The sequence below is a fragment of the Sinohyriopsis cumingii genome, unplaced genomic scaffold (genome assembly GCF_028554795.1).
Source record: "Sinohyriopsis cumingii isolate HCF-2022 unplaced genomic scaffold, ASM2855479v2 utg000426l, whole genome shotgun sequence".
Classification (NCBI taxonomy): Eukaryota; Metazoa; Mollusca; class Bivalvia; order Unionida; family Unionidae; genus Sinohyriopsis; species Sinohyriopsis cumingii.
In genome coordinates this window covers 8,727,460-9,002,500 of record NW_028315897.1, presented here as the reverse complement: position 1 = coordinate 9,002,500, position 275,041 = coordinate 8,727,460, and the positions used below count along the sequence as shown (strand labels likewise).

General features: G+C 35.9%; 1 protein-coding gene and 4 long non-coding RNA genes across 5 annotated transcripts; 2 read left to right on the top strand and 3 right to left on the bottom strand.

Moving 5' to 3' along the window:
* The first annotated feature begins 15,095 nt into the window (after window positions 1-15,095).
* On the top strand, window positions 15,096-19,652 carry LOC149774150 (uncharacterized). The gene is made up of 2 exons (XR_016417065.1): window positions 15,096-15,301; window positions 18,368-19,652. It is a non-coding gene; the product is annotated as an uncharacterized LOC149774150 (long non-coding RNA).
* An 18,575-nt stretch (window positions 19,653-38,227) lies between these two features.
* LOC149774146 (uncharacterized) lies at window positions 38,228-175,020 on the bottom strand. The gene is made up of 7 exons (XM_089945852.1): window positions 173,712-175,020; window positions 171,300-171,493; window positions 110,891-110,919; window positions 92,401-92,432; window positions 57,429-58,424; window positions 56,269-56,787; window positions 38,228-40,391 (listed from the first exon to the last, which is right to left on the bottom strand). Exons 1-7 carry the CDS (start codon window positions 174,919-174,921, stop codon window positions 38,374-38,376), a joined length of 4,998 nt encoding a protein of 1,665 aa, XP_089801978.1. The 5' UTR covers window positions 174,922-175,020; the 3' UTR covers window positions 38,228-38,373.
* LOC149774149 (uncharacterized) lies at window positions 97,945-102,059 on the bottom strand. Its single transcript, XR_016417046.1, has 3 exons — window positions 101,034-102,059; window positions 100,250-100,345; window positions 97,945-98,333 (listed from the first exon to the last, which is right to left on the bottom strand). It is a non-coding gene; the product is annotated as an uncharacterized LOC149774149 (long non-coding RNA).
* LOC149774148 (uncharacterized) lies at window positions 117,573-119,578 on the top strand. Its single transcript, XR_016417048.1, has 2 exons — window positions 117,573-117,734; window positions 118,593-119,578. It is a non-coding gene; the product is annotated as an uncharacterized LOC149774148 (long non-coding RNA).
* Window positions 138,338-143,211, bottom strand: LOC149774147 (uncharacterized). The gene is made up of 3 exons (XR_016417047.1): window positions 143,102-143,211; window positions 141,085-141,230; window positions 138,338-138,686 (listed from the first exon to the last, which is right to left on the bottom strand). It is a non-coding gene; the product is annotated as an uncharacterized LOC149774147 (long non-coding RNA).
* Window positions 175,021-275,041: the final 100,021 nt, after the last annotated feature.

Sequence of the window (275,041 nt, the reverse complement as noted above, 5' to 3'; positions counted from 1 at the left end):
ATAAGCCAGAGGTGCAGATCATGAGTAAGGGGGTGGGCATTACACTCCCAATAAACAATGTGTGTGTGATTTCGATTTTTAACGTAGCTTTAACAATTTTTCAGTCATATTGCTACAATGTCTGCAGTGTGACAGTTTATAGTGATGTCTCTCACTGGGGCATCATGCTACAGACATGTAACATTATGTCCCACCCAGTCACATTATCCTAACACCAGGCTGACCAGTCCTAACACTAACCTCTTAATGCTGAGCGCCAAGCAAGGCAGCTGTTAGTACCATTTTTGAAAGTCTGTGGTATGGCTCGGCTGGGGATCAAACCCATGACCTTCCACTTCCGAGGCAGATGCTCTGGCCACTAGGCCACAGGAGTGGTCCCCCATTAGCAATATGCATTGATCAATCCCATGGCTGACTCCATGTCAAAAGACCCTGCTAGATCCATGGTTCACTTTTTAAAAAAATAAAAACTTTTCTCCATTTTTGTCAGTTAAATAATTTATGTGTACATGAATTAAACTTATTACAACAGCATATTCTGTATTAAATTTAAAATACAAAATTCTGTATTTTAATAAATTAACAACTATATTATACAAAATTAAAAATTCTACATTAAAATAAAATTAAAAATTCTATATTAGATAAATTGGCAAATTCTATTTAGAAAGAAAATGGAATTTCTGTATAACACTAAATTCTATATTAAACTAAGATTAAAAATTGGATATTAGACTATTTTAAAAATGTTATATTAAACTAAATTAAAAATGATTTATTTGACTAAACTTAATTTAACTTAATTTATACATTAGACTAAAATTAATAATTGTATATTAGAACTAAATATTCTATATAAAAAAATGAAAACTTCTATATTAGAGTCAAATTATAAGTCTTTTATTGGACTTACCATAAATGTCAAAATTTTATAATCACCAAAAATTGCAACATCTATATTAAATTAAAGATCCTGTAAATGTTATATTAGACTAAAATAAAATAAAAACTATATCTTAGATTAAAATATCTATTCTAGACTAGAATAAATTTATATATTAGACTAAGTTATACAATCCATATTAGTCACCAAAATATTTTGTACTAGACCAAAAACATTAGTTATGTATTAGATTAATTTATAGAATTTATTAGACTAAAATTAGAAACTATATTTTATACTAATTTTAAAATCATATATAAAACAAAATTAAAAATTATTTGTTAGACTAAATTAAAAATTATATATTTGACTAAATAATTAATCAATTCTGTATTAGACTAAATTGAAAATTATATATTACACTACAATTAAAACCATATATTAAATCAAAATTAAGCAACTTATATTTTACTAGCATGAAAAAATTTCTTAAAATTCTTTAATCAAGGAAAATTAAAACTGCTATATTATACTAAAATTTTAAAACCTATATTGGACTAAAGTGTAAAAACTACATAACTGACTAAAATTAAAAACTTTATAAAAGATTGAAATTAAACACTATCTTAAACTAAAATTTAAAAAGTCTACATTGGACTGAAAATTTAAAAAAATATATAATATACAATTTATATATTAGACTAAAAGTAAAACATTTCCAAGGTCAACTAAAATTAAAATTTCTATATTAGACTAAATTCAAAATTTTTATATTAGAATTAAATTAAAACTTCCTTATTAGAATAATATTGAAAAAATTCTATATTAGATTAAAAATAATTCTATATTAGATTAAAAAATAATAACTTATTGAAAATCTGTTGAAAGATCTATATTAGAATAAAATTGAAAATTCAATATTTGTCTAAATTAAAAATTACATATTATACTAAATTACAAATTCAATATTAGGCTAATAATAACAATTCTATTTTAAACCAATATTAAATATTACATGTTAGACTAAACTAAAAACTATGCATTAGTCTAAAATTACAAATCCATATTAGACTAAGATTAAAAATGCTTTATTAGAATTTATTATTAAAAGCTTCTGTATTAGGCTAAATTAAAAGCTCTCCATTAGACTAAAGTTGAAAATTCTATACAAGACTAATGTTAAAAATTTTATTTTATAATAAACTTAAATATTGCATATTAAAATAGTTTTGAAAATTCTATATTTGACTAAATTAAAAATGATGTATATGCTTTCACAGATCACTCCACATTCATTTGATTGCTTGACTATAGTTTTATGTGAGAGTGATTGCCAGTACAGTCCCATGGCTTGACTATAGTGTTTATTTGAGAAACATTCCCAGTAAAGTCCCTTGGCTTGATTATAGTGTATATGTGAGAGTGATTCCCAGTAAAGTCCCTTGGCTTGATTATAGTGTATATGTGAGACAGATTGCTAGGAGTCCCACAGCTTTACTATAGTGTTTACTTCAGAAAGAGTGCCAGTAGTGTCACATGGCATGACTCTAGTGGTTATGTGAGAAAGACAGCTTTGAGTCCCATCGTGTTTCTCACAGAGGTCCTCCTGTGTATTTCCTCTTACAAATATACTGGCCACCATGTATAGTCAGTCCTGTGCTGATAAATGTCATTAAATCCCACAAAAGCAAACAAAACTTTATTTTCACCAGCATTTGTGATAGCGGGGTAAACATTTAAATTAAAAAAAAAAAAATCATAATAGTGGAATATACAAATATAAGTAATTTGGGCAGGGATGGAATTTAAAGTCTGTTTATTACTGATGTGTCCTTTATTAGTGTTAATTAAAATCCTAAAATTGATTTTCATATTTCAGAAGACAAAGAACTCCCATTGGAAGTAGTCAGGTTTGGAAAATTGGCCTGCCTCTCAGTGATGTAATTTGCCATTGTGACCAACACATTAATGTGTAAACAGTGAGAGACAGGAATAAATAGTAATGTGAAAACTGTGAGAGATATACTAAATGGTAATGTAGAAACAGTATGAGACAGGAATAAATGGTAATGTGGAAACAATGATAGACAGGAATAAATGATTATGTGGAAACAGTGTGAGATGGGAATAAATGGTAATGTGGAAACAGTGAGAGACAGGAATAAATGGTAATGTGAAAACAATGAGAGACAGGAATAAATGATTATGTGGAAACAGTGTGAGATGGGAATAAATGGTAATGTGGAAACAGTGAGAGACAGGAATAAATGGTAATGTGGAAACAATGAGAGACAGGAATAAATGATTATGTGGAAACAGTGTGAGATGGGAATAAATGGTAATGTGGAAACAGTGAGAGACAGGAATAAATGGTAATGTGGAAACAGTGAGAGATGGAAATAAATGGTAAAGTATTTTATTATACCTGTCAAGCTGCTTCTCAAACATAAGCAATTAAATTATTGCAGTTATGTATTATGAATCTGTGTGTTGTTATGAAATAAAGTAATGGCCTGACAGTGCCTTTCATTTTCATGGAATATGTGTGGATATTGCTTTCATTGTGTCCACGTCACCTAGTGTAATCATTGATACCATTAAATTTTTTTCATGTTCCTTTATATGTCATTGATTCCATTATTTCAATGTTTCAAATCAATGTCATGCCCTGTTATTTTAGTTCCAAAGAGCTTTTGGTCAAATGGAGGGTTTAGCTTTGTACATTACATCAGAACATAAAAAGTAACAGACTCATATTGTAGCAAGTGTAAAACAGTCACAACAGGGCAATGTGTATATTGGCAAGGTATCTAATGGCAAGATGTCTAACCTGTTCTTCACATTGCAGTAATCTCATTTAAATTGTGATCCTAATTAGCTGAAATATACAGTGACCAGCACACCAGGGTAACTAGAGAAATAACCAAGAAAAGGAGCAACTAACAAGCTATCTCATATATCCACATTGGCCAAGCCAGACTCAAATCCATGAGGACATCGGTGAGTTGTCAATGATTGGTAAAGGCAAGCATTGGCCAACCAGACTCAAACCCATGATGACAGAGGTGAGTTGTCAGCAACTGGTAAAGGCAAGCATTTGCCAAGCCAGACTCAAATCCATGAGGACAGCCTAGTTGTCAGTCATTGGTAAAGGCAAACACTATAGACCTCTCTGCCATCCAAGGCCTCATTGAATGAATGAATGAAGTAACTATACGTCACATATTTGTAGCTTTGTAATTGTTAAATAATTGAATAAATTGACCAGGTTTATTGACCTACCTGTATCTAAGGACAGTACAGCAGTAAACACAAGGGATACGACCTTGTTAATCAATCCATAGGTCTGACAAACAAACTTGTCCTATGTCTCCCCCATGTCTAGAAAGCATATCAAATTAGGTCAAATTCATTATTTATGTGAGTTATTGTACAGAAAAATGTATGGTTAGTGCAGAGACAAATCCACTTTAATGCTAAGACTTTTCTACAAAAGTGTGAAATATTTAGTTTGCATTCCAAAACAAAACACAAGTTTTGCTTTAATTAACCTTTAAGCATTATTAGTGTCTTCTTCTCGTCCCTCATTCCAGTGTACAAATAAGATGCAGAAACTAAACTATTATACATTATAAAACTATGAGTTTGACCCCTGATACAATGGTTCCAAAATCAAGATCAATTCTCTCCTGTTTATTAAAGGCTTCCCTATCATTTTGATATCCATTGCCCCAACTTTGAGAAATGCCATAGTAATTTAAACTGTTGTCTTGTACTGCAATCATGCGAACCCCAAAACGTATACATGTACCTTCATTTTCCCTGAGAAAGTCTACATATAGGCACGTGTTCATGTTGTCTATATTTATTGTCACAACTCTATGATCTTGGACTAAGTGAGAGAACAAAACCAAGTTTAGTAAAATTCATCAATTTATTTTCTAACAATACAAAGTGAAAATGAATTCAGAAAATCTTAAGTGTGTTCATGTACCTGCAGTTTTCAACAGGCTGTTGTACCAAGGGTCTGGATATATTACAATGGCATAATAAAGAAGGTCTTTGAATGAATTTACAATAATTCCAAAGTAGTGTTTTAGTCCAAAAAGTGAGCAAGTGTTTTGCAATTCTAATGAATAATTGCACGTTCCTCTGAAATCATATCTGAACACAACAGTAAAATATTACAGACTGAACTTAAGAAAGGAATCAATAATTGTTTATAAACCCTCCTTCCAATAAAACTGTCACCTGACTTATGACACAACACTTTGTTCTGGAAAACTAATGATTTTTAATGCAAAATGTTTACTAATTCATGACAAGATCAGGCCTTCAACTAATACATTTAAGTAAACATCTTTAAGAAAAGTAAAAAAAAAAAAATGAAAAAATCTTAGGTAGAGGGTAAACCCAACCCTCAGCCATGACAATAGTCAGGTAGGCCTTACTACCTGTGCTATGTTGAAGTTGGCTTGTCTAGTTCTCTTAGTCAATATGCTTCAAGATTAATGAGGAGTAATACCTTGATCTTGAACCTTGACCACAAGGGAGACAACCACATTACAATACATGCATGATGAGGAATATATACATTGATTTGGGACCTGGACTACAAGGTAGACAACCACTCTATACTACATGACCACAAGGGAGACAACCACTCTATACTACATGTATGATGAGTAATAATACATTGATCTCATACCTTGACTACAAGGTAGACAACCACACTATACTACATGTATAATACTATGACCTTGGACCTTGACTACAAGGTAGACAACCACACTATACTACATGTATGATACTATGACCTTGGACCTTGATTACAAGGGAGACAAACCCACTATGCCATGTGTATGATACATTGATCTCATACCTTGACTACAAGGTAGACAACCACACTATACTACATATATAATACTATGACCTTGGACCTTCACTACAAGGTAGACAACCACACTATACTATATGTATAATACTATGACCTTGGACCTTGACTACAAGGTAGACAACCACACTATACTACATGTATGATACTATGACCTTGGACCTTCACTACAAGGTAGACAACCTCACTATACTACATGTATGATACTATGACCTTGGACCTTGATTACAAGGTAGACAACCATACTATAATACATGTATGATACTATGACCTTGGACCTTGATTACAAGGGAGACAAACACACTATGCCACGTGTATAATACATGGATCTTGTACCTTGACTATATGGCAGACAACCTCACTATACTACATGTATGATACTATCACCTTGGACCTTGATTACAAGGTAGACAACCATACTATACTACATGTATGATACTATGACCTTGGACCTTCACTACAAGGTAGACAACCATACTATAATACATGTATGATACTATGACCTTGGACCTTGATTACAAGGGAGACAAACACACTATGCCACGTGTATAATACATGGATCTTGTACCTTGACTATATGGCAGACAACCACACTATACTACATGTATGATGAAAATAATACATTGATCTAGAGTCCGACAGTGAAACAAAGCACAGAGAACAAATTTTGTGTTTGATTCTGGATCAAATGGATAGCCATTGTAGGGTACAGAGCAGCAGGGAGGTGTGCTCTGATCATGGTACTCTAAGTATGATCCAAGCAGGTGTGTTTTGAACTTTTTGAAGTTTCTGGACTTGAGATGAACCAGACAGAATTGAGTTAAAATAGTCAAGTCTTGAAAGTACTAATGAACACACAAGTGTTTTAGTGGCATCAACTGAAAGATATTTGTGAATTGAGCTGATGCGTCTCAGCTCAAGATATGCAGCCTTGCATATGTTCATGACATGTTGGTGCAATGTGAGAATACTGTCCAGAGTAACACCTAGGTCTCATACTGATTGTGTGAATTTAATGGTGATATTTATTGTTTGAAGTAAAGGAAGTCTTTGTATTGTGATCAGAATGGCCTCAGTTTTATCATCATACATCTGCAGCTTGTTACAGCTTGATAATGATGATACTATCTCAATGTTGGATCCAAAACTGGATCCAAAATATGACATCAGTGTGATCACACACAATTACTAATAGTGAGAGATGCAAGGCCATGCCATGAACTCACTTTGTTGTATGATCACACAAATACTGATAGTGAGAGATGCAAGGCCATGCCAGGAACTCACTTTGTTGTATGATCACACACAATTACTAATAGTGAGAGATGCAAGGCCATGCCATGAACTTACTTTGTTGTATGATCACACACAATTACTAATAGTCAGAGATGCAAGGCCATGCCATGAACTCACTTTGTTGTATGATCACACACAATTACTGATAGTGAGAGATGCAAGGCCATGCCATGAACTTACTTTTGTTGTATGATCACACACAATTACTAATAGTGAGAGATGCAAGGCCATGCCATGAACTCACTTTGTTGTATGATCACATACAATTACTAATAGTGAGAGATGCAAGGCCATGCCATGAACTCACTTTGTTGTATGATCACACACAATTACAAATAGTGAGAGATGCAAGGCCATGCCATGAATTCATTTTGTTGTATGATCACACACAAATAACTGATAGTGAGAGATGCAAGGCCATGCCATGAACTCACTTTGTTGTATGATCACACACAAATAACTGATAGTGAGAGATGCAAGGCCATGCCATGAACTCACTTTGTTGTATGATCAAGGCCATGCCATGAACTCACTTTGTTGTATGATCACCCACAATTGATAATAGTGAGAGATGCTGAGGCTATGCCGTGAACTCACTTTGTTGTATGATCACACACAAATAACTGATAGTGAGAGATGCAAGGCCATGCCATGAACTCACTTTGTTGTATGATCAAGGCCATGCCATGAACTCACTTTGTTGTATGATCACCCACAATTGATAATAGTGAGAGATGCTGAGGCTATGCCGTGAACTCACTTTGTTGTATGATCACACACAATTACTAATAGTGAGAGATGCAAGGCTATGCCATGAACTCACTTTGTTTTATGATCACACACAATTACTAATAGTCAGAGATGCAAGGCCATGCCATGAACTCACTTTGTTGTATGATCACACACAATTACTAATAGTGAGAGATGCAAGGCGATGCCATGAACTCACTTTGTTTTATGAACACACACAATTACTAATAGTCAGAGATGCAAGGCCATGCCATGAACTCACTTTGTTGTATGATCACACACAATTACTAATAGAGATGCAAGGCTATGCCATGAACTCACTTTGTTTTATGATCACACACAATTACTAATAGTGAGAGATGCAAGGCCATGCCATGAACTCACTTTGTTGTATGATCACACACAATTACTAATAGTGAGAGATGCAAGGCTATGCCATGAACTCACTTTGTTGTATGATCACATACAATTACTAATAGTGAGAGATGCAAGGCCGTGCCATGAACTCACTTTGTTGTATGATCACACACAATTACTAATAGTGAGAGATCCAAGGCCGTGCCATGAACTCAATTTGTTGTATGATCACACACAATTACTAATAGTGAGAGATGCAAGGCCATGCCATGAACTCACTTTGTTGTATGATCACATACAATTACTAATAGTGAGAGATGCAAGGCCATGCCATGAACTCACTTTGTTGTATGATCACATACAATTACTAATAGTGAGAGATGCAAGGCCGTGCCATGAACTCACTTTGTTGTATGATCACACACAATTACTAATAGTGAGAGATGCAAGGCCATGCCATGAACTCACTTTGTTGTATGATCACATACAATTACTAATAGTGAGAGATGCAAGGCCGTGCCATGAACTCACTTTGTTGTATGATCACATACAATTACTAATAGTGAGAGATGCAAGGCCGTGCCATGAACTCACTTTGTTGTATGATCACACACAATTACTAATAGTGAGAGATGCAAGGCCGTGCAATGAACTCACTTTGTTGTATGATCACACACAATTACTAATAGTGAGAGATGCAAGGCCATGCCATGAACTCACTTTGTTGTATGATCACACACAATTACTAATAGTGAGAGATGCAAGGCCATGCCATGAACTCACTTTGTTGTATGATCACACACAATTACTAATAGTGAGAGATGCAAGGCCATGCCATGAACTCACTTTGTTGTATGATCACACACAATTACTAATAGTGAGAGATGCAAGGCCATGCCATGAACTCACTTTGTTGTATGATCACACACAATTACTAATAGTGAGAGATGCAAGGCCGTGCCATGAACTCACTTTGTTGTATGATCACATACAATTACTAATAGTGAGAGATGCAAGGCCATGCCATGAACTCACTTTGTTGTATGACCACACACTATTACTAATAGTGAGAGATGCAAGGCTATGCTGTGAACTCACTTTGTTGTATGATCACACACAATTACTGATAGTGAGAGATGCCAGGCCATGCCATGAACTCACTTTGTTGTATGATCACACACAATTACTAATAGTGAGAGATGCAAGGCCATGCCATGAACTCACTTTGTTGTATGATCACACACAATTACTAATAGTGAGAGATGCAAGGCCATGCCATGAACTCACTTTGTTGTATGATCACACACTATTACTAATAGTGAGAGATGCAAGGCCATGCCATGAACTCACTTTGTTGTATGATCACACACAATTACTAATAGTGAGAGATGCAAGGCCATGCCATGAACTCACTTTGTTGTATGATCACACACTATTACTAATAGTGAGAGATGCAAGGCCATGCCATGAACTCACTTTGTTGTATGATCACACACTATTACTAATAGTGAGAGATGCAAGGCCGTGCCATGAACTCACTTTGTTGTATTGCCATAAGAGCCTACATGTTTATATTTAGTTTTTATGGAAATTAAATTACTGCTTTGGGAGCCTCAAGAATCAATCTTTGATCAAATTTGACTCTGTTATTTTTGAAATATTGAAAATGTGTAACCATTTATAGATAAAAGACACAGACCATACCATAAACTGCCATTTTTTTGTTTGTTAGGTAAGCTAAAATAAAGTCTAGTCATCTCATGTTCTGCAGTAAACTGAAATACTCATGTACATCTATTATAATATAGTAAATTAAAACCTCAAGTAAGTCCAGCAATGAAAAAAGCTGCAAAATCTTTAATATATTTCACCTGGAAAACTTGAATTAATACCTGTCATGCAGGAGACCAGAGACTTTGTAACCTGCAACTATGTCAGCCATACTAAAACAAATATGAACATAAAATTTAGAGCAGATCCAATTTCCTCTGAAATAACAACAGCCTTACTATACCAGTTACAAATAAAAGTGACCTTGTTATGCCAGTTGCAAATAAAAATATCCTTGCTATGCCAGTTACAAATAAAAATTGCCTTGCTATGCCGCCAGTTACAAATAAAAATAGCCTTGCTATGCCAGTTACAAATAAAAATTGCCTTGCTATGCCAGTTACAAATAAAAATTGCCTTGCTATGCCAGTTACAAATAAAAATATCCTTGCTATGCCAGTTACAAATAATAATAGCCTTGATATGCCAGTTGATGGAAAGTTATCATAGTGATATATGCTATAATGAAAAACTTACAAGTTTCCAAAATTATTAACTGGCACAAAATGGAAGGAATTTTGCATACAGTTACATGCATTTCTACTACGCATGTAAAATTTATACCGAGTCTCAAAACATCTCAAAGAAAACAAAAGAATAGCTGACTACAAAGTGAATTGCAGTACTGAGAGGGAGTCAAGTTGATCAATGCCAGCTTTTATAAATTAGACTTCTTAATCAATTTCTGCCATCACATTCTACTTTTCCAACATGAATCACATACACATGCACAATTTTACAGTAAAATACCATGAAATTGGGTTCTGAAAAATATAACAATTCTTGGGTTCAAGTTTGTGACAAAGGGAGTGTATGAGAGAAATGGCTCAACCTAGATCAAACATTGGGTGCATATTTTTAACAGCATGAAACTATCATCACCAGTGTAAGAATGGCAACATGGTTAAATATTATAGTGTACTGGTCTAGTGACCCAGTGTAGATACCTTAGTGTACTGGTCTAGCAACCTGCTGTAGATTGTTCCTTAGTGTAGTGGTCTAGTTACCCAGTGTAGATTGTATCTGAGTGTACTAGTCAAGTGCCCCAATGTAGATTGTACATCAGTGTACTGGTCTAGTGACCTGCTGTAAATTGTACCTCAATGTACTGGTCTAGTGCCCTGCTATAAATTGTACCTCAGTGTACAGGTCTAGTGACCTGCTGTAAATTGTACCTCAGTCTACAGGTCTAGTGCCCTGCTATAAATGTTACCTCAGTGTACTGGTATAGTGACCTGCTATAAATTGTACCTCAGTGTACAGGTCTAATGACCTGCTGTAAATTTTACCTCAGTGTACTGATATAGTGACCTGCTATACATTGTACCTCAATGTACTGGTCTAGTGACCCCATGTAGATACCTTAGTGTACTGGTCTAGCAACCTGCTGTAGATTGTTCCTTAGTGTAATGGTCTAGTTACCCAATGTACATTGTATCTGTGTACTGGTCAAGTGCCCCAATGTAGATTGAACATCAGTGTACTGGTCTAGTGACCTGCTCTAAATCGTACCTCAGTGTACTGGTCTAGTGACCTGCATTAAATTATACCTCTGTGTACTGGTCTAGTGACACAGTGTAGATTGTTCCTTAGTGTAGTGTTCTAGTGCCCCACTGTAGATTTTACCTCAGTGTACTGGTCTAGTAACCTTCTGTAGATTGTACTTTAGTGTACAGATCTAATGACCCACTATAAATTGTACCTCAGTATACTGGTCTAATGACCCACTGTAGATTGTACTTAAGTGTACTGGTCTAGTGACCCACTGTGGATTGTACCTCAGTATACTGGTCTAGTTCCCCACTGTAGATTATATCTGAGTGTACTGGTCTAGTTATACACTGTAGATTGTACCTTATTGTACTGGTCTAGTGATACACTACAGATTGTACCTCATTGTACTAGTCTACTGATACACTGTATATTGTACTTCAGTGTACTGGTCTAGTTATACACTGTATATTGTACTTCAGTGTACTGGTCTAGTTATACACTGTATATTGTACTTCAGTGTACTGGTCTAGTGCCCCACTGTATATTATATATGAGTGTGCTGGTCTAGTTATACACTGTAGATTGTACTTTAGTGTACTAGTCTAGTGATACAGTGCAGATTGTACCTCAGCATACAAGTCTAATGATACAGTGTATATTGTATTTCAGTGTACTGGTCTAGTGACACATTGTAGATTGTACTTCAGTGTACCAGTCACTTGTAATACACTGTAGAGTATACCTCAGAGTACATGTCTAGTGCCCCACTGTAGATTATTCCACAGTTTACTAGTCTAGCGATACACTGTAGATTGTTATGCAGTCTACTGGTCTAGTGACATGTTGTAGATTGTACCTCATGGTCTAATGACCCAATGTAGATTGTACATCAGTGTACTAGTCTAGTATACACTGTAGCTTGCACCTCACAGTAGGCTGTTCCTCAGTGTACTAGTCTAGTGAAACACCGTCGATTGTACCTCAGTGTACTGGTCCAATGCCCCACTGCACATTATACCTCAACTTTTGAAGTATAACTACACCAAGCAGAATGTTGACACAAATTTACTTTCTGTAAATATGTGAAAATTAATTGGTCAACTTCTAGCATACTCTAGTAAAAGGAGTGAAATAAACCAATATAAGGAGTGAAATAAACCAATATAAGGAGTGAAATAAACTAGTACATGAAATAAACTAGCGTAAGGAGTGAAATAAACTCCTATAATGAGTGAAAAAAGCTTCAAACTTGAGTTTAGAATTGAATAATTTGAGGAAATAATGTGTCCAATGTACATTAGCTAACTAATATTGCAGTACTGGTTTTTTTCTCTTTTGATTTTTATTACTTTGTTTATATTTATTTTTTACTTTTTCTAAAGACCCTTTTGTGGGTCAACAAAGTGAAAAATGTAGAAATATATGATGTTGATAAATATAGTTGAGGGGATTACAGACAATACCTGGTTGATAACATGTTAACCAGCATGTCAGTGCAGCAGTCACTATGGCTTGCCTGCTCTTGTATGCATGATAAAAAATGTACAATGTTCAAATCTTTGTATTAAAAGTAAAAATACATGTACAGTATCAATGTATCTAACAAAAACATTTCCAGAGAATTAAATAAAATGAACATCAGATTTGGTTGGATATGGAGCAAAACCAAAAAATATGTAATTATGACAATTACTAAGTCTAAACTTTACATATGACTCTGGTTGTGAAACAAAACCTGGAACTAAATGGACTTCCAGATGAATATGCATATATATTAGAAACGAATCACTACGTCCAAGTTTCCTACTAATGATGATATAATATGTACATTTGATTATGTAATTTGTATACTATTTGATAACGTATCGTGTATACTGTTTGATGCTACAAGATGTGTAATGTTTGATGATGTATAATGTATAATGTTTAATGATGCATCATGGATACTGTTTAATGATGTATTATGTATACTGGTTTGATGATGTATCACATGTACTGTTTAATGATGTATCACATGTACTGTTTATGTTTAATGATGTATCACATGTACTGTTTGATGATGCAATATGTATACTGTTTGATGATGTATAATTTATACTGTTTGATGATTTAAGATGTATACTGCTTGATGATGTAAGATGTATACTGTTTGATGATGACCTAATTCTGATTTGTAAATGTAGTAATCGCTAAGTAATGCATTATCAGTGTATTTCATGAGCATAGTCATAAGAGATGAACTTGGACACAAGATAATGAATAAGACTGCTGCATGAAATGCAGTCAACAGTAGTAATCAGGCATCTTTATTTGCTAATTCAGCTAGGGATTCCAATAATATTCAAGGAGCATTCTAAATCAGTTATATTCCAACAGACATTAGTTTTCCTTTTATTGTGTGTCTGTGTGTGCATTTTGTGTTTTTTATATTGTTAATGTAGCTTAAAAAATTTCAGCTATGGTGTCTGCAGTTTCAGTTTACTGTGATGCCTAGCACTGGGGCATTGTGTCACAGACATGTGACATTATATCAAACCCAGACATATTATCCTGACACAGGTGTGACCAGTCCTAACATTAACCTCTTAATACTGAGTGCCAAGCGATGCAGCTGCTAATACCATTTTTATGTATTTGGTATGACAAAACTGGCTTCAAACCTGTGTCACCTTCGCCAACAAAGGTGGATGCTCAAACCACATTTATTGCAAAATAAGATTTGCACACCATCACAAAGGACTACTTCTCTAATTAATACCTACAATATACAAGCATTGTGTAATATATATGCAAATATAGTTGATGGAAATGTTCATTGCCAAAACAGAGGACAACTCTTGTGAAAATGTTGTGAATACAATAATTAGTCACATCTTCTGATGATCAGAATTGTACATGCATAGTGAATACAATAATTAGTCATGTCTTCTGATGATCACCATTGTACCTACATAGTGAATACAATAATTAGTCATGTCTTCTGATGATCACCATTGTACATACATAGTGAATACAATCATTAGTCATGTCTTCTGATGATCGCCATTGTACATGCAAAGTTTTACTGTTAAATTATATATATGACTGTATATTTTGTTTTCTGCAAAGCTGTTGCTATTAGACCAGCTCTCAGACTGAGATGTTAAACTATGGATAGATTGCTAAATTACAGAGTGTATGTTATAAATCTGACAGTCCATTACACCACTAACTTGATAATTGATTTTGTCATTTCTCTTTCTGACCATTCCAGTGGCATAAGTGGTTAGAGTAGTCAGGGTCCAACTTGGATAAGGGAGGTCATCAGTCTGAACCCCATCTGAGTGATACCAAAGACTAATAAAAAGGGAACTAGCAGCAGTCCATGGCATGATGCCCCCAGTGCTAGATATCACTATAAATTACCACACTGCAGACATCATAGCAATATGACTGAAAGATTGTTAATTAAACTATGTTAAACATCCAAATCAGGCACACTCCATATACATGTGCATTAATATATACCATATTCACGCTGGTGTGTGTGTGTGTGTGTGTGTGTGTGTGTGTACAGCTGTGTATTATTTCCAAGCATTCTTTGTAAAAGAAGATTTTATTCAGCAAATGGATTCCATGCTATCTCTGATTATAGGAAATCTGGATGTCTTAGTCCATATGCAGTCCTATCAGTCCTTCTTGGGAAAAACACTTAGGCTTGACAATCTGAAAACCTGGCTGTCTTTAATGTCAATCCAAAAAGATTTCTTTGAAAGAGAGTTCTGCTTACCTGTTGTCTACAATAACTACCATGCCAGGTAAATAATTGTCAATCATTCTTGTGTAAACCAATCTACAGTTCATGTAAAACTTCCTAAACTAGACACTGTTGGGACCATACATTTTAACTGTTTTATCTAAGTGGTGAATTTAAAGTTGTTTGAGCAGTACTATAATGGTTCATTGAACAATAGAATTCATGGCTGCTGTATTAGAAGTTACAGGTTTCCATAGGGACTTGCTGAAGGATTAGTTGCACTGTATTTACATAGCTCTTCAAATAACATAGGACAGAAATACAACTTGAATACAAGCATCCTGTATGTATAATCACAATAATAACATACATCCATCTGAAACCTCTGAATAGGTTGGGATGGTCAAGGCAGCCAGCTGAATAAATCTGTGAATAGGTTGGGTGGAATGGTTATCAGCAATAATATCCTCAGTAAATATGCGACAGGGTGGGTTTTTTTTAAAGAATTAGATTGGGTATCTATTATTAATAATCTATTATTAATCTTGGCTTGCCATCAGATAAATAATGTAATGCAGTCAATCTTGACTTTATATGACCTCCAGATAAGTGGCTCAAGTGCTTCTTTTTCTTATACTGAAATGGTTGTTTAACTCTCTTGAGTCAAGCTAAGTGTTTGGTTTGTTTTCATATTATCTGGTAGACACTATGAGTGTGTGTAAACCAATTATTGTACCAGTTAATGATTATGTACAAAATAATACATGTAGAGAAATGGGCACAAAGCTTTGATTTGGAATCTCTCTGATTTTTACATACCTGCCAAAATTAAGGCAGGGCATATATTGTCAATACATCCATCTGTCACCTATTTGATATCGTCACAATAGTTTCAGATTTCTTGAATCTACAGTTATCATTCTTTGTGGATGGCTTTCACTTGAGGCAAGGAAAAGCATTTTTTTAATTGAGGATGAAAAGGTCAAAGGTCAAGGTCCTTAACTGTAATAGAAACTTGGTTCCTGCATAATAAGTTGAGTTGTTGCCATGGTATCTCACTTGTATGGATATCAGGCTCATAATCCAAGAGTAGCAAGTTTGATACCTGGCCATTCCATCCCAGCTTGGCAGCCTCAGAGTGACTGTCAGACAGGCATTAGGCTAGTATAATCTTAGAGCATCACTAAAAGCAGCAACAGAAAGGATCCGTAATTGCTTACCACACTTTGTGGCTCACTTTTGTTTGGTGAAAGGAACAAAGCCATTAATTTTGGAGTCAAAAGGTAAAGGTCAATGTCACTTCTCTGAATGAAGAAAAATGGTTTCTGCATATTAACATTATTTCAATTGATCATTATGAATGTTTTGCACTAGGGATAAAGAAAAACGCTTTTAGGTTATGGGCCTATTTATGTTACGTTCACTGACCACAACAAAAATATTTTCTGTAGAATGACAGTAGTTTTATATCTCAAGCTTTGGAAAGGGCTTGCACATAGGCTGAGAATAAAGTGTTTTGATTTGGGGGACTGCTGCTCATAGATCAAAGTCACTCTAAAGAAGAAAGATTATTTCTTCATGGAGTGTGTGTGTGTGATTTGGATTTTTAACGTAGCTTTAACAATTCTTCAGTCATATCGCTATGATGTCTGCAGTGTGGCAGTTTATAGTGATGTCTAGTACTGGGGCATCATGCCACAGCTATGTAGAATGATGTCTCACCCAGTCACATTATCCTGACACCAGACTGACCAGTCCTAACACTAACCTCTTAATGCTAAGTGCCTAGCAAGGCAGCTGTTAGTACCATTTTTATAAGTCTTTGGTATAATTTGGCTAGGGTTTGAACCCACGACCTCCCACATCCAAGATGGATAGTCTAACCACTAGGCTACCAGAGTGGTCATATTTCTGGAGGGAAATTTCAGTGATCACTAAAGAGCATTATTACACATGGGGCAGGTGTATAATATTGATTTTATACTAGTTTGTACTTTTCAAATGTTATTTTCAAATTTTTATTTTCAAATGTAGTTTTTCATTGTAGATAGAGCTAATCCAGAAATTTATAATGCATTTAAATCATTATCAATGTACTTTATGTCATATTTTGATTTGATTAATAAATTTTAAATCAGTTATGAAATTTATGTTAGGTCTTGTATGTAAATGAATGATCCAACTTGTCCAATTTTGACTTTCACATACAGTTAATACATTTTGATACAGATTATTTAGGACATTTCCTTTATATAGTTTTTAAATTAACATTGTTTGTTAGCTACATGGAAACCAGAGTTTCTAAAATTTAAAAGGAAGATTGTGTTTAAATTAAAAGAGGGAAAATTAGGCTTTGCTTATGTCAAAGTTAGATGTGTTACAGCTAGGTAGACCATTGCATTGCATAGATGATTACATTACATTTTGTTGGTTAATTACACTTATCAAAGATACATATTTTATTCATAAATGATTTTGTTGAATACAGCAAAAAATCAGATTTTCATATATCTGACAGATTATTTAATATTATCAATTTTGCTTATGCTATGAAAGAAAAGTAATTTATCCACAAAAAACACAGTAAAATAAAAAATAACTGTGCTCAGCTTTAAATGTAATTTATCTATTTTACCCTTTGGTCATAGCTGGTATGTGCAAGTCAAGCCTCAAATGGAGAAAGCATTAATTCTGCCGCTAGCTAAGCATGAATAATTATTGTTTTATATTTATGAGTAAGAGAAAATTTCACTTTGAGGGACTCTTGATTATTTGATATTAATTAATATCTGCACTGAGAAGACGAGAAGAAGAATATGAGCACTTATTAGTTGTTAGCTAGTAGAGCATCATACCCTTCTAGGGACTCTTGTTCATTTAATATTGAGGAAAAGGTGTCTGCTAATAAAAGACAAGAGGAAGAATCAGAAGAATCACAATAAATATAGTACTGATTAACCGTCAAACAGTTGAATGTCATTCCCAGCAAGGGATTCTTGTTTGTTTTATATTGACCATAAGTACGTGTATCTGTTATTTAAATGACATGAAGAAAATTCACAATAAATAAGACAACATTTAATTGATAACTGTTATAAAACGTTTGTTTTTTCTTTTTTTCATACAGGATGCAGTGAAATGGGTTTTAGAGACAAAAAGAATATCTAGGCCATCTGAAGGATATGTTTGCTCTTCAGAGGCACCCAATGTCATGCATGTTCTGAAGAAGAGGAAGGGGTTAAGAGCAGCCACTTTAAAAACAAGTGAACTGGAATCACAGAATTAAATTTCTCAGGGAATATGATGAAAAAAATCAGAAATTATGAGACATTTTTAGATCTTCTTAACTGATTATGACCATCTATTGTATATGCAAAATTGGGCACAAGCATATTTTTGAATTGACCAAATTTATATTGGATATTGAATTATTCAGTTCATGAGGAGATAATATAAAACATGTATAAAGATACATCTCAGAGAACTTTTTTCTTATCCAGCTACAGCAATCAGTCATATCCATTGGGATAATGGAACTTTTAGGCCTGTAACCTACTGTCTTGTAATGTTTGAATGAATAAGTGTTATGCCTGTTTAGAAGATTCTTTTTATCTACATTACAGTCTACATGAGACATCATTGTCAGGGAAGTCTTCATTACATCAGACATCATTCTCACAAACTTTATATTACAGTCCATATCTGGCACTATATTGACTGATCAAGGGAGACAACAGCAAACATTTAACAGCATCAAACAAACTTTATTATTCAACCAAGGGATATAACTGCTTTAGAAAACCCGTAATTGTTCAACTTTAAGATGAATAGTCTTGATATAGAGGTTTAGTTCCAAAGGAAATCATTCTATTCAAACTCTGCTACCATAATATGTATATAAATATGTTAAATATTTTATATTAGTTATTTTTAAATAAGAGGTAATATGATTATAAAATTCCCATTAAAATCTATCCATTTCTGTTATTTTAAATAACTTTATTATTGTATATATTTTTGGACATAGAACAAAATTAATTTTTCTACATTTCTTTGTCAGTGCTGACCATTCCACTGTGTGACAATCAATACAAATCATATGTTAATAGAAAATACCTTCAAAGATGACTTCACCATCAAGTTCTTGGGAAAGGTTGACCTACATTTTTTGGAGATGCTGGACTGTAAACAGAGTAGAATGTAAACAGAACACAGATTTAACTTCTGGATCATCATCAAGGCCTTATTACTCACTGTGCACTGTCACCAAACTACACATGGAAAACAACACCCTGAGCTCATATTCTCAAGAATAAACAATTACCTTTAAATCCCTACCCAAAATACATAAATCTAACTCTTCTATCACAACCAAAATGAGAGAGGAACAAATGTTCTAAAAATAGACTAGAACTACATTCGTGGGTACTGAACTGAAGTACTAATTGTGACCCAATTCCATTTGTGCATTCTGAGTGATTTTAGGGGCTGTTTGTGTTTGTGTGTGATATGTATAATATTGGTATATGTGGATTTTTTAACAAATGAAATCATGGATATTCTCTTGAGTGTAACTAGCATTGTCTTTTTGACAAATAAAATTGTGTAGTTTCTTTTAAGATTTTCTGCTAGATATCTGACAAAGCATATGCCTCCTCCACACCTTCCTTCTATTACCATCTCTTTGTGTGTTTGTGTGTGTGTTTTAAACAGTATGTGTAATGTCAGACTATCAAGGTCAAGTCCAAAACATGATTATGCATAAAATATAATCATGGACAGCTACAAACATATACATGTTTTGGACCTCTGCTTGGGGAATGGAGAGGGATCAAAAGTGAAATATAAAAATAGGAATTACTGTTCCCAAACTGAACACTTGCATGTGGCAATAGGCACATCATCTAATTGAAGATTGTTGTCTTTCACTGTTGGGTCATCATTCATAAGAGGAAGGGGATATTAACAGTGATGGGGAAATGTCTTTAATCCCATGGGTATTTGCTACAAGATTCCATAACATTTTCTTATTGTACCATTTCTGCTATAGTCATTCATCCCTAATTATCCTTGAGCATGCATTTGGGTAGTTTACCTGTATTTAATGAGATTAATGGGGGCCACTATAAAATGTGATGTTTTATTTCTTGGATAAATATAAATATATTACAATTACAGAGACATTTGTAATATCTTTTGACCAAACTTTGTTCATAACTTCCTAAGGGAAGGACACATGATAATGTAAATAATGTGTTTTGGGTTAAGGCCCTTGGGTCATATTCCAGTTGGGGTTGAGAGGTCAAGCATGTGGGTTAAGGCCCTTGGGTCATATTCCAGTTGGGGTGGAGAGGTCAAGCATGTGGGTTAAGGCCTTTGGGTCATATTCCAGTTGGGGTTGAGAGGTCAAGCATGTGGGTTAAGGCCCTTGGGTCATATTCCAGTTGGGGTTGAGAGGTCAAGCATGTGGGTTAAGGCCCTTGCGTCATATTCCAGTTGGGGTGGAGAGGTCAAGCATGTAATACCAATATGGAAATTTCTTATTGTGAGTCATGAAAATACATTATTGCTGCTCCTGTTGTGTTCAAAAGCAGAACTCATTACAATAATTTAATAAATTGGGTATTTTGTAAGCATAGGTAAACATGACACTTGAGTTAATGGACTGTGTCTTAATGATGTAGATGGTAATCATCCCTCTTTGAATGGCTTAAGGGCCATTCCTATTGAAATACATCATTAGGCTTAATGACCAAGGTTTGTTCAGGGTGCATTTAATGATATGGCTTAGTTTAAGCAAGTGTTCTTACAGTTACCAAGTACAAATGTGCAAAGTACAGATGGAACTTGAACTGATAGCACAAGTTAATGTACATGTATAATGATCCAACACACCACCATACAACATGGATAAGAACTGTGCTAATGGCAAGAGCAATACCATGGCAACTGTCACTGAAATGCTGCAATGCTAAAAATTAATTTGTTTTGCATCATCTATTACATGAAACACTACCAGTATTAGTCAAATTTTTGCATAAATTATTTGAATCTGTTAATTAGCTAGGGCTCAGGTGGTTGGTGGTATCCCCTGTCCCTAAAATATCCTCTGTGCTTACAAAGCCTTGGTTTGGTAATGTGTTAGCTTGCTGTTTAAGACAGGATATATGTTACCTATGCTTACAAAGCCTTGATTAGGTAATGCTTTAGCTTGCTGTTTAAGAGAGGATCTAACAAAGCCTTGGTTTGTTTATGCTTTAGCTTGCTGGTTAAGAGAGGACCTAACAAAGCCTTGATTTGGTTACGCTTTAGCTTGTTGGTTAAGAGAGGGCCTATATTATCTATGCTTACAAATCCTAGACTTGGTGATGATTTAGCTTGCTGGTGAAGAGAGGATCTAGGTTACCTATATTTGTGTAAATAAAGTTATGCTGTGCATCAGAATCTTTATTTATACACAAGATGAATGTGAAGTGTTGGCTATGTTACCTCTGCAGTTCTTTCTTCAGTGCCTGGAATAATAGTATAGTTAGTGAATTCTGAATGGATGTACATAATATCATAAAATTGTCTAAAATGCTGTTGGTTTCATTCCTTAGCTATACACATCATGAATTTGAGATGTTCACATGTTACTTCTGCAGTCCTTTGTTCAATACCCAAAGAGTATTTATAGTTTCTTACATGGTTTACTGGTTAATTCAGTGTGCTTGTACAGGACTTCACAACACTCCAGTATAATTCTAATTAATTCATTCTATATGTACAGGACTTAACAGCACTCCAGTAAAATTCTAATTAATTCAGTCTATAGACCGCTCTGGTGGCCCAGTGGTTAGAGCATCCGCCTCGGATGCGGGAGGTCGTTGGTTCGATCCCCGGCCGAGTCATACCAAAGACTTTAAAAAACGGTACTAACGGCTGCCTCGCTTGGCACTCAGCATTAAGCGGTTAGTGTTAGGACTGGTCGGCCAGGTGTCAGGATAATGTGACTAGGTGGGACATCATGCTAAATGTCTGTGGCATGATGCCCCAGTGCTAGACATCACTATAAGCTGCCACATTGCAGACATCGTAGCGATATGACTGAAAAATTGTTAAAGCTACGTCAAAATCCAAATCACACACGCACACTCACACAATTCAGCCTATACATGCAGAACTTAACAGCACTCCAGTATAATTCTAATTAATTCAGTCTGTATGTACAGGACTTAACAGCACTCAAGTACAATTCTAATTAATTCAGTCTGTACATGCAGGACTTAACAGCACTCCAGTACCATTCTAATTAATTCAATCTGTATGTCCAGGACTTAACAGCACTCCAGTACCATTCTAATTAATTCAGTCTGTGTGTCCAGGACTTAACAGCACTCCAGTATAATTCTAATTAATTCAATCTGTATGTCCAGGACTTAACAGCACTCCAGTATAATTCTAATTAATTCAGTCTGTATGTCCAGGACTTAACAGCACTCCAGTATAATTCTAATTAATTCAATCTGTATGTCCAGGACTTAACAGCACTCCAGTGCCATTCTAATTAATTCAGTCTGTGTGTACAGGACTTAACAGCACTCAAGTACAATTCTAATTAATTCAGTCTGTATGTACAGGACTTAGCAGCACTTCAGTACCATTCTAATTAATTCAGTCTGTATGTACAGGACTTAGCAGCACTCCAGTACCATTCTAATTAATTCAGTCTGTGTGTACAGGACTTAACAGCACTCAAGTACAATTCTAATTAATTCAGTCTGTATGTACCGGACTTAACAGCACTCCAGTATAATTCTAATTACTTCAGTCTGTATGTACAGGACTTAACAGCACTCCAGTGCCATTCTAATTAATTCAGTCTGTGTGTACAGGACTTAACAGCACTCAATTACAATTCTAATTAATTCAGTCTGTATGTACAGGACTTAACAGCACTCCAGTACCATTCTTATTAATTCAGTCTGTATGTACAGGACTTAACAGCACTCAAGTACAATTCTAATTAACAGCACTCCAGTGCCATTCTAATTAATTCAGTCTGTGTGTACAGGACTTAGCAGCACTTCAGTACCATTCTAATTAATTCAGTCTATATGTTCAGAACTTAACAACACTCAAGAACAATTCTAATTAATTCAGTCTGGAATAGTGTATAGGACTGAACAGCACTCCAGTACCATTCTAATTAATTCAGTCTGTATGTGGAGGACCTAACAGCACTCCAGTACCATTCTAATTAATTCAGTCTGTATGTACAGGACTTAACAGCACTCCAGTAAAATTCTAATTAATTCAGTCTGTATGTACAGGACCTAACATCACTCCAGTACCATTCTAATTAATTCAGTCTGTAATAGTGTATAGGACCTAACAGCATTCCAGTACCATTCTAATTAATTCAGTCTGTAATAGTGTATAAGACTTAACAGCACTCCAGTACCATTCTAATTAATTCAGTCTGTATGTACAGGACCTAACAGCACTCCAGTACCATTCTAATTAATTCAGTCTGTAATAGTGTATAGGACCTAACAGCATTCCAGTACCATTCTAATTAATTCAGTCTGTAATAGTGTATAGAACTTAACAGCACTCCAGTACCATTCTAATTAATTCAGTCTGTAATAGTGTATAAGACTTAACAGCACTCCAGTACCATTCTAATTAATTCAGTCTGTATGTACAGGACCTAACAGCACTCCAGTACCATTCTAATTAATTCAGTCTGTAATAGTGTATAGGACCTAACAGCATTCCAGTACCATTCTAATTAATTCAGTCTGTAATAGTGTATAGAACTTAACAGCACTCCAGTACCATTCTAATTAATTCAGTCTGTATGTACAGGACCTAACAACACTCCAGTACCGTTCTAATTAATTCAGTCTGTATGTACAGGACCTAACAGCACTCCAGTACCATTCTAATTAATTCAGTCTATATGTTCAGAACTTAACAACACTCAAGAACAATTCTAATTAATTCAGTCTGTAATAGTATAGGACTGAACAGCACTCCAGTACCATTCTAATTAATTCAGTCTGTATGTGGAGGACCTAACAGCACTCCAGTACCATTCTAATTAATTCAGTCTGTACGTACAGGACTTAACAGCACTCCAGTAAAATTCTAATTAATTCAGTCTGTATGTACAGGACCTAACAGCACTCCAGTACCATTCTAATTAATTCAGTCTGTAATAGTGTATAGGACTTAACAGCACTCCAGTACCATTCTAATTAATTCAGTCTGTAATAGTGTATAGGACTTAACAGCACTCCAGTACCATTCTAATTAATTCAGTCTGTAATAGTGTACAGGACTTAACAGTACTCCAGTACCATTCTAATTAATTCAGTCTGTAATAGTGTATAGGACTTAACAGCACTCCAGTACCATTCTAATTAATTCAGTCTGTATGTGCACTCAGTTTAACAGCACTTCAGTACAATCCTTGTTATATAGCACTGATTCATTTTAATGTTCCAAATATATAAACTTTGTAAAAGATGCATAACTTGAAGAAGAAATGATAACCATGACAACAAGATTAAAACATTGAATATGAAAATTATTAATAGGGTTGTGAAATGCTGACAGTTTTTGTAAATGGAAGAATCACAAATACTTAGACTGTTAATGAAATATAAAACTGTTTCAATCTTTAATTACAGTTATGATTGACAAAGTTAGGGTCTGACAAATTTATAAAGGTTTGATCCATGGCCATGAATTTTGATATATATTATCAGATTATGGTCATGTATATATCATCAGATCACTTTGCTTCTGGAATTTGTATCTTAACCTGCAAGATGGAATAGATACTGACTGGATTGCAGAGCAATTCCTGCTTATGGACAGCATGAACTCTACAATAAGATCATTTCTTAAGACAGTATTGCTCTTAGTCTCACAATTATTGGTTTGTAGATGTGTTAATGCAAGTTTCTAAAAGATTAGTGTCAATGAATAAAAATAAATGAAATGTATTTGTTGTGTGTAATCCAAGCATACCAGCATCAGTGGTGTAATCAATAGTTTCTTATTTTGTAATACGCATTTCTTATTTAAAATATCTTTTATGATGACTTAAAATATGACATAAAATCACATTCCATTTATCAGTCTGTCATTTGTATATGTCCGTTATCTGTCCATTTTTGCATATGCCAGTTATCAGTCTGTCTTTTGCATATGCCAGTTATCAGTCTGTTTTTTGCATATGTCAGTTATCAGTCTGTTTTTGCATATGTCAGTTATCAGTCTGTCTTTTGCATATGCCAGTTATCGGTCTGTTTTTTGCATATGTCAGTTATCAGTCTGTCTTTTGCATATGCCAGTTATCAGTCTGTCTTTTGCATATGTCAGTTATCGGTCTGTCTTTTGCATATGTCAGTTATCAGTCTGTCTTTTGCATATGCCAGTTATCAGTCTGTTTTTTGCATATGTCAGTTATCAGTCTGTCTTTTGCATATGCCAGTTATCAGTCTGTCTTTTGCATATGCCAGTTATCAGTCTGTCTTTTGCATATGTCAGTTATCTGTCCATTTTTGCATATGTCAGTTATCAGTCTGTCTTTTGCATATGCTAGTTATCAGTCTGTCTTTTGCATATGACAGTTATCAGTCTGTCTTTTACACATGTCAATTAACAATCCTTCTTTTACATATGTCAAATAAATTAAGTCTGGTGTTTACACATGTAAAATTCAGTCTCTTTGTCATAATGTCAGTTGTTAGTCTTAGGCTTTGCGATAGAGTATTCACTGTAATAGATGATTTCTGAGATTAAAGTTTCATGAAAATAGTTTTATCTGGTACAGCTACAGTCAGAAGACATATTGTTCAAAGTCGTAACTGGGTCTTTTTATTATCCACCATCACAGAAAGGAGAATATAGTGATGTCCTTGTCTCATAGAGTGTTAAGAGATACACCCATAATGTACTGATATTGCATATGAGTGATTGAGTTTCCTAGCACTTTGGAAAATACATTTCTAGTCCAGTTTGGAATATATGCTTTTTTGTCATGAAGATCTCAGCTGGGTTTCATAATGAGTGAGATCCAAGCATGTTGATGAAACAATATTGCATTTTATTACCTGTGCATACTAATGCATCTGGCCATTAGTCAGTTTATGTTATTTTTCTGCTGTTTGTTACCCATCCATTGACTGTCCCATTTGGTGCACTAGGTGGACAAGACATCTATGTTGCTCACCCTTACTGATCACTCACTTATATTGGCATGAGTCGTCTCTAAGCTAATGTGGATATGTAAGAAAGCTTGCTAGTAGCTTTCTGTGGGTTAGTGGTTACGGTTCTTTCCAAGGCCTTCCCCGGTTCTTCTGCCATCAAATATACCAGCTGCCATGTGTAGGCTATGATGTGCTGAAAAATGGCATTAAACTCCCCCAAAACATCAACACTTGCTTATTACCACTATGGTGGCCATGTCTTTTAATCAGATTTAATTATATTGGAATATAGATTAATTTGTATTATTAGTATCTTAGAAGATTACAAATATGAGTGAGATCTATGTAGGAACTACTGACTGAGTTTATTACCAGTCTGGCTTTAAATTTTCTTATCAGATTTTTTACCAGTCATGGAATATATACCTACATCATCACTTTAGTATTGAGCAAGATCCATGAGTGAGATGCATGCATATGAATTAGATGATCTTGCATCCAATCAGTTGAACTTAATACATGTAGATTCTGGAAGCGATACAGTTTATTCAATTCGATTTAGATCAAAGTTGGAATATAGGCTGAAATCATCATGATCTGAGCAAGATCTGTGACAATAATGTTATAATGCATTTAAATGACCAGCTTATCAATTTGGAGGCCATATTTCTTATTTTAGTTTGATTAAGCTTGGAATATATTATCCTGATGTTGAACATTGGTAATCATGCTAGTGAAATGGGTCAATTGTTAAGTTGTGTTAGCAGTTAAATGATATCAGGCCCACTTGAGTTTTTTATTATCACTATACAAGCCACATTTTTTATGAGTTTGATCAGTGTTGGAATTAATCTTACATATGATAATTAGAAGCATGACCCACACACAGTGAGGTAATATTTTATCACGATGTAACAGTGGATTAGTGGTAAGCATGCCAGACTCATGACACAAAGGATGCAGGTTCAAATCCTACTATCAGATCAGTCTGGGTCAGCAAGATACTCTACTCTAGTGCCTTCACACTAAAAAGTCTGTCCTGTGGACCACCAAAAATAATCGGTACCACTGACCACCAAAAAACATCTGTACCATGGACCACCAAAAAACATCTATACCACGGACCACCAAAAATAATCTGTACCATGGACCACCAAAAAACAACTGTACCATGGACTGCCAAAAATAATCTGTAACATTGACCACAAAAAAAATAATATGTACCACGAAACAACAAAAACAGTATGTACCATGGACCACCAAACATAATCTTTACTATGGACATCTTACTCATTATGTGGCTGCTGCATTAGCCATCTTGAAAATCCTATCACTCAAATATATCAGAGATGGTGACAACACTCTTGAGTGAAAAAGAAGACATGGTCTTATTTTGGATTTCAAAAAAGTCTTAATGGCCAGTAGAGTGTCAGATTTTTGTTAAACATTTCAACATGTAGCTATTCTTCATATCATTGTGTTCAACATTTCAACATGTAGCTATTCTTCCCATCATTGTGTTAAGCATTTCAACATGTAGCTATTCTTCCTATCATTGTGTTAAACATTTCAACACGTAGCTATTCTTCCTATCATTGTGTTAAACATTTCAACTTGTAGCTATTCTTCCTATCATTGTGTTAAGCATTTCAACATGTAGCTATTCTTCCTATCATTGTGTTAAACATTTCAACATGTAGCTATTCTTCCTATCATTGTGTTCAACATTTCAACATGTAGCTATTCTTCCTATCATAATACAGATGACATTTGTATTGCTTCCTTTTCAGACAAATCCAAGAACGTATCAGTACAGAAGTGTCCAGCAAATTGTGTTTGAACAGTTGGTCTCTTTAGTGCAAACTTTGATTTATTTGGGAATTTGATCTTATTTTTTCTACTATCAAAATCATTACTGAGAGGTAGGAAAAGTAAGATAGTGTTGTTACACATTTATGGTGGAAAGATACTTTTGTGAATGCAAGTAAATGTTTTGCATTCTCATATACTATTCTTATTAAGAAAAGAAGTTTATGCCAGTAAAGAAAGAGACACTATATGATGGATATATGGTTTTCTTGCTAATTATATTACCACTAAAATGAGCTGGGGTATATAGGAGTCACTTTTTCCGCATTAGTGAACACATCATTGCTTAATTTGCATTGACGTCCATGTGTATGTATGTCTATCCATTAACAATCTAGGTTGAGAGAAATGTTTTTCAGATACAAGTCAAAGTCCTAACCAATATTACATTTTTATAACTTTGTCAACACAGTGAAATGTATATATAATTAAACAGTCTGCCAAAGACTGGTTGTAGCTCCTATGTAAGTATGCATATTTACATTAAGCCTACACCATGGCTGTGTCTTGGGATCAATGGGTTGTAGCACTGCTAAACTTTAACAGTGTGACCTAATTCCAAAGGAGAGTTTGTGAGCAGCTTTGATATAGCTTTTGTGTGCATATGTGTGTGATTTTGATTTTTTGTGTAGTTATAACAATCTGAGTGATATAGCTTTGATGTCTGCAGTTTGACAGTTTATTGTGATGTCTATAGCATTGGGGAAACATCTATTGTTAAGATTAATGGTGGCTTCACAGGTAATACAGCTGTGCATTAATAAACACCTGAGACTGTCCAGTATGGATGTTAACACTTCATCATCATAAATGAACTGTGCAAACATTACATATTATCATGTTTTATTCAATCTATTTCACGTCTAAAGACTAAAGTCATCAAGAAAAGCATTGGTCAATTAGTAGTTAGGATTTGGACAAGATTATGGTAGCAAATAATAATAAAGAGAATAATCTGAATGTATAATTAAGCATGTTGAATGTTTTGTTACAGGTGGTGCTCCAATTTCGATGGAAAGCATACTCCCCAGAACAATGTTTGTCAATATGCTGTTTGCCGTATGTGAAAAAAATGAAATGCCACCACCCCCAGCTGCTATGCTTCACAAAGTAACACTATGTAAACCAGGAGTTATGAAATTTATTTTTGCTAGACACTGCTTGGGTTACTGATAATATTGCTTCCCAAATCACCTTAAAAAATAATCACACTCCAACACTCTTCAAACTAAAATAATCATGCTTTGCATTTTATATAGGGAGTAACATCTGAATTCAAAGGAACATTGCCTCAAATTTTCACAAACTTGCCAAAAGTTTTAATACAGATGGCTTAAACATCCTCATTCAAACAGTAGTGTGTAATAACTTTTGTTCATCAACTCATACCACACACACGTTTTTTTTAAAGCATATAATTTGACAGTTAAGACATCCTTCAGTATTGTATCATATGTAAGTGGTACATAGTATGTAAATATGTAAATAACCAATACCTAGAAAATCACCACAAAATTAACTTGAGACCACATGATAATGTAAGGAAAATAACAAAACGTTTCCTTAAATGTCTGCATACATACATGAATGGATGAAATGTCTGGCAAATGCAGTGTGTATTGATGCATCCACTTTGTCTATTTTTTAAAAATAAAATTTGTGGTTAAGCTTCATGCCAGCAAGCACTCAGCATGAGTTTGATAGTGAACACATTTGTGAGAGTTATTTCCCTTTATGGTTAGGTGTCAGTAGTAGAGCAGGAAGGACAACTATACTGAGGAGAGAGATAATTGAATTATAGAATAAAATTGCAAGCTGAGAATGTACAGAAATAGGAATTACCAGTAAGGATGCAGAAACAACATACTCCATTATTGTTGTTGTAGGACGATTAAGATGTTGTTGTTGTAGGGTTTAGCGCCATTTTTCAGCACACAATAAGCTATACATGGCAGCCAGTATTAATGGTGGAGAAGGAACCCAGGAAATCCCCTGAAAGAACCACCGACCCTCAAGAAACTACTTTCTCACATACCCACATTGGCCGAATCTGAGACTCGAACCTACGCAGACAGAGGTGAGATGGCAGTGATTTTTAACATTCCAGGATCCTGCTATATTACATAACATAACACTATCCTGATATTGTTACCATACAGTCCAGTATCCTGCTACTATTACCATACGTCCCAGTATATTGCTATTATTAACATACATCCCACCATAAAGAAAGCCATAATACAAGGATGCAGATGCCCTTGAACATTCACATCACTAGAAAAAGCAACCGGTTCAAATTAAAATTCACTGAGCTACATTGAAAGCTCAGACTGCAAATTTCAGATTCCCTTCACACAATAAATGCCTTGATACAACTAATTTAATGAAAATAAGTTTTACTGACATAAAGATAGATGAAACATGCATGTGGCACAATAAATATTGGGAGAGTATTTCCACCACTTTTCAATAAAACAAAAACAGCTAGCAGTTCTAAATAATTATTTTGTGTCACACTAAGACAAAAGTAAAAGATAAGGAATGAAAGAGTGAATAGGAAAGAAAAGGAAATGCTTATCACATAGCTACTGTGGTACATTAACATAACCATATTGTAACTGATATACATTTAACACATGTAATAACATGGAAAGGCATAATGACTGATATAAACTCATTCCACTATTGTGGGCTATGGTTAAATAAGAAAGTCACCAAATTTAAATCTTTTCCTCGCAAAAATAAAAAGTTGACTTCTTTCATAAATGTTAGTTTCCATATGAGAACTCATTCCTGAATAGAGTTCATAAATTATTAACTTTTCATCCATTGTAAAGTCGCATAATAAACAAATCTTTGTTTTTTGACAGTCTTCACAAAATGCAATACTGTCTCTGCATTTACACCAAACAAGAACAGAGCTTGTTTGAAAAGTTCTGACTCTCTTAAAAAATATATTCGGAGCCAAATACTATCTAATATTTTCAGGCTACAATCAGTCTTGGATATTTGGACATTTTGTGCACTTGTTCAAGTCTATAAAATTGGAACAAAAATTGCTCCCTCCTGTACGAAAACTTCCGTCCTGACTTTAACCAGATTCCAGGTGGAATTTTAAAGCGGATTTCACTTAAAACCTAGATTCCACTTAGTATAAATTTTAGGAAGGTTCAGGGCAGATTCAGGGTGGAATACAGCCCGAAATATGCAAATTAGTCCGTCTATTACTAGGCGGAATTTATTTATTCTGCCTACTAGGCGGAATTAGTTTATTCCACCTACTAGGTGGAATTTGTTTATTCCGTCTACTAGGCGGAATCTGTTTAATCCGTTTATTTAGCCTAGATTCCCCTTATTATCAATTTTAGGCAAATTCAGGGTGGAATATAGCTTGAAATACGCAACTTACTGTTACTAGGTGGAATCTTTACTTCTGCCTAATTAGATGGAAATACGTGCCGAAACCCCATCCAATAATGAAAATGTCAAGGAAGATTTCAGACAGATTTTTTAAGCAATTTCTGCCTACACCATAAAAAAACACTTCAGATTTCTATTAAACTGCCTAATGATTTTTAGGCATTATTGGAAATCAATGATAAATATTCACAGTAATTTTTAAAAATGGATCATAAATTGTATTTTGACTGACATTATCAAATAAGATTTAGGTTTTTCTTGACCTAAGGGGCAATGCCATTTTCTTTCTTGCATACAAAATCTAATCCAACATGGCATCACTTAAGTATTTTTTATTTCACTTTAAAGTTTGGTGAGATTTTACAAATATTTTGACCAAAACTTTCTTTGAAATATGTGTGAGTTTTCACACAAAATTTGACTAAAACTTTTGTAAGATTTCACAAAAATTTTGATCATTATATAGTATTTTACTGAAGTTCTTTTTATAGTGTTTCAGACATTTCAGCAGATTTCAAAGAAATAATGAATATGAATTAAACAGGACTTTATTAACCAAGGTGATATTTAAGTGTGCATGAAATCAAGTATACTGATGTTGTAATAATATGACATCCAAGGCAAGAGAAATGGTAGTCAATAATAATAAAAATAATAATAATAATAATAATATATGACTTTATTTAGAGAAGGTAATTCAATTAGTTACAGAACTAATCTACCTTGAGGCCTTCTGTGAGGTACAACATACACTGTATATACGGATTATGGACGTTTCGCCCCATGGACATTTCGGCCCAGGACGTTTCACCCCACTTCAATGGACATTTCGCCCCACTTCAATGGACATTTCGCCCCACATGGTACATGGACGTTTCGCCCCATGGACGTTTCGGCCCATGGACGTTTCGCCCCACATCATTGGAAATATCGGACATTTATAGAAATTCACAAGCATTACACCATTATCTTCATTTTACTTTAGGGGCCTGCCGTTATAATTTAATTTCATGCCCCATAATCCCATCACTCTCATCCATTTCAATTACATTCAGCGTGCCGTTATATCAGACAATATTTTCCTTTTTTTTTCTTCATTTATGTAATAAGATCTGTCGTTAAACTTTTTTTAAATGTTGAACTTTACTCATTTTTTTTCAAGCTCGGGTTAATTAACTTTTTATCTCCTGCCATTTATTGGCATTGTTACTTTGAATTTTGTAAAACTAGCTATAAATCGGGTCCTAATTACTCGACTGAATTGCTGACAGAAACAGTCCAAATTAATGTATTTCATTTCTATAGCCCGATCGTTATACATTACATCTTTTCAAAGCTGTGCACAGAATAGCCCGACATATCGCGAGCAATGAAAAGACAGGAGGAGGGGCGAGGAATGTTAATTGTAATTAACAATAAAGAGATATAAAAATGGTTTCAGAGATTTATATTTTTGAAATATGAAGCATGTATTTGCATTTTTAAATAAAAACACATCACTAATCAAAATTACATCTCATGACAAGGTATAGGTGTCAAATTATGATGTGCAAAAGTATACTTCTAAACAGCAACTATCTATGATTTCTTTTTTAATGCATGAAGTTACCTGGATGTAATTAAGTCATATTAACACTTGCTGGGAGCAATAGTGAACGCCAGAACATTTGTTTTCTTTATGGCACCAGACAGATACACCCCTCCTTATAAAAAAAAAATAAAGTTGTTTTATATGTGTATGTTTTCCCCAAAGGTATGAGATTTGTTTGCTTTATAAAAGATTTCTGAACAAAAAAATTCAAAATTTTGTCGGGGTATTTATGTATTTCCCTAGTGTAATATATAGGGTTGTTAATCCTAGTCCGGTTTTTATTTTAAATTTAGTTTAGAATTTGGGTGAATAAATAGTGTATTATATTTAAACGACAAATAAACCATATTGTTTTGTATGATTGATGATGTGTGTCGTTTCTCGCATTACCATTATACTGAGACAGGCTGTACTCGAGTGAGGGTTCATACTTTATTTAATGTGGGGCGAAACGTCCATGGGCCGAAACGTCCATGTACCATGTGGGGCGAAATGTCCATTGAAGTGGGGCGAAATGTCCATTGAAGTGGGGCGAAATGTCTTGGGCCGAAACGTCCATGGGGCGAAACGTCCAGGTACCGTATATACAACATGATATGAAGTATCTGACACTAAATAATTAAGTGGTTTTAAAAATCCATGTATCAAGCCTGGAACATATGCACAGGCATCTGTGAACACATAAACATATATAAAATATTATTCTGCATTGAAAACTTCAGCCGTGAAAATAATCCAAAATTACAGAAAAGCAACCATTTGAGACAATTTGATTATGAGAAGAAGAAAAGCTAGAAGCCTGCCTTATGTCACTTGTACTGCAGACTGGATGTTTGACTGCACAAACTATGATGCTGCTGTGGTCTCTTGAATTAGTCCTTGTTTCATAAGCAGCCATGACAAACGTTTATCATGATATAATTACTCTTATTTTACACTGAATTCCAACACACCAAGAATATTTTGATAATATACACAATAATGCCTCACGAGATTGAAAGTAGATTCTACTTTCCAGCCAAGACAATTCCGCAAAGATATGACTTTGATAGACATGGATATCTGGCAACAATTCCCACCAGTGATCTACACGTTGTCCCTCCTTAAAGTTAATCAGTCTGGAGTTGTGTAACTTCGAAATCATCCTGATTCCCGATTCAATTCCTTGTCTTATTTAGTGCGTTAGCCCCTACTGTAAAGCTTTTTATGGCACAAAATGCTTGTTCTGGCGTTCAGTTTTCATACAGATTCATCAATTATGTTCCCATGAAATTTGCGTTCAGGGTATTCTCATTGCCTCACATTTTTCAAATGGTTATTCAATCTCTGGTCCCGCTCGAAAATTCGAATCGCCATCCTTAGCAAACATGCTCTTTCCCATCAGTTTCTGTTACGCGACGAATCATTGGTTAATTAAAATATTTTGACCAATCAGAAAGATTTATACAACAATAAACGGAACAAATACTTATTTGAAAGCTCGTTGTGGAATGGGACCGGATGGAGCATTATTTTAAAAAACGTTTCGGAGAACGATATTAAACATTGGGTCCATATCGAGGAAATTCAGGTCAGTAGAAAAGCGAAATTATGTTTTAAAACGGAAAACAAGATGAAAACTTGTTCGAGGGCAGTTAAATCCAATAGAAGTTAAACAAAAATACAACAATAACAACAAATTTGAAAAAGAAATATTAATAAGGAAAGCTGTAAAAAGAAGTTATAAATTGTGCCCAAAATAAACAACAAATTACAGCTATCAGAAACAGGAAATATAAATGCTGCTGAAAATCATTCAAATTGTACAAGAAGCAATAAATATTATTATATCTTATTGATATTTTTATTGAAATGTCAGTGATATTACAATCACAAAATATCACTGTATTTTCAGTCATTTAACTTTACAGACACACAAAAGCCAAGTCCTAATTATGCCTTATTTAACTGATGTAAATGACTAAGTTCTTCATTCCACCTAGATGTTGGTTAGAAAATAAACTAAATCCAGATTCCTCCTTTCATATAATAGATGTCAGTGACTAAGTTCCTAATTCCACCTAGATGGTGGGTGGAAAATCAACTAAGTCCAAAATTATGCCTAAAGATATATTTATAGCAGGAATTGGACAAAAGTCCATCTTGGAGTTAAATGGACTCTAGTTGGATTCATCTTTGATTTCTCAAATTTTCCATGTCCGCCTTTGTATTAACCAGATTTTTAACATTTTAGGCAGATTCCGCCTGGAGTCTGCTTAAGTTCCAGGTGGAATCTGCCTAATTATTTCATACGGGTGTCTTTGCCTTCTGAATCACCCAAATCAAAGTTCTATTTCCTGCTAGAAGTTAGAATTTCCAGTCGGTTTTTCATATGTATCTCTACTTCATTTTTTGACAGTTTAATAGTATTTATAAAATAATGTTGTAAATTAGAGTCATAACTGAATTTATCTTTTAAATAAATTAGCGTTAGAGAAGAATATGTCTTAAAAACTATCAAAACTTATCAAGCAACAATCCCGATTAAAATATATAATGCCTTTTTAAAACTGATCCACACAAATGATCCATCTATTGTATTATAATGATTTTAATTGTATGTATTTGTAATTACCATAATGCAATCAAGAATGAGCAGTTAGAATTAATTGCAATGTAAAGTTTGTGCTGTGCTTATTTGAAGTCATCTTGTCAAATACATGGTTTAATGATAAAAGTGGTATCATATTTTTGACTTTCTTAAATGTCTTGATGTGTTAGAAGCTAAAGAAAAAAAAAAACCAGAAAAACAGAACACTTGTTCAATAACAGTGATTTTATTAAATATTTTTTGACTTCATTGAAATGTAAAGGTTTTTTTAAAATCTTCAATGTGCTGGTGTACCAGCAGCCTGGACTAGTACTGAAGTGCTAACAGCCTTGATGTAATACAATAACAGAACTAATGAGTTCAAAACAGTGACTTAGTCTGAAAGGATTATTGAGCACTTTGTAATTTCAGTAAATGATTTAAATAAATAAATACTATCAAATTAAAAACTGAATACAACCAAAACACTGATTCCATATAAGATATTAAGATAAGAATACAAAATTTGTTTATGCCTCCTTTATATAAAAACCTAAGTCACAAATTAACTATGTCATATTTTATTCAAGAAAAAGACATTAGTCAAGAAAGACTAAACTCTTACTCTCAATTATGGACAAAGATCATTCACAAAATACAAATTAAATATACACAGCATATAATGATGGACAAAAACCAACACACACAATACAAATTAAATATACACAAAATATAATGATGGATAAAAACAAACACACAATACAAATTAAATATACACAACATATAATGATGGACAAAAACCAACACACAATACAACTTAAATATACACAGCATATAATGATGGACAAAAACCAATACACAATACAAATTAAATATACATATAATGATGGACAAAAACCAACACACAATACAAATTAAATATACATATAATTATGGACGAAAACCAACACACAATACAAATTAAATATACACAACATATAATGATGGACAAAAAACCAACACACAATACAAATTAAATATACACAACATATAATGATGGACAAAAACCAACATAAAATACAAATTAAATATACACAACATATAATGATGGACAAAAACCAACACACAATACAAATTAAATATACATATAATTATGGACGAAAACCAACACACAATACAAATTAAATATACACAACATATAATGATGGACAAAAACCAACACACAATACAAATTAAATATACACAACATATAATGATGGACAAAAACCAACATAAAATACAAATTAAATATACACAACATATAATGATGGACAAAAACCAACACACAATACAAATTAAATATACACGAAATATAATGATGGAGAAAAACCAACACACAATACAAATTAAATATACACAACATATAATGATGGACAAAAACCAACATAAAATACAAATTAAATATACACAACATATAATGATGGACAAAAACCAACACACAATACAAATTAAATATACATATAATGATGGACAAAAACCAACACATAATACAAATTAAACATGCATCCATTCATACATATGTACACACGTAAGTTTAAGATATTAGCCATTATATTATTTAATATCTCTCAATCTAACATATCTAACTTTTAACTAATGTCTATGATATTATGTTGTACCTGGAATGACATGATGAATGGTCTATAAACATTGACAGAATTTGTAATATTACTTGAATAATATTTCTGACAACTGAACAAGGCTTCAATATCAGATATGATGTTGTAATTGAATTTAATTGAAATTTTAATCACCATTGGTAATTTAGGAGATTGACCGTGAGAAATTTTATTTGTTTAAAAATAAAACTTGACTTGTAAATTATTTATAATAATCCAGTACTTAATATGTACAAATGTTTTAAATTTTTACATAAAATATTTGATTAGTCAATTCCCTGTTTTAGTTATCTAACTTGAGTAACACAACATAACAAACATTTTCAGACAAGACTTTTCTGCAAGGTATACCATTAATAATAAGAATAATAATAATAATAATAAATAATAGTTGTAATATTAATACTAATAATCTGCAATACTGAATTCTATGTACTCCATAGAACAGCCTAAATAGTTAATGTCCATTGTATGAATTACCGGTAAGTGCAACAATATGTTTTAAATAACAAAATTTGCTCATCATATATTTAGATATTAAATCTGGTTGGTTTGATCTTTACCAAAGAACTTCAATGAACATTTCTGAATATATGTGATATATATATATATATATATATATATATATATATATATATATATATATGTGTGTGTGTGTGTGTGTGTGTGTGTGTGTGTGTGTGACTTTACAGAAATGTAACACTAAAAATGTACCCAGCATTTATATACATATTAAAAATGACTGTTTTATGTTTTACCAAAGAACTTTAATATGCTTTCTGTTTTCATAAGGCTTACTTACCATTACAGAAATGTGGTAATAAAATGACATTCAATTAAATTTTATTTCAGTTGATAAACATATAGTTTTTTTCTATCCGAAGCATTCGTGATGATTAACACATCCTTACTCTTGTGAATGCAAACTGCCCATTGAAATGTTGGCACTCCTGAAGTTATGACCTGTATAATAGACCCATCTGGTGACAGCTGATGAATGTTTTGAGACGTCCATCCAAGAACATAGATGTTGTCATATCTGTCCACAGCTACTCCACTGGGGTATCTAAGATCGTCATGACTGTAGGTAAACTGCTTCCTGCCATCCATGTCAAAACAGAGAAGTGAATTCATATCACGCACACTAACATACACTCGTGTTTTCATGTTATTCACAGCTATGTAGTTGTATGCATGGTATGGAGAGTCATAAGGATGAGTACACTTTACATCTCCTCTCGTGTTAATCAGACTCCAGTAACTCATCTTATTATCACAATGACCATTCACAACCATCATCCCCTTCCCAGCAGCTGCTATTCCATTACATTTATATTTGGTTGGTATCGTTCTGACTGGCCTGATGACGTCACCAATCACTGACAGGATCTGGATTTTATTCTGATCATACAACGACAATGCCACCTCCTGCTCATCCACTACACAGATGTTCCATGGTTGACCTGTCAATGTATGACTTGTGATGAACTGGTAGGAAGAGCTTAGTAAGATGCATTGTTTACTGATGTTATCAACCAGCATCAACCTGTCTCCAGGTAGAAATGTGACACCAGTATACCATGGTGTATCAACAGTAGGAAATTTAAGATCAATTACATCAAGTCTCTGAACCTGACAGTCTTTTGCTAGCGACTGAAAACATGCCAGGGGTAGAGTGTTAGAGATTGATGTAGTTGCAACTTTTCCCAAATCAGACAAAGACAGGGACAACATGGATTGTATCAGAGGAGCGAATTCTACCTCCAATGTTGCTGTGTTAGTTTTCTCAAACTTTTCTCCAACCAGACTGAAATAGGAATATAACTGCGACCTCATCTTTTCCAGCATCAAAAATTTTTGCAAATTGCTCCCATATTTATCTACTTTTTCAAAGAGATATTGAGAATTTCTCACAGCATGAATTAGTGACAAACAATGATGATTCTCTTCCTGTATCCTGGTAACTTCTTCTTTGCAGATTCTGTTTCCCTCTTGTTTCACTCTTTTTTCTAATTCATCAAGAGCTGAATTAATTTTCTGTTTTACTTCTCTGATTTGGTCGGTCAGTCTGTTAACTTGGGTCTCAAGATTATTAACACTGGATTCATTAATCTCTATAAACCTCTTTAAATGAATTTCAATTGTCTTCATATTTGCAATTATTTCATCTGGTTTGCTGTCATGTAGCAAAGCTGGGAGTTCTTTGTTTAAGTCTATAACTTTGGAACACATTTTATGGCCCTCAAAGAAGCATGTGGCACAACATGGGACGTTGTGATCATTGCAGTAGTATTTTATATCTTCTCCATGATGTTCCGAACATGTAAAGCCCTCTGCAAGTTTCATCGCATTTTCTGGGTTACAGTCTAATTCTTCCACACTAAGGATGGCATGATCCTTTGTTACTTTGAGCTTGCTATGTACTTTCAAACAATCTCCACACATAGCTTGTTTGCATACCATACAAAACTGTTCAGCCATGACCGAGGAATCCGCAGTGTTACAAGCATCACACAAACGATCTACTTTCGATTTCGCTGGCAAGACTGATTGCAAGACTGTATTGGCTGGAAACAGAGACGCCCATTCACTTGTCGATCTGTCCTTTACAGAGGGACTTGCATAAATTCTACATACTGGACACTTAAAATAGTTCAGCTTCGTATGTTTGGTAGCCTCGGTTGTTATGTGGGACTGGAGACATTTCTCACAAAAAGAGTGGGCACACGGCAGCTGTCTGGGAAAATTGAACTCTTCCAAACATATTGGACAGCAATGCACAGCTTCAATCTCAGTTTTAGCAGTAGCCATGTTTAACAGTAAACCAGTGTATATCTCTGTTAGGAAAATATTCAAATTATCTCATAGATCCAACTAATTGGAGGACAACTTTCTTTGCCTAGATAATGTGGTTCATGGAACTGGGTATGTTCGATTGGATGGTGATGAACAGAGTAGGTGTGTTGTATGTGTTCCTACCCTTCTAATCGAGTCTACACTATACCAGAATTGAACTTTTTTTTATTCTACGTATTCCAACAATACCATATCCTACACAAACAAGTCATAAAATGAAGATGTTTCCCCCATAACTGGTATGACACGATTTGAACTATGTTAGTCTTATTTTGTTCGACTATGTATCTCAGCTCACAAAAGAAAGGTGTATGGACGGCCGTTTTTACATATATTCAGTTCTATCTATCTATCTATAAATACGTTGACGCAGTCACACTTGACTATTAAGCAACGGGAGGTACTTGGACAAAGATAAAGTAAAGATGGAAGTGATAGGACAGGCAGAAGAGTAATGATAGGAAAGGCAGAAATAAGTAAAATTGTGTCAGTGTACGTTTTCGTCCCTTCATACTCAGACCAATCCGGCTACCGTAGCGGCAATGAGACATGGAACCTCAACAGGCATAGCCCTGAGAATCACTAGGTCTTACTTGTAGCGGACTAGTTCATTAGAATGCGATTTTGGAAAGCTCCTGCTTGTGAGATACCAAGTCAGGAGCTTCTGCAATTATTGATGGTAATTTGTTCCAAGTCCCTATTGTACATAGGAAGAAGCTGAACTTGAAACAATTTGTCGATGCCGACTTCAATTGGAACTTTTTCCTGTGGTTTGCCCTAGTTTGGCTATATGCCAGGGTCAGGTATTTGTCTAATGGTATGTCCACTAGGTTGTTCGCAATCTTGTATATCATGGTTAGCTGGGCCTTGGTTGGCCTGGATTCGAGTGATTCCCATTGGAGATGGTTGATCATTGCACTGACACTGCTAGTGTTACGATATTTATTTGTGGTAAACCTAGCCGCTCTCCTCTGAACCATCTCTATCTTATTTGTTAGATCTTTACTATGTGTGTTCCACAGAGTCGAGCAATACTAAAGACCTGGTCGAACCAGAGCGAAATATGCCGCACTTTTCACTTCTTCATTGTTGATTTGGAGGTTGCGGCGCAGGAAACCAACATTAGTAGTAAGGTGGGGCGATAGAGGGACAATGGGACTTACCGTTAAAAACAGGGTCCCGGCACTTTGGGGACTATGTAAATTTAACATGGGGAAAACTGGCCCGGCACTTTGGGGACAATGGGAATTAACATGGGAATCTATTTTGGGTTAGTCTAGGGACAAGGGAAACTTAACATGGGAATAAATCGTGCGACTGTCTAGGGACAACACACACACACACACAGGAATTTAACATGGTGGGCCTGTCTAGGGACAATGATGGTAGAGGGCCAAACACAACAGAGACAGAGACAGACATACACCAGTAAAAGCCTGAGATTTATATATAAGCATTACTGAGACCTGAAATTTTGCTGGGGTGTTCAAAAATTTGCATAATTGTAATGATGCTATAAATAGCTATAATCAATGAAAAGCTCAACGACAAAATGGATTTGACTAAAAGTAAGGCTATAATGATGAAATTGTCCCATAATTTAAAACATATCCCCGAAAATTAAGTTACAATGGTTTAGACTAAAATGGATAAAATTAGTAACTACTTACAATATCAACTTGTGTGACGATCGTGGATAAACACCCATGTATCTATAATCAGCTAAAATTCCTATGAAATATCACTATCTATTTATAGCTACAACTTGTGTGGGTTATTCCTTTGGAAAACCCCACTATCTTTTTATAGCCTCAGCTTGAGTGACGTTCCTGTTTATGAACTCTAGTACATATGTATAGCTACAACCTGTGGAAAACCCCAAGTCCATCTTTATAGTCTCAAAATTTCCAGAGTCAGTGACGTCACTGTACTGAACACTAGGGGATAAATGACAACAGTGTTGCAAGTGGCTAACCTCAATACGCGCTACTGCAGGTAGGTAGGTACAGTGTATTTGATAGGGATAAAGTGAGCTTTATAGCGACAAACAGAGACCAATATACACACACACATACACACACACACACACACACACGCACACACACACACGCAGATCGAAGAATAAAACCAAAATTAAAATATACTATCCATATATACGTACGCGAATGCATACAAACCCCAAATATACTATCCAAATAACGTCGCTAACGCTTACAAACCCCAAATATACTATCCACACAACGTCGCTAGCGCGTACAAACCCCAAATATAATATCCACACAAACGTACGCGAACACATACAAATTCCAAATATACTATCCATACAAACGTACGCGAATGCATACAATCCCCAAATATACTATCCACCCAACGTCGCTAACGCTTACAAACCACAAATATACTATCCACACAAACGTACGAGAACGCATAAAAACCCCAAATATACTATCTACACAACGTCGCTAACGCGTACAAACCCCAAATATAGTATCCACACAAATAGTATACATACAAATTCCAAATATACTATCCATACAAACGTACGCGAACGCATAAATACCCCAAATATACTATCCCCAAATACACTATCCACACAAACGTACGCGAACGCATACGAACCCCAAATATACTATCCACAAAAACGTACGCGAACACATACAAATTCCAAATATACTATCCACACAAACGTACGAGAACGCATACAAACCCAAATATACTATCCACACAAACGTACGCGAACGCATACAAATAGGGATAAAGTGAGTTTTATAGGGACAAACAGAGACCAATACACACACACAAACACACTCACACACACACACACACACACACACACACACACGCACACACGCAGATCGAAGAATAAAACCAAAATTAAAATATACTACCCATACATACGTACGCGAATGCATACAAACCCCAAATATACTATCCACACAACGTCGCTAACGCTTACAAACCCCAAATATACTATCCACACAAACGTACGAGAACGCATACAAACTCCAAATATACTATCTACACAACGTCGCTAACGCGTACAAACCCCAAATATATTATCCACACAAACGTACGCGAACACATACAAATTCCAAATATACTATCCATACAAACGTACGCGAACGCATACAAACCCCAAATATACTATCCACACAAACGTACGCGAACGGATACGAACCCCAAATATACTATCCACACAAACGTACGAGAACGCATACAAACCCAACATATACTATCCACAAAAATGTACGCGAACACATACAAATTCCAAATATACTATCCACACAAACGTACGCGAACTCATACAAACCCAAATATACTATCCACACAAACGAACTCGAACGCATACAAACCCCAAATATACTATCCACACAAACGTACGAGAACGCATACAAGCCCCAAATATACTAATCACACAAACGTACGCGAACACATACAAATTCCAAATATACTATCCACACAAAACGTACGAGAACTCATACAAACCCAATTATACTATCCACACAAACGTACGCGAACGCATACAAACCCCAAATATAACTATCAACACAACGTCGCTAACGCTTACAAACCCCAAATATACTATCCACAAAACGTCGCTAATGCGTACAAACCCCAAATATACTATCCACACAAACATACGAGAACGAATACAAACCCCAAATATACTATCCTCACAACGTCGCTAATGCGTACAAACCCCAAATATACTATCCACACAACGTCGCTAACGCTTACAAACCCAAAATCTACACAACGTCGCTAATGCGTACAAACCCCAAATATACTATCCATACAAACGTACGCGAACGCATGCAAACCCCAAATATACTATCCACACAACGTCGCTAACGCTTACAAACCCAAAATATACTATCCACACAACGTCGCTAATGCGTACAAACCCCAACTATACTATCCATACAAACGTACGCGAACGCATGCAAACCCCAAATATACTATCCACACAACGTCGCTAACGCTTACAAACCCAAAATATACTATCCACACAACGTCGCTAATGCGTACAAACCCCAAATATACTATCCATACAAACGTACGCGAACGCATGCAAACCCAAATATACTATCCACACAACGTCGCTAACGCTTACAAACCCAAAATATACTATCCACACAACGTCGCTAACGCGTACAAACCCCAAATATACTATCCACACAAACGTACGCGAACACATACAAATTCCAAATATACTATCCACACAGACGTACGAGAACTCATACAAACCCAAATATACCATCCACACAAACGTACGCGAACGCATAAAAACCCCAAATACACTATCCACACAACGTCGCTAACGCTTACAAACCCCAAATATACTATCCACACAACGTCGCTAATGCGTACAAACCCCAAATATACTATCCACACAAACGTACGCGAACACATACAAATTCCAAATATACTATCCACACAGACGTACGAGAACTCATACAAACCCAAATATACCATCCACACAAACGTACGCGAACGCATAAAAACCCCAAATATACTATCCACACAACGTCGCTAACGCTTACAAACCCCAAATATACTATCCACACAACGTCGCTAATGCGTACAAACCCCAAATATACTATCCACACAAACGTACGCGAACGCATACAAACCCCAAATATACTATCCACACAATCGTACGCGAACACATACAAATTCCAAATATACTATCCACACAAACGTACGAGAACTCATACAAACCCAAATATACGATCCACACAAACGTACGTGAACGCATACAAACCCCAAATATACTATTCACACAAACGTACGAGAATGCATACAAACCCCAAATATACTATCCACACAACGTCGCTAATGCGTACAAACCCCAAATATACTATCCACACAAACGTAAGCGAACGCATAAAAACCCCAAATATACTATCCACACAACGTCGCTAACGCGTACAAACCCCAAATATAATATCCATACAAACGTACGCGAACACATACAAACCCCAAATATACTATCCACACAAACGTACGAGAACGCATACAAACCCAAATATACTATCCATACAAACTTACTCAAACTCATACAAACCCCCAATATACTATCCACACAACGTCGCTAACGCGTACTAACCCCCAAAATACTATCCACACAACGTCGCTAACGCATAAAAACCCCAAATATATTATCCACACAACGTCGCTAACGCGTACAAACCCCAAATATACTATCCACACTCGGGAGGAAGAAAAAAAAACAAACAACCAAATATACGATCTACACAACGTAAGCGAACACACACACACACACACACACACACACACACACACACACAGTGAAGAGGTAAAAACAAACCCCAAATATACTATCAACACAGAAGGGAGATAGTACAAACCCCAAATATACTATCTACACATGGAAGAGGAAGAATGCAAATCCCATACCTACTATCCACACGTAGGTGAGATGTAAAAAAAATAAACCCCATATCTACAATCCACGCAGAGGGAAGAAGAAATAAATAACCCAATATACACTATCCTCAAGCAGGGAAGAGGAAAAAGCCATAATATACTAACCACACTGAGGGAAGAAATAGCTCTTTATATAAACTATCAACAGAGAGTGAAGAAAATAACCCATTATATTCCATCAACAAAGAGTGAAAAGAAAAAGTTTTCTGAAAGCACCTAAGCCCTCACCTGCAATGACCAACTCTGCCAAACACCTACACCCCACCCCCACCCCCAACACTACAAAACCCATTTGACCCGTTATTTTATGGCATCAGTTTGTGATTTAGAAAACATCAAGACACAAAGTGATGGATGAATAGACCGACTATTGTTTACCGACTTGCTTGCCTAAAGAGCGTGCGTGAAGGAAAACATCCTTCCATTTCAATTCTATCTAAAACATGATCCAGAGGGATAGAGAGAGGTGAAAGAGCGCAATTTCATATAGTGTGAGTAAAAACAAAACACGCCATCCTTATTATACAATGTCAAGACCAAGAGACACGTACGTTTCCTTTTTGGTCTAGTCTCTTTTAGAAGGTAGTATGAAATTTGACATCGAGGCCAACGCATCGGCTCACATTGTCAATTTTTCCATTTTCATGTCTTCGTCTTTTTTCTGTTTCTTCTCTCTTTCTCTTAGGGCACTCTGAATCCCAGTGTCCTTTCTCCGGACAACGATATTAGGTATCTTGACTTTTGTCTCTCTTTCTTAGACGAAGCAGGTATTCTGGAGACAAATACCCATTTACCATTGCAGATATAGCAAACTCCATCAGCACTTACACACTTTCGTATGACTCTCATCAAATCAACGATCAAAAGAGTAAGTTTTGTTGCCACTTTTGCCTGTGAATTATGCTTTCGTACGACTTTTAGCAAATATTTGACCAGCAGGTCGATCTGTGCTGACTCTTCCATCTTCTTGATCGTTTGAGAGTGAAATTAATACTCTGGTGCTAAGACACTCTCCCTATATACAGGGACCTGCTGCGTATGAAACCTAGTCAAATGTAATTTTGCAATAAGATGAAACATCTGAGAAACGCAAGAACGAACTTCCAGAAAACTGAGAACGACGGCTTACAACTACAACGTAAATTTATGAATTCAAGTAGTGCGTAAAACTTAGTCAAATTAAATTTTTATAGTCGAGAGGAAACGATCTCTTTTCGAAGAAGAAAGCAGACACCAAGCGACAATGGCGATCCGTGTCACACAACACTTTTCAAAATGTATATTATCAGAAGTTTGTTCTAGCGATCTGCACGGTTAAATTAAATTTTGATGTATTTTGCAATAAGACGGACACAATTTCCATAGGATCGCCCATGGTACGATTGTTCGTGCATTAGTTTAATTTTTTAAATATTTTTTTTAATATAAATCGCCTATAGGATAGACCCAGAAAAGCATGGCCATTCTCGTCACTGTGTGAATAGCTACTCAAGTCAATTCGAAGTGAACGCGGTAAGAAAATAAGTATAGCCAATAAAATGGCTTACAACGGGTGATGCATTGTTTTGTTCTAGGACTGTGTGGCATAATAATCCCTACGCTCTTGCGCTGTTACCATTACAGTGCAGACAGACTGGAATGTGAACTTACAAGCCCTATTTGTGTATTGTACCATTTCTTCTTACCACATCAAAATACTGAGCGTGACAGTATTGGTTTGTGTTTTCAAGCTGACCATTTTTTGATATCTCACTTAAACATTTTAACATAAAAACTCACACTCACATCGGTAGAGTCCGAACAGACGTGTTACAGTATTGAGGGATATGTTATCTTTATTTTTTTTCCTTCAAACTAAAAAATTTGGGGTTTGTATGAAGTAAAGAACCGAAAGTACAGTGAACCTCAAGGATGATGACCCAATCTGTCTGTCTATTGATGCGTGTATTTACTTAAGAAGAAATATGACCTCTAAAACACAAAGAGATACGGCAAGCATGATTAGAATGAACACAACGATGTTTACCTTCACGCGCGTGTAATTTAGAGTTTCAATCCTCTTTCAAGACAAACTTGATCTCCTTTTGTAGGGCTTGAAATAATAAAAAAACCTGAAAAATCTTAGGCGCTTTCCTATAGATAATTTCATCAACAGACTAAACAACATAAATACCGTTACAACACTAGAAAGCCTTAAATCTTCTATCAAAAAGAAATGCATCAAAAGATTAAAGATTAACGATAACTTACCAATGAAACCGAATTTAACATAGGCAATGACATGTGAAGAAATGTCTCACACTTTGGAAAGGTAGGCGAATGTAATCTGTTATGCACCATCAACTTGAAAAAATTATAAACAGAGAGAAATCTGAATTCAAAATTCAGGGTTTTATTTCAAAATTGTTACGTTTCTTTTTTTTCTGTTTTGGAACAAATCTAAGCACTAATATAGAGTGGAAAAGGGAAAATGCACATAAAAGCTTTGATATTTCTGAACAAATGAGGGGATATTCCTAACGTTCATAACTACCTATATATGCTTTGACTTGTCTGTGACTTATCCACAAAACAAGATGCATATATTTCTGGTCAAGCTGCAAGTGTGTGCGTGTTTTGGAAAATGGTAAAAATTGGATATACAATTTTCTCGTGACATTTATAAAGTGAAGAGTCTGTGCAAGTGTCAAAAGCCAAAGTCATATAAGTTTTGTATTTTGTACGGCTTGTAAAGATTTCCACTTTAGAAAATGTGAAGTATCACAAGTTATTATCACAAACAGAAGTGGAACATAGGGGGCTTGCAAGAAAGAAAATAACCCAGACAGTTGGTGTCATCAAGAGTGCTAGAGACGGCACCTGAACTTGCTTGCTTGCTTACTTGAATTAAAGTGATTTTCGCTCCAATGGAGCATGTATCACTGGTTTAATCACGCACCGCGTGATTTTTAATTACTCCTGGGGAAGGAAAGAGAGCCTGATCCCCCAGGCTTTTATGTACTCACAGACTACTTTTAAATTTAGCCACTCAGGTGTAGGACTAACTAGTCCTTAACAACCTGACGGAAAGGCTTTAAACATGAGTGGGAATAGTCTCACCACACACTCATTTTTCTGTCCGAGCGTGGTAAAGGAGGAAAAAGGTGCTCAGCAAGCCAGCCATGGATGTTAAGTACTCACCAAAACGCTAGCCCATACTTATTTCAAATCAAGTCCCGTTTTTGCTAATGGACAATAAAAAGTACCAATAATGTGTTAACCACCTGTGCAATTAGTTCAAACCTAACGAGTCTGTTAAATTTACTTCCTAACGTATCTATCTAATATTAGTACTTAGTATACATAAAAATAGCCATACTGGTCTTGTTTAAATTAATATGTCTAAGCGACATATACAAGTGTGGTCACTGTTAGGTTTAACAAGTTAAGTTTGTTGTGGTGTTCCAATGGGTCAAGTTTGTTTCGAGAATAGTTTAGTCAAGGAAGGATAAAAAGCCAAATATGGTTCTCTATTTAATAAAAGGCAATCTTTTGGAGCCCTTAAAAGGGCTGTTTTTTTCTGCTATAAGGTACCACGTCTCTATTTCCCCCTCACGATCTTTCCCGCACTCCTAGTTTCATGATTCTTGATATCAGGAAATGCGTAGCCATGATGGGCGACAACGTAAGAAGCGGCTTCTACAAGTTGACTGAGGGGGTATCCAGTGTAGGCTTGTCTGTAGAATTGGGGGGAGAACTCTGACCCAAATCCCCACTGAGAAGGTCTTGGAGACCAAGTTTGTATTGAAAGAGGATTGAAACTCTAAATTACACCCGCGTGAAGGTAAACATCGTTGTGTTCATTCTAATCATGCTTGCCGTATCTCTTTGTGTTTTAGAGGTCATATTTCTTCTTAAGTAAATACACGCATCAATAGACAGACAGATTGGGTCATCATCCTTGAGGTTCACTGTACTTTCGGTTCTTTACTTCATACAAACCCCAAATTTATTAGTTTGAAGGAAAAAAAAATAAAGATAACATATCCCTCAATACTGTAACACGTCTGTTCGGACTCTACCGATGTGAGTGTGAGTGTTTATGTTAAAATGTTTAAGTGAGACATAAAAAAAAATGGTCAGCTTGAAAACACGAACCAATACTGTCACGCTCAGTATTTTGATGTGGTAAGAAGAAATGGTACAATACACAAAGAGGGCTTGTAAGTTCACATTCCAGTCTGTCTGCACTGTAATGGTAACAGCACAAGAGCGTAGGGATTATTATGCCACACAGTTCTAGAACAAAACAATGCATCACCCGTTGTAAGCCATTTTATTGGCTATACTTATTTTCTTACCGCGTTCACTTCGAATTGACTTGAGTAGCTATTCACACAGTGACGAGAATGGCCATGCTTTACTGGGTCTATCCTATAGGCGATTTATATTAAAAAAAATATTTTAAAAAATTAAACTAATGCACGAACAATCGTACCATGGGCGATCCTATGGAAATTGTGTCCGTCTTATTGCAAAATACATCAAAATTTAATTTAACCGTGCAGATCGCTAGAACAAACCTCTGATAATATACATTTTGAAAAGTGTTGTGTGACACGGATCGCCATTGTCGCTTGGTGTCTGCTTTCTTCTTCGAAAAGAGATCGTTTCCTCTCGACTATAAAAATTTAATTTGACTAAGTTTTACGCACTACTTGAATTCATAAATTTACGTTGTAGTTGTAAGCCGTCGTTCTCAGTTTTCTGGAAGTTCGTTCTTGCGTTTCTCAGATGTTTCATCTTATTGCAAAATTACATTTGACTAGGTTTCATACGCAGCAGGTCCCTGTATATAGGGAGAGTGTCTTAGCACCAGAGTATTAATTTCACTCTCAAACGATCAAGAAGATGGAAGAGTCAGCACAGATCGACCTGCTGGTCAAATATTTGCTAAAAGTCATACGAAAGCATAATTCACAGGCAAAAGTGGCAACAAAACTTACTCTTTTGGTCGTTGATTTGATGAGAGTCATACGAAAGTGTGTAAGTGTTGATGGAGTTTGCTATATCTGCAATGGTAAATGGGTATTTGTCTCCAGAATACCTGCTTCGTCTAAGAAAGAGAGACAAAAGTCAAGATACCTAATATCGTTGTCGGGAGAAAGGACACTGGGATTCAGAATGCCCTAAGAGAAAAGAGAAGAAACAGAAACAAGACGAAGACATGAAAATGGAAAAATTGACAATGTGAACCGATGCGTTGGCTATGATGTGAAATTTCATACTACCTTCTAAAAGAGAATAGACCAAAAAGAAAACGTACGTGTCTCTTGGTCTTGACATTGTATAATAAGGATGGCGTGTTTTGTTTTTACTCACACTATATGAAATTGTGCTCTTTCACCTCTCTCTATCCCTCTGGATCATGTTTTAGATAGAATTGAAATGGAAGGATGTTTTCCTTCACGCACGCTCTTTAGGCATGCAAGTCGGTAAACAATAGTCGGTCTATTCATCCATCATTTTGTGTCTTCACGTTTCCTAAATCACACACTGATGCCATAAAATAACGGGTCAAATGGGTTTTGTAGTGTTGGGGTGGGGGTGGGGTGTAGGTGTTTGGCAGAGTTGGTCATTGCAGGTGAGGGCTTAGGTGCTTTCAAAAAACTTTTCTTTTCACTCTTTGTTGATGGAATATAATAGGTTATTTTCTTCACTCTCTGTTGATAGTATATATAAAGGGTTATTTCTTCCTCAGTGTGGTTAGTATATTATGGCTGTTTCCTCTTCCCTGCTTGAGGATAGTGTATATTGGGTTATTTATTTCTTCTTCCCTCTGCGTGGATTGTAGATATGGGGTTTAATTTTTTTACATCTCACCTACGTGTGGATAGTAGGCATGGGATTTGTATTATTCCTCTTCCATGTGTAGATAGTATATTTGGGGTTTGTATTATCTCCCTTCTGTGTTGATAGTATATTTGGGGTTTGTTTTTACCTCTTCCCTCTGTGTGTGTGTGTGTGTGTGTGTGTGTGTGTGTGTGTGTGTGTGTGTGTTCGCTTACGTTGTGCAGGTCGTATATTTTGTTGTTTTTTTCTTCTTCCTCCCGAGTGTGGATAGTATATTTGGGGTTTGTACGCGTTAGCGACGTTGTGTGGATAGTATTTTGGGGGTTAGTACGCGTTAGCGACGTTGTGTGGATCGTATATTGGGGGTTTGTATGAGTTTGAGTAAGTTTGTATGGATAGTATATTTGGGTTTGTATACGTTCTCGTACGTTTGTGTGGATAGTATATTTGGGGTTTGTATGCGTTCGCGTACGTTTGTATGGATATTATATTTTGGGTTTGTACGCGTTAGCGACGTTGTGTGGATAGTATATTTGGGGTTTTTATGCCTTCGCGTACGTTTGTATGGATAGTATATTTGGGGTTTGTACGCATTAGCGACGTTGTGTGGGTAGTATATTTGGGGTTTGCATGCGTTCGCGTACGTTTGTATGGATAGTATATTTGGGGTTTGTACGCGTTAGCGACGTTGTGTAGATAGTATATTTGTGGTTTGTAAGCGTTAGAGACGTTGTGTGGATAGTATTTTTGGGGTTTGTATGCGTTCGCGTACGTTTGTGTGGATAGTATATTTGGGGCTTGTAAGCGTTAGCGACGTTGTGTGGATAGTATATTTGGGGTTTGTATGCGTTCACGTACGTTTGTGTGGATAGTATATTTTGGTTTGTATGAGTTCTCGTACGTTTGTGTGGATAGTATGTTTGGAATTTGTATGTGTTCGCGTACGTTTGTGGCGATAGTATATTTGGGGTTTGTATGCGTTCGCGTACGTTGGTATGGATAGTATATTTGGGGTTTGTACGCGTTAGCGACGTTGTGTGGATAGTATATTTGGGATTTGTTCGCGTCAGCGACGTTGTGTGGATAGTATATTTGGGGTTTGTATGCGCTCTCGTACGTTTGTGTGGATAGTATATTTGGGGTTTGAAAGCGTTAGCGACGTTGTGTGGATAGTATATTTGGGGTTTGTAAGCGTTAGCGACGTTGTGTGGATAGTATATATGGGGTTTGTATGCGTTCACGTACTTTTGTGTAGATAGTATATTTGGGTTTGTATGAGTTCTCGTACGTTTGTGTGGTTAGTATATTTGGAATTTGTATGTGTTCGCGTACGTTTGTGTGGATAATATATTTGGGGTTTATATGCGTTCTCGTACGTTTATGTGGATAGTATATTTGGGGTTTGTAAGCGTTAGAGACGTTGTGTGGATAGTATATTAGGAGTTTGTATGCGTTCGCGTACGTTTGTATGGATGGTATATTTGGGGTTTGTACCCATTAGCGACGTTGTGTGGATAGTATATTTGGGGTTTGTAAGCGTTAGCGACGTTGTGTGGATAGTATATTTGGGGTTTGTACGCATTAGCGACGTTGTGTGCATAGTATATTTGGGGTTTGTATGTGTTCTCGTACGTTTGTGTGGATAGTATATTTGCGGTTTGTACGCGTTAGCCAGGTTGTGTGGATGGTATATTTGGGGTTTGTAAGCGTTAGCGACGTTGTGTGGATAGTATATTTGGGGTTTGTATGCGTTCACGTACGTTTGTGTGGATAGTATATTTTTGTTTGTATGAGTTCTCGTACGTTTGTGTGGTTAGTATATTTGGAATTTGTATGTGATCGCGTACGTTTGTGTGGATAGTGTATATGGGGTTTGTATGCGTTCTCGTACGTTTGTGTGGATAGTATATTTGTGGTTTGTAAGCGTTAGCGACGTTGTGTGGATAGTATATTTGGGGTTTGTATGCGTTCGCGTACGTTTGTGTGGATAGTATATTTGGGTTTGTATGCGTTCACGTACGTTTGTGTGGATAGTATATTTGGAATTTGTATGTGTTCGCGTACGTTTTTGTGGATAGTATATTTGGGGTTTGTATGCGTTCGCGTACGTTTGTGTGGATAGTATATTTGGGGTTTTTATGCGTTCGCGTACGTTTGTATGGATAGTATATTTGGAATTTGTATGTGTTCGCGTACGTTTGTGTGGATAATATATTTGGGGTTTGTACGCGTTAGCGACGTTGTGTGGATAGTATATTTGGGGTTTTTATGCGTTCTCGTACGTTTGTGTGGATAGTATATTTGTGGTTTGTAAGCGTTAGCGACGTTGTGTGGATAATATATTTGGGGTTTGTATGCGTTCGCGTACGTTTGTGTGGATAGTATATTTGGGTTTGTATGCGTTCTCGTACGTTTGTGTGGATAGTATATTTGGAATTTGTATGTGTTCGCGTACGTTTGTGTGGATAGTATATTTGGAATTTGTATGTGTTCGCGTACGTTTTTGTGGATAGTATATTTGGGGTTTGTATGCGTTCGCGTACGTTTGTGTGGATAGTATATTTGGGGTTTTTATGCGTTCGCGTACGTTTGTATGGATAGTATATTTGGAATTTGTATGTGTTCGCGTACGTTTGTGTGGATAATATATTTGGGGTTTGTACGCGTTAGCGACGTTGTGTGGATAGTATATTTGGGGTTTTTATGCGTTCTCGTACGTTTGTGTGGATAGTATATTTGTGGTTTGTAAGCGTTAGCGACGTTGTGTGGATAATATATTTGGGGTTTGTATGCGTTCGCGTACGTTTGTGTGGATAGTATATTTGGGTTTGTATGCGTTCTCGTACGTTTGTGTGGATAGTATATTTGGAATTTGTATGTGTTCGCGTACGTTTTTGTGGATAGTATATTTGGGGTTCGTATGCGTTCGCGTACGTTTGTGTGGATAGTGTATTTGGGGATAGTATATTTGGGGTATTTATGCGTTCGCGTACGTTTGTATGGATAGTATATTTGGAATTTGTATGTATACTATTTGTGTGGATACTATATTTGGGGTTTGTACGCGTTAGCGACGTTGTGTAGATAGTATATTTGGGGTTTTTATGCGTTCTCGTACGTTTGTGTGGATAGTATATTTGTGGTTTGTAAGCGTTAGCGACGTTGGGTGGATAGTATATTTGGGGATTGTATGCATTCGCGTACGTTTGTATGGATAGTATATTTGGAATTTGTATGTGTTCGCGTACGTTTGTGTGGATATTATATTTGGGGTTTGTACGCGCTAGCGACGTTGTGTGGATAGTATATTTGGGGTTTGTAAGCGTTAGCGACGTTATTTGGATAGTATATTTGGGGTTTGTATGCATTCGCGTACGTATATATGGATAGTATATTTTAATTTTGGTTTTATTCTTCGATCTGCGTGTGTGTGTGTGTGTGTGTGTGTGTGTGTGTGTGTGTGTGTATATTGGTCTCTGTTTGTCGCTATAAAGCTCACTTTATCCCTATCAAATACACTGTACCTACCTACCTGCAGTAGCGCGTATTGAGGTTAGCCACTTGCAACACTGTTGTCATTTATCCCCTAGTGTTCAGTACAGTGACGTCACTGACTCTGGAAATTTTGAGACTATAAAGATGGACTTGGGGTTTTCCACAGGTTGTAGCTATACATATGTACTAGAGTTCATAAACAGGAACGTCACTCAAGCTGAGGCTATAAAAAGATAGTGGGGTTTTCCAAAGGAATAACCCACACAAGTTGTAGCTATAAATAGATACTGATATTTCATAGGAATTTTAGCTGATTATAGATACATGGGTGTTTATCCACGATCGTCACACAAGTTGATATTGTAAGTAGTTACTAATTTTATCCATTTTAGTCTAAACCATTGTAACTTAATTTTCGGGGATATGTTTTAAATTATGGGACAGTTTCGTCATTATAGCCTTACTTTTAGTCAAACCCATTTTGTCGTTGAGCGTTTCCTTGATTATAGCTATTTATAGCATCATTACAATTATGCAAATTTTTGAACAACCCAGCAAAATTTCAGGTCTCAGTAATGCTTTATATATAAATCTCAGGCTTTTACTGGTGTATGTCTGTCTCTGTCTCTGTTGTGTTTGGCCCTCTACCATCATTGTCCCGAGACAGGCCCACCATGTTAAATTCCTGTGTGTGTGTGTGTGTTGTCCCTAGACAGTCGCACGATTTATTCCCATGTTAAATTTCCCTTGTCCCTAGACTACCCCAAAATATATTCCCATGTTAATTCCCATTGTCCCCAAAGTGCCGGGCCAGTTTTCCCCATGTTAAATTTACATAGTCCCCAAAGTGCCGGGACCCTGTTTTTAATGGTAAGTCCCATTGTCCCTCTATCGCCCCACCTTACTACTAACGTTTCTGTTCCCTTTTTTCACTATTTTGTCTATGTGCCTTTTCCATGAGAGGTCTCTAGATAATTCCACCCCGAGATATTTTGTTGCCTGCTCATTGGCTAACTTGTGCCCCTTAGAGTATATTCGGACAAGATTGGTGATTTTTCCTGTAAACTCTTAGGATGCTGCATTTTTCTGGATGGAACGACATACCCCAAGTTCTTCCCCATAGGGCCAGTTGGTTCGGGTCTTCTTGAAGGATCTCACAGTCCTTGGAGACATTTATTTCCCGGTAGACTTTACAGTCATCTGCAAAAAGTCTTGTGTTGGATTTGACACTTGCAGGTTGATCATTGATGAACACCAGGAAGAGTATGGGACCCAAAACACTCCCCTGAGGTACCCCCCTAACAACTGGTGCTGGGTCTGATGTTGCTCCATCTACTATAACTCTCTGCGATCTGTCTGATAGGAAATCTCTGATCCATTTCTGTGTGTTACCCCTGATGCCATAGTGGTCCAACTTACTTAGGAGTCTTTCATGGGGGACACGATCGAAAGCCTTACTGAAGTCAATGATTGCAAGGTCATACTGCTTCCCTCTGTCTAAAGATTTGGCGAGCTCATCCACTAGGATTATGAGCTGTGTTTCACAGCTTCGTCTGGCACGGAAACCATGCTGGCTGTCTGTTAGAATGTTATAGCGATCTAGATGTTGCATCATGTTGCTGACTATGATGCGTTCAAGCATTTTGCAGCAGATACATGTAAGGAAGACCGGTCCATAATTGCTGGCCTTGAATCTTTCTCCATTTTTGAAGATAGCTGTAACGTTTGCTGTTTTCCAGACATCAGGGACATAACCTGTTGATATATATATATATATATATATATATATATATATATATATATATATATATATATATATATATATATATATATATATATGTATATATATAACCCAGGTATGGTGCACACTCTTCTGCTAGATCTTTCAGGATCCTTGCTGGAATCATGTCTGGTCCTGTAGCTTTCTGTAGGTTAATTTTCCTCAACAAGCTGTATAAACCTTCTACAGTAACTTGTATGTCAGGCATTGGTGGGTAACGATCTCCATGTAGGCTTGGTAGATCACTCTTATCCTCTTGTGTGAAGACTGACTGGTATTGACGATTCAGTATGTTAGCCTTGTCGGATGCCTCTGAATGTTGTTTCCCGTGTTCCTTGAATGGTGCCACACAACAGCTGTCTCTACGTAAGGACTTAATGTACTTCCAAAATCTCTTCTGCTTGTTTGGTTGTTGTTCTTGATGTGGGTTACCGACTTCTATCAAGTTTTCAATATATCTCCAGTAAGCCATTCCGTTCTAAACGTTGTGATCTTGCTTTTGCTTCTTTGTATGGTTTCCGATCTCTTGTTTTTCCTGTTGTTTTCTGTCTTGCAATCAATTTGTTCCGTCTTCTGTGTTGGGCTCTAATGGATTTGTCTATCCAAGGTTTGTTTGTTTTGTTTCCAGATAAGGTCTTAGATGGTATAAATTTATCCATTAACCGTTTGATGTTCTCCACAAACATTTTCCATGTGTCATTTGCAGAAAGGTTATCTGTTTCACGTATGAATGATTCTTGTAATGACTTAAATTCTTCACGTAACTGGCCATAGTCTGCATTCCTGTATTGGAAGACTTTACGAGCTGCTTTCTCTACTTTCATTTGTCGTAGGGTGGTCTCTATGTAAACTGCTTCATGGTCAGCAATTCCTGGTATGACATCACACTTGTTGATTAGTGTTTTGTTGTTTGTGAAGAACAAGTCAAGCAGATTTGAAGTAAATTCAATTATACCTGTTGCTGCGTCTACAACCTGTTCCAGGAATGAGTCCTGTATGATATTTAGTAGATGTTGGCACTGGGCATTGTTTGTAGCTTGTGGTAGTGGACACTCATTCTCCCAGTCAATATCTGCCATGTTGAAGTCTCCTCCTAGCCATACATGCGCACCTCGTGGGACTCTCGTAAGACATGAGTGAAGCTGATCTAAGTAGTTTGGTTCGGTTAAGGATGGAGGTTTGTAGAATGCACCAACGTATAGGTCTGATGTCCCTTTAACCTTGCTTTTGTCCCAAACTAACTCAAAGTTATTATCTGCCTTCAGTTCTTCTGGCTCGCAGCTGGAAGACTTTTTTGATACTAGGACAAATACACCATCCCCATGGGATCCCTCTGGACGATCTTTGCGATAGGACCTGAAATTTGCTGGGAATACTTCAGATGAATTTATACTTCTGTCTACCACGATTCCGTACCAATAACAATGGTGACTTTGGTAGAGGAGATGATATTGCTTGGTAGTCCCTTCTTTCCAGGCCCCTTTATAGATTGACATTTAATTACTAGGATTACAGTCAAATACATACCTATTTCTTAAGATATCTACAACTTAATTAGAGCTATGTCTGTCTGTCTATCTGTTTGTTTGTATGTCTCTCTCTCTCTCTCTCTCTCTCTCTCTCTCTCTATATATATATATATATATATATATATATATATATATATATATATACCTCTCTAAATAAATTAGTCACTTCTCTAACTCAAATTGAGACCTCAATATTTTGTTTAATTTGCAGACCTATATAATTAAATGGCAGACCTCTGTAATTCTACATAAGAATTAATCTTGAATTGGAACTATCCACCGTACAGACCTAACGCTTTGGTTGACATTCTTGATTGTTTGTTTGTTTTATTTGTTTATTTGTTTGTTTGTTTGTTTTTTTTTGGTTTTTTTTCTTTCTTTTAAACTGAAACTTTTAATCTTTGCTCAAAGCAACCTTAGTTTCATCACTAATCATTATTATTGACCATTGGTTTTTAACTGTCCAGTTATTCTCTATTTAAACCATGAAATACGTGATGTAGGATTCTTCTAAGACGTCGTTATTTGGTTTCTTACAGTATATCTCCTGGAACCCAAACTCTTTCGTCTGCTAGTGACAGTAATTTAAGAAGCACGAACGCTGACAGACACATTAAAATCACTATTAGCTGCTGAAAACATTGTTTAAAAAATTCAATGAATAAGGCGAGCTTTACATTCGCGTCCCTTCTACTGGCCAGTTTTCTTTATACATCTTATTTTTCATGTTCTGTTATGAAACCTTTTCAAGCTTTTCTGAATTGTATAACCTGATATTCAATTTCTTCAGACGCATTTCTGTCGCTTAAATCTTTCGTGACTAATGAATGATTGTCTGGTTTTGGCCGTTTGTGAAATCTTTACTGCAGCGAATTTATAATTTCTGACTACAATCACTATAATCAGAAGTAGACATATAACACATGAATTAGAAAAGCAACTAAATTCATGCAGTGACCATTTGAAATATACTTCGTTAACTGAGGTCACCTTTTTGCTCAGACGGCCTCACTTTTGACCTAGCAGTATATTGATCAGATAATTATAAATATGATCACGTGATGAAAACCTTGTTTTTAATTATATGCGCAAAACATTAGTATAGTACGAGACATCCATTTATGATAGAGACTGTAATCGCCATCCGACGCAGGCCTTAATACTGAACGGAAGTGAACCCAGATTCGCAAAACATCTCGACATTTCTTACTCAAGTTCAGATTTTGTAATAATTGTCTCATTGCTTGGTTGGTAAAACCGATTATTTCACAGAAAACATTCAACAAGCACCAGGGATTGGTTGTAACATAATTTATTTGCACAATGTGTTACAGTAGTTGGGTACAAATTCTAAGAACTTAATTGTCCCTCTCCATATATTATGCAAATATTTCAACGTGTTTCAACATAACAATGTAACAAAAACTAATACTGAGAGAGAGAGAGAGAGAACAATTGCAATCAGAAGTTGTTTATGTAATTGTATTCATCCGGTACCACTTATATAGTTGCATTCATGTTGTAAAGTTCTTATGTCTTCATTTGCATCGCGCTTTCCCCAAAGCAATGAGTCTAATCTAACAGTTGGATATGGCAATAATCTTCAGTATTTTGCTCATCAACTCGTTACTGACTATTCCTGAGTAGTAGCAAGTAGGCGTTTTGGCATTTGTCATTCTGCAAGTGCCACAGCCTTTATCCCCCATGAATTTTGTTCATTTTATCAGCCAAACCACATACGCTGCGCAACCCGTAGATTATTAGCATTACTAATACACGAAAGTAAAGTGTCCCAAACAAGCATTCATACTGTGACACAGAGCAAAACCGCTATTGTCACTCACGTCTTCAACGGTAATCTATTTCACATTGCGAGATTTGCAATCGTCGAATCTGACAGTCGGTGTTCAGCGGTTTCATTAATGATGATACTAACCGTAGCCGGCATAGTTTATCTTGTTGGTAGGATAACTGCGTTTGGTAGTGCTCGTGCCAGTAATTGTTGTAATCGATATCGAAGTGAGTGCTCAACTTGAAATCCCTGTTGTTTTTTTTTTTAAATTAGATTCACTGCAAATATTTTGATACTGTCAAAGACTTGCATTGTAACTAGTTTAGCAATTTGTGGAGCTAGCGAAGACTGGGCCGAAAGTACTTTTGGTGGCCCGTGAAAAATCCACGAACAACTTTACCAAGGCCAGTTGCATAAGATTCCTTAAACGCGTTTCTCTTGTTGAAAACAAGCCAGCGCTTCTCGCGTCCACGTATAACTATCAAATTAAATATCAGGTTGATCATTAATATTCGGTTTTACTATCAATAATACACGTAAAATATCTGCTATGCACCAGTCTTGATCCACAAGGGTAAGCCAAATATGTGCCAACCGATAACTATGCCATGGAATATATACAGGAGCGGCGGGAATAAATGATATCCAGTCAACTAGTTCCACAGTTGGTGAGAAACCCAGACAGTTTATAACCTAGGATAAGTACGCGTGCCATTTCAGACGTGCTTCCATAATTGCCACTGACGACATCACAGGTTAAACTAATCTGCGTCAATGAGGTAATTCGTACTATACCAGGTGCAATATGATACCCAGTCCAGGATGATGGTGATGCACACAAAAATGTTTGATTTTCGGAAAGGTCTTTGGGCCAACCTTGAACTGTTTTCAATAACGACTGTCTAATGTTAACCGGATATTGCGGAGATAACATTGCAATGACGGAGATAAGCGTAGGCTCATATTCGCGTATAGAATATTTGAGTCTTTACCGGTCAACACCGAACTTCGTCAGATCTCATCACTGATTGAGGTAATATCATAAGCGCTTGTGTAACGTTATACCATACCCAAGATGATCAACGATTTGGTTAAAACACAAACGAGATGTTTGCGGGCAGAAAACCAAATGGTTTTGATCGGATATTCTTTCAACTGTTATAAAACGAGTCTAGAGGTGATACTGCAGTCTCAAGTGAGCACGATTCTTCTGCAGTAACGGATATAGAAAAGGCCACAACACATTTCGATTTAGTAGATGAGAATGTGATAATCAAGGTAACGCTTTGAGTTGTATATATGTGGCATTGCAGCATACATTTTACGTAGCACGTACAGCATTTCAACCGTTTCAGAAATCATCATCAGTGTTATACGAACGAAGTTCACTGTATACATAATTGATATCTCGAAGCTCTTTTATCAACCGCTAAGTGTATTTGTGACCATGATATCAGTGGTGAGATATCCATGACAAAGCCGTGCAGAGTTATGAACGACTTCTAACTTGTTATTTATGGGCAGCCGTCGCCGCCAAAATTACATTAATCAAATGATCTAGTATGAAATCAAATGATTTAACCTAGCAAATGAAATGATCAATCCAGATTCCAAAATGATGTGGTGTCACATGAAATGATTTAACGAACAAAACCGAATGATACATTTAGCTGATGATATATGGGCAGCCGTCGCCGCCAAAATTACATTAATCAAATCATCTAGTATGAAATCAAATGATTTAACCTAGCAAATGAAATGATCAATCCAGATTTCAAATGATGTGGTGTCACATGAAATGATGTAGAGTGATATGAAATGATTTAACACTACAAACGGAATGATGTATTCAGATTCCAAATGATGCTGTGTGATATGAAATGATGTAGCATGAAATGAAATGATTGAACCCCATAAATGAAATAATGAATTCAAATTTCAAATGATGTGGCGTTAAATGAAATGATCTGGTATTAAATAAAATGATTTAAAGAACAAAACGGAATGATGATATCTGCTTCCAAATGACGTGCTATTAGATAAAATGATGTAGTCTAAAATGAAATGATTTAACTCAATAAATGAAATCATGAATTTAAATTCCAAATGATCTGGCATTAAATAAAATGATTTAAAGAACAAAACGGAGTGATGGTATCTGCTTCCAAATGACGTGCTATTAAATAAAATGATGTAGTCTAAAATGAAATGATTTAACTCAACAAATCAAATCATAATTTTAAATTCCAAATGATCTGGTATTAAATAAAATGATTTAAAGAACAAAGCGGATTGATGAAATCAGCTTCCAAATGACTTATTATTAAATGAAATTACGTAGTATAAAAAGAAATGATTTAACTCAACAAATGAAATGATGAATCAGATTCCAAATGATGTGGTATTAAATTAAATGATTTAAAGAACAAAACGGATTGATGAAATCTGCTTCCAAATGACGTAGTATTAAATTAAATCATGTAGTCTAGAATTAAACGATTTAACCCAAACAATGAAATTATATGTTCAGATTCCACACGATCTGGCATTAGTTGAAATAGTCTGAAGAACAGAATGGAATGATCAGCTCATATTCCAAATGATGTGGTATTAAATAAAATGTATGGAATGTAAATGGTCTGATCAAAGTGTAAATCAGCTAGCGTAAATCCAAACAAACACTGGGGGCGCTGTTAGCCAGACTTACAATCGACGGGCGTATTTATAGAATTCGTCTGAGATTTTAGCAGACGACATTTAACAGCTAATTTTAGTGTTTCTTCTCATTTGATATAAACAAGAACTATGTTTTCCAATCAGGATAAATTGACTATTCACATTAATGAATGTCTGTGTATTGTATTTTAGAATCTACCTTGTACTGCACGAGTATTCAATGCTTCATCTCAGCTAGAACTATCAGCTAAGGAGAATAAATCTTCATCTTATTTGATCAATAGTAATTACCATGTTTAACGACCTAACGTAGCATACGCACTAAACGAACAATTTGTTGCCCGCCACTTTTTATATGAAAGCTTTTTCATTCACACACACACACACACACACGGGGGTGGGGGTAGCTGACCATAACCGGTTATAGACATAATTTAGATTGTATCCATTTCAAACGCCTGTGACGAAAGGAATGCTCTGATGGTTCTTCTTTAACATCTAAAGGTAGACAGTTCCAAATGATTGGACCCAAACTATTTTTATGCAATTCCATTTCAGGCTTAGAAAGAAGAAAGTTATAATTTTGGATAGAGCGGTGTATCGATAGACCAGAAACTGTATTGACATTTTTTTTCCTTTTACTGAACATATCATTTATATAGTTTGGCGTCGAATCATTAGAAACTAAGTCTTTATACTTTGAACAAATTTCTTTAAAGACACCAGCAGCACACATATCATGTTCACCAATAATAATAATAAGAAGAAGAAGAAGAAGAAGAAGAAAAATTTACTTGACATAATAAACCTGTTGATTGTGCACAAAGTTAGCTTTTCTTAAACTTTACGGTTTCGCTTGTTTCTGTTACTTAGTTTAACACCATATAGTTGTAACACTTCATATGGACCCAAACTTAAAGTAGCAAGAGATGCTAATTGTTGATACTCGTTCCATGTTGATTTGCTTGATCTTTCTGAAGATGTGGACAGTTTGTCTTTCTAAGGGCTCATCACATACCACTTTACAAATATGGAAGCCCTTGTAGTGTTGAAACATATATCGAAAGAAAGACAGCAATGGAATCAATTTCTTTTCTTCTTTCTAAATTATCCCATTATCATGTCTCTATGATTCTTGTACAATATTTTGTGTTCACAATTTTTGCAACGAACTTTACAAAACCATTTATTACCATGAAGGTTCCATCTTCGTTTTTATTAAAAATGTAGACGCACCAGAAATAATATGCAGATGGAAACTGGAATGGAATTATGAAACTACCTGACATTAATAATTCATTCAAACTAGATATTCTTATAAAATACAAAGTTATTATTTTGGTACTAGGTTATATATATATATATATATATATATATATATATATATATATATATATATATATATATATATTGGAAGATAAAAGTCTAAACGTTTGGCTTATGAAAAAGATAAAATGTGGACAGAAATAGAAACTACAAAAGAATAACTATTTAATTATTATGCAAATAGATAAAACTTGTTGCACGAATGTTGCATGCACAAGGTTCGTGTAAATTTTAATCATAAACGTTTATAAACTTCCATGTTAATATCATTTCAAAAACTTTAATTTAATTTAATTGTTATTTTAATTTTAAATTATATATTTTAATTTAATATTTTAATATTTTAATGGCCATAGTTTCTTCAGTGTTACTTCTAATATACATATAGCCATATATTATTACCGTTTACTGGTAATACATTTAAAATATAGCCAACAAACAATGTCATGCCTAAAGTACATCCTCCTTTATAGTGACCAATATATTAGAAATAAAGCAACATATACACTGAGTTTCTTGATATGTGGAAGCCTGTAAAACTGACAGGATTATACAATTTTGGAGACAACGCTGTTATTGGTTGATCTTAAAATTAGTCAGTACTGAAAAGTTAATTGCTACCATGGCAAAAAATAAATAAATAAATAAATAAATAAATAAATAAATAAATCTATTCATTCCTCTTCCTGATAATGTTATAAGAAGAAGAAGGAGAAAAGCAAGAACAAGAAGAAAAAACATTATCTAAACTGATTTAATGGTATGGTGATGACAACAATGATGTTAGTGCTGCTAATGGTAATGAAGATGAGCTGGAGGTTGCTTATTTTTTGCTTGAACATTATTTTTAACCTGATTGTATAAATTATTTTTAACCTGATTGTATATATTTGTGATCACCTAAAAAAAAACCCTCTTCTGCTAAAACACTTTTGGGAACCGATGAAAATTGGACTTAAATATTTCATGATGAGGTACAGTGCGTTTGTGGAACTGGTTTTTATATTTGTGTGTATCTGACACAATTACACAAACGTATCAATTATTTTTTCTCACTTCCACAGATTATCACATCATCAGCTAAAGGTGATTTACCCTAGCTACCTTGTGTTTTCTCGTCTCGGAATACACAAGGATAATAATGTCCTACTTTAATTCTAAGTTTGAATTGCTTCTGACTAAAATGGACTATTTTAGTAATAAATTAATATCGCTCATTCATTTTATCTGATATTATGTGGCATGACAAGGAGATCAAACCAATGGTGGAGGGGTGCTCCACTGAGCTATTGGGCTTGACTTATATTTGGAAGCATACGATTAAGAAACCTTGATTTTAGGTATATGATGTCAGGAGAAGGAAGTATATGATATAAACTTGCATGCACTAGTGTTGTAAAGGAGGGTTGGGGTACGGATGGAGTGTTTTCTCCAGCCGCTAGTGACATTGGGGCACCAAAACCATGGACGGGCGCCAGAGGTGTTGTGGCGCAAAAAAAAACTTAGGCTATTATCGTCGTCCCGACGCCATTTGCCTTTAGTACGCCACTGCTTGCATGCAAAGTTAGAATGTATTTATACTTTAAAACAAACATTGCTCTTGTGGCAATGACAATTTGTTACTTCTGACATGACTTATTATTATTATTATTATCATTATTGATATTTTGTTCTTGTTGACACTGCCAATGACATCAAAGTAGAAAAGTGTTAAAATACGCTTCGCTTCTGTAAAACAAGAGTTCGAAACTCGCGGGGGCAGCCCAATTCTTTTGTAAATACCTTTTTGGCATTTTAATGTTCAAAATTTCTTTCAAATTCGCTCATCCCAATTTTACTTTTTTAATTTTTGTCTTGACAATGTATGGCCTTTTTATATTGATACCCACATTTATCTTTCTATGTGTCAGGCTGTCTAACAAGAGGTCACAATTTTTTAAACACCTTTTTTGTATTTTTAAATTCAAATTTTTTAAAAAAAAGTTTGCTCCTCATCCCATTATATTTTTTTTTGTTTGTTTACTTTTTGAGAATTTTTTTATATGTTGAAACAGGCAAGTGAGCTGGGTACAAATATATACCAAAATAGCCACTACTTAAATCGATGGATATCATGTAAAATCTAGCATGGGTCCAGCAGTCAGCAGAAATCAGAAAGTACAAGCTTCGACCATTCTATGGCAGAGAGAGAGAGAGAACACGTCTTTACCCTAAGGGCTACGTGGTATCACTTACAAATCGCTGATGCTGTTGTTTTTTCAAATAAAATTCTGATAGAATCCATGGCCTTTCCTTGTTATTTTTAATCATCATTTGCTAAATTTTGGGATTATTCAAGCATGATCTGTGCTTCTTCTTCGCCATAAAACACTCTAAAGGAGGTAACTGTTTATTGTTCACGTATTATTCTTTCAAAATATATGACTAAGTTCCCCCCAAATTTTTTTTTTAATACGTTTGGAAAGGAGAGTGGGGTGTTTGAAGTACGCTAAGAGTCGCTGCAAACTGGATTCAATGGCGGAAAAAATAAGTATTGATAACATATAGACTTTGGACGAATAATGCGTATGCACGTACGGCCGGTAATGTAAAATATACCAAAAGTGACGGGAAACACATTTTTGGCTTAGTGTGTAAGGTCATTAAACATGGTAATTACTATTGATCAAATAAAATCAAGATTTAATCTCTTTAGTTGATAGATCTCGCTTTGTTGAAACCTAAGAAACTCGCGCAGTACAGGGCAGAACTTGAAGAAAAAAAACACACGCACATTCATTAGTGTGGACAAAATCACTTTATACGATTGGAAAACATGGTTCTTGTTTATAAAATACGAAAAGAAACACCTTTGCTTTGCTGTCCAACTGTCGTCTGCAAAAATCTCAGCCGAATGATGTAAATACGCCTGTCTGATCATTCCATTCTGTTCTTCAGACTATTTCAACTAATGCCAGATCGTGTGGAATCTGAACATATAATTTCATTGTTTGGGTTAAATCGTTTAATTCTGGACTACATAATTTCATTTAATACTACGTCATTTGGAAGCAGATTTCATCAATCCGTTTTGTTCTTTAAATCATTTAATTTAATACCACATCATTTGGAATCTGAATTCATCATTTCCTTTGTTGAGTTAAATCATTTCATTTCATACTACGTAATTTCATTTAATAATAAGTCATTTGGAAGCAGATTTCATCAATCCATTTTGTTCTTTAAATCATTTTATTTAATACCAGATCATTTGGAATTTAAAATCATGATTTCATTTGTTGAGTTAAATCATTTTATTTTAGACTACATCATTTTATTTAATAGCACGTCATTTGGAAGCAGATACCATCACTCCGTTTTGTTCTTTAAATCATTTTATTTAATGCCAGATCATTTCAGTTAACGCCACATCATTTGGAATCTGAATTCATCATTCCGTTTGATGGGTTAAAACATTTCATTTCACTCTACATTATTTCATTTAATATCACGTCATTTGAAATTTAAATGCGTAATTCAGTTTTGTTCGTTAAATCATTTCATGTGACACCACATCATTTGGAATCTGGATTGATCATTTCATTTGCTAGGTTAAATCATTTGATTTCATACTAAATCATTTGATTAATGTAATTTTGGCGGCGACGTCTGCCCATAGTTATTGGCAGCGCGAACAGATCCAGTGAGAGTTTCCAATCGATCCGTGAGGTCGTTAGGGTCACATTCTCCATCAAAGTCTTCTCCTTGTTTCGATTGGTGTGTTGATACATTTTTATTTCTTCGTCTACCCATTTGCCGTACTCTTGTAGTTTGCTAATTTCATAAAATCTGTGTCTAGGGTATTGATCTAACTGTGCCAGTTTTTTTTTCCCATTCGGCTTCTGATTTTGCTAAACAAAAGTGAAGTCATTATGTAAATCTTGTGCTGTGAGTAAATTTCTTCGTGATAGACTTCGTTCTGTTGGAAACGAAAGTAACTCTGTAATCGATTGTATATTTACCAGGGCAATATTAGAAGACGGAAAAAATAAATGAGAGCTGATATGATGAGGCCACGAGGGGGTTATCAGGTTATCATATACTGAGAACTGCATCATCGGAAGTGTTATTCATATTTCTGTTAATATCCCCGAACGTGTTGGCAGGAGGAGGACACATTTGTAATATATGCATATCTGCTGTGTATCTAAATCTCAAGTGGGGGAGGGGCATTATTATTGTTTGCGCTTGGAGTCCCTGTTGTGGGGTAATCACAGGTCCAATAAATTTGACCAGTTGTCATTTATGCAATCATTGGTGGAAGACACATTAATATATGTGATGGAATTTACATTTTGACAAATATGTCACTGTCTTGGAGTGGAAATGGCAGGTGGGTTTTGGCAAATGCAGTGAAGATCATGAGGATATATAATGGTGAGCAATTGATGTTTTATGGTTTTAATTGCATTCATATTTGTATAGCATCCTGTTCTTAAGAAGTTTTGCATGCTAATATTCAGTTTTCATATAATGGTTTGGACCCCCACCCCCAGCAACATGCAGATGCTTATCAAAAGTTACCTCTTTATCTTGATCCACTGAATTATCCCACCTGCCACTTTCCACATGTAATGTACCTTCCGATAATACCCACTGTACTTACTAAACCTTGATTTGGTAATGCTTGAGCTTGCTGGTTAAGAGGAGACGATGTCTGTGTTTCTGTGCCATTATTTTATGATAAATCTTCCAACATGATATATTTCAGATCAATGAGCTATCCACAGCATACGATTGAAGTGTTTGCTGTGTTACCTCTGCGGTCGTTTGTTCAATACCTTGAGTTACAGGATTTTAGTTAATTCTGTATGGATGTACAGGGTTTAATAGCACTTTAGTATGATCCTGGTTACATGGTGCCATTTGAATGTAATCTTCCAGAAATATAAACCTTCAAAAGGATGCAAAACTTGAGGAAGAAAATATAGCACTGACAGCAAGATACAAAAACAAATATGAATAAATTAATTCAACTGTTAATTTTGACTTTAATCATGACTTGATGTATGACTTGCGGTAATGATGCAGTTATTGGTCTATATATTGTATGCGTTATTTGTCAATCTGTCTTTTGCCTATATTAGTTGAATTATTATTTATATTAAATAATGTATATCAAATAACGTATCACATTGTTTCAACTGATATTAATCATCTGATGTATTAAGCATTAAAGTTAGAATATTCACTGTAATAAATTTTTTCAGTGGGTTACAGATTCATATAACTATTGATTTATCTGATACAGCTACTTTCAAAGACAAATTATTATCAGTTAAAATTAGTCCTTGTATGTACATGTATAACCATCACTGGAAGTGGAATAGCGTTATCAGTGTCCATCTGTCTGTCTGTCTCTTCATTACCTGTGAAAGAATGGTAAGACATGGGTTTCACTTTGTCTGTAGCCATCTCTGACCATTTATGGTAGTTGTAATGACATCAAAGTTAAAGTACATATTTGAATGCATTATGTATAATCTATTTTGTCAGGGAATAGTTATATATATATATATATATATATATATATATATATATATATATATATATATATATATATAGTGTTATTAATGTCTGTTTGTCTGTCTGCCCATTACATTGATTAATTGTCTCGTCTGTCAAAGTATGGTGAAATATGGGTATCATTCTTCCGGTGGCTGCAATGGCTTCAATGTTAAAATTCTGCATTTTTTGAAAGTCAGACCAGGGGGGAGGGTAAATACAGTATAAAAAATACATATCAGCCAAAAACAGGGCATAACCCTCCACATAACATTAACATTTCAATTCAAATACATTTATACTGCTTCGATTGGATCATAGATCTTACTATTGTAACTAAATTCTGTCTGGTTCATCTCAATATCTGCTCCAGAAACTTCAAAAAGTTCAAAACACAGCCGCTCGGATCATACTTAGAGTACCACGATCAGAGCACACCCCCCCCCCCCCCCCCCCGCTGCTCTGTACCCTATACTGGCTATCCATTCGATCCAGAATCAAACACAAAATTTGTTCTCTGTGCTACGTTTCACTGTCGGACTCTAGTCCAACATACCTATCTGACCTCACCCATGTGTACACACCAGCAAGATACTTACGCTCCTCTTCTGACAAACGTATACTCATTATTCCCACTATAAAAACAAAGTCATATGGACAGCGTTATTTTGCATACCAAGGCCCAGAAACATGGAATGAATTGTCCACTGAACTTAGACACAAAGACACAGTGATCACATTCAAGAGGGCTATCAAAATTCACTTATTTCGACTGCAAGAACAAACTTAAAGACCTAATAATGTTTCCTACCTTAAATATTCTCAGCATGTTTTTTTTAATGTTTTCTAATTGCATGGTGTTTGTTTTTGTAATCATATCGTTATATTTTTTTTTTATCTTATAGGTGTTGTCTGATGTTGTAAAGCACTTAGAGCTTCTAAAGATTAGGCACTATACAAAGTCCTCGTCATTATTATTATTATTATTATTATTATAGATCTTCCTGGAGGGTTTTTCATTTAAAAGTGAAAGTCTGGTCAGGCTGTACATTTGTATTGACAGAATTACAATCTCGTCTTTACAATTTCCAGTACATTCGTATCTTTGATTTTATAGCACTAAGATTGGGCAGTATTAAATGGAGGTCACGTTTGATACATTATTTAGTGCCAAATTAATTTAAATTCTTGAGTGCCCATTGTTGCTGTAAAATGGAGAAGAAAAAAATACTTTGCCTACTAGTGAGACTACTCAGTCTTTAATAACATTCATTATATGCAAATTCAGTGTCTGACAAATTTCAAAAGATTTTGATCATTTGACATGATGTTTATTATGTTCATCCCCATTATGTACATATCAAAAATTGTTTTACTTCATAGGTCATAGCGCACTTGGAAGAATGGCCATGTGAGCCTAGGGTATAGCCATGTCACCATCATCCATCCATCATCCGTTCTCCAATATTTGCTTGTTACCACTCTCGATGACATGTTTTTGATCAAACTTGGGATGTAGTATTGCATCATCAGCACTACAGACAAGTTTTGATATGAGTAAGATCTATTCATCCTAACATGAACTTCCATTGTCAGAGCTTGTTAGCACTTGGGAGGCCATGTTGCCAATCTCATTTTGATCAGACCTGGAATATTAGCTTTTTTGGCTCAGTATAAAGAGTGAGATTTGCTTGCCTTTATGAATCAATCACACATTTCATCTTTGAACATGCAAGTTCGAGTGTCAGTTTGACTAATATTGACATGTAAGAATCTTCCTAATAGCTTCCCATGGGCTGTTGGTTCTTCCTGGATTCTTCCCCTACCATATACACATATATAGCTTATTATTTGCTGAAAAATGATGTTAAACCAAACAAAAATAACCAAACCATCAACATTTGCTTGTTACCACTATTAATACCATATTTGGGATTCATTCTTATTAAACTATTCATACTTATTAAACTATATATATATATATATATATATATATATATATATATATATATATATATATATATATATTTGCATTTTCAATATCTCAGAAGAGTACAAATATGTGTGAGATTTATGCATATTAACAACTTGATTATGCTTCTCATTGGTTGAGCTGGTTACCACTCTGGAGGTCAAATCCAATCAAATATTTGATCAGTCATGGAATATATATTTACATCATCAAGATTACAATGCACTTTGATATTGAGTGAGATCAATGATTGGAATGTATGCATATGAATTAGGTGATCAAGCATCAGACTGGTTGAACATGTTACCTTCTGGAATCCTTTTGAATAATTCTCCTGCATTTCCCCACACAGAACAGTATTTATTAGTGCCAGAGTTCCACACAGGCCAGTCCCCCACTCAACATAGCAACCAATGATATGCTGAAAGACAGAAAAATGACAATTGCCAGAATTATTCCTGATATGTCACCTATAACGTTTAAAATTTGAAATGGTATGGAACAGGTGTGGTTCATGGAAGTCAAAGGTCAAAGGTTAAAATATCTGCTTATTGCTCTAACACTAGAATACGGTAGAAAGTGATTTTCTTTGTCATATTTTATTTCTTAATTTTGTTACAAATTAATGAAAAGAAATATTTTTACCATACATTTCTTTCATCTAAATGCAACAGTTTTAAATTTAAGTTGACTTCACTCCTGTGTTTTAAGACTTCTGATTTCCTCATAATTAAGGTCATTACACATGCAATACTGCCTCAAGGTATAATGTGTAAACATGAGCAAATTAAGTATGATTAGCATAATATCATGCATAGTATCAATGTTAATGTACCATTTTATTTAGAACATCATACAATGATGATATGAACATACGAAAACTATTGGCACACATTGTCATATTTGTTTCAACTTAGCACTCTACAGTTTCATATTTTGCATAGGCTTATATTTTTAAAGAAAAAGAATTTCCCTGTTTTCCTCGCTGGTTGTACTAGCAATTTAAAAAAGACCTTGTATAGTTTTGGTATTGTTAAAAGAACTTATAATTGCCATTAGTTTGGTGTATGATTGATTTGTGAAATTTGGGTCATACAGTAAAGAGCTTGGCCTTACTTAAGATGTGCACCTTTAAAACAAACTGCCAGTTCCACTTGGTCATCTTAACTTCTTGGGCTTCAGAGATAACTTGTAAATCAAAAGAGTTCATAACTTTTTTCATTGTATATATTGGTATACCATTCATTACACTTTCAGAAGCTGGTATCATCTAGTCAGGCAAAATTCATTTTCCCTATTATAATAATTGCTAAAGACAGTGTACTCTACACTAATTCAGGCGGATTTTGTATTACAAGGGAGTAGTCATTTTAATTTGCTGTGTTCTTAGATCATGTAAAATTTTCACAATTACAATATCCAAAAACATTTCAGCCACAGTACATGAAATTAACATAGAGGTATGCCAATATTCTCTCCTTTGTGCATGTTGCAAATGTAAAGAGCTTCACCTTACACCAGCCACTCTCTCAAATGTTCATAATATCGGTAGAGCGCCCCATCATCCACTTATATCGATATTATGTTTTGCCCACACTTTGTGCATGCTTTCCTAGGAGGATAATACGTTATATATATATATATATATATATATATATATATATATATATATATATATATATATATAATTTGCCTGGGGTTAAGTCCCTTGGGTCACGTTCATGAGATGGTACTGGGGATTTATTATATTGTTTCATGGTGGCAGCTTCGGTGTTGCCCTTAAAATGTTTATGTTCAAAGAGCATATATCTTGATATTAATTTGATAAATGGGGCATTTTGTGACCATTGGAAAATACTCCAGTCTTAATCATCAAGATGGTAAGAAGACACTTCGGAATGCAAAAAGTGGTTTAATGACTAAAACTTATTTGGTGCACGTTTGATTATTTAAGTAAATTTGAGTGAGAGGTCTCATACATATCATGAACAGATATGCAAGAAACAAGTTGGCATTGAAATTGTTTTATGAAACTGTCTAATGATCGAACAAACCATCACTTAAGATTAACATATCCATAAAAGTAATTTTACTATGGTGAACACGCACTTTTAAAAGCAAAGGGAATGTATCGGTAAAATGGATTGAGCGGTCCGGTAAATATTGCTAAGAACTAAATACATGTAATCAATAAGGGACACTTAGAAGGTGTCCTTTTTTACAGGTACAAACCAAAACGAAAGATAATTACTGGAACATAAAATGGCATTATCAGAATGGTGGAAAACTGTTCATAATGATCACAGAATTAAAATGCTTCATAAATTTAATTAACAATTTTTGACTGTACAAATTATTGGCTTTTTAAGGGGTTACAAGCAATACCGAAATGCACACAAAACCCCAAGATACATCGAAATACACAGTGTATATTGCTGTACGCGCGGTAATTATGAATTGTAGTTGGTTGAGTAATAAAGAGCAACGTTGATTAGGGTGAATTTAATAACAGTTGAGTTAATTAATTTATCATATTTATAACATAATTCATGTAATGATGCCACTTTGTTGTACTTGAGTGGAAAGGTATGACACATTGCTAATGATATCAATAAATATACAGAATGATGATAATGTAATTAATTACTGTTGTGCATATTTGCATTATGTTTTATAAGGGTAATTTATGTAAACCTTACATAGCTTCATATTAGTGGATTGTACTTAAATGTGGGTAAACAATTTTTTGTTTCCTTTTGACCTTGTAAAGGTGTATCAGAGTCAGTCATTTAGTTGTCTTCAAGTATTATTGAAGAAGATTGAATTATTTCAATTATTCATTGGATTCACAAATATTCATAGACTTAACAACTTAATAACTATCCTATAATTACTGTGAATTCATTATGGATTGTAAAGACACACAATGGGGCCCAGATGCTATAAAGTGGCAATAAGTAGTTATAAAAGCACTTATTAATGAAAGTAAAATGAATTTTTTCTTATCTTTTATAGATGAATTTGATTTTTTTCATGATACCAGTTACTCAAGAATTTGACAAAACAACTCTTTGTGTGCAGTGTGTTATGACTGCATGTATGATCATTCAATATCTGTGGAAGTTTTTATCCATGCAATTATTGCAGAGAGGCTTCAGTGGAGAAGACATTAAATATTCATAAGTGAAATTAGTGACCCAGCTACCGAGACCTAGTCTCATCCAAATTATTATCTTACAATCAATAAACTTCAACCAAATTTCTATGAAAAAAGTGTTGCAAACAAATGTTTATATACCAGTAGTGTGATAAATCATGATCCCCGAATCTGGATTGCATATCAATTTTGGGACACGGATGATATCAATTTTGGCACTCGAATGGTGTCAACACTTAAGTTATGGTTTACATTTAACTCATTTTATCAGACACAGTTGTGCTTACAGATATATACATCAACATGAATTTCAAAAGGAATACAAAATCTATATGATTAACAGTTTATATAATGAAGAAGGCATTGCAAATTATGAGATCTCTTTTATCTTTATTTAAAGTATCATTTGCAGTCATGATACACTTATCAGTTACTTATATTTTGTTATCCTTGTCTGTCTGTCTGCCTGTCTGTTTGTAATACCTTGCTCAATTATCTCACCCATGAAAATTACATTCTTGGTGGCTTTAATGGCCTAAATGTTAATGGTCATTTTGGTTTTATTGATTTAACACCACTTTTTCTGCACATTATAGGCTGTAATGGAGTCAGTACATTAAGTGGAGAAAGAATCCAGGAAAACTGTGGGAAGTACCATTGGGAAGCTGGAAAGCTACTGTCAGATGAGGCAGTAGGAAATTACAGGATAGAAAATATATTCAGTGGAGGAAGAATGCAGGGAAACCCCATGACGTTGGCCAAGCAAGATCGACAAATATTAGTGAGTTGGTTTGTATCTGATTGTGTGAATATATTGCCATTTTGGAGAATGCATTTACAAAATTCTTAATACTGACTGTAACCTTAAAATGAAAGAAACACAACACTTTGATATATGATTCGATAATTGTATTCATGATGAACTTATTTTGTATCTGACAAATTTTTAAATCAGATGGTTCCCTTGGGTGCAACCAAGAAATGAACCCAAAAGGTCAGCTTGAGTTGAGTAGTCGTTCTGACTTGTATGAGTCATTTCTGTTTATTCACTGTTGGTGAAGTATTTGACTAGATCTAGACCTGTCTGAATAGTGGAGATGTGTATAGGAATCCCTGTGTCCATACTTCCATCTAGCACTCAATCTAGTTAGTGCAACTAGGACTACAGTTTTTGTTTGGCATGCCATGTAACTTGGTAAATAATATGGTCGTCACCTGAAGATGCATATGTTGTCAAGTTACTTTACTCTGAAACTTTTAGATTGCCTGGCAGTAAGGCTGAGTGAGCTTATGTCATTACCATGTGTCTGTTGCTTGCTACTCCTCTACAAGCCATGTGTTTGATCCAATTTGGGATTTAAGATTTTATCCTGATTATCACTGACAAGTTTTAATATGCGTGAGATATATTCAACTTCCTAATGTTGTTTTCCATCTCATTGGTTGTTATCAATGTGATGGCTGAGCCTGTTATCACTGTGATGGCTGAGCCTGTTATCACTGTGATGGCTTAGCCTGTTATCACTGTGATGGCTGAGCCTGTTATCACTGTGATTGCTGAGCCTGTTATCACTGTGATGGCTTAGCCTGTTATCACTTCGATGGCAAAGCCTGTTATCACTTTGATGGCTGAGTCTGTTATCACTGTGATGGCTGAGCTTGTTACCGCATTAATTGCCTGAGTTTTTTTTACCACTGTAGAGGCCATATTTCCGGTCTAATTTTGATAAAGCTTGGAATATTTGCTTGTACACCATAATGAATTCGGAGAAGTCCTGACTTAAGAGAGATACATCCCTGTTGACGTCATGATACATGCCTTTTAATTTGGTAATCATGCATCTGATTGACTGAGATTCTGGAAAATATATTTTTTATCCAGTTTTGATCCAGTTTGGAATATATATGCTTACAACATGCAGACATTAAATGAATTCACTGAGAAGCAAAATCCAATGCATTGCTAAAGTGATCTTGCATCTGATTACATGTGCTTGCTAGTTTATCTGGCTGGAAATGAAATTATTTTATGCTCAAGTGTCTGTCAGTTTGGAATATATATGCTTACAACTACAATAATTCCTGCTTAGTGAGATATAGTCAACTGTTAAGTGATGTAAGCTATGTGAATGCTATCAGGCCCACATGGGCCTCATGCTGCTACTTAGCATGACACATTGTTTTATCCAGCCTTAATTAAACTTGGAATTCAGGGCTATGTATAATTCAGATCACAAACAAATTTAATAACAAGCAAGATATATACACATAATAATGAGGTAATCTTGCATCTGACTGGCTGAATATGTTACCACTAAACAGGTTATTTTTTTTGATCTGACTTTCATCAGACTTAGAATATATGGTTATATTATCATGATCTTGCCTGGTCTGATAAAGATCAGTGCATGTTAATGATGAGGTGATAATTGGCTGTTATTGTAACCAAACCTGGCAGTTATATTCATGATCCAATTTTGATCAGACATGTACTAGAGACTTATTTGATCAAGATCTCACTTGAGTTTATTACTTACCAAAACCAACACACTAATGAATTGATTTTGCATCACATTGAGTCAACTTGTTTTAAGTCTAGATATGCTATTTGTGGTATGATTTATAGCAAAGTCAGTAAAATGATTGAAATAATCAGGATCTAAGATGAGTACAGGACTCACGGTACTAATTCCACTCCAATGGTAAACATATGGAAACACTGTCATATTCAAAATTCACTAACTTAAAATGTATGGGTGCTGATAATGACACCTATAATTTTTCGTGCACATCTAACCTTGGTGCAAGCTTATGTGTGGAGAACACCATATGACCCGCAGCAATTTGTTTACATACATGTGCATGAAACACGTGTTATTGATTCTGCACCAAATGAATCAGGTGCTACTTTCAGTATTGAGTACTCCTGAGTCAAGCCTGTAAAAATGCTAAAATTGCATCAGTAGAAATTTGTCAATATTTTTTTTACATTACATATAGGACAAGCTCTCAAAAGATATTTTTCCTAAAATTTTAATTTTCATTATTAACCAATTATGGACCACCAAACCTGTAAATACTCTATCATTTCTTCACCCATTTCTAGACTGGTTCACAGTTCTTCTGTATAATTAGTACCGTGTGTCCTATAACCAGATTTAATTTTTTTTGAAAAAGTTGTATTTTACTCCTTGATATTAGAGCATAATTGTAAGAAAGAATTGGCCATGCTTGTGCATGGATAATAGTGCAATAGCATTTTATGTGATACCAATATCTATAGTTAAATTGCATCCGCATCACATGTTGCTGTGTTGTATTGTACTTATTAATGGCTTATTCTTGTTATTAAAATAATTGTTTTCTGCCTTTGTATCTTCATGTTATCTTTCTATGGCATGCATGCTACACAAAAGAAACACAAGCATGCTGACATCAGCAAGTATGACATCACAGGGTATCAAATTACATGACGCATTGTATTTTCATCTCTCACTGGCTATAAGACAAGTTTTAAATGTTTTAAATTTCAAAATTGCATTTCTTTTCTTGCTGACTCTCACAGAAATAAGATACAGTGCATCCCTATTCACATCAATCAAACAAAACAAATAAGTGTGCCACATGACAGGTCAAAATGATAAGAGGCCATTGCCCTTTTGTGACTGAAACATATACACACACCCATGAAGCATCAAGAGATGCTGACATTCCAAACTTATTTAAACTATCATCACATGTGATTCATGACCCCCAAATGTTAATAAAAAGGTATAAAAGCCAAGGAAGAGTTCCATAAGCTTTATTATACTGAATAATTAAATAACATAGTGCTACTTTTTAGTATAAAACTATGGGGAAGGGTGAATAAGCAAAGAATAGACAGAGTAATTTCTTCAAGCCTGGTAATGTTCCCCACAACGGGGGTGGGGGGAATGTGTATCAACCCAAATAACACATCAGCATGAGGTATGTTACATAAGGACAGCAAGAGACAAATTTGAAAAAGCTATCCAAAGTTCCTATAATGCTGACATTGATGTTGGAGACAGAAAGTGTATGCACAAACTGTTATGACTCAAGCTATTAAGTATGCTGGAGGTGGAGAAATGTGTGAAAAACTTTGCTATGCCAAGACAAGTTCATGTCTCTATGCAATATGCAGACACTGATAAAAATTGTCACTGAATACACTACTTGTTAAATTTAAGTAATAGAATTGAATTGCATATTGAAGTTGTCTAATACATAAACATATACCTACATTTACCCAAAGCTCATAAAAAGTTAAGAAAAAGTCTCAAAATCATTACTGTGGCTACTTTCCACTATAAGCAGTGTTAAATTACTTACTTTTTAATATAAAGCTGAAAAAATGCATACATTATTGAACAAAAGAGAAACAAAGCAAACATTACAATCACTCAATTACAGTCAAAGGGGAGGTAATACACCTTGAATTGGCAAACCAAATAGCAAGCTCTAATTTACAGCTAAATGATTCCTTACTATTACTTGATGGTAAGAACAGAGCAATGTAGGTTTAATAAATAGCTTTTGTTTCAAATATGAAACCATATTTCTGACATGAAGCTTGTTTTCATTTATTCACAACAACATATATGGTGAAGAAAACCCATATCACTTAGTGCACGCAGTGATCAAATGCTGAGATTTGGAATAATGTGTTCTGAGAACACAAGTTGCAACACCCTGAGTATAAAGGTTTTCTATCATGGGACTTGGTACATGAAGAAAAAAGAGATCTGGTTTGGTGGGAGAGAGCAGTATGTTCACCATGCAGTTATACATCAAGAATGTTTCAACTGTATGAAGGGAGGTTGGGGAAGAAAAACTGCCTGTGTAAAGAATGCAATACAGATAGGACTTTTGCAGACTTATATTGGGAATGAAGGGTTGAAAACTATTATTTTAAGTGAAAATGTCCCTCCCTGCTCCCTCAACAAAAGGAATGCAGAAAAGTTCCAATACTGTTTGCCCAAAAATGTAATGTACCAATATGAGAAACATGCTGAACATAGAATAGGTGTCAAGGAGTTTAATTCTAGGATAAGAAATAAGACCGGTATAATTGATATTCAATGTGACTCGACATATAATAATTCAATTTACAGGTTGAGGCAATGCAGCATGTGCAGTTTTGTGCACAGTCTTTATTTTTACAATGTTCTCTGCTTTGATCTGCTGAGTGTGTCTCTAAAGTTAAATGATTAGTACTGATACATAAGTGATTGTGACATAAGTGGCTTACATATAAAATCTACCCCACCCCACCCCATTTTGGGGAATTATTGCATGTGTTAAATGGTATTTAACCATACAGGCCAATCTATGGGTACCATCATATGAAATTCTGCCATCAGGCCATACTGTGCTCTTTTCCCTATGGCCTGAGCTATATACTTCCACTCTCCAGTGTATAAAACCATCCCCATCTGTCTTTTGTATAGAATTTTTCTCCAAAATCACATGCAAACCATGATAAAAAGACTCCATTATCACTGTCATATGTAAAAACCACCAAATTGATACCCTGGATGCACGTGGTAACCATGGAAACAACAAACTCCTATTATGGTATAGGTCGCATATAGGACTCACGGTACTAATTCCACTCCAATGGTAAACATATGGAAACACTGTCATATTCAAAATTCAATAACTTAAAATGTATGGGTGCTGATAATGACACCTATAATTTTTCGTGCACATCTAACCTTGGTGCAAGCTTCTGTGTGGAGAACACCATATGACCCGCGGCAATTTGTTTACATACATGTGCATGAAACACGTGTTATTGATTCTGCACCAAATGAATCAGGTGCTACTTTCAGTATTGAGTACTCCTGAGTCAAGCCTGTAAAAATGCTAAAATTGCATCAGTAGAAATTTGTCAATATTTTTTTTACATTACATATAGGACAAGCTCTCAAAAGATATTTTTCCTAAAATTTTAATTTTCATTATTAACCAATTATGGACCACCAAACCTGTAAATACTCTATCATTTCTTCACCCATTTCTAGACTGGTTCACAGTTCTTCCGTATAATTAGTACCGTGTGTCCTACAGTCTTGTGCAGGATTAGCACATATTGATGAGGTGATAATGGATCTGATTGGCTGAGGTTGTAAGCACTTTGGTGATTATTTCTAATTAGATTTGTATCAAACTTAGTAAATAGGTTTGCATCATCAGGATATCCAATGAGCAACCTTTGAATCAAGTGAATTCAGCATATCTAAACTCACTTTTTTCTACATAATAATTTGCTTCCTATATTAAATGAATTTTTTCTGTCACTAAGGAAAAAAAGGGAAGAAACCCTTGTATATTGCAAATTACAGGCTTATGTACAGTTCTTCCCCTTGCAAGCCATTCATTAAAAAAAATTCAATAGAAGATGAATACCAACATGCTTTTCTCCTGAGCACTTCCTTCATTTACAAAGAGTCACATGACTCTTTAGGCTACTAATTAAATCTATGTCAATCTTTGGAAAACAATTGGTATCAGACTGTAGTAAAAATGGAAAATTAACATACTACAAAAGTCAACTGTTAAGTTTGTTAAGACAGGTGAATGATATTAGGTTCACTTGGGCCTCTTATCTAACAAATATGCCCATCATATTTTTCCTTATTATTCATTTTATTTGCATTCATTCTGCATTATGCTTGCATTCTTTCTTTATTTGCCCTACATTCAAGATATTTCCATGAGGCCTAAGTTTTTCTGTGTGTACATTTTTAATATTTATGAAATTAGTATCAACCACATACTGAGCAGTGAATATTTTCATAGAGTTTGCCTTAAAACACGTTTACTTCATGTTTGATTTTGATTCTTTTTCCATCTGCATTACACTGAGATATGTCCCATGCTAACTTAGAATTTTTCACCTTTAATTGGTATGAGATTGTTGGGAGTATCCATATCTTGTGGAGACATTTATTGTCCTGTGTTGGCTTATTTAGCTATGTGCATAAGATTTTAAGTGCTGTAAGTGCAACAATGATGACAGAAAATGATTTGTAGGTGTATAAATGTATGAATATTTACAGCTGAGTGCATGATATCAGTGACTTAATGCATTATAAAATATAAATGTTTTTGTTGTTTTTTGGCAGGTTTTGCAGCCATTGAGTCCTAATTAGACATCTGTATCAGGATGGGACTGTCATGAGATTTGATCATTAACATGGCTGCCTTGACAATGCTGGTATGTAACAGGGTATGGCACATAACATAAATAGCTGTCAGTTTCCTGAATGATAATAACGTAAATTGCTGTCAGTTTCCTGGATGATAATAACATAAATAGCTGTCAGTTTCCTGGATGATAATGTGTGGATTTTTATTCTCCACCATGACATTAATAGGATCTCGCAGCGTTACCCTTGTCCAGCTATCCAGCTATTATATAACAAGTTTTGGCCATATATTTTTATAATTTTGTATTTTCTTTTTTACATTTTCTTTGTTTTTATTTACTTGCAAGAAGTTTGGCATTTTATAGTGATGTCTTGCATGGGGGCACCATGTCACAGACATTTAAGCATCATGTCCCACCCAGATACACTATCCTGACACTAGGCCAACCAGTAATAATACTAACCTCTAAATCACTAGTAAGGCTGCACTTAATTACCATTTTTATATGTCTTTGGTATGACTCATCTGAGGATCAAACCACATCTTCCTTCATCCAAGGTAAGTGTTCTAACCACTCAGGCCACTACAGTGGTCATCCTGATGTAGACAAGAGGGCTATGATGAGTCAGAATGGAGCGAAAAATCTTGTGTTGCCATGGTGACCACTTCTAGTACACTGATAGTCCTAAATTAGGCTTGGAATTTGAATTTCTTGTGCAAAGTATTTTAAGAATAAATAATCATGAAGCACTTTAACTAAACATTTTGAATTTTAATCCTCACAGTGAGACTGAATAGCTTTCCTAATGCAAAGTTTGAAACAATTAATGTTTTTTGGAACACTCACAAGGTATCGTGGATTGAAATACATGTACAATCATTCCTTATTGAATTCTCCCTTGTATGGGTCTTTCTTATCTTCAAGCAAATTTTGAGGACTTCCTCATATTTGAGGAGGTCAACACTTGTTTTATTTAAGACTAAATGGTTGCTATGGTGTCAAGTTTTGTAACTCTAAAGTTACTTTGTGTTTTTTCCACTCACTACCTTTGACAAGAGTGCTGATATTTTCTGATGTATCATAACCATGATAATGTAAATTTCAATTTGAGGAGAAAGTTTTGAGAAATTTGATGAAACTGGGGACTGGTCACAAATTTGACATATACTGAGTTAAGCATGGATATTATAAGCAGGAAATAGCATTTTTGATTTACAAAATTATGCTAAACTGTTATTTATACTAAATTTATCCATAGAGGAAGCACGTCTTGGTTCACAAAATCAGGCTTAGCTGTCATACAAAATTTGTACATACAGGACTTGTTTTAAAAAATGAACCTAATCTGTTATTTATACTAAAGTCATAATATGTAACCATATTACATTTTCACAAGTTCAGTATTTTCAGTATATATGTGACAAAAAATTCTTTAGTCTCTTAATTGATTTTGGGGTCAGTCAGCCAGAGGTCAAGGTCATACTACAGTTAATAGCAGCATGATGCCTTTTTTAATTTGCTGGATGTTTACTATAGGTTCTGCTGTGCAGTTTCATGTTTTGCATAGGGTTAGATTTTCAATGCAAAATAATTTCCTAGCTTTTCCTCACTGATTACACTAGCTATTTAAAAAAGTCTTTGTATATCTTAGGTATATCGACATTCTCTCCATTGTCCATGTTGCAAATGTAACCTTACAACTGCCATTCTCTCAGAACTTCATAACTGAAGAGCACACCCATGATGCTCATTAATGCCTAACCTGCAGTAAAATCTGTTTTTCTTATTTTCTTGCAGAATGCAGCAGCAGAAATGGTTTTTGAGACAAATAAATATCAGTGTCATCTGAAGGGTGGGGTTTGCCCAGCAGAAGGGACCACTGTCACCGCCATATATGTTGTGGAGAACTGGATTGCCAAGGAATGTTGATTGATGCAATGAGTGGAAGCATGAACTTTAAAAGCAAGAGACCTGGGATCAAAGAATTATATTTCTTAGGGAATATGAAGGGGAAAATTAATGTAAAATGTGAAACACTTGTTTCTTTTTAACAGGCTGTAATCAGCAGTTATGTTTGCATGAATGCTCATTTTTCTCATGTATTATGGCTTCGTTTTTATTCTGCCCATCCATCTTTGGGAAAAATGCCATACTGGCAATTTATCTGTCACTTGTGGACTCCTAGTACTAAATGTATGGAAACACCATTTTGTCACAAATTTAATAACTTTAGATTTCTGAATGCTCACAGTCAAGCCTTTTCCATATAATTAGTACCACGAAACCTTCAAGTTCCAATATCAACAAATTGAATGTTTTCTTTTTAATACGACATATCATTGTCAGGGCTCCAGGTAAGATTGTTTTGTGTTTACCATTTCTAGACTGGGTCTTAATTTTCCAAATAATTAGTTTTTGAGTCCATCAAGAGCCGATTTTGACAAATCAAGGGAGACAATTGCAGATATGCAGCAAAGTTATTTGCAAATTTTATTCAAATAAAGCACACAAAAATTGATAGAGGTTTAGCACTTGACTAGAAAATCCTAAATTATTTAGAACATCAATTCAAATAAAGCAAGAACATTGACAAATGTTAACACTCCACTAGAAAGTCCTTAATTATTGGAATGCATATCAAAATTCTTAAGAAATAACATTGCATCAAAGGTAAACCCATCGTAAAATTCATAGCACTGGTTGCATTTTATGTAAAGAAAAATATAATGTTCTATGTTTGTTCATTTAATTAAGAGGTGATATAAATTGCAACATTCTATTGAACTTTATTTTCATCTATTGTTTAATATATGAGCATGGGTATGTATATTTATGTGTAATTTTATGTATATGAATTTACATACATATTGGTATTATGTAAATTTGTGTGTGGTGTATTTCACCTCAGTGTTGTATGCCAAATATTTTAGTAAGAATGTGCATATTGTTGTTTTGGAAATTATGTTCTTGTGTTAATTGGTGTATGGTGTATGTTTTTTGTATGGGTCTGTAGTGTATTTTGTCTTTGTGCTTATAATGGTATATGGCATAGTTTGTTTGGTTGTGGGCATATTCATGCATGGTGTATTCTGTGGATGGTTTGCATTTGGGGGAGGAGGAAAAATCCTCCTGAATTTGTGGTAGAAGGGTTAACGTCACTCAGACTGAAGCAAGCAAAATGATTTCTGCATATACAATTCAGTTATCAACATAGACAACTATTAAATATAGACTGGTGTATAATGTCTCAGTTATGATACTCTTAGTATTTTCCAAATGTCTCTTGTTTTTCTTCTATTTTTATTTCTAAATGTAACTTTTTGCTTGTAGATGGACCTGGTCTACAAATTTAAAATTTATTTAAATTCATTGTTATAGTGAATTTTAAACTTGTATTTTTGTATGATCTGTAAACAAATTCATGTTTCTTATTTCATCTCTAATCTTTCCTTGGTGTGATCTTCTCATGGCCTGAGGCATCAAGAAATGTATGAATGTATTCATTTTTTGTCTCATAGAATATTTTCTAACACTTATAGTACACCACTCCCTCGATAACTCGCGCACATCGGGGTCCAGAAACATCGACCGCACTATAAGCGAGGGGCGAGTTATCGAGGGACCTATAAAATAAGCCCAAAACCAATAAAGTGATTGACGACATAACGGAAAAATGGGGGGGGGGTAGGCAGATTATACTGTTGAATACTCACTTTATAATCGTTCTGAGATTAACTGTTAGTAAATATCTCTTCATAACGGTGTACTTTATTATTTTCTCATAGGACAACATTAAAAATTTCAGGATCAATTACAGTATATTGAGGCGATCATCGAAAACATTATTCCACGTGGTTTCCGTTCGCTGAACATGTGTACCACTTCACACATTGTGTACTACGTCACTAAGTTTTATGTTGAATTGTATACATTCTAGTTTTATTGTTTGAGCCAAATTAGAAGTTTTTTATACACAAAAGATCGACTCTTTTCGAGAAACAGTGTCGATCGAACGATAGATAGATAGATAGATTTGAATGCGATAGAAGTAAAATGGAAAAAAAAAAAAAAAAAACAAGAGTTAATCAGTACTGACATATTTAATTGGTCTACAAATTTAAAACAATGTAAATTAGAACAAGTTAATACTTGCCGTTTGTGCCACGCTTGACAAATATCAATTCACTTTTTGAAAAAATCAGTTAATTTTTTTTGTGTGTGAAACTCCTTGGTTTCTCTGCCGCCGAGCAAAATCCCTCAGATTTCTCAACTGCATGAGCTTTACGTAGTCAACATTTTGGGTCTCCAGCCACCTTATGGCAATATCAAAATATTTGCTTCCTGTGCAGAGGGGTGGGGGTGCAACATCTGTGTCTGCATCACTTTCAACACTTGTATTACTCCAGTTAGAATCGTCTTCTGCTGCAAATTTGTTCGCTATAGAAATAATTATAGTTTCATCTGACATGTATTCGGCTGTAGGGCAATCATTGTCAGCACAAATCCACTCCTCCATCAAGAGAAACGCCCATCTCAGGACCATGAGTCTTTACTAATTTCTCCCAAACAGCCTCGGCATTAATGACATCAGTTTCACTGAAACATTCGAAGTCACTATCGTCGTCGTTGTCTCTGTTACTGTTTTGCTTTACGTCAAAGGCAGCTCCAAGACCCTTAATTCAGCACCCGAGGTCTCTTGTAATCGATTTTTTTTTTAATGCAACAAACACTTCCCCAAGTTGTTGATCAAAACAAAGCCGGCATGTACATGTAATTAGGTTCTCACAGAAGTACTCACGGGTTTCGATGTGACGGTCGATTGACTCTTTTCATGTTTTCAATGAACAGACTATGTTGTGATTATAATGTTTACACTGAAACGGAATTAAAGGATTAGAACGTGACTTTCACACAGGAAGTCGTTTAATTGGTGTTTATTTCATTCTCTGTTGCCACCTGTTAACATTCACCAGAAGTTTTCATTGATCGCTATTTCACCAGACTGTTTATTTACAGTATAATGACAACTATTTATCCTAAAAACTTACATAATATATGATATCTTTAAACAGAGGTCTCACTAGGATTTTAAAACTGGGTCTTTCTGCCTCTGAATTCAATCACTAAATATCAGTATATTTTCTCACTCGGCCGCCAAGTCAAAGCCTTTGAACTAGCCGCCTAGCTGTTGCATCATGTTCTTTTTTTTTTAATGTACTCTTATGAAATAGCAACAGTACATCAAAGAGTCTTTCAGTCACTGAATTCTGTCATTGTAAATATCAGCACAGTAAACTGATCAACACATTTTCCCACAAAGCAGGTGGCTGAAACAGGACCGGCAAATCTTTGAATTTTCCCGCGCACCTATTACATGCGTACGGAGGACTCCAGCCTCAGTGATTTTCAGCGTCCCAGATCAAAAATTGGCGTCCAAATACGCGTAATTAAGCGTTTTCGAGATCTCTGAAATTAATTCTTCTCTAGAGCTTGCAAATTGCAAAATATGGATTATATTTTTACGGGCATTAATCACCATTTTCGATGATAAAACGAGCAATGTATCAAGGTGTAATTTATCAATTCTTATCGTGATGTTTTTTCATGTTCAGCATATTTTAAAGATATTTTAAATACATTTTGTCTGGAAAAAATCGGGAGCCAAGACGGACACCGCGTTATAAGCGGGATCGCGAGTTATCCGGGCGCGAGTTATCGAGGGAGCGGTGTATGTTGCTTTTTGCTTTTTAAATACCTAAATTTCTACTCCATGCACAACTCTGTTACACAATATTTATTGGAATGAATATGTTACATCCCATAGACAATCTATCTGTAGTTAACATCAACATGGTACACTGTACATGTTTGAACCTGGTCTTAACACATTAACCACTAGTGACGAGTTAACATGGCAGGAAGTTACAGTAGTCTACTGCCGAGCCCTGTAGCATCATGGTCATGAATGATACACTAAAGTCAGTGGTATTATAAAAAGGACACAGATGTAGCTCTACAATAATACCAAATAATCAGGAATTTCTACAAAATAAAGAGGGGAAAACCTCATTTTCTGTGTAAAGAAAAGGATATGAGCTGAGGTATTTTCTAGACTTGCATTTGTTTGAAACATGTGCTTTCAATTCTGCACCAAAGAGTCAGGTACTAATTTCAGTAATGAATGTTTCAAACTCAAGACTGTTAAAGGAATGAAATTCCATCAATATAACAATGTCTTTATATTTTTCCATTTACAACTAGCATGAGCACTCAAAAATACTTTTTACTAAAATTGATCTCTCATTATCAACCAAAACTGACCTGACATACCCATATATACTCTTTTATCTTCACCAATTTCCAGACTGGTTCCCATTTTTCCATACAATTATTACCATGTATCCTAATGTGTTAGGTAAATATTGTATGATGGCTGTTTCGTCCCCTTTCCTTTTTTTCTACTACCACCCTTTCTTCTTTTTTGGGGGGACAAGGGGGAGCTACCCATTTCAGATAAAACCTTTGCATCATTAAGCAAAAACCACATGAAGCAGCAAATTTAATTTTGTTGATTTGTTTGCATATTTTGATGACTTGAATAAATTATCAAGGGATTTCAAATTCAAAAGTAAATGCCACTCTGAGAACAAAGCTGGATTTTGCATTAACATTATTTATACATCATAGACATAAACCAGTCCTTGTGGATGGCTTGCATTTGGGGTAAAGATGAAGCTTTCACTCTTGGAGTCCACTCTACTAGTTCACTGTTATACTGAGACAATTTATAATGATAGACTGCATTATACTGAGACAATTTATAATGATAGACTGTGTTATACTGAGACAATTTATAATGATAGACTGTGTTATACTGAGACAATTTATAATGATAGACTGTGTTATACTGAGACAATTTATAATGATAGACTGTGTTATACATAGACATTTTATAGTGAGAGAATGTTATAATTAGAGATTATTATACTTAGATACCTTATCATGAGAGACTGTTAAAGTAAGACACTTTTATTATGTATTTTTATATTGTGTGCTTGACCTCTGTCTGTAATTGAGGATAGATGTTAGGCCTACCTGGCTTTGGTCTTGTTTTTTAAGATATTTACTGAAACTTGAGTTCAAAGCCTAATTTTGTTTATGAACATATGTTCTGGAAGTAGATTTATTAACAATAATTTGGAATTTTCCATTAGTTTTAGAAAATGTTATTGCAACATATATATATATATATATATATATATATATATATATATATATATATATATATATATATATATATATAATGAGGTTTTGGTAATCAGTGTCTTCAGTCCTATCTTAAGTTCAGTCTGTGGAATCAATTACTGTTGCATTCAAATATAATTCAAAAGGGATTATTTATTGAAATTACTCATTGGAATTACAAAGTGCTTTTTGATGTTTTGGACAAAAACACTCTTTGCAGTTAGGAATAACTCATTCAAAGACATTCTGAATTGTCATTGTGGTACATCAGGACATTCAAGACTTTTAGTTCAAGACTTAATTGTCATTGTGGTACATCATTACATTTGTGGCTATTGTTATTCATTCATAACATCATAACATTCTATTTTTTGGACTTGGGATAGGAAGATTTAGGATTATTTGGGATTTAATTGTTCCTCTTTAATTGTTCCTCTTCAACTTTAACTTTGTAACTTAGAGAAATAAATTGTTTGTTAATTTTACTTAAATTGTTGGTTCCACTTTTCTCTGTTATATAGTTTAAGACCTCAGTATATTTGTAACAATTTATAGAGAGAGACTTTTATGCTGAGACACTTTATAGTGAGAGACACTTATACTGTTGCATTCTAAAGTGAGAGACTGTTATGCTGAGACACTTTATAGTGAGAGACTGTTATAGTGAGACACTTTATAGTGAGAGACTGTTATACTGTGACACTTTATAGTGAGAGACTGAGACTATATTGGTCAAATTCAGGCAGTTGTTGCACATAACGCAGCTAGTACTCAATTCATTTATTTCTACTGACCTGAATAAGACCGACAGGGTGAGTTGCTAGATTATTAAAAATGACACCATCTTAATAGACCTATTAGTAGGTTATAATCCAGGATGTCATAGCAGGTTATAATCCAGGGTGCATGCATCCATGAATCACAAAAGAAACTCACTACAGTGGAGTACTTGCCAGTAATAACCTGTGACAATTGGATGTTACACTGTGTATTATGTAGCTTGGTGTCATCTACACCAGTTCAAGAGAAAGATGGTCAGTACACTTTGCACACTTTATGTTCTTTTGAAACTGTATACTGTAGAAGCCAGTTCATGATTGTTTCCCCAGCATGATCAATGATGCAGACTAGGTTGAAGCTCCCTCTTAGATGTGATGAGTAGCAATGAATGGAGGCAGAATAGGCCCAAACTACACTCTTGCATGTCATGAGGGCAATGACTGGAGGAAGAATAGGCCCAAAACACACTCTTGCATGTCTTAAGCACAATAAATGGGGGCAGAATAGGACCAAAGCACCTTCTTGCATGTCATGAGAGGCAGTTAACAGAATCTGAGGCAGAACAGGCCCAAAATACACTCTTGCATGTCATGATGGCAATGAATGGAGGGAGAATAACCCCAAAACGCAATCTTGCATGTCTTAACAGTAACTAATGGTGGCTGAATAGGCCCATTGAAACCACCCTCTTGGATGTCATGAGAGGCAGTTAACACAGGCAGAATAGGCCCAAAAGACCCTCTTGAATGTCATGAGGGCAATGATTCTATATGGAGGCAGAATAGGCCCAAAGGACCCTCTTGAATGTCATGAGGGCAATAAATGGGGGCAGAATAGGCCCAAAGGACCCTCTTGAAAGTCAAGAGGGCAATGAATGGAGGCAGAATAGGCCCAAAGGACCCTCTTGAATGTCATGAGGGCAATGATTCTATATGGAGGCAGAATAGGCCCAAAGGACCCTCTTGAATGTCATGAGGGCAATGAATGGAGGCAGAATAGGCCCAAAGGACCCTCTTGAAAGTCATGAGGGCAATGAATGGAGGCAGAATAGGCCCAAAGGACCCTCTTGAATGTCATTTAATGGAAGCAGGAATAGATGTGGCTCAGTAGTTGGAGTGCTGGATATGTCATAAAAAAGATGCAGAGCCTTCTATAAGATCAGACTGTGTTGGATACCATAATATGCATATAGGCAAGGCACTTTATTTCAGTTGCATCAGCCCTAAATGACTAATTTGTGTCATGAAACACAGAAACAAACCAAACCATGATTGCATGAACCTGATTTTGATGGATGGATGCTTTGGACTGTCATTAACCAGTAAAGAGACAATTTATTTGATTGCAAGTCAGGAACATCAGTTTGGATATATTCTGCTATTGATAATAATTTTTTAAAATTATTTTGATTATATGTTTATATGATCATTTATGTTATTCAATGAAATAATTTTATTTTAATGACAATGATAAAGTCCATCATCAGCATAATTTAGCAAGATGTGTATTAGTTTCCACAGAGAGAGACAGATAAAAAAGAGAGATTTTAATAGATGGTAAGATTATTGAGCAAAATGAATATAATGTATTTACAACTTCATAGCAGTTCTGGGAAATGGACATACTAAAATGCCTTTTAAACAAATACAGACAGAATTATCTGCCATAAAAAAAAAGAAATACAATAAAAAATGATCTAGAAAATGCAGTGAATTTTATCAGATCTTGCATTGATATTTTTCCTGATGACTGAAAAGAAAACATTTAAAAAAGTTCCAAGCAACAATCTTGACTACAATACTATCTTTATTGGCATTGGCATTTACAATGGTTAAGGCATTTACATACGTAGCAATTAATGAGTGCTACAACCTAATTACAAAGTTTGATCATATTGACCCATATTGAAAATTTCTCTGTTATGTTTTTTATGTTTCAAGACTTATAACAAAAGAAGGTCATTGTGACCTACATTTAGTATTTTGTTGGCATTAATTAAACATATATTTTGCATCATATATATATATATATATATATATATATATATATATATATACACACACACACATATGGCATTCTACCTTGAATTAATCATGGAACTTAATGATTGGTGATCTTGATGAATAGTACACATTTGCAGCAGACATAAGGTCATTGTGACCAATATTTCACACTTCTCTGAGTTTGGTTCAATTTACTGTTTTAATTCTTCATGCCAGAATCAATAAACTAGATGATTGTATTTTCTCTATTAGTACCACATGGGTAAGAAAAGTCATATTGAATGCGTCTCTATAAGTAGTAATTTCCATATGCAAAAGCAAAGGCATACTGTATGCATCTCTATTAGTACTACATGGGTATGAAAAGTCATATTGTATGCATCAATATTAGTAATACATGGGTATGCAAAGGCATATTGTATGCATCTCTATTAGTAATACATGGGTATGCAAAGGCATATTGTATGCATCTCTATTATTACTACATGGGTACGCAAAGGCATATTGTATGCATCTCTATTAGTAATACATGGGTTACTATGCAAAGGCATATTGTATGCATCTCTATTAGTACCACATGGGTAAGGAAAGGCATATTGCATGCATCTCTATTATTACTACATGGGTACGCAAAGGCATGTTGTATGCATCTCTATTAGTAATACATGGGTTACTATGCAAAGGCATATTGTATGCATCTCTATTAGTAATAAATGGGTTACTATGCAAAGGCATATTGTATGCATCTCTATTAGTAATACATGGGTTACTATGCAAAGGCATATTGTATGCATCTCTATTAGTAATAAATGGGTTACTATGCAAAGGCATATTGTATGCATCTCTATTAGTAATACATGGGTAAGGAAAGGCTTATTGTATGCATCTCTGTTAGTAATACATGCAAAAGCAAAGGCATATTGTATGGCGCATTTCTATTATTAGTACATGACATGGGTACACAAAGGCATATTGTATGCATCTCTATTATTACTACATGGGTACACAAAGGCATACTGTATGCATCTCTATTAGTACTACATGGGTAAGCAATGGCATTGTGCCCCATATTTTCTATTTTACCGGCTTAGCTGGCTTTACATTTACACTGTGATTAAACAACTTATTTGCATGCTATTTATATACAAAATCATATTAAAATCATGCAACTTGGTGAAGGTAGCATCAAAGTTTTACATGAGGGAGCATACACATACTATATGAGGGAAATATACATATACTAGATGAGGGAAATATATGCATACTAAATGCGGGAAACATGCCCATACTAAATGAAGGAAATATGCACTTACTAGACGAGGGAAGTAGCACATACCAGATGAGGGAAACATGTATGTAATAGATGAGGGAAGCAGCACATATTATTACTAGATGAGAAAAACATGCACATACCAGATGAGGGGAATATCTACATACTTGTTAAGCAAATATGCATATGCTAGATGAGGACAGCATGTACATTCTAGATGAGGGAAACAGATACATGCCAGATGAGGGAAACTTGCACCCTCTTGATGAGGGAAACATATGCATATTAGATGAGGGACTCGGAACTTACCAGATGAGGGAAATATGTACACACTAGATGAGGGAAATATCCAGACACTAGATGAGGAAACATGCACATATTAGATGAGGGAAACAATCACACACCAGATGAGGGAAACATATAGATACCAGATGAGGGAAACAGTTATGATCTATATGAGAAAAACATGTACAATCTAGATGATGGAAACATAAACATACCAGGTGATGGAAACATAAACATACCAGGTGAGGGAATTTATATATATATATATATATATATATATATATATATATATATATATATATATATATACTAGACAAGGGAAGCTACACATACCAGATGAGGGAAGCAATCACATACCAGATGAGGGAAATTACCCAAACCAGATGAAGAAGAAAACAATTACATTATATATGAGGAAAACATGCACATTCTACATGAGGGAATCATGCACACACTAGATGAGGAAAACATATATCTACTGTATGAGGGAAGCACCACATACCAGATGAGGAAAACATGCACAAGTCATATTGATTGTGGGAAAAATGTACATACTATATAATGTGTGTGTGTGTGTGATTTGGATTTTTAATGTAGCTTTAGCAATTTTTCAGTCATATCGCTATGATGTCTGCATTGTGGCAGTTTATAGTGATGTCTAGCACTGGGGCATCATGCCGCAGACATGTAGCATGTTGTCCCACCCAGTCACATTTATCCTGACACCAGGCTGACCAGTCCTAATACTAACCTCTTAATGCTGAGCGCCAAGCAAGGCAGCTGTTAATACCATTTTATAAGTCTTTGGTATGACTTGGCCAGACTGATCAAACCCATGATCTCCCACATCTGAGGTGGACGCTCCAACCACTAGGCCAAAAGAGTGGTCCCACTATATGATGTGAATATCCTGATACTTGATGAGGAAACATGCATATACTAGATGAGGACAGCATGAACATACTAGATGAGGCACACATACTAGATGAGGCACACATACCAGATTAGGTAAACATGGACATTCTAGATGAGGTAAACATGCACATTCTAGATGTAGGTAAACATGCATATTACAGATGAGGGAAACATACACATACCAGATGAGGAAAGGAGTGCATACCAGATGAAGGAAACATGCACATGCTACTAGATGAGGGGAATATCCAGACACTATATGAGGAACCATGCACTTATTACATGAGGACAGCATAAACATTTTAGATGATGCAAACATGCACATTCTAGATGAAGGAAACATGTACATTCTAGATTAGAGAAACAGGTACATACCAGATATGGGAAACATGCACATGCTAGATGAGGGAAGTGGCACATACCACATGTGGGAAACATGCACATACTTGATGAGGGAAACATACATACACCAGATGAGGAAAGCAACACATACTAGATGAGGGAAACATGCACATATTTGATGAGGGATAGCTATACAAGCCAGAAGAGGGGAACATGCATATACTAAATGAGGAAAACATACACATACTGGATATTGGGAACTATCCACATATTAGATGAGGGAAACATGTACATACTTAATGAGGGAAAGCAATACATGCAAGATGAGGGAAACATGCATATACTACATGAGCAAAACGTGCACATACTTGATTTTGGGGAATATCCACATACTAGATGAGGAAAGATGCACATACTTGATGATGACTGGATGCACATTCTAGATAATAGGCAAACATGCACATTCTAGATGAGGGAAACAGGCACATACCAGATGAGTGATGTGGCACATACTAGATAAGGGACACATGCACATACTAGATGAGGGAAATATACACATCCTAGATGAGGAAGGCAGCACATACCAGATGAGGGAAACAGGCACAGTCTGCATGAGGGAAACATGCACATACAATATGAAGGAAACATGCATGCATACACATACTAGATGAGGGAAGCAGAACATACCAGATGAGGAAAACACATACCAGATTAGGTATACATGGACATTCTAGATGAGGTTGTTGTTGTTGTTGTTGTTGTATGGTTTAACGACCTTTTTCAGCACAAGATAGGCTATACATGGCGGCCAGTATAACTGGTGGAGGAAGAACCCTGGAAAACCCCGGGAAGAACCACCGACCCACGAGAAGCTACTGGCAGGCTTTCTCACGTACCCACGTTAGCCAAGCCTGAGACTCGAACTCATGCAGACAGAGGTGAGATGGCAGTGATCCATAACGGTAAGCGCTTTAGACCACTCGGCCTCTAGATGAGGTAAACATGCACATTCTTGATGAGGTAAACATGCATATTCTAGATGAGGGAAACATGGACATTCCAGATGAGAGAAACATACACATACCAGATGATGGAAACTTGCACTTTCTAAATGATGGAAACACACACATATTAGATGAGGAAAGGAGTGCATACCAGATGAGGGAAACATGCACATACTAGATGAGGGAAATATCCAGACACTAGATGAGGAACCATGCACTTATTACATGAGGACAGCATAAACATTTTAGATGAGGCAAACATGCACATTCTAGATGAGGGAAACATGTACATTCTAGATTAGAGAAAAAGGTACATACCAGATGTGGGAAACATGCACATACTAGATGAGGGAAACATAGATACACCAGATGAGGAAAGCAACACATGATAGATGAGGGAAACATGCACATACTTGATGAGGGATAGCAATACATGCCAGATGAGGAAAACATACATATACTACATGAGGAAAACATGCACATACTGGAATTTGGGAACATGCACATACTTGATGATGACATGATGCACATTCTAGATAATCATGCAAACATGCATATTCTAGATGAGGGAAACAGGCACATACCAGATGATTGAAGTGGCGCATACTAGATAAGGAACACATGCACATACTAGATGAGGGAAACATACACATACAAGATGAGGGAGGCAGCACTTACCAGATGAGGGAAACATGCACATTCTGCATGAGGGAAACATGTACAGACAATATGAAAGAAACATACACATACTAGATGAGGGAAGCAGAACATACCAGATGGGGAAAACACACACAGTGAAGATGAGGGAAACATATACATTCTGTATGAGGGAAGCAGCACATACAAGATGAGAGAAATATGAATATCCTAATTGAGGGAAACATGCATATACTAGATAAGGGAATATGCACATTCAAAATGAGGGAAACATGCACATTCTAGAAGAGTGAAACAACACATAAAAGATGAGGGAAATATGCACCTTCTAGATAATGGACACATACACATATTAGATGAGGGAAGGAGGACATACCAGATGAGGGAAACATGCATATACTAGAAGAGGGAAGCAGTCATACCATAGGAAGGAAACATGAACATACTAGATGACCCGGCTGTAGAATGTCCATCATATTCCATGAAAAACGATGGAAAACGCTGGAAAATTCTAGCATGGAAAACGCTGGAGTATTTGGACTAATATTCCAGCCTCTGTCCAGGGTAGGCTGGAAAACCCTGAACAATTCTTGCATGGAAAACGCTGGACAATTCTAGCATGGAAAACGCTGGAGTATTTGGACTATTATTCCAGGCTATGTCCAGGGTAGGCTGGAAAACCCTGGACAATTCTAGCATGGAAAACGCTGGAAAACTCTAGCATGGAAAACGCTGGAGTATTTGGACTAATATTCCAGCCTCTGTCCAGGGTAGGCTGGAAAACCCTGGACAATTCTAGCATGGAAAACGCTGGAAAATTCTAGCATGGAAAACGCTGGAGTATTTGGACTAATATTCCAGCCTCTGTCCAGGGTAGGCTGGAAAACCCTGGACAATTCTTGCATGGAAAACGCTGGAAAATTCTAGCATGGAAAACGCTGGAGTATTTTGACTATATTCCAGGCTATGTCCAGGGTAGGCTGGAAAACCCTGGACAATTCTAGCATGGAAAATGATGGAAAACCCTGGACAATTCTAGCATGGAAAATGCTGGAGCATTTGGACTAATATTCCAGTCTTTATCCAGGGTAGGCTGGAAAACCCTGGACAACACTAAAATTTAGCTGAAAATTGTTGAAATATTTTATGAAAACGAGATTTTTAACAGTGATGCAACTTTTATTTGATGATAATTTCAAGAAGAACATGATCCAAATTACCCCAACCAACTCCTTGTATTGACTGTGATGTTTAGTAACTTTTAAACAAGGAAACAAAAATTAAAAACTATACTTGTCACTGGTAGCTTAATAGCTTGTGCACTAGTATTCAGTAGACAACATGGCTTAAGTTGTCATAAATATCGCTACACTTCTACTGGTGTGTCATAAAATCCAGATTACTGGCTCCTTAACATCATCCGAGTTTCTAAAAATATGTTCTCTTACTCTAGTTATAGTTTGAATTTATTCTGAAGCAATCTTAACAACAAAATAACAGAAATTCACGTTAATTTCTATCTCAATTTTAATGAAAAAAATTTAAAATATTTTTTTTTACACGTGTTGTTTCATAGTTCATTCACCACATTTCTTATTTTTCTGTTGTCACCACTGGAGTCTGTGGAAGTGATGGTACTCTTGATGGTTTAACCAAATCGCAAAGCTTCCGTCTTACCATCACCTCCCCAATGTTATACTTCTCCTTCATGATTTCTGAAATACAAATCATTGTATATTAATGAATAGAATCAAGCAAGATTTCAAATTTATTTCAATCCCATATATATATATATAGAGAGAGAGAGAGAGTGAGAGAGAGAGGGGAGTGAGAGAATGAGAATTATGCCTGAAACATTTCATGCAATTACAGTACTTTTACAATCCCTGAGGTTGGTAATTGTAATGAGGCACTTGGCTTGATGACTAACTTGATAGGCTTAAAAACCTGTGGTTTCCATCACAAATTAAACTGGCTACCTAACTGCTCCTGTGGTCTAAGTCTAAGTGGTTAGAGCGCTGCTACGGGTGTGACAGGTCACAGGTTTGAACCCTTAACTGAGTCATACCAAAGACTTATTAAAAGAATGGTACTATTAGCTGCCTTGCCTGGTGCTCAGCATTAACCCTTTACCTCATGCAAGCGTCTTTTGATGCCTCTACTCCATTCACATGGAAGCGCCTTTTGACGCCTGCTGTAAACATCAGCCATTTTAAGCTGGTTTTCATAGCGCCACCTTCGGGGAAAACCCCCATTTAGATACTACATTCATTTCTGTGAATGACAATTACATCAGATCACGTGGTCACTGTTTATGCCCTGGTCGATATCTGCTATTTAAAGTAACTGGGTCATAATCTCCACTCTCCAAAATGGAGGTCGCGGATTTCATTCAGTACTTAACGAAGTTTTCACGATTAGAATCAGAACTACGAAAGATTCAGTAACTTAGGTAAAGGCTCTGATACTGATGCAAGCAGCAATTAGTTTTCATAAATTATCAAATTCAGATGACTTAGTGATGTAGATGCAGACGACAAATTGTAAATTTCAAGTATGAGAAATGGCAGCTACGATTGGTCACGCGGCCTCACTGACATGACGGTGAATGAGTCCTCTCAAGATTTTAAAGCACGTAAAAAATTCTTCAGTGAAAAATAATTACGCAGCTATAACAATCAGACTTTTAATCTTAAACTGTTCCACACATAATAGATGTGTACCAAAAATGTAAAATGGTTACAATTGCTGTTTAACATAAAATACACTACATTGCTTAACAGTTAACAGGCAGGCCTATGCATATGGAGTCGAATAGGTAACAGGTGCTCTATTTAATGCATGCTGCACTTTGTAATTATGCTCATTAAGGTAAACAGTTAAGAGGTTAGTGTTAGGACTGGTCAACCTGGTGTCAAGATAATGTGAATGGGTGGGAGACATTATGCTACATGTCTGTGGCATGATATCCCAGTGCTAGACATCACTATAAATTGCCACACTGCAGACATCGTAGTGATGTGACTAAACATTTGTTAAAGCTACGCTACTAAACATCTGAATCACGCACACACAAACTGGCTACCATATACATGCAGTTGTGATTATACCATTTAAACTGAAAGTAGATTTACATTGTCCATTTGAATATTGCCTGTCTACACTATGTTTCAAGTAGTAGTTGTGTATACGTTTAAATTTCATAATAATGTTCCAGCCTTAGTTCATAAAAAAATTTTGTTACAATTTGGCATATATTTTGTCATAGGTTAACAAAGTTTAAAACGCATGGTTAATAATTTAAAATATACCATAAATTATTTGAATTCTGGGCTGGTCTTGGAGAGGTGGCCTTGTGTGTGCTTATTATTGGCTCTTGCCCCAGTTAGTGTCTTGCCAATATATTCACCAGAGCTGTACAGCATTCTGAATATTTATTTAGCAGCTTTGTTAAAATCCAAAATTTGACATATTTCTGCCTCATGCTGGGTGTGAAAAACAATTTAATCCAAATTTTCACCATGATGATTCATATGCACTAAGTTTCTGATATATTTACTTATCTACATACACAATTCCAGGTTACAGCTAATGTTCTAGACATGTGAATTTGAAACAAATGTGGTATTACCTCTTGCTTGCTTAATTCAAAATTAAAAGATTGAAGAATTTCAATGAAGCTGTCGCCATCAAGTTGTTTACATAACTGTGCCTTGCCACTTTTTTTCTGAAATTAAAGGACACAAACTAAACAAGTATTTTTGGTGAGGAAAATTGATAATCATTTCCAACAGTTTACAACTGTACATTCTTATTAATTATACAATAAGTTACTATTAAATATTACTGAAATGGCTGAATATAAATTGGATAGACAGAAACAAGCCATAATCTGAATTGAAGATTAATTGGAAAAGAGATCTACCGGTATATTTCCGAGTCACAGTCTAAAATTAATTAAAACAAATATAACTTATTGCTACAAATAGCACACTGTCTGGAAAATAATAACGAAAACGTAAAAAATACAAATACCAGTGACATCATTAATAATATCAAGGGTGAATAAAATTTAAATGAAATTTACAATTTGGAAATGTATATTCGCAAGGCCGGCACGTACCAACTTTTTTGAAAGACAGACACGAGATGACTGGTCATTGTGCATTAGGATAAGTAAAAAATGTTGCCAATTATGTAAACAAAGCTTAAAACATAACACATACCTTTCAATATCCTTACAAGTTGACGTTTAATTTATCAGTCTTCAAACAGCATAAAAAAATGAAATTGTTCCATAGGATATATTTCGTAATAGCTTTCCGTAAATTTACGTCACGCGAAGTCTTTCGCAGCTAAGGTACTTGGCGGCCGTGCAAATAATTTTGCTACAACTGGACTGAGTAATGACTTACCTGCTATTTTCGCAATAATACACTCATGGTATCTCTTGAATCCACGACAAACCGCCATCACTTTCTCTCCCGTGAGATATTCCTTCATTTCTTTTCGTGGCGAGTGTACATCAGCCATATAGATTATGCCTCCCTGAATGGGACGATCATTCACCCATATAACCAGTGATATTTCTGGTTCAGTGGTCATCTTAAAATCCTGGGATATTTTATATTTTACAATTTCAATGACACTCCAATCGAAAATTGCGCCCAAATTCTAGACTGGTTATCCAAAGCGTTTTACGGTGCCAAATTTGGAACCAAACGTTACAGAAACGGTTTTTTTTTTTTTTTCTTTTTACAGAAAATTTGGTTCTAACGCATGAAATCGAAACATGCCGGCTTTTTCAATGTAGTAATTGGTTAAAAAAAATAAGTTCATAATTTTATATCCCATCATAGTCAGCTTCATCAGCCATCATCATACGGAACAACCTCGGCTATTTCTGCGTGACAAAAACGTGACTCCGATACGTGAAGGCGAATACTTGACAGAAAAATCAGACATTTTGTTCTCTTTTGATTTACGATTTATCTAAAGAGTTAATATCTATACATCGGATACCAACGCCGTGATTTGGATATGTTGGGGAATGATTGGTTTACATTAAAGTGGTTTTAGAAGACAAAGTTTACGACCAAGAGGCAATATTGTGTCGAGGTGTGGAACACAAATGGAAAGACAACACAAATTGGACACCCAAATATTATAGGTGAGTATGAAATAAACGGAGTCTCGACTTTATCTCGTTTGCCCAAGTATAAACTGACTATATGATTAACCGCCCAACACTATATATGTATTACTGATAATTAAATTGTAAGCAAGTATTTCAATAAATGTGAAAAGATATACAAGGTCAAAAACAAGTTTCCTTTTGCACCAGTTTTAAAATTAGAGTAGGTATTTTTGTTTTTCAATATATATGTATATATAACTTTCAAAGCAACCTAATTTGTGGAATTTTATTTTAACAGCCATAACCTTGTAATTGTTAGTCTTGGAAATGTTAACTCCAGTGATACATGTAAGCCCAACAGGGACTGCTCTGGTATTATGATAAAGTTGTGAATTTCTTGAGTATTTGTAGATCTAGTCCAAAAAGGTCTTTAGGTTACTGCTAAATTTTCAGACTGCTACAGCAGCAGGGAAGTTCTACAGACCAGACTGTTCCGCCAAAATAAAGCCTCCTACGAGAACTTTCTCCGTAGAAGCCTCAGATTTCAAAAATAACGCTTCCTACAAAAATTAATTTGCGTAAATTCACCCCCGAGTGCAATTTTTGTGAGCAAATTCGATGATTCTGGACAAGTAAAAAACGAAGATTTTTTTTTTGGGGGGGGGGAAATTTATTCTGGTGTCGTGGAGTTTGTCAAGATTTGGCTGCGGATCCTAATTTTACGTCGCATTAAAACAATATAGTTGAAAATAATATGAGTCCGAAAGCTAGTACAGTTGGAGAGCCTCATTCTGCCAGATTAGCGCGAGAGCAGTTAGCGGCATTAAAGAAGCTTATCCCGACAAAACAATTATTTAAGAGAAATGTTCGTGGTTACGAAGATGTGCAACATGGAATCTCCGAGGTATCGTCGAAATGGTTGAAGCCAGTTACCGGAACAATCGAGCAAGTTGTATTTGGTGACGAAAAAGATCCAGATACCAGGAAAAGGGGAATTTTTCCCATGTTGAAAGGTATTGAGGAACAATCACGAACATTACCCGAGCGATTAGCAATAGCAGCAGCAGCACAACAGGGGCAACTTGCAATTGATTCTGGAGCAAGTAAGGGAAAACCTGGAAGAGGAAAACCTGTAATGATAAAAGGGAAGTATAATATCGATAATTTAAGAGAAAATTTCACCGATGAGGGATGGGAAATAATATCACAACCGCTCTCGACACTGTATAACATAGATGAAATTGGCCAATTTGCGGAAGATTATTTTAGCAATCGAAATACATTTCTGACTGCAATAGGAAAAAAAAAATATGCAACTCGCGACAGTTGGTATGACATGGTATATAAAGTTTACACAGAAACAACATCAATAAGGAAGGTAACGGATCCGCGTTACAGGAGATATATATCTACAGCAAGAGATACACAAAGATATAATATGCAGCAAGCGGAAGAAAGAAAACAACAGGAAAAGGAAGAAAAGAAGAAAGCGAAAGAAAGAAAACAACAGGAGAAGAAAGAAAAAGCTAAAACACAGAGAAGAAAAGTAATACCACAGGAAGAGGATATTCAACCACAGAAACCAATAATTCAACTAGAGGAATTAGGAGCTAGACCAAAAGAAAAAATTACACCTCAGAAAAAAGAGAGAAAATCAAGAAGGAAAAAAGAAGATATTCAACCACAGGAAGAGGATATTCAACCACAGAAACCAATAATTCAACTAGAGGAATTAGGAGCTAGACCAAAAGAAAAAATTACACCTCAGAAAAAAGAGAGAAAATCAAGAAGGAAAAAAGAAGATATTCAACCACAGGCACCGATAGTTAAACCAGAAGAACCTAAAGAACAATTTCCCGAAGATATAGGAATAAAGGAAGAATATAAACTTCCTCCAAGATTAATTGATACTAGAATATCCGCTGATAATTATTTGAACAAGAACTTTTTGTATTTACTCAGTAACGATGATTCAAGAATTCAGATGGCTGCGGATAATTCTCTGGAAAATAAAAGATTATTTTTGAAAAAAGATATTGCTGATAAAGTCGAAGAAGTTGATTGGCTGGCTATAATTTATTTTGGTAGTTTAGGAAAACCAATAAAATATTCTGATGAAAATTTTACAAAATTTTTATCGGATGTTGGTAAATACAAATCATTAATAAAACCGAAAGAGAGAGTAAGCCATTTACTTGATCCGGAAATCATGAGATCCATATCTCAATATTATTCGTCTGATTTGCCAAGGCCATTTCCATCATTTCTTCTACAAGAACCAAAGTCAGGAAGCGGATATACCATTTGCCCTGATAGTGTTGTCAACGACGTATCTCGCCTCGAGGTATTAATCGGAGGAAAACGAGCAGGAAATAACTCTCGCGAAATAATCAACGAAGCCTCAGATATTTGTCAGCGGTTATTCCGCGGTGGCATCATTAATTCTCACATTTACAAGGAACTTGTCGATGAGCTCATCGATTAAAACAACACAATTGAAATAACATGATTGTTCACAAACATCAGCGCAGACCCAAACAGGTCCGCATAGTAAACTCTAGATTGCCCGTGTACAAATATATACACGGCAATGGATTCGGCGATATCATTGGAAGTCTCGTTACGCGAATAATACCTAAAATCGGACCCGTGATCAAACAGTTCGGGTTAAAAGCAATAGGAAAGATCGGCGAGACTGCTATCTCTGGTATCGGTAATTTGGCCAGCAAGGGTTTCAATGCTGTCAAAAGTAAAATATTAAATTTAATGCGCAAAAAACAACCCGTCAAATTACCTAGCACCAGAGAAATGCCACCCGAAATCAGCAAAGCCATAAACGACGCGGCAAATAAAAAAATAAACGATCTAGCGCAGGAAGTTGCTAAGACAAATCTAGCACAGGAAGTTGCTAAGACAAATCTAGCGCAGGAAGTTGCTAAGACAAATCTAGCAAAGGAAGTTGCTAAGACAAATCTAGCAAAGGAAGTTGCAAATACAAGCTTCATTTCAGGCAGCGGTCTTCGTTTTAGATGATATTCTTAATAATAAATGTTCGCACAAGTGTGAAATGAAGTGTTTGACATGGACGAGCCTGTAGGTAGAGACACATCCGTGCGGGATTTCCAGTATTTCTCGTACGACGCAGTTGACCCAAATACACCTAATCGCTTGGAAATTCAAGTCCACGATACAACAAGATATTTTCTTCCATCTGAGGCATATATCGAGGTTGTTGGGAGAATTGTGAAAGACGATGATACCAACTATGCCGATGATTTTGGTGTTGGGTTTGTCAACAACGGCATCATGGCATTATTCAAGAGCGCCACTTACATGATCGACGGAAGAGAGATCGAATCAATTACGGACAACGTTGATATAGCAACGACGATTATAGGCCTAGCGAGATACTCGGATGATTTTACCAGGTCAGCCGGTCCTAGTATGATGTTCGCCAAGGATAATTCCGATGACCCTGAGCATTCCCCGTATGATATCGGCCAACCGGTAACCGTCGCTGGCGCTCCCGCTGATGTTCGTTCAGTGATGATCGCCCCCAATAACAATTACAATCTTGGATTTGCCACGAGAAGAGCTATGTTAAAGGGAAATGAACGAAGATTTTCCTGTGCAATTCCGCTATCTCACATTTTTGGATTTTGCAGGCATTTCAGAAAAGTTATTTACGGAGCAAAACATACGATAACTTTCGTTCGAGACGCTGCTGGCAGTAACAAAGCCATCTGGCGAGATCCTGGTGATGCAGGCAAGGTAATCCTAAACAAATTTACCTTGTGGATGCCAGCGATAGTTCCATCGATGCTCGAGGAAGAAAAATTATTATCATTCATGAATCAAGGCGGAAAATCCGTCATGTCCTGGTTGACAACGATGACCGACTCCTGCGATGTTAATATCAACGGAATATTTACCTGGCGAATTGCGTCACAACAGGGCGCTTCGGCACCTAGACACATCTTTGTTGCTCTTCAAAACGCAAACAGATACGATCAAAATCACAGTCACATGATATTTGATAAGTTCGAGGCAACAAACGTATCACTAAGGATAAACGGGCAACAAGAACCATCGGAGGAAATATCGATTGATTTTGAAAATTTTTCGACTGCCCGCGCGTATCATCGTTTGTTAAGTTTCATGGGCCGCGATCAAAATATCGATACCGGATTGCAAATATCACAGCTGGATTTTAATACTCGCTATCCCATCTATTACTTTTCCTTGGAACATCTCGACCTGGTAAAACAATCCGTCGTTGATATCCATTTCAAAGCCAGAATTAACACAGGTGGAAATGCAAGAGCCATCGCGGTGATTCTCGGTGATAGAACAATGATCCTGGAAGGCATCAGTGGTAGAATGAGAATTATTGACGCTCCTGTCGAGAACATGTGACAAATTCCAAATTTAGATTAAGCGATTATTAATATGCCATACGAACACGTCAGTGTAACTCTGACCCCGGGTCAGATAAAAAAGCTCCAATCAGCGATATCAAAGCGATGCGGTTTGAAATTAACCCTGAAAAACGATCAAATTCAGGGTGGGCCTAACAAACTATCGCTAACTAAAGGTCAACGTGAACGATTTACCAAGGCCAAATCAGCAAATTCCGGTGTTCATGTGAGCCTTTCCATAGGCGCCATCAGAGACATGGTTAAAACAGGCGGATTTCTTCCTCTATTGGGGCTAGTGAAAATGGCTCTTCCGGCGATTGGAAAGGCACTAGGATTGGGCGCGCTCACAGGTATAGGTTCCCAATTAGGTTCCGCATTAACAAGTAAAATTACCGGAGGGAGATACGGTAAAAAAAAGGGAAACGGCCTTTATCTAAGACGCCCCCCGTACGGATCCGGCCTAAGATTAGCACGGCCTATTCAAATTTAGATCTACTTAGCGAAGCAAAGAACAAAAAAATAAAATTTTTCAGAGGCGTATTTATGCGGGATCAACTACCAGAAAAACCAAACCCTACCGAGACAGGAATAATAAATCTCGATAAAAATACCGGCCCTGGCACGCATTGGGTTGCCTACGCGATTAATCCTCGCGAAGTTATTTACTTTGACTCGTACGGATTAGCACCACCAAACGAATTTATCAACTACGTGTCTTCGCTGAGACTTCCGATTTGGTATTCGACTCTTCCAACGCAGACATTAGCGGATCCACCGATATGCGGCCCGGAGTCAATTAATGTTCTTGACGCAATTTCAAAATCATCCGGTCCGTATCACAAAATTGTATTTGAATACGCCGTAGATAAATATCATGGTTGACATTTATGGTAGATCCCTCTACAGGAAGGAAAAAACAGAAACAGGCGACATCGATACATCAAAATTTGCAACCAAGAGTGATATTAACAATCTCCTATCGCTGTCAGAAGTAGATCCTGGCGAAGTTGCTGTTTTTCAAAATACCGAGGGAAGATTACACACCAGCAACGTGAAAATAACTGATATAATCAAGCGAGAAGAATATAATGATCATATCAGTCAATTTACTCGCCAATCGGAGATGGTATTAAAATATTGCTGATATCGTCGATATTATCGCGGAGTTCCCCCCGAAGACTGATATCGCGGATATAAAACAAAAAAATAGCGAGTTATCAGCGGCGATGCTTCTAAAGGCCGATAAAGCATTACACGACGATCTTCAGGACAGAGTGACAAAAAGATTTAACAAACTAACTAACGATCTTAAAAAACTCGAGGAGGTATCAAAAAATCTCAGTAAAAAACTCGACGAGGATATAAAAAAATTCATCGATACCTCCTCAACTACACACAGCGATCTCATCGAGAGAGTAAAATCCATCAACGAGGAAATTACCAAAATAAATATCTCGTTGGGTCAGAGAACAACAATCGACGATCTCAACAAAAAAATCAGCGAGGAAATTAATAAACTCAGCGATCTTGTTGTTCCCGAATTTACCAAGGGGTTTAACGCGGCGCGTAAATCGACAGATGAGAAAATAAAAAAAATCAACGAGGATATTACTAAAATTAACGATGAAATTAACGTGGTACGTGAATTAGCGCGTCAAAAGGTCGATACATCAGTGTACGGCGGAGAAATTCGAGATTTAAACACGAAACTTCTCGACGCAACTACAAAAATTAGCGATATTAACACAAAAATATCGTCAATGAATCTTGGAAGATTTGCGCGTATTTATACACCAGTGGAATTAATGACAGAAGATACTAGTTATTTTATGCCACTTGTGGTAGAAACAAAGGGAGTCACATGGACGCCCCTTGGAAATCTTGATACTTTTGTCGCGCCGTTTGATGGCGTATATCGAGTACAATATATTTCCAAGATAAAATTTAAGGTAACAACCAGATTTCATGAAATTCATGAATATTATCCTGGATTTTTTATTATTTCCATGGAGAAAAATGCCAGGGAAATATTTACAATAGAACCACCAGATAGAACCACGACAGAACCAACGCATTATCATGCAATATTCGAATATTTATCCAGATAGACTACAATTGTTGAGATAATTAACTAATAAATGACAGCATCTGACTACCGTTACAATCAGGCGCGTTCATGGCAGGATTCGCTAAAAAAACTCCTCGACGAGTATCAGATAAAAATAAAGAAATACCAGCGTAGATTAGTTACCATTGATATTGCCGTGTACGCGGTATCTGCGGTAGTCGCTGGTGCGGGAATAATTTTATCCGCGGTAACAACGATAGCGCCGATCGTAGCAACGATAATAATCTCGTCAACAACGACAATCGCTGGTGTTCTCAATATCGTAGCGAAAAAGATATCCTCGTGCACGAGTGAGAAATTATCATTGTACAAAAACAAATTATCCCAGGTCAACGACGCGTATTCGAAATTATCATCGTTACTTTCTGAAAGTCTCAACGATGGCGTTATCTCCGATCCAGAATTTTCGGCAATGATCAGTATTTACTCGGAGATTGAACAAATGAATATCAATAATGTCCGAACTAGCCCAGATCGTGACAAACACGACACCGCCGACAACAACACTAATATCGTTAAGCTCAACCAAGCCTGAATTTAGTATTAATTTTTCAACACCAATCAGCGTCAAAGAAATTGCGTTAACACAATTGCGTGTCTACAATAGCTGGCCCAATGTTAGATCGAAATCATTTGGCAAATTATTATCAAATAATTCGCTTGTTTTTGCCAACAAAAACAAACCCGATGGAACTCCCGATTGGATCGTCGTTGGTATACCAACAGGCAGTTACGAAATTGAGCAACTACGTAAGGAATTTACCAGTAGAATATCAAATATAACCGGCGATGCTACCCCGGGAATAAAGATATCCTCGCACGATCCAACGCTGTCATCGATGATAGAAGTGAAATCACCGTACATGGTAGATATTTACCAATCATCGATTAGGACCATATTAGGTTGGCCTGAAATCGCACCTCTGGCAAAACCAGAAAAACCAGATTTTATTATTCCAGGTTGGCACGAGGAAGCTCCTCCAGAGCAACCGGAGCCAAAAAAAATCAGATTTTACTACTGATGAGGTATGGAGGCAAGATATCAAACACAAGCCTCTGATCGATAGCGCCATCAACCTCATAAATAACCACAAATTTAACTGGGTAATGTTCGCTTTTACTTTTATTAACGAAAAAATTCTCTCGTGGTTGCCTCTTCCTAAAATTCCCCCCGGTGTGAAAATCTTGGACGCTACCCACATTAACAGGATAATAGCCCCCATAGACGGTATCTTGGTAAGAAGAACCCTCGACGAATTTATTCAAGAACATAAATTACAATTAAATTTATTGCGGGAATCCTTTCATGAATGCATCCTAAATAAATCAGGCTCATGTAGCGAAATTATCAAACGCGTGAAGATTTTAAATCAACTCGCGAATGATGTTGAATATTATCATGGTATGTTTATTCAGGCGATAGTCGACGATATATCAATTGCCGATTATGTTTTTCCTATTAGCAAATTCGAGTTGATCAGAAATTCAGGAGAAAAACAAAAATTCATGAGAGTATTTGGATTAACCGAGGAAACGCTACCAAATTTCAAATTTCCCAATTCTGATGCTGATAAATTGAGAAAATCCGTCACTGATACCATCGATGATTTATTTCCGAAGTTACATGCCGCGTGGACTAAAAAAATACAATCAGAATCGATTCTCAAACACAATAACGATCCCGCCGGGCAAGGGCGGCATATCTCGCCGGGTATCGTTAACATAACGGAGGTTATCGCGATTTATCTTCACGCGGATGTCGTTGAAGGTAGCTACAACGCAGATGCGTCTGTGTCAAATCAAGCACAGCAGGGATTTATCTTGTATTCGTTTTCACCTAGCGCATCTCCTGGTTATTTGATAATAAAAGAACCAGTAAATCCGTTTTACCTGCGATGCCACAATCGATTATTGTCGAGGATAAATTTCAAACTAACGGATCAGAACGGAAATTTGCTTGATATACGCGGGGAAACGCTAAGTATCAATCTGGTGGTAAAATCGTGAGAATCGCAGATTCTGTCTGCCAGGGAAAAATGGGCCAAAAAAAATAAATAAAATCCAGGGAAAATTTCAAAATTAGTAAAAAATTTTAATTTTGATGGGGTAAATACCCGTCAAATTGTGCAATTTATATAATTTCGTAAATCCGTTGGGGTAAATACCCGTCAAATTGTGCAATTTATATAATTTCGTGAATCTGCTGGGGTAAATACCCATCAAAATTAAGAAAATTGCATAATTTCAGTAAATAAATTATTTTGGTAAATAATAAAAAAAAATTAATAAAAATCAGAAAAATTAAGAAATTTGCGTAATTTTATGTTTTTTATGGGGTAAATACCCGTCAAATCGAGTAATTTATATAATTTCGTGAATCTGCTGGGGTAAATACCCGTCAAATTGTGCAATTTATATAATTTTATGTTTTTTGGTGGGATAAATGGTAGTCAGAAATAAGAAAATTATACAATTTCAATAAAATAAAATTTTTTTTTGTGGAATTTCTTCAGGAAGATTCAAGAATCAGGAATCGGGGATTCCCTAACTTTACTTTCATCGACAAGTTTTTTCAGTTGTCTGACGCGCGAGCTTGTAATTTTTTTTGATTCGTATGCTTCTGATAAAATCAATCTAGCTTTTTCCACTAGCGTAGATAATTTAACAAAATCCTCGATTTGATCATCGCTGACTGTCGCAAGTGATTGGTACATCGCGATTTGGATTTTCTTTATTAATTTGTATTCTGACGGCAGCGTGTATTTATATTCGAGTTTCCCTTGAACAATCGTCTCGAATTCGGATCGGATTTTATTCGTGTCTAGATCCGATGGGAGATTTATTTTTTTTCTCAGATCATCGATAGCTTCGATGATGTTATTTATATTTTCTTCGTCCATGTTATATTAATTTTGTAATATTCAATTATTCTTCGATCTCACTTTCTGAGTCTGATATTATCGAAATATAATAAAACTCGATCCACGCGTCAGAATTATATGAAAATGTCGCGTTGATTATTCTTTCTGCCGCACGATGCACCGATGCTAGACTAATATTATAATATTTTGCAGCGGCTCTCATTGACTCAAATACAAGCTCCTTTCCTGTTTCTCGATTTACCGATTTAACCGCCTTAGCTGGTCGCCATACGCCACCCGTATTACTAAATCTTGAATTTTCACTCGGAGTTACCGCGCGAAGATTTGACAGTTTGTTGTTAAGCTTATCACCGTCAATGTGGTCGATAACCAGGCCGATTTTTATTGGCCCATGAAAACTTTCGTATATAAACCTATGACAAAGATAATTTACTCCACTAAAGTTATGTGCTATGTAACCAGATTTATCGACTCTACCAACACGATTCTTCGTTTTGATATTTCTGACGATACCATCAGATGATGACTCGTAACCCTCGATGGTTGGGTGTGATCTAAACTCGTGTGTGATTGTCATTGCAGGAATCGTCGATTTCAGATTCATTATATAATATTTATCTGTCTAAATCATAATTTGCTTTGAATCGATTAATATAATCTTCTTCGCATGTTATTATCGACGAGGATCTTTTTTCGTAATATCTCCGTAACTCCCGATAATTTTTCCCTCCACAGGATAAACACAATCGAGTTTTTCCTCGCGTGCCAACTTGGCAAACTAAACACCGCTGTGGTCCTTTACTGCCACGTCGAATTGCATATATGTGAGCACCACAATAATCACCTCTGCAGGATTTGTCACATGATTTTGTTGATCCGATTGGTATCCACGAACATTTATTCATTATAATTTAGATATTTGTCTAAAATATAATAATGGATGCATTTGATCTTGATGAGGCAGAATATATTATACCTGAGGTCGATCGTGCCAAGAAGGAATTTTTCGATGATGGAGCGGTTCACACTTGGTCGACATGGAAAACGAACTCTGTTGATGCTACGATGAACCTGGAACGGGCCAAGAAGATAATCGAGCATATAAAATCCGAACACAAAGAAGAGCGATTTATCTTTGGAATAAAATTTATTGCACAAATGCCTGACGACACTTGGATTATTCGCGATAAACGAGATCCCGTGCGTGGCAGTAAGAAAAACGTCATTCTTGATAAAAATTCGAAGCCAGGATTATTATTGGGAATTGACGGTCCTTATTATGCCAGGGCATATCCATCTAGTGCAGTTGTTTATGGAATTTATCGGCTAAATAATAATCCTGACATGAAAAATCTACCTGCGATGAAAGAATCACCGATGATAAACTGCGTGGCTGAGCGTGTTATCGAGCATATGAAAAACGCTCGTCGTGGATCTGGTCTGACCCAGTTGAGGTTGGATAAAATTAATTCATGGGCGAAGACAGTTACTGATGGCGCATCGATTGACGATGTTGCTGTGTTGAGTAAGAAACTTAAATTTCCTATTACCGTGAAAACGCTATCGGGAGAAATATTATACTCGTCGCCGTATAGATCTCGAGGAGTTCCAATCGAAATTGTTGATCATAATTCACATGCGTGGTCGCAGTCGGTAATGATATTCCCGCGAGATCGTGCTGTTAAATTTTATCCCGTTGATGGTGCAAAGGACAATTCCGATGCTATGTTCAGATATATCAAAATATTAGCCGCATCTGATCCGATATCGGTTTGGTTATTTTCGAGCGAAGAAAAATACGATCAGTTTATATTGCCGCGAGGAGATATTTACCGTGATGAAAAATTGCATGAATCGATGAGAAATATCGCGGTGAAATATTCGTCAAATCCCGATTAGTTATTAACGAATTGTTTTACTGTTCCATCTGTTGCTGCTCACGCTGCCAGAGAAAGAAATTCATGGAAACCTACAAGGAATGAATTTCTCACTGATATTCAACTTAGTTGTATCGAGTATGGCCATGGCGGATTGTGGAATACCAAGTATTATTTCGAAGACATGATATCCGTTGATATGAGCGCGTGCTATCCTGGAAGTTTCCTCGGATATGGCGATTGTGCGGATTATTTTGCTAAATTTGGCCATCCCACCAACGAAATGACAAGGGTAGCAATTAACGGACCGTTGCCTGATTTTGTTATGACCGGATTCGCTTATGTTACTTCATTCGAGTTTGCTGAAAATTTACATAAAATTTGTTATATTTGGTTTGGTCGGCATTTATCGCAGCGTCGTTGGGTCCCTACGGTGTTGTTGAGATATATGCTGGATTCATCAATGTTAATATCGTTGACGGTGAGTGAGGCGATTATATCATACAGGAAACAAACTGAAGTGTGGTTGCCGACGGATTGTGAAAACGCGAAAGATATCGGAAGAAAAATAATTGGCAAATTTACTCAAGGAGGATCCGTTGATCATAAACACCGACACGCTAGGTTATTTATCAACGATGCCGAAATGGACTTTATTATTGCCGATACGGTATCGCGTGGAATATTCTGCAACAGAGAGAATATTATTATTGATGGAGTAAAGTTGGGTACCGTAATTAGCTATCTCGATGGAGAATCAGCGCAGTATACGCATTTGAGGTCTTCGATGCTAGCTTATGTGAGTATAAATTTACTGTCGATGATAAATAAATTTTCTGATATCGCGGTGAGGGTCGCAACGGACTCGTTTTATATCGATAAGAAATACCAGTATAGGCTGGATAATTTAATCGCCGATGGCTCTTGGGGAACTTGGAGGATAAAAAACGAGGATATTCTAGATTATTGTGAGGACGCCGATGTCGAAGATTGCGATAAATTTCATCGAGATAAATTTGAGGAAATATCGACGGCTGCATCTGCATTTGATCCAATTTCGCGTAACAAATTCGTTTACATGAATGGTCCTGGTGGTAGCGGTAAAACAACGCGAGCGATAAATTTATTTGCGAAATCTGATATGATCGTGTTGACTCCAACTCACAGATTAGCGCGAGAAATAAGGCAACGCGACGTTGATTCTAGTACGTATCACAGTTATTTCAAATACAGCGGTGGATTATGGGATTCGGCTCGTATGGGAAATAAATATATCAACAGAATTATAATATTTGATGAAATTTGCACAGTAAATTTAGTTGTATTAAAATTGTTCCTGATCTGGCTGGAGGGGAAAAATACCGCCGTGGTAATGTGCGGAGATCATGGCCAGCCTGATCCTATTGATGGAGAATCTCCTCACGAATGGCTCAGGAACTTCGTTGACTATTATGAGGAAATCGACGCCGATTATAGATCCGATGATATTTTACTGACTGAATTTAAGAAAATAATTCGATTACAACCGAATAAATTTCAATGCGATGTGATGAGAAGAATAATCGACGAGACTCCGATGGATATTTTTCTAAATTTGTGGCGTCCCGATCATCTGATCGTTGCTAGTAGGAAAATTGTTCGTGATGTTATTCAGGAAATGTTATTCAAGCTTCATTGCGAGAAATTTCCAACATTGCAGGTGCCGTTGTGTTACAGGCCCGCTGATACCAGGAAACAAAATATCAGTGTTACTTTACCCTGCGGAGAGGAAAAGATCTTGGTACTGAACGATATTATTCTTGTTGATATTAATCTTGTTAATGACGCGATAAATGCAGAAAAATCACCGTGGAAATTAGGCTACGCAACAACGATACATTCATCGCAGGGATTGACGGTTCACGGCCAAGTTTGGATCGTCGATGATAGAATTTCCTGGTCAAATTTAGTGTATTTAGCCGTGTCGAGAGTAAGAAAATTATCTCAGTTAGGTAGAATTCGGTTTCACATTAATGACGCTGGCGGTAGTTGAGTATCTTTCGGTATTATTTGTAATTCCTCCTTGGTAAATCCGCGTTGTGGCGCTAGCGAATCTAGGAAATAAATTGCTGGTCTTCCCGATGATCTTGTTACGGCGGATATTTTATGTGTTGTAACGCTCCAATTTGGATCGGTTGCTCTTTTTCTTCCTCCTTCAGCCTCGCCTTCTTTATATAAATACCTGACCGTGACGCTACCTAGCACAGGCGGAATTGTGGAATCTCGCTTTAGGGGTATATTTGGTTTTGTAATTGCAATTGCGGGTTTCATTGCTATTGTTCTAGTTGTCTCGTTATTTAGCGCGTTAATCACATGAGGCAATCTTGATACCCAATCATGAGATCGATTATCTTGAATAAATTCGCGCGCGTATTGGTATCCGAATAATCGTTCTGCAAGAGTTTTATTGAATCTTTCGACGATAGCTTGATTACGATGAACACCAACTATACCGCGTCGGATTTTAACATTGTTCTTTTTCATCAATGCAGTAACCGCGCCGAGGAATTCTCGTCCTGGATCAATCTGAAGAAGCTTCGGCCAGGTCAGCGGAGATCGCGAGTAAATTTTGTCAAACGCCTTTGAAATTTCCGTTGCTGTTTTATTCGATAACGGTTCCGCTTCCTTGTATCTGCTTGCGATATCAACAACCGTCAACACATACTTGTATGTGACTCCGTCAACGGTATCATGAGGAAGAAACATAAGATCAGCCTGATGAACTTCATTAGGGACACTGACAGTGAAACTCGCATATGGTATTTTCTTAGGCGGAGGAAGATATATTTGCCAGACTGCCTGTTTCGATAGCCACGATTCAGCAACGGACTGTTTTACTTTAGCGGCCTTGGCGAGTTTGGCTATTGCTGATTTTCCTCGCCAGAATCCTCGCGGAGAATAATATATTTGCTCCATTATTATTTACCAGCACCGAATACTAATTTACCTTTCATTGCGCCTTTTATCAACCAAGTTGCCAATTTTTCTTTGAAACTTTTGTCAGGAATCGCGTCTATTGCATGAATTAGCCTAATATCAGCGAGATGTCTTTGTTGTAAATCCCCGCTACGATACGCAAGATCGTGATAGTAACACGCGTTATCGATGGCGTTTACTGGATCTTCGCCGGGATTTGGTTGATTATTATCGTTGAGTCTTATATCGAGCCTTGTTCCGGGTCCGCAGTAATTGTACCCTGGCAGATGCTTTTCTCCGGGATATTTCGCCCAGGGCAACCCGGGTAGATTTTTCATGGAGGCGGTAATGTCTCCTCCGGTTCTTCTATTTTTTTTTTTACAAATCTGAACTTGCGTGTCTTACAAACTTCGCATTCTCCCTTGATTGCGTTTCTGTTGTTGCGTGTGACAATTTCGATTGGATTTATCGTAGCTGTGCGCGTGCGACACTTAACACAATATAGATCCATGTTATTCTAGTAACATGAATGTAATTGATTTTTCCGCCACGAAGAAACGCGAGCAGGTGAAACACAACGCGGTATTACCGAATTCGATAAGAATGATAATTATTGGCCCGTCTGGTTCTGGAAAGACGCAGTTGTTGCTAAATTTGATAATGCGATGGCTAAAATGGGATAAGTTGTATTTGGTTACACCGTCCGTTGATGATCAGCGTTGTTATCAAGTACTAAAGGAATTTAGCGACAATACCGACGAAGGCACAATCGAATTCATCACAGACATCAATGAAGCTCCATCAGTGGAAAATTTAGATGGCGATGTTAATAATCTTGTCGTATTCGATGATGTTATGCTGGATAAGCAAACTAATCCGGCTAGGATATTTTCGCGTGGCCGACACAAGAACACCGATGTTATTTACGTGACGCAGCGATATACGCAAATTCCTAAAGTCATTAGGGACAATTGCAATATCTTATCAGTTTTCAATGGCGTTGATACTCACACGCTGAGAAATATTCATCAGACCTGGTGCAACGGCGACATGGACATAAACAAATTCAAAAATTTCTTCAGCCGCGCCCAGGCAACACCGCACGGTTTTATCACGATTAATCTTCATGATCCGCGTAGTAGATATCGAATCGGTCTTGATCAAATTTATTCATGAGACTTGCAGCCAATCCTTTGTGCAAAGAGACACCAGAATAAATTTCCCCCCCCCCAAAAATCTTCGTTTTTTACTTGTCCAGAATCATCGAATTTGCTCACAAAAATTGCACTCGGGGGTGAATTTACGCAAATTAATTTTTGTAGGAAGCGTTATTTTTTAAATCTGAGGCTTCTACGGAGAAAGTTCTCGTAGGAGGCTTTATTTTGGCGGAACAGTCTGGTCTGTAGAACTTCCCTGCTGCTCTGCTACATATATAAGTAAAATCATAACTTAAGTAACTTAAGTCCTGGAAAAAGAAATTTTGAAAAATTTCACATTAATCTTAGCAAGATTAAAATATACACAAGTTTTACCATGAAGATGATTTTTGAACGATATGTTAATGTTTTAATCAGTCTGACTGTACAGTCTGTAAACGTTTTAATGCTGTTTATGTATTACAGGTACTGGTGTTCAGGACAAAATATATAAGCAGTCTGAAGTTAATTCCACAAAGTCCATTCCTAAAAGCACCATGTACGGGAGGAAGAGAAAACAATGGTAATTCCAGGAGTAATAGAGAGTTTTTTTACATTTTAAATAATGTCTGCAGCTGTCTCCCACAACAATGTTTATTTGTGTGAAGATAAGCATTATTCTTTATACATTTGTTCTTACCTAGTACATTCACAGCTTAACATGGCTCATATCTTAAACACAGTTTCATTACCATATCAATAATTTAAGGAATAAACAAATTTCACTATACAACACTAAGTGGAATTTTCAGAGTTCAACAAATTCTGAGTATATGGTGAAATCGTTCAGTATTTACAGACAGAATATTCAGTGTACGTGTTTGAACATAACATTCACTCTGTATGGGTTATCCAACACACCATACACAATATATGCACAATGTACACCATATTTAACCAAATCAGCCAATTACAGAAATTCCAGGAAATATCTGATCAGTATTGATTCCTGCAGAACAAGATATAATAATTTATTGTTATGCATTGTCATACTTCAGTTTTTAATTATTTAAAATGTTAAATATAATTTTTACTTTCATTTTTCTTATAATGCCCTAAAACGTTATGAAACTTGAGTTGTTTTTCTGAAAACATCACATACATTTATGAAATGTATGTTGTATCACATGTACTTTGTATGATTGAGTATATTATTGTGTATCAATTACTTGTCATTTACATGCATTCATTGTGTATCATATTTGCATTACCCACGTTTAAATGATGCATGCATTAACATTGGATTTGTCAAACTAAACCACTGTAACAGTGTAATATTAACTGTACATATTCAATTCCCACAACAAAACAATAATGTTTGAATGTTAAGATTTTAATATGAGTTATAGATGTTCACTAAAATTTGTATTTCTCATTACAGTGTTGTTGATCTAGGTGAATCCAGTTCTGTTGGTCTTGGATATTATGAAATTGGTGACTGTACGTAATACTGATCTTCAAATATAATGAGAATATCAACAGATGAACCAACTAGATATGGTGACAGTGACATGAGTTTTTCATCTGACTCAGAAGAAAGTATAGAGTTTTAATCAAGTTCAGACAATGAACAGTATCATCAGGTGAATGAAGCAACTCAGTCTTACCCATCCCATGTCACAGATCCCCCACTTTATGTCATAGCCCCATAACAAGATATATATTGTAGTGAAATCACAAAGTCTGAACATGTTATTGTCCTTGGGGCTTTGCCAACAAGACATAATTTGTCAGATGCTAAATATGTGACTTTTTGGACTTAACTCAGTTGCATCTTCCTTCAGCAAACACAGGATTGACAGTTGTCAAAGATTTGAAGGAGAAATGTGAATTCAGTAAGGAGGATCTCAAATATAATTTTTATTGTGAGATCTGCGAAAAATTGTACTCCGATAAAGAAGAAATGTGTGAATCTGGGGGCTGTACAGGTGTACATAACTAATAATTATGAGCAAAATCTCTTTGGAATGAAGTTGGCTCTGACAAGAAAGAAGACTTCCTTTCATCATCAAAACTAGGATCAAGTGTCTTCGAGAACCTATTATTGTTGTTGAAATTGGAAATGCCATTTATGGTACTGTTCTCCCCAATCATCATGAAAAGGACTAAAATGGCTCTCACCATTGCACAGCAGAATTTCATACTTATACACTGTAGTGTCAAGCTCAAGTGGTGAACAGATTTGGACATATTTATGATTTTATATGCACCAGATATTTTCTGGTCAGGATTTAACTAATTTTTCAGGATATCTTTTCATACATGTATAGTTTGTGTTACACCAACATTTTTGTATAGTGATGTTCTTTTGATAATGAACATTTAATTACATATGTGGTACATACAATAAATGATGTACTACTTCAACACTTGTAGTTTGTTTTTTTAAAGCAGGGGTCAAGTGTGTGTGTGTGTGTATGGTTTAGTTTGTTTATTTGACTTGTGTCCTCTATTTCTCAGTATATATTTATCATAGGTTTGAAATAATAGTTTAGTTTCAAGTTCAAAAATCTGTGTTACAGCGCAGTTTAGTCATGATTGCTCTTTCTTTAGGTAATTCAAAATAATTCTTTGTACCAATCTTGAAAATTGACTAAGTTCTTTTCCAGGGTTTTCCATGCTGAAATTTATCCCAAAAATTTTAAGTCCAAACTGTCCATCCTTTTCCAGGGTTTTCTATGCTGAAATTTATCCAAAAAATTCTAAGTCTAAACTGTCCATGCTTTTCCAGGGTTTTCCATGCTGAAAAAAATTCAGAGTCCAAAATGTCCATCATTTTCCAGGGTTTTCCATGCTGAAAAAAATCAAAGTCCAAAATGTCCATCGTTTTCCAGGGTTTTCCATGCTGAAAAATTTCAAAGTCCAAAATGTCCAGCATTTTCCAGGCATGTCCAGCATTTTCCATGCACAATGTCCAGGGTTTCCATGCTAAATTCTGCAGAATATTTCATTTTTCCATCATTTTCCAGGGTTTTCCATGTTTTTCCATCGTATTCCATCCTTTTCCAGAGTATACGATGGAAAAAGTACAGCCGGGGAGGGAGGCAACACATACTGGATGAAGGAAATATGCATACTAGATGAGGGAAGAAGTACATACCAGATGAGGAAACATCCATATACTAGATGAGGGAAGCAGGACATGCCAGATGAGGGAAATATGCATATACCAGATTAGGGAATCATGCACATACTAGATGAGGGGAATAAGTACATTCTAGATGAAGCAAACACACATATTATATGAGGAAAGGAGTACATGCCAGATAAGGGAAACATGCATATATTAGATGAGGGAAACAACACATAAAAGATGAGGGAAATATGCACCTTCCAGATAATGGACACGTACACATATTAGATGAGGGAAGGAGTACATACCAGATGAGGGAAACATGCATATACTAGAAGAGGGAAGCAGCCATTCCATAGGAAGGAAACACGAACATACTAGATGAGGGAGGCAACACATACCTGATGAGGGAAACATGCACATTCTAGATGAGGGAAGCATGCACATATTAGATGAAGGAAATATGCATATTAGATGAGGTGAGGGAAGAAGTACATACCAGATGAGAAAACATCCATATACTAGATGAGGGAATTAGGACATACCGGATGAGGGAAACATGCACATACCAGATTAGGGAATCATGCACATACTAGATGAGGGGAATAAGTACATTCCATATGAGGGAAACATGCACATTCTAGATGAAGCAAACACACATATTGTATGAGGGAAGGAGTTATACATACCAGATGAGGGAAACATGCACATATTAGATGAGGGAAACATACACATATTAGATGAGGGAAACTTGCACCTTCTAGATGGTGGAAACATATACATACAAGATGAGGGAAGGAGTGCTTACCAGATGAAGGAAACATGCACATACTGGATGTGGGGAATATCCAGACACTAGATGAAGAAATATGAACATGCTAGATGAGGGAGGCATCACATATCAGATGAGGGAAACATGCACATATTAGATGAGGGAAACATACACATATTAGATGAGGGAAAATTGCACCTTCTAGATCGTGGAAACATACACATACAAGATGAGGGAAAGAGTACTTACCAGATGAAGGAAACATGCACATGCTGGATGTGGGGAATACCCAGACACTAGATGAAGAAATTTGAACATGCTAGATGAGGGAGGCATCACATACCAGATGAGGGAAGCATGCATATACTATATTTTATATAGAATCTTGGATCTTGGTATACTTGATATTTAGCTGGTACTAAATAAAATGGTGTCCATCTCATATCCAGTATGGCCACCATGACTACCATCTTGGAAATCTTGTCATTACTACATCTTCAAGATGGAAATCCATATCACCATGATATCTTCACCAGAAGACTAAAACTGAGATCTTGTTGGTCTCCATGTAGGCCAAATAACAACTTATGTGGTTTTAGTTACTCTATCAACATTTGGGTTTCTTGATGAATCTACATGGGGGGGGGGGCGGAAGTAGGTAAAAAGAAATAAATTAAGGAGAAAATAAATAATAAAATTATGTAACTGCAATCAAAGTTAAATTTAAGGTATGAACGATGCTTATTTTTTTAGCTTATTCTTTATTTAAATTTGTGCGGTGTTCACTAACAGAGTTTTTATATCAGGTTTTACATCCAATATGGCCATTATGGTGTTGATTTTACAAAAGCAGGCATTCTTAATGCAGATGATTTTTTCTTTCATGTAAAGGAATATGAATCTGCTAATTAAAGGAAAAAGGAAAAAATCACAGTAAATATGGCACTTAATAATTGTTAAACAGTGGAGTGTCAATCCCTTCCAGGGACTCTTGTTTGTCTGATATCAAGGTATAGGCATCTGCAAATTTAAAGACAAGAAGAAGAAGAAGAATCACAATACATATAGCACTTATTAATTGTTAGCCACCATAAAACGTTTCTCTTTTTTCCTTACAAAGTGTAACCGAAATGCTTTTAGAGAAGAGTTACAAAACCAAGCCAGCTGAATGATGAGATTTGTTGTCTAGGAGGCATTACAGTCACTGAGCCATGGATGTTTTTGAAGTTGTATTGGAAGATGCAGTGGAAAGAGCCTCTTTAAAAGTAAGAGAACCAGGGTAAAAGGATTAGTGAATATTGATGCAAACAGGAAACATTTTTCTCACCAGTTATCTGACTAGGATATATCATCATCTGTTTTGTATGAAAAATTGAACATTTCCATAATAGTGAAAGGACCATATATATTGCATATAATTTCTTCAGTTCATGGGAAGACCATATAGAATGAGGAATGAGATATTTTGCTATAACACTTTTTCTATTTTAAAATGATCTATCATATCCATTGAAGAAATGTAACCATGATACCTGCTATCTTGTACTATATTTAGCATGAGTGCTAATATTGACAAATCAAGGGAGACAACTGCAAGTACTTATGAACATCATTTGGAATTTTAGTTGTGATTGAACAACAAAATATATAGGTTCCTGCACTTTACTTGAAAACCGCAAACAATTGGACTCTTGAACATTGATAGCTCGGCAATTTTAATATGTAAAATAAAATATGAGGTTTTATGATAGATCTTTTATATGAGTAATATTGTAAAATTCCATTTTAACTTATTCTCATCTGTTGTTTTGAATACATGTATATATGTACATGCATCAGTGATTGTATAAAAATTGTAAATTGGTTCATTCATTGTGAGTATATTAGGCATTTGTGTGTATATATCATTGGTGTTTGTGGACTATTTGAGTATAGGAAGGTACTTGTGTGCATACATAACATTGGTGTATTGGGGACTATTTGAGAATAGGGAGGTATTTGCAGTGTATAATAACTTTGGTGTTACGGGGACTGTTTGAAAATAGAGAGGTATTTGTGGTGTATACAACATCGGTGTATGGGGAGTGTTTGAGAATAGAGAGGTATTTGTGATTGTAACATTTGTGTGTGGGGACTGTTTGAGAATAGGGAGGTATTTGTGGTGTATACAACATTGGTGTATGGGGACTGTTTTTTTTTCTACTCCTGACATGGTGGCTTAACTCTCTTTTGAGTCAAACTAGTGTTTGCTTTATTTTCAGATTATCTGGTAGACACTCAGAATGAGTATGTGTAAACCAACTATTGTACCTGTAGTTAATGATTAGCTACAATATATGGTAGAGGAATGGGCACAAAACTTTGATTTGGAATCTCTCTGATTTTTACATACCTGCCAAAAGGCAGAGCATATATTGTCATTACATCCATATGGCACCAATTTGATATCGTCACAATAGTTTCAGTTGTCCTAAATCTACAGTTATCATTATTTGTGGATGGCTTTCACTTGAGGCAAGGAAAATCATTATTATATTGAGGATGACAAGGTCAAAGGTCAAAGTCCTTAACTGTAGATGAAAATTGGTTTCTGCATAAGAAGTTGAGTTGTTGCCATGGTATCTCACTTGTATGGATATCAGGCTTATAATCCAAGAGTAGTGAGTTTGATACCTGACCTTACCATCCCAGGTTGGAAGCCTCAGCGTGACCGTCAGACAGGCATTAGGCCAGCATAATGTTAAAGTGCCATTAAAACCAGCAACAAAAAATATCCATCATCGCTTACCAAACTTTATGGCTCACTTTTGTTTGGTGTAATGAACAAACCCGTTGATTTTAGAGTCAAAAGGTAAAGGTCAATGTCACTTCTCTGAATGAAAAGAAAAATGATTTCCACATATTAACATTATTTCAGTCACTTATTGTGAATGTTTTGCACTAGGGATAAAGAAAAAGGCTCTTGGGTTTTGGGCCTAAAAGTTAAAGTCACTGACTGCAACAAAACTATTGTCTGTAGAATGACAATAGTTTATATCTCAAGCTTTGGAAAGGGCTTACACATAGGGTGAAAATAAAGCCTGTTGATTTGGGGGCTGCTGTTCATAGATAAATAACCCTAAGAAGAAAGATTATATCTTCATGAAGTCAGAGTGTGTGATTTGGATTTTTAATGTAGCTTTAATAATTTTTCAGTCATATTGCTATGATGTCTGCAGTGTGGCAGTTTATAGTGATGTCTAGTGCTGAGGCATCAGGCCGCAGTCATGTAGCATGATGTCTCACCCAGTCACATTATTCTGACACCAGGCCAAGCAGTCCTATAACATACATCTTAATGCTGACTGCCTAGCGAGGCAGCTATTAGTACCATTTTTATAAGTCTTTGGTATGAGTTGGCTGGGGTTCAAACCCATGATGTCCTGCATCTGAAATGGATGCTCTAACCACTAGGCCAATGGAGCAGTCATATTTCTGCATGGAATTTCAGTGATCATTATAGAAAATTATTACACATTGGGCAGGTGTATAGTATTAATGTTACACTAGTTTGTATTTTTCAAATGTTATTTTCAAGTTTTTATTTTCTAACATAGCTGTTTGTTATAGATAGAGCTGATCTAGAAATATATAATGCATTTAAATCATTATCAGTGTACTTTTATGTCATATTTTATTTGATTATTAACTTTAATCAGTTTTGAAAATTATGTTAGGTGACTGTATATAAATGTATAATCCACTTTTTGTTGTCCAATTCTGTCTTTCACATACAGTTAATACAAAGGACATTTTGAAACATTGTTTAAGACATTTCCTTTAAATAGTCTGTAAATTAATATTGATCGTTAACTACTTGGAAACCAGACTTTCTAAAGTTTAAAAGGAAAATTTATATGTGATCATCGTTAATTGAAAGAGGGAAATTTAGGCTTTGCTTATGTCAAAGCTGGATACATTAGAGCTGGGTTGACCATTACATTGCATAGATAAACCATTGCATTGCATAGACAGACCATTGCATTGCATAGATAGACCATTGCATTGCATAGATAGACCATTGTATTGGATTGTGTTGATTAATTACACTATTCAGACATATGTATTTTATTCATAAATGATTTTGTCACATACAGCACAAAATCTGATTTTCACATATCTGACAGATTATTAAATATCATCAATCTTGCTTATGATATGAAAGAAAAGAAATTTATCCACAAAAAGACACAGTAAAAACAAAAAAGTGTGCTCAGCTTTAAATGTAATTTATCTATTTTACCCTTTGGTCATAGCTAGTATGTGCCAGTCAACCGGTACCATAGATTTGAATGGAGAATGCATTAATTATGTCACTATGAATAAAAAAAAATTGTATTTATGAGTAAGAGAGAAAGTCTCATTGAAGGAATCTTGATTGTTTAATATTAATAGGCATCTGCACCCAGAAGACAAGAATAAAAATATAAGCACTTATTAGCTGTTAGCCAGTAGAGCATCATACCTTTCTAGGGAGTCTTGTTCATTTGATATTAAGGAATGGGTGACTGCTAAATAAAAGACAAGAAGAATCAGAAGAATCACAATAAATATAGTACTGATGTACCATCAAACAGTTGAGGGTCAGTCCTAGCAAGGGACTCTTTTTTGTTTTATGCTCATGATAAGTACATGTATCTGGTCTTTAAATGACGTGAAGAATATTCACAATAAATAAGGAACTTTTAATTGATAACTGTTATAAAACTTTTGTTTTCTCTTTTTTCATACAAGGAGCAGCAAGAATGGTTTTAGAGACAAAACAGAAATCTAAGCCATCTGAAGGATATGTTAGGTCTCCAAGAGGCACCACTACCACTACCATGCATGTTCTGAGGAAGGGGGGGGGGGGACAAAAACAGCCACTTTAAAAAGAAGTGAACTGGAATCACAGAAATAAATTCTTATCCTGCTTCAGCAATCAGTCATATCCATTAACATATTGGAACTTTAAAGACCTGTAACCTACTCTCATGTAATTTCTTGTTGAATAATCATTATGCCTGTGTAGAAGATTATTTCATCTACATCAGACATCATTGTCAGGGAAGTCTACATTACAGTCAGCATCAGATATCATTGTCAGGGAAGTCTATATTACAGTCTACATCAGACATCATTGTCAGGGAAGTCTACATTACAGTCAGCATTATATATCATTGTCAGGGAAGTCTATATTACAGTCTACGTCATCAGACATCATTGTCAAGGAAGTCTACATTACAGTCAGCATCAGATATCATTGTCAGGGAAGTCTATATTACAGTCTACATCAGACATCATTGTCAAGGAAGTATATATTACAGTCAGCATCAGACATCATTGTCAAGGAAGTCTACATTAACAGTCAGCATCAGATATCATTATCAGGGAAGTCTACATTACAGTCAGCATCAGATATCATTGTCAGGGAAGTCTATATTACAGTCTACATCCGACATCATTGTCAAGGAAGTCTACATTACAGTCAGCATCAGATATCATTGTCAGGAAAGTCCACATTACAGTCAGCATCAGATATCATTGTCAGGGAAGTTTATATTACAGTCTACATCAGACATCATTGTCAGGGAAGTCATACATTACAGTCAGCATCATATATTAATGTCAGGGAAGTCTACATTACAGTCTACATCAGATATCAGTGTCAGGGAAGTCTACATTACAGTCAGCATCAGATATCATTGTCAGGGAAGTCTACATTACAGTCAACATCAGACATTATTGTCAGGGAAGTCTATGTTACAGTCTACATCAGACATCATTGTCAGGGAATTCTACATTACAGTCAGCATAGGACATCATTGTCAGGGAAGTCTACATTACAGTCTACATCAGACATCATTGTCAGGGAATTCTACATTACAGTCAGAATCAGATATCAGTATCAGGGAAGTCTACCGTCAGCATCAGATATCATTGTCAGGGAAGTCTACATTACAGTCTACACTAACCATCATTTTCAGGGAAGTGTACATTATACTCAACATCAGACATCATTGTCAAGGAAGTCTACATTACAGTCTACATCAGACATCAATGTCAGGGAAGTCTCCATAACAGTCTGTATCAGACATCATTGTCAGGTAAGTCTACATTACAGTCTACATCAGGCAACATTGTCTGAGGGAAGTCTACATTACAGCCAACATGAGACGTCATTCTCATAAACTTTACATTACACGGAGGTCAGAAGAAATGCTTCAAAGAAAATCTGTAAGCTGCATTGAAAACATTTAACATAAACCCTAATTTCTGGGAGCAAACAGCAAGTGATCGAGTCACTTGGTGTTCATTTGTGCACAAAGTCTCCAAGTTGTGTGAATCTAGCAGGACAGCAGCTGCTCCAGAGCTGTAGTAGCTTGCCAGAAAAGCATGTGCTATCAACACTTCTGGAGATGTTCCAATCATCCCTTGTCCCTTCTGCAATTGAACATTCCATGCAAGGATTGGCCTCATCAGCCACCTGCACACACACAAAAGAGAACCATGAGCCCTCCAACCCTAGGATGACTAGAGTGGTCCTCATCGACTCAACGGACTAATGAACGACAAACATGACAGTCCATATCTGGCAATTCAAGTGCTATATTGACTGATCAAGGGAGACCACAGCAAATATTTAACAGCATCAAACAAACTTTATTGTTCAACCAAGGGACATAACTGCTTTAGAAAACTCTTAATTGTTATACTTCAAAATCAATGGTCTTGAGTAAGAGGTTAGTTCCAAAGGAAATCATTCTATTAAAATTCATAGCTCTGCTAACATAATATGTAAATACAAATATTAAATATTTTATATTATTTATTTTTATTTAAGAATTAATATGATTACTATATTCCCATTAAAATCTATTCTCATATGTTGTTTTAAATAATTGTATTTGTTTATGTATATTTGTGAATTATGTGTGATTATAGGGTGTGTGTGTGTGTGTTTGTGGATAATGTTGGTATATGTGGATTTTTTCACAAATAAAATGGTGGATATTCTGTCAAGTGCAAATAGCATTGGTTTGTTGACAGATTAAATCTCAGATGAGTTTCATAGTGAGTGACTCAGATCCAAGCACATTGATGAGATGGCTTTGTATTTGATTACCTGTGCTTAATAAAGCACCTGGCCATAAGTCAATTTATGGTAATATGTTTGCTGTATGTCATCTATCCATTTTCCCTCCATCAACATCTGGCTTCCCAGGTGACTGAGTGGTATATGGTGCTTGTCTTTATAGATCACTCATTCCTGTCTGCATGCATCTTGGCTTGACTTTTTTGAATACGTGAAAAAGCTTGCTAGTAGCTTCCTGTGAGTTAGTGGTTCATTCCAAGGTATTCCTGGGTTCTTCTACCACAAAATACCAGCTGCCATAAGTAGCATATCATGTAGTGAAAAATGGGATTAAAACCCCACAAAAACAAAACAAAAAGAATTTCAACACTTGTTTGCTGTCACTATGGTGGCCATGTCTTTTAGTACAGCTCGATTCAATTTGAATATCCCATAATAGTACAAATGTGAGTGAGATCCATGTATAATAATGACTTGATCTTGCTTTTAACTGATTGAAATTGTTACCACTTTAAATGCCATATTTCCAGTCAGATTTTTTATCACACTTTTAATATAGGCTTCTTTAATAAAGATCTCACATGAATTCAGTAAAAGGCAGAAAAGGTAAACTCAGTGTGATGTAAGATTAGGGAGATTGTTTATATATGATGTGCACATAAGCCTGGTTAGTGAAATGGTCAGCTGTTGTGTATTGAATTTGAATGGTACCAGGTCTATTAATGGTCCTCTTGTTACCACTATAGAGGTCAACTGTTTTCAACTTTTGATCAAACTTGGAATATATGCTTATATTATCAGGATCTTACACATATTCAAGTAGAAGTGAGATCCACACACAATGTAATAACATTTTATCTGATTAGCTGAGCATGTTGCCACTCTGGAAGACATATTTCTGATCCGACTTTGATGAGACCTGGACTATATGGTGTATGATCAAAATTTTGACCTGTTTCATAAAGAGCAAGAGCTGAGTGGTCTAAGGTGATCATCTTTATAGATCACTCGCACATGTCACCTCTGTCTGCATAGATTAATATCTCAGACTCGGCAACATCAGCATATGAGATGGCTTAAATCATAAAGATATGTGATATGAGTTGTATCAACAATTATTGATGATGTGATATTGGATCTGATTGGCTGAGAACATTGGTGATTATTTCCGATCCATTTATGATCAAACTTAGTAAATAGGCTTATATTATCAATATATACAATGAGCTCTTTTATGAGCTGTAAATATGTGTCTTAGACCACTCAGGCACTCATTGCCCTTGATTTTAATTGTTTACAGCTGCATTTTACTGAGTTAATGGCCCCTGTTGACTTGAAGTTTTTTTCACTTCAGTTTCATGATATTGCTGTGTGCATGAATGTGTGTGGGGTGGGTAATTTGGCATCAGGAAAATAAGAAGAAATAATTATTAAATGGTCATTAAATGAGTTTTAAGTGGAAAATATGTTCTATTTTGTTTGGGTGTTTGATATCATTTATTTGTGGAAAATTCAGATTTGAAGTTTTAGCTAACTTCATAACTGAGATTCAAAGAGGATCCAACAATAGATGTATTAATCATGAAATTTTAAAATTTAAAAATATGATGTTAAGTTGTGTCTGTTGTAGGGTTTAGTGCCATTTGTCAGCAGAAGATAGGCTATACATAGCAGCCAGTATAAGTGGTGGAGGAAGAACCCTGGAAAATCATGGGAAGAACCACTGACCATGATGTTATGTAAAATATTTCTAGGACTTAATAAATTAGTTGACTGAGTTTGCATTAATTTTGTTATTTTTACTGTTTTATTATTGTAGTGCACTGTAGGAAATATTTGCATGTCAGACTTTGTGGTTGGACAGGTCTTTGGCTAATGCAGACCTAAGTAATTTAGGTTCCTACTGGTCCTGGACCAGTGAGACAAAAGTGAATGTTTTAAGGCCAAGTACATGAGTTTTTCTGACTTTAACTTCCCGTTTCTGTATTTAGAAGTTAATATCTGCAAACATCTAAGTCAGATTTGATTTCAATTTCATTTTAATTGCTTTACAGCACATTTTGTAGTTTGACTTACCCTGTATCATTTTGGAGATGGCATTGATGATCTTAGGACACATTTATAGTCCCAAGCAGAGTTATGGCCCCTGTTAAACTTGGCACTATGCCCTTCCATTGCATCACATTATCAGGGGCATCACAATATTAGGACTCATTTTTAGTCCAGAACAGAGTTATAACCCCTATTTAACTTGGCATTTTTCTATTAAATTCAATGATTTTGGTGGAAGCTTCCACAACTAGGACATATTTCCAATCCGGAACATATTTATGGCTGCTTTTTAACTTGGCACTTTACCTTCAATTGTATCATGTTGGTAGAGGTATCAATTATACTATTACACATTTCTAGTCCAGAACAGAGTTATGTTCCCTGTCTTTAATTTCTTTCTTCCCTTCAACTGCATCATATTATTTGGGATATCCATGTTATTATGACACATTCCTGGTCCAGAAAAGTGTTGTTACCAAGATCGTATTTTCCACTTAACACTAAACAGAGTGCAGACTTCATAGCTAATTATGTAGGTAATAATTTGTAGTGATCTGGAAAGATGAACCATTACACCAATTGTATGCATGATGATATTTTAATATCCTAATGCACGTCTACTTGTTGGACTAAGCCCCTAAAAAGGAAGTGAGAGAGAGCCGGGAACCCAGTCACATTATCCTGACACCAGGCCGACCAGTCCTAACACTAGCCTCATAATGCTGAACGCCAAGTGAGGCAGCTGTTAGTACCATTTTTGTAAGTCTCTGGTATGACTCGTTCGGGGATTGAACCCACGACCTCCTGCTTCAGAGGTGGATGCTGTAACCACTAGGCCACCGGAGCGGTGATGCCAATGGAATATATGGATATTATCCAATTACTGCCAATGAAATTTCAGACATTCCCCCATTAAAACAAACCAAGGTCACCACTATGAACCAAACCAGGTCTTTTACTTCATAAATTTAAAAAAAAATTATTTGTCCCTTTCAAATGCCATCCTTATTAATAAAGCCATTATTGCTGGAAGCAGGTATAGTTAGGTCTCTAATGTTGTTTTAATATTTGTGCAATGTAATTATTGGCTGATGGTCATCAGTTCAGCATGGAGAAAGTTAGACAGTGGTTTATTTTGATTTGAATATTTTAATGTTGGTACTAAATTTGTTTCATCGAAAGCTTTGATAAGGTATAATCGATGGGTGGATATAGGTGCTTCACTGTGTTTTTCAAAGGCTAGGGAGTGTTAACAAAATTTGTGATGTTTCATCATCACAATTGTTAGTTGAAACTCATACTCAGTTTACTACAACCACAACAGCGAGTACTTGATTACTTTATAATGTTACTAAGCTGTATTTGTAATTGTATTCATTCTTCCACAGCAGTGAGTACTAGATTACTTTATAGTATTACTAAGTTGTATTTGTAATTGTATTCATTCTTCCATATCAGTGAGTACTAGATTACTTTATAGTATTACTAAGTTGTGTTTGTAATTGTATTCATTATTCCATAGCAGTGAGTACTAGATTACCTTATATATTACGAAGTTGTATTTGTAATTGTATTCATTCTTCAATAGCAGTGAGTACTATATTACATTATAGTATTACTAAGTTGTATTTGTAATTGTATTCATACTTCTAATGTTTTGTCTGGATGTACTAGTTCAACCTTTATTTTTTATATTTGGAATTTCATTACATTCGGATCACAACACAAATACTTTCTCATTCACATCCTTTACCTTAAACAATAAATATCAGCAACACCAACATTAAATTCACACAATCAGTATGAAACCTAGGTGTTAATCTTGACAGTACTCTCACATTGCACCAACGTGTCATGAACATATGCAACTTGCTGCATATCTTGAGCTGAGACGCATCTGCTCCATTCGCAGATATCTTTCAAGTGATGCCACTAAAACACTTGTGTGTTCATTAGTACTTTCAAGACTGGACTATTGTAACTCAATTCTGTCTGGTTCATCTCAATGTCTACTCCAAAAACTTCAAAAAGTTCAAAACACAGCTGCTTGGATCATACTTATAGTACCACGATCAGAGCACACACACCCGCTGCTCTGTACCCTACAATGGCTATCCATTTGATCCAGAGTCAAACACAAAATTTGTTCTCTGTGCTATGTATCACTGATGGACTCTAGTCCAACATACCTATCAGACCTCACCGATGTGTAAACACAAGCAAGATATTTATGCTCCTCTTCTGACAATTGTATACTCATTATTCCCACTATGAAAACAAAGTCATATAGACAGAGTTCTTTTGCATAACAGGGCCCAGCAACGTGGAATGAATTGCCCACTGAACTTAGACACAAAGACACAGTGATCGCATTCCAGAGTGCTCTCAAAACTCACTTATTTCGACTGCAAGAACAAACTTAAAGACCTAATAATATTTCCTACCTAAAAATTTTCTCAGCATGTTTTTTCTATCTTTTCTAATTTCAGGGTGTTTGTGTTTGTAATTATATCATTATATGTTTTGTATCTTATAGGTGTTGCCTAATGTTGTAAAGCACTTAGAGCTTCTAAAGATTAGGCACTATACAAAGTCCTCATTATTATTATTATTATTATTATTATTATTATATAGAGTTAGGGATATAAATAATAACTTATAATTTAACATTTATATTGAAGTAGAAAGTTCAATGTAATATTTATTTAAATGGCTTTTTTCAATAATTGTAAGTGTTTATTTAAATGGCTTTTTTCAATAATTGTGTTTATTTAAATGGCTTTAATCAATAATTGTAAGTGTGTATTTAAATGGCTTTTTTCAATAATTGTGTTTATTTAAATGGCTTTTATCAATGATTGTAAGTGTGTATTTAAATGGCTTTTTTCAATAATTGTGTTTTTTCAAATGGTATTTTTCAATAATTGTAAGTGTTTATTTTAATTGCTTTTTTCAAAAAAAAATTGTATGTGTGTATTTAAATATCTTTTACAAATAATTGTAAGTGTTTATTTCATTGACATTATGTCTAAGACTGATCTGATATAGAAATTTAATTTTTGGCTTAGATCTTTATTCAATATAAGAGGCTAATCAGTGTGGTTTATTTGTAGCTGGCAGTATGGCAAAAATTAGCAAGCAAAAGGGCAATGTGAGTGGCAGCATGGGCATTGAAGAGGAAAAAGGGCAACATATCTGGAAGCATGGGCATTGAATATAAAAAGAGCAACATATCTGGCAGTATGGGCTTTGAATAGGAAACAAGGCACTGTATCTGGCAGCATGGGCACTGAATAGGAAAAAAGGTAATGTCAGTGGCAGCAAGGACATTGAATAGGAAAAGGGCATTGTATCTGGCAGCATGGGCATTGAATATGAAAAATGGCAATGCATATTGCAACATGGGAATGGAATAGGAAAAAGGGCAATGTACCTGGCAACATGGGCATTGAATAGGAAAAAGGGCAATGTACCTGGCAGTATGGGCATTGAATATGAAAAAGGGCATTGTGAGTGGCAGTATAGCCTCATAGTTGGCAACAGGGCAACCTTGTTGGAAACAAATATAATTTGCAGTAGGGCAACATGGTTGACAACAATGCAACACAGCAACACATTCAGTAGCAAGGACATGTAGTTGGCAACATAGCAACAAAGTGGCATTACCAGAAAGAGAATGGAAGAGCCGAAATATAGTTTGTTCAAAAGATGTGAATTCTGAGCTGTGAATGTGGAATCTTGAACTGTGAAATTACAAAGTTGACAATGCATATGGTTACATGAACAACACATATCTTTTATCAAATACTTGCTTATGTTATGGTGAATAAAAAACTCATTATTTGTATCAGTGTCATACTTTGGTAAACTTTTGCATATATTCGTGGAAGGATGTAACATTATTAATGTGTTAATGGCATGGTGTGTAAGGCAGTGCATTTCAAATTTTAAGTTATAATTCCTAACAGAGTATTTGAGCTTGTTTGTTGTTTATTTGTATTTCCTATTATATTTCTTTTCCATTTCATTGTTGCATCAAAAGTTATGGTTTTGTAGAGACTCTTATACTTTCTTATCATAAACATTTCATTTGCATACATTGTATTCCTAGTTTTCATTATTCCATACCCATTCAGCTTCAGTGTTGTTACAATCCATTTTGTTTCAAAAAACAGGTGACATGCTATTTGTATTTCCATTCATCAGTCTCTCCATTTATTCATTCAGTGTTCATCCAACTATTTGTCAATCTCCCTAACACACTTGTCCCCCACTATGTACTTGTTGGTCTGTCTAACACAGTTGTCCCCCACTATGTACTTGTCATTCTGTCTAACACAGTTGTCCCCCACTATGTACTTGTCAGTCTGTCTAACACACTTGTCCCCCACTATGTACTTGTCAGTCTGTCTAACACACTTGTCCCCCATTATGTACTTGTCGGTCTGTCTAACACACTTGTCCCCACTATGTAATTGTTGATCTCCCTAACAACTTGTCCCCTACTATGTATGTGTTAGTCTGTCTAACACACTTGTCCCCCACTATGTACTTGTCCATCTAACACAAATTTTCCCTACTTTGTACTTATCCATATGTCTAGCAATACTGTTCCCCAATCTGTACTTGTCAAATTACCTATTACACACTTGTTCCCCAATCTGTACTTGTCCATCTAACACACTTTTTCCCTCCTCTGTACTTGTCCATCTTTATAACACACTTGTTCCCTATTCTGTATTTTTACATCTGTCTACCACATGTCTTCCCCACTCTGTACACTTGTCCATAAAAATATGTTCCCCACTTAGGATTCATCCATCTGTCTGACACATTTTTTCCCACTTGGTACTTGTCCATCCAACACTCTTACCCCACTCAGTACTTTTCTCTCTAACACATTTTCCCCCACTCTGTATTTGAAGACATAGCTCATTTGGTAGAGTGTTAGTCTTGTAATCCAAAGGTGGTGGGTTTGATACCTACCCAGGCCAGCCCAGGTGGGCTGCCTCAATGTGTCTTTGAGAAAAGAGCATAACTCCCATTTCCACAGGCATGATATAGCAAATAATGTGTTAAAGGTGATGTTAAACACAAACAAAATATTTCCCTACATTATGCATTCATTATGTATTCATTATGCATTCATTATGCATACATTATGCATTTGTTATGCATTCATTATGCATTTGTTATGCATACATTATGCATTCATTATGCATACATTATGCATTTGTTATGCATTCATTATGCATTTGTTATGCATTCATTATGCATACATTATGCATTCATTATGCATTTGTTATGCATACATTATGCATTTGTTATGTTAAAGATGCTGCATCAGATCCATAGTCAAGGATTTAGACTTTGAAACATTTAGAAATTCCCATTTGGAAAATCACTGTGTGTAGCTTTGAGATGCAAACTCAGTTTAGAAACCCTGTTAAGTACCATCATAATTTTGGGGGACTTTTTAAAACATGGAGGTGTATATAAAAAATTTGCCCCATTATTTAAAAGCTTTCAAGAAAACCTAAACTTTTATATTTATAACTATTAAATAATTTTACCAAATTTACATATTATTTTAAATCTAGCAGACCATCAATTTTGCATTATACTGAATACTTTAGCTTCCTAACTGTTATGTTATATTTTCAAATCTTTGCATTACAGAACTTATAAGTGGTATAATATATCCCTTATTGTGCTGATAATCTGTTAAACTCTCAACACTTGACCTGATCTGGCCCTTTGAATAACAAATAATTATATGTTGTACAGTGTCTCAATCTAAATCATATGCAATGGCTATAGTTGATTTAAAAAATCCATATGGGGTGGTGAAATCATACTCTGACAAAAGGGAGGTAAACGCTTTTGCTTGATTCCTGTAGTTTTTCCCCTTGCAAAAAGTATTTTTATTCTGTATTATCGGACTCATAATTGGCTAGGTCTTTATTTTATATTACCACACTCATACCTGTCTAGGTCTTTATTCTCTATGACCACACTCATACCTGGCTAGGTCTTTATTTTGTATTACCACACTCATACTTGGCTAGGTCTTTATTTTATATCACCACACTCATACCTGGCTAGGTCTTTATTTTGTATTACCACACTCATACCTGGCTAGGTCTTTATTTTGTATTACCACACTCATACCTGGCTAGGTCTTTATTTTGTATTACCACACTCATACTTGGCTAGGTCTTTATTTTATATCACCACACTCATACCTGGCTAGGTCTTTATTTTGTATTACCACACTCATACCTGGCTAGGTCTTTATTTTGTATTACCACACTCCTACCTGGCTAGGCCTTTATTTTGTATTGCCACACTCATACCTGGCTAGGTCTTTATTTTGTATTGCCACACTCATACCTGGCTAGGTCTTTATTTTTTATTACCACACTCATACCTGGCTAGGTCTTTATTTTATATCACCACACTCATACCTGGCCAGGTCTTTATTTTGTATTACCACACTCATACCTGGCTAGGTCTTTATTCTCTATGACCACACTCATACCTGGCTAGGTCTTTATTTTGTATTACCACACTCATACTTGGCTAGGTCTTTATTTTATATCACCACACTCATACCTGGCTAGGTCTTTATTTTGTATTATCACACTCATACCTGGCTAGGTCTTTATTTTGTATTACCACACTCATACCTGGCTAGGTCTTTATTTTGTATTACCACACTCATACTTGGCTAGGTCTTTATTTTATATCACCACACTCATACCTGGCTAGGTCTTTATTTTGTATTACCACACTCATACCTGGCTAGGTCTTTATTTTGTATTACCACACTCCTACCTGGCTAGGTCTTTATTTTGTGTTGCCACACTCATACCTGGCTAGGTCTTTATTTTGTATTACCACACTCATACCTGGCTAGGTCTTTATTTTTTATTACCACACTCATACCTGGCTAGGTCTTTATTTTATATCACCACACTCATACCTGGCCAGGTCTTTATTTTGTATTACCACACTCATACCTGGCTAGGTCTTTATTCTCTATGACCACACTCATACCTGGCTAGGTCTTTATTTTGTATTACCACACTCATACTTGGCTAGGTCTTTATTTTATATCACCACACTCATACCTGGCTAGGTCTTTATTTTGTATTACCACACTCATACCTGGCTAGGTCTTTATTTTGTATTACCACACTCATACCTGGCTAGGTCTTTATTTTGTATTACCACACTCATACTTGGCTAGGTCTTTATTTTATATCACCACACTCATACCTGGCTAGGTCTTTATTTTGTATTACCACACTCATACCTGGCTAGGTCTTTATTTTGTATTACCACACTCCTACCTGGCTAGGTCTTTATTTTGTATTGCCACACTCATACCTGGCTAGGTCTTTATTTTGTATTACCACACTCATACCTGGCTAGGTCTTTATTTTTTATTACCACACTCATACCTGGCTAGGTCTTTATTTTATATCACCACACTCATACCTGGCCAGGTCTTTATTTTGTATTACCACACTCATACCTGGCTAGGTCTTTATTCTCTATGACCACACTCATACCTGGCTAGGTCTTTATTTTGTATTACCACACTCATACCTGGCTAGGTCTTTATTCTCTATGACCACACTCATACCTGGCTAGGTCTTTATTTTGTATTACCACACTCATAATTGACTAGGTCTTTATTTTATATTACCACACTCATACCTGGCTAGTTCTTTATTCTCTATGACCACACTCATACCTGGCTAGGTCTTTATTCTATATTACCACACTCATAGCTGTAAATATGTTTCACATTTATATTTATATTATTATTTCATGATTTATTTATAAAAATAACCCCATCCCAAAATATCTTAAGAAAGTGCCTTCTTAAGCATATAACATTTTATGTCCACTGTTGCAAAGAACATCAATAAATGTTATCAGTGCTTAAGCAAAAATTCAAAGGTAACATTGAAAGTTTAGAAAAGATGCACCTTAGAATATGTGTCAGAGAGAGAGAGATATTCAAAATAAATGAACACTGAATAGCATACTATGAATCCTTTTATCTTATTTATTTTCCACTGGTCTGGTCTTAAAAATAAATTGTTCAGGTTTAGTTAAGTTAGAGCTGTATGGCAAACCAATCCAATTAGGTTATTTAGTGCCAAGCCAATTGATGTAAAGTGCCTTGCCCAAAGACACACAACTGTAGCTGACCCAGGCTGCTCTGATGGTTGGATTCAAACCAGTACCCTTTTGGATGTGAGTCCTGCATATTTAGCCACTGAGCCATGGTGGCTCCATTTATTTCAGAGGAAAGTTGTCAAGCTGTTGCATAGCTTGTGTATGAGATGTTGATGAGTGTCAATGCATCTAATTGAATGTTGTCTCCTAATATGTCAGAAAAGATTATCACAGAATCTCAGTATTTCCTTCTTCATACTGTGAAATAATGCTGTAAATGAAAAGTCAGGAAGTATGGTTAGAAATGCACCTTGCATCCTACCTACACACAAAATTCAATCGTAAAGAATTTGACCTTGGACAAATAAACAAATGTGGTCATGCTGTTGGATAGTAACATAATTAGTGACCAACAATTTTTTGAGGAACAGTGCTGTATTTTCCTGGTATGTACAAATTATTGAGTGATGTGGGGCACAATAATATACTGGGAAGTAAAACATTTTTGTGTTTTTTTGAGGTCACAGTAATTAATGGAAAGCAGCGCTGTTCATAGCTGCAGTTTTTTAATGCTTGTTTATGGAATATTTGACAAAAATATGAAGTATAGATTGGTATTGACTTTATGTGCCAACATTCTGTTCATTTATTAGGCTTATGAGCCCTGTCACTGAAACACTTGAAAATGCTATACTGCTCTTTATTCAAACACCCATACAGATATGAGGGAAGTTATTACCTGACAGTTTTGATGTTCTCAAGACAAGCTCATCACAAATAAAATGAAGAAGTGGAATTTTGGATGTGACAAACTGAATGACTTATGAGATGGTCTTACTGGAGATGTAGAAATCCCTGATGAAAAGTAACCTTGCATGAGTTGATTCAGACTATTGTTGCTATAAAAAAGGAGGGGGTGGCAGCAGGACTAATTAATTAGTCAGTGACTTTCAGATTAGCCTTATTAATGTAAATTGTGTTTCCTGTAAAGCTGTTGATATTAGACCAGCTGTCAGACTCAGAGATGTTAAACTATGGATAGATTGCTAAATTACAGATTGTACATTAAGAATCCAAGACACCTCATTATAACACAATCTTGATTACAGAGTTTGTCCCTTCTGTTTCTGACCACTCCATTGGCCTAAGTGGTTAGAGTAGTCAGCATCTGACTTGGATGAGGGAGGTCATGGGTTTGAACCCCATGTGAGGTCTCACTGGACAGTTTTTTGACATATTTTCATCCGACGATGACCTATTGCAGAAAAATGATAATAATATTACATTAAAGATACAAATACAAACTAACTAATGATTTTTATTAAAAGGATGCTTGTAAGATTCTGACTGAGGTATTAATGTTAATTCCTTTTTTAGTTTCATTTTTGACAGGAAAGAGCTATTTTGAATATTTTCCTGTGACAAGGCAGCTAAAAGAATCAGTATGTGCCTTATGCATGAATAAAGTTCACTAATACTATAATAAATTGGCATACTTTTCATCACCCCTCAACCATCTAGATTTTTAGATATTTAGCAGACACACAATACGTAAACCAAGTCAGCTGCTGATTTGCAGCCCAAGTTACGCATTTGATATCCAACGCTCATCTGACTGTGACAGGCAGTCAGCAACAAGCCAACCCATTTCCAAGCCTAACTGAAAGTAAATGTAAACCACATTACAGATTTTGATTATGTGTGAATTGATAAATGCTAGGATTGTGAAAATTAGGCTCATGCCTTCTACCTTAAAAATTGGGGGGGGGGGGCAAAATACAAAACTATCCACTAAGACCTAAAAAATTAAAATAGCAGTCTGATTAAGGGAAAATCTTATTATTTTCAAAACTTTGGGCAATTCTAAATAAAATACAACCATAACATGTGTACAATTCAAAATTATTTGCTTCCTATGATGTATTGCATTTATTGATGACAAAAAGCCATCAAACAGAGCAACAGCTATGAGACAGCTTCATACTTTCTGTATTACTTTCCCCAATTAAACATGAAATTTCCTTATAATATGTTAGTTTCATCATTCCTCAGAGCTAATACACCCTGTGTTGTTAGTGCCTGGTGATATCAGATATATCTGACAGCACAAATAATATAACTCTTCATGAAATCTAAAATTGTAATGAATAAAAGATGTAAAAGAAAGCTGAATCTCTTGTCAAATAAATGCAGAATGTACATGCAAAGTACTTGAAAGAATAATAATGATGCACAGCATATATAAACTGACCAATACTCTCTCACTGATTTAATTAAGAAGGTCATATCTATGTTACAACTGAGAAATCCAAGCTAAAGTATAAGGGAGGCAACTCCTCAGGTAACCCCAAATTTACTGACCAATTTTTGTAAACAGAACCAATTCATTTGGGAATCTTCAACAGTACAGTTCTATACCCAGACTCAGCACATATGCTGATATGCATGGAAAATGTATTTTAACACCCCTAAGAAGGTCACCTTTGGGTCACTTTCACAATGGCCAGTCCATATTGTTGCTGAAGCTGCTGCTTTTCAGACAAGTTTATTTTCCTAGTGATTGTAACATGCCTACACTTAAATCTAAAGTAAACAGAAAATCATTCAAAATAAATCAGGGGAGGAGAAAAACAATGTTTAAAAAGGGACATCCATTTCTTGGAACTCACCAAAACTCCAGTGAAGTTGATGATGATACACCGGTTCCTGCGAAAACACCAACAACTCATGTGGCTGACTCCTGACGAAACCTTTCATGTTGCAGTCCAGACTAGCAATGTCTCTTCAGCAAGTGTGCTACCATACACCTTGAGGCCTAGAGGAAAACAAAACCCTAAGCTTCAAGAAGAATGCAGTCAGTCAGCAGAAGAATCAGATGACTGATTATTGATTTAAAAACATTAACACATTTGTTTGAAGCTTTAATACCCTGTATGTGTGATGTTCGAAAACCAAAAGTTATCATTGAGAAACAAATGGGACTGTGCATTACAGCTGCAGTCACTTGTACAAACTGCAGTTTTAAATCTATGGGTGTGGAACTGTTTGAAACTGTTAAAAAGTCACACAGGCCTCATCTGCTGGTGTGCTTAATCAGAAGCCCTGGTTTTACCAGTTTTAAAATCTAAAGTTGGTATAGCAGATGTACTTGTAGTTCTCTCATGTATGAACATTAAGATTCCAGATGCACATGAATTACAGAGAAAACTTAATATTCTATCTGACAAAATGGTAAATCTAAATGAAGGTCAAATGGAAGAAAAAAGCAGCAGTATGTGAACCGCATTAATCTCATTGCTGGGAGGATTGATGATGAAGCAGACTGAATACAGAATATGATGTCTCCTATACAAGTAGGACACAGGCTGGGTGTGAGGCTTCCACAAAGAGTTTTGCACCATTAATTGAGAGAAACACCTGGACAAAATTAGTAATTTCCCTGCAAGTTGGCAACAAACTGTGCAGAAAACTAAAAGTTTAATTCTCTTCCCTCTGAAATGTGGAAGGATGATTCCATACCCAGCTGATGCTTTTGGTCCAAGCCAAATTGCACATGTCCAGTTTTACAGTTTTCTTACTTATAATCTCATGGAATCCCTGCTTTTCAACAGGTGTTAAATGGCTTGTGTGTGTGTATGTATATATAACTGAAAATGTCTGTAAAAAAGAATGTAAATGAATATGATTAAAGAAAATTAGCATTAATTTAGAAAAATACAGAAAGCATGTATTGTAAATATTGATAAACTGAATAAGCAAGTGAAATACTTTAATTAAACCACCTTGTATGAAACTTATAAGGTCTTTATTGTTCATTAGAGGAATGGATGAGAAACAATATCCGTTTACTCTGACAGTGCTGAGTTAGCTCCCTTCTTCTACTATGATTTACTACTATCAAATCTATAGGAAGTGTATGTTTGGAATACTTTACTATGTCAGATTCAAGACATGGAGGTAATAAGGAAAGGATTTATGGCACAGCTAATCACATTTGACAAGACTAAAAAAATGATATGGGTTCTTAAGGTCTCACTGGACAGTTTTTGTTGCATAGTTTCATCCGATGATGACCTTTTGCAGAAAAATGATAATAGTAATAAGGAAATGATTTATGGCACAGCTAATCACATTTGACAAGACTGAAAAAATGATATGGGTTCTTAAGGTCTCACTGGACAGTTTTTGTTGGCATAGTTTCATCCGATGATGACCTTTTGCAGAAAAATGATAATAGTAATAAGGAAATGATTTATGGCACAGCTAATCACATTTGACAAGACTGAAAAAATGATATGGGTTCTTAAGGTCTCACTGGACAGTTTTTGTTGGCATAGTTTCATCCGATGATGACCTTTTGCAGAAAAATGATAATAGTATTACATTAAATGTACAAATACAAACTAACTAATGATTTTTGTTAAAAGGATGCTTGTAATATTCTCTCTGTGGTATTAATGTTAATTCCTTATGCAACCGGTGGCTTTTATACTGAACCAACACTACCACCAACCTCTCTTTTTTACATTCATTTTTGACTGGAAAGTGCTATTTTGAATATTTTCTTGTGACAAGGCAGCTAAAAGAATCAGTATATGCCTTATGCATGAATAAAGTTCACTAGTACTAAAACAAATTAGCATACTTTTCATCACACCTCGATCATCAAGATTTTTACATATTTACCTCTGAAGCAGACACAGGTAAATACGTAAGCCAAGTCGCTTGCTCATTTGCAGCCCACGTTACGCATTTGATCTCCAATGCTCGTCTAATTGTGACAGGCAGTCAGCAACAAGCCAACCCATTTCCAAGCCTAATTGAAAATAAATGTAAACCAAATTACAGATTTTAATGCTTATGTGTGAACTGATAAATGCTAGGATTGTGAAAATTAGGCTCTTGCCTTCTACTTTAAAAATTAGGGTGGTGTCAAAATACAAAACTGTCCATTGAGACCTGAGTGGTACCAAATACTAATAAAAAGGGTACTAGCAGCAGTTCATGGCATGATGCCCCCAGTGCTGGACATCACTATAAATTGCCACATTGCAAACATATGACTGAAAAAAATTGTTAAATCTTATGTTACAAATCCAAATCACACACACTCCATATACAACTGTATAACATATTCACTATGGTGGATATCATGTGTATGTATGTATGTATGCATGTATGTATGTATGTATGTGTGTGTGTATGTATGTATGTATGTATGTATGCATGTATGTATGTATGTATGTATGTAAGGTTTTGTGTAGGGCATTAAACTTAAGTAACAGAAGAAGGCAACCCAACAAGCATTCAAGTTTCTATAATAAATTTATTTAAATAAAATATAATAATCAAACAAAGTGAAAGAATTAAAATAACTTACTTGATAAAAATTACTAATATGAAATCCTAATAATCTTGAAAGGTTCTGTCAATTGTTATATGGTAACCTGAATATAGCCTGTATAGTGTTTGTGTGTTGCCTTGATAACACCTCTGAATGCAGTAGAATTATTAATCCAGTGTTGTTGCTTCAATATAATCTGATGAATGTAGCCTGTATAGTGTTTGTGTGTGTTGCCTTGATAACATTTCTGAATTCAATAGAATTATTAATCCAGTAATGTTGCTTCAATATAATCTGATGAATGTAGTCTCTATAGTGTTTGTGTGTTGACTTGATGACACTTATGAATTCAATAGAATTATTAATCCAGTTTTATTGCTTCAATAAAATCTGATGAATGTAGCCTCTATAGTGTTTGTGTGTGTTGCCTTGATAACACTTCTGAATTCAATAGAATTATTAATCCAGTGTTGTTACTTCAATATAATCTGATGAGTGTAGACTTTATAGTGTTTGTGTGTGTTGCCTTGATAGCACTTCTGAATTCAATAGAATTATTAATCCAGTGTTGTTACTTCAATATAATCTGATGAATGTAGCCTGTATAGTGTTTGTGTGTGTTGCCTTGATGACACTTCTGAATTCAATAGAATTATTAATCCAGTGTTGTTGCTTCAGTATAGTCTGATGAGTGTAGACTTTTTAGTGTTTGTATGTTGCCTTGATAACACTTCTGAATTCAATAGAATTATTAATCCAGTGTTGTTGCCTCAATATAATCTGATGAATGTAGCCTCTATAGTATTTGTGTGTGTTGCCTTGATAGCACTTCTAAATTCAATAGAATTATTAATCCAGTGTTGTTACTTCAATATAATCTGATGAATGTAGCCTGTATAGTGTTTGTGTGTGTTGCCTTGATGACACTTCTGAATTCAATAGAATTATTAATCCAGTGTTGTTGCTTCAGTATAGTCTGATGAGTGTAGACTTTATAGTGTTTGAGTGTTGCCTTGATAATGCTGGGCTCCAACTTGGAATAACGCAACAATTCGGAATCCCGAGTTGTTGCGCTTTTTCTCGAGAAATTGCATGACCTTGCTAACCGATATAAATAGACCCGAGCTGCAGGCTGAGCATCAGTTTCATTAGAGTGTTAAGAATGGAGGATGTTGACAGAGATATTTTTGAATCGTTCTGCACAGAAAAATACGTAAGCAACAAGACCACAAATAAATCTGTGACGAAGGTGTTTGTCAATAATTTATTCAATCTTCTGGATGGGAAAGTTCAAGATGTTGTAGGTTTCTGCAACAATTCGTCAGCGAAATTGGCGAAGTTAAAGCATAAAGTAAGTATATTTTCCCATCGCTTTCATCGGTTTAAAGTTAAATTTAAAACAGGTTGTGACATTCACTTGTACAAAATTGATTATAAACTGTATTAATGACTATTAAAATGAAGTTTCCTTATTTCCTAAACTCAACAGCTATTGCTGAGCAATGATTTAAAACTTTGAAACTTGTTTTGTTTATATTTGGAATCAACATTTATAAGCCTAACAAATTCATTTTGATTTACGCAAATAAATATTAATAAATATGTTTACATAACATCAAACAATTTATCTAATAAATGCATGGTACTTGCCTTGCAGTGAACATACCGTAAGAATTATGCTGCTTTTTAAAAAGTACATTTTTAAGTTAGAAATCAAGTGCAGAGGAATTCTGCGGCAAATCTAATTATTGTTGTAACGACTTATAGACAGTTCGGCCCAAAGACAATTCGGCCCAAATTGGACCGAAAATAAAACAATTCGGCCCAACTTTACGATAGTTGTATAAAGATATTTTTCTTCAACCAGCAAGTATATACTATGTTATATATATATATATATATATATATATATATATATATATATATATATATATATATATATATATATGTGTGTGTGTGTGTGTGTGTGTGTGTGTGAGAGAGAGAGAACACAAACTAACATATATCGCGCTTTCTAATTAAAATACTTAAATGCATTTATTTTGTATGCTAAAAAAAATATATGCATCTGCACAACGACATTCTCAATTTAAGTCGTCTGGTCAAATTATATTGATTTATCAAATAATAATACTTAACAGATAATATTCAACAGAATACGTTTACATTTTTCTAAGAGTAGCGACACCGTACATAGATATTATACTAATATATTTGATTTTAGCTTCAGATTGTAACACTGCTTCATATATGACACACTCGATTGCACATAGCTTTATAAAATAGAAACGATATATTGTTACAAATTAGCTACAAGAGTAGAGGCCATGCATACCTCTTGAAAACACTAATCCTACTTTGAGAGGGATATTTATTTTTTTTATTTTAAAAATTTCGTGAAAGCACTTAATTAACTATAAATATTTATTCATTTTATCTTCTTATAAAATATAAAATAAGTCATAATGATTATATCAGATCAATGATCATGTGAATAATGATGATGTTCAGCTGTCATATACTGGAGAAATAACTACAATGACGAATGTACGTGTTTAATATGGTTAATCAAACATATTTGTAATAATTTCATGCCATATTTTCATGACCAAAAGGGAACCAAGAAAGCTGAGTGAAAACGATTACAGATATAATGAACAGTCTTTTGTGGCATGTATCTGATACATACGTTATATTTTTGGAGTGACTAAAAAGGCATACACATTGTAAACTTTCGTGCTTATATTTTGAATCGGAAACTGTTATGATTAGAATAGTATTAATTTGACAACTTAAAATGTTCTTGGCGTTTTGAATATTCATTATTATTAATTTAAATGAAATTTAAAATACGAGAAATTTTGGTAAAGATGCATCTTACGTTGTGCACATTTATCTTTTTCGTAACTCATAATAGCAAACCGCAATAATGATCTGAATTAATTTTATGTGAAATTATCGCAAAATACCTAATTATGCAATTTTAAACCATTTTCCCAGTATCATATTTGTAAATCATAACATATACGTTCAGATACGAGAAGATCTCTTGTAACGTATGTATTTTGCTTGAGAATTAAGGTTTTGAGACCAAGTGGGCAAGTGCCTAACAAAATCGACCTTCTTCCACAGGAGATATGATGCATCTCATTATTGTCTACGTAACTTCCAAAGCATCACGTCCATCTCTACTATACTTCTTTTTATCAGACGTCCTTTCTCCACAGTAATATTTGTCTTTGGGACGGTTTTCCTAAATATATCAGAAAGCTCCAAACCATTATAACTTAGGAAAATATTTATCTAGTTCACCGAATGTTTCAAATTTTATTCTCAGCCTATTCTATTTTACAAACTAATTAAAATGAGAATGAATAATTAAGTTACCTAATGCAAGGAATTTGAACTATACGGTAAAAACATATTATATAAGAATTGTCAAAATATATGTTAAAAATAAATTAAAACTATTGTCAGTTGTATTATACAATTGGGCCGAATTGTCTTTCGAGTTGGGCCGAATTGTCTTTTAGGTTGGGCCGAATTGTTTTATTTTCGGTCCAAGTTGGGCCGACTTGTCTTGGGCCGAATTGTCCAATAGCCATTGTAACACAGTTGAAGAGAATAGTAAAGACCCAGCGAAATTGTGGCAGAAGTTGAATTGTAATAGTGTATTGACTACTGATGGTAGCTGTAGCATCCACCGAAGACACGGTCATAATGCAAATCATTTTTTTATATTTTAATTTCATATTCTCTGTACATTGGTAGCCATCCCAACGACTACCTTACAATTCATTTTCTACATAAGTCTTGTCTTCTGTAACTTTGATTGAACAAATGACATTTTTTAAAGTCAATCATTGCAAGCCCCCCTTCTTCATAACTTTTATTTATTTTTCATTTTATCTTGTCAACTGATTCTTTCCACAAGTTCTTGTACATTAAACTATTTAATTTTTATAATGAACCAATCTGGAGGAATTGGTAAACTTATTAATATCTGATTTAATTTGAAAAAAAAGAAAGTGATTTTATCACAATCTTTTTCCCATAGGGGATAAGAACTATCTACACCACAGAGTCATTAGTCTATTGATGTCATCTAATTTGCGATCATAATTAATATTTTTTATGTGACTTAAATCTGTAGAGAAGATAATGCTTCATATTGTGAAATTATAAACTACCCAGCATAAATGATTCTCTATACACAAATGGATGTAGCTGTTTTTCATGCTTCCTATAATAGTCTTGTTTTCTCTGTTTACATTAAGGCCTGATATCTTTGCGTGCATTGTATTTGTAAGAGCTTATTCCGATCCATCCAAAATTAATGTTTTATCATCTTCATAATGATGTATTAGAAATTCATTTTTATCTATAATAGTACCATTTATATCTTTATTCTTTTTAATTAAATCATTTTAATATGTTGTCTAATATACAATCTGCTCTCATGAATAAATTAATCACAGCCTTCAAGTTCATTTAGCACAGATGGAACCATGTTTTAAAGAGTTTTACAGTGTAAGAAATATTCAACATAATCACTTGGCAACTGGAACCTGTAAATGAACACAGAGTAACACAGTATATGACTAAATTATGCTAATTCAAGTGTCATGAGATTTATCCATCCTACAAGTCACCTCAGCAGTTTCACAGTTTGATACACTGACCTGTATACAGAACAATTACTTGAACAAACCTAGAGAATATTTGTATTAATATAGATTAAGTTTGGTCATGGCTTGATAACCTTCCTTGTGCATTTATTTCACACTATGGATGGAATTGTTTTCACAGTAATACAGAAATTACTCGAAACTATCGATGACCCGGAAGTGAACCCGAGCATATTCAATCACCGCATAAGACGAAACAGTAGCAGTGAGAAAAAAATTCATTAATCACAGGTTCAAAACAATATACAGTAGGAAAATTAGAGAACAGATCAGAGTACTTATAATGTTAGAGTTAGCTGCATTTACTGTCAACGGAATGTATTTGTGATATTCATTAATAAGATGCTCAGCACATACCGACGGTGCAACACTGCTGTAAACATGCTAAATTTTCACAATGTAGGAATCCCCATATCCATCCTTCCATCTGTAAGCTTGGGAGAGAGCTTACATAAAGGACTGTACAATGTATATGTGAATCAAATAAACGCGATATAAACTACAGGAGACAATTTACATGAGCAATCTACAGGATATAAATAAAATCAACATCATATAAAGTTTGGGAGAGAGTTTACATAAGTAATGTACAATGTATATGTGAATCGAATAAACATATACAGTTTGGGCGAGAGTTTACATAAGTAATGTACAATGTATACATGAGTAAAATCAACATCATATAAAGTTTTGGATAGGGAGAGAGAGATAGATATTTTATATCAGTAATGTACAGTGTACATGAGTAAATTCAAAATTATATAAAGTTTAGAAGAGAGTTTACATAAGTAATTTACACCTGGGGATATATTGGTAAAACCAGCTAGATATAAAGCTTGGGAGTCTTACAAAGTTATGTTCTTCCAGTACTACAGCAAGCAGCAGAGGGGGCGAATCGGACATTTTGTCCAATCGTTATTTTGCTTAATTATTACTTCTGCACTCAGCGGATCCGGTGTAGTCAGCGCTGGTAAAAAAAAAAACGACGTCGGTCCATCTTACACGATGGTGACGTCATTTGGTTTAATTAACACCTTCTGCGCGCCGATCCCAGCGTCGTCAGCGTCCGGTAAGCACAGCGACGACCGCGTCGATGTCATCGCCCCCTCTGCTGCTAAGTGGTTATTTGCAATTTAACCGAATATTTGGTCAAGTCCGATACGATATCGTGTCCGAGGGTCATGTAAATTTATCGTTACAAATCCATGTGGGGTCGACTGAGCATGACTAAAAAAGTTTCGAAAAACATTAAAGTCCATGTCACCGCCGCACCATGTCTGCCAAATATTTCGTAGCGTGTGTGTATCAACGCCGTTGAATACAGCAAGAATATTGCAGTTGTCTCTAATTACTTTTGGAATCTGAGTGTATCGTTGAGTGACATATATCACGTCGGTGTTTTTATGCCTGCCTCTGGAAAATATCCTAGCTGGGTTTTTTTGATTGTCTAATATAACATCATCGTACACGACTAGATTGTTAACGTCGCCATCAATATCATCAATACCTGGTGCATCATTGATATCTGTAATAAACTCAATAACATTTTTTTTAGCGATCGCTGATGCATTCTCGTTGAAATCTTTCAACACCTCGTAGCATCGTTGATCATCTACGCTAGGAGCAACCAAATACAACTTATCCCACTTCATCCATCTCATTATTAAATTGAGTAACAATTGCGTCTTGCCGGATCCAGATGGTCCGATGATAATCATCCGGATCGAGTTTGGTAACGCTGCAACATGCTTAACTGGTTCTCTTGTTTTAGTCGCTGAAAAGTCAATTATATTCATGTCTCTATACATAAATTATGGATCTATATTGTGTGAAGTGTAGAGTGCGTACTGGCACAAATGATATGACAACCGTTACAACGAGAAATAACAGATCGGCGCTTACTGGTAAGTGTGTACAATGCGGTACAAAGAAATTTAGATTTATTTCTATTAAACCCGGGGATGTTTTAAAAAAAAGCGAGGAGGTGACATCGCAGCCAAGTTATCAAAACTCCCCGGAACCCCGTGGGCAAAGTATCCAGGAGAAAAACACCTCCCAGGATATAGCTACTGTGGCCCCGGAACACGATTAGATATTAGACTCGATGATCAAAATCAGCCCAAACCCGGTGAGTATCCAATAAATGCTATCGATAAGGCGTGTCATGCTCATGATGTTGCTTACAAAAGTAGCGATCTGCAACAGCGTCATATCGCGGACGTAAAATTAATTCACGCGTTAAATGCTATTCCTGATAAATCCGTCAAAGAAAAATTGGCCTCATGGTTGGTAAAATCGGCTATGAAAGGTAAATTAATGGTGGGCGCTGGTAATTAATAACAACATGGAATCCATCTATTATTCTCCGAGAGGATACTGGAAGGGGAAGGCCGCAATTGGTAAGCTTGCAAGCGCTGCAAAGGTAACAAAGGCCACTGCGGCTAATTGGTTATCCAAACAGGCTATATGGCAAATTTATCTACCACCGCCTAAACAAATCAACTTCTCGCGCTTTGATGTCAGCGTACCTAATGAAGTTCATCAGGCTGATATACTATTTCTGCCGCATGACAACGGTTACAAATACGCGCTAACCGTAGTTGATGTTGCGAGTCGATACAAACAAGCGGGGCCGTTAAAAACAAAGTCAGCAACTGAAGTAGCCGCTGCGTTTAAAAGAATTTATCGAAGAGGCCCTCTGCGCTGGCCAAATCTATTACAAGTTGATCCCGGTAGTGAATTTCGCGGCGCTGTTTTATCAACGCTGAAACATCATAGCGTCGCGGTACGACGAGGTCATACTGCGCTGCATCGTGATCAGGCAATTGTTGAACGATTCAATCGGACTCTTGCTGAACGGTTATTTGGATATCAATACGCGAAGGAATTCATCCAAGAAAAACGATCTCGTGAATGGGTCAAAAGGTTGCCAGGCGTAATTGCCGCGTTAAATAACGAGATTACCCGAGCAATCAACATGAAGCCCAGCGACGCGATTAAATACGAGTATATACCCGGAAGATCAAAAATAGATAGCGTTTCCAAGCCGATTCTCGGCGATGTCACTGTTAGATATCTATATGAACCAGGAGAGCTTGAAGGCGGTAAAAAAAGGGCTACTGATCCTATCTGGAGTGTTACCACACATAACATATCAACGATAACACGATCAACTGGTAGACCACCGATCTATAGACTGGATCCAACTGCCCCACAGCGGGGATTTACACGCGAGCAACTACAAGTGATACCTGACGATACTCAATTACCCCCGCGTGGTCTTAACTAGCGCCGTTGCGTCTATTGCACTCAAGACAGGTCAACCTCACATTGTTTTTGACATGACCGAGACTGTTATCGATCCTGTCCACGGTAAATTGGCGAGCGTCTTTATCCGAATAACGCCAGCGCATTACACAATTACAACTTGCGCAGTGATTATTCTGTTGTTGTCGTAACGCAATTATTAATTCGGCATCAATATCAAAACGCCGCTGTTTTTTTTTATCCTGTTGGCGGTAACCCGAGAGTTTTCTATCAATGACGCTTGCATCGATGATGTCGTTGTCATTGGTGACTCCGTCACTGACTTCGTCAATAACAATTCTTCGAAGCTGATTTATCCTTCGTACTCTGGACACTGCAAGATAGACTAGATTTGACCATTCGATGCGATTATCAACCATCCAAACAATTGTGTCCGTGATGGTTAGTCCCTGCGAGGAATGTATTGTTGTTGCGTATCCTAGCGTCCACGGGGATTTATCAGCACGTAGCGCGTCCTCGACGACGCTGATATCAACGAGCACAATATCATTCAGCACGAGAATTTGTTTTTCTGTCCGGTCTGGAATCTCAACTTCAATGTTCTGCCGCCGTGTGTCCGCGGGTCTATAACATAACGGCACTGGGCGCGTTGGAAACCTTTCCTTATGCAACGTAAACAACCTCCGCTGAAGTGTGTCTCTGACTATCTTTCTGCTCGCTACAATTAAATCATTTGGTCTCTATGTTTCCCAGAATTCATTTAACGGCGTTTCCGGAATCACCTCGCGAATTATTTCACACTGAATTCTATCCGGCTGTAATCTGATTAATTTCTTAACCTCGCGCAGTTGTTCATCAAGTGCTCGGTAATCAGTATCGGTTTCTTCATAATAGTCCACAAACCCCTTTAACCAATCATGTGGGCCCTCGCCGACAAATGGTGGTGGTTGGCCATGGTCGCCACACATGATCACCGCTGTATTCGCGCGCAGTAACCACTCAAGAAACATTTGTAAAGTATCTAACGAAACAGTACATATTTCGTCCCAGATGATAACTTCAGGAATAAATTTTTCCCCCATTCGATCAGGAGTCCACTCACCGCCGCTGTATCGAAAAAAGCTGTGATAAGTAACGGCGTCAACATTTCGTTGTTTTATTTCTCGCGCTAGTCTATGGGTCGGTGTAAGCACGATCATACTTGCCCGCGTTCGGAATAATTCAATTGCCCGAGTCGTCTTTCCTGACCCGCCACAGCCGCTTAAATAAACTGTTTTGTGTCTACAAATTGGATCAGAACACGGTGGTGCATCAGACCATTCTGATAATTTATCACCGCGTAAGTAGTCGTTCTCAACGGTGACATCTGCTGACGGGGAATAATCGCGTCGTATTTCATTTTTAATTCTCCATGTACCCCAACTCTCGTCCGGACTAGTAAACTCGGTTACGTTTTCCTTATACGCTACGTCAACATAAAACGAATCAACGGCTACTCTAACCGCGGTGTCAGGAAATTTATTTATCATCGAGAATAAATTAATAGCGGCATAACCCAGCATAGACGCCCTCAAATGTGGATACGCCGGGCTGTCTCCATCGCTGTAGGTAACAACTGTACCCAACTTTGTTCCATTGGACAAGAAAGCTGTTTTGCAGTTCACGTATCTATTTTTTGCCACTGCGTCCTTGATTACGAAATCATATTCTGCGTCATCTATAATCAGCCGTGAGCAATATCGTTTGTAATCGCAGTTTTTTCCACCTTGTGTGAACTTACCGATTATTCTTCTACCGAGATCTTTTGCCTCGTGGTTTCGTTGGTTGAATATCCTCCTGGACCATTCGATGATATATTCCTCGTCGGCATCAATGTGTTTTCTGGACTCGTCAATTATGCTATCTAGACGCTCCGGTTCTGGTAACCAGACTTCAGTCTGCGCCCGATATGATATAATCGCGTCACTGACAATCAACGAAACTAGCATGCTACAATCAATCATATACCGTAGCAGCGCTATTGGCAACCACTTCTTTTCAGCCATGTGTCTACCGATCCAAATATAACAACAGCGATGAAGTCCTGCTGCGAATTCAAATGATACTATGCGAGCGAATCCGGTTAAATCAAAATCAGGCAGTGGTCCATTAATAGCAACACGAGTCATTTCATGTCTGGGGTGTCCAAATCGTTTGAAATACTCAGCGGCGGATCCATACCCGAGAAAACTCGCTGGATAACAGGCAACCATATCAACCGAGATCATAGCGTCGCGGCTGTATTCAGTGTTCCATAGTCCACCGTGATAGTATTCCAAACAACTGGATTGTACATCCGGTAGAAATTCCCTGCGCGTTGGTCTCCACGCATTTTTCCTTGCTGCAACATGAGCTACAACCGATGGAATCGTAAAACAATTTGTAAGCAGTTGTTCATCATGCTCTTCAAATTCCATGGCGGTTTTTTTCATCTTGTTGTGAAACGCTTCAGTGCGATATAATTCGCCGTTTGGTCTTACAAACTGATCAAAGGTATCCGCATCGTTTTCAGCGCTGCGAAGTAACCACACTGATACAGGGTCGTTTTTACACAAGTAGGCAATAGCATCAAATAGTTTCCTCTCCGCGAGAAAACCATCCTTGGAGAATTGTTCTCCCAGGAATTCTTCGGGTATATACTTTACTGTTCTATCCCGTGGAAATATTGTGATCGCGGGCGTCCATGCGTGTTCGTTATGATCAATAATTTTGATTAGGGCTCCCTTCGATTTATACTTCGATTCGTATAATACTTCACCGGTTATCGTTGTAACGGTTATTGGAAATCTCAACGACGTTTCTAATCTCGCTATGTCGCTGATGGTCGCTCCACGCTCTTTTACGGTTAGTTCCCACTGGTTGATTTTGCTACGTCGTAAATCAGTCAATTTGTTTCCTCGACATGTATTTGTAAAATGCTCTATTATTCGTTCTGCTACACAATTTATCCCAGTTGACTGTTTCATCGGTTTCAGTTTTCCGATATCAGGTTTCTTATTTAACGGGTATATTCCATAGACAACTGCTGTTTCAGGATACGCTCGTTCATAGTATGGTCTGTCAATTCCGGTTAACAGCCCTGGCTTGGAGTCGCGGCTAACAATGACTGATTTCTTGTCGCTGAGAACTGGTTCAAATTTATCACGTATGATCCAATTACCTGATTCCACCCGGACAATGAATTTTACTCTGAAGAAATACCTTTTACCGTCAAGTTGTGATATTATCATTGCTGCGCGGTTGTCGTTCATGGTAGCATCAACAACACCATCAATTCGAAATGTTGACCAACTATGAGATGCACCATCACGCTTGAATTCATTGATACAATCGCGTATTTTATTCAACAGGGTTCTATCGTTTATTAACGCTTTTGGTGTGTCCTTGAGGACTCTATCGAGATTGAACTTAATATTTTTCCGGGGCTTAATTGCTGCCAATCTCTCGAACTCATCCATATAATTAAAACAAGTATTTAAATGAAAGAATATAGTATAATGAATAAATGCAAATGGTTGATGATTGGGTCGATAACCCCGTGCAATAAATCATGTAGAGGTGAATTCTGCGGGTACCATTTACAAAGCGTTCGTAATGGTTCTCTTGGCCCCCTACCGTGCTTGGTTTGCCACGTTGGTGTAAGAGGAAAATCACAATTATGTATCAATTGTGGCGGAAAGCGATACAGGGAGTTAAAACGTTATTACGACAAGCGAATAAAAAACGCCGTCATTGACCCCACCGCCGACTTCGTCATCAAAACCCCCCAAGACTACGTTGAAAGATTTATAATTAAACCAAATAATAAATTAGACAAATAGTATTATTATATAAATGGACCAAGAATTTCAGCCGCATCCTGTGCTCGTCAATTACGAGGCATCTCGCGACGGCATTGTTAGAAACCGCAAACTGAAGAAGCCGGTTGGTACCGTAAGTAATCAGGGATACTTGCAATTTACTGCAGGAGGAAAAAACTATTATGTTCACAGGATTGTATTTGAAGCATTCAACGGATTAATCGAAAATGGGCTTGTGATTGATCATATTAATAATAATAAGACTGATAATTCTCTTATAAACTTGCAAGCTATCTCGCAAAGTCAGAATACCAAAAAAGGCCAAACTGGTAAGTTTTCAAAGAAAGCAAAACCCGTAAAGTCATTTGATACAACAACGCACGAAGAAAAAATATTTCAGTTGATGAATGAAGCAGGAAAATATTTTGACATTTGTGGAGCCTCGATACGGTTTGTTGCAGAAGGAATACAGAATTCAGCGATCTCAAAAAAGACCGGGCATAGAATTCGATTTTCATATATAACAGAAATTAGCGAGTGACGAAGTCACCGTGACAAGGTCACCGTGACGAATTGTCTGTTTAATACTTAACACACCTTCGGAATTGATACGCGGGTTTCATTTTTTTATTTAAAAACAAGATGTTTTATAAGAATAATGAATATCGAAGACATCAATAATATATTAGCCGAGATTTCAAAATTAAAAAATCAAGGAATTGAATTATCTGATGGTCTCGACAGTGAAAAAATATTATCCGATTATGAAATTATTAACGAACAATCAAAACGGGGGCGTTTTACCCTGGCCCGCGAGTATTTTTTTATAAAACGATTACAACATACGATCAATGAAAACTTGTACCACAATGACGCAAATGCATTCATTGGACTATTCACTGCCGTTGAAATAATACGAAAAAAACTTGGACGTGTTTATGAACGACGCAGGGAGATTTCTAGTAAGATCAAAAACATTAGAAGGATTATAGACGGAGCCTCCGGCGAGAAATTAGAAATTGCGGAGCAATTGCAATAATGGTAGGCGAATCACTTACTACTCGGCTAGCCAGAGAGCGGCTAGCAGCGCTTAAAAAGTTCATACCGTTACGAGACAGGGTCCGAGAACAACTTCAAACGCGGCAACAAATGCAAACTGATTTTGCCGTTGGAAGCGAACAACTCTTTGCCCCGGTAACTAAAGCGACCAAAGATGTTACGGCGGCAACAGTACCCGTCCTCGATGCGCTTGAAAAGATAGCGGCAGAGACAAAACAAACAAAAAAGTCTTTAGAAACACTAGCGGCTGCTACAACACGGAGGCCACCACCACTCGCTATAACCGAACCACAAGAACCCTATGTTACAATGGCCGATGAAGAAGAACTAGGCGCCACCGCAAGAGAACCAGAAGAAGAAATACCAGAAGAAGAAATACCAGAAGAAGAAATACCGGAAGAAAAAGAGGGGGATATACCCCGTAATGTACTCAAGAAGAGCACAATAGATGAAATTAGAGGCTTCAGCCATGAAGAATTAATTAATTTTGCTGCCAACAATTTTGCTAAGAGCATACGAGATAAGAAGCATATCAATAGCGGTTACGAGAAAAATATAAAGTCGTTAAAGGATTGGACAAGAATGGTGTATTTAGCGAGTAAACATAAAGATGCATTACCACCGCGTGATAATAAATATATAATATTCCACAATAAAGTAAAAAGTATAAAACCAAAAAAAGGAAAAGGATACTCTGTTGGTAAAGAATCCTACGGCGTTACCTGTCCTGGTAGTGTTCTCAGTGATATATCACGGCTAGAGGTACTAATTGGAGGAAAACGAGCCGGAAATAACTCTCCGGAAATAATCAATGAGGCCGCTGATATTTGCAAGCGGTTATTTGCAGGCGGTATTATGGACATTAATGCATATCGAACGCTCATAGACGAGCTCGTGGATGATTAAAAAAATTATAAAATTATAAAATTATCGTTTTTGTTAATTTTTGACCGTTTTTTGACTGTTTTTGACCGTTTTTTGATTGTTTTTGACCGTTTTTTGACTGTTTTTGGCCATTTTTTGACTGTTTTTGGCCATTTTTTGAGGGCAAAAACCCCAGGAAATCATTTAGAGAAAATCGATGTTTTTCTGAAAAATCGAGAAAAAAACGACTATAGGCAACAAAAAACGACCAAAAATGACTAAAAATCAAGAAAAAACCAGAAAAAAACCGGATTTTTATCGAGGGCAAAAACCCAAGGAAATTTTGATAAAATTTATTCCGGTTTTTGATTCGGTGGGGGGGGGGGGTAATCAATCACTGGTGATCACAATCACTAATTGGAAAACTGGTGTTTTTAATAAGGATGATCATACACTACAACCATGATAAACCAGTACTCGTCTACGTGGTAAACTCGCGATTGTCTGTTTACCGCGCGTACTATGGAGATGGTCTCGGTAGCACCATTGCGGGGTTATTTACAAGAATGGCTCCAAAAGTAGCGCCGTTAGCCAAACAATTAGGAATGAAGGCTATTGATGTTATTCGTGATAAGGGTATTAGTGCCATTGGAGATGTTGCCGGAAAGGCGCTTTCAGCCGCGCGGGACAAACTAATGTCATTGGTGAAATCCAAGAGATTTTCAAAAAGAAAACAGAAACCACCGGTAATGCCATCAACGACAGTGATGCCTGCAAATGTCAGTAAAGTAATAAATAACGCCGTGGAAGAAAAATTAGAGTCGTTGGCGACGACTCAGTCGTTGGCGACTTCGCCATCCGCCGATGCGACAACCAACGCGCTCATGAACGCGATAGCGGGAAGTGGTCTACGACGAAAAAATCGCAATTGAAAACATCAACATGATAAATAATAGAATGTTTGCACGTACCGCTGACCCCGCGTTTGATATGGACGCCCCAGTGCGCAGGGATGATTCTGTCCGTGATTATCAATATTATTCTTATTATGCAGCGCAACCCGACCTACGATCGCGAATTGAACTTCAAGTCCAAGATACCAGTAAATATTTTTTGCCGTGTGAAGCGTTTATCGAAATTGAGGGAGAACTCGTGACAAATGCCGCCGATAATGCACCATACGCAGATGACCATCGTGTTCGAGTTGGCTTCGTCAACAACGGTATCATGGCGTTATTTGAGAGCGCCAGATATCTTATTGACGGGCGAGAAATTGAATCAATAGAACGCGAGGTTGATGTTGCAACGACGATAATTGGGTTGGCGAGATACTCGGATGATTATACAAGATCGGCGGGCCCATCTATGATGTTTGCGAAGGACTCCACCGATAACGCTGACCATCTTCAGTACGTTAACGTGCTGGTGGAAAGAGATACCGCAACTGACCCACAGGCTGAAGCAAATAACCCAGACCGCAGAGCAAGACCAGGCGCTAATTTCAATATTATAAAAAGTCTTAACGATAATTACAATATGGGATTCGCAACACGAGTAGGGATGTTGCAAAGACCACGCCGACAGTTTTCATGCGCGATTCCACTCCATCACATATTTGGATTCTGCAGAAATGTTAGAAAAGTCATCTATGGGGCTAAGCATACAATCGCGCTGACGCGAAGGGGCGATGATAACAATGCAATATGGCATGCTGCTGGCGTCGCTGCCGGTAAGGTTGTTTTAACTAAAATGGCATTGTGGATGCCGGTGCTGACTCCATCAGTTACCACGGAAGCACGATTGTTAGCATTTATGGAACAGGGAGGGAAATCGCTGTTGAGTTGGCTAGCGGTAACAACTGATGCTAAAGAGGATAACGTCGCCGATACGTTTACATGGCACCTGGCATCAAAACAGGGTGTTTCAGCCCCGCGTCATATATTCATAGCGCTACAGAATAGGGAACGATTGGGCAGTCAAGAACGCAGCCATATGATATTTGATCAATTAGGAGTCAGGGATGTTTCACTGAGAATAAACGGACAACAGGAACCATCCGAGGATATACAGCTTAATTACGGCGACAACCATATCGCACGTGTGTATCATCGATTGCTGTCATATATGGGTCGTGATCAAAACGTCGACACTGGTTTGCAAATATCACAACTTGATTTTAAAAACCTGTATCCGATTTATTACTTTTCGTTGGAACATCTTGATTTAACGAGACAATCCGTCGTTGATATACACTTCCGAGCTCGTATAGCCCCGGGTGGTGTTAATTATAGAGCGGTTGCTGTCATTCTCAGCGATAAATCAATGCTGCTAGAAGGCGTTGGTGGACGAATGAGAATCGTTGATGCGCCAGTGGAAAACATGTAATTGAAAGCATAAACGCGTTTACAATAAAATGTCGTATAGTGTCGTCGGTGTAGAGTTGACTGATGGTCAAGTCAAGAAATTACGATCAAAGTCGGCTAAACAATGTGGAACCACAATAACGCTGAAGCCGTCGCAGATGGCGGGTGGTAATCATAAGATATCGTTGACGGCGCGTCAAATAAAACATTTCAATGATGCGATGAAGAATAAAAAGGGTGTTCAAATAGATTTTTCGGCCGCAGCGATTAAAAACATGGAAAAGACCGGTGGGATATTTCCGCTGTTAGCTGCGATTCCAGCGTTGATTGCCGCGGCGGCCCCAGCAGTGGCTAAGGCGGCTGCGTTGGGGGCCGTTGGTACCGCGGCGGGAATGGCATTAAAGAAGGCAACCGGGAAAGGCTATAAAAAAAAAAACGACCCGTAGCCGGAAAGGGTCTAAGACTACCGGGAACCCCGTATTCATGGTACTCGGGAAAGGGTCTAAGACTACCGGGAACCGTTTATTAACGCAAGAGTCTATAACTCCAATGTCTAATTTTGATTTAATAGACGCCGCAAACGCGCTAGCGATAAAAAACTTCAGGGGTGTTTTTATGAGAGATCAATTACCGGCGGCACCAAGGAATATTGAAACCGGCATAATTAACCTCGATGGGTCCTCTGGAGCGGGAACTCATTGGGTTGCGTACGCGATTGATCCGCGTGCGATCGTCTATTTTGATTCATACAGGTTAGCCCCGCCGAAAGAGTTCATGCGGTATATCCGGGCGTGTTCAGCCCGGGTTTTTTATTCCACGCTGCCAACACAGCAATTAAGTGACCCACCGATATGTGGCCGCGAGGTATTGAACGTACTCGCGGCGATTTCATCATCGCGGAAACCACCTCATGTGGTTGTAAACGAATACACTAGTGGGGTCGTAGAAGCTCAACGGATTTTAGAGAATAAAATTTACAATAATAATGATTGATATCTGGGGGCGACAGGTTTCGGCGCTGGAAAAGCCCACGGAAACGGTCGCCACCGATGACATAAAAAAACTAATCGAGGATGAAATCGCTGATACGTTGAATTTAACAAGTGTTGACCCGGGCGAAATAGTTGTATTTCAAGACCGCCAGGGTAAATTGAAATCCGGTAATGTGTCACTGAATGACGTTTTAATACGACAGCGTGATACCGACGAGGGCGCTATCGTGTTGTATACGGGCGACGGACGACTCAAACCGGGTGAAGATATATCGATGATAACGGATAGGATAATATCCGCCCAGAACGGTTTTATAAGGTTGGATAGATTGGTAACCGATATACAACTCACTACCGCTAGTTTTTTTTGGACCCCGCCGGTAACCGAACCAAATACTGCAACAATAAAGAATACTATTTCGGAGTTTACGACGCTGTCGGGTCAATTTACCTCGATACGAAAAAATTTTAACAGGGTTGATAACGCCGTTGATAAATTCTTTGGTAAAAAAAATGTCAAACCGGATGAGATTACAATAACTATAAATGATATCACTGCGTATGGACAGGAAATAGTAACGCTCAAAACCGAGGTTGAAGCGAACAAAAAAAGTATAGACTCGCATGAACGGGGAATAGAAATAATCAAAATTAATGTTGCAACGATCATAAATGATGTAGACGCGCATGAAAGGAAAATAGAAATACTCGGCGATAATGTTATAGCGAACAAAAAAAGTATAGACGTGCATGAAGGGAAAATAGAAATACTCAAAATTTTTGTTGAAGCGATTAAAGACGGACTACCGAGAATAGAAGAGCAATTCAAAAAAATAAAAACCCCTCATAAGAACATCATCAACACAGTATACACAATTCAGCATGGATCATTCGATTGGACTCCTACACAGAATACAGTAGATATCACCGCAACTGTTAAGGGCATTTATCGATTGACATTGATTTCGGCGACGCAGTTTAGTATATCATCGTCGAGTTCATCCGGGTTTAACAATACAGTGTCAACAATCATTGACAAGGATACAATTGAACGGTTTGTGATTAAGGCCGTTGATAGCAGTCTATTTAGGACAAACATTACATGGTATGTGGAATTTGTAGCGAATCTAAGTAATTAAAAACACTAGCTCTTTTAAAATAAAAATGACCACCAAGGAAATTGAATCAGAGGTATCACCGACGTCACATTAATATCGATTCGATACCGCAAAAGAATTTTCCGCGAACTTGAAAACGCTTTCCGAACAATACCGCGCAAAAATAAAAAAATACCGCCGAAAAATAACCACCATCGACGCGGTCGTGTACTCGGTGTCGGGTATAGTAGCCGGTACCGGTGTTATTTTATCCACGGTAACCACGATAGCCCCGATCGCTGTTCCAATCGCTATCTCCGCGATGACAACAGTTGCTGGAGTCGCCAACGCAATCACTAAAAAGATATCATCGTGTTTTCAGAAAAAACTCGACGAGTATACAGTAAAACATCAAATAGTATCCGACGCGTACTCGAAATTATCCGGGTTGATCTCGTTGTCGATTGATAATTTGTTCATATCCGATGTTGAATTCTCCACGATGGTCCAGTTGTATAGCTCCGCGATGTCAAAAATCGAGGATTTTCAACTGGAAGCCGGAACCACCTGGTTGTTGAAATTAGACACTAAAAACAACGAATAATAATAATGTCGCTGAACCCCGAAGGGTCTCAATTACTTCAGCGGATCGCGGAGAACACCACTCCGGTACAAACAAATATGATATCAATAACGTCAACGAAACCCGAATTTAGTGTGAACTTCCCATCGCCGGTTCCAGTAAAGGAAATAGCGCTGGCAAAATTGCGAGTATATCACAGTTGGCCTAATATCCGAGCGGACGCATTTAACGGACAACAACCTAATAACTCGCTGGTTTTTGCATGGACAAATAAGCCCGATGGGACCCCAGACTGGAATGAGGTTACAATACCAACTGGGTCATACCAAATAGAACAAATCAATAAAGAATTTCAACGCAGGATAAAATCGATCACAGGAAAGGAATCAAAAATCGCTATTATGGTTCATGAACCGACGTTATCGTCGACGATTGAAATAAGCACACCGGGGTATATGGTTGATATTTATAACAGTTCAATAAGAACCATACTAGGATGGCCTAAGGAAAAACCCGCGGACTTGCACACGAATGAGAAATCGTATCATGAAATTATTACCAGTTATCGAGATAAATTATTTATTATAAAAAGCACGTTATTACCCAGTTGGTTTATATTTCAAGACGGAAATGCCATGAAGTGGGAGTTTCATCATGACAAAACCCCTGAATCGGTCGTCACATTAACAGTTAATTTAAATGATATCACTGATATTTTTAGCGAGATTAATCGTATTTACCAATCACAACTAGAACAGCTACGGGAGACAAAAGCACGAAAACACGTTGAGGTGTTAAATCAACTTATATCAGACATGGAATATATCAATGAACGATTAGTTAAAATGATATCCGATAGAAGCGATAATGATAAACAAAAATTCCTAACCGAGTATAATATCACAGAAGCCGATTTACCCGATTTCAGGTTTCCAGGATACAACGCGCCAGAACTAAGAAAGTCTCTTAATGATTTTCTCGGTCCATCAACTTATATCCTCAAACACGATAACGGAGATGGTGGTAGGCATATTGCCCCGTACAACGTAAATATCGCATCGGTGATAGCAATCAATCTAGTGTGCGATGTTATCGAAGGGAGTTACCAGGTAGATACCAAGCAATCAAATCAAGCTCAACAGGGGTATATCCTTTATTCATTTTCACCAACAGCCCCTCCCGGATTTTTAATAGTTGAGAGTCCGATTAATCCGGTCTATATGAGATGCCATAATCGGTTTTTAACGAGAATTAATTTCAGACTCACCGATCAGTCAAATAACCTAATTGATCTACAAGAGGAGGAGTTAGTGGTTACTCTGTTTGTAAGATCATTGTAAGCAGCAGAGGGGGCGATGACATCGACGCGGTCGTCGATGTGCTTACCGGACGCTGACGACGCTGGGGATCGGCGCGCAGAAGGTGTTAATTAAACCAAATGACGTCACCATCGTGTAGGATGGACCGACGTCATTTTTTTTTTTACCGGGCGCTGACGACACTAGATCGTTGAGTTGCAGAAAGTAATAATTAAGCAAAATAACGATTGGACAAAATGTCCGATTCGCCCCCTCTGCTGCTCAGCAAGCCCTGCTTTGTGAGACATTCAACTGTTAAATTATGCAAGCACAGTGAGTTATATCAGGTCCACCTGGGTATCTTGTTACTGCAGTGGAAGAAACAGTTTTATGACTTTGATGAAACTTGGAATATATTTGTAGACAGTCAAGACATCTGACAAGGTTGACCAGAAGCAACATCCACACATAACAATAAAGTAATCTTTCATTTGATTTGCGAAGCTTTTTATCACACTGGAGGCAGTATTTTTTTATCTGACTTTGATCAGGGAAGGTAAACTTGCTTATACCATCAAGATCTTGGCCTGTTTGATAACAATCCATTCAAATTAATTCTTCATTCTTCATTCGTTATTTGTTATACATTATGTTGTTGTTTCAATGATAAATTTACCCATTTCAGCACTGTAGTGACTACAAAACAATCTCTAGGTGTAACAATTAACTGTTGACAAGGCACTTTCATATAATTCGTACATTTCACCTCTGCAATATGGCACTACCAAACACAATGTAAATACCAAACACAATATAGATACCAAACACACTGTTGACATGCTACATTTTAAAATGTTTGAACTATTATTATTGTTTCCATAAGCATTGGCGTTTCAGAACTTTATGTACATTTTCAATATTTACTGTCTATCAAATAATAAAGAGTGAAAATCTAGACATTCTTTACCCTCAAAAAAGAACTTGGTCAGGATTGACTTTATGTACTGCTTTGGCACAGTCAGTGCATTGTCACAGTGAGTTATGGACGCTGTGTACATAGAAGTTTTACCTCAGTTGCATCATATTGTGTAAGATATCATGTTTTTGTCATGTGCCCACATTTCTAAACTTTTTTAGCCATGCACACTAAGCAACGTGTTAGTAGTGTAGACCCAGATGTTCCAGCATCACTGTGTTGCTAGTTCAGGAACCATTCCTTTCTGGCTGATATTTTTTAATATACAAATAGTGTAAATTATTCAGTTGAATCAGGATATGATGTTTCCATAAGACTATGAAACAAAGATTGCATACCTTGATTGGAAGTTGTGATATTTTATTAATATTTACATTTCAGTGCATACTATTAATGCAGTATACAATGATTTTTTTTGTTGTTTGTCAGGTTTTTGCAGCTGTTGGGGCCTTATTTGTCAGTTGTATGAAGATGGGACTGTCTGGAGATTTGGCAATTATACTGGCAGGTGACAATGCTGGCATGTATCCCAATATGAAACATAATGTTGGTGGCTGTGTTATTGGAAGATAATCTATTGAGTGTGGATTTGTGTGTGTGTGTGTGTATATATATATATATATATATATATATATATATATTGAGCTGGCAGATCTAGAAAGAAATCATTGACCTTCACACAAACTTTGGAACTACAGAATATTGACTGCTTTATTGGTAAGGATTCTATAGGATTATCAGGTATGTGATAGAAAGACATGTGTTATGGAAATTCCATATTATTTCTTTCAAAAACCAGTCCCATAATTTCCTCCATTGATGTATTGCCCCATATTTATTACTTATGAACTACTACACATGCTACTTGTGTATTGATTACTATATATATATATATATATATATATATATTGCTTATATATTGAGCACTATACATACTCCTTATGCACTGATCACTATAAATACTGCTCATGTATTGACCAATGCATATGCTACTGTTATACTGATCAGGGCTGATATTGCTTGAGTACTGACCCATACTCATACTGCTTGAGTACTGACCAATACTTATTCTGCTTGCATTTTGCTAAATGTCTCAAAATTTTATCCTTCAATTGAAATTTTAAATATTTATTCTTCTAATCACTACAACATTGGACACAATTTATGTTTCACAGAACATTCAGCAAACATCATGGATTAAAAAACAATCATATCCTTTTAAATTATCCATATTAGGGCCTTGTTTATGCCTTGAAGCATATTTTGAAAATTTCATCAAATTTGAGGAACTCTTTACTTTTTTACCTTAAGAATAAAATTGATTCTAGGATCACAGTTCAGTTTAAAACCACAGAGTGATTTTTCATCTTTTTCAGTCACAAGCATTGATAAAAATCATGTCACTTCCTGAATTATCATTATCAAGATACATGTAATATAAAATAGTTCCAGGAGACATTTTTGAGAAATTTGATGAAACTGGGGCCTGGTCACAAAGCTCACAGATGTGAATGTGGGTTTTACATTCAGGAATTAGACTTCTTGGTTAACAAAAACCAAGCTAAACTTATTCTACTAAATTTGTACATACAGGACATAAACTTGATTTTCAAAGTCAAGCCAAGCTGTTATTTACACGTAATTTGTATATACATAACCCTTACTACGTAATTTGTACATACATAACCCTTACTATGTAACTTGTATATACATAAGCCTTACTATGTAATTTGTATATACATAAGCCTTACTATGTAATTTGTATATACATAAGCCTTACTATGTAATTTGTATCTACATAAGCCTTACTATGTAATTTGTATATACATAACCGTTACTATGTAATTTGTATATACATAAGCCTTACTATGTAATTTGTATATACATAAGCCTTACTATGTAATTTGTATATATATAAGCCTTACTATGTAATTTGTATGTACATAAGCCTTACTATGTAATTTGTATATACATAAGCCTTACTATGTAATTTGTATATACATAAACCTTACTATGTAATTTGTATATACATAAGCCTTACTATGTAATTTGTATGTACATAAGCCTTACTATGTAATTTGTATGTACATAAGCCTTACTATGTAATTTGTATATACATAACCGTTACTATGTAATTTGTATATACATAAGCCTTACTATGTAATTTGTATGTACATAAGCCTTACTATGTAATTTGTATGTACATAAGCCTTACTATGTAATTTGTATGTACATAAGCCTTACTATGTAATTTGTATATACATAAGCCTTACTATGTAATTTGTATATATATAAGCCTTACTATGTAATTTGTATGTACATAAGCCTTACTATGTAATTTGTATATGCATAAGCCTTACTATGTAATTTGTATATATATAAGCCTTACTATGTAATTTGTATATACATAAGCCTTACTATGTAATTTGTATCTACATAAGCCTTACTATGTAATTTGTATATACATAACCGTTACTATGTAATTTGTATATACATAAGCCTTACTATGTAATTTGTATATACATAAGCCTTACTATGTAATTTGTATGTACATAAGCCTTACTATGTAATTTGTATATACATAAGCCTTACTATGTAATTTGTATATATATAAGCCTTACTATGTAATTTGTATGTACATAAGCCTTACTATGTAATTTGTATATACATAACCGTTACTATGTAATTTGTATATACATAAGCCTTACTATGTAATTTGTATGTACATAAGCCTTACTATGTAATTTGTATGTACATAAGCCTTACTATGTAATTTGTATGTACATAAGCCTTACTATGTAATTTGTATATACATAAGCCTTACTATGTAATTTGTATATATATAAGCCTTACTATGTAATTTGTATGTACATAAGCCTTACTATGTAATTTGTATATGCATAAGCCTTACTATGTAATTTGTATATATATAAGCCTTACTATGTAATTTGTATATACATAAGCCTTACTATGTAATTTGTATCTACATAAGCCTTACTATGTAATTTGTATATACATAACCGTTACTATGTAATTTGTATATACATAAGCCTTACTATGTAATTTGTATATACATAAGCCTTACTATGTAATTTGTATGTACATAAGCCTTACTATGTAATTTGTATATACATAAGCCTTACTATGTAGCCTTATTACATTTTCACTATGTTAATACATTCAGCATTTCTATTACCTAACAGTTTTTAGCATGCTCACTGATTTGTGGGTCAGTTAATCAGCGGTCAAGGCCATACCAAAGTTGATAGCAGTTTGACGCCAATTACCAAATTTACTGGATATGTTTTCTAGCACTCATTATTGGCTGGCCTGCACTAAAATGATTCTTCTCTTCTTGGAGCATTCACCAAACAAATAAACATCCATATCAGAAGACGGATGAGGTTTGCCCATTGGGGGCACCACTATCACTGCCACAAATGCTCTAGAGAACGTGACTGCCAAAGAATCTTGATTGATGCAATGGAAAACTGGGATCAGATTATGTGAGTTGAGTATGGGTAACTCTGCCATGCTGGCAGTATATCAATCACTTCAGGTCTCATGGTACTAATTCATCACCCATGGTTAATGTATGAAAAGACCGTTCTTTAACAACTTCAATATCTTTGAATTTCTGAATGCTCACAATCAAACCTTTTCCATACAATTAGTGCCACAAATTCTTTAAGTTTTAATACTGACAAATCAAGGGAGACAACTGCATATATTCTACAAAATTATTTGGACCTTTAGCTCAGATGGAGCAACAAAACTGGCAAAGATGCAGCACTCACCTAGAAAATCCCAAATTATTGGACTGTGAATCAACATTCTTAAGAAAGTACATTCCCAAGGAAATCAGTCTTCTTATAATCCATGTCTCTGCTAGCATTGTATGTAAAGTAGAATAGAATATGTTTCATGTTAGTTTTTAATCGTAAGATTATATTACACTTCATTTTCATATGTTTTTTTATATATGTGCATGGGTATGTATATGTATGTGTGTGTGTATATTGGTATGTATATGTATTCATATGTGTGTGTGTTGATGTATGGTCTTTTACTTTTATGTACATATGTATACATAGGGGTTTTGTGTTTGTATGTATATATTGGTGTATGATGTGTTATATTTCAGTATGACATCCCCAGTTATGGCTACTCCTTGGAGTATGATATGAACATGTCTTGTTTTCTTTATCTTGAAGATTACATTCATAGTCTGATTTTACAATACAGATTATATCACATAGCCTGTTTTTACAATACAGATTTTATGACACAGTCTGTTTTTACAATACAGATTCTATCACATAGTCTGTTTTTACAACACAGATTGTTATGCACAGCCTAATTTTACAATACAGATTCTATCGCACAGTCTGATTTTACAATACAAATTGTATGACAGTCTGATTTTACAATACAGATTGTATCACAGTCTGATTTTACTATACAGATTGAATCACATTGTCTGATTGTATGATATAGTCTGATTTTACAATACAGATTATATGACATTGTCTGATTTTACAAAACAGATTATATCACATAGTCTGATTTTACAATACAGATTGTTATGCACAGTCTGATTTTACAAAATAGATTGTATGACATAGCCTGTTTTTACAATACAGATTGTTATGCACAGTCTGATTTTACAAAACAGATTGTATCACATAGTCTGTTTTTACAATACAGATTGTTATGCACAGTCTGATTTTACAAAACAGATTGTATGACATAGCCTGTTTTTACAATACAGATTGTTATGCACAGTCTGATTTTACAAAACAGATTGTATCACAGTCTGTTTTTACAATACAGATTGTTATGCACAGTCTGTTTATACAATACAGATTGTTATGCACAGTCTGATTTGACAATACAGATTGTATGACATAGCCTGTTTTTACAATACAGATTGTATGACAGTCTGATTTTACAATACAGATTGTATGACAGTCTGTTTTTACAATACAGATTATATGACATAGTCTGATTTTACAATACAGATTGTATCACATAGTCTGTTTTTACAATACAGATTGTATCAGATAGTCTGATTTTACAATACAGATTGTATCACATAGTCTGATTTTACAATACAGATTGTATCACATAGTCTGTCTTTACAACTCAGATGGTGTAACTAGTGTTTTCTTTGTTTTTGAATTATTAGAATCTCATGGACAATGGCTTCATCATCATATTGTTGTCTTTACAACTCAGATTGTATCACATAGTCTGTCTTTACAACTCATATTGTATGACATAGTCTGATTTTACAATACAGATTGTATCACATAGTCTGTCTTTACAACTCAGATGGTGTAACTAGTATTTTCTTTGTTTTTGAATTATTTGAATCTCATGGACAATGGCTTCATCTCAGGTTTTTTATAACAAGGGAATTAGATTGCAAAATTATATTAAACTTCATTTTCACTTGTTGTTTATACATGTGTTTTGGTATGTGTTTGTATTTGTGTGCAAATTGGTATGTATTTGTAGGGATGCTTGTATTATATGGTATACTGTTTGCATGTGTATATTGGTTTATATTATATTCTGTCTGTGTGTGCATATTGGTTTATGTTACATTCCACTTGTGTGTATATATTGGTGTTTAGTGTGTTCTGTTTAGGAGATTCTTTTTTATGTTTTACAGCTTTAATGATTGCTAATCCTTTGAGTGTGACAAGTTTATTACTTACATAACGTATATGGTGGAGAAATTGACACGTAAATTTGATTTGGAATCTCTCTGATTTAGATATGTCAACCATTCACTGGAGCATGTTTTATTATGATGTTTATCTATCCTTCCATCTCTCTGTTATCAGACTGACCCCCATGGCCCAGTGGATAGAGGATCCACCTCAGATGCGGGAGGTCATGGGTTTGATCCCCGGCCGCGTCATACCAAAGACTTACAAAAATAGTACTAACAGCTGCCTTGCTTGGTGCTCAGCATCAAGAGGTTAGTGTTAGGACTGGTCGGCCTGGTGTCAGGATAATGTGACTGGGTGGAGCATCATGCTACATGTCTGTGGCATGAAGCCCCAATGCTAGACATCACTATAAACTGCCACACTGCAGACATTGTAGCAATATGAATTGTTAAAGCTACGTTAAAGATCCAAATCACATCACATCACACACTCTGTTACCAGTTTGCTTTGTGCACAATACATTTAATCACCATCTTCATTTATCAAACATTGCTGATGGATTGCATTATATTTTACTCATCATAACATTAGTTTTACATCACAAACCTGGCTCACATGTTTTGGATGGGTTGTTCTTTGTGTAAGGAAAATGCCTGTTGAGTTTGAGTTAGAGGGGCAAGGCCACTCAGACCGAAACAAGACAAATGGTGTCTACATACAAATTTCAATTATCAACATAGATGAATATTATAACATTGTCAGGTGTATAATTAGTCTTTCTTGTTTACATTTCCCAATGTGTTTTTGTCTTGACATTTTTACTGATAAATTACCTTTTCCTTCATAGGAGAACCTGGTCTATAAATTTTTGACATATTTAGATCCTTGTGAATGTTTTTGTTTGACATTTTGATTAGGCTTTTTATTGGAAACTCTTCTGAACTGACCTGATTATTTTTGTAGATGTAAATCTCTGATATAAATGGTTTGTCCGATGCAGTTAACATGTTAAATGCTTGAAACCTGCCTGTCATTATCAAGCATTTGTGATATTTGCAAGAGCCACAGTTGTGTACAAATTTATCTAACTTAAATGAATGGAAGAAGCATGTGTAGTTTGTATTCCAATGTAATGGAAAAAAGTATTTTTTAATATTTTTATACATTAAGTTCTGTGCGGATTGAATATGTGGTCTAATCACTACAGGTTTGGAGTCAGTGTATGTATCCATGACAACTATTTGCATCGATGCATTCCTTTTAGTGTCATCAGTTAATTTATGAGAAATTAGAAAACATTAGATTATGTTTGGTGTAATTTAGAGCAGACATGATTATAAATGCAAACAAGTGTGAAAAATAAACTTCATGAAGCTTTAAGGCTTCATAGTAACTACTGCTGTCTGGGTATTTTAACATATATGTCAGAGTGAAGTTAAAATTTTGATAGGCCTTCTATTAACCATGATTTATGTATTACCTGTATCCACTTGGACAGTTCTATTTGCATTAGATGCACATTTTACAACTTCATGGTATGGATGAAACTGACCGTATTGGTATATTTAAGAACTAAATGAACGGAAGCATTTGTAGTTTATATGCCAATGTAATCAAAAAATTATGTAAAAAAATAGCATCATTATGTTTTGTGGAAGATGAATTAGTGGTGTGATCCCTATATTAGGCCAAATAATAATACTAATAATACATGTAATAATAATAATCAGCATCAGCAGTATTAGCCTTTCTAGTGATACGCTCACAAAATAAAACTCTACCTACCAAATATATTTATCACATTTAAGTAAATGCAACACATAAAAACAATTCCATACATTTTAATCATTATAAATAGTTTACAATTCACCATTAAAGATTGATATACATTTTTTACATGATATTTCATTTTGATTTAATATATTATATTTAAAAATTATTTTTCTCTCTTTATGTTATTTATCTCTTTCTGCAACTATATTTGTTACTATTATGAAAAGAGTAAATTCTCATAATGCCGACGTTTTCAAAGCTTAGTCTCCCAGAACTGGAAACAATTAAAGAGAGTGCTGGTCTTTCTCTGAAGTGTTTTCTTTTCAAATTAATAATGCATGTATCTAATTTTAGCCTCTGCATATCTACAAGATTATTTGTTAATAATGATAAACATTCCTGCCATGTGAAGAAATCTTAAATATCTCCATAACCAGATTGAAATTGCAAATTTTAATAACTATTGATTAGTTTTTGACTGACAGCGAGGAATTGTATTTGTCCATAAATACACTTGACTTGTAAATTATGCACACTAATCCAGTAATATGTATAAATATTCATATAATTAAATTAAAATACTTGATCAGTCAATTCTCTCTTTTATTTATCTAACTTTAGTAGCATGAAATAACATTCATTTTCAGACATGATTTTTGTGGATGGTCAACTGTTAATAATAATAATAATAATAATAACAACAACAATAATTAGAAATACTGCAAGCTATATATGTATACAATAACAGCCTACATACTTAATGTATGTCACACTGAAGTAAGTGCAACAGTGTTTCAAAAGACATCAATTTCCTCAGCATTTATTTGCCATTTAAAAATGATTGTTTTGCACATAAGAACATCAATATGCATTTTGTTTATATGGCAAACATGTATATCTCTACTGGAATGTAACACCAAAAATTGACTCAGCATTTATTTACATATTAAAATGGACTGTTTTACCAAATATCTTTGATGTACATTTTTTAAAAAGTTTATTTAACTTTACAAAAATGTGGCATTAAAGTTACCTGTTTAATTTTATTTCAGCTGATATATGTGTAATTTTCTTCTCTCATCTGAAGCATTTGTGACGATTAAGATATCCTTACTCTTGTGAATACAAATTGCCCACTGAAATTTTGGCACTCCTCTATTTACAATATGTATGGCAGACCCATCTGGAGACAGCTGATGAATGTTGTTAGAATTATTTCCAAGAATATAGATGTTGTCATATCTGTCCACAGCTACACCACGGGAGCCAATAAGATTTTCAGGACTGTAAGTAAACTGCTTCGTACCATCCATGTCAAAACAGATAAGTGAATTAAACACACTAACATACACTCGTGTTTTCTTGTTATTCACAGCTACATAGTTATAGTAATCAGAGTTACGACAGTGATACTGATGAGTACACCTTACATCTCCTCTCGTGGTAATCAGACTCCAATAACTCTTGTTATTACCACAGTGACCAATCACAACCATCTCCCCATTTCCAGTCTTTCATTGGCCTGAACAAATATGTTAGTGGCAGAGTGCTGAAGCTGGTTGTAGTTGCAACTTTTCCCAGTTCTGACAACGAGAGGGACAAAATTGATTTTACTGGAAGTGCTAATTGCACTTCAAATGTTATTGTGTCAGTTTTCTCATACTTTTCTCCAACCCGATTGCAATAAGAATGTAATTGCAACTTCATCTTTTCAGCTATCAGAAACTTCTGTAAGTTACTCCCATAGTTATCTACTGCTTCTAAGAGATATTGAGAATTTCTCACAGCATGAATTAGTGACAAACACTGATGATTCTCTTCCTGTTTCCTGATAACCTCTTCTTTGTAAATTCTGTTTCCCTCTGTTGTCACGTTTTTCTCTAACTCGTCTATAAGGTCATTTATTTCCTTTCTTATCTTTCTGATTTCGGCGGTCAGTCCATTCACTTGTTCAGCAAGATTATTAACACTGGACTCGTTCATCTCCATAAATGTCTTTAGATGGGCCTCGATTTTCTTCATATCAGCAATTATTTCCACGGGTTTATTTTCACACAGCAGACTAGGGAGTTCTTCTTTCAAGTCTATCAGTTTAGAGCAAATTTTATGGCCTTGGAAGAAGCATGTAGCACAACAGGGAACGTTGTGATATTTGCAGTAGTATTTTATATCTTCTCCGTGATGTTCAGAACAGGTATAGCCTTCTGCTAGTTTCATTATATTGTCTGGGTTACAAACTAATTCCTCCACACTAAGAACGGTATGATCCTTTGTCATCTTCTGCTTCCTGTGCACTTTCAAACAATCTGCACACATGGCCTCTTTGCATACTACACAGAATCCTACAGCCGGGGTAGAGGTACCCTCCGTGTTACAAGCGTCGCACAAACGATTTACTTTCGATTTTGTTGGCAACATTAACTGTAAGGCTGTGCTGACGGGAAACAAAGTCGTCCATTCAGTTGTCGGTTTGTCCTTAAGGGAAGGGCTTGCATAATTTCTACATACTGGACACTTAATATATCTCAGGTTCTCGTGCTTTGCAACCTCAGCTGTTATGTGAGATTGTAAACACTTCTCACAAAAGGAGTGGGCGCACGGCAGCTGTCTAGGTATATTGAACTGTTCCAAACAAATTGGACAACAAGGCCCACCTTCAGCATCTATTTTAACAGCCGCCATCTTTAACCGATTAAATAAACCTGGAGAATTTCTAAATGTTCGCCTGCATGCAACAATTTGGGCAACAAGCTTATAAAGGTCACCGCGCTTGAAGAACGTTTGTCGTAATCCTATTCCAGTAGTTATTGGGCATGGACGTGCTCGATTGGTCAGTGCCGATTGTTCCAGAGATTCACTTTGGTGTTCCAAGTTTCGTTCCAGTCAAGTCCGCATTGTTCTAAATTTACGTTATCGAGGACACAACAGGTGTCTCTTTAACAGGTTACTCTGGTAATACGGACTCGAGCAGAATAATCTATATATGGTCCTAACATTTGTTTGCCTGTAATGAACTTTCCGGTGTGTCCAAGTTTGTTCTAAATCATATGTTAAAGGAACACTACTGCATACTATGAAGAAAAAATAAGTATAGAATTCCAGGAAACTCAAAAGGAGCGTTGTCATTGTAAACAGACACCTTTGTGTCCGATAAAGTACACGTCAAGTATTCGGACCAGCAGAGAAGATCTAAGTCCAACTTTCACATTTCATAAACGGCTGCGTCGGTTTTTATATCTTTAAATAGCGCACATGAATAATGTTTACATATTCGAACAACTGTGGATGTTACGCTAGAAGTACGTGATTCAATGTATACATTAGGAGTATTAAAAACTCACCTCCCAGAAGAAGAAATGTGTTTCGTGGAAAATCTGCGTACACATACGGGATTAATGTGATCGAGAAAACGGAGATATAAGATCTAGAGGACAGGACAAAAGATACAACCTCTATGGAAAATTGCTTAAAGTACGTTGATATGAGGGAACGAGGGGCGTCTCAAAACCAAATTAAAAATCGCTGGATTTTTATTACCTTAGAATCTTGATGATTCCATAATAATCTGTTTATCCTTACAGCAAATTAAAATCACAGTGATATCTTACATTAATGATGCAATAATGGATTTACATTATATATAATGAATCAGGTTATAGTTATTGAAAATTACGTGGAGAATGATGATGTAAATATACACTTTCATCCTTTAGACTTTCAGTCCGGTGCTTGATATCTATGTTACCATAACCTTAATTCTTTTGCCATTACTATTGCTTAATTCAAAGAACTGTTGCTGCTGAAGCAAGATATGGCTGCTTTACTCAATATTTCTTTACTGTGCATGGTGCCAATGGTAACCAGGGGACTAACATAATGATCACATCTTCAAAGTCATTTCATTTAACATTGTCAAACTGTCAAGAATTGTTCAAATGTGATATGCCTCAGGATAACACACAGCATTGTTTTGAATGGGATTTTCCACTGGACTGGCTCGTATTAATTAAATAAAGAGGTTTTTGTCTTCCTCTCTGATTTATATTGGCTTGCTTACATGTTGCTTTATGTCAGTATGTCTGCCTTCCTGTGATGTCTTGCAGCAGCAGAGGGACTGAGCCCACCAAGTTTTCGGACAAAAAGTACCCCCATCGAAAACATTTTTGATAGAAGGTCTTATTTCACAAAATAAACCCTCTATTCAGAAAACTATGATAAATAACTCTTCTCTGATGACTAGATGAGTTATTTCATGAAAAATAACTCACTACAAAAAATATTTCTTGACCGGGGTGACGTCGACGAAACACTTGGTGGCTCAGTCCCTCTGCTGCTAGCTATGTAAAATATTTTAGGATTTCTGTTGTGAATTAAAAATTTAAGTTAACAATAATGGCCAACATTGGAGAAGCACATTCTGCTAGACTAGCTCGAGAGCGACTAGAAGCAATACAAAAATTTCTTCCTGTACGAGATAGTGTAAGACAAAAATTACAAGCACGTCAGCTGGCACAAGTTGAATTTGCAACAGGTGCAGAAGAATTATTTAAACCCGTTACAACAGCTACTGAGAAGGCTGCGGCGGTCACCAAAGAAGCTTTATTGGGAGATGAAAAGGGTATTCTTCCAGTGTTAAAACAACCGCTGAGCAAACTGAAAAGATTGCTAGAAGAACCAAACAAACAAAAAAGATTTTACGAGATCTTCCAACTGATATAGCTGCAGCTCAACCTCCACCCGTCGGCGAAGAAATACTTGAAGGTATTGGGCAAATTCGTACTGAACTCGCGTCCAAACCAATAAAGGAAAATACTGGACTGATTGCAAAATTTAGGGAGGGTTTTGCTGAAGATATTAGAAATACTACAAGAGAGGAATTGCCCAGAAAAATATTAATTGGTATGTTTAATAAATCTAGTATATTAAAACCCGGTTTTGAAAACGTGAATGATGATAATTTTATTAAATGGATATATCGCATACATAAAAACAAAAAACAAGCCAGAGACGATGATTTAGAATACAGAGGTCTCCTTGAAGAAGTAAAAAGAGTTTATAACGAACATGTAAAACAACTAGAATCCTCCCAGCAGAAACCTTCTACACCTTTACAACAACAACGGCGGAAGATAATAGATACTGACCTAGTCCCGTTAAGTGAATATGAGGTTGCATCTGAACAAAGTCCACGTCGTCAAAAATCCGAGCCAACTAGGTCGCCGATAATTGGTTTAACAACATCTCCTGGAAGTTTACCGCAAGATGTTTTAGCCCCAAGAATTGTAAGACAACAACCAAAAACCGGATCTGGTCTAGCTGTTTGCCCTGATAATATCATCAATGGTGTATCACGGCTAGAAGTTCTCATCGGAGGAAAACGAGCTGGAAATAACTCACCAGAAATAATTAATGAAGCAGCTGATATCTGTCAGCGATTATTTCGCGGCGGTATCATGGATACTCACATCTATCGGGAACTTATTGATGAACTCGTCGATAGCGATTAGAGAAATAACAATTAAATAAAATGATAGTACACAATTCTCATCGTAGACCAGTCATGGTCAGGGTTGTAAATTCACGAGTGCCAGTATACAGAATGACTTATGGAGACGGATTCGGCGATGTTGTTCAAGGTTTATTTACGAGAATGGCACCTAAAGCAATACCGATCGCAAAACAATTATCGATGAAAGCCATTGCTGTTATTAAAGATAAAGCTATTGGCGCTGCTGGTAGCGCTGCCGGTAAAGCATTCACGACAGTCAAGGATAGACTAGCACGATTGATACGTAGAAAACCTCCGCCGGTAAAATTACCAGCCACCGTAGACATGCCAGCGGATGTCAGTAAAGTAATAAATGAAGCCGCAAATCAAAAGCTAGCCGCGCTAGTCAACGAAATTCCTGAACAAATAAACACAAGTTTGGTCGCGGGAAGTGGTCTTCGTTGTAGACGATGACTTTTACAATAAAATGTTCAAACGGGAATCCGACCCAGCATTCGTCATAGACGAACCGGTTCTCAAAAATGAATCGGTGCGTGATTATCAGTATTACTCTTATGACGCACGAGAACCAAATAAACGAGAACGAATTGAACTTCAGGTTCAGGATACCAGTAGATATTTCCTGCCCGCTGAAGCATTTATTGAAATAGAAGGTGAAATTAATTAAACCGATAACACAGACTACGCGACTGCATTTAAAGTCGGTTTTGTCAATAACGGAATTATGGCCTTGTTTGATAGTGCTACCTACATGATTGATGGAAAAAATATTGAATCAGTTCAGAACGATGTCGATGTTGCTACAACAATAATTGGTCTGGCAAGATATTCTGATGATTATACAAGATCAGCTGGTCCATCAATGATGTTTGCCAAGGACACTTCTAATCATCCCGACAGTGATCAGTATAATATTAGACGACCAAGAAACTTTGCCGCCAACGCTGACGCTGATGTGAATCCGGTGGTTCATGGTGCTAATGCAAATTTTAATTTGGGTTTCGCCGCGCGTAAATTGATGTTGAGCGGAGATAGTAAAAATTTTCTTGTGCGATTCCGCTGTCGCATATCTTTGGATTTTGCCGAGATGTCAGAAAGGTAATTTTCGGAGCAAAACATACAGTCGTGCTTGCTAGAAAAGGCGACGACAATGATGCGCTATGGCGAGAAGCTGGTGCTGGTGCTGGTGATGCTGGTAAGGTATTAATAACAAAACTATCACTGTGGATGCCGGTAATGACTCCTGCAATTGCCGAAGAACAGCGACTGCTTTCTTTTATGGATCAAGGTGGTAAAACGCTGCTATCGTGGCTTACAACAACCACAGATAGTATTCAAAGTACCATCAATGGTTCATTTACCTGGCATATAGCATCACAGCAGGGAGTTGCAGCGCCGCGACATATTTTCATTGCTCTTCAGAGTGTTGCACGATTAAACGATCAAACACATTCGCATATGATATTTGATCAACTTGGTATCACTGACGTTTCTCTGAGAATAAACGGACATCAGGAACCATCCGAGAACATAATGCTAAATTTTGGTAACAACCATGTTGCACGTGCATATCAACGATTGACAAAATATCTAGCGCGCGACCTAAACATCGACACTGGTTTGCAAATATCACAATTGGATTTTACATCTCATTATCCAATCTATTACTTCTCGCTGGAGCATCTTGATCTAAGCAGACAGTCTGTCGTTGATATTCACTTTAGGGCTACCGTAAATAGAAACGTAGCAGCTATAGCTAATTACAGAGCCGTCGCGGTCATACTTTCCGATAAAGCAATGTTACTTGAAGGTGTTGGCGGCCGAATGAGAGTCATCGATGCACCAGTGGAAAACTTGTAACATTGCTTTAACAATGCAATTAGATCAGTATCGTATTAAATAAAATGTCATACAATCATGTTAATGTCACTCTGACACCGGGTCAGGTGAAGAAATTACAATCGAAGAACGCGAGCACACGTGGGACATCAATAACACTAAAACACGATCAGCTAGCGGGTGGTTCAAACAAACTGTCATTAACTAAAACCCAACTAAAACATTTCAATAAAGCGAAGCAAGCAACGACTGGAGTTCGACTTGATCTCTCTCCAGCCGCGGTCAAAGATATGGTTAAAACCGGTGGAATATTTCCTCTTCTCGTCGCGATACCAGCACTGATAGCTATTGCTGCTTCCGCAGTCGCAAAAGCAGCCGCGTTAGGGGCTGTTGGAACCGCTGCTGGAATGGCACTAAAGAAAGCCACAGGGCGAGGATACAAAAAAAGAGGGGATCAGGGCTAAGACTACCGGGAACTCCGGCGTCATGGTACCCCAAAAAGTTCTAAGTGTTTTCACTCCGATGTCAAATTTTGATTTGCTTGATGCTGTTAAACAATTACGTATAAAGAATTTCAGAGGTGTATTTATGCCAGATGAATTACCAGCACGACCGAATAGCACAGAAACCGGTATTATTAATCTCGACAACAAGGAAGGTCCTGGAACTCACTGGGTTGCTTACGCGATCGATCCACGTGGAATTATCTATTTTGACTCGTACGGTTTAGCACCGCCAGTTGAGTTTTTCAGACACGTCCAAAGATTTTCCAACATTCCAGTTTGGCAATCAACGTTACCAACACAAACACTGATTGATCCTCCCATTTGTGGTCAGGAGGTTTTAAACGTTCTTTCCGCGATAACAAAACACCCAAAAACTCCTCCGCACAAAGTCGTGCATGAATACACCACAGATGTGATTTTAAACAACCACGTAACTAATAATGGTTGATATTTACGGAAGATCAAGCAGAACAAAGGAAGAAAAAAAAAGATATCGATTTATCAAAGTATGCGACCAAAGATGAAATTGATGATCTTTTAAATCTGACCGGGATAGATCTAGATGAGGTTGTAATTTTTCAGGACAGGCACGGCAAGCTAAGAACCAGTAACATTAAGTGGAATGACATAATTCGCAGGGTTATTGGAGCTGTCACGGACAACATCGTTGTATTCACTGACAGCGGCAGAATCAAAGATTCGTCGATATCAATTGCGATGCTGCGAGATGATGCACGAAAAGTCGCAGGGGGACGTGTAACAAAGACCGGTGATACAATGACAGGTGAACTCAACATGAACGAAAATAAAATAACCGTGCTAAGAGATCCAACATCCCCCGAAGATGCCGCAAACAAACAATACGTAGACAAAATTGACGGTAAACTAGCCACGTTGCGGGCAGAGTATGATGTTCACGTGGGCGCGTTTTCGAAGAAACTTTCAAAAAACTGATGAATCCATTGATAAGTTCTTTGGGGTTCCTCTAGTCATCGACATAAAACTTTCTGAAATCAAGACCGACATTGACACGATCAAACAAACACAGCAGGATATCGTACCGGGAATTCCTGAGATCGTTAACAAAACCAGTCTGATTAAAGTCCCCACTGGAGTTACCCCCGGGCATATCACCAACATCGTATATACGGTATCATCGGGATTCGCAACATGGTCCCGACAAAATAATACTATCAAATATACAGCAACAGCTACTGGTGTGTATAGACTGTCTGTGTTTTCCGCCGCTAAATTTGAAATCTTCACAACATATCCCTGGAGACATTCCACTGACAAATATTCCGGGGTTGTGACTATCATATTAAACAGCGGAACCGAAGAAATATTTATACTGGAAGCCGCAGACAAGAAATTAACCGCAACATCTTACTGGTGGTGTTTGGAATTCGTCGCAGAAACACCTCAATTGGTCACCGCGTAAATTAATAAAATGGCATCAACGACAACACTGTCATTAGGCGCTCAGCAATACAGATATGATCAAGTGCGCGAATGGCAGTTAACGTTAAAGAACGCCATAGACAGATATGCAATAAAAATAAAAAAATACAAACGGCGTGTAACCGTGCTAGACACAATAGTGTATTCGGTATCCGCGGTAGTTGCATCTACTGGGGTGTTATTATCAGCGCTGACACCAGTGACAACTGCAATCGCGATTACAATCACAATTTCAGCCTCAACGACGATTGCAGGAGTTGCTAATATAATTGCAAAAAAAAAAATTACACGAATATGAAAAGTTAAACAACGCGGCCAACAGTGCCTACTCGAAATTGTCCTCGTTGATATCATCCAGCCTTGACGATACAACAATATCAGATTCTGAATTTACGATGATATCTAGCATATACAACGATTACGAGCGCGCAAAGAATCTTAATTTGAAAACGATGAAGATAAATAATGACGGAGATACTTCAAGAGATAGCCGCGAATACAGCTCCGGTAAAAACATCAATGATAACAATATCTTCGACGCAGCCAAAGCTTAACATAGACTTTCCAACTGCAATTCCAGTAAAAGAAATCGAGCTGGCACAATTACGAATATATCACATTTGGCCCAATATCAGGTCGACATCATTTCAAGGACAATCGCCGAATAACTCATTTGTTTTTTCGTATCAGAATATCGCTGACGGCATACCACATTGGAACGTCATTGCGTTACCCACTGGGAGTTATCAGATAGAAGAAGCCAACAAAGAAATACAGCGTCAAATGAAGCGTATCACCGGAAAGGAATCAAAAATCAATATAACTGCACACGAGCCAACACTGTCAACGGTCATCGAAATCTTAACGCCGGGTTACCACGTAGACATTTATAACAGTTCAATCAGAACAGTATTAGGATGGCCTGAAAATCCACCACCGGCACCACCGATACCACCCCCTGCACCCGAAAAATCCGATTATATCACTGACGCGAAGTCATATCACGGAATTACACCGGGTTATAGGCTGCGTCTGGATAATATAAAAGGTGCAACGGTGGATAGGCGTATCCCGCCTCTTAGCGACGGCGGAGATATTGTGTGGACTTTTACTCATACAACATATCCAACGGGGGTGAGGGGATTAGGATTTCGTGTTTATCTGAGCGAAATTACTGAATTTTTTAAAACTATTAATGTGGCGCACCGCGCGCAACTAGCGCATCTACGGCAACGCTTCCAAGAACATCTTTCTGATGTAACAGGTTCACGTGGAGAAATTATTAAGCAAATCGAAATATTAAATCAGATTGGCGCAGATATGGAATATATTAACCAACGAATGATTCAGGTAGTAACTAACAGTAGCTCCATCATTAAACAACAATTTTTTGGATAAGTACTCGCTGAGCGAAGCTGAACTACCGAATTTCCAGGATACGTTTCCCCGGTCATCCTACGAAAATACGTCACTGATATCGTCGATGAGCACTTCGATGACATACTTGCACAACACAAACGAATATTGCCACCGCCAACTATCCTCAGACACGATAATTCCACCAGCGGTGATGGCCGACATATTTCTCCCGGCATCGTAAATATCACTGATGTCGTCGCGGACAATCTTGTATGTGACGCAAAAATTGATGGCAGTTACAACATAGACACAACAGTATCAAATCAAGCCCAGCAAGGGTTTATACTATACTCATTTACTCCTAGAGAACCACCTGGGTTTTTGATTGTGCAAGAACCAATCAATCCAGTATTTCTGCGGTGTTTGAGTCCGACGCTGACAAGGATGAATTTTAGAGTCACCGACCAACAGGGTAGACTTTTGGACCTACGTGGCGAGACGGTTAGTATTAATCTGCTGGTGAAGTCGTAGATTGTTCAGGGACTTTCAATTAATAATATCATATCATAATAATGTCCAAAAAATCTTCGAATTACCAGAAGTATGATGATGAAAATCTCTGACAGTTCTGACGCTAGCGTAGAAACACAATGTTTCCGACGACAGTGATTTTATTGTCAGTGATGAAGATCTCTCTGACAGTGATTTTATTGACAGTGACAACGACGACGATGATAGCACTGTGGGAAACGCTAGAGACATCACCATCAGCGACAGCACTGTCGTAATAAATTATATTAAATAATAAAAAAAAATATAGTATGTATCAGCACGTGAAATGTTCCATCGTTGACAAGCGCGCGCTTGAAGAATTCATCCGAAAAATATTTACCGGAAACCATTTACCGGGTTATGTTAAAATAGTCATCGATAAGTACGGCAATGATGATTTTTTACTGACAGATTTTCAGCTGAAGCAATTCCGCGAAAACAATATCACGATGATTAATTGTGACGCAGACCAAATCCTTAATTATGTTCACTCGTGCATTTCACGGGATCATCTCGATAAAATACTGCAGTGAAAATCCTTTAGGATTGTCTTTAAAAATATACACATTTTTTTTACCACTGACAATTTCGCTGATTTTCATAGGGTATTTGCTAGTAAAAACCAGAGAAACAGTCCAAAGTCACAGATTCATAGGGGTATTTTGCTATGAAAATCAAAGAAATTGTCCATTTTCCTCGATTTGATAGAGGTTTTGCTATGAAAACCAAAGAAATCGGACAGTTGCATAATTTACACAGTAAAAAATAAATATTACTTTTTTTTACTTTCGATTTCACTTCTAGGTACCCGATTTCACTTCCAAGTAATGCAATCAAGGGGAGGTATTTACTTCCTCGTCAGTGACGAAGCTATCATTGACTTCAAAATTCTCTGGATTTTCATCCTTGACGCTGTCAAGGGACATAGAATGCTTTAATTTTCGGACCCGATTATTAATTATCTTCTTTGTTTCATACTCAGCTGCCAGTGCCAGCCCGATCTTTTCGATTGCACGAGACAGTGGAACAAATTCATTTATTTGTGTCTCCGCTACGCTGGCCAGTGATTTATACAAATTATTTTGGATCATCTTTATGAATCGATATTGAGCAGGAAGAATATAACGCCCTGTGCATTTAGCTTCGTATAATGATTCAAAATCTGACAGAATAGTTTCAACATTTAGTAATATTTTAAATCCTTGTTTTTCTAATTTTTTAATAGCATCAATCACATTATTGATATTTTCTCGATTCATATTTATGTTTATTTTTATATCTTTAAAATAAAAAAGCATCACATCTCCTGAGCTTCTAGCTTATAGGCTACCAAACTCAGGAGGGGAGCGGAAACACTACCCCGATATGAGCTCCTAAACTATCAAATAACAGTCTAGAAAGCCCAGAGGGTGTGTTTGCGAACGACGAGACATTCCCCATTTGCTTACCATTTGATATGCTAGCAAGGCTCATATGGGGACAACACATAACACATAACTTATCCTAGTACTTAATTCTAACTTATCCTAGGGACGGCACAAACATATAGTATTTACAATATTTACAGCAGTAGAAGCTATTTACAGCAGTAGAAGCTATTTAAGCTATTTACAGCAGTAGAAGCTATTTACAGCAGTTACAATTGTATATATAACTTATCCTAGGACGGTACAAACATATAACTTATCTTAAGACGGTACAAACATAACTTATCTTAAGACGGCACAAACATAACTTATCCTAGGACGGTACAAACAACACAGACAGATGCGGGGTTATATTCTACATCCAACAAGTTGCACACCCACCCCCGAAAATCAACCCTGTTTTGGGGTAAAAGGTCACCGCGGAACGGGGCGATAACGGAGAAAGTCGTGCAACTTCGTTGGGTTTCGAAACCCCAATATGGTATCGGGACGATATCGTATATAAACTGACTGATACCTGAAAGTTCAGAAATAACTCAACGTGATTTGTTTAAAACGTATTTTCTTAAATATTATCGTGTGGAAACTACAGACGAACCATAAATCCAAACAAGTGTAATAAAATAGCGATATTGTCTGTGAAAAAAAAGATAAATACAAGTTTGCCTGATAAAATCCAGAAGATAAAATCATTCTTACGCTGTCACCTGATAGCGTCATGGGAAATTATTTACTTCCTTGTGCAGAAAATCGTCTGCTGTTACCTGTAAAGTGTTATAGCGCGCTGTTGACAAAGTCAAGGTGACAACAGGGACATAATTGCATCATTGATTTTCACATAGTCGCTGCAGAGTTATCCACATAGGAAAATATAATCCAGCTATCAAACTTACTTGAAAAAGTTGATTTGATAATATTCTCTGCGACACGATGAACCGAATGGAGGTGAATACCAAAATACTTCGCAGCTGAGTTCATTGAGCGAAATATATTTTCTTTATTAGTATTTTTGTTGAGAGATCTTACAGCTCTGGGGAGTTTTGCAAATTTGCCAGTGTTACCTCGTGCAGAATTCTCACTTGGAGTAATGGCTTGCAAATTTTGAAGAGAGTTATTAAGTTTATTATTATCCTTGTGATCAATTACAAGACCGTCTTTGATTATCCCAAAGAAACACTCGTACACAATCTTGTGATTATAATACTTTTTCCCTCCAGCATTAAATCTTAGATAACCAGAATTTTGAACATTACCAACTGGTTTTTCCAACCTGCTATTTCTCACTATTTGCTCACGTGATGCTTCATAATTCTTGATGGTTGGATGCCGGACAAATTCTTGATTTATATATACTTCATGTATTTGTCTAATTTATAATTTGTCTGAAAACCTAGTTATATAATCACTTTCTGATTTTAGCGCGTCTCCGTTATTGTTTTTATTGTAATATCGCTTGAGTTCACGGTATCGTTTCCCCCCGCACCCCGCACATAATTGTGTTTTATCTCTGACACCAATGCCACACCGCAGGCAGGGAATAGGTCCTGTGCTTCCTCGTTTGATGCTCTGTATATGTTCACCGCAGAATTCCTTCCTGCAGGACTTACCACAGACTGTTACAGATCCAACCTTTAACCACTTGCAGTTGTTCATTGTATATACAATATTTTGTATTTAAATATTTGTCTTAAATATAACATGGAGGAGTTTTCGAAATTATCCGCCGCTGGGAGATTCGATCTTGACAGGCTAAACCCCGATCCACGACGACGGCATCTAACTGATCTGTTTAATATTATCAACGAGGGTAAAAGGGAATTCCGCGACGACGGCGCCTTTCATGTATGGTCGACATTTAAAATTATCCGCGACGTTAATATCATTGACGAACTCTTCTTCGGTGATGAGGTCATCATCGATGCTACAATGACTGATGCCCGAGCAAAAACAATTATTGATTATATTGATTTTCATCAACGTAAAAAGAAATATTTTTTTCAGAATAAAATTTATCGTGAAGGTAGATTCCAATGAGTGGATTATCCGTGACAAACTTGACCCTGTTCTTGCTAACGGAAAGACCGCTCTGTTAAGTAGCGACTCCAAACCAGGAATGCTGACCGGGATTGATATACCATATTACGCTCGATCGTATCCTGTAACCGCAGTCATTTATGGAATATACCCGGTAAAAAAACCAAAAATTCATAAACTCACCCCGATGAAAACTTCGACGGTGTTGAATTGTGTAGCCGAACGAGTAACGGAACATTTTAAAAACGCAAAACGAGGAAACGGTTTAACCGATTTGCGACGTGAAAAAATAACATCATGGGGTGAATCGGTTAAGAATACCGGGGCAACAATAAATGATGTTGCTGCGCTATCAAGTAAATTAAAATGTTCAATAACAGTAAAAACACTAACCGGAGAAATATTATACAGTTCGAAGCATTATAAAAAGTCAGGAACACCGATTGAAATTATTGATCATAATTCGCACGCGTGGACTGATGCGGTTACAATATTCCCACGAGATCGTGTTGTCAAGTTTTATCGCGGAAACATATACGAGGTTATTTACGCGCTGAGTAAAACCGATCCTGTGTCGGTGTGGTTATTTAGGAGCTCTGAAGATGGCGACTATGATCAATTTGTGAGACCGAACGGAGAATTATACCGGACGGAATCGTTGCACCAGGAAATGAAAAAACTCGCAAAAACGTATATGAGAAATGCTAGCGAAGAGCAGTTATTGGTTAATTGTTTTACAGTTCCAAGTGTTGCCGCTCACGCCGCCAGAGAAAGAAATTCGTGGAGACCAACCCGAAGTCAGTTTCTCTCGGATATACAATTAAGTTGTGTCGAGTATGGTCATGGCGGGTTATGGAATACCCGATATGACTACCGGGATATGATTTCCGTGGATATGATTGCCTGCTACCCATGAAGCTTTCTCGGGAACGGCGAGTGCCGCGAATACTTTAAGCGATTCGGACATCCCACGAACTCGATGACACGAGTCGCCGTAAACGGCAGTTTACCCGATTTTGATTTGACAGGATTTGCTCGTGTGACTTCGTTTGTGTTCGCCGCGGGACTTCATCAGATTTGTTATGCTTGGTTTGGCAGGCACTTCGTTGAAAAGCGCTGGGTACCAATAATGTTATTGCGATACATGCTTGACAGCGGCATGCTGTTGTCGTTGACCGTCAGTGAAGCAATCATATGTTATCGACCGCAGACCTCAGTTTGGTTACCAACACCAGAACGTGTAAATCTCGATGAAGTTATCGAAGAATGGACACAAGCACGTCCAGAAACTCCTATCGATGCTATCCGCGAAGGAGCTCCTGAAATTTTCAAGATTAAACTCAAAAACAGTGAAAGCACAGCGAAAGATCTTGGACGAAGAATAATCGGTAAATTTACTCAGGATGCAGCATTTGATCATAAAATTCATCACTCGCGGTTGATTATCGATGAAGCTGAATTGGATTTTATAATCGCCGACGCGGTTGCCAGATACATATTTTGTAACAGGGAGGATGTGTTCTTGTCCGACGGGAAAAAGTTGGGCGCAATTGTAAGTTATATCGACGGAGAATCGCCTCAATACACACATTTGAGATCTTCAATGCTGGCTTATGTTTCTATAAATTTGTTATCGATGGTAAATCGATTTCCTGACCCATACCACACTGGTATGGCAGTTAGAGTTGCCACGGATTCATTTTATATCGATAAAAAATATTCAGAATCACTGACCGGTATAATGAAATTCTGCGGCGGAGTTGAATGGAGTTCGTGGAGAATAAAAGCCGAGATGTTGCACGAGTATTGTGAATCCGCTGATGTTGCAATAGAGGATAATTATTATAAATCATAGATGCCAGAAATATCTTCCGCACCATCTGTGTATGATCCAATCACCAGACATAAAACTGTTTATTTAAACGGGCCGGGCGGGTCTGGTAAAACAACTAGAGCGATTGAATTATTTCGAAATTCAGATATGATTGTGCTAACATCTACACACAGACTTGCCAGGGAGATGAAACAGCGAGGAGTCATTTCTTTTACTTATCACAGCTTTTTCAAATACAGCGGCGGTGTGTGGACTCCTGAGCGAATGGGCACAAAATATATCAATGATATAATAATTTGGGATGAGATATGTACGGTGCCACTGGAAACGTTAAAAACATTTCTTGATTGGCTGCTAACGAAAAATACTGCAGTGATTATGTGCGGCGATCACGGTCAACCACCTCCGTTTGTCGGCGCATCTCCTCATGATTGGCTGAGGAATTTTGTTGATTATTACCAGGAAGTGTCTAATGATTACTGAGCACTTGATGCAACATTGAGAGAATTTAAAACACTAATCAGGCTACAACCGAATAAAATTCAATGTGAAATTATGCGCGAGATGATTCCTGAAACTTCGATGAGCGACTTTTTACGCGTGTGGGAACCAGACGATTTGATAGTGGCAAGTAGAAAGATAGTCAGAGACACACTTCAACAGCAGCTATTTCGGTTGCAACAAAAAAAGTTTCCAATGCTGCCAACGCCGTTATGTTATAGACCAGCTGATACGCGGTTACAGAATATAGATGTTGATATTCCAGGAAAGACAGAGAAACAGAATTTAGTACTGAATGATATTGTGCTAGTCGACATCGATGCTGTCGAGGATGCACTAGCGATGAATAAATCTCCGTGGACGCTAGGATACGCTATGACCATTCATTGTTCTCAAGGACTGACTATCTCTGATACAACTGTCTGGATCGTTGATGATCGAATCGAATGGTCGAACTTAGTTTACTTGGCTGTGTCCAGAGTCAAAAGAATATCTCAAATGCGAAGAATTGTCTTGAAAAATCCTTCGGATTTTCATTCAAACGCTGATAAAAACAATGAAAACAACAGCGATGTAATAAGAAAAAAATTAGCCGGTTACAAACAGAGTGACAAAAAAAATAATCGCGATTTTGATCTTGACGATGACTTCGTCATTGCGCTGAAACAACAGCAGAATAATCACTGTGCGAGCTGTAATTGTATAATGCTATGGCAGTATTCGAATAAAAATTCAAGACAATTTACCGTAGATAGAAAAGATAACAGTCGCGGTCATACACGTGATAATGTCATGTTGACCTGTCTTGAGTGTAATCGACGTCGGAGTGCCAGTGCTGTCACTTCAGTGATTTTGGCGGCAATTGTGTGTCCTCGGGAATTACCTGAAGTTGCTCACGTGTGAATCCGCGTTGAGGAGCAGTTGAATCTAATCTATAGATTGCTGGTCTGCCAGTGTATCTTGTCACGGTGGATATCTTGTGTGTGGTAACACTACAGATGGGATCAGTTGCTCTTCGTATACCGCGTTCAAGTTCACCTGGTTCGTATAAATATTTAACTCTAACATTACCCAGTATCGGCTGTTCTGAAGAATCACGTCGTACGGGTATATTTTTTTTCGTGATCGCGATGGCAGGTTTCATGTTGGTGGTTCGGGTAATTTCATTATTTAGCGCAGTTATCACACTTGGTAATCTTGCAACCCATTCGCGCGATCTCGCATCTTGAATAAATTCCTTCGCGTATTGATATCCAAATAACCGCTCAGCAAGTGTTCGATTGAATCGCTCAACAATTGCCTGATCACGATGAATTTCAGTGTGTCCTCGTCGTATGGCGACGTTATGTTGTTTCATCAACGATGATACTGCACCTTGAAATTCTTTGCCAGGATCAACTTGTAATAAATTTGGCCATCGTAGACCGCCTCGCCGATAAATTCTTTCAAACGCAGAAGCAGCCTCAGATGCTGTTTTAGTCGTTAACGGTTCAGCATCTTTGTATCTACTGGCAACATCAACTATGGTTAACGCGTACTTGTATGTGCGTCTTCGGATAGTATCATGTGGCAGAAATAATATATCAGCTTGATGAACTTCATTTGGTACACTAACATCAAAATGCGCGAAGTGAATTTGTTTAGGGCGCGGTAGATAAATTTGCCATATTGCCTGTCGGGATAACCAATTTTTGGCAACCGCGCGTGTTACTAATGCCGCGCTGGCAAGTTTATCAATTGCTGCGTTACCTCTCCAGTATCCGCTTGGGGAATAATAAATCGACTCCATTATATACCAGTACCTAACGCTAATTTACCTTTCATTGCAGATTTTATTAACCAGGATGCTAACATTTCTTTGAAAGATTTATCAGGGATGGCATTTAACGCGTGAATTAATTTCACGTCCGCGAGATGGCGCTGTTGCAAATCCTTGCTTCGGTAAGCTACATCATGAGCATGACACGCCTTATCAATAGCGTTTATCGGATACTCACCGGGTTTTGGTTGATCCTGAGCATCAAGTCTGATATCAAGTCGGGTTCCTGGACCACAGTAATTATATCCTGGAAGATGTTTTTCTCCTGGGTATTTAGCCCACGGTGTTCCTGGTAATTTTCCTAACTTGGCTGCGATGTCACCTCCGTTTTTTTTAAAATAAATCTAAATTTTTTTATACCGCATCGTTCACACTTGCCCGTGAGCGCTTGTCGATTATTTTTTGTTGTAATTGTTGTTGTATCCATAGTTGGGGTATGTGCTCGGCATTTCACACAGTATAAATCCATATTTATTTTATGATATATTAAATGGAAATCACTGACTTTTCCGCGACAAAGCGACGAGAGCCAATCAAACATAACTCAGTGCTACCAAATTCAATCCGAATGATTATTATAGGTCCATCTGGGTCGGGTAAGACACAGTTGTTACTTAATTTGATAATGAAGTGGATGAAGTGGGATAAATTATATTTGATAGCCCCGTCTGTGGATGATCAGCGATGTTATCAGGTGTTAAAAGATTTTAACGAAAGTGCAAAATCGATAATGGAATATCAAAGTGATTTTCACGAAGATGTTATTGAATTTATAACTGATATCAATGAAGCACCGAGTATCGATGATATCGATGGGAGTATTGATAATTTAGTCGTGTATGACGACATCATGTTGGACAAACAAACAAATCCTGCCAGGATATTTTCCCGCGGCAGGCACAAAAACACCGATGTGATTTATGTAACTCAACGGTATACACAAATTCTGAAAGTGATCAGAGATAACTGTAACGTTCTCGCGGTGTTTAACGGAGTTGACGCACACACGTTACAAAATATTCATCGAACTTGGTGCGGCGGTGATATGGACTTTAATAAATTTAGAAATTTCTTTAGTCGTGCTCAACGAAAACCACACGATAAATTTACATGATCCTCGGACACGATACCGAGTTGGGTTGGATACAATTTTTAACTAGAAATCCTAAAATATTTTACATAGCTAGCAGCAGAGGGACTGAGCCACCAAGTGTTTCGTCGACGTCACCCCGGTCAAGAAATATTTTTTATAGTGAGTTCTTTTTCATGAAATAACTCATCTAGTCATCTGAGAAGAGTTATTTATCATAGTTTTCTGAATAGAGGGTTTATTTTGTGAAATAAGACCTTCTATCAAAAATGTTTTCGATAGGGGGTACTTTTTGTCCGAAAACTTGGTGGGCTCAGTCCCTCTGCTGCTCTTGCTTGCATGTTGATTTCTGTCACTATGTCTGCCTTCCTGTGATGTCTTGCTTACATGTTGATTTCTGTCACCATGTCTGCCTTCCTGTGATGTCTCGCTTACATGTTGATTTCTGTCACTATGTCTGCCTTCCTGTGATGTCTTGCTTACATGTTGATTTCTGTCAGTATGTCTGCCTTACTGTGATGTTATCTAGAGTCTTTACATTTCTTTATTTTATTTTGGCTTTCATTCTCTCTTCTTTTGATTTCGTCCCATTTTCTGGTGCATCTCTCTCTCTCTCTCTGCCATGCAAACTAAGTTGCTAGGGCTGCTATAAAATGTGGTAAAACCCTATTCAGGGATACATTTCTTTTCTTACAGTTGTTATTAGTATTGTCCTTAATGTTTCTTAATACTTGTATTATTATTATTATTACTATTACTATTATTTGTATTATTATTATTTTCAAGTGTATAAATAGTTCCACTATACTGAGACAGACAGAGATGGAGAATGAGGAACATTGAATTTTCCAATGTAATTGGACAAGACCATATAACATTGTAGTCCACTTGAGGAAATGTTTGATTTCATTTTTACACTGAATCTACTAATACAATGAAGGAAAGAGCAAGCAAAATAGCAGTCACAAATAAAAGTAATTAGTCTTTGAATTATATACAAAACTAAATTAGCATATATAACAAGATTTATAAATTATATTTTTAAAACTCAATCAGATGATAGATAGACTACTAATAAGAGCCTATGCAATAAAGATGTAAAATTGTGCCTGTCAATACAGTGGACCAGATAACCTAGTGATGATACTGTCTCCAGGATTTCCTTGTGATGTGTTTTATCTGCACAATTTGTCATTTTCTTCTGACAGTTTAGCATTTCTTACTGGAAAATAAAATCACCAGTTAAATGATGCTGTTCATATATTGATGCATTTACAGTATAGGAACTATTTGTGTTAAACTCATATTGCACGTAAAATGTTGGCAAATGCTTAAATACTCATGAATTTTAATAATACACTGGCTATCTGTTCGATCCAGAATCAAGCACAACATTTGTTCTCTGTGCTTCATTTCACTGAAGGACTCTAGTCCAACATACCTATCTGACCTCACCCATGTGTACACACCAGCAAGATACTTATGCTCCTCTTCTGACAATCATATACTCATTATTCCCACTATGAAAACAAAGTCATATGGACAGCGTTCTTTTGCATACCAGGGCCCAGGAACGTGGAATGAATTGCCCACTGAACTTAGACACAAAGACACAGTGATCACATTCAAGAGGGCTTTCAAAACTCACTTATTTTGACAGCAAGAACAAACTTAAAGACCTAATAATGTTTTCTATCTGAAATATTCTCAGCATTTTTTTTATTTATTAATGTTTTTCTAATTTCATATTGTTTGTTTTTGTAATAATATTAATATGTTTCTTATCTTATAGGTGTTGTCTAATGTTGCATAGTGCTTAGAGCTTCTAAAGATTAGGCGCTAAACAAATATTATTATTATTATTATTATTATATGTTTTATTTGATTTTTACACTGAATCTACTAATACAATGATGGAAAGTGAAAACAAAATAGCAGTCACAAATGAAAGTAATTAGTCTTTGAATTATATACAAAAATAAATTAGCATATATAACAAGATTTATAAATTATATTTTTAAAACTCAATCAGATGATAGATAGACTACTAATAAGAGCCTATGCAATAAAGATGTAAAATTGTGCCTGTCAATACAGTGGACCAGATAACCTAGTGATGGTACTGTCTCCAGGATTTCCTTGTGTTGTGCTTTATCTGCACAGTTTGAAACTGTCTTCTGAGTTTAGCATTTTTTACTAGAAAACAAAATCACCAGTTAAATTGTGTTAAACTCATATCGCATGTAAAATGTTGGCAAATTTTTAAATCCTCATGGATTTTAATGATACAAGTTTTCTAAATTACCAAACAAAAATAATCCTGAAAATAATCATTTGCAAGAAATATACAGTCTGATATATATCTATATATATATATATATATATATATATATATATATATATATATATATATATATATATATATATATATATCTTGTGTCAATATTTTAAACTGCTTTTAGTGCTGAACTATTTTTATTTTCCAATTAAAAATATAAAAACCATTTGTGCAGAAATGGGATGATATCATGTTAAATTTAATAGTATATATTGGTTTCTTGGTAATTAATACTACATCAGAAAATGAAATACCATTTTGTAGCAAGGCAACATAGATTATGCCCAGATACACAACATGGCATCTGATCCAGACAGGATTAAAATATGCAACCCGCTGACAGGAAAACAGGCAGCTGGCCTAGGTAGGATTGAAATCTACAACCCATTGATGATACATCAGGAACCTGGCCTAGGTAGGATTGAAATCTACAACCCACTGATGATAAATCAGGTAGCTGGCCCAGGCAGGATTGAAATTTGCAACCCAGTGATAGGAAAACAGACAGTTGGCCAAGACAGGATTGAAATCTACAACCCACTGATAGGAAAACATGCACTTGGCCCAGGCAGGATTGAAATCTGCAACCCACTGATAGGAAAACAGGCAGCTGACACAGGCAGGATTTAAATATGCAACCCACTGATAGGAAAACAGGTGGTTGGCCCAGGCAGGATTGAAATCTGTGACCGACTGATAGGAAATCAGGCAGCTGACCCTAAGGATTGAAATATGCAGCACACTGATAGGAAATCAGGCCGTTGGTCCAGGCAGGATTGAAATCTGCAACCCACTGATAGGAAATCAGGCAGCTGGCACAGGTAGGATTAAAATCTACAACTCACTGATCAGAAAACAGACCGCTGATGCAGGCATGATTGAAATCTGTAATCCACTGATAGGAAAACAGGCAGTAGACCCATGCAGGATTGAAATCTGCAATCCACCAATAGGAAAAAAAGCAGCTGAGCCAGGCAGGATTGAAATCTGCAATCCACTGATAGGAAAACAGGCAGCTGGTCCAGACTGGTCTGGTCAGGTTTTAGATCAGCATGCCACTGATTCTAAGTCGGTCTTAATATCCACTAAATCAATGTAGCCCACTAATTGTGAATCAGACACTAACACTACTATTCACTAATTGTAAATCAGTCATGCTGACAAACACAAACCACCGATAGTAAATCAGACATGCTAACAGTAGTATATGAAATGGGGGTTCTGAACCACTTTTGTAAGTTCATGGATATGGCTCACGCAAAGAAAAAATTGGTTTTGGATACAGAAATGGGGTGGGGTTGTCACTCCAGTGTAGAAAAATGGATATTATTGTGTACCCTTGAATAGTCCAAAAACACCCATTTTTATTTGTTGGAGTGACCACCCGACCCAATTTCCTGTATCCAAAACACTTGGTTTTGCTCTGCATGAGCCATCTCCCTGAACTTTAAAACAGTTGTCCATAACCCCCATTTATATATACTACTGCTAACCACTACAACCCACTGATTGAAAATCAGTCATGCTAACCACTAGAACCCATGGATTGTTTCTTTAAGTCAAACATGCTAACCAATGCCAAAGACTTTTAAAAATGGTACTAACAGCTGCCTCACTTGGCGCTCATAATTAAGAGGTTAGTGTTAGGACTGGTTGGCCTGGTGTCAGGATAATGTGACTGGGTAGGACATCATTCTACATGTCTGCAGCATAATGCCCCAGCACTAAACATGACCATGAACTGTTGCAGTCTGCAGACATTGCAATGATATAACATAAAAATTGTTCAAGCTACATTAAGAATCTAAATCACACACACACACACAAACCAATGCAACAAATTCATTCTAAGTTAGACATGCCACCCTCTGTAACCACTTGATTACTAATGTGACATCCTAACCAGTGTAACCCACTGATTGTAAGTCAGGCATTGTAACCACTGCAAACCACTGGTTGTAAATCAGATATGTTATCCACTGCAATCTGTTGACTGTAAGTCAGACAGGCTAATCATTGCAACATACCGATTCTAGATCAAACACTGTAAACACTGCAATCCACTCATTTTATGTAAGAACTGTTAACCACTACAGTCCACTCATTGTATGTAACACATGGTAACCAGTGGAGTCCACTCATTGTATGTAAGACATGGTAACCAGTGCAGTCCAGTCATTGTATGTAAGACATGGTAACCAGTGCAGTCCACACATTGAATGTAAGACATGGTAACCAGTGCAGCCCACTCACTGTATGTAAGACTTGTTAACCAGTGCAATCCACTAATTTTAAGTTATATGGTAACCAACAAGTCCCTGGAGTTCCTTAACTTACCACAGCATTTATTAAAGAAATTGTACAACAGATGAAAAAATAACAATTATGCTAATATTTTGTGTATTCATTTGCATTTGAGACTTTTGTGGTGGCACACCATACCATATACTTGTTAAGATCTAACAAAAATGTTTTAGCTTTGAGATAAACAGGAACTTGTGTTTTGCATGGAAGACATATCAAGGAAATGAAGTGCCAACCCTAATGAAAATGCTCACTTTTTGCAAACAAAATAATCCTATCAAAAGTAATGAATCCTTCTAAAGAACCACATTTCCTTAAGCACATGCATAACAAAGGCTGAATACTGGTATCAGACAGACATAGGTTGTTGTGGGCATATCCTTGCTGTGTACAATGGATTAGTCTGAGCTTAAGGCTTCATATTAATTCCCACATGCTTTGACAAATGTTTGGTGTGTTACACTAGATTTATTTGACCTTGATGGTTTAAGGTCATCCCCAGATGCTCAGGAACATATTTGTTGGAGTACCATTGTTATGTTTTAGCTTCAGGGTTGAGCAATTCCCAAACTGCCAAAACACGTTTTCTGGGTTACAATGAATGATTTTGAGCTTGATGTTTTAAGGTCATTTCCATGAGCTCTGTCAATAGTTGCTTTCTAGGGTACAGTGGATGATTTTAATGTCATTTCCATGAGCTCTGTCAATAGTTGTTTTCTAGGGTACAGTGGATGATTTTAATGTCATTTCCATGAGCTCTGTCAATAGTTGTTTTCTAGAGTACAGTGAATGATTTTAATGTCATTTCCATGAGCTCTGTCAATAGTTGTTTTTAGAGTACAGTGGATGATTTTAATGTCATTTCCATGAGCTCTGTCAATAGTTGTTTTCTAGGGTACAGTGGATGATTTTAATGTCATTTCCATGAGCTCTGTCACTAGTTGCTTTCTAGAGTACAGTGGATGATTTTAATGTGATTTTAATGAGCTCTGTCAATAGTTGTTTTCTAGGGTACAGTGGATGATTTTAATGTCATTTCCATGAGCTCTGTCAATAGTTGTTTTCTAGGGCACAGTGGATGATTTTAATGTCATTTCCATGAGCTGTCAATAGTTGTTTTCTAGAGTGCAGTGGATGATTCTAATGTCATTTCCATGAGCTCTTTCAATAGTTGTTTTCTAGGGTACAGTGGATGATTTTAATGTCATTTCCATGAGCTCTGTCAATAGTTGTTTTCTAGAGTACAGTGGATGATTTTATTGTCATTTCCATGAGCTTTGTCAATAGTTGTTTTTAGAGTACAGTGGATGATTTTAATGTCATTTCCATGGGCTCTGTCAATAGTTGTTTTCTAGGGTACAGTGGATGATTTTAATGTCATTTCCATGAGCTCTGTCACTAGTTGTTTTCTAGAGTACGGTGGATGATTTTACTATCATTTCAATGAGCTGTCCCTAGTTGTTTTCTAGAGTACAGTGGATGATTTTAATGTCATTTCAATGAGCTCTGTCAATAGTTGTTTTCTAGAGTACAGTGGATGATTTTAATGTCATTTCCATGAGCTGTCACTAGTTGTTTTCTAGAGTACAGTGGATGATTTTAATGTCATTTCCATGAGCTGTCACTAGTTGTTTTCTAGAGTACAGTGGATGATTTTAATGTCATTTCAATGAGCTGTCACTTGTTGTTTTCTAGAGTACAGTGGATGATTTTAATGTGATTTTAATGAGCTCTGGCAATTGTTTTCTAGAGCACAATGGATAAATTTGTGTTTAATGTTTCAGTCATTCATTAGTGCTCTGATATATAGCAATGTATGAATAGCTACAAAAAAGAGGCATTGCATGCATCATATAAATAACACATACAAAGTCATACTTGCTTTAAGAATTATCAAGCACATTGTGAGAAGAGATTCTTGGGACAACTCCATATGTACATCCCTGCATTAAGCAAATGAAGAAATGAAAATTATACAAATTTAAGAGTGGTCAAACAATACACCTGTGCCTCATATCAATATGGTTCATGACACATAGGCTATGATACAATACATTATCAACGTACATGATAATGTATATGTAATATGGAAAGAGAAGGGACCACTGGATTAATGTACATGGTAATGTATATGTAATATGGAAAGAGAAGGGGCCACAGGATTAATGTACATGTTAATGTATATGTGATATGGAAAGAGAAGGGACCACAGGATTAATGTATATGTTAATGTATATGTGATATGGAAAGAGAGGGGTCACAGGATTAATGTACATGTTAATGTATATGTGATATGGAAAGAGAAGGGGCCACAGGATTAATGTACATGTTAATGTATATGTGATATGGAAAGAGAGGGGTCACATGATTAATGTACATGTTAATGTATATGTGATATGGAAAGAGAGGGAGCAACAGGATTAATGTACATGCATATCATAGTACCAAGTTTACTGGATATAGTATATAGTTTTATATGTACTGAGAGTTGACTAATGTACATTAACATCATCATTGTGAGTACAGTGAATATGGTATAGAGTGATATATGGAAACAGAACAAACCTTGTGATGTATATCATAATATGGTGAATATGGTATACAGTGGTGCAAGGAGTGTGTGTGATTTGGAATTTTAACGTAGCTTTAACAATTTTTCAGCCATATCGCTACGATGTCTGCAGTGTGACAGTTTATAGTGATGTCTTAAGCACTAGAGCATCATGCCACAGACATGTATCATGATGTCCCACCCACTCACAGTATCTTGAAACCATGCGGACCAGTCCTAACACTAACCTCTTAATGCTGAGGTGCCAAGCGAGGTAGCTGTTAGTACCATTTTTGTAAGTCATTGGTATGACTCTGCTGGGTATCGAACCCACATCCTCCTGCATCTGAGGTGGATGCTGTAAACACTTAAGGCCAACAGAGCAGTCAGTGGTACAAGGAAACAGAAAGTACCATGTAATGTACATGTACATAATAATACCCAAAACATAATGATATGATATAGAGTGACATATGGAAACAGAATGGACTTTTTGATACACATGTACATGATAATGTCCAATACAGAGGATATGTTATACAGTGCTATGCATACATAAGGGACCATGTAAGGTACATATTCATATATCATAATATGCATTTCAAGCAGCGGTATTTGGAAACATACTCTACCTATAAATCCTATTAATAATACTTGTTACAAACAAATCTGTCGATAAACCACACAGTTACACAAATGTTTGTCCTTTGTCAGCACATTTCATTTAAATACAACTGTAACACAACAGTAAAATCAAGGAAATGGCTTTCTTCTTGTCAACATGTGTCCTTTTCATAGATGGATAATGTGGAGTAAAATTAAAAACCTATATCAGTACAGCCTTATATATGGAAGGTGTCCAATAGGTTCATTTATACTTTAATTTTATCCAGCAACATTACAAGCACAGTACACCAGTACTGATTTCTTTCTTTAATTTGTTGCTATTTCATTGAATCATGACATCAGAAGACATGATTTTTTTTCTTGCAGAACCTTCCATTGAATGTGACTTCAGCAAACTGTATGCTTGCAACCACAATTGTTTAGATGTCAATTTTACATAACCAATTTAAGTATAACAGCAGGTAAGTGTGTTTTATATTATTTAATGAAATATTCATTTAACCCAAGATGGTTGATTATTTGATCATGATGTTCAGCATGTACTTCAGTATCACACACCCTGATTGGAACTAATCATTTTTATTCCCTGATGTCTAGGTGTCAGTATTAATAGATGCACTGTGCCAAGTCTTTATATACAACAAATTGATTTTAGAATTTCAGCAAGGGAGGGGAAATAACTCATTTGATATGGTATAATGCTTTTTAGCAAGTGAGGGAAAATAACTCATTCTATATGTCTCTGTTTTGTTGCAAGTGAAATAACTCATTTGATATGGTATATGGTTTTTAGCAAGTGAGGGGAAACAACATTTGATATATATGTGTTTTTGGTTCAAGTGATGAGAAAGAACTCATTTTATATGGAATATAGTTTGATTCAAGTGATGGGAAAGGGTTAATTTGATATGGTATATGTTTTGTTGCAAGGGAGGGTAAATAACTAATTTGATATGGTATATTTTTTGTTGCAGGGTAGGGGAAATAACTCATTTGATATGGTACATGCTTTTTAGCAAGTGAGGGGAAATAACTTGTTTGATATGTATATGTTTTGTTGCAAGTGAAATAACTCATTTGATTTGGTATATGGTCTTTAGAAAGTGAGGGGAAATAACTCACTTGATATGTATATGTTTTGGTTCAAGTGATGAGAAAGAACTCATTTGATATGGAATATAGTTTGATTCAAGTGATGGGAAAGGGTTAATTTGATATGGTATATGTTTTGTTGCCAGTGAGGAGAATTAAAGCACTCATTTGGTATGGTACAAGTTTTGTTGTTAGTAAGGGGAATGAACTAACTTGACATGTTATGTTTTGTTGCAAGTGACGGGAAGGAAATCATTTGATACGGTATATGAATATGTTGACGTTTCAAGCTGAGACAAACATTATCCCTGTGTCAGATCAACCTAAGTCTAACTCATTCTGCCAAAGCATAAGAAAACAGGTAGTGACCTGTAATTATCATTTAATGTCTGATAGCAAAGGTTATTGTCAAGTTTCCTTCCTAATGAACAAATAAGTCCAATAAATAGTTCCAATGGAAAATGTAATGGTGAACTCACATGAAAATTTAAATACAGCTTGGCACTACTTTTTTCCAGCTATTTCATCAGGACATTCTTCTTCAATATATCTCTTTCATTTAACCTGTACTAGAATAGGGCAATAAAAGAGTGACGTAGTGGGAGCAATGGGCATTGAATAGGAAAAAGGCAATGTGAATGACAATATAGCCTCATAGTTGGCAGCATGCAGGTCAAAATTGTTGGAAACAAGGCAGTATAGTTGGCAATAGGAAAATATTGATGGAAATAAGGTCATATAGTTGGCAGTAGGATAATATTGATGGAGAAAAGCAACATTGCTTGCAATGGGGCAACGTGTTTGACAATAGAGCAACATAATTTGCAACAGATAAACACTTTCTGTATTACAGCTATGTAGTTGACAACAGTGCAACATAGTGGCATGACTGGAAAGATAATGGTGGAACCATTAAGTATACCTTTTTCAAAAGATGTAAATTATGAATGTGTATTTAGAATTGAACTGTGAAATTATGATGTTGACAATGCATATGTTTACATGAACACACATCTTTTATTAAAAACCTGTTCTCACTGTGGTGAAAAAAACCTCATTAATTGCTTTTGACAAGACCTATATATCATTTGGTAGAGTACTGCATATACCATAATTATACTAATAATGTCCTGGGGATGGTGCAATTTCCAAATGGGGTTTCAAATACTGTACATAACTGTTTGACTGAATATATTTGTAAATTAAGCTTTGATTTTTCTATCAGTCATTGGATTACACATGTACTGTATTAGTTATTTGGACATACCATAATGGATATATAGGATGTATAACAGTCATTGGATTACACATGTACTGTATTAGTTATTTGGACATACCATAATGGATGTACAGGATGTATAACAGTCATTGGATTACACATGTACTGTATTAGTTATTTGGACATACCATAATGGATATACAGGATGTATAACAGTCATTGGATTACACATGTACTGTATTAGTTATTTGGACATACCATAATGGATATACAGGATGTATAACAGTCATTGGATTACACATGTACTGTATTAGTTATTTGGACATACCATAATGGATGTATAGGATGTATAACAGTCATTGGATTACACATGTACTGTATTAGTTATTTGGACATACCATAACGGATATACTAAGGATGCATAAGCCTCAATATTATAGGAGTTTATTTTTTGTCTGGAGAAGAGACAAGGCATTTATTAGAAGGGGCCTTCTATTAGAATAACTATGGTATTCATGGGAGTGTGTAGCTTCATCTTATGTGTTAATGTCATGGTGTGTAAAGCAATTCATATCATGTTAAAGTTTTAAGTCTTGTAAGAGTATATTTGTTTGATTGTTGTTCTTTTCTACTATTAAATTAGTTTTTCAACTTCACTGTTGCATTAGTATTTATGGTGAAGGTTTGTAGAATCTATTACATTTGTTTTTCAATTTCACTGTTGCATTAGGATTTCTGGTGAAGGTTTGTAGAATCTATTACATTTGTTTTTTAATTTCACTGTTGCATTAGTATTTATGGTGAAGGTTTGTAGAATCTATTACATTTGTTTTTTAATTTCACTGTTGCATTAGTATGTATGGTGAAGGTTTGTAGAATCTATTACATTTCTTTTATAATTTCACTGTTGCATTAGTATGTATGGTGAAGGTTTGTAGAATCTATTACATTTCATTATCATAAACAATTAATGTGCATACATTGTGTTTTAGTATTTTCACTTAATCGATATCCATTCTGTTTCAATCGTGTTATGCTGGTAGTCTATTAAAAACAAACAAACAGGGGACATGCTACCGTATTCATACTTCCATCTGTCATTCACTGCACTTATTCATTCTGTGTCCATCCATTTACTTGTCCATCTGTCTAACACACATTTTCCCCACTCTTTATTTGTCCATCTGTCTAACACACATTTTCCCCACTCTGTACTTGTCCATCTGTCTAACACACATTTTCCCCACTCTTTATTTGTCCATCTGTCTAACACACATTTTCCCCACTCTTTATTTGTCCATCTGTCTAACACACATTTTCCCCACTCTTTATTTGTCCATCTGTCTAACACACATTTTCCCCACTCTTTATTTGTCCATCTGTCTAACACACATTTTCCCCACTCTTTATTTGTCCATCTGTGTAACACACATTTTCCCCACTCTTTATTTGTCCATCTGTCTAACACACATTTTCCCCACTCTTTATTTGTCCATCTGTCTAACACACATTTTCCCCACTCTGTACTTGTCCATCTGTCTAACACACATTTCCCCACTCTTTATTTGTCCATCTGTCTTAAACATAATATTTCCCCACTCTGTACTTGTCAATTCAACACACATTTTCCCCAATCTGGTCTTGTTTTTATAACACATTTTCCCCTATTAGACTCATCAATTGGTCTGAAACATTGTTCCCTGCTCTGTACTTGTCCATCCGTTTGACACACTTTTTTCTGTATTTGTCCATCTAACACATCTTTCCCCAATCTATATGTGTCCATCTCCCTAACACATTTTTTCCCACTCTATACTCGCAGACGTAGTCATAGTGGCTTATTTGGTAGAGTGTTACACTTGTAATTCAAAGGTGGTGTGTTTGATATCTGCTCAGGACTGACCAGCATGGCTGCCTTGGTGCCCCATCATGGAAAGGTATAACAAGAAAATTGTCTAAAAGTGTCATTAATCTAAAACATATATTCTGTACCTGCAGATACACAATTATGGACTAAGACTTTGTATGGTAACATTTAGAAATTCCCATTTAAAAAAATGACTTTGTTTAGTTTTGAGATGTGAACTCACTTAAGAAACCCTACGATGTACCCTCAGATTATTTTGGGACTTTGTAAACATTGAGGTATTTTAAAAAAATTCTGACCCTTTATTTTTAGGCTTTTATACAAACATCTTAAACATAAAATAATAACATACTGCTATTCATCCTGTAGGCCATCAAGTTTGCATCTATTTGGAAGAATGACGTATCTTCCTAATTTCTTTTTTTGTCTTTTTATCACGGCATTTTTAGAACTTATAAGTGGTAATATATAGCCAGTAGTGTGCTGATATGCTGTAAACCACTGTACATACTAGTACATTTATTATTACACCTAGTGTAGCCAATCATAATCTTTTATTTATACCATATGTCTATTATAATTACATTATGTACAGTTTCTTTCATTTATACCATACAGTCGACTATTTATTGTATTACAAATTGTACAGTTTCTTTCATTTATACCACATGGTTGACTATTATGATTATATATTTTAGTTTCTTTCATTTATACTATATGGTTGACTATTATATTTACATATTGTACAGTTTCTGAGTTTAAGTCACATGCATTGTCTATAATTGATTAAAATAATCCATATATAGTGGTGAAAACACATGTACAGAAGGGAGGTAAATGACATTGCTTGATTCATATAATTACTTCCCTTGTTAAAGTCTATTCTCTATTACTACACTTATACCTGGCTAGGTCCAGTAAATGTTTTCTTCCTTAGTACTCATATTACTGGAATGAGATGGTGTTATTAGAGATGGAAGATATTCCTGAATACAATTAACCTTGCACGAGTCAAATCATGCAGACCTGATGCTATGAAAAAGGTCAATTGTAGCAAACTAATCGATCAGTGCTGTATTATTATTTGTATTATTACTATTATTATTATTATTAGTATTAGTAGTAGTATTAGTAGCAGTATTGTTTGTTTTAAATTATATGTGAGATCTGTAAAATATTGACTTGATAACCTTCTGGGATATTATTATTATTATTTATGCTGGTTTATTATTATTATTATTATTATTATTGCAGTTGTTATTACTTATTATTATTATTATTATTATTGCAGTTGTTATTACTATTATTATTATTATTATTATTGCAGTTGTTATTACTTATTATTATTATTATTATTGCAGTTGTTGTTATTACTTTTATTATTATTATTATTATTATTATTATTGCAGTTGTTATTACTTATTATTATTATTATTATTGCAGTTGTTGTTATTACTTTTATTATTATTATTATTATTATTATTATTATTATTATTGCAGTTGTTGTTATTACTTTAATTATTATTATTATTATTATTATTATTTTGCTTTGCTGAAATTATTGATTGTCCAGAATGTCAGTAAATGTTTTCTTCCTTAATATTCATATTATAATGTCTGTATTAAATATCTAGTGTTTACATCAGCATGTCAATTTGCCTTACAGGTACCTAGATTGTACAATTTGACTGACATACACCTTCCTTACAGGTCTAAGGAGTGTACAGTGTGATTGCCCTAAATTGCCTTACATGTACATGTACCTAGATTGTACAGTTTAACTGCCCAAAAATAGCCCTGGCCTACAGGTACCTAGATTGTTCTGTCTCTCTGTCTTAAATTAGCCTTACTGCTGCAGTGGTTACACAGATGATCTATTAAATCACCTAAATACCATATCTGTCTGGATATAGCTAATGCAAACAGAATAGACCCTTACATGCCATCACACACACATTATATATATATATATATATATATATATATATATATATATATATATATATATATATATATATATTGGTACTATTATGTTATGTATCTTTAATTTGTACTGTTTATGGCTTTTGTCCATAACTTTATGCAACATATATCTGTTTTAAATTCAGATCTTAGTCCAAAATAAAGTTAATGGTCTACCTGACTAGTGACATTTATTTTGTAACCAGCATATACATAGCTAATATTTCTATATTATGATAGATTACACATTTAGATCATTATTATTTGAATCTGGGTCTAGGTCATTAGCTGTTCAGTTGGAAATTCCTAACTTGTTGACAACCTTTTGTTTTTGAAAGGAAACTGACCTACATCCTGGCTCTATTATTGGGTCTTAACTTTTTATATCAATGTGATTTAACTTGAACAATTACTCATTCCTACCTTAACATCCAAGGTAGAATCAGTCTTATTGTTGCCTTCAGTTTTTGTTTTGGTGGATTTGCCGATTTAAATTATTCACCATAATTACAAAGTGCTCATTGATACTTCTTGGACTATATCATTAATTTGTACTTTTAGAGAATTCAGTCAGGGCCATTTTTTATTTTATTATTGCCAACACATCAAAATACTGCTATGACATGACCACATTCCAGGTAATTGGCACATTAGCAAAACTGAGACCAGTCATATCAACAGTCTCATTATTAGAATGTATTTGGAACATGAATGGAATTCAATTGGAAATGTACATTTGGATTTGTTTTTGGGTTTTTGCTCTTTACTGCTATTTAGTCTAAGACCATAAACTGATAACAATTTCTTCAAATGAACATCATAGACCCTTACCTTCCACCACTTAATGCACCAATAGGTCAGTGGTTATTATGACTTCAAATGAATATCATAAATGATGTGCCAGCAGGCCAGCGTCAGTGCTGTATGATTTGGAGCTGGATGTAGTGCATGACTGATCTTGCAAACTCCATAAAATCTCATTGTTTGCAGTGGACCACCATGAATACAATGTACATGTAATATTCATCATCAGATGATTCCCATATTGACAAATTATGTTTTCTGTCTGAGCTATTGCCATTTAGGTCTTGCCTCTCATTGACATGAATGCAATTTGTTGCAGCGTTTTGACAGATTTATGTTATGATCATCATATGAAGATGCTCATATTGTCAAATTATATTTATTTTCAGCAATATTGACATTTTTATCTTGCCACTGAATATTATGAATGCAATTAGTCTCAGTGTCTTGACAGATTGATGTTATGGTCACTATCAGGAGATGTACATACTGACATATCACATGACTTCTGTTATACTTGTACTGACATGTCAAATGACTTCTGTTATATTTGTACTGACATATCAAATGACTTCTGTTATATTTGTAAGAATGTTCTAACTTGGTGCTGTCTGTGTTGTATGATGGAATTTAATGAATGGAAAACATATCTAAGTTTTCAGTGGATTTCAATAAAACTGGATAGAAATGAGTACATATCAAAATGATCAGCATATAATATGTACAATCAATTATTATATTGACACTGTTTTCAGAAGAGTTACATGTATTTTTTTACTATTGATTCATCTCAGTCATGGGGGTAGGGGTGGGAAGCAAGAGAGACAGGGGTATATTTACATGGGCAAATTGCTAACCATTCCTCTAGTTTGAATAAAGACAATCTCTTTGGTACTTAAATTTGTAAAGGGGTTAAGTGGCCATTTTGTTTATGCAGAAGCAATATTTGGGTCGTACATTGTGATGTACATATAGTAATCACCTTTCCATCTGTCCATGTTTTAATGCAATTCATACACATTATTGGATGCCATTTGTTAGAGGAATTACCAATTACAGTCAAAGTTGTCTATTAGTGACCACCCATATTAAAGGACCAAACTGACATTTGTACACATGCAGGTCCACCTTTTGAACTTTTTAAAAATAAATACCATGCACCAACTATATGTATTAGTATTATTGTTATTATTTTCTTATTAACATTTTGTCAAGAAATTTATTTTAGTGCATTATTTAATAAAATTGTAAATAAAGTATATGTTGCTATGATTCAAAAACTTCACACAAGATTATTTGATCCTGTCCATTTAGTCCATCCTATAAATTAAATCATCACCCTAAAACCCTAATCCAGTGGCTTAGTGGTTAGAGCATCTGACTTGGATGCAGGAGGTTGTGGGTTAGAATCCTGGCTAAGTCATACCAAAGGCATTACAGTGGTACTTGCAGCTGCCTTGCCTGGTGCTCAGCATTGAAAGGTTAGCATTATGACTGGTCAGCCTGGTGTCAGAATAATGTGACCGGGTGGAACATTATGTTAGATGTCTGCGGCATCATGTCCCTAGACATCACTATAAACTGTCACACTGCAGACATGGCAGCAATCCAGCTCCATCTCATACTCCTCATGACTACTTACAATAGTGTGTTTATCATGGAAGAATAGTATAGTTACCCTTTTCAAATAAGGTATTTATATTAGTTTTATTCCTGCTACAAATATGGGGTGCTCAATTGAAGTACAGTAGGAAATAATCAAGGAAAAAACAACATACTGCTAGACGTTTTTGATAAATTCAGCATTTTCTAATAAAAAATTTTCTATTGTTACAAATATCTCTATTTTCTACAAAGATTAATGTCAAAAATATATACATATCTTAGTTTTCACAATCTGGTGTTACATTCAGTCAATGGATCGTTTGAAAGGTCTGATGGATAGTTTTGTCTTTTGACATCTAGTTTTTAAGGTAGAAAGCATGAAACTAATTATCACAAGCATAGCATTTATACATTCACACAGAAGCTAATTCAGTAATGTGGTATACATTTACTTTTAGTTAAGCTTAAAAATAGTTTGGCTTGTTTGGTGACTGCCTGTCACAGACAAGCACAGGAGATTAAATGCGTAACTTGGGGGATGAAAATGAACAGCCGACTTGGCTTACATATTTACATATGTCTGTTGCAGAGGTAAGTATTTAAAAACCAAGATCGATGAGGGGTGATGAAATGTATGCTAATTTGTTATAGTAGTATTGAACTTTATTCATGCATAAGACACATACTGATTATTTTAGATGCCTTGTCACAGGAAAATATTCAACAGTTCTTTGCTGTCAAAAATGAAAAATAAAATTGAGGGGTTGGTGGCAGTACTGGTTCAGTATAAAAGCTCCCAGCTGTATCAGGAATGCACCTGATTGCCACAGTCAAAATTGCACATGCATGCTTTCAACAAAAATTATAAGTTTGTTTTAATTTGTATCTTCAGAGTAAAATTATTCTCATTTTTCTACAATAGTTCCTTGCCTGATGAAAGTTCACCAAACTGTTCAGTGAGACAAAAACTTGCTTACAGATGGCCGCCTTAATGTGTCATGGTTGTTGGAAAGCTTACCAGTTGAAATTATGATGCTTAAAGTGTTCCAGAGATGACAAGTCCATAAACAATGACAAGTACAGGTAAACTGGGATTTCTGGATATATATTGAGATCCTTTGAGGAAAGAGTCCTTATTAATTGAGACCAGAAAAAAGTTTTAAGAAGTCCTTACAGATATGAACCTGGAAACCAAAGATGTTGCTTGCTCAGAACATTATACAAATGTTGTATATTGCAAGCACAAAATGGGATTCTGATTCCCACCGGTCAAACACCTGGCTGAGTATGTGTAACATAAGTCATATCAAATTTTATGTAGTATAACACTTGAACACATTAAAAAAATTAGTATACAATATGCTAAAGCTGTTTTGTTGCACACAGATAAATACTTACATTTTCGAGGTGACCCCATAAGTAACAGTGAATCTAAGTTTGTATTTTATCTCATCAACTTGGCAAAAGCACCCTTTATTCTTCAAATTGTTACAAAGAAAATTGTTATCTTCACCTGCCTGATGCCACATAACCAGTAGCAATGCAGTCCTCAAAGTAAATGACTGGTTAGTTGATGCCCAGTTTTAAGCAATGCAATAAACAATACATGTGTTATGGACTGTTATATGTGTACTTATATCTATAATAATTCCAAGGAATTCTGATTCCAGTAAATTTATAAGCACAGCCTTATCAGTTGTCATTAATGACTTTCATCATCTCATCTTACATTCTGATATGCTTGTAGAGTTATCTCACATCCTAACAGACCATGGCAGTTGTACTGAATCTGCACAAAAGAATGGCAAATTTAAAACCAAATAAAATTCCTATAAAATTTTATTGGCCGGATACCAAATTATAAATACATGTTCATCAAATTATAGTAAAAGTATTTGAAAAATAATATGTGATAATTTAATCATGGCAGTATAAATATATATATTCTTGTTCCACACTTCAACAGCAAAATGCATGAAATATGCAATGTAAACATTGATTTATTTAGAGTTTCTTTTTGCAAGTTCAACAAAACAGTATTTCCCTTTACCCTCAGTTGTACTTCTAGTACCCCCAAAATTTAAATTTGACCCCCAGTTTTGATACCAATGTTTTTTTTTATTGCACCAAGAGGATTTTTGACTTCCATTATTTCACCCCTAGGGGACACACTGAACTAAAAGTATGTACCTGCAAGTCCAAACAATATTCATCTGGTAAAGTGACTTTCCATTATCGACCAGGTAATGAACAGCCCTAATCTATGCTGCCTTGGCTTTGTTCTTGTCTGCCTTGGCATGGTCCTTGTTTGTCTCATTGGCACTGTCCTCATCTTCCATCCACATTGTAATTGACTGACTTGGCAAGGCCCTTGTCTGCCTTGGCATGGTCCTTGTCTTCCTGTATTTTTGCCTTAGCATGGTTATTGTCCACTGAACTTTGTACTTGCTGGTCTTTACATTGTATTTGTCTGCCTTGGCATTGTGTTTGTCTTCCTTAGTATTGTAATTGTCTTCCTTGGCATGGTCCTTGTCTGCCTTGACATTATACTTGTCTCCTTTGGATAGTTCTTTTCTGCTTTTGCACAGTACTTGTTTACTTTAGTATGGTCCTTATCTTCCTTGGCATGTTACTTATCTGCCTTGGCATGGTCATTGTCTGCATTGGTTTTGTACTTGTTTGCCTTGACATTGTAGTTGTCTGCTTTGCCATTGTCTTGGTCTTCCTTGGCTTTTTATTTGATGGCACTGGCACAGTACTTGTCGACCTTGGCATGGTCCTTGTCTACCTTGGCATGGTCCTTGCCTGCTTTGGCATGTCATCTGTCTGCCTTGACATTGTCCTTTTGTCTAACTTGGAAATGTCCTTGTCTGCATTGACATGTTATTTGTCTGCCTTGGCATGGTTCTTGTCAACCTTGGCTTGATGCTTGTCTTCCTTGTCATAGTACTTGCATGCTTTGGCTTTGTGCTTATCTGCTTTGACATGTTACTTGTCTGCCTTGGCATTCTCCATGTCTTCCTTGGCATGTTACTTATCTGCCTTGACCTTTTCCTTGTCTTTCTTGCAATGTTACTTGGCTCCCTTTGCATGTTACTTGTCTGCCTTGGCATGATACTTGATGACATTGGTATGTTACATATCTGCCTTGACATGTTACATTGTCTTCCTTGGCACTGTACTTGTATGCTTTGGTATTATAATTGTCTGCCTGAGCATGTCCAGGTCAGTGCCTTCACATTTTTCTTATCTGCCTTTTCATGGTCCATGGATTGATTGGCATGGGTCTTGTCTGTTTTGGCAATGTACCTGCTTGACTTGGTGTAACGTAGTCGAGCTGACCCTTTGAGACCGGGCAAGGTTTTAAAGAAACAAAACAAAACGCTCGTGGATGACAAATGCTTGTTGCAAACCCATACAATCAACTACTGGTTGCAAACATTTATGTAGTCAGACACTACTGTCATAGTTCACATGTAGTCAAACCACTACTTATTGTTCTTTTACTTGTAGTCCATACACTACTTGTTATTGTACTTTACTTGTAGTCAATACACTACTTGGTATTGTACTTGTAGTCAATACGCTACTTGTTATTGTCCTTTGATTGTAGTCAAAACACTACTTGTTATTGTCCTTCACTTTTAGTCAAAACACTACTTGACTGGAAGATATACGTTGACACGGCCTTCTCTCTGGCACGGTCACTTTCCCCTCCGCACTCGTACCTGTACGCTGGCACTGAATTGGTGGGTTACACTAGTAATGGTACACCAGACGTCATGGTATTCACAAGCCCATCCGGCTGCCCATAACCGGCGAGCTGAATATGGAAAATAAACACACCTTTCCAATAGTCTAATTTAATTGAAATGGGTTTTGTTGCAACAACTAAGAATATACGATAGGTACGAAGTATGACATAGGAATGCTATGCAATAAAAACAAACATACGTAATGCTATGACATTAATACATACATAACATGTTTTCGAAATTAGTCGTGATAGCGACTAGATGAAATTAACTCATTACCACATTGCCTTGGTTATATCTTAATAAACTGAACTGCAAATACGATAAACGATGTGACCACAATACAAGAATGAACGTGATTTTACGAAACTGAATAATTATTGTCAATAATAAAAAGAGTTGACTAAAAAAACATTTGACTCACCCAACTGTTTGGCTTTAACGAAATTACAATGGCACCTGCCCGACAGCTGAATATGTTTAAGAGCTTCCCTCTATATTGGCTTTGCCCTTCAATATCTCTACCCGATATATATAGTAGTGTGCAATAATACATTTCGCACGTGCCGCGCGAGCAATAAAAGCGTCACGCGATACGACGAAAAATTACATTTACAGAAATATTACGGCGCGTGAAACAAGACAACCTGATTAAATGAAAAGTATGGGAGACTAAATGAGCCATATCGGGCATTTCGTAACACTTGGCATGGTTCTTGACTATCTTTGCATGATCCATGTCAGCCTTAGCATGTTACTTGCCTGGCTCCTATTAACTTTTGTTTCAAATAAAATGTGTATTCCTTCCATCCAAAACATATGCTGGATTCAGGGTTGTCTTGTCTTCCGTAAATGAAGAAAACTGCAAATTAGTACTTCAGTAGCAAAAGAGTTAGTCATAGTGCACTTTGCAGACCAGGAACATAAAACTACTTATATGTCTAAAGTAATTTTCTTTCTAAGCCAAATGAACTTCCGTACCCAATTTGGCTGCCATTGCCATTGCCTTGACCTCTGACTTATTTACCATATCAGCCTTGTTCTTATGTTACATTTGAGACAAAAGATAATCTTTGCAAAGAAAGCTTACTTAAATAGCCTCTTTCCACAAAGATAATTGAAGGGACTGTTCATCTAATTAATGGGGAATATTTACCACTGTCAATTTCAGCTTAATTGGTGATGATTTGTTAAGTACAAGCAACTAATTCACTTAGGCCTAATGACCACAAGTTTAATTTTTACAATAGAAAACAAAACTCATTGAGCATTTTAAATCAAAGTCAAAGATACAATTCACTCAACCATGTAGACTAGAAAGACTAAAGTTAAAAGATGGCAGTATGAACAAAATCTTCTTTACAGATAGTGGTAAATTATTTATTACAGTTTCAATAGGAAGCCACATAACTTCCAGTTAGGGTCTTATTTAATGCTTTTGACATGTGTCACGTGATATCCCTGTATCATACAGTGCAGTACCTCATTCATCTTTCTTTGTGATGAATCAGTTTCTTTCCAATTATCACAAATACTTTTATTCCTACCTGATGTTCTCAGCAAACCAAATATATAAGCCATTTGTATAGCTTAATCCATCCAATCAATTGGCAAAGAAAACAACATTGTTTTGTGTAAAATTTATGATGACTTTCTGTATATCATACATAGTTAATCTCAATAACCATATATTATCAGACTTTATTTTAAGTATCTTGAATGCTGTCTAAGCAGAAATCCTTGGATGCAGTTAAGAAACAGACCATTTGATTTTTAGTGGGTAGGGTAGGGAAAGGGCATTGGAATTCATTGAAAAATAGTATTTGACTGCTTGACATTGAATAAAAATCCACATGGAATCGAGTGTGTATCTTCACCATATAGTGTCCTTTTTGTTTTTCAAATAAACAATCTCCAGTTTGGAACATTCTCGAATAGTTAACCCTTATTATTTCAATGTAATTCTAACTGGTTGAAAAAAATTGGAGTCTGACCTTCAAATCTCAGTGAACCAATCAAATGCTAGAGTATATATGTCACTGATTTCCCATTCTTGTTTCTAAGCAACCTACAATCAATAATCACATGTCATTCTGACCTTATTCAGTTGTTGATTTCACCTAGAAACCTACTTAGCATACAAAATATATCTGTATAGATTCAAATATCTTATAAGACCAGGGTATATGTTGTTTATTCTACTGATTACTTCTGACAAACTATACAGACCCAGATCTGATGTCACATTATGCATTGTCAGATCTGGGTCAGTGCAGTTTGCAAATGGGCTCCACTTATTCATCTCACAATTTAATATGACATTATTATTACATGGCACCAGAAGTTCTCATACAGTGACCTTGACCTTGAAAAATGACACTGAACATGCCTTGCAATGCACTCTCTCTATCCGAATACGTACACTCTTCCCAAACTCTGCAACAGCTTTAGAACTACAGTCTAAACAACAGAAACCAAGTACCTTGATCTTCAAGATAGAATCATGAGATATGTATATGAAATACTTTCAGGTCATCACGGATATGATTATGTATATAAGTTTGTTCTATCTACATATGGGGTTTTAGTTCAAGACTTGGCAAGAGGAATATGTATATTGGTAATTGACCGTAACCCAATGGCTAATTATGAAAGTCACAAAAGAGTCAGGATGTAAACTTGTAATGCTTTTGATACTGCTCATAATGTATTTAAAGTTGCATCCAAAACCATTCCTTCAAGGAACCTTTAGATGATTGTGACCTTAACTTTACAGATAAGAACTCGATATTTGTGCAAAACAGCATTCAAAATATTCATTTTCTTTATTAAACATCTTCTAAAAAACAATTCAAGAATGAAAATGGCTTAGATCTTGAGCTGTGTCAGCCATATTGACATATAACTGTGCGAGCTAATTATTGATATATAACTGTGTCAGCCATATTGACATATAACTGTGCCAGCCAATTATTGGTATATAACTGTGTCAGCCATAATGATATATAACTGTGTCAGCCATAATGATATATAACTGTGTCAGCCATATTGATATGTAACTGACACCATTTTCATTTAAGGCCAATTATAAAACATATGCAGTCTACTGGTGAAAACTGTATGTTCATAGCCATCTATTTAGGAGGAGTAGATAACATTATTTCAGGATAGCTATATGATGGTAGCCATGTCAAAGGTTATTTGTAATCATTTAGGACCAACTAGACACCATAAGAACTTGTCAGATGCAACATCAATGTCAAAATGACTTTCTATTTAAAAGTTGTGAAAACAGTTGAACATGAAGATGGTAAATTACTGGATGTTGGATCAGCACCATTTTAATTTAGGACCAACACACAGACATCTTTCAGCAATAACCCCATGCTGATATATACATTCATTCATGAGAAGTTACGTGTTAACAAGATTTTAAATCTGGCCACTGTGACAGCCATAATAGACTTCCTCTTGGTGGTTGTGCATTTTCATTAGAATAAACAAGGCATGATAAGAAGTCTATGCTCCTTGTGCAAAGGCCATGCCATTATGACTTTCCATTTTATCACAGACTGGTTCCAATGTCAATATGGCTTTCCATTTTATTACAGACAGGTTCCAATGTCAAAATGACTTTCCATTTTATCATAGACAGGCTCCAATGTCAATACATCTTTCCATTTATCACAGACAGGTTCCAATGTCAATATATCTTTCCATTTTATCATTGACAGATTTCATGGTCAGTATGACTTTCCATTTTATCACAGACAGGATCCAATGTCGATATGACTTTCCATTTTTCCATTTTATCATTGACAGGTTCCAATGTCAATACGACTTTCCATTTTATCATAGGTTCCAATGTCAGAACAGATCATATAAGTAATTTGAGTAACTACAGACACTTTATTTGATTTATTTCCCTTTAGAAGTAATCTAAGGAACTAAAGACACTTTATTTCATTTATTTCCCTTTAGGCTATTGATTTTTTTCTACATTCAGATAGCATCAGTCACTTATGTTGGCACTCATTTCAGCAATTGTGCTAATGTATGTTTTCCGTCACTAAGTTGTGAGTAACATTAAGTTATTTCTTATAAAATGATGTTTTTTTATATACTGTCATGAGCATGAGGTGGTAGCATTCCCATTTATAATACCAATGTCGGTGAATCTTGGTTGTCTCCATTAAGTGTGAGTGTAACGTATGAGGTACCCCAAGGATGAGGAGAGTATAAATAGGGTCCAGTCAGTTCAGATAGCAGACAACAATTACATCATCAGTCATCTGTTCTTTTCTGCACCATTATTTAAGTAAGTACTTCTGCTATCGGCTGATTTACAATCCAAATTCTGATATTATATCTACACCACTGAACTCAAAGGTAACATTTTCACGTTAAGTGGAACAAAAAAGTTCCAAACACTTGGTCCTATTGTTTTCATTTTATGACTTACTAAGGACATTCTAATTATTATCTCTTGATTGTAATTTAATCTAAGTTCATTTTTCTTGTAAAGAAAATGTTTTAATGTGTTTATGCAAAACATAAAAATTGCCAATGCTTGTTGGAACACTTCTATTGTCAAATGCTCCAATGTTTTGGAGCATAGTTTTGCACATTGTTAAACTCTTCAGTTCTGGAGGTAAGTCTTGCATGTATCCTTCAATCCTAGATAAATACCTAAATAGGAGTTGTCAGCTTTGAAGAACATCAGAAAATGTGAACTATATCATGCATTCCTCTTTAATTATAAATTGTGTATGTAAATCAAAATTGGGAATTTCAACAAAATTTAGATCTTTACCTTCTGAGAATTTAACAACTATGACAAATTTAAATCAGGTAAAATCATTACTGACATTGTTATTTTCAAGGATATTATAATTTATTTTAAATCCAGATTTTTGGTGAGCCCCAATTTTGTAATTTTGTCCAGATTTTGAGTCAAAACAAATTCTTACATAGGCACAATTATTTTAAGAAATTGTATATATATATATATATATATATATATATATATATATATATATATATATATATATATAATTTCTTAGAATATGTCAGTTACATTTCTTTAATATCTTTTATAAATCAGCTTGACAGGAGTTTAATATCTAGTATTGTACCAAATTTTACATTCCCAGATTCTTATCTGGTCTTGGAAGTTCTAAAAACCTGGTTTGTATTGTCTTCATGTATGAAGTGCAAGTCTCCACATATTGCATTACACCTTGATAATATAAACAATATTATTCATTTCACAAGTTTAATTTACAAAATATAAATTTGGTATTTATTTTGTTAACCTATTTTTTTAATCCCCTCATAAAACTGATAATATGATTATGTTATTTTAAGGACACATGAAAATGCATTTTGTTGTATGAAGATTGTAATAATGGTTAAGACTTATTGTCAATATCATTGTGTGCAAAAGAAATTGGAAATATCTAAACAAGGAAAAAAAGAAATGACAATGATAGGCAAAACAAAATACTGTCTTTATTTATTTTTAAGATCATAATAGCATATATTTCGTCTTCATTTCCTTTGATCCCTATTGTCATTCTGGCATTTATTATTTAAAAAAATATCAGCACCAACACCACTTGCAGATTTCTACCCTTTTTTGAGCTCTGAGGCCCATACCAAGCAGCCCTGAGTGTGTTATGACTGGAAGAACCTTGTCAAACAGTCATAACAAATGGTATCTGATGTTGGATCCTGAAAAATAAAAATATAACAAAATGTTGCAAACTAAAATGGGTTAAACTTACTTAGCTGAATTTAGAACTTTTATTTGTAAACCTGATATTGGGTTTTGTGAATTTGTGTGTGACATCTAACTATCAACGATCACAATTCCAATATTTCCCCAACCCATTTTCTAAGTTCCACTGCTGCCCTTGGGAAGGGGCCATGGAATCAGAACTTTTGATTGGGGCACATTTTAGTGAAGTACTTGTTTGCAGTTGTTTTCTTCATTAAATATCTCCATTATTTATTGACTTAATGAGTTCTTCTCTTTCTATGTGTACGAATTTTGTCCCAGAGTTATGTCCCTGTACCAATTTTACCCTAGAGTTATGTCCCTGTACCCTGGGTTGGACCATGTAGTCAAGAAGTTGGATTCTTTTTTAATATTATTATTATTATTATTATTATCATGTGCTTTTTCATGAATGGGTGTACATATGTCTGTACTAGAGTAATGTTCTTTAGGCATCCAACACTGTTGCAATGTTACTCTTAGACATGAGACAATGGTCAGTGGTAGTCAGTGGTAGCTGTGTGGATCAAGATCGTGTAAAAGCTTCCAGAAGTTTCACCATTCTCCTGGAGATCAAACCAGAGGATAAGAGTTATTCTAGATACATTTAAAATAATTCCGTAGAAATTAGTGAGAACCCTGCCCAATAACCATACAATACTATTATTATTACATGTATTATTATTATTATTATTATTATTATTATTTTGGTATTGCTTTTTACAATTCAGTGAATATTTGTAATACAATAGAGTTTGCTATAGGCAGACAAAAAATATGTGTTTCCGGTTATCTGATCAACCATGTTTGTGAGTTTCAACCCTATGCATTCTGTCCATCCATGATAAAAAACATAATGTGTTTTTTTTAGAATTCCCCAAACTGATTTGTTTGTGTAATTGAGCAAAGTTTTTGTTGCTCATACTTTGAAGCACCTAGTACATTACAATGCACGTGCTCTACAAAAATAATAAACTCTACCTGCCCTAATTTTAAAACAAATGTGCAATATGAAACAGACATATTTGTTTGGCTTTACTATTATTGTCCATTATGTAGTGTACCTAATTATATATGACATGAGTATTACATTTTTACTACTGCTCTGGTGGCCTAGTGGCTAGAGTGTCCATCTCGGATGTTGGAAGTTGTGTGGTCGAACCTCGGCTGAGTCATACCAAAGACATATAAAAATGGTACTAGCAGTTGCCTTGCTTGGTGCTCAGCATTAAGAGGTTAGTGTTTATATAGTGCATCAGTATTACATTTGTTCTTTTTATAGTGTATAAGTATTATATTCTCAGTTATATCATACCCTGGCTGTAAGGCACTTCATTATTTCACTGCACCTTAATATATAGCCCCTCAATATAAAGCACCTTATTAATATACTGCCCTTTGCATAGTACCCCAGGGGCCCTGAGTGACTGAGTGACCTAATGCGCTCACCATTAAGGATCAATGCCATCTCATCTCTGCCTGCGTGGGTTCGAGTTTCAGGCTTGGCCAGTGTGGGTATGTGGGAAAGCTTGCTGGTCTGCTTCTCGTGGGTTGGTGGTTCTCTCTGGGGTTTTCCCAGTCTCCTCCTCCACCATTTATACTGGCCACCATATATAGCCTATCTTGTACTGACAAATGGCATTCAACCCTATAACAACAACAAAAACACCATCATAGTGCCCCCACTATAAATCACCCAAGGATTACATTATCCCTTTATATTTTATGTCCAAACTATAAGGGATCTAAGTATTACATTATCCCTAATATATTTTATGCCCACACTATAAGGGATCTAAGTATTACAGTATCCCTTATATATTTTAGGTCCACACTGCAAGGGATCTAATTATTACATCATCCCTTATATATTTTATGTCCACACTATAAGGGATCTAAGTATTATATTATCCCTTATAAAATTTAGGTCCACACTTAAAGGGATCTAAGCATTTTATGTTATCTTATATATGTAATCCACCTTATATACAATACACTCATCATCAAAAGATAAAAATATCAGTGTTTCAATTTCCCTTATGTAGTACCCCTCATTATAAAGGGTCTCTCATGACCTTGTGATACATACATGCCAATTCTTATGCTATTGTTACTTATTTATGTCTTATGTTCACCGGTCTGTTGATTATGACTTTTTATTACATGACAAAAATAAATATAAAGTAACAAAATGTTGTTTTTATTATTTAGTGATCTTTTTAGTCCATCACATAATATCATTTTGAGAATAAAAATTGTCTGCATAAGAATATAACATAAGCATACATTTGCTCATCACAAACCCACTTGTGTCCTGTTTCTCTATTTATAGCAGCTGTTTGGTGGAATTTTTAAAGCAAAATGAATTTCCCATATTTACCTCACTAGTTATAAAAAAGACCTTGTATATCTTAGGTGCTGTAAAAGAACATATAATTCCATTTTTTTGTTATAGCATTAATTGTATAATTTGGGTTGTAGATTATACATCTTGGCCTTACCTCAGATGTGCATTGATCAAAGACTGCTAGCTCCATTTGATCATTTTCACTTCAAAGACTTAATAGGTAAATTCAAGAAAAAATGAGCTGATAACTTTTGTTACCTTCTATACATTTTCTAATTCATTCATTGCAATTTCAGTAGCTGGCATAATTGTCTATTCTGTAAAAATATTATTTTCCCTAGCAAAAATGGAAAGACAAAGTTTTCAAGAGCAGGAAATTATAACTGCTGAATATAATGGATCTTTCATTAATTTCAGGATGATTTGATTGATTGCAATTTGATTTGAAGATAATTTGCACTGAAATACTTGTGTAGCTCCAGTGTGCTACCTCCCACCAGAACACAGCATAAATTGTAAACTTGTATTTTCTGCACCCTTCTTCTTATTTAAATCTTTTCATATAAAAAATGAAAAAATAACAATTTTCTGGAAGGCGAAACTTGATTTCAGGCCCTTATATCTTACAATATTAACAATTCATGTAGCAGAATCTTACTGAAGATTTTGAGTAATTACTAACCATTGAAATTACTCAGACATTCCTACTTGAGACTTGGAGTTATTAGTTGAAATTGAAACTACTTAAAATCTTACTCCATACTGGTAGGCTTCACTTAACTTTTTAGAATTATCAATATACAGGTAGTCAAAACAAGTGAAATGACAGTGTTGAGTATTTAATTTAGAATGACAGTATTGAGTATTCAAGTGTAATTACTGTGTGGAGTATTCAAATTGAATGATATGTGTTGATTAATCAAGTGGAATGATAATGTTGAACATTCAAATGGAATGACAGTGTTGAATAATTGAGTGTAAAGAGATTGTTGAATAACTGAGTGTAAGGAGATTGTTGAGTATTCAAGTGTAAGGACAGTGTTGATCATTAAAATGAAATGAGTGCTCAAACTGAATGACAGTATTGAGTATTCAAGTGTAATGACTGTTGAGTATTCAAATTTAATATGTGTTAATTACTCAAGTGGAATGATAATGTTGGATATTCAAACAGAATGACAGTTTTGAATAATTGAGTGTAAAGAGATTGTTGAATGTTTGAGTGTAAAGACAGTGTTGATCATTAAAATGAAATGAGTGCTTAAACTGAATGACAATGTTGAATATTCAAGTGGAATGATTGTGTTGACTATTCAACTGGAATGACAGTGTTTGACATTCAAGAAGAGGAACTGTGTTGAGTATTCAAGAAGAATGACAATATTTAGTACTTAAGTATAATGACAATGTTGAAGATTTAAATGGAATGACAGTGTTGAGTATTCAAGAGTTATCACAATACAGTACCCCCTCACTATAATGCTCATCATAAGAGGAAAGAAAGGTAACCACATTATAGGTGAAGAAATCTTTATTTTGAGGTATTTTATACATAATATTACTATTGATTAATGTCATGGAATCCTGCATGATTATGCATCGTATATTATATGTGATATTGCTATTAGATAATGAAATGGAAACCATGATTATTCATAATGTTTTATACAGATAATGTCATTAGATAATGAAATGAAATCCATGATTATTCATAATGTTTTATACAGATAATATTATTAGATAATAAAATGGAATCCATGATTATTCATAATGTTTTATACAGATAATGTTATTAGATAATGAAATGGAATCCATGATTATTCACCATGTTTTATACAGATAATGTCATTAGATAATGAAATGAAATCCATGATTATTCATAATGTTTTATACAGATAATATTATTAGATAATGAAATGGAATCCATGATTATTCACCATGTTTTATACAGGTAATGTTATTAGATAATGAAATGATATCCATGATTATTCATAATGTTTTATACAGATAATGTTATTGGATAATGAAATGGAATCCATGATTATTCATAATGTTTTATACAGATAATGTTATTAGATAATGAAATGGAATTCATGATTATTCAAAATGATTTATACAGATAATGTTGTTAGATAATGAAATGGTATCCATGACTATTCACAATGTTTTATACAGATAATGTTATTGGATAATGAAATGGAATCCATGACTATTCATAATGTTTTATACAGATAATGTTATTAGATAATGAAATGGAATACAGGATTATTCATAATGTTTTATATAGATAATGTTATTAGATAATGAAATGGAATCCAGGATTATTCATAATGTTTTATACAGATAATGTTATTGGATAATGAAATGGAATCTATGATTATTCATAATGTTTTATACAGATAATGTTATTGGATAATGAAATGGAATCCATGACTATTCATAATGCTTTATACAGATAATGTTATTAGATAATGAAATGGTATCCATGACTATTCATAATGTTTTATACAGATAATGTTATTGGATAATGAAATGGAATCCATGATTATTCATAATGTTTTATACAGATAATGTTATTAGATAATGAAATGGGATCCGTGATTATTCATAATGTTTTGTACAGATAATGTTATTATACAATGAAATGACATCAAATGACAGTCTTGTCTTATAAATAGGTCCATGTTATACTGAGTTGTCTTACAGTGAAGGTAAACTCTACTTTGTTTTATTAAACCTGTGTATAGTAATCACTGTGCTAATGGCCAAAAGTGACCTGTAAAGATAAGTGGCATTTATTGCAATGTCAGTATAGGAATCTGTTTTGTTTATGTGCTGCACTGGAACCAATAAACTGAAATCTCTACATTGAAGACATGAACTAATGCAAAATAGACAATGACACATACATCATATAATGTATATACTTTCATATATGTCTGCTACAATTGCAAATAACATAGACCCTGATTTTCTGTTCCATAGTATTCTGGCATATCAGGGTCTCTGTCTTACTGATTACACCTAACAATCTTTATAGATTCAGATCTGCTGGCACAATATGGTATGGCATATCTGGGTCGGTGAAGTTTGCTGTTGGATCCAACTTATATATGAGTATATGTGGTATGTTTAGGACCATTTAGGGTGACTCTTTAGGGTCATTTAAGATGACTGTTTAGGGTTATTTAGGTGACTCTTTAGGACTATTGAGGTGGCTGTTTGGGACCATTTAATGTGAGTGTTTAGAGTCATTTAGGTGACTGTTTATGACTATTTAGGTGATTGTTCAGGGTGACTGCTTAGGTTATTTAGGGTGACTGTTAAGGGTCATTTTGATCACTGTTTAGGGTCATTTAGGATGACTGTTTAGAGTCATTTAGGTGACTGTTTATGGCTATTTAGATGATTGTTTAGGACCATTTGGGTGACTGTTTCGAGTCATTCAGATGACTGTTTAGAGTCATTTAGGTGACTGTTTAGGGTCATTTAGGGTGATTGTTTTAGACCAATTAGGGTGACTGCTTAAGTTATTTAGGGTGACTGTTAAGGGTCATTTTGGTCACTGTTTAGGGTCATTTAGGGTGACTATTTAGAGTCATTTAGGTGGCTGTTTAGGGCTATTTAGGTGATGGATTAGGACCATTTAGGGTGACTGGTTATGGTCTTTTAGGGTAACTATTTAAGGTCATTTATGTGACTGTTTAGGACCAGTTAGGTGATTGTTTGGGAAAATGTAGGGTGACTGTTTAGGGTCATTTAGGGTGACTGTTTATGGTCATTTAGGTGACTGGTTACTGTCATTTAGGTGACTGTTTAGGACCATTTAGGGAGCCTGTTTAAGACCAATTATGATGACCACAGACTCATTTGGGTGAGGGGTTACAAAATACTTATAAAGCTATAAAAGATAATTTATTTGATTTGTCTGGTATGAACAGGGGAAATTTATACAATAATACAGGTTTGACAATTGTCATGTAGATATATAAGCAAAACACGGGGACCATGTGCTACATGTACCAGAATATCAATATTCTAAACAGGTAGTATTTACTGGCCGGGACCCCGAGTGGCTGAATGGTCTAAAGCGCTCTTCATTATGGATCACTGCCATCTCACCTCTGTCTGCGTGGGTTCGAGTCTCAGTTTCGGCTAATGTGGATATGTGAGAAAGCTTGCCACTAGCTTCTCGTGGGTCGGTGGTTCTTTCCAGGGTTTTCCTGGGTTCTTCCTCCACCATTAATACTGGCCGCCATGTATAGCCTATCACGTGCTGAAAAATGGCGTTAAACCCTACAGCAACAACAACAACAACAACTTACTGGCCAGATCAAACAACCACTGGAATATATAGACTATGATACTATACTACTACTGCTACTGCTACTACTACTACAGTTACTACTACTACTGCTATTAATACTACTACTGCTACTACTACATCTGCTGCTACTACTGCTACCACTACTAATACTGCTTCTACTACTAGTAATAATCACTGTAATAATAATAACAATAATAATAATAATAATAATAATAATAATGATAATAGTTCTTGTACTACTGCTAATAATAATAGTAAAAAGTAAAAATACTTATAAAAACAATTAAATAAGTTAAATGATATGTGACTAAAAAATAATTTTAACTTTTGCAAAAATGTAAATAATTTATTATTCTACAAAATTTAAAAATGCTATAATAAACTAAAAATACTTTATTAGACTAAAAAACAATTCTCATATCTGTCTGAAAAATATGAATACACCCAGTAAATGACTAAATTAAAATTTTTATATTAGACTAAAATGATAAAAAATATATAATCAACTAAAATTACACATTCTATATTAGACTAAATAAAAATTCTATATATTAAAAAACAAATCTATATTTGACTAAAAAATAAAAATGGTATAACTGAACTAAATTTGAAAATTCCATATAGGACTTAAAATACAGAGTCCAAGTCAGACTAAAACTCAAAATTATGTTAGACTAATAATAACAACTTTATATGAGAATAAAATAAAAATTATCTTAGAATAAAATTTAAATTTATATCTTATACTAAATTTAAAATTTTATATTAGACCACACTAAATTTATGTATTAGACTAAATAAAATGTATAGAATTTATTAGACTAAAACTAAAAGCTGTATATTAGACTAAATTAACAAATTCTATTTCAAACAAAATTAAATCTTTGGTATCTAATTGAATTAAAAATTATATAATTATATATATATATATATATATATATATATATATATATATATATATATATATATATATATATATATATATATATGAAAAGTAAAAGCCCTAAAATTAAGAATCCTATATGGATCTAAGATGTGAAAAACTTATGTAATCAATACAAATTAAAAGTGCTAAATTAGGCTAAAACATTTTATCCTATATTTGACTAAAATATCAAAATGATGTAATTGACTGAAAACATTACAAATTTAGTATAAGACTGAAATTAAACACTCTATCTTAAACTAAAATTACAAATATATATTGGACCTGAAGAAAAAAATAGAATCTCCTAAATTTACAAATTATATATTAGGCTTAAATTATAGCATTCTAAAATCAACTAAAATTCAAATTTCTATATTAGACTAAGATTAAAAATTCTGTATTAGAATAAAATCACTACTACCATATTAGACTAATATTGGAAACATTATATATTAGACTCAATTCAAAATTCTACAGGAACTACAAATAAAAGAATCTATATTAGACTAAAGGTGCAAATTCTATATTAGATTGAAAATAATTATATTTTAAACTAACATTAAAAATTATATCATAGGCTAAAATTTAAAATTGTAAATTAAACAAAAACTTCAAGTCAAATATTAGACTAAAATGTGAGATTCTGGTAAACTAATTGTACAAAGTCTATATTTGAATAAATTGAAAATTATCTCTTTGACTAAATTAAAAATGATATGCTGGTTCTAGAAAAATTCTGTATTAGACTAAATAAAAATTATATATTAGACTAAATTGCAAATTATATATTAGACTAAATTACAATTTCTATTTTAGACTAATGTCAACATTTATGTATTAGACTAAATGTAAACATTCTGTATTAGACTAATTTACAAATTCAATATTACAATAAATTATAAATTAACTAGACTAGTATTAAGATTTTTGTATTAGATTAAAGAAATTCTCTATCAGACTATATAATAAAGTCTATAATTGTCTAAAATTAAAAAAGTTATATTAGACTAATATAAAATTCTCTATTGGAATAAAACTGAATATTATATTTTAGACTAATTTTATAAATACTGTATAGGACTAAATTAAATTTTTGTATGTCTGATTAAATAAAATTTCCATATTAAGCTAAAATTATAAACTCTGTAGAGGATTCAACTATCAATTCTATATTATACTAAATTAAAATGTATATATTTCATAGACTAAAATTTAAAATTATACACTTGACTAACTAAAAAATTATCTATCAGACTAAATTACAAATTATATATTTGACTAAAATTATAAATTCTGTATTAGACTGAAATTAATTATATTTCACACTAAATTTAAAATTCTAAATTAAAGTAAAATTCAAAGTCAAATAGTAGACTAAATATTTAGATTCTGGTAGACTAATTGTATAATGTGTATATTAGAATAAATTGAAAATATACATGACTAATATGACAATTTTTTTATAAGACTAAAATCAAATATTGTATATTAGACTTATTTTATAAATGCTATATTGGCCTAAATTTAAAATAAAATGTTTATTTGGCTGAAATTTCAAAATCTGTATTTGACTAAAGTAAAAATTTCTATATATGATATTCACTAAATTAAATTGGATCTCATATTATACATTTCATTTTTTTCTAAGCAACATTCAGTTACTTTCCATTTAGTTTGAAAACAATCCAATTGACAATATATATCTTACTTTTGTTTGAAGAAAATTAAAGAATTAAACATATCACTAAATACAATTCAAATATTTAAAATATTATTTCAGAATTAAACATATCACTAAAATAACAATTTAAAATGGTAATGAATCATTGAATCTGTGCTGTTTTGATACAAAATGTCAGTCAATTTAAAAGAGCTACATCTTAATGTTCATGATAAAACTAGATAATAGGCCCCAATCTTATATCATCTTATACCAAAAAAAGTGTTTTGATGCTATTCCACTAACACATGGTGTAACAATATAGTGATATTAACAAAATCAAATTGGACCTTATATAATATGTATCCTTTCTTTCCATAAGCAACTTTTAGTTAAATTCCATTTAGTTGAAAAAAATTCAAATATCTTTCTTTTAGCTGAATAAAAAATTGTGATGAAAAAGGCTAAGCAATTTCCTGATTAGCAATACAGTTGGCCAATGTCATTGAAAGAGAACTATTATGCTAGAACATCATGTCTGGAAACTATGCTCACTAAGTGGTTGTCTGACTACATATAAACTGTGCTCAAGGAGAAGTGGTTGTCTCATTATAAATAAACTGTGCTCAAGGAGAAGTGGTTGTCTCACTATAAATAAACTGTGCTCAAGGAGAAGCGGTTGTTGGACAACGTGGAAACTGCTCAAGGAGAAGTGGTTGTCTAACTAAATATAAACTGTATTCAAGGAGAAGTGGTTGTCTGACTACATATAAACTGTACTCAATGAGACATGGTTGTCTGACTAATGGAAATTGTGCTTAAGGAGAAGTGGTTGTCTGGCTACATAGAAATTGTGCTCAAGGATAAGTGGTTGTTTGGCTACATAGAAACTGTGCTCAAGGAGAAGTGGTTGTCTGACTACATATAAACTGTGCTCAAGCAGAAGTGGTTGTCTGGCTACATAGAAACTGTGCTCAAGGAGAAGTGGTTGTCTGACTACATATAAACTGTGCTCAAGGAGAAGTGGTTATATGGCTACATAGAAACTGTGCTCAAGGAGACATGGTTGTCTGACTAATGGAAATTGTGCTTAAGGAGAAGTGGTTGTCTGACTACATATAAACTGTGCTCAAGGAGAAGTGGTTGTCTGGCTACATATAAACTGTGCTCAAGGAGAAGTGGTTGTCTGGCTACATATAAACTGTGCTCAAGGAGAAGTGGTTGTCTGACTACATATAAACTGTGCTCAAGGAGAAGTGGTTATATGGCTACATAGAAACTGTGCTCAAGGAGAAGTTGTTGTCTGACTACATATAAACTGTGCTCAAGGAGAAGTGGTTGTCTGGCTACATAGAAACTGTGCTCAAGGAGAAGTGGTTGTCTGACTACATATAAACTGTGCTCAAGGAGAAGTGGTTGTCTGACTACATATAAACTGTGCTCAAGGAGATGTGGTTGTCTGGCTACATAGAAACTGTGCTCAAGGAGAAGTGGTTGTCTGACTACATATAAACTGTGCTCAAGGAGAAGTGGTTGTCTGGCTACATAGAAACTGTGCTCAAGGAGACATGGTTGTCTGACTAATGGAAATTGTGCTCAAGGAGAAGTGGTTGTCTGGCTACATAGAAACTGTGCTCAAGGAGAAAGGATTGTCTGACCAAATAGAAATTATGCTCAGTGAGATGTGGTTGTCTGACTAAATAGAATATGTATTCAAGGATAAGTGGTTGTCTAACTACATAGAAACTGTACTCGAGGAGGAGTGGTCATAAGAATCAGGGAAAACTGTTGAAAATGCTGAAATTGCATTCAAGAAGTGTGAGGCACAAAACAAGTGTAAAATCATTAGACTCACAAACCTTATGAAATTACTTTATTACAGTAAAAGTCATATTCAATTCCAACAGAAATGAAGGTTTGGAATACAGCTGAGTGTAAAGTCGAAACAAATAATATTATGGCATGTTTAAGTAACTCAGTGTACATTTAACCCCACACATTCTTTAAGCCAGCTCTTAACCCCACACATTCATTCAGCCAGCCCTCATACCTATTACATTGGCATGTTTAAGTGACTCAGTGTACATTTAACCCCACACATTCATTCAGCCAGCCCTTGTACCTATTACATTGGCATGTTTAAGTGACTCAATGTACATTTAACCCCATGCATGCCACGAGCCAGCCATTGTACCTATTACATTGGCATGGTACAGTGAGGTATCACATTACCATATCCATGTCATAACAGAGACAGCAATATCATGATATGCTGTACAGCGAGGTGTCACATGCCCATATCCAAATTATAACAGAGATAGCAGTATAGTGATAGGATACTTATGGGCTGTACAGTGCAGTATAGCATGACCTCTTCTTGCTCTTGGCATCCGTCCGTCTACGAGAGACGATGGCATAGCTCCAAAGTACGCTTTTGTTTATCCTTCTTTTTAGCTCTCTTTTCAGCTTGCTATAGCATGACCACATCCATGCTATAATAAAGACATTAGTATACTGATGAGTCGTCAGTGAGGTATCTTATGACCATGTCCATATTTCAATAGAGACAGTATAATCCTAATGGACATTACAGTGAGGTACTGAGTAGCCATGACCCATGTTATAATATAGTCTGCATTATACTTATGGGCTCTATAGTGAGATATCACATGACTATAATGACAACAGCATACTGGTGGTCTTGACAGTGAGTTACCACTGCAACTATTGTTGATATGTATATCCTCATTGGCCAAAATATACAGGTTCTTCAGAGCAAATTAGATATCAAATTGGCCACTCATATTAATTTTATTCAGCTATATCATACAACCTATTTTTATTCTTATTACAATGATAAGGCCTGTAGAAATATTAGTTTTTCTGTCTCCCTGTCTGTCTGTCCAGAATGCATACCAATACAATTTTATACATGAAGTAGTCTGTTTATAAAGTGCATGTGTGTCTTTTTGTTAATATGTTACAGATTTATCACAATTTGTGATCATTCTCCTCTTTCATCTTGTAACCAATATGTTTCCATGACCTGATGACTTCTGTCAATGATTATATGCTATGTCTATTTCATTTTTATGGTGTAATTGACCTTTGAATAAAATTATGGGTATACGTTTGGGCCTACATGACTAACGTCTTTAATAAACAACATATTACATAGCTAATTTTTGTCTTCAGTTGTAGATTATATATTAATTTTACAATTATTGGTGTGTAAACAGCGTCACTTGGTTCAGAGTTCTAGACATGACCTTCCCTCTGATCTTAGAAAATTATAAAATGAATTGTGTTGACAGTTTGATGGAAACTTTCATTAATATGATCCTCATAGTGTGTCTTATGCTTTTGAGTAAGGGAGACATTAAATATAAATTTGTATAAAGTTATATCTTTAACTTCAGTTATGATCAGTTTAATTTGAGAGGATTTTATAAAATATTATTCACTGGTATTACAAAGTGCTCAATAATATTTGTAAACTTAAATCACTGTTGTGTGGTTATTGTGAATTCATGTAGAGACATTTTTAGATTATATCATTTTGATACATCAAGACTAAAATCACATCAACACTGTTCTATGTTATTACAGGATGTTGGTATATCAGCACTTTCAAGATGTTAATTCATTCAGAACACAACTGGAATTTATTTGGAATGATCTATACTTTTGGACTAGTGGTATAACCTTTTGGACCATTTGGGTTTTAATTCACACTATCCTACCTATTGTATTTGCCTATTTTAAGATATGGATTATGGGTTGTTTTCTTAGATATTTGCATTTATTCCACGTGCTTCACACATCATCTCTGTGTTGACTTTAAGGCTGATACTATTCCAATGTGAAGTGTGTAACATATGAAAAAAAATGTTGGGTGTATGTCGCCCATCTGCAAAGATAGTTGATAGTTGTACGACCTTGATAGATGCTTATTGTGCACCTAAATGCAGACAACATATATCGAGAAAGCACACTGCATGATATTACGGCAGATTATGGTCAGTGTTAATCATTATACATATGACATTTCTGTATTGCGTTTAATGCCAATACAATACCAATGTGAAAATAATCAGTATTGTTCAGTATAAGTATGATATCAAGGCCGATACTATACCAATGTGATTATAATCAATGTTGTTCATTCTACTTCTGACATCAAGACTGATACTATACCAGTGTGATGTGATTATTATCGGTATTGTTCATTATACTTATGACATTAAGTACATAGCATATAGCTTAAACTACACTCGCATAATGGGTAGGTAGATCTGAGGCAACATCTCTTTCATTTTCGAATGTGTTATAAATTAACTAGGTTTCAACATCTACTAGTTTCAAGATGGTAAGTGGTCATGAGGGGAAAACAAACTTGCTGGTTGTTTTAATTTTATTTTGCTAATGATATGTACGATTTCATTAGTTTCGATTGTGACAGATGGACACATGATTTATTGGATATCTGCATGAATCAAATAATACGCAACTTGTACTGTATTTAATAGCCTAATGCCATGTGTAGATGCTGAGTATATATCACTTATTTGACAGCAATGCGATAAGAGCGGGTTGCTGATAGAAACGTATGATATATTAAAGTGGTTTAAAATGCTTATTTTTTGGATTCCATAAATTCATCAAAATCAGGATTGTAACTTTCACAAGCGTTGTAAAATTGCAAAGATTAACATTTTAATAGATCGTAAAGATGGCATTTTGTATCATTCAAGGAACAAATGGATTAGGAGATCATGTCAGTTCGATCTCGAACTATTCTTTTACACCCCGAATATAAGAAGCGTGAACGTAATAACAATATAGCTCTTACCAGAACGTTAAAAATATCAATGTTGTGCGTTTGGTATATCTTATTTAAGATTGATACATATGTATGTGTATATTTATCATGTAGAAGATTACCAGGATGGGTGGAGTGGTTGCTGAGTCTGGCACAGAGAACAGGGTAGCTCAGAAAGACATATACTATCATTTTCAAGTGTTATGTCACCTATTAAGGCTCGAATCAACGGAAACAAAAGAAACAGTGAAAACAGCAAGCTTTGAAAAAATATCATAATTTATTCCCTGGAAAAATTCTGTAAAAACGTGTGACCCTGTCGAAACCAATCATTTTATTCTAAGAAATAAAATTTTAAAGCAATTGTTTACATCTTACACATGTAGTCTCATCATGACTTCGACAACAACCAATCCTTTTAAAATAAGAAATATAACTTATTTACGTGGTTGCTGTTAATTTTCAATCAATTCCAGGATCTATATCAACATTTGGTGTTTACAATACAAACAGTCAAGGTCAAACTATTTTCTGGAAAAAGTATTTTCTTCAGTGAATAAATTTATAATATAATAGCATGTAAGCAAGAATATAAAAAATATAAAAGTGACAAACAATTAAATTGAAATAATATATACCAAATCAGAACAATAAAATCATATTTGCACAACACTTCCACCCATAAGATAAAGAAAGGTTTATTTGATAAAGTTTTCTTTTTATCACAGACTAATTATACATTGTATATGAAACAATACATTATTAATATTAATCGAAGAAGGAGCTGAACTTAGGTAAACTTCAAAACGTTGTGATGCCAATATCAAAGCCAAACAATCCATCTCGATTATTGAATAATTTCTTTGGTGCTTATTTAATTTGTTAGAAAAACAGCATACTGGATGATAAATACCATTTTCTTCTTCTTGAATCAAAACTGCTTTAACCCCAATATCACTATCATCAACAGAAGTTTAAAAGATTGGCTAAAATTTGGAGCTATAAGAACTGGTGCAATTTTAAGTATGGCTTTCAACTTGTGAGAAGCCTCCTGCCATTTTTCAGTCCAAAGGAACTTGTTTTTCTTACTGAATACATTTGTCGGGGGTTCAGCACTTATAGTAAAATTAGAACAAAATTGTCGATAGCATCCGGCCATACCTAAAAATTGCATCAGTTGCTTTTTACTTCCAGGCACGGGAAATTCAGAGATACCCTTGATCTTAGCATCTATAAGTTTAACTTGTCCATGTCCCATAAAATGTCCATAAGAAGTTACACTAGCACGGCATAACCCACTTTTAGATAAATTAATTGTCAAACATGCATCAGTGAGTCTGTCAACGGATTTCCGAATTGTTGCTAGATGTTCTTTCAAGGTGTCGTTGTAGATGATGGCATCATCAATATAAGCATCACAATTGTCTAGCCCAGAGGTCATCATATTCATGAGACGTTGAAATGTACATGGCGACCCTTTCATACCGTACGGCATTACTTTATTCTGCTAAAATCTATCTGGAGTCAAGAATGCCGAAATTTACTTTGCTCTTTCCGTGAGTTGAATTTGCCAAAATCCTTTCGGACGTTCAATTTTGGTGACGTTCCTGATCTTATCAATACAGTCAACTAATGTTGGTAATGGGAATGAATCTGTTTTTGTCACATTATTCACCTTTCTATAATCAGTTTACATACGGGTAATTTTATCTGGTTTTGGAACATGTATGCATAGTGAACTCCAGTCACTCTTACTGGGCTCTATAAAATCGTTCTCCAGCAAATATTGAATTTCTTTTTTCAAGTATTCAAGTTTGAGAGGGTTCATTATGTACGGGTTTTGTTTGACAGGTTTGGAATTCACAATTTCAACGTCATGGAAAGTGTTGTTGGTTCATGGAGGAACATCTTGAAATAAGTGTGCATATTCAAATAATAACTGTGTAACTTCATTTCTTTCTTACTCTTGCAAATGTGAAAGTTTCATTAAGTTCTGAATTCCGAAGATTTGTCAATCAAACATCAGCAGAGTCCGGAGATATTCCGTCACATAAATCTTCACTGAGAGGGACAGATGCAACTATATTAATTACATGTTTAAAGTGACTATTCGTTCAACATACTGGTACTTCTATACCTTATTTAGATCACAGGAGCACTAATATTATAATTTAACGCATTCATTTTCTTCTTACCTTTGTAAGGGCCGTAGTATCTGATCAGAAGAAAATTTTGAAGAATGAGCAAGAGAGACAGAACTCCATTATTACCAGACTCACAACTTTTCTCCACTGACGTTCTGTCAAGCCATATTTTCACATTTGACTTGAAATGCTGAATGCTAAATTCAAGCATAATAGGCTGGAAAGTTCAAAACCTAAAATTTGAAAGCTGAGCCGATTGGACAGGGTTGGGAAGGCCAAATTGAGAAGAAAAAAACCTGTATCAATGTTGTAATATTCCTCAAAGGAATTGCCTCTGGAAACCGTGTTGATGCACACATAATAGTCAACAGGTTTTGGTTACCTTAATTGGTCTTAGGTAAGGGACCAACACAATATACGATAATTCTGCTAAATGGTTTGTCAGAGGAAGGAATAGTTTGTAGATGAGACTTAGATATTTTCTGATTTGGTTTTCCTACCATTTGACAGTGTGTAGTTATATGTGACCCACTGTTATGCGTTGGGGTGGGGTCTCTCAAATTTATTTGATTTACTGTGGAATTCCCACCCTGACTCGTTTTGTAGGAAGTGAAATTAGTGATAGAAAGAGGTAAAGCTCCGAGCCCCCAGTCAGCAATACCGACAATTAAATTATTAAAAACACAAAGGTGAAATCCAAAAGAATAACAATTTAATGCAAATTAAACGATGTTAAGTTCTCAACCAATCTGCTTTCAGTCGACCATGTGACAACCTATTTCATCACGTGATTTTAGTGTGAGATGGCTTTCCCCTGTACATGGTTTCTATTCATCTGTGTTTACTACGCCAAATGATTTTACTCCTTCCAGCGTTCTCCGATTATTCCTGTCCTCTTCCCCTTTTGTCTTCTTTTCTCTTCTTCCTTTTCTTTCTCTCCTTCTCCTTCAAGGAGGCTTGTTCCCCACCTACTTCTATTCTCTATTTCTCCTTCAACGGAGCTTGTTCTCCGCCTACTTCTATCCTGTCTCTCTGAGACTCGGGACTTGACTACTCTGTCCACAAAAGCTTCCTTTACGAAGCTTTCTGTCCTTAGAATGTACTACGAGTTTTCCCGCCAAATCACGAGTGGCTCCATCGGAGTGAGTATATTCTGCTTTATCAGTACGACGGCTTGCAAATCACTAATTCGTTATCAGTCCGACTGACTGTTAAGTCTGGTTCGAATTGATGGCCCCACCCTTCCTCAGTTCTGATTGGATATCAATTCTACCCCCAGTCGGTCCAGATTAACAGACGAGCCTCACGCCATCTGTCAAAGCGGGGAGATTTACAATAGCGTTGAGGGTCCTTTGTTCTTAGAACAAAGCTTCTAACATCTATATGCTAGTGTTAACACCTAACGGAGGGTTCTTGTACAAATAAAATCGCCACAGCAGTGCAGGGTCGACATACTCATTGCGCTAACCCATTCCTTTGTTCCTGACTTAAGTAATCGCGGGCAGGCAAACGTGACAGACAGGTATGACAAGATGTAAAATATTTACTAATATCACTTTTGATTTTCGGCCAATAAAAGTGAGTTAAGAACTTGTGATAAGTTTCATTGATCCCTAAATGACCAGCCAATGGCGTTTCATGGGCCAAACTAAATATTGCATGTATGTATGGTTTCGGAACTACATTTCGATGGTTCACTGACCATTCGTCATCAGCAGGTACGTCAGAAGGTCTCCATTATCTCATAAGAATTCCATTTGTAATGAAATAACAGACAGGAATTTCAGTAGGTTCAGTTTCACTGATGGCCTTTTGAAACAAAACGGAGATCTCAGAATCGTTTTCCTGTTCGCCGACAAGTGATTTTCGTTTATCGCCCTGACTAGAATAAAGAGAATGAGACATTAAAAGAGGATCACTGTGATCAATACCTTCTGTTTGATCCAAACAAGGAGTAAGAGTGACCTCGTCAACAACCTGACCAATACATGCGTCAGCTAAAGGAATAATTTCTTTATCAACAGCATTATCAAGAACTTTCTTTACCATAGCTCTGGGAAATCCTCAAGCTGGGTATAAATCAGGGAATTATTTTTCAATTGGATCAACTTTCCGATCCAAGCAAGGCTTGTCAGTTACAAGTGGATTAACCACAACCTTGTCTCCAGCTAGGTCGTTACCTAGTAATACATTAATGCCAACGGGTAAAACAGAGACTGTTCCGACTGTCACGGGTCCTGAGACTAAGTCTGATGACAAATGTACACAGTGGAGAAGAACATTGACAAATCCGCACTCTACTTCCTGAAAAAGAACACTCTCATTAGAAAAAGACTTCTCAGAAAAAGGCAAAGTACCTGACAATAAAAGACTCTGAGATTCTCATGCGCTCCTTAAAATTTTAATAGGGATAGGATTGGCCGAATCACCCAAGAGTGATATAGAACCCTTCGATATAAATGGTTCACAATTTTCCATAATAAAATCAGACTGGAATACATTAGACCTAACAAATGTATTGCTTTCAATTCATGACCGTTACTTTGCTTTCTTAGACATAAGAGCACTTGGAATAGGTCTGTCTTAATTCTGATGCCTATTTTTTTTATTTGTAGCAATCAGAAATAGAGTGTCATTTTTGCAATAGATACACGTAGGAAGAGACAAGGATCTTGAATTAAAGCTTCTCTCAAGTTTGATTTTTAGAAGTCGTGCCAGTTTAATATTTAGAAGGGCTTGTATTAGGTTGAAATACCTTTCTGCCAGAATCAAACGTTTGGGAAGTATGTTTTTGCCTTAACCCCTCAGTCAAGCAATTAACATGCTAAATTGATGGCGAATATACAAGGCCTCCCAATTGGCACGATCTAACTTTTTCGTCGATAATTTTGAAAGTGGACGAACAGGTAGCAGATAGAGCAGAGGTAATCATAGTGATGGTTGATGACACTTTTGAAAAGAACACAGACAAGACAAGAGTGTTTATACTTTGTTCGGGACAAGTTTATTCAAAACATTTTAAAATTTAACATGAAGGCCAAAAATAGATACGAGCCAAATGGTTAAGTGAATCGATAAAGTACACATCAAGACGATCAAAGTGGAACATAAATAAGTGACTGTATAACATTTTTGTGAAGAATGTGTGGTGTCATAGGGACACTGTAATGTTCTAAGAATTTCTTAACCACTTTGCACAGTCTCACAGATGTCCTCCGGAATTATCTTTCTGTGTTATCGATGTATATGACAGTCCTGTCCTGAATGAGGTGACTTTTCTTGGTGTCGGGTTCGTCTTCTGACACTGTGTCTAAGACAGATTTTAAAATTACTTTGCCACCGGACGTTTAAAGTCATTAACACAACTCTTTGGCATGCTGGACCACTTATTTTGTCCAAGCCTCAAAACCATTTTTTCCCCGTCATGTACATCTTGCCAGTGAGGGTGTAAGTTACAAGATGTACACACATATTCGTTAACAACCTCAGTGACTCAATGTTGGCGACTAATTTTGTCCCTGAACGGTAGTGAAGTATTGAGATGAAAGCGCAAGGCTTTTAACGAAATGAGTCTCTCGTGTACAGTTAAATGTACCACCCTCATGTTTTGGTGGCGGTACTGTTCGAAAAATGTCCACAAGGAATCGGCTGGTAAACGAAGCCCCAGAAAGGAAGTCACTAAGACATACACCACACGGCGACTCCAATTCAATGGACACAGCTCTCGTAATAAGTGTTGGTAATCCTGCAGTCTGAATAGTGTTATCGACTTCCTTCCACGGCAGTATATGTATCACGACTGATAAAGGTAGTGGCATGGTAGCAAATTTGTATACCCTGTTTTGTTGAAGGTAATACATGTACTTTTTGAACAGAAGAGGTTTTATTTCAGGACCGTGCCAAAACTGTTTAGTCAATGGCTCACACATCACACGTTGCACAGAAGTTACCTCTTGAAGGCAGATTTGTTCGTGTAAAAGAGTTTGGTAATAATCTATCTCTTCTCTTTGAATTAGGTGTACTATTGGTCACCATGTTAGTAAAATGAGTAGCATCCAAAGCTTTCTGAATCCCATGTGATTCATCAATGGTTAACCATTGAGACACTTTGAATGAATCATTCCTCTTATATCATTCAGGTACCAGTGGCTCCATCATCAGTGACATAAGTGATGCTATTGTTGTTTGCGTTTCACTTGTATTTTGAAGGAAAAAGAACTACTCTTTGTAAATGCGTTCTCTCAGCTCCAGTGGTACATTCTGAAAGTACCCTTCTGAACTAGACATTCACAGCAATGTATTTCCTTTTTGGAGGCAATCAGTTTACTTTCGCACAGAGCTGATTGTAATCCAGTGGCGAATCTAAATTGTTTAGGCAATGACATACAAACCACACACCGTACAAACGTTTCCTCTTGAACAAATATAAGACTGTAAAATATATTGGTAATTCTCTAACTCTTCCGCCAGAATTCGTTGCAGTAAATATAACATAACAGAGTAGCAAACAAATCATTCTCGTCCTTGGATACTTGAACAATGTCTGACCACTGGATCGCTTTCATCATAATCAGTCCTCTTATAGCATTCATGTACCAGTGGTTTAAACATTGGTGACGTAACGGATGCACTTGTTCTTTGCGTTTCACTTGTATTTCGACGAATTCTTTGTAAATTGTGTTCTTTTAACTCCACCGGCAAACCACGAATGTTCTCTTGTAAAGTATCTATGAAGAGATTTCTGTGGTCCCACTAAAGGCATATAGTAACAGTGCTGATACAATCGAACATGTTCCAGAAAAGCTCTATCTTTCTGCTCCCACTAATGAATTGAAACACCGCAACTGAAGCACTTGACTTTATTACCTTCACCAAGTAGATATATACGGTTCTAACTAATTTTTCGGGGGTAGGTCCTCCCAAATACTCAGGCCACTTTCCTTGGAAGGTGTGAAATCGATTTCAAATTTACGTATTAAGACAAAAGCACAGGTAACAAATAGTCTTTTTCTCAGGTCCATTTTCATGAGGGTACAGTAAAACCATAAGTAGTTTGCTCAGGCATGGATAATATCCGTTGGGTGGTAGACGCATTGTTTCACGTTGATGATGAAAACCAGTAAAGAGTCCACGACAACGAGTGGCTTTGCCTTTGCATACGTAAGGTATCGCTTCATCGCAAGGCATAGCATCGCACTCCACATTAGACTCGCCGAACTTGAATTGGGTTTCTATGAAAGTATTCGTCTTTCTCTCTTGACAAATGTTATCAGAATAAACTATCAGTCTTGGATGTTTTCCATTTTTATATGCTGATCAATATCGACATATCCGCAAGGTAAAGTGAAGTGGTTGGGAAACTACATTTGCTTCTGGTACACGATTGAATACACTTTTTCCAAAGGTTGAAATAAGATTTGGTGTGTGGCCAAACGTTCAATCTTGTCCGGTTAGTAGGTGGTCACTTTAAAACATTCATCCTCTCTAGACTTCAAGACTCCTCTCAATACCCGAAAGTTCACCACTTGACTGGTGCGATACATTAGAGTCAATAATTTCACTTTACACTTGGTGTGCACTTCTCCTTGTTGGTCATGGTATTCGTATCCAAAATAGTTTGGACCACCTTTAGCAAAATTTAAGAATCTTGTCGTCGGGGTGCTCGTCTGTCCAGGCTCCTAAATGGTCTCCTTCGACGGAAGATTGGCAGTGATCAAGGCGATTGATATAGATGCAACTGTCCGTGTCAAAATACAACACGCAATCTCCTGGTGTAAGGCATCGCATCATTTTAAGCGAGCATGGGCTTTCACTTAGGCTGCAGTGAAGACATTTCCATATTTATCGGGCTGGACAATGTCCTGTTCTTTTTCGTAATTGACCAGAATCAAGTCTTCACGAATGACGTCTGCGTGTTTCATATATTTGGTTTTGTCGTGAATCATCTGGAAGTAGCGGGTAGGTTCTGTCAAATACTCCGACTTTGGGAAACACGGTCGTTGTGCCAATGTGCTCCACAAGCAATTCAACATCACTTTGGCAAACGATCGTCGACTTTCATTTCTCTCTATGTGATCTAAAGTAATGCCTTATGCTCAAATTAAATCTTTTTTGCATTTATTTTGGTATACAGGAGTGTGGCACCAGGAAGGATAGCCACTGGCGTCTTTTTTAGTTTCAAAACGGCATCAACGTAGTCTGCAAAAATGTCTTGCCAAGTCTCGTCGCCCTTGTGATACTCTTCTGTCTTGGGAACGTGGTAAATGTCGTACACTTCCACCATTTGGGATCCCAGGTCCAGAGTTTTGAACAATACTACGCTGACCCACGTTCGTGTCATGGCGCGTTCTTCATGGACGTGCTGACAATGTTGGTCTTGATTGCACTTTTCGGCACAAGTATGGCACAAGGGAAATATCAGTTTTCCTTGGCAATGGTGAAGTAAAACGGGATGGTACAAGTCCGTGGGGGGGGGGGGGGGCAATATTTCACATTGAACCAATCCGTCGTATTGTCGCATGATTTCCAGGTCGATGTGTTCCGTCAGCAATTGTGGATGCCCTGCGGAAAGTGAATATTTTCACACTATAGGATACAGCGAGCACACGTCCAATTATTTGATTTCTTCTAACTTCTTCTACTCGTTCGTCCTCTATTCAAACTGTCCCACGCATTCAGAGGGTCCACCAATTTGTAACTTTCCAAGAAATGTTTAAACTCGGGATCGATTTTCAAAAGGTGATCGTATTTGTGTTTCCACAGGTCCTAGAATTGTTATCCTTGCTGTTCTAATTTTAACCATCGCTGACAAGAAGCGTCGTACAAGTCAGCCATGGTACGCTGTAAAACAGATTTTGGATGTACAGTTGAGGGTAGCAGATCGGACATTTGTGAAAGGATAAGCCATTATACTCGTCTACGATCTTAGGGTTTTCTAAGTCCCAGCCATCCAAGGAATACGTTCTGATGGTCTTTTCACCTACTCCATTTCGGGCGTGGTGGATCCATTTGTCTACATTGTCACACAATTACTATAGCCGGGTAGAGTTTTTACCGGGTATTAATGTTTGACAAAATCGGTCGTTTGAGGACATGTGAGAGCCAGGGTCTTTTCGGACATGAATCGTTTGCGGTAAACTAAGAAACACTATCTGGCAATGGTGCAGATTTTTTTTCAAACGATTCAAACTTTTCCAGAGTACCACCGTAATATATCCGCGTCGGAACGACAATACGTTAACATTTCTTCCTGAAAGTCGAAGGCGTCCGAAGTTTAAGTTTGGTACTAGGCGTAGAAATATTCTTGTTGTTCGGTGCGCACACTGTAGGTATCTTACTAGTGAGCATCAGGAAAATGTGATAGAATGGTATGTTGATTGGCTTTGGTATTAACAAAGTGCGGAAAGAACCTTCGGCCATTTTTGTCATTCCAAATGTTTTAGGCATTCGACTCAAATGCATGGCCAAGAAAAGAATCGAATCTTTAAAATGCACTTGTCCCACTTGCAAGGCAATGAGCTTGGCTCCGTTCAAAGTCACATTAAGACGTTCGGTACTTTGTTCCGTATTGTATTTCAGAAGAAAAAGTCCACCGTATCCCGAGAAAGTTTGTCATCACTATGGCATAGCAATGGCAATCTCCGTAACGGTCGATGTCCTTTTGACTCCACGTTTCGTCGATAGGGTCTATGATCAATAGGGCAAAATCGATCAACGTGTTAGGTCCACGAATTACATTTTCACGTCCAACAGGAGTCTTACTACAGTGAGGGCAATTGCACAATATATGTTCTTGATTGCAATTCTCGCATGTTTGATGAGCCACGCATAAATTAAGAATGTGAATTATGGTCTTTTGCATGTACTGTATTCGGAATCAAAAAAGATGAAATTGCCTTTCTTCTTCTAGTCATCTTCTTCCTCCAGATGGGGTTGGTATTTTTTGAATGTAGCATTCATGTTCCAAGTCCACGATTTGGTGACAAATGTGACATAGTTTCTTTCCTAAACATACGTGCGCCTTGATAATATTAGTACGTATGACTTGTCCACAAGCACAACACAATGACAGCACTTGACATGTACTCTTCTGTTTGAACTTTGCGTCTTCAGATGTTGTGGTAACAGGTTGGACTGAACAATGTTTGATGAGGCAATGCACTCGTTCATATCCTTCTTCAAGACAGGGTTAGAAGATAATTATCCTTCACATTTCGATCCACGATGTTTATGTTGCATATTCACATGTCTCCCAATATTAACTGTATCCCAGGAATTCAGTGATATTGATAATGATATCGAAATGTGCATCGTGATGATAGACACGAATTTATTTTCCGTCTTGGAAATCATTGCCTCGAAACAACAGAGGTTCGCGCACTTCTTGAGGGTGCACTTTCAATGTATAACGTGGAGCTAAGACGTCTTGTAATTTTTGCATTTCAGGAACGTCACAAGTGGTGTCTTTGGATAGTCCGTTTGCTATAACATTAGTTCTACTTTACTTCTTTGTTTGGCTCGGTACGATCATTCAACAGTTGTCCTATCCCATTTATGTTATACTGTGTCGTTCTTGTTGGCATACGCTCGTCCCACCACGATAGCCCTGGTTAACACAGCTTGTCCTTAGTGGTGTTAATTAGGACAATGCTCGTTTTGGTGCTACGAAGGTCGTCCACCAATAATATCTTTTTGCGCCCGGTCCCTTTGGAAAGAGAAAAGTGGACCATGTACAGTGTCGCTTTTCCGTCAGTGATTTAAAACTAGTTGTTGGACTGCTAAACGTGTTGAATCATCTTGTCGACTTTGGAAGGTGTCAATTTTGATGCCCTGCTAAACTCGATCCAAACAGGTGACTTCAGACTGTCGTGATAAATGGAAAGTGTCAATCGATCGTCTTCGTTGGCTCGACATTGCCGTTTCAGTGTGGTTAACAAAGAATCCCACAAATCGATGATGAACCTCTTTATTTTCTTCAGCGGTACGTCGGACCTGAACACTTTAAGTTTCACCGTGTACGTGTAGGCCGTGGTTATAAATTTTCTAGAGGAGTGTTTATCCGTCTCTCGATTGTAGCGGTAGGTTTTAGGTGTTACTCTTGGTAGCTTTTGGTTTGACGTAGACTCTATGGGTCTGGAATCTGGCTCAGTCATGTCATCTTCAATATCTCTGACATTGATTTGATTTGAGCCAAGATTTCAGCTACTGTGCATGGCGATAGGATACGTTTCTATCTCTTAACGTCTTCTTCGTTCTATATAAAATGGTACGATAGATTCATCTTGATTGCAAAATGTCAAATACCTACATTTTAAACGTCATGGTTCTCTATATATCAAAGTAAGATCAGTGTCTCTCCTATATAAAGGGCCCGTGTCTTCCCTCAAAGGATTCATTTCACTTTCAATCCTACCAGAAAGATGGAAGAGCCATCTCAGACCGAACTTCGGATCAAAGCTTGGCGATGTGTCATACGAAGGTTTCTTCAGAGAAGCCGACGAACTACTCCCCTTCCTTTAGTGAGAAAAGTGAAGATAATTCTATATCTTCTATATCTATATCGCACTCAGTTTTATTTGATTTTGGCAATCATTGAGTTGTCTCTTTTCTATAAAGGTTGATGGCCCTGATACATGTTATCATTGTCTAGAGAAAGAGCATTAATATTCAGAACGCCCTAAGAAAAAGAAAAAAAACCCCGATCCAACAAAGAACATGAGCTGGGGGAGGGGTTCCTAGCAGGAAGAAAAGGTACCCTCCGAAATGGAAGAATAACCCACACCCATGAAGAAAAAGAAGAAAAGACGAGAAGAACGATAGCGGGGAGAGTAGGAGCAACAAACCTGCGACAGTGAAGAAATTCAAAACGAAGTAGTGAAAAGATAGAAGCTGATAAACTGTTTGCAGTGTTGTGTTTTGACATTTGATTGTAATTTGTATCAAAGAATATACTAAAAGGTAAAATGTAATTGTCTCTTGGTTTTGATCTGTATAATCACAAGGACCTACACTCACGCACTCAGTTTTATTTGATTTTGGCAATCATTGAGTTGTCTCTTTTCTAGAAAGGTGGATGGCCCTGAAAAGGACCGTTAGGTGTTTTTTTTTTGTTTCTTATTTTAATTAAAAAACACAAACAAACTCGGGAACGGCAGGTAATGATATTTAAGTGTTTTATCCCTTTGCCAGGACCAAGACATGTTACTTGACCTGCTACTGTCGATGATTTGGTAGAAATCACTAGTGTTGGTATCCCAGGCGTGGTGAAAGTGTGGACGGGAATGGAATGTTTGGCTCGGGAATGTCTTTTTCTCTTTGGTTGTTTTAAAGACGTTTGATATATTTGTTGCACCTAACTTAACTCTGCCAAAATGTCTAAGAGTAGCGTCAGCGCTTGATTTGTACTGTCCCCCTTCTCTCCTAGATATTGTTTCTTCTCAGCTTATTCTTCTTTATGTCGTTTTCTTCTTCTTCTTCTTTTTCTTCTTCTTATTCTCGCTGCTTCTGTTGAATTAGAAAGGCTTGTTCTGCTTTTTTCCTACTGTAGCAAAAATGTCTCCATTTCTTCGTTCTGCCTCTGTTTAAAATCCTCGACGTACAGTAAGGCAGGATAAAGCGGCGAATGTGTTGATATCGGAACAAATCTTGTGAAGAGAGACAATCCATTAAATTCCAATTAAAATCAATCTCTTCTGGAAGTATTACTTTGTTTACTTGGGTAGTCGCTGCTATGCCATCACTCCTTGTTTCCATAGTCGTTGCACCCTAATTTATCGTTTTTGTAGTTTCCTTTATGTTCTAAAAAATATCACAGACATTAGCGCACCTGTATAGGGAATGTGACGTCATATACAACTCTCTTCGGATTGGAAGACAGACTCAGCACTGTGACTGAAATTTGTAACGTGTTAGAATCGGTGAAAGAACTCAATCCATTTCGATCCGCTCTTCCACTATGTATAAGCGCGGTTCACATTATTGCATTCACCTGTTCTCGTCACAAAATGTGAACTAACGTATAATTGACGACCCTCCTATCGACGATGCAGTTCCATCCGGGCTATCCTATGTATGTCAAATGAACATGAGCTATTACCAAGATCACCAATACAGCCCTTTGGAAACGAAGGATATTTGTGGAGAGGCAAGGCTATCAAAAGCGAGTCCTAATGTACGGTCCAGATGTCAGAGAAAGTTTGAGAAAGAGAAGAAGTTCCGAGCGATTCCCTCTATGTTAAATTAATGGCGTTAACATAAAAAGAAACAAAGACCCTTTTCAGGGTATTCTCTCTGGCCTAAATAGTTATTTTTAGTAATTTATATAGTTTTTGTTTGATAGATTCATGTCGATAAATCTATGCATGTCTATGTATATGGCTCTAACCATGTCTCTATGTATATGTCTATAGTGGGTTTGTCCCTACAGTAGCACGTATTCAGGTCAGAGCCTTGCAACAATGTTCCGTCCGAATGAGGTCAAACCCTTGCAACATAATTACCATTGTTTCCCCAGATCCAGTACCTTGACGTCACCACTCTCCAATCCCCCTAGTCGTTCGACATGCCCAATACATTGTTGCTATACATTCCTCTATGTTAAATTTCCTTTGTCGCTAGAAAGACCCACTCATTTTTAAGTTTACCATTGTCGCCAGCGTGCCGCGGCACTTTTAACATGTATGTCCCATTATCGCTAGGGTGCCACCATTCACTACTGTTATTACATTAAATCCTGGAGTTTCATAGACATAATTAGGACTCATCCTTCTCTTGATTAAAAGGTTTGCTTACCGTGTAATCCCGATAAATCCTATAATCGCACTAGTTTTTACTTCAGCTAGACCACCATGCACATACTATGGCTCTGATGCATTCAGTGCATCTATGAATGGATATGAATGGAACGATTGAAAGCAAAAAAGCCGAACACACTCATCATTCAGAAGGAAGTAAACGAATAAAAACATAATTTAATTTCTAGGTAATTCAATTTAACGTAGGCAGCAAGTGTCACCATGAAGTGTGTCATGTTTGTTACTTGGTGTAATTGTTATTGGCAGCTTTTAAATAAGGAACCTACCGTATTTTTCAAGTGTTTCAGACAGCTCCAACGCAATAGGTGAGACAAATAAAGAATAAAACATAAAGGATTAATGTAGGGAAAGACTGCGTTACGTTTGGTGCAGAACAATCTCAAATTATAATCTAAAGTATATATTACATGAACTCTTTCTCTTCCTCATATGGCTGCATCCAGGACCGATAAAGTTGCAAGGAAAGCCGACTGACGTCGGGATGAACCGACATACGGACGGGTAGACGTACCGAATCATTCTCATGATCAATACAAAGGCAGAAGTAAAATTTCGCATAAGATAACAGATCACTCTCCTGTCTGTTGTAGAGATTGTTATTATATATATATATATATATATATATATATATATATATATATATATATATATATATATATATATACGTTTTTAAAAAGCAAAATTAAAAAAAGAACAATCTCATGTCCAGGTATAAGGAGTTTGTGTTGTTTTGGTTACTTTGATCACATCCATGTAAGTACTAAAACTATAAATACGCAGTTATTGTTTACATTTCCCGTTAGCTCATTTAAGGGAAAGTTCATATGCTAACATGAATATGGCCCCATATTATCAACTACCTCCGACCAAGATTGATATATTTAAATAATCTGGAACAAGGTATATTTAAATAAATATTTATCTCAAAATCAGTATCATCTGGCTTGTTTAATTGCTAGTTTAAACTTTTTTCAGTTGTCTACGTAAGTAAATTTGATCGGGGTACGGATTTTTACAATGTTAACATTATCTTCCTACCATAAAATAGCTGTACAAATATGCAAAATATGTAAAATGGCAACGTTAATTTGATTAGTAAAAATTACGAAAAGAAAAGGGAAACATCTAAGTCATTGATTTATTTAAATTCTTTTTAACACTAATCTTCTCTCTCTCGTTATAATCACCATCATCATCATCATCATCATCATCTAAGCAATTTGTACTAAACCACTTCATCCTGGTCATTAGCCAGTTGCTATGTCCGTGTCCTATGTATTGGCTGATTATATTATAACCGATGCAAGTGTTCACAATACAGATAGGATTATTTTAGGTTGGGATGGGTGTACCAACACGTGACGGCAAGTCATGTAATGTTATGGCAAGTTAATGTCCAAAGAGACTAAACTCATGTATACGGGAGAATGGAAGGGACATAGGAGAGTAAAAGAAACAACCTTGCATAATTTGGTGATGTTTCTAATCTTATTGAAACGTTGAATCTTATTTGTGAAATAGGATATATATATATATATATATATATATATATATATATATATATATATATATATATATATATATATAATAATAATAATAATAATGGATGTGTTGTCATTAAAATACAAAATGTTGAACATGCTTGTCCACCATTAACAATGAAGTTGCTAACTTTTTATTCGGGTATTTGGAACGTCACTTTATAATTGTAAAAACAATCCGATTGATCTTTTATCTGAATAATATTCATGTAATTTAGTTTATTTTGCTTTTACCAACGGATATAAAAAAAACAATAAAAAAAACCCCACTTCATTTAGACAAAATTAATGTGCCAGTCTAAGCTTTAAAACTAGATCATATGCTTGCGGTTTGTTGAAATTTTTGTACGTTAAGCTTATCAAAGAAGGTAATTTATTGTCTAACCCTAATTTGCTATCTGTCCGTCCTAATGTATATTTATGTACATCTGAATAAAGATACATGAAAGTCACCTAGTAACCTCATAAAAATGGATAGTTTACCGCTTTGACAACTTCCGTCTATGCCTTTAAAGATAGGTTTGAAAATGTACCTTATTCTGTACAAACTCATGGATAATTACCTATAGGGATAGTTTTAGGTTATGCGGCTTTGTACCATTGATAGGAAATAATATGTCGATGGACGGGTGTGTGTGTAACGAATATCTCGACCACATCAGTGAGAGGATTAGGGAACATCCTAACAGTAAACGGGCTCTCTACCTATGAGCCAGCGAGTTTTGACGTCCGTAAGAGAAATGATAAGGGAGGAGTTTGTATAGCGGCTGAGCAAAAGATAATTTGAGCAGTTTGTGGCTTCCGTCGACACACTTATAATGATATCATAGCCTTAGAAAATGATTATAGACATCACCATGTCTTTCTATCTGATTAAGGATCTTGGAATATAGATATCGCACTGCAAACTTCAAACATGAGAGAGCATTACATCGCCATTCCGTATCCGATTAAAATTGCTATCGCTGATGAAAACGTGGAATGTACCGGTATCCTCTCTCCTTCTGTTAATCCCCCACCCATTCCTTAAGCAAAGCATATTTCGTATGACATTATATATCTCCACAGTTTTGTCACTTTATGCGTCTTCGAGGGACCGCTCCGGTGGCCTAGTGCTTAGAGCGTCCGCCTCGGATGCGGGAGGTCGTGGGTTCGATCCCCGGCCGAGTCATACCAAAGACTTACAAAAACGGTACTAACAGCTGCCTCGCTTGACGCTCAGCATTAAGAGGTTAGTGTTAGGACTGGTCGGCCCGGGGTCAGGATAATGTGACTGGGTGGGACATCATGCTACATGTCTGCGGCATGATGCCCCAGTGCTAGACATCACTATCAACTGCCACACTGCAGACATCGTAGCGATATGACTGAAAAATTGTTAAAGCTACGTTAAAATTCCAAATCACATCACATCACGTCTTCGAGGGTACACGCTAGTCTCAAACCCTGTAAAATTTAATTCGATAATTAAATCAAAAAACAAACAAACAATCAAACTTAGTCTGCGTAGAAATATCTAATCAAAAGGAAACGGGCGAATTTTAGAATAAAATTACAAATTAGATAATGAGAACAGAACCTCATTTTAACATAAGCTCTTGTGGGTTTGAAAGATAGGTTATTTATGTTTATATGCCATTTAAGAGTGTTTTGTGCTACACAAATAATACAACACTAACAAGCATGTTATTTACTAATACGTAACCAAGTACATGTATATTTAATAATTCGTAACAAGTACATTTGTAATATGTATTCGTGGATGTTGCAGTACAATTTCAAGCCAATAGTTATCCTTATTGGGATGCTTTGTATCGAGAGGATACGTGTGGGGTTAGGGTTGGATTGGACTGAACACGCAAAGTATGTCAAAATCGTAACAAATACGACAGGAAATGATTATCTTGCTTTCGAGAGTAGTTATTATATCAGTATATGAATCGTAACATGTTTATTATGTGATTGGATCAGCGGGTGGTGGTGATGGGTAAATACAGAATATATCACGACGTCAAACATCGGACAATCTGACACTTTAGTACGGGGCAACTATTGTTATCTATAAGCGCTCAGATCACACTGAAATGGGACACTTGTGTGTAAGATAAACCTAGGCCGAGCTGGTATCGTTATTGCATGTACATGTGCTAGATATTTGACTGATATCTTGAAGGTATATGAAGTGAGCATGTAACTCGTCAGTATCGTGTGATATTTTAAAATTGCAAATCAATTTAATGGTTGTCCACAAACCTTTCAAACTTGACATTTGCGAATAAGAAGGATCGTCATTGTTTCGGTTGATTCCCTGGATTCAAAAGTGTATGTCTAATAATATTGCCTCTAATTGTTTGAAATTTATTTAAGAACATTCATCATATAATTTTTTCTATAATATATATGCTTATACCCACTAAAGCACACAAAGATGGAGTCAATTACACATGCACGCTTTAATCAAGCTCTGATTACATGGTATGAATCAATATTTCAAGGGGTCGTCCATTAATTAGGTCAACGAAAATAGGGGTATGGGGTTTGAAGAAGTTTGACAATTGTTAACATGGTGGAGGGGGAGTTTCCATAATTCTATTTTTCGCATAAAAGCCAGCATTATACAATATTGACAGTTTGTGTGTGTGGGTGGGGTACAATTTTATTAGGGGGATCACTGAAAGTTTGACAGTTGTTGACAAGGGGGAAGGGGGGTAAACAATTGCCTAAAATTTGTTGACATAAGTAATGGACGTCTCCCAACTTGATGAGTTTACATCAGCCCAGACACAAAAAAACAATCTCATATCCAGAGATTCTTCCGACGTGAGATATAATGAGATGTGATATATCGAAGCTCACACGATTGGTTTCCACTTTCCAATATACAGTCTTAAGCACTCTACCAGGAAAAAAAATATGGTATATAAGCAACGTTAGATAAAAGCCGATATTCAGAAACCTCTTTGAAAAGCACGTTTCTACTGGTACTGATATATATATATATATATATATATATATATATATATATATATATATATATATATAACGGCCCTTAAACATACTTATACATATACATGGTGGGAATCTTGATAGTTTCCAGGTTTAATGGGCCATGTGCAAGCCCCCTACTCTGGTGCATGTATAGTTATAGCTGCGGCTGTTTTAGAGCTGCACGGGCCCGATGAGAAAAGAATAATATTGGCCCCCAAAATCTACTTTCTATATATCTGAATAAATTATGTGAAATTCTCATTGAAAAGTACAGGTTTGTTTTCAAACTCAAACTTATTTTTAAATGATCTGCTTTAATTATAATAGGTTTCAAACAGACTCAAAAGTGGAGCATACGAAGCAGGGAATCAGACTAACTTCACCCCCGCTTGCAGGCCCGGTGCGATCACACCTTTTGCAGCTCGTTAAGGCCGCATTTGGTTAGAGGCTGGGGATCTCGACAGGTTCTAAGTTTTGATTCAGGAGCAAGTACCCTTCCTCAGGCTTTATAACTGAAATATGTCTGATATTGTCATGTGCCATTCAACAAATATATGGCTAAAAAATGGGGATCTCAACTCTTTCCAAGTTAAGATCTAGGGGCAAATCATCATCCTTAGGGGCATTGCTTAGGGGCATGGCTGTTCTGCATTTGATCTATACACGTGTCCTTCAGTACTATAATATATATGTGTTGTGTGGATCTCAGAAGAAGGCAATGTCTAATTCTTGCATGGAACAGGATTCCTAAAGTTGAATCGAGTTAATGGTAAGTAAAAACTTACTTTTCCATATACCACTGTTCTGTAATTTAAGAAGGGATGTACCATATAGCTGAAAAGATGGTACATGTACGTCTTTTACCCGGGTTTCACATGTGCACGCACTTGTCCACAAGTAAAAAATTCGCGAAAATTGCGCGTTTCGGAGCCTGTAACTTCAGTTTGGTACAACGCAGAAAAATCAATGATGGCTTGATGGATAGGAGTAAAACAAGCCATATAGTATGGTCGTGTGCCCTTAAAGACGGAAATGGCATAAGGAAATCGAGGGTCAAGGGTGGAACGATGCATTTGGAAGTTCCGTACCTTCTCTCTTATATATGATGATAGAGAGGGTTCTATGTCAGAACGCGCCATGGGGGTAATCTAAGGTATTTGTGTCACTTTGGAAGATTTTTTCCTTTAGATTATTTTTTTTTTTTTTTTTTTTTTTTTTTTTTTTGTCTTTCTCAACATCAAGCTCGCTTCGAGCACCTGTGCTTTTCCCAGTGTTAGAATTAAATCCGAACTTTTCTTTAATGCATTAAACACTTTAACACAATAATGTTTTAGTTTTTTAGAAAACATTTTAGCATAAAATAAACAATGTTGTGTAGCATTAAATAGGTGACACGGTGAACAAGACGGTAAAGCTATATAAGTTTTGGATCTTCTCTCCTTTTCTTCACAAATAGATTTGATTAAGGATCTTGGATCCTTCAGAGTAGTGTATACTGTCCCAGCAGCAAAACCAATGTAGCCCACAAAGTGAATGACTGGTTTGTTAGTGCTGATTTTACGTACTGATATGTGTTTGCCTCTTGACTTTTGTTTTAAGCAGAATGTATAACATTTCCTTTCTTCTCCAAAACGTTCATTCTTTCCACAGTACATACATGATTCATGTTTGTCTTGTGTCGTGTAACCGCAGAAAACTGCAAATTAGTACTGCATTAATAAAAGAGTAGCCTGAGTACACTTTGCAGACCAGGAACAAGCAGCACATATGCGACATCATTTTTGTTTCTTAGCCAGTGTTAGACAAACAAGTTGGTGTCTGCTTTCTTTTTTTATTCTGCTGTCACAAAAATAAAAATAAAACTTGAGACCTACTTGTTGGTCTAAGCCAGGGAGTTTCCATATCCAATCTGGCTTCCATTGTCATTTCATTAACCTCTGACCATCATTTACCCGATCAGCCTTGTTCTGACATCACATCTGAGGCTTCTTTCATAGCTCGGATGAGCTTGTTGATCGATTTGTAACTAAAAATCCTTTGCAAAGACAGCTGCCTAATGAGTAATGGCCACTTTGGATACTCAAGATAACTGAATGGAATACACGTCTTGTTAATTTGAAATATATACCACTCTGAAAGTTGGCTTCATTAGTGATGAGTGGTTTAATTACCAGCACTCAGTTATCTTGGTCCTAAGCAAATATTGAATTGTATAATGTTTATGATGACTTGCAGTATACTATACATAGTTAAGCTCTGCAACCTTTCACTTTCTTTGAAATAGCTTTAGTTAGAATAACTTAAGCAACTTACCTTGGATGCTATTAGGAACAAACCATTTAATTTTCAGGCAGTGGGATGAGGAAAGGACCAATGCATTTGTTGAAAAAAAGATTTGGGTTGTGAAAATGCTTAAAAATAATACTGTTGTACAGATTTATACAAATCAAAATCCTATTATATCCATTTTAGTATGTGAAAATAAATTATCTGGACATGCTTGAGGTAAAACAAAGAATATATCAGATCTGACGAAAATACCAGTCCACCTTCCTCTCTCCTCTTCTTCCAAACCCCAAAATTAAGTATTAGATGGTAGGTCTCTTCTGCTGACATTTTCATTCAGATGTGGGCTTTTTATCACATGACAAAAAAAATAATAAAAACAGAGCTTTTCTTAATGATGATGTACTATAATAATGCAGATAAAAGTAAAAAACCAAAGCAAATATGACTGCAAGGATTAAAATGTAATGCTTTGATAAAAACATAAAGTCATGTTTACTTTATTGCAATTTGTTTAGTACTTCATTAACATGATATATTATTGAGATACATATCCTTTATCCATTCATTAACAAATATATTGAAACTTGACACATGATTTTTTTAGAAATTGCTTTCTCACCATTTGGAACATGTTCTTTGTGTGCATAACATTGTAAATGGAAAAAGAAGACAAGCTGTTTATTTGTAAATGAAACAAATTTTTAGAATTCATCTCATATTTTATTTTAACATGTTTTGTAAATCTGATCTTGTCATACATTTTGGAAGGTTCAGAATTTACCAAGGATAGGTTCAGTTTTCTTGTCAGCTTGCAGACATTTATAAGATTTGTCCAACAGTACTGGATATACATTTAATGAGGAATTGCCCATTGGTCATATATGATATATTATTGAGATCCATACCCTTTATCAATTCATACATTTACATGCACTAAAGACTAAAAAGAAAAGTTCAGATACACAGTTATGTTTGGACCATGGACCTATTTTTAATCATTTGACGTGACACTGGTGACACAGATTTTGAGTGGGTTGGGTGGGAAAAGTTGAGGACTGTGGGACGTGTCATACAAGCATTCTATAGTCAAACCGTTTATGAGAACTCACCTATGGTGAGTGAGAAAAATGACTCACAAGATATGTAGACTTTGAATAGAGGTTCATTTCTTAGATATATTCACGTATTGGACTTTGAAACACTGGCTGTTTAAGACAGGTGATTGTTTAATACAGGTGACTTTAAGACAGATTATACTTTGTTATCAAATGACTTTAAATATCTTGTTTTACTTTCTTCATGTAGATGAAGATTGGTCACCATGCATCAAGAGAAGTTCATCTTTAATGCCATTGTGCTAGAGATATTTTAAAAAGGTTGGACCCTGACATATACTCTGGACACTGGTCAGCTGCTGTGTGCAAAAGAATATATCATGCAAATTGGTCAATATGGGAAACTCCAGGCATATTGACATTCAATTTTTCCACGCTTTACTTGAATACAAGTCATATGTTGTAACTGTGTGATTAATGATTTATTCCCACCATGTGACTAATTCTAGTTACAGACAAGTCATCTCTTCACACTGTGTGACTAAAGCCAGTTGCCATACAAATAATTTCTTCACAGTTTTGTGCTGAACATTCAAGATCTTGAAATGACAAAAAAGCAACTGAAAGCATGGGGTTTAATTTTCTGTGTTACATATATCTGATGAAATATATATTTATTTTAATTTAATTGTTTGTTTGTCAGTTTTAGTTTTTTTATTTTTAATTACATGCTATTGTAGTGTAAATTTATTCACTTGAGATATTTTTACAGAAAATCAGTTGACCTGAATCATTCTTTCGTAAACACCAAAATGTTGACCTAGATCCTGACCTTGAATCAAAATTAGTAGCAGCCACGTAAATAAGTTCTATTTTTATTTTAAAATGACTGGTTATTGTCACGGTCATGATGGGATTACGTGATCTAAGATGTAAACAACTTTTTTATTTTATTTCTTAGAGTGAAATGATTGTTTTTTGTCATGCGTACATGATTTAAACATGATCACGTGACCCCCTCTCGATTTCGAAACTTGGGGAGTTTCGAGACTGCATTTTAGAATACGACATAACCTTTGTTTTAGGGAAACATTTTTAGTTTTGGGCTTTTATTTTGCACAGGAAAGTGTGTGTTCATGGCCAGTTTTGAGAATTACATTTTAATTTTCCTTCAGATCATTTGGAGTTTAAAAGATTAATTTGTTTCTCTGGAAATATTTTGATGTGCTCATACAGACTTCTGGGACAAAGACATTTTGTAAAAATTTTATTCAGCTTTCCAACACTCCAACACCGGTGTGTCATTATTTGTATTTCTACAAGGAACTGTAGATAAGCACAGCACTGACTACAGCATACGTCATCGCCTTTCATATCGGATTCTCTGTCGGGACTCGAACATGAATTCATTAGAACATTTTATTATTAGGACTGCTAAAAAATAATTTTGTGGATTATTCTTGGATTAATTTTGGATTTAATTCTTAAAACTAAGTTCTTTCTTCATTTTTGCTGTATTTTGTTCCAGGGAAATACATTATTTGTTAAATTTTACAAAGCTTGTGTTCACCTTTTCTGTGTTAATGTTTATTAGAGCCTAAACACATAACACTTTACATTTCTTGTTTAATTTCTTCGTCTAGATGAAGCCTGGTCACCATGCATCAAGATGAATTCATGGTCAGTGCCATTGTGCTAGAGATAGTTTGAAAAGGTTGGACCCTGAAGGATATTCTGGACACTGATCAGCTGCTGTGTGCAGACGATTATACCATGCAAATTGAACAATATATGAAACTCCTCAGTTATACTGACATTAATTTTTTCCACTTATTTTACTTAAATTCACAATCATCTCTTCCTACTGCGGGATTAATGCTAGTTTCATACCATTCATCTCTTCACAATGTGTGACTAAAGCCAATTATATATCAGTCATTTATTCACAGGTTTGTGCTGAACTTTCAAGATCTTGAAATGAAAAAATAACTAATAGCATGGGATTTAATTTAGTCTTTTGATTTGTTTATGAATTTTTGGTGGGGAAATTATAATGGGGCCAACACTTGTTACATCTTTGATTTATTTTCAGATGGTGTACTGTCACGGAATGGTGTAAATGTTGTTCATTAAATACATGTACTCGGGTTTCGTTTTTTTCGCTGTACAACGATACCCGAGGGTGATTATATATATGGTCTATTGTATTTCGAAATCGTGAGTACGATTCGTCCTTTGCCACACGTGCAAGGTGCTTTCGATACGGCAAAACGAAAATTCTAAAGGTATAAATACGTTACTGCATGTAAAGGGTCTTTACAATACTAATGGTTTTGTCAGCAAGCGGCCTGCTTAAAGGATTCGCACAACTCCAGCTGTAGGGGTAGGTAATTTTTTGGTCTTAAGTGATAACTCTTGTATTACCATATTTACTTTGCATGTTTGTTATATAGTTTTTTTTATACAGCATAATGCGTGCATTTTATTTATTCTTGTTGCAACGTAGTACAGGATTTATGTTGGTAATGTAAAGCTACATTTTTTATAAAGAATTGTTTACTATAGTCTTATCGAGCAGGGTTAGGTTTATTATTGAACTTACCATTTTGTAATTGCCATACTATAATCTTTATAACATACCATGTATAACGTCCATACGTTATGTCTGTATCAAGTTTAGTACACTGTATCGGGTATATTTTCAGCTGTTTTTGAGGGTAGGAATATCCGCGGTGTCCGGTGTTGTCTGAAGGTAGGAATATCCAGGGTGTCCGGTGTTGTCTGAAGGTAGGAATATCCGGGGTGTCCGGTGTTGTCTGAAGGTAGGAATGTCCGGTGTTGTCTGAGGGTAGAAACAACCGTTTGTCCGGAGCGTTTAAGGTGCCGGAGTGTCTAATGTCTAGCGTCCGGAGTGTATAATGTCAAGAGTGACTAAGGTGACCCAGCTGTAGGTCCGTCAAAGGACCAGGGTGTCCGGAGGGTCTAATATTTGTCCGGAGGGTCTAATGTTCCGAGTGATCATAGTATTCCGAGGGTCCGGAGTCTATAGCAGTTGTGAAATTGATTCGTAGGAGCTGTGTAGCGGATATGGTGCACGGGTAACGGAGTGTATGTCCATACATGTATTTTATTAGCTAAAGGCTAATTTTGGGTTAGTAAGACACCCAGTGTATCATTCAGGACTGGAAGGATAGATGGTATATCCGTTCTTGTGTTTAGTGACATAATTTCGCTACCTGAGCGAGTACATTTTTACTATGTGTAAAAAAAACTTACATCGTTTACTATTTGAGTGAACTATATTCATTTTTCCATTATTGAATCATTTGTGAATCATGTATCCTGTGTTTTTTAGTGTTACTGAACTAATTTATTTGTATTTTTTTCCATCTTTGAAACTGTGCGTTTTTATGTTAAATATATCCAATATTTGGATCATAAATACGCACACATCTTCATAATCTACTGCTCATATAAATCACCACATTAAACCATATATATGTCGTCAAAATGTGTTCTGTTGTCAATCCGAAATATCCCACCCGGTTATCTTGTTACAGTTACTGTTTATTAATGTTTTACTAGGTTCTATGGTCTGTTTCAGATCGTGTTAAATTAGTAAGAGATAATCAAATATTTTCATAATAATCATTTTAAATTAAATCAACTTATCTGTACGATCCTACCTACTCATGCACAGCAAAATACTGATTAAAAATCTGAGTGGGGCTGTTCAGTTTTGTGTGCATGGGACCATTCATTTGTGTGAGTTGATTTATAATGCATATGAAATATTACATTTACATGTGATGTAACAGAAAGGTCAGCTCAAAACAGATCAGTGGATTGGTAAAACTGGGTCTCGAGTTTGACAGTCTCATTCAGTAGAGGGAGGATTTTCATTGACCATATGTTTAGCATGAAAATGGGGTAAAAAAATCAACTTCCAAACAAATTTCTATTTCTGTTATTTTAAAATACATGTATTCATATAATATATTATCAATCTTTTCACATAACGTTTTGCCATTCATACTGTACTTATATGGACCACAAACAGTTCTAGAATTTCTTGGAGGTCATTGTCTGAATCATGTTTTTGCCACAAGCAATTTCCCTCAGATGGAAAAGATAATTTTGGTGTCTACATTGGAATGTGTCAGTGTTAGTGCAGTTCTGCAGACAACACGAAAATGTTAAATTGTTTCCTGCCAATCCTTTGGATATATAAGTAAATGGTCCTAGTGGACTCTGTTGATGCAGTTATGACGTTGGTCCATATTAGTTACATAAAACTTTTAAAGTAATTTATATTTGTTTGTTTGATGGAGAAACATTTCATCTGTACATATGCATGTATATTAAAATCAGCAAATTGCATGGAAATAGCTTGACTATTTGCTCCAGTCAACATCCATTCTGGCTCTGTCTATAAATAGTAGTTCGATACCATACTCCATAAGGTTCTGCCTGTATAATTTATTTAAACAATTACAATATTTTTATCAATAAGTATGCAGTTTAGTTACAAACTAAAACATATTTAGAATGCATGTTTTCACTGCAAGTAATCTCTAGAGATTACACTATGCCATTAAGTATGTACACTTCCTTTAGTTGGTTGGCATTTGCTCTGACCTTTTCTATTGCTAAATGTAGTTAGATTCAAAGATCTATCATGTTTGTCGGTACACGGTTAAGAAACTTGTATGAGTAGTTGTTGTTGTTGTTGTTGTATGGTTTAATGCCATTTTTCAGCACTAGATAGGCTATGCATGATAGACAGTATAAATGGTCGAGGAAGAAACCGGGAAAACGCCGGAAACCACCACTGACCCACGAGAAGCTACTGGCAAGCTTTCTCACATATCTACATTGGCCAAGCCCAAGACTCGAACTCGCCCAGTTAGCTTGTATGAATAAACACATGTGATAATCACTATGCTGCAACTAATAATGTGAATCAACTTCATTAAATGAAACAAAGAAAGCTTGATAATAACTTTGTAGCACATCTTAAAAAAAAGAAACAAATCAAAATCAATACATTAGTTAGTAAACAAGATTGCCATACATGTTTGGCATAATGAATAAAGGTGGAATATAATGTTGACTAGATTGAAAATGCAAATTCATCCTGGTACATACATGATAGTTAAAGATCTTGAAACATCGTTTGGCTGTTGTATAAAATGCATTAAACTACATGTTTGTTTACAGGGTGAGCAGCAGGGAAGTTCTACAGACCAGGTGGCACAGACCAAATTAACCTTTCTACGCAAACTTTCTCCGTAGAAGCCTCAGATTGCAGAAATAAACCTTCCTACGAAAATTAATTTGTGTAAATTCGACCTTGAGTGCAATTTTCATGTGTATAAAAAACGAAGATTTTGGGGGGGGGGGGGTATCTCAATATTGTATTCTCCGTGACACAAAAATAATCCTCGACAAGGGAAGTTCTACAGACCAGACGGTTCCAGCAAAATAAACCTTCCTACGCAAACTTTCTCCGTAGAAGCCTCAGAAAGCAGAAATAAACCTTCCCACGAAAAACAATTTGCGTAAATTCGACCCCGAGTGCAATTTTTGTGTGCAAATTATATCATTCTGGACAAGGAAAAAATACAACTTTTTGGGGTGGGGGGTGGGAAAATAATCGGGTGTCGAGTGTGCATGCAAGATTGAGGCTGCGGATACTAATCTTATCTCACATTAAAACAATATAGTTGAAAATAAGATGAGTCCGAAAACTAGCACAGTTGGAGAACCTCATTCTGCTAGATTAGCGCGAGAACAATTAGCTGCATTAAGGAAGTTCATTCCGACAAAACAATTATTTAAGAGAAATGTTCGTGGTTACGAAGATGTACAACATGGAATTTCAGAAACTTCGGCGAAATGGTTGAAGCCAGTGACCAAAACAATCGAACAAACTGTATATGGTGACGAAAAAGATAAAGAAGATGAAGAAGCTAGGAAACGTGGAATTTTTCGCGCGTTGAAAGGTATTGAGGAACAATCACGAACATTACCCGATCGATTAGCAATAGCAGCAGCAGCAGCACAACAGGGTGGACAACCTGCAATTGCCTTTAAAGTAGGTCGTAAGGGAAAAACTGGAGCAAAACCTGGAGGGAAAAAACCTGGAGGAGGACCAGGAGGAGATGAATCAAAAAAGAAGTATGATATCAATGAATTAAGAGAAAATTTTACCGATGAGGGATGGGAAATAATAACACAACCGTTATCTAAGATGTATAATATAGATCAATTTGGTCAATTTGCGGAAGATACATTTGATATTCGAAATGATTATTTGACTGAAATAGGAAGAAAAAGATATTCATCTCGTGATAAATGGAATCCTATGTTGTATAAAGTTTACACAAGAAAAACGCAGGCGAGAGGAACTGATGCATTTTTTAGAAGATTTTCAGAATCAGCAAGAGATATTTTTATAATAGGGAGCGAGCGGAAGAAATGAAGGAACAAAAACCTAAAAAACGAGGGAGAAAAGTAGTACCACAGGAAGATATTCAACCGCAGGAACCAATAGTTCAACCAGAGGAATTAGGAGCTAGACCAAAAGAGAGAAAATCAAGAAAGAAAAAAGATCAGAGTGATGAACCGATAATTGTACCCGAATATAAATCATCACCGGCTAGTAGTTCGTTTAAAATTGATCCTAGTATATCAGCGGATAATTATTTGGATAAAAATTTGTTGCATTTAACCAAAGATTATGGATCAAAAATTATGATGGCTGCGGATAATTCTCTGGATAATAAAAAATTCCTTTTGAATAAAAATATTGATGCTAATAAAGTCAAAGATACTGATTGGCAGGCGATAATTTATTTTGGTAGTTTAGGAAAACCAATAAAATTTCAAGATGAAGATTTTTTAAAGTTTTTATCGGATGTTATTAAATACAGAACAGAGTTATCAGAGGGAAAAGCAAGAGCATCAACTTTAACAACATCTAAAAAGGTTAGTCCTAAAAAGGTTAGTCCTAAAAAGGTTAATCCCACAGAGGATATTATTTCTAAATTATCATACTCCCACCTCTATTCATCGCCTGAAGAAATTTCTGCTTTATTACCTCTTCCTCCTCGTCCCACTCCCCTTTCATTACCTACAGGTGAGAAAAGTTCGCCACCTAAAAGTAAAAGTTCGCCACCTAAAAGTAAAAGTTCATCACCTGAGGGTTCACCACCCAAAAGTGATAGTTCTGAATCATCCCCCTTTGATCTTCGCCACCCCCCTCTCTCTCCTACATTATATCCAAGGGGTCCTTCAATACCCCTCTGGGGCCGCATACCTCCAGAACCAACATCGACAAATTGGAAGGGTCCCACTGAAAAACCATTAAGACGGGGAATCCACCCCGGGGAGGGTAGGGCATTTAAGGGATCCCCCCAATCTTCACCAGAAGTATATTCACCACCGACGTCGTCAGGGACATCACCAGGGTCACCAGAGGAGGAGAAGAAATCTTCATCGTCGTCAGGAGACGTATTCTACGTAACGCCATTACAATCTCCAGAAACAAAAAAAACAGGAAGTGGATATACAGTTTGCCCTGACAGTGTTGTTAACGATGTATCTCGCCTCGAAGTATTAATCGGAGGAAAACGAGCCGGAAATAACTCCCGTGAAGTAGTCAACGAAGCATCAGATATTTGTCAGCGATTATTTCGCGGTGGTATCATTGATTCTCACATTTATAAAGAGTTTGTCGATGAACTCATCGATTAAAACAATACAATTGAAATAACATGATTGTTCACAAACATCAGAGCAGACCCAAACAGGTCCGCATAGTAAACTCTCGATTGCCCGTGTACAAATATATTCACGGTAATGGATTCGGCGATATCATTGGAAGTCTCGTAACACGAATAGTACCTAAAATCGGACCCGCTATCAAACAATTAGGATTAAAAGCGATAGGAAAGATCGGTGAGACTGCCGTTTCTGGTATCGGTAATTTGGCCAGTAAGGGCTTCAACGCTGTCAAAAATAAAATATTAAGTTTAACTCGCAAAAAACAACCCGTCAAATTACCTATCACCAGCGAAATGCCACCCGAAGTCAGTAAAGCCATAAATGATGCGGCAAATAAAAAAATAAATGATCTAGCACAAGAAGTTGCTAAGACAAATCTCGCGCAGGAAGTTGCTAATACAAGTTTCGTTTCAGGCAGCGGTCTTCGTTTTAGATGATATTCTTAATAATAAATGTTCGCACGAGTGACAAATGAAGTGTTCGACATGGACGAGCCAGTAGGTAGGGATACATCCGTGCGAGATTTTCAGTATTTCTCGTACGACGCAGTGACACCAAATACTGATAATCGCCTGGAAATTCAAGTTCACGATACAACAAGATATTTTCTTCCATCTGAGGCATATATCGAAGTTACCGGGGAAATTATTAGAGCAGATAATGTTGCTCTCTATGGAGCAGATTTTAGAGTCGGATTTGTCAATAACGGTATTATGGCATTATTCAAGAGTGCCACTTACACGATTGATGGAAGAGAAATTGAGTCAATTACCAATGATGTTGACTTAGCAACAACGATAATAGGTCTAGCGAGATACTCGGATGATTTTACTAGATCAGCTGGTCCGGGTATGATGTTTGCCAAAGATAATTCTGATCGTCCCGACAGTAGACCGCTTGATATCAGACAACCCAACGATCGCGCACAACCCAATCCAGCCGCCTTTGCAAATCTTCAGGATCTCCCTGTTGGCACTAATAATGATTACAATCTCGGATTTGCCACGAGAAAATCTATGTTGCAAGGACAACGTAGAAGATTCTCTTGTGCTATTCCGTTATCTCATATATTCGGATTTTGCAGGCATTTCAGAAAAATTATCTACGGAGCAAAACATACCGTAACATTTATTAGAAAAGGAAGTAGTGATGATGCTATCTGGCGAGCGGGTGATATCAATTACCAAACAAACGTGATACAACCGGGAGATGCCGCGGCTAATGACGGTAGGGTAAATTTAACCAAATTTACCTTGTGGATGCCAGCGATAACTCCATCAATAATCGTGGAAGAAAAATTATTATCATTCATGAATCAAGGTGGTAAATCTATCATGTCATGGCTAACAACAACAACAGATTCCACAACTACCGATATTGATGGTGATTTTACTTGGCGCATTGCATCACAGCAAGGTACCTCTGCACCACGGCATATCTTTGTCGCTTTTTTGCATACACGAAGATATCATCAATTATATAGCCACATGATATTCGATAATATCCACGCAACGAACGTGTCACTGAGAGTAAATGGCCAACAGGAACCATCCGAGGAAATATCCATCAATTTTGAAAATTATTCGACAGCTCGCGCATATCATCGATTGTTAAGTTTCATGGGTCGCGATCAAAATATCGATACTGGATTGCAAATATCACAGCTAGATTTTAATAAACTTTATCCTATTTATTACTTTTCATTGGAACATCTCGATTTGGTAAAGCAGTCGGTCGTCGATATTCATTTCAAAGCTAGAATTCGAACAGGAAATAATTTATATAAGGTATTCGCGGTTATTCTCAGTGATAGAACAATGATCTTGGAAGGCATCAGTGGCAGAATGAGAGTCATCGATGCACCAGTAGAAAACATGTAATAAATTCCAAATTTAGATTAAGCGATTATTAATATGCCATACGAACATGTTAGTGTAACTCTGACCCCGGGTCAGATGAAAAAGCTCCAATCAGCGATATCAAAACGATGTGGTATGAAACTAACCCTGAAAAACGATCAAATTCAAGGTGGACCTAACAAGCTATCGTTGAGCAAAAGTCAACGTGAACGTTTCTCTAAGGCCAAATCAGCAAATACTGGTGTTCATGTGAGCCTTTCCATAGGAGCCATCAGAGACATGGTAAAAACAGGTGGTATTTTTCCATTGGCCGCGCTTATACCCGCGGTAATAGCAGGTGCAAAAGCATTAGGATTGGGCGCGCTTGGAGGGATAGGTTCCGCAATAGCAAAAAAAGTTACCGGAGGAAGATATCGTAAAAAAAAGGGAGGATTTCTCCTCCCTCACCTCATAGGATTGCTAAAACAAAAGCAAGGATCGGGCCTTTATCTAAGACGACCCCCGTACGGATCCGGGTTAAGTCGAGCCTACCAGCCTCAAATTTAGATTTAATAAGTGAAGCAAAAAAAAAGAAAATAAAATTTTTCAGAGGCGTATTTATGCGAGATCAACTACCGGATAAACCGAATCGTACCGAGACAGGAATAATAAATCTCGATGATAATACCGGCCCTGGCACACATTGGGTTGCTTACGCGATTAACCCTCGCGAAGTTGTCTATTTTGACTCATACGGATTAGCACCACCAAACGAATTTATCAAATATGTATCTTCGTTGAAACTTCCGGTTTGGTATTCAACGCTTCCAACACAAACATTAACAGATCCACCGATATGCGGTCCAGAGTCAATTAACGTCCTTGACGCAATTTCAAAATCATCCAACCCTTATCGCAAAATTTTATTTGAATATACCGTAGATAAATATCATGGTTGACATTTACGGTAGATCCCTCTTTAGGAAAGAAAAAAGGGAAGCAGTCGACATTGATACATCAAAATTCGCAACCAAGAGCGATATTAGCAATCTTCTATCGTTATCGGAGATAAATCCTGGCGAGGTTGCTGTATTTCAAAATGTAGAAGGGCGATTACAAACTAGCAATGTAAAAATAGCTGATATAATCAAGCGAGAAGAATATAACGATCATATCGGTCAATTTACCCGCCAATCGGAGTTGGTATTAAAATCTATCGCTGATATTACCGATATCATCGCAGAGTTTCCGCCAAAGGCCGATATCGTGGATATAAAACAAAAAAATAACGAGCTATCAGCGGCGTTACTTCTAAAAACCGATAAAACATTACATGACGAACTTCAAGATAAAGTGACAAAAAGATTTAACAAATTAACTAACGACCTTAAAAAACTCGACGAAGTATCAAAAAATCTCAATAAAAAACTCGACGAGGATATAAAAAAATTCATCGATACCTCCTCAGCTGCACACAGCGATCTCATCGAGAGAGTAAAATCCATCAACGAGGAAATTAGCGAAATAAATACCTCGATTGGTCAGAAACCATCAATCGACGATCTCAACAAAAAAATCAACGAGGAAATTACTAAACTCAGCGATGTTATTATTCCCGAATTTACCAAGGGGATTAACGCGATGCAAGAACAAATAAAATCCATCAACGATGAAATAAAAAAACTCGACGAGAATAATCTCAATGACACTGACATGTTAACTAAAATGATATCAAAACGAGTCGAAACATCAGTGTACGAGAAAGAAATTCGAGATATTAACGAGGATATTCTCAGAGCAACTACGAGGTTTGATTACATCAACACAAAAATATCGTCAATGAACCTTGAAAGATTATCGCGAATTTCGATACCAGCGGAGGTAGAAACAAAAAAGATCGATTGTCATGTACCATTTGTGTTAAAGACATATAATTTTACTTGGTACCCCCAGAGTAGTGTATTTCTCTTCAGGGCGCCAATTACTGGTATATATCGAGTGCATATTATCTCCGATGTCGAATTTAAAATAAAACCAATGCAAGGTAAAATTTATGAATTCCGTCCTGGATTTTTTATTGTTTCATTAGTTGAAAATAGTAAAGCATTATTCGACATGGAACCACCAGATAGAACTATCACAGAACCGGTGGATTATTTTGCAATTTTCGAATATTTATCAGGATTGACCGAGGTTGGTACTAATTTACAAACTGATTATTTAAAATAGATTAAATCGACTGGATAATTGTTATCGTAGATTAATAAATGACCGCATCGGATTACCGATACAATCAGGCGCGATCATGGCAGGATTCGCTAAAAAAACTCCTCGATGATTATCAGATAAAAATAAAGAAATATCAGCGAAGGTTAGTTACCATTGATGTTGCTGTGTACGCGGTATCTGCTGTGGTCGCTGGTGCAGGAATAATTTTATCCGTAGTGACAACAATCGCGCCAATCGTAGCAACAATAATAATCTCGTCAACAACAACAATCGCGGGTGTTCTTAATATCATCGCAAAAAAGATATCCTCGTGCACAAGTGAGAAATTATCATCGTACAAGAATAAACTTACTAAAATCAATGACGCGTATTCGAAATTATCATCGTTACTTTCGGAGAGTCTCAATGATGGTATTATATCCGATCTAGAATTTTCTGCAATGATCAATATTTACTCGGAGATTGAACAAATGAATATTAATAATGTCCGAGCTAGCCCAGATCGTGACAAACACGACACCACCGACAACAACGTTAATATCGCTAAGTTCAACGAAACCAGAATTTAGCATTAATTTTTCAACACCAATCAACGTCAATGAAATTGCGTTAACACAGTTACGTGTCTACAACAGCTGGCCTAATGTTAGATCAAAATTATTCGGTAATTTATTATCAAATAATTCACTTGTTTTTGCAAATAAAAGTAAACCCGATGGAACGCCCGATTGGATCGTCGTTGGTATACCAACGGGCAGTTATGAAATTGATCAGCTGAATAATGAGTTTACCACTAGAATATCAAATATAACCGGCGATGCTAATCCGGGAATAAAGATATCTGCGCACGATCCAACACTATCGTCAATGATAGAAGTGAAATCACCGTACATGGTAGATATTTACCAATCAACGATTAGAAACATATTAGGTTGGCCCGAGGTCGCACCTCTGGTAGAACCAAAAAAATCGGATGTTATTATTCCAGGTTGGTACGAGGAAACGCTTCCAGAACTACCGGAACCCAAAAAATCGGATTTTACAACCGACGAAGGATGGTACGAAAATATAAAACATAAACCTTTGATCCACAGCGCTATCAATCTCATGAATAACCACAAATTTAATCTAGTAATGTTCGCTTTCACTTTTATTAACGAAAGAATTCTCTCATGGCTGCCTCTTCCTAAAATCCCCCCAGATGTGAAAATCTTCGACGCTACCCACATTAACAGGATAATAGCCCCCATAGATGGTATCTTGGTAAGAAGAACCCTAGACGAATTTATTCAAGAACACGAATTACAATTAAATTTATTGCGAGGATCATTTCATGAATGCATCCTAAATAAATCTGGTTCATGTAGCGAAATTATCAAACATGTGAAGATTTTAAATCAGCTTGCGAATGATATTGAATATTATCACGGTATGTTTATTCAGGCGATAGTCGACGATATATCAATTGCCGAGTATGTTCTTCCTATTAGCAAATTCGAGTTGATAAAAAACTCAGGAGAAAAACAAAAATTCATGAGAGTATTTGAATTAACCAATGAAACACTGCCAAAATTCAAATTTCCTGATTACGACGTTGATGCGATGAGAAAATCTGTTACTGATACCATTGATGATTTATTTCCGAAATTACATGCGGCGTGGACTAAAAAAGTACATTCAGAATTAATTCTCAAACACAATAACGATCCAACTAATGGTGGACGGCATATATCGCCAGGTATCGTTAATATAACGGAAGTTATCGCGATTCATCTTCACGCGGATGTTGTCGAGGGTAGCTATAATGTTGATTCGTCAGTGTCAAATCAAGCGAATCAAGGATTTATCTTGTATTCGTTTTCACCTAGCGCCTCTCCTGGTTATTTGATAATAAAGGAGCCGGTAAATCCGTTCTACCTGCGATGTCATAATCGGTTATTGACGAGAATAAATTTCAAACTAACGGATCAAAAAGGAAATTTACTTGATATACGAGGAGAAACTGTTAGTATCAATTTGCTAGTAAGATCGTAAATCTGTCCACGGGGAAAAAATGGGCGAAAAAAATAAATAAAAACCAGGGGAATTTTCAAAATTAATCTTTTTTTTTTGTTTTGTGGAGATATTCAGGAATCGGAAGATTCCCTAATTTTACTTTCATCGATAAGTCTTTTCAACTGTCTGACACGCGAACTTGTAATTTTTCGTGATTCATATGCGTCAGATAAAATCAATCTAGCATTCTCCACCAACATCGATAATTTAACAAAATCCTCGATTTGATCATCGTTGACTGTTGAAAGTGATTGGTATATCGCAATCTGAATTTTCTTTATTAATTTATACTCCGACGGCAGCGTATATTTATATTCAAGTTTCCCTTGAACAATTGCTTCGAATTCAGATCGAATTTTATTTGTATCTAGATCCGATGGAAGATTTATTTTCTTCTTCAGATCATCAATCGCTCCAATGATGTCGTTTATAGTTTCCTCATTCATTATATTAATTTTGTAATATTCAATTATTCTTCGTCGCTTTCCGAATCAAATATTATTCGAGTATAGGAAAATTTAATCCACGAATCAGCATCATAAGAAAACGTTGCGTTGTATTTTCCTTCTGCCACTCGTTGTACCGAATGTGAGTCAATAACGAAATATTTTGCAGCTGCGGACATCGACTCGAAGGCGAGTTCCTCACCTGTTGTTTGATTCACTGATTTAACAGCCCTCGAATAATTAGGAAATCCACGGGCATTACCCCTTGAATTTTGACTCTGCGTCACAACTCGAAGGTTAGATAACTCGTTATTAAGTTTATTACCGTCAATGTGGTCGATAACAAGTCCAATTTCTATCGGTCCCTTGTAGCATTCGTATATGAATCTATGATTCGAATAACATTCTGTTCTTTCATTTCTTTTATGGACTGTAAATTTGAAATATCCCGAATTACAAATACTACCAACACGATGTTTCGTTTTTATGTTTCTGACGTTACCATCTTCAGATGCCTCGTAACCCTTGATGGTTGGGTGTGATTTATACTCATGTGTGATTTTCATTGCAGGAATCGTTGATTTGTGATTCATATACAATATTCTGTTTGTTTAAATCGTAATTTGCTTTGAATCGATTAACATAATCTTCTTCACAGGATATCACTGAGGAAGATTTTCTTTCATAATATCTCCGTAACTCACGATAATTTTTCCCTCCACAGGACAAACATAATCGTGTCTTTCCTCGAGTGCCAACTTGGCAAACTAAACATCGTTGTGGTCCCTTGCTACCTCGTCGAATTGCATATATGTGAGCGCCACAATATTCACCTCTGCAGGATTTATCGCATGATTTTGTTGATCCAACCGTTATCCATTTGCATTGCATTATATAATTTAAACATTTGTCTAAAATATAATAATGGATGCATTTGATCTTGATGAGGCAGAATATATAATTCCTGAGGTAGATCGAGCCAAGAAGGAATTCTTCGATGATGGAGCGATTCATGTTTGGTCGACATGGAAAACTAACTCTGTTGATGTCACGATGAATCTAGAGCGAGCGAAAAAGATAATCGAACATATAAAAAACTCGCATAAGGAAGAGCGATTTATCTTCGGTATAAAATTTATCGCACAAATGCCTGACGATACTTGGATCATTCGCGATAAAAGAGATCCAGTACGTGGTGGTAAGAAAAACGTTGTTCTTGATAAAAATTCGAAACCGGGATTGTTATTGGGAATTGACGGTCCTTATTATGCTAGGGCATATCCTTCTAGCGCTGTTGTTTATGGAATTTATCGGCTGAATAATAATCCTGACATGAAAAATCTACCTGCGATGAAGGAATCTCCGAAAATAAATTGCGTTGCTGAGCGCGTTATCGAGCATATGAGGAATGCCCGTCGTGGATCTGGTCTGACTCAATTGAGATTGGATAAAATTAACTCATGGGCGAATACGGTTGTTGATGGTGCATCGATTGACGATGTTGCTGCGTTGAGCAAGAAACTTAAATTTCCTATCACGGTAAAAACATTATCGGGAGAAATATTATATTCATCGCCGTATAGTTCTCGAGGAACACCAATCGAAATTGTTGATCATAATTCACATGCATGGTCGCAGTCGGTAATGATATTTCCTCGAGATCGTTCTGTTAAATTTTATCCTGTGGAATCTGGGAAAGACAATTCCGATGCCATGTTCAGGTATATCAAAATATTAGCCGCGTCTGATCCAATATCGGTTTGGTTATTTTCGAGTGAGGAAAAATATGATCAATTTATCTTACCGCGAGGAGATATTTACCGAGATGAAATATTACATGAATCGATGAAAAATATCGCGGAGAAATATTCGACAAATCCTGATCAGCTATTAACGAACTGCTTTACTGTTCCATCTGTTGCTGCTCACGCTGCCAGAGAGAGAAACTCGTGGAAACCTACAAGGAATGAATTTCTCAATGATATTCAACTTAGTTGTATCGAATACGGCCATGGAGGATTATGGAATACCAAATATTATTTCGAAGATATGATCTCCGTTGACATGAGCGCATGCTATCCTGGAAGTTTCCTCGGATATGGCGATTGTGCAGATTACTTTGCTAAATTTGGCCATCCAACCAGCGAGATGACGAGAGTTGCAATTAACGGACCGTTACCTGATTTTGTCATAACAGGATTCGCTCACGTAACTTCGTTCGAACTTGCTGAAAATTTACATAAAATTTGTTATATTTGGTTTGGTCGGCATTTATCTCAGCGAAGATGGGTCCCTACGGTATTGTTGAGATATATGCTGGATTCATCGATGTTAATATCGTTGACGGTGAGCGAGGCAATTATATCGTATAGAAAGCAGACCGAGGTATGGTTGCCAACGGATTGTGAGAATGCGAAAGATATCGGAAGAAAAATAATTGGTAAATTTACTCAAGGAGGATCAGTTGATCATAAACATCGCCACGCTAGGTTGTTTATTAATGATGCTGAGATGGATTTTATTATTGCCGATACAGTGTCGAGAGGGATATTCTGCAACAGAGAAAATATTATTATTGATGGAACGAAGTTAGGTACCGTGATTAGTTACCTCGATGGAGAATCAGCGCAATATACACATTTGAGATCATCAATGCTCGCTTATGTGAGCATAAATTTGCTGTCGATGATAAATAAATTTTCTGATATCGCGGTAAGGGTTGCAACGGATTCGTTTTATATAGATAAGAAATATCAGTGTAGGCTAGAAAATTTAATCGCTGATGGTTCTTGGGGAACTTGGAGAATAAAAAACGAGGATATTCTAGATTATTGTGAGGACGCGGATGTTGAAGATTGCGATAAATTTCATAAAGATAAATGCGATGAAATATCAACAGCCGCATCTGCGTTCGATCCGATTTCGCGTAACAAATTCGTTTACATGAACGGTCCTGGCGGTAGCGGTAAAACAACAAGAGCGATAAATTTATTTTCAAAATCCGATATGGTTGTGTTGACTCCAACTCATAGATTAGCGCGAGAAATAAGACAACGCGGCGTTAATTCTGGCACGTATCACAGTTATTTCAAGTACAGCGGTGGATTGTGGGATTCGGCTCGTATGGGAAACAAATATATCAACAAGATTATAATATTTGATGAAATTTGTACAGTAAATCTTGTCATACTAAAATCATTCCTGGGTTGGCTGGAGGGAAAAAATACCGCTGTGATAATGTGCGGAGATCATGGTCAACCCGATCCTATTGATGGTGAATCTCCTCATGAATGGCTTAGGAACTTCGTAGACTATTATGAAGAGATTGATGCTGATTATAGATCTGATGATATTTTACTGACCGAGTTTAAAAAAATAATTCGATTGCAACCTAATAAGTTTCAATGCGATGTGATGAGAAAAATAATCGACGAAACTTCGATGGATATTTTTCTAAATTTGTGGCGTCCAGATCATCTGATTGTTGCTAGCAGGAAAATTGTTCGCGATGTTATTCAGGAAATGTTATTCAAGCTTCATTGTGAGAAATTTCCAACATTGCAGGTACCGTTGTGTTACAGGCCAGCTGATACCAGGAAACAAAATATTAATGTTATTTTGCCATGCGGAAAAGAAAAAATATTAGTTTTGAATGATATTATTTTCGTTGATATTAATCTTGTCAATGATGCGATAAACGCAGAAAGATCGCCATGGAAACTTGGATACGCAACAACGATACATTCATCGCAGGGATTAACAGTAGATGGCCAAGTTTGGATCGTCGATGATAGAATTTCCTGGTCAAATTTAGTTTATCTAGCCGTGTCTCGAGTAAGAAAATTATCTCAGTTAGGTAGAATTAAATTTCACATAAGTGACGATGGCGGTAATTGAGTATCCTTCGGTATTATTTGTAATTCCTCCTTGGTAAATCCTCGTTGTGGTGCTAACGAATCTAGAAAATAAATTGCTGGTCTTCCTGATGATCTTGTTACGGCTGATATTTTATGTGTCGTAACACTCCAAGTTGGATAAGTTGCTCTTTTTCTTCCTCCCTCGGCTTCCCCTTCCTTGTATAAATATCTGACAGTGACGCTACCTAGCACAGGTGGAATTTTAGAATCTCGCTTTAGTGGTATATTTGTTTTTGTGATTGCAATTGCGGGCTTCATTGATATTGTTCGTGTTACTTCGTTATTTAGTGCGTTAATCACGTGAGGCAATCTTGTTACCCAATCGTGAGATCGTTTATCCTGGATAAATTCTCTCGCGTACTGATATCCGAATAATCGTTCAGCTAGTGTTTTATTGAATCTTTCAACGATGGCCTGACTACGATGAACACCAACTACACCACGTCGGATTTTAACATTATTTTTTTTCATCAATGAAGTAACTGCACCAAGAAATTCTCGTCCTGGATTAATCTGAAGAAGCTTCGGCCATGTTAACGGAGATCGCGAGTAAATTTTCTCAAATGCCTTTGAAATTTCTGTTGCTGTTTTATTTGATAATGGTTCTGCTTCTTTATACCTACTAGCAATATCAACAACCGTTAACACGTACTTGTATGTAACTCCGTCAACGGTATCGTGAGGAAGAAACATTAAATCAGCCTGATGAACTTCGTTAGGTACACTGACGGAGAAGCTCGCATATGGTATTTTTTTAGGCGGAGGAAGATAAATTTGCCAGACCGCCTGCCTAGATAACCATGATGCAGCGGTGGATTGCTTTACTTTTGCAGCCTTAGCAAGTTTAGCAATTGCTGATTTTCCTCGCCAGAATCCTTGCGGAGAATAATATATTTGTTCCATTATAATCTACCCGCACCTAGTACTAATTTACCTTTCATCGCACCTTTTATTAACCAAGTTGCCAATTTCTCTTTGAAATTTTTATCAGGAATTGCGTCTATTGCGTGAATTAGTCTAATATCAGCGAGATGTCTTTGTTGTAAATCCCCGCTACGATACGCAAGATCATGGTAGTAGCATGCGTTATCAATGGCGTTTACTGGATCCTCACCAGGATTTGGTTGATTATTATTATTGAGTCTTATATCGAGCCTTGTACCAGGTCCGCAGTAATTATATCCTGGCAGATGCTTTTCTCCGGGATATTTCGCCCAAGGAGCTCCAGGTAGATTTGTTAAGGAGGTTGTGATGTCTCCTCCGGTTCTACTTTTTTTTTTACAAATCTAAACTTGATTGTCTTGCAAACTTCACATTCACCCTTAACTGCGTTTCTGTTATTACGTGTAACGATTTCGATTGGATTTATCGTAGCAGTGCGCGTGCGACACTTAACACAATATAGATCCATGTATTCTAGTAATATGAATGTAATTGATTTTTCAGCCACGAAGAAACGCGAGCAAGTGAAACATAACGCGGCGTTACCAAATTCAATAAGAATGATAATCATTGGCCCATCAGGATCTGGAAAGACGCAGTTGTTGTTAAATTTGTTAATGCGATGGATAAAATGGGATAAGTTGTATTTGGTTGCGCCATCTGTTGACGATCAGCGATGTTATCAAGTATTAAAAGAGTTTAGCGATAATACTGACGAAGGCACGATAGAATTTATCACGGATATCAATGAAGCTCCATCGGTGGAAATTTTAGATGGCGATGTTAATAATCTTGTTGTTTTCGATGATGTGATGCTGGATAAGCAGACCAATCCGGCCAGGATATTTTCGCGTGGCCGACACAAGAATACCGATGTGATTTACGTGACTCAGCGATATACGCAGATTCCGAAAGTTATTAGAGACAATTGTAATATCTTATCGGTATTCAATGGCGTCGACACTCACACGTTGAGAAATATTCATCAGACTTGGTGTAACGGCGATATGGACATAAATAAGTTTAAAAATTTCTTCAGTCACGCTCAGGCAACACCGCACGGATTTATCACGATTAATCTTCATGATCCGCGTAGTAGATATCGAATCGGTCTTGATCAGATTTATTCATAAAATTGCAGCCCAAATCTTGCGTGCACACTCGACACCCGATTATTTTCCCACCCCCCCCCACCCCAAAAAGTTGTATTTTTTCCTTGTCCAGAATGATATAATTTGCACACAAAAATTGCACTCGGGGTCGAATTTACGCAAATTGTTTTTCGTGGGAAGGTTTATTTCTGCTTTCTGAGGCTTCTACGGAGAAAGTTTGCGTAGGAAGGTTTATTTTGCTGGAACCGTCTGGTCTGTAGAACTTCCCTTGTCGAGGATTATTTTTGTGTCACGGAGAATACAATATTGAGATACCCCCCCCCAAAATCTTCGTTTTTTATACACATGAAAATTGCACTCAAGGTCGAATTTACACAAATTAATTTTCGTAGGAAGGTTTATTTCTGCAATCTGAGGCTTCTACGGAGGAAGTTTGCGTAGAAAGGTTAATTTGGTCTGTGCCACCTGGTCTGTAGAACTTCCCTGCTGCTCAGGGTGCAATGAAAACAAACACAACTCAAGGAAGACTTAATGGTTTTATTGTTCAGTAGTAATTAAACTATCAGCTCTTTCATAATCTAAGATGTTTCAATACTAAGGAAAACTAATTTTATTTTTTGTTCTTGAAGAGTACACTACATCTTGCCAAATTATTAAATCTTGATCTTGTTTGAACCAGTTCACAGTCGTGTTATTACAGGCAGTATTGCCATTAATATGACATTGG

Coding starts and splice junctions, on each gene's coding strand:
- LOC149774146 (XM_089945852.1), bottom strand. CDS start 174,921: ATGGCGGCTGTTAAAATAGATGCTGAAGGTGGGCCTTGTTGTCCAATT. Junction 58,425..92,400: donor TGACTTTTCTTACCCATGTG/GTACTAATAGAG, acceptor CAATCTATAAAG/GGGCCTGGAAAGAAGGGACT. Junction 56,788..57,428: donor AGCAAAAGCAAGATCACAAC/GTTTAGAACGGA, acceptor AACGCATCATAG/TCAGCAACATGATGCAACAT.